Here is a 218,779-nt window from a genome sequence, read left to right on the forward strand (position 1 = left end):
CAAGAAAGGGAAGGGAACATGATGATTTCCTAGGAGGGGATATGTATATGAGGGAGGGCAAAGGATCCTGGAGTCCGGCCCACTGTGGCCAAGGATGCTCTTGTGAGGACTCACCCCAGCAAAGCAGTCAGTAGAGACCAAACTCTCTCCTGCCCCTGTGGCGGCTTGCCACCAGCAGACTAGCACTCTCATGAGAGGTCCAGTCTACTGAGGAGGACCTTAAGCTCATCAAAAGCTTCAGTTTTCTGTTGGACTGCACACTCATGAGTTAAGCTAACCCCCCAAAGGGGGCCCTGCTTGTGTGGCTCCCCTCCTGGTCAATGCTAGAACCTTTGCACAGTGACCCCCTCTTCTCCAGGGAAGCCTTTCACACACCCAAAGGAAATTTCGAGGCTCCATGTGTCCGTCTGGGCGTAGCCGGGTCTGCAGACTGGGGAAACACTGGGAGAGCAGGGACGGATCATTACTCTCCCTCAAAATTCCCGGATTCGGACCAGTGTTGTGCCATATGCAGGTCTGCTGCTGTGGGGAATCATAGGAGGGGGAGCCCCAATTTCCAGTGACCCCAGGAGAATGGGGTGTCCGTTCCAGGCAAAAACAAAGGTGGACATGTTCAAATGGGAGGATGTGCTGGCAGAGGGCATGCTTTGACAGTTTCTTGGTGGCAGTCACCAAGACAGGGAGAGCTGTTGGCGGGGTACCTGCCCGCACAGCTTGCTTATATAGAGCAACCTGGCTGGGATGCTGGGGCCTCCTTCCCCCACATCATTGTACAAAAAATAGCCATTCAAGACTTTCTGGTTGGTGCTGTCTTTTAAACCCGACCCTGGGTATCACCATCCTGCCATATGTTTCCATCCCAGCACTTTAATGGGGTGTCCTGCTTATGTTGCCACCTGGAGTGCACGTGCTTGTGGATCTTGTGATCTTTGTTGCTTAATTTTCAGAGAGCAAAGCACGTAGTGCCCTTCTTGCCACCCTGTCCCCTTTCTCTCCTGATTGGCAGGAGCGGGGAGCAGGGACAGGGTGGGAAGAGGGAATGCCCTTGTTGTGACTTTGCCATTTGACAGCCTGACAAGCTTGGTATGGGGTGTGGTGGTGTCCCTGTTGCCGGGCAACTACTTTGTTGGATTGGAGATGGGGGGGAGGGGCGAGTGCTTGGAGAAGTGGCCAGTGAGAAGTGCCACAGGCATGGAGTGGGCACAATCCTGGGTGAGTCTACACCACTGTCTCTATGATTGTAGTTCCGGAAAGCGAACAAAACCATGGTTATGGTGCTATCTGCATTTGGATGTAGCGCTTCTGCCGAAAAACCTTAGGTTACAGCGGCAAAACTCACTACAGTTTGAAGGTTCAGACTGGAGTTTGGTGAGGCAAATCGCAGGCCGCTTTTGCTGCAAAACTGCAGTTGCACACATACGGACATAACAGAATTCCAACCTCTGCCATGTTTAGCTCCCGTTTTGCGTACTTGCAAATGCGGCCAACGTGCGCTTGATGCTGGGATGAAGAAAAAGTGGGCACACGTTAGGGAAACAGCCCTCCCTAGTTTCCTGCAACCAGTCCATATGGCTGCTATTGCAAGGACAGCAGGAGGCAAAGTTGTGAAAAATGATAAGTGTTCATTAAGGTCCTAAGACTGGGATAACGTTGTCCAAGCAACTTGTCAAAGAGCAAGAGTGCATGTGGGGTTGTTTTGGGGAGGGAGGTTGGTCATTCCTATTTGTATTAGCAGTCAACATTCATTAAATTACCCTTTCCTTCATAAAGCAAAGCATGCGGAAAAGATCCCGACCACTACTTTCAATTGTATTTAAAGGATCTCACCTATGTTATACATTCTCTTTGTCATAAGGTACTTGCCTATATTAATCATCTGTGTAGCATTTCAGGTTAATTCATCTAGAACAGGGGTTCCCATGTGGCATTCCAGATGTTGCTGAATTACAATTCCCGTCATCCCCAGGGTTTCAGTCAAGAGCCTTTTCCTCATCTACCTGGAGATGCCAGGGATTGAATGCAGGATCTTGTGCATACAAAGCATGTGTTCTATCATTGAATGGCAGCCAGGTCTCCCAAGTCAAAGGTGGACAGTATTTTTTCTCACTAGTTGCGTGATTCCCAATCCTCCAACTATGGGAGTTCATAAGCCTTGCCAAATTATCTTGAGAACACATCCTACTGGATAGGACCAATCTGTTTTGAGAAGAGTCATCATTTAGTCTAGCAGTCACTTATGTTCAAGACTGGTTGTCTCTGTTGAGCAATGCTTCTTGTTCCACTGTATGACTCTGGGAAACAAGACCCTTGTTCATCTCTGGAGAACATTTTGTACAGAAGACTACAGAGAAATGGAGAGTTTATCAAAATACACTTATCCTCAGAAACTAAGCTAGGGCTGGAGCTGAGACAAGGTGCCCTTTGAAATCTTGATTTAGTAGTTTACTTACATAGGGCAATATACTTCCTCCTGCTTGTAGCACATGGAAACCAGAGGTGCAGACCGAGGGATTGAAAACTTGAGGAGCAATGACTCACTTAACTTTTTTATGGTGGTAGGTAATGAAATACACTTTTGAAGGGAAAAAATATGTTTGGGGAATACAAACTACTAGGTTTAGGAACATAGGAAGTTGCCATATATTGAGTCAGACCATAGGTCCATCAGTATTGTCTACACAGACTGGCAATGGCTTCTCCAAGGTTGCAAGCAGGAATCTTTCTCAGCCCTATCTTGGAGATGCCAGGGAGGGAACTTGGAACTTTCTGCTCTTCCCAGAGTGGCTCCATCCCCTAAAGGGAATATCTTACAATGTTCACACATCAAGTCTCCCATTCATATGCAACCAGGGTAGACACTGCTTAGCTAAGGGGACAAGTCATGCTTGCTACCACAAGACCAGCTCTCCTCTCCTTTTTGGGGGAAGCTCAGTAAAATGAATGGGGGAAACTCCTCAGATGCTTGGGGGCGGGGTAGATCTTCACCCCTGGTGGAAACTCTGGTACATTTCTCAATGTGGTGACCACACACTATTACCTGGGTGGGCCTCCTCCTCTTACCATAGCATAGACACGGGTGTCTTTCATTCTTAATGAGCCCGCAGCAGCAACAGTGTTCAGGTTGCTGACTGCCATATTTTTTCCACCTTTGCAAAAAGTACTATTAAAGTACTATTTATTTTTATTTTCCACCCCACAGAGGCAGGGCAGGTGTCAGCACTTAACCCCCAGGGCACTGGGCCCCTGATAGCTGCCCAAGGGTGCCTTGGTAGGACACAGAGTCACTGCACATGTACAAGCTCACCGTAGGCTGTGTATGCAGAGAGCCAATGCCGTGCAGAGCAGAGCAGAGCAGGGCTGCACAACTTCGACCCTGCAGTTGTTGCTGGATGACAACTCCCATAATCCCTGGCTATTGGCCACTGTGGCTGGGGAATGATGGGCACTGTAGTCCAACAACAGGTAGAGGGTCAGAGTTGTGCAGCTCTGGGCTAGAGTGTTGGACTAGAACTACGGGAACCCAAGTTCAAATCCCCACTCATCCAAAAAAACTCACTGGGTGACTGATCCAGTCACTAATTTCTCAAAGAAATCTACCTCACAGAGTGTACACAAAAACATGTATATGCCACTCTGGGATTTTTAGAGGGAGAGTGGGATATAAATGTAAATAAAATACAAATATGTTGCGTACCGGCTGCTTATGGGTAGCAGAAAATATGATCATGTTTCACCTTTGCTGAGGTTGCTGCATTGGCTGCCAGTTCGCTTCCTGGTCCAATTCAAGGTACTGGTTACCACCTAGAAAACCCTTCAGGGTTTGGCGCCTGTGTACCTTCAGGACCGCCTCTCTTGTCCAACTTCAACCCGCCCTTTGAGGTCATCTCAGGTGGGCCTTCTCAGAGTTCTGGGGCCGGGGAGGTACGTGGGGCCCAGGCTCGTGGGAGGGCCTTCTCTGTTGCAGCCTTCTCCTTATGGAACACTCTGCTTCCTGAGATTCGTAATGCCATCTCCCTTCTGTCCTTTAAGAAGCTCCTGAAAACCTAACTGTTTTGCCAGGCTTTTAGTTTTTAACGTGTGTGTGTGTGTGTGTGTGTGTGTGTGTGTGTGTGTGTGTGTGTTAGGGGTTGTTTTTGTTTCCCCCCCCTTTCCCCTCTCCCCCCCTTCCCCCCTTCTTCTCTTGTCTTTGTTGTTGTTTTAATTTATGTAAACCTCCTTGAGTCTAAGGAAGCCAGGTGGTCAATAAATGTGCTGACTGAATGAATGAATGAATGAGCTTGGCCATTGTTGCTGTGCTCTAGCAACCCTACAACTGCCCAGGTGAAGTCACCAATCTCTATACACAGTCATACCAGGCACATTCAGGCAGGGGTGAAGCAAGCCCCATGGCGAACTGTGTTTCACCCCGTATAGCCGCTCACCGCTTGTATGTGGGGTTCTGCCTCCCACTTATTTATTTATTCATTCCTTTTTATTTATTTAGCATATTTGTATGCTGCCCAAAACTCACGTCTCGGAATGGTTTGCCTGCTTTACCTTGCCATTCACTGCCACCGCCTCCTCCGCCTCCTCTTGCTGTCCCCACCAGCTGCTCCAGTGGTGAGCAGAGAGATGTGATGTTTCCTCTCATGCACTAGCAAGAGAGGAAACATCCCATCCTCTCACTTTCTGCTTCAAGAGCCTGCCAGGAGGCAGTCATTTCCTGGCAGGCTGTTGAAGCAGTGAGTGAGGGGATGGGCTGCTTCCTCTCTCACTGGCCCAAGGGAGGAAATATTGCACCCCCCCTGCTCACTGCCACAACAGCTGCTGGGGTAATGGGAGGGGAAGGGGAGGGGAAGGAGGCAGGAATGACAAGGCGGGCCCACAGAGGCCAAGTGGTTGGCAGGGCCCCGGTGGCTCCTGGGAGCCAGTGTCCAGTGTTCACAGGACACATACGAGCATTGCTAGCTACGCCCCTGTTCAAAAGCATCAAGTCTTGGCCTAGCAATTCAAGATCATCTCCATGAGTTAAGGACTGGGCGGCCCTTCCATGAGGCAAGGTGAGGCGGTGGCCTCAGACATGGGTGTGAGGAAGGCTCAGGAGGCAGCCAGTGCTGCCCTTGCCTGCCACCATGGGCACACCTGCCTGCAGATGGGAGGGCATCCTATTGCCCTTAGCCTCAAGCAGCAACATGTCCTGGTTAATGGGTTGAACACTGGTTACTCTCCCCTCCCCTCTCCTCCCCCACCTCAGAATCCTTTTTAAATATTTGGAAAAGTGCCTCTCCTGTAATCCTCTTTCATACCTAGTTCCCTCAGCCTTTCCTCGTGTGGTTTATCTTCTATCCTTTGATCCTCCCAGTAGCTCTCCACTGAATGCTTTCCTACATGGCAACATCCTTCAGCCATGCAGCAAGTGCTGTGGCATGGCAAACTGGATGGAGTCGAGGATATATGCTCCTTGCTTACAGCAGCTCAGCCTGCAATCCTTGAAGTAAATCCTCCTGTCTGAAGAGGAATCTCTTGCTGAGTCTGCTGCTCTGTGATGCTGACGAGCTTTTCAGTGAGAGGCTCAGAACCACTCCTGCCAGTCAAAGCTCCTGACCAATCCTTGCAAACCTGGGGTGGGGATTGAGACAAACACGGAAAGTTGCTTAGATGCTGGCAAGAGCATCTCTCAGTGTACAGGAGTTGCTGCTTCCAACTACGGCAGGGCAGCCTTGGTGTCTGGCAGTCAGTGAATCCAGGGCATCCAGTGGGGCCAGCAATTTGGAAGGGGGAAATCCCTGAAGGACCATTCCTGTCTGTGTCTGTGAAAGAAGAGCCTTGCAGTCCTTAGTGAGAAGATGATGGCATGTACAGAGATGCTGACAATGTGCTTGCTCTCTGCCAAGCATGCTTACAGCCTCAAATCCACGGAGAGTCCACCGAACTATGGCAAGGGACTAGCAATCTTCCACGATGTAAGTAGCTGCATGGTGTATTCCCCCCCCTCCCACCGCCCTGCTAATTTGTACATGGAGAGTGGTTGGCAGTAGTCAGAAAAGTAGCAGCGCCGATATTTGTCATGATCTAACATCAGATATTTTTCACCTCTGGTGCTTCCCAATTCAAAATTCCTGAATTTTGTGCTTCCTGGGCACATCCCACTTTTTGTGTGCATTGAGGTCCCCTTTTAAAAGCTACCCCAGTCCCAGAAAGCAAAGCAAGGGCAAGCCTTGAGGTTTCAGGAGATAAACCCGTCGTGCTACATTTTTGCAGAAAGAGAGAGCTATGTGTGCATATGGAAAATGCAGTCTTGGGGAGCCAGAGAGATTGTTGGACGAGTACTTGAAAGAGCGGGGTTCATGTTCTACCTGTGCCATACATGGGGAGGCAGCTGTAGCTCACTGATCGACATGCAGAAGGTCTCAGGGTCAATCCCTGACATCTCCAGGCACGGCCAGGAAAGAGCTCAGTTTGAAACCCTGGAGACATTGTGGAGGGAGACAAGGCTGATCTAGACAGACTAATGATCTGACTTGAGTATAAGGTATCTTCCGATGTTGCAGAAATGTGTTTTGTATTTTAGGGCAAACAGTGTTTGTTCTGTGAGTTTCCCAGTTCTAAAATGGGAAGAAGGGTGCACAGCTTCTAGATTACTTATTTAAATATGTCTACCCCACCTCACTGCTCAGGGCAGCTTGCAATAAAAAACAATAAAATGCAACACACAAATTAAAAGCAGCAGCAGCAACAAGATATGAAAGCAATTGAAAACATTAAAAACAAGCAAAAGCACACCTGCTAATATGGTAAGATTCTTATTGCATCTGAGGTCAGTTCACTTTTTGTCCATGACAATCCTGGCACTAATTTTTGTGTGCTGGACTTGTGAGGTTGGTGTGTGTGTGTGTGTGTGTGTATATATATTCATGTTGAATGTATGATTTATTTATTTTTTTACCAATGCATCTATACTTCTGTCAGTACATTAGATGCAATCTATGGAAGGGGGAGGATTTTGAGACTAGATTATGAAGTACACACGTTTAGCTTCTATTATAAGAAATGAGCAAGAAATTACTTGCTTAGAAAGCTTGAGGTTGCCAGTTTGAATCCCTGCGGGTATGTTTCCTAGACTATGGGAAACACCTATATTGGGCAGCAGCGATATAGGAAGATGCTGAAAGGCATCATCTCATACTGTGTTGGAGAAGGCAATGGTAAACCCCTCCTGTATTCTACCAAAGAAAAACCACAGGGCTCTGTGGTCACCAGACTCGACAACACACTTTACCATTACCTGGTAAGTGGCCACATGGGCGACATGGTGCAAATTGATGGGTTTTTAAAACCTCCCGTAATAAAAGAGGAGAGGGAAACTAATGCCAGGGAACAGACGCAGTGTAGAATTTCTGCCTAGAGCAACCATGAAATAGTTTGGATCTCCTTGAGGTACCATTGTATGAGAAAAATGGGAACTGGAGTAATAAAAAAGGAACAGATCATCACCTCTTTGCACAGATATTGGTGAAAGTTTGGGGCGGGGGGTGAAGGTCCTGTTGTCTGAATGTACCCAAGTGTTCAAATCACAAGTTAAAACCATCTCCTTATGTACATAAGTGCAATTTGTGATGGGAAAAACTAATGGGCTGCCATAGCAGAAACATCTGTGGGCAGAGAGGTACATTTTCAAGTTCCTTCCTTCCTGGAAGTTGGTGTCACATGACAGCTCATGCTGCCACCTGAGTTCCCCATCTCACACACTCTGCTTCTCATGCAAGCTAACCCAGCTGCAGGGGTCTTTACAGGGAGGCCAGGGGTGTAGCAAGGTCAGCTGGGGCCTGTGTTTAATAAATGAACATGGGTGGGGTGGGGGTTAATGGGGGGGACCAGAGGCACCGCAAGAATTATTTACTTTATTTTTTTACTTTGTAAAATCTACCACTACTGCTGCCTCTCCCTTCCCACTGACTCTCACCCCCTCCCGCCTGCCTCCTGCCCCACACTTCTTGCTCCCACTGCTCCTTGCCCCCGCCACCCGACAGCCGGGTTGTGCAGTGAAGGGGGACAGGTTCTCATGGCTTCTCTCCTCACTCAAAGAAAGAGAGGAGCCACAGAACCCCTAAATGCTGCTTGACTGGCTACAAAATGGAGGTTACGCATGCACCCAGATTAGGTGTCAAGGTGCATATGCGCCTTTCATTTCTTAGCTGAATCATGCAATGCTGTGGGCTTCTATGGCTTCTACTTCATTTGAGCAAGAAGAGAAGTCATGTGGGGGAGAAGCCACCGCTGTGCAAACTGGGGGCGGTGTGGGTCGAGGAACAATGGCCATGAGGGGCAACAGGGCATGAGGCAAATGGTGGGAGGTGAGAGGCAACAGGGCAAAAGACTAATTGTGGCAGCGGCAAGTTGCAGGAGTGGGGAAAGGGGTGAGGATGAGGGGCAGATGGCAGAGCCCCTGAGGGCATGATGACTTGTGTTCATTGGGTGCCTTTGACAACCTCTAGCTATACCTTCGAGGCAGGTATAAAGAAGCAGCTGGCGATAAAGTATGCCTTGAGCCTCACAGAGACTGGCCTCAGGGTTGTTGATCTAGTGCAGGGATTCTTAGCATTGGGTCCCCAGATCTTATGGGACTTCAACCCCCATAATCCCCAATCAAAGGTCACTGGGGCAGGGCATTGTGGGAGTTGAAGTCCAATAACATCTGTAGACCCAACGCTGAGAATCCTTGCACTAGTGTATAGTATTTAGAACATTTTAAAAACTCTACCTTTGAAAATGATGTGATTTATCATCAATGGTGGCTTGCACCATTTCAACACAATTTCAAACCAACACACTTTAAAACCTAAAGCCATAAATCCAACAATGAAAGACTGAGATTAAGTAGTAGTGATACAGACCTCTGGGTACGTACCTGTCAGCTCTGAATCCTCCCCCCTCCCCATCAAGAGATCTCAAACTGCAGGATTTTGAAAGCCCAGGTGATATTGGCATGGACATTTAGAATTTTTGACAGAGCAGGGGGATGAAGGATATGTTATCTGGGCTGGGGGAAAAAACCCCTTTCTTAATCTTTTTCCCATTAAGAAGTTTATTCATTCGATAAAATTGCTATCTACGAATGTGGCATGAACATGACATTTTTACTGTGTTGCAAGGTAGTTTTAATTCATTCATCTGAGACAAAAGTGTCATTCTGAAATGCAATCAAAAGCTCATCCCTCTGTCAGTCATCAGTGAGAAAAGGAGAAGTCTTAGCAAGTTATGTCTAGACTGGAAAATTTTCACTACCTGGTTGTAAAATTTTAGGATCCTAACAGAATGAGCTAGAAATGATAGATTTTAAATCTATTCTTTAATTGAAGGGTTTCCCCCACTCCCTTCTTCATCATAGTATTTATTTTTTTTTAACATGACTGCCATACGGGAAACTCTTGAAAATATATATGCTTTTAGTGCACGCTATTTGTCACTGATTTGCAAATATAACCTTTATATGTGATGCTGCAATCATATGCATACTTACTTTGGAGTAAACTCCACTGAACACAGCAGCCAGGATCCAAACTAAGCTGGTTGTAATTAAGCACATTGGAATGAGACAAATTAGTCGTGACTAATGGAAGTCCCATGAATTTCAATGGGAATTAGTCATGACTCATTTATCTGGATCCAGCCAAGCAGTACAAGGGTGGCTGTAGGTACTGGGCCAGTTATTGGGCAAATATTGCTGTGTGAGGTGAGGTACAAAATGCTGCATTGCTCATCCTTCTGGAGGGGGCCATCCCTTTTCAAAACCTATCCTGGCAAGCACTGAAAAGGGGAGGAGAGCAGGTGGCCAGCAGCCTCCTTTTCTCCCCTTGTGCTTCTTACAAGCTTTGCAAGGACTGTGAGAAGAGGTGCTTCTTGCCGGTAGTGGCTGGTGTGGGCGCTGCCAGTGCAGGGTGACAAAAAGTAAATTAGTAGGTGGCCACCGCTGAACTTGAAAACTGTTGTGAGCAGTGGCACGGTGTCCAGTGCCCGCTGCAGCGTGGAATTAGCTTCGCCACTCACCTGGCCTCCGCACATCGATGGAGGCCATTTGCTGGCCACACAAATGGCCTCCGCCAGCTGATTGGTGCAGCTGATCCCCCGCCATAGCGGACACTGGGCATTGTGCCACTGCTCCAAGCAGCTTTCAGGTGCTGTGATTAAACGAACAGCTTTCAAGTGCTGTGGTTGTGGAGGTAAATGCCTACTAATTTACTCTTAAAAGTGTTTTTCGCCATCTCCACCACCTACCTGGCGGCGCCCACACTGAATGCTGAAGAGCTTCTTCAATAGTGACTGTGTGGGGCATTTTGCTAACGTATTGGCACCTGGATAGTCTGTCACCTGAGGCCACTGCCTCACCTTGCCTCATGAAACGGCCGCCCCTGAGCAGGACTTACTTCTGAATAAACATGCCTAGTACTGAACTGCACATCAAAACAGAATGGTACAGACTGCTCCGAGCATCTGTTAGCACTTCCAACACTTCTGAGCACAGGCAAGAAATCTACCGATGTGTTTAATTTTGATATTCAAAGCAGTCTTTTGTGTTTGATTCTCTACTCCCCAGAGTCTATTTCTATAATATAGACACTAGCATGAAGCCCTGAGGATAATTGCATAAAAGCAAAGTTCATAAATTTTTTAAGGAGTCAGATATATTATAGCCTAGTTGTGTCAGTACTGTGGTAAAACACAAACTTATTGCAGAATAGATTTCCTTTGAATAACCCTTACCAAGTGTCAATTGATTCAAAGATGCTAATTGGAAATATCAACTGATTTGTGCTTGGGGAACATTGAATATCGGGCCTCTTTCATGAAAACTGGATGAAATACTTATTCAGGCAAATTAAAAATAAAATCATGGAGAAATAAACCACTTTACTTTCAGGTTTATGACAATGGAGAGAAACCTTGAGGTTGTGTGTTGGACAGGACGCAAGAAGTGGCTGAATTCCTTCTAAGGAGGTCTATAAAGAACTGAACCAGAAAATAATAGTAAAAATATTGTAAGCTATCTTTATCTTAAAATATTTTATTTTAAGTTGTTTTTTTAAAGTGTAACAAATTCAATAGGAGGTTGACAAAAAAAAATCAGGTGTCCAATTAGGTAATGTTTGCATTTGAATTCTTATTTTATATATATTGTAAACAAAATTGGATTACTTAGATTTTCCATTGGTAAAACAAAATATTGCCTTTATACCATTCAAATTACAGAAATTTTAAGGAAGGGAAAACAAGGATATGAAAGGTCCTTATTACACTATGGAAAATCATGGATAAGACGTTTTAGAAGTTAGAAAGAAATATGGATTAGATGAATGCCTAGCAGGTTGTTATAAGGCTTTTAAACAGATTTGACTTCAATAAATGGCAAAACAAACTAAAATCAAAATTTGAAATATGGGTCAGTTCCAGTGTAGTAAAGTGCTGGACCAAGACCAGAGGAGACACAAGTTCAAACTCCCATTCAGCTCTCAAATTCACTGGGTGACTCTGGGCCAGTCACTTATCTCTCAGCATACCTCACAGGGTTGTTGTGAGGATAAAACTAACCATGTACGCTGCCATGGGCTCTTTGGAGAAACAGCAGATTATAAAAGTATAGGAGAACCTCGCTATTTGCGGATCCGGGTAATGGACTCCTGACCTCGGTATATGTGAAAAAAATGGCAAAAAAGGGGGCTAAACTCACATATCCTCTGAGGTCATCTCCAGCCACCATTTTGAGTATGGGAGCCATTTTATGGCGCTCTCTTTCTCTTTGTTTTTAAGGCAAAAAACACAATTTTGGTGAGTTTTCAACTCATGGGGGACATCCCTGGACCTCTGAGGGCCTGTGGAGCATGGTAGGACAATTTATTTGGCCCATTTTCTCATTTTGAGGGTGATTTGGGGGCAATTTTTGGCAATTTTTTTCAAGTCTGGAAACCTAACTCTCTGATTTACATAGGCTTTAATGCCTCATTATCTGCGGTTTCACTATCTGTGCCCCCCCCCGTGGAATGGAACCCCCAAGGAGAACGAGGTTCTCCTGTATAAATAAATAAATAAATAAATATTAGGAAGATGAAGGTCCAGCAAAAACCTTAACTAAGTGCAGATTTTAAATAATGGACGTAAAAATAATTGAGTTAAATCACACAGGCTTTAAAAGAGGAAAGATTTTCTGAGAATTCCTTAATGCATAATCATTAACAATGTGGACACAACTCAAATAGCTCTTTATTAATGCAGAGTGGGCATTTAATAGGTTCCTACCGCCATATGTATAGAAATGTTGAATTTGGTGGTGGGGCAACTTTTAAAGCTGGAAATTCTTTTGTATCATTATCCAGTGACAAGCGTTATCTCCTTGCACCACTTTCCATGCTTTATTGGGGTTAGAAGTGGAGCTTGGCATTAACCAAGAAGGATGGGTCACATGGGGAGTTTTGGCAAATGTTGTAGGGCCAGCGTGCACAACTCACTTGCCTCAGAGAAGCCATTTTCTGTGTCATCCCTTTGATAGCTGTACTGTGTCCTGTGACTGGCCCTATGTTTATAAAAATGTATCCATGTGGTAACAGCTGGAATTCATCATGCTAGATAGCCCTTGCTTTTCATTTATATATGGATTCTTCCGGATAGCAATATATTCAAACTTCAGCATAAACTCAGATTATAAATAAAAAGGGAAATCTGCATGATGTATAAGGACATCATGTAATAAACTTAGCTCCATCTGCTGGCAGTCTGTGGCAACCTGTAAATAAATGGTATGGTATTCCAGCCCTTAAAAGATGGTTTTAAAATTTATTTTTATTTATTGTTAAATTTATATAAATTTATAGTTTAGTAACAATTGCTGTAGATTGCCACTAGATGACACCAAGAAAATTATATCATGTACATTGCGTGGATTTCTTCTTTTTTATTTATCATCATAATTTGATGGGAGCTGAGCAGTCGGTGACTGACCAGGAGAGGGATCTTGGGGTCATGGTGGACAGCTCATTGAAAGTGTCGACTCAATGTGTGGCAGCTGTGAAAAAAGCCAATTCCATGCTAAGGATCATTAGGAAGGGGGTTGAAACTAAAACTGCTAATATTATAATGCCCTTATACAAAGCTATGGTGCGGCCACAACTGGAGTACTGTGTACAATTCTGGTCAACACATCTAAAAAAGGACATTGTAGAACTGGAAAAGGTGCAGAAGAGGGCAACCCAGATGATCAGGGACCTAGAGCACCTTCCTTATGAGGCAAGGCTACAACACCTGGGGCTATTTAGTTTAGAAAAAAGACGACTGCGGGGAGACATGATAGAGATCTATAAAATCATGCATGGTGTGGAGAAAGTTGATAGAGAGAAATTCTTCTCCCTCTCACATAACGCTAGAACCAGGGGTCATCCCATGAAATTGATTGCCAGGAATTTTAGAACCAGCAAACAGAAGTACTTTTTCACACAACGCATAATCCACTTGTGGAATTCTCTGCCATGAGATGTGGTGAGAGCCAACAACCTGGATGGCTTTAAGAGGGGCTTGGATAACTTCATGGAGGAGAGGTCTATCAACAGCTACTAGTCGGAGGGCTAAAGGCTACCTCCAGCCTCAAAGGCAGGATGCCTCTGAGTACCAGTTGCAGGGGAGTAATAGCTGGAGAGAGGGCATGCTCTCAACTCCAGCTGTAGGCTTCCAGTGGCATCTGGTGGGCCACTGTGTGAAACAGGATGCTGGACTAGATGGTCCTTGGGCCTGATCCAGCAGGGCTGTTCTTTATGTTCTTAATTTACACTGAAAGTGGAATGCATCACTGTCTGGAAGAGCTCTTTGTTGCTTTATAAAAATCTATTAAAATAAAGATTTATATAAGAAACACACAGCAGACAGCCAGTTAGTTCTCAAGTTTTCTTATAAGAGGCAAATATTAGCTGTTAACCCTGAGGAAGACTATTCATAAGATACAAATGCCAATTGAAACTGATGAAGACAAATTATCATGTGATGACTGCACTATAGCAAAAAGTAAAATGTCAACTGAGCCTATGGCTCCATTGCAAAAAGGCGTTGCAGGCACAGCTGCACCTTTCCAGTCTTTCTTCTGCCACCTTGAGGGCCAGAGACTTCTTTGCAAAGCTGAGGAGGGAGCCTTGGCCTGAAGTCCCCATTTCTCTATCCATACAACATGGTGTGTGTGTAATATTGTAGGGGTGCATGTCAAGGGGTGTTCCATATTTGTAAAGTACTGGAGCTTGGGGTGAGGTGGGAATGAGGCTGAAGTCTCCATTAATGCTTACAGTCTGATATTAGCAATGGCTATGGAGGGAAGAAAATACTTCCTTTGATTCATGGGCATCTGAAGGTCTTTTTCTGAGGGGTCAGCCTTGCCCCACCTCCCCACCCATGCTTTGACCACAGCTTCAAGCTCTAGGTGGTTTTGTACATTTGAGAGTGGTACAGAAGGGGAATTTTCACCCAGCAGTGTGTATTTTTTCTCCTCTGGCAGAGATGAAAAAGCCTCAACTATAAAATTAGTTTTAATTCATGCATTTGTTTTATTTCAGCCTTTAATTAGGTGCACTGCCCACTTTTATCTGCTAGTCTTTGTGCTTTAAGATGGTTTTTGCAACTCTCATAATTTATTATGTTCATGTTTGTTTGCAACTTTTGTCATGAGCTTCCTTGAGCCTTCATATAATTGTAAAAGTGGGATATAATTGTTCTAAAGTAAAAATTAAATGTCAACAACACTGTGATGTATTACATAAAAATAAAGGAAGGTGGTCCCATGGAAGGCAATTTGCCGAGGCATACCCGCCAGCATTTTATGGATAAAATAGGGACATGCTCATATATCACCCCCTATTTTCATAACAAGAATTGTACTGCCTGAGATAACCTGTTGCCAAGCACTACACATGGAAGAGGGCACTGCTCTCTGCATGCACCTTTAAAAAACTCTGCGGTAGTCAGTCGTTTACTGATTTTTAGAACACCAAAGGATATTAGTAGACGATATATTTTTAAAAACATAGTGGCTGTATAAGATATGATCAAAAGATGCTTCTGCAGCTGCAGGTTGCAAAGTGTCATGTTGTGCACATTAATGGTGCCTTAGTGTTCATGCATGCAGATTTAGATGCATGTGCACTAGAGAGACAAGATGCACAGATTTAATTTCTAGGAAGCGGGAGGGGACTGAAGCCTGGAGAACGACAGCTCTAGCAAGTCACAGTATTGACATTTGGGAAGGAATGGGGACAAAAGAGGGTCATCTAGAAACAAGGTGTAGAAAATAGGGATTGTCCCTGCTAAATAGAAATAATTGGAGCCTGTGCAGAGGGCTCCCTGAAACCTAGAGCCAGCCCTGTGCGACAGACAGCAGGGCCCTGAAGGGTTATTTTAAGAGCAGGGGTCTCATACTGCACCCCTCTAGCTGCTGTTGAACTACAATCCCCATCATCCTCAGTCACAAGGGCTGGCAGCCAAGGATGATGGGAGTTGTAGGCCAAACACTGCAGGAGGGCCACAGTTTGAGGCCCCGGCTTTAAAGTCCAGCATAACGCTCCCCTACCATGCCACGCACTCCAAGCAGAGGCCCCCTCAGCAGCCAGCTTGAAGAACCCTGCTGTAGCCAGCACTCTACTCTTCCCCATGTCTCTGTCTGTGGAGCCATACTAGCGTCTGCTGAGATGATTCGCTTGTGCACAAGAGGCTGAGGAGTAGCTACTGTGGGCTGCTTCTCCAGGCGAATTGGAGGTGGGCGGGCCTCTGTTTGAAGTAAATGGCCTGTCCATATTGCAGTACACGCAGCAGAGCCTTGGCCAACCCTGCGTGGGTGGGAGAGGTGTGGGGGTGGCACTGACAAGGAAGCTGTGACAGGAAGAGCGAATACGCAGGCCATTAGATTGCAGCCGAGCTCATCAGCCTGGCTTAGACATAGTTAATGAAGCCGTACAATGAAAGCACTCTGCTTTGTAGCAATTAATCAGGCTGCTGAATTATCTTGCTAATTAGCTCCCAACATCTTGAATTTTGGCTAATGTCCCTGCCATAATGCAAATTATATGTGCTATTTTGCTAGCTAGAGAGTCTAAGGAAGTATAAAGTGAGTGTTTGGGATTAAGTTGTTATGTGCTCTGTGTGTGTGTGTTTGATTAACACACATAAATGAGAAGATTGTAAAGCATTTTGCACATTTAACATTTAACAGCACAATCCTATGCCTGCTTATTCAGAAACAAGTCTCAAGCCTTACTGGGTTTAGTGAAGCTTACTCCCAGGTACGGGGAGTGCTTTAGGACTGCAGCCTAAAAACCTGATAGAAATACAGCAAGTTCTTGAACTTTAATATGGATGGAATAATATTGTCAGGATTCAATATAAATTCCCAATACGAAAGTCGGTGAGTATTGAACAAAGATAGAGTCGGTCTTGCAGTAGAAAGTATTGATAGTCCCCTTTTCTAAGAAGGCTTTGCTCTGGTTTGCATTTGGATGGGTGACTACATGTGAGCACTGTCTGCTAGAAGTTATTGCCTTTAGGGAATGGGGTCATAGCGCTCAGTTGTAGAGCATCTCCTTGCGTGCAGAAGGTCCCAAGTTCAATCCATGGCATCTCCAGGTAGGGCTGGAAAAGACTCCTGCCTGAAACTTTGGAGACGGGAGGGTCACTGCCAGTCAGTACTGAGCTAGATGGACCAACGCTCCATCTGATTTGTTATAAGGCAGCTTCTTATGTTCCCAAGATCCAAGGATGAATAAAACCTGTTTTTGCCCAGCATAGTTTTGAAATTGTAAATGCATGACAGTAAGGCATTTCTCCAAGTTCAGAGAAATTTAGTAATGTGGCTAAAGGGATACACATAAATAAGCATTTAAAAGAGATGCCTACTGGCTCTTGCATAGTTATCAAACGCTGAAATATTTACATACAGCCTATTTTATCTGCTCTAGTGATGCAGCATATTCTTGATACACTAACAGCTAGAGACAGATCCCTTTTTCCCAGAGAACTGAAGGCATCTGAAAGAGAGATCACTGCTTGCTATGTGTACCCTCACTTACACCACCAGTAAACAGGTCTGGCATGTTTTTGCATTGTTTCAAAAACCTGCCACACTTGTTTGATTAGAGGTGACAGTGGGACAAAAGAAAAGTGTGAAGACCATGGGAAAGAAATCCTTGCTCAATTCTCTTTCAGCTCTCTTAATTGTCTCTCTCCAGACTAAAGCTTTGTTCTAACCCTCATTGATTAGAACCTCTGACCTTGTTTTAGCATTCATTGAATGCATGGTGGGTGGATTTGGATCACACCTGCTGACCCCACTCCAATGCACTCATGCTGTGGAAGAAGTGAATGAATTTCTACTGTAGCGCATGAGCAAGCTGGAGTGGTTGGTACCATCTGGGGCGGGGGGCAAATGTTCACTGTGATTTTGAACACGGTCTGCACCCCTAGAAATGGAAAATACATGATAGCATTGCAATAATTTCAGCTTTCAGTGTAGGGATCTGCATGAATCAATATCTGCAATTCAATTCAGATTGAATTAAATTGCAGATGCCCCTCATTGATTCATCGAAAACAGCTGGCTTGGCCAGCTGCCTCAATGAGGCAAGCATCCCAATTCAACCCAAATCAGTTTGGGTGAATTGGGTGCCATTTTGAGGCCCATTTTGCTGAAATTGATTCGGTTTGAATCGGGGGTGATTCAATTCGATCCAGAATCTGGCTCCTTTTCCCCCAGGGTTATTCAATTCAGGGTAGAATTGAATCACCCCCGATTCAACCTGAATCAATTCGTTGGTGAATCAATTTGCACATACCTATTTGAGTGTATTATCATGCTTTTATTTTATTTATTTATTTGTTTATCTATCAAACTTATATACCGCCCACACTTTGATCTCTGGGCGGTTAACAATGTCCTGACCATTAGGCCTGCTGCACCCAAATATGCAATGGTGTTTTTAAAGCTTTAAAAAGTTTTAAAATTACAAGAGCTACTATATAACACTTCACTGATGTTGTCAGAGGGATGAGGATGAAAATTGGCAGGAACATCCTCCAGATTTTACTCCATGGAGGTAGTACAACAATTTCTTGATTGTTACTCTAACCCTTTCCTCTGTGCAAAAATGAGTGCAATTTTACCCTACTCATTTGCAGGTAGAGTTAAAGAAGTGGGGGGGGGGGATAACACACAGAGAGCTGTAAATGCAACAATGCTGTCACCTGTTTTCCATCTCTAGGAGGGTAGACATTGCCAAAAATCACTATGAGCATTCATTCCCTGAGATGGTACCACTGGCCAAATTTGTGGACCTGGTTTGTGGGCCTATTTGGCTTCAGCTTGAAGCATCAACTGGTTGGTGCTCAACTGAAGTAAACCAGGACAAACCTTCCCTCTGATTCCTAAAACTACCTCGAGGACCAGGCAGGAGGCAGGCCACTTTCTTTACACCTGGCTGGAACAGGCAGCTGTCTTCTTTGGCTTGACTTTTGTAATTTTTCCCCCCTTCCCCTCCTGTCCTGGAAATGGCATGATTGCTTCTGGGAAATGTAGTCTTTTCTGAGGTTGCAACAATGGCTGCTTCTGTTTCCATATCAGTCAAGATTTCTATATGTTATGCAGAAAACTGCATTATAGGTCCTCCAGTCCTGCATGATAATTTCTCTGTAGGACTAATAAGGATGGTTATAGTCAGCTTTAGTTTGCATCAGATGGGTCTTATGACATCTAGAAGGTTAGAAGGGTTGGCAAAACCCTTTCCTGGACCCCAAATATCTCAGCACAGTAAAATTCACTGCTAGAATTATACAGATGGTCCTTGTTATCCTTCAGCAACTGCAGTTTTGCATAGCCACGGATGCATCTTGGAGACCCAGTTTCATTAACCATGATATTAAAAATAGGTTATTTTTACCTATCTGTTGTTCCTGAGCCACTGGAAATGACTTCCAGTGTCACCTCCGGTGGCATTTCAGGTGGCGTTTCCAGGGGAATGGAGGAGTTTTTTATCTGTGTGCGTCTGTTTGTTTAACTGATGATGGTGTGTTACACTGAAACATCTTTTACTTTATTTATTTGTATACCATCTTTAATTTGTTTTTGGTTTTTTTGCAATACAGGTCTTTTGTTGAGACCTATATTGCAAAACATATCAACTTACTCGTTTATGCTACCAGCTCTCCCCTGATCTGGGCATTCAGAACGTTCACATAATACAACAATTTTTGTATTATAAGGCATTTTATAAATTTTAATAAAGCATTTGATAACCCACCTCTTCACCCAAGCTTTTTCAGCTTTTTAAATTTTTAGGTTTTAATCTGTGTTTGATTTTAAATTATCTAAATTGTTTTAAGTTTCTGTGCATGCTTTTAACTTGTTTTTATGTTATTGTTAACCGCCTAGAGATGAAAGTTTGGGGCAGTGTACAAATCTGATAAATAAATAAATAAACTGATACAGCTGAGCAGTTTCATTATATAAGCTCATAACATTTTCTAGCTATAGGCCTGGGAGACAGGCTGCAAATAATGACTTGGCCCATCACTCACTTAAATCTTCAATGTTCTTTCATTCACTGTGCTAAAACAAACTTTCCCAGTTTCTGATCCTGTGAAAACTCCTGTAGCTTTAAAAATTGCATAGAAGAGAAAATCTTACCAAGTGTGGATTCTCTGGTCATTTCATTACTTAGAAGAAATGGCACACTAGAGACAATTTTAATTCTATGTAATTCTGAAAGATGGAAGAGCCCTTTCAGAGTCTGGAACCAGCAAACCTAGTGGCAGGCTATGAAATGTTCCAAATGATTCATCTGTAAGATAACGCACACTGGCCATCTTCCTTTGCAATTGTTACCTCCCTGACCTTACTTGGCTTTGCCACCTCCATTGCTAATTCCTCTGTCTGCACTTTCCTGTTATTTTGGACATGATGTACCCGGAAGCACCTGCCTATCATCCCTTGATACGTTTGTGTTCTATGTAGAGAACATTGAACATGGCAAACAAAAACAGCCCTAGAACTGGTAACAGGTGTTACTACTAAGCTGTATGAAGGCATTCAAAAGCGGTAACAGGGCTGCCAAAGGACAAAGGAATAGACAGGAAGCTTTATATTATTTAAACCTGATCAACTTTGTGCTGTCAGCTCCACCATTATTCAAGTGTAAGATACTTCCTGCTCTTCTTTGCGTCAATGTTGCAAGCTGAGCTGGAGAGGAAGAAGGAGTTGCCAGGCTGAATATGGGGTAGGGATCTGTGTCTTTAAGAGTTGTGCATACCAAGGAACATGATGACATGCAGTTTTGACCACGTGTCAGAGCCATCCAAGGTTACTTTCTTTTCATCTGTCAAAGGCACAGGAGCTCATTTAATCTGTCAGATGTATGAGTTTGGCATAAGCTAGGGTTCCCAACTTTGGGTCCCCAGATGTTGTTGGACTACAACTCCCATCATCCCCAATCACAATGGCCAAAGGCCAGAAATGGCGGGGGTTCCATAAGAACACAAGCACACACACACAAAAAGAAGAAGAGCCTTGCTGAATCAGGCCCAAGGCCTATCTACTCCAGCATCAAACCAGATATCTATGGGAAGCCCGGAAGTAGGAGATGAAGGCATGCCCCCTCTCCAAATCCTCTTGGATTTTTCTAAACTAAAAAGCCCCCAAAGTTGTAGCCTTACCTTGTAAGAAAGATGATCTAGACCCTAATCATTTTGGTTGTGCTCTTCTACATCTTTTCCAGTTCTATTGCAGTTGTTATCCAGAGACATTTGGGGACCCAGGGCTGGGGACCCCTAGCATAGAGCTTTGATGTAAAGGTGAAAGATAATTGTGAAGGATATGCATAGTTTTGTACTACATGAAGATTGACACTTTTTTTGTTATTAATGTATTTGATAAGAAATTGAAAAAGTAAAGTATAAAAAGGAAAGGATGGATGTCTTCCTTATATGCTTTATATTTTCCTTTTTATATCTCCTCATATATCTAAAATATTTCAGACGTTTAAGTCCTGTGCGTTCTGAAGTTAGCAGAATACCACTGAAGCCAAACACATGAAATGAACAAATGGGGGTGGGGATCAGTTTCCCATATATGGATAATATGCCGGTGTCTTTTTGAAAATCTACCACTACCATGTTCTGTATGACCCCTGGCGATTATCTGTCTCAATAGATTCAGCATGGAGCCTTTTGCCTGGCTGCATGGTGTCAGTTCTGCTCACGGCAATGTTGTCAGTATTCTACGTAGATACACTGCAGAGAGAAGGGGGGAAATTTGCAGGTGCTAGGCTCCAGGTTTTTTTGTTTTTTAATCAAATCACTGTTCTGATCATTGCTATATCTTAAGGTCAGCCTTCAGATAGCCTTGGCATTCACTTTGTAGTTCTGAGAAACCTGTACCTTTACAAGAAAAATGTGAAAGGTGCCATCAGATGGAACGTTCTGCCTCTTGCTTTGAATGTGTTCAGGTTTTTGAAGTGTTTGGTACATTCGAGCTGAGAAGGCAATGCTTTATGGCTGAAAAGAATCACGCAAAGGATCTTGCGAAAGAGAATGGGATGGACACAAAAGGTTTCCCTTGTAGAACTTGGAGAAAAGAAGGGGGGGATCTTTCTGTACAAAAGAACCCCTACATGCAAGGGCAATCCTAAACATAGTTACGAGAGAGTAAGCCCTTCTGAACACAGTGGGACTGACTTCTAAGTAAATACACTTAGAACTGCATGCAATAATGGTATTCTGTCATGATAGTGTGGATGCACAGAAAGTAGTATTGAGTGGAGAATCCACACTCCTTAAAATTTCAACTTTCATTAAACAAAACATGCTAGCTTTTGTGAGAGACTTGAAAGTACATTTGGCCTATTGCACCTCCAACAAGAAGGAAAACATACCACATATATCAACAAAAAACCAATCTAAAAAGAAACATAAGACAGACACCAGCAACAGTCACTGGAAGTACTGTGCTGGAGGTAAATAGGGCCAGTTACTCTCCCCCTGCTAAATAAAGCAAATCACCACCTTAAAAGGTACCTCTTTGCCTAGTTATCAGGGGTTAGGGTGCAATATATCAGCAATTATATTCATGTTTCTTAGTCTGTGTAAGTGGTGCAGATCACAGAATCTTAGAACACAATTAATTTATCTGTTTTAACTTCAAGGGTACACAAGCTTGCCTATAAGGCTGGGGTTACCCCATCCCAGTATTTTAGTCCACTCTTCTCTGGGCTTCTAGTTGGTCACTGTGGGAAGCAGGATGCTGCTGGGTTGAATAGGCCTTGGCCTCATCTAGCAAGGCTTTTCTTATGTTAATATGTTGATTTTCATTTAAATATAACATTCCGAATCAGCTAAGGATCAGTTGACGGAAATACTGGCCCCTGCGGGCACTTTAGCAAGGGGAGACTGACTGTCCTTATCCAACAATCACCACAAGGGATATTTTATACCACTTTTCAACAAAAGTTTCCAAATTAGTTTACATAGAGAAATAAAAATAAATAAAGATGGATCTCTGTCCCCAAAGGGTTCACAATCTAAAAAAGAAACATAAAATAGACACCAGGAACAGCCACTGGAGGGACGCTGTGCTGGGGCTAGATAGGGCCAGTTGCTCTCCCCCCGCTCAATAAAGAGAATTACCACTTTTAAAAGGTGCCTCTTTGCTCAATTAGCAGAGGTTCAATCCATCTGCAGTACTTCAGTGGCAGCTGCTGGTGTCTAATATGTTTCTTTTTAGATTGTGAGCCCTTTTGGGACAGGGTTCCATCTTATTTATTATTGATTTATCTTTCTATGTAAATCAGTTTGGGAAATTTTGTCAAAAAGTGGTATATAAATATTAGTAGTACTAGTGGAAGTAGTAGTAGTGGTAGTGGTAGTGGTCAGTCTAGTTTAAGGTTAATCAAGTGTCAGTCCTCTATGACATTTGAGTTTAGAAGATAATCCTTGTTGGCTGAACCAATAATTCTTTAGGGCGCTATCATAGTACAGACTAACTGCTCAAAGAAGAGTTATCAAATTAATAGATGTTCTGTATCATATCTCCATGACGTTTTATGATATCTGGCAGATCCATGTGCAGAAATTATTAATCTATGATGTGATTTGTAGAGGAAAAGATGAGAGCTCAGTTTCTTGTACCCTTTTCAGTTTTTTATGCATACATATTCTCATTCAGCGCATTCCACCCTTCAACAGCGTCCTTCAGCATTTACAGATGGGCTGACATGAGCATACAGGGTTCTTTGGGTAAATCACTAGAAGGAAGGAAGGAAGGAAGGAAGGATGGATTATACAGAACTAGAAGTCAAATTATGTTAAATGCCTATAAAACCAGAGTAGAAAAATGGTAAGCCAAGGTATTTTCTTTGTGGATGGATGGTGCTGAAATGTATGATGAAGAAAGCACAAGCTTGGGCAGATGGACTACATCCAATGGCTCAATCACGCCTTCATATCATAATCACCATCATCATCGTTGTCATCATCATTTGAATCTCACAAAATCTATTTAAAATCCATAATATACATAGAACAATAACATATAAAACACGACACAATTTAAGCTGATAAACTACCTGAAAAACACAACTGATATTTTCAAAGAAACTACAGTAAAATAATATAAAGATTAGTGGCTGACAACCAGACTAAGTTACTCAATAGTACTACTCAGGAGTTACTCTAAAGAACTACCAAACTTCAATAGGACTTCCTCTAGTAAATTTAGTCAGGATGTCAGCCATTAAGTGAAATTATCCTAAACTGTAATACCTATTCAAGATTTATGACTCAGCATTAATCCCTCCTACTTACCCAAGAATTAATTGCTTAGAACATTATTGTGTTTGTTGAATTATACCAATTGTCATACAGTCATCACATGGTTACGATCTGGCATGAAAGGCTGTAACTTTCTGCCTACTATCTCAGAGGTTCACTTTCGCCATCCATTTGATCATTTTTGCTGTTTTTCATTCTCTCAGCTAACCACTCCTTCAATGATGTTGTTGTAGTTTCCCTCTTCCCCCACTCTTTTTTCTTTATTTTTTGCTGCTGATGTTATCACAGAAAGCAAATTCTAGATTAAGGGCTTTTCCACACAGCCATTTCTCTTGTATTTTTATCTCGCCACAATACCTCCTGCCAGGCTCTCGGGCAGGATCCAGAAGCCTACATGGGCTTCTGAAGAATCCCATTCTCCAAGGTTGCCAGAACCTAAGGGGTATACTTGTGGGTCAAATGGGCCGTAAGCCAGAATTTGGCTTTTTTAAAAAAGCCAAATCTGGCCACCTAGCGGGTCCCTCCTTGTTAGTTTTGCCTCTGATCAGATGCTAAGCACCTCCTCAATGCTATGTTTCCAGCCCCACCTGCAGGCCAGTGTTTACTTTCTTGTCTGTTTTCATGACTACTGCAAAAAGATGGGGAAATAAGCAATGACCAGCAGGTGGGACTGTAAAAGATTCATCTGTGGCTGCCCCGGGGCTTTGGAATATGCTCCCTGTTGAAATAAGAGCATCTCCTTCTCTGTTTGGTTCCAGGAAGACTCTCACCTGTTCTCACAGGCTTTTAACTGGAATTAATTTTTAAATTTAATTTTTGGGGGACATATTGTATTTTACAACATCTTTCCCAGTTCCCCACCCCACCCCACCCCCGAGCCCAACCTTCCCTTCCCCTTTCAGCACTGGTTGGGGGGAGATGAGGAAAGGAAGGTGAGATGGAAAGAGAAAGAGGCAGAAAGAAAGCAGAAGGGGAGGGAGGGAAGAGGAGAAGGGATACTCACCATTGCACTAGTAGGTGTGGGTAGATCAGAGGGGTTTCTATTCTAAGAATAGTTCAAGGAGGTTGTCCCAGATTTCTGACCATTTATCCAATTTATTTACTTTTAAGAGGGCCCATTTTTCATGTTCCGCCAGCTCAAGCAGGTCCTGCACCCAGTCCTCACACCTAGGGAGATTGGGAGATTTCCACTGCCTCAATATTAACCTCTTGGCTGCCAGCAAGCTCCGCCATAGCTATTGTTTAGAACTGGATTTTAGTCCCCAGTTGGATGGGATAAACCCCAACACTACATGCAGATCCTTCAGTGCAAGAGATGAATCCATCACTAAGTTAATTCGCATAGTAACCTCCCTCCAGAAGCCTTGCACTATGGGACAGTCACAGAACATATGTGTTAAACTGGCATGCGGATTACTGCATCTCCAACAGTTATTATTGGAGGACATTTTTAATCACTTAAGATGCAGAGGGGTTCAATAGGCCCTGAAAATAATCTTCTGTTGGATTAGGCGCAATTTAAGGATCCATTGAGCTGCATTTAACACTACCTAAAATATCTTGCCATTGCACTGGTGACACTTTATCTATAAGTTCCAGGTTCCATTTGTTCCTAAGTAAATCTAATCCAAGGTCCATGTCTCCATGCACAAAGGCATATAGGTATTTATTTAGTTTTGGGAGAGAGGACATCTTAATGACATGCACTAATATAACTGGAGTTGCTGGGGCCGCCAGGGCATCTGGACCGAATTGAGCAGATATGCTATGTATGCATTTGCTCTATGGCTGAGTTCTAGGCCTCTGCCTCAATAGCCTTCAGGTTTTTAAGCATGTGAAAGATACGTGTACATCTCCAAAAATGTAACCCTTTAGAAGACTGTCTCTATTCCTTCTACCATGCAAGCCTTCAAGGCATTGCCTCCGAAACTCAGAGGACTTTAGCTGTGCAGCTCTATAGTATGGTCCCAGGGTGCTACTTAAAGATTTCTTCTTGCTGTTAACTTGGCAAACTCTGCTTAGAAACAGAGAGTCATGCTGGGTTCTGTCTGACTCACCCACTATTATCTGTAACAATAATTCTGCCTTTGGAGCTACTGTACTGATGATGAAGGTGCCTGAATAGAAGCCAGCTTATCATCCCAGAACTCAGCTGGCTCCACAGGGGGTGGGGGTGGGGGGGGACAACAACCTTATGTCTTATGAAATCAGAATTGTCTGACTCTACATCAAGAAGACTCACTTTTCTGACCTCCTTGTATTTCCAAGGAAGCAATGCCTACTTTCTCAACCAGTGGGCATACTAATGAGTGTGAGCATCATGGGAAAGGAAACTCTAGGCCTTAGGGCTTCAAAAGGGTGCAGTTTTAAGCACAGAAATGAAAGGGGGAAGGAGGGAGTTTTAAGTGAAGCAGCACTGCTTTTTCTGCTCCAAAGGGCTCCAACTCCATTCTCCCCTTCATGGGGCCCCAGATGAATGTTTGCAAGGATAGACATATACCTTTAATTCTGCTGGCAGGGAAAACAGCTTGGGGGACAACTTGAGGCAGCAGGTGGGAGGAATTGAGGGGGGCCACACAAACACACACACACACACACACACACACACCTTGGGTAGCATCTCTGACTGAAGTTATTCCAGGAGATTTTTCTTTCAACATTTCCCCTCAATATTTTTCACAATATGAACCCATTAAAATCTCTAGGACTGCTTAAAATAGTCACCTGGGAGTTATTCGCACATGGCTTCATGCTTTGGGGGTAAATGTTGAGCGAAGCTACTTCGGACTACACTCGCGGCATTGAGGGAAGCAGCCCCTCCCCTCTGCTCTCAGATTTTGTTTTGAAATAAGTTCACATGGCAAGCTCCGTGTTTTCCTTCTAGCCAATGGGGGTGGTGGGGGAGAGAGTTTCCTTAAGACCTATATCTCCATTTCTAAAGAGAACATCCTTCTTATCATGCTAATGATACTACAGCAATGCCTCTCCCTATTTGCTCCGGTGTTTTCAGATAAAGTAGCTTAAAGCCAGTATTTTAAAAATCTGGAAATATATCAAGATAAGCTAGACTACGCATCACAAATCCCGATTTGTGTGTGGAGTGGGTCCAAGAACCTCAAAGGGACTTCGTGGTAAGTTTGTCTGGTGTGTGAATGCGCATACTCTCCTCTGAAGTAGATTTGGGGTAGAAGCCCTATGTGTAAAGCCTCCTGGTGAATTGATGCTGAGTCCTGAAGACTCTGGATCTATCCTGGAAGGTTGGCAACACTTCCCTTGCCACATCTCTACTCAAAATCACACCTTACCAAACCTGGCTGCTTCTCTCTTTACAGAAAATGGCTGTCAGGGCATTGTTATTCAGGTTTCTGTGTAACTTAAACATTTCTAGTTCCCTTCTTTTAATTGGTACTGAGGACCTATCAAGTTTAATGGGAGCAAAATGGACTGAAAGAGTTGCATTGCCTTTTTCCTTCCTCCCCACTTAAACTAACTGGTTTGCAGCAAGCCATGGTTAATTTTCTGCTACATCCTACATGCAAACTAGCTGTGCTTTGTCAACTGGTGGGGGTCTGGGCATAAAAACTGACCACAGTTAGATGAAGTAAATCCTGCATGATGTCCAGACACACCCAGAGAGAGACCTTTCACTCCTGCATGCTTTTACATAAGGCTTTTTACATAACATCATTTATATATCATTTACATACATTCATTCATTCATTCTATTTAAATACCACCCTTTCAAAATCATTTATATATCATTACATACATTCATTCATTCATTCTATTTAAATACCACCCTTCCAAAATGGCTCAGGGCGGTTTACAACAGGATAAAAACAATTAAAACCAGTTAACAATTACAATCAAAAGTATAAAAAACAGAATAAAACCAATTTAAACACTCAAACAGCTAAAAATCCTGGAAAAGTAGGGCAACCATTTAAAACAATTTAAAACAGTTTACAGTAGGTTTAAAACCCTGGAAGGCCAGGCCAAACAGATAGGTTTTAAGGGTTCTCGTGAAAGACAGTAATGAACTCAAATACATAACATTATTTACATATATTGAATATGGCTGGTGCATGCTTCTGCCAGTTTCCACAGATCCTGTGTGCCAAAAACCACCATAGGATGCAGTGGGATAGAGCCAGAGGAGATCCTGTCTTATCCCTAGCTTCATCCTGCCCCAATCAGTCAGAGTAACCACATTCCATGGCTAGCTGTGCTGTGACAAGGCCCTGGAGCAGCTGCCTGAGCTGATAGCTGGTTGGTTGCTGTTCATGGCACTAGCAACTCATCCTATGATCAGCTCAGCTGCCACAGCAAATGAATATTTCAAGAAATGAATAATTATTTTAGGGACGTACTTCGCAACAATGCATTTTTTAAAAACAAGACTCTCCTGTAAAAACTTTGTCACCACGCTAAACTAATATATTCAAGCCATATGCAAATATTTAACGGTGTAGCCAGGGGGTATCTTAGGGTGCGGTTGAGAGGATTTTAGCTGTCATTCAGTAGTCCATTCTTAGACATCAGGATGGTGCTAATTGAGATTACTATTATTAGCATGCTTTGTTCTAAGGAATCTAGATTAGGTAGGATGGCAGGTTATCATTCTGAATGTCAAAATTCATGCCTTCAGTAACTCAAGCAGTGACAGCTTCCTTCTTGTTGAATTTTCCCCCCTCCCGATGACACACAGTCTGTAATCTAACACAACTAAAAGTCAGACAGAGGGGAAGCAGCAAAGAATAGGAGGCATAGGAAGAGTTCTTTCCCCCAGTGGACTGACAGACACAAACTTCAGAACATATGGCACATCATCACGAAAAGCGTCTCCGGCAAAATTTGACAATGTCAGCATTCCACCTCGGCCTCTACTACTCACTGTAGATAAAAACTATATATCTCTTGAGGATATATAAAGTTCAGCAGGCAACGGCCAGCTACACCCACAATGTATTCTATAGTTCAAATGGGAGCTGGTATTTGAAAAGTGAAATCTGCTTATAAATCAGGTCAGATTGGATGGAGAGGTGGTTGTGCAGATACTTAATTTGACAAGTCAACATCTTAAGGCAATAATGCAACAATAGTGTATAGAATATTAGCATAAGAACATAAGAACAGCCCTGCTGGATTTAGCTCAAGGCCTATCTAGTCCAGTATCCTGTTTCCCACAGTGGCCCACCAAAAGCCCACAAACAAGAGGTGAGGGCATGTCCTCTCTCCTGCTGTTGCTCCCTTGCAACTGGTATTTAGAGGCATCTTGCCTGCAAGGCTGGAGGTGGCCTATCCTAGTAGCCATCGGACTAGTAGCCATTGATAGACCTGCCCACCATTAATTTGTCTAAGCCCCTTTTAAAGCCATTCAAGCTGGTGGCCATCACCACATCGTATCGCAGAGAATTCCATAGGTTAATTATGTGTTGTGTGAAAAAGTTTTTTCTTTTTTGGTCCTAAATTTCCTGGCAATCAGTTTCACGGGATGACCCCTAGTTCTGGTGTTGTGAGAGATGGAGAAAAAATTTTTCTATCCACTCTCTCTACTCCATGCATAATTTTCTAAATCTCTATCATGTCTCTCGGTGCATGTTGAGCTTAGATGTGGGAATCACACACTGAAATCTCTGCTCATCTCCAGAGCTCAGTGGCCGACTTCTAGTGCAGCAACAACCCCCCAAATTCTTCTGACAATTCCACAAAATTTGTTGCCATCTCATGTTTTTTGTTTTTGTTTTTAAAGGGAAGCAGAAGCTGAGAACAATGTATGAGTATCTAGGAACGTAAGAACATTCCACAACCATTATTATAAGAACATAGGAAGGAATCTGCCTTCTACCAAGACAGACCATTCGTCCATTTAGCTCAGTATTGTCTACACAGACTGGCAGTGGCTTCTCCAAAGTTGCAGGCAGGAATCTCAGCCCTATAACAGTGCAGGTCAGAGGACTTATCTGTATGAGATCCTCAGGCTCTCAGCACAATCTTGACTAGCAGCGTCACTATCTGAAGGACTGTGAATCAAAAGAAAAAGCATCTGCCAGGCGAATTCATATTTAATAATAGGATGCATGCTGCGAATGTAAAGGACAAGTGGAAATTTGTAAGGAAATGCCATCTCCTTGCCATGTACAGTTGTCGGTGGTTCCTTTTTGTGCATCTGTGTTGGTCTAATGCATTGCAGCGAGCCAAACAGTGTACAATAGAAAGATTTTTATTAGCAAGTGAGGGATAATACATACCACCTGCAGTCTGCACCCCACCTGCACCCACACAGGGGATAAGGAATGCTAACATGCTGGGAGAGACTATTATTGACCAACCGACAGCTGCTCTTGCAGGGGTGATGAGCTGTCATTGTGCACAGGAAGAAAAGAAAACACCCAGTGCATGAAAAACTCTTGCTGGGAAAGGATCCCCCTCCCCCTTTTGGCTTTTTGCCTTTTCTCCAACAAAACAAGGGATTGTATTACATTTTGAGCTAGCCCAGAATGGAAGGTGACCCACAGTTATAGCCAGTCAATGAGCTTCCATGCCAGAGGATGCCTTTGGAAAAGCCTCCAAAAGCCTTGCATTGCTATGTAGGAAGTCTGGGTCACTTCAGCTCTGCGGGGTTCTGACCTTGTGAAGGTGGCTGAGGCCTGAGCCAATCTTGGGAGAAACTGTTAAAAAATAACAGAACACACTGAGGTAAGATGGGGTTTGTGTGTGCAAGTTTCCTTTTTGTATAAAGACTAGACCCCTACTCAGCCACATTTTATATGCAAACAAGGTGGGGTATAGCTATAATTGAGCAGATGGGTTCAAAGAACCCAGAAGCCCCCAGCTCTTGAGGGCCCCCAAGCTCTACCCCTCCCTATTTTCTTCATTATCTCCCTCACTCCAAGGGGGATTGAGGAGAGAGGTGACCACGGGCCCCCTCTCCCCTAGCTCCACCCCTGAAACAGGGCAAATCACATTCATGTGGTTACACTACAAGTCTGGTTTGACCCTCATTGAAACTGGGCAGCAGAAAACGGTGAGTGACCTCAAGCACAAAGACCTGTGAAAATAATCCTTTGAGATTTGGCTTCTAAACACATAGCCACTTGGCAAACATGTATTGGCTTGATATTGTGTTAATTGTCATGGCTTCTCCCAAAGAATCCTGGGAATTACCGTTTGGTAAGATACTGAGAAGCCTCCTTTATGGAGCTGTGCCTTCCTTCCCAAACTTATTAAAACAATTGAAGTTTGAAATGTAGGCATGGCTTCATTATCATCTGCTTTACAGTCAATTATGCCTCAAAGAATCACTTTGGAAAACCCAGCAATGGTCAGTGAGATGCAAAAATGCTTTTATGACAGGAATTAACTTTACTAAGAACACTGACTGACAGCCTAACTAAATGTACTAGAGGAAATTCTGTTGAGTAGTCCTTTAGAATAGCAATTGAGTAATATAGTCAGGATGTCATCACCATTGTTATAAATTGGAGGGTTTTTCCTTAAAAAACAAAAACGGAAACATATGTATTAAAAAGTGATAACTAGCATTACCAAATAAAAGTGTGTCTAATTTAGAGGACTAAATTAGGGTAATATGCCCTCTTCTAGAAATCATCAGGAAATCGGGAGCGAAATGAAAATATATATTAAAATAAACAGCTCAGTGAGACCACCTACTCAGACTCAGCCATTCATCACAGCATCCATGACCAACCTGGAACTTTATTAGACCAGTTTGTCCATTTGTTTACAAAGTGCTTATTTGCATTTGTAAGCAAAGTGGTATACAATGCTAAAAATATACACTAAATATAAACTATTTTTGGAGGTTCCTCGCGCTTTCTCCCTTGGCTGGCTGAGCCAAAGGAGAAGTTGGCCAAAGGAGAAGCGGCCAGTTGGTCAGAGAACTTCTAGGCCAATCAATTGCACACCCCGGCCCCAATAACAACAGGACATGTGTGATTGGAGAAATTAGGACCACTTTTATTAATTAAATTTACAAATAACCTGCAATGAGGAACATACTAAATAAGGTGCAGGTACCACGCATGTGGGTCAGCCTCGTAAGGAGGACTGCCCACAGCAGGGTGATGGATTCAGTCCAGCACCAGGTCTGGTTACAACTGTGAGATTTTATCCCCACTGAGGGAAGACCAGCCTGTCTCGTCCCACTCAGGCCACAAAACACTGAATGGTGGGCCCAGCCTGCCTCCGAGAAGCAGAATCATCTGAACTGTGCAGATGACTACTGCTGAAATCTGAAAAACATTAGTATATCCATGAAACAATCCACCCCATCGATTAGCACCACAGTGGGCAAATATACCTATGGCATGCTGATGAGCGCCAATGCAGATCACCTGAAGTGGCGGGCAAACCTACCACAGCTGCAGAAGATGCAGCACCAGTTTGAATTGAGTGAGTAACAAATTCAGCAGGATTAAGACCAGCTTCCCACAAAGCATCCTGACATAACAAAAAAGAGGACCCTGCCCACCCTCATGCACCCTAAGATGCGCAGTCAATGCTAACATGGGACATAAAAATTCAGTAGCATTCAGGGAAAGACTAATTATGACCCCCTTACCCTGCCAGTCAGTTTTAGCCCGATGAATAACCAATTCAACCCCTTGCCCCACTAAACTATTTTTTCTATTTTTCTATTTTAATGTGTTTTTATCTATTATGAATTTTATCTTTTTATGATTTTTATCTTTTATGATTTTTAAATGTTTATATTTTGTATTATGTTTTTAATTCTGTACACCGCCTAGAGATTTTATATTAGGCGGTATATAAATTCAATAAGCAAGCAAGCAAGCAAACAAATAAACCCACCTTCCAACGCTGTAAAAGGCCTGAGTAGATGTGTCATGTTTTGACACAGGACAAACTTATTTACCCAAAGGGCCCCGAAAAGGGACATGAGGGTGGCCACTCTAACATTGAAATTCTGAAGGGGGCCCAACTTTATAAATCTACGTCCCTTTTGAAGCCGGGGGGAGGAGGGCGTCTAACTCCCAACAAATCTCTACAACCAGCCCACCAGTGCCTACTTTTTGGGCAAATGCTAAAAGAATGGGATCCACTGCAAACATAACATGTGTGTTGATCAGTACAGCGGGGATGGGAGCATACTCCATTAACCCTGAATTCCCAACACAACTGCTGAAAAGAACCACCTGGGGTCTGAGCCTGACCTCTAGGAGGAGTGGCCATAGATTTAACCACAAAGTGGCCGCTGTCAGAATACTCCTCCAAAATCAGGCAGTTAAGAGTCATGATTTGCAACCAAAGTATTGGGGGTAATCCCAAGGAAGGGAAGGGTTCAAGGCAAAATGACGAAAAGACTCATTATAGCGGGCCCAAGCAAGCCTGCTAAACTCAGAGAATGTGTGATAGATTTATATCCAAATATTTTATTATGGAAGCAGCCTGAGCTGGTTGCTTTTGTAAAACTACCCCCATAGATACCATGCGCGCTACTAACCAATTCGACCAATTACGGTCCACTGATTTAACTTTAAATTTTTCCTTATCCCTAGCATCAATCTTATCGCCCTCAGTTCAGTCTCCCAATACAATTAGGAAAAAATGTCCACATATTCATTTTTCCAGATGTTTTCTTTAGTGGAAAGTAAGAGTAAGTATCTCTACTAAAGGTAGAGATACCTCACCGTGAGGGTAAAACTCATTTTTTTCATTAGCAGCACCCTCTCTGGCCTTAATACCCCGCAACCCAGATCTAAATTCCAATGGTTTATCAGTACTCATCCACTTACTTTCCCACAGTGTTAGTTGGGCCCTAGAAGTAACTTTTTTTAAACCATTTCAGCACTACTGCTAATAGGCACAGGTGTAGTGCCCATCCAAGCAATTTCCCCCATCCCTGGGGAAAGCCAAGGCTGGAAGGCCAAACAGGCATACCTCCCCAAACCTGTCTGAAAGAAGTGCAAGTCTCCAAATTAAATAACTATCACTTTAAACAAAGTTCAGTATAATCTCCTTTTTTATTACTAGATTTTTATTTTCACTTCTGTATCTATAGCTATATATTTTGTACCAATTATACAACCCCACTATGATGTGAATTTAATTGAATTTAATGACCAAATATACCCACACCTCTATCACCTCACTTTAAAAAAATAGACAATACAATCGCACAGTTTATTACCCATAATAGGATGATTAACAACACCCAATACAACCTTACAACTTTAAAGATGCAAGGTTTCAACTAATTTGGACCAAATTTAAAGTGAGGGAATAAGAAAACATAGAATTAATGTTGACAATAGGATAGTTAAGTACCCAATGTTGATTATAACAGGACAGTTTTAAGGGGACCAGACTTAGCTGATTAGAATTATTGAAAAGAAAAGCTTAGGAGTAACTATATTAAGTAAGAAATGAAGCACCAAACTGTATGGGCGAACAGCCCAGTAATTGGAGAAGCAGCCACACATGACTGCGATCAAGGAAAGCCGAGTCACCACTGTAGCCCAGGCTTGTAGGAATCTTCCCCAGCCAACCCACAGATAAACATAGCTCGTTCTGCCCCATCGTACTGCTCGCTGCTGCCAAATACCCACTTAGCTGCTCCGTTTGGTGAATGGCAGCGAACCGCTCGCTGCCTCACCCCAGAGCAACTGAACATCAGTGAAGGGAGCTGGCCGCTTATTCAGCCTCTCCCCAGATCCTATTGGCCAGCCACCATCACATGCTGGGGGGACAAAATGGCGGCCTCTGGGCCCATTGATGGGGTCAGGTGCATAATTCCTCCCCCCGCTTTACCACAAAGTGCAGCAGCAGGGAGCGGTCATCCACTTCTGCCATTGCTATAACTTGTCTCTCAGGGCCACACGTGGCCTCGGGTAAATAATCCTGCTTCTTGACGTGGCTCTTCTAGCCAAAACAGATATCCCTGCCCTATATGGGGAGGGGGGCTTCCCTACTGAGGCGCTGTTGTACTTGGGCTTCCTCACTCCATTTCTCTGCTACTCACAAAACCTTTTGCACCCATTCTGGCATGTACAATGGACCATTAGTTTTCTGGTGTTTTGCAACTGCAATCTTTGCAGCTTATTGCAAGTTTACAATGTTATTCTTATTTATACCAGATTTTAATTTTCTAAAAAATAAATGACCAGCAACATAAAATTATAAAATCTTAGCACAGTCTTTGTTACTACATAGGTAGTATGTTCACTTTCCTACATTCAAATCCATTAATAAACGGGAACTCCCATTCATAAAACTGACATTGACTGCCCAACACTTCCAACATTTAATTTGCTTGGTTCCATAAATTCTATTAAGTTTGTGCAGCACAAGGTACCCTCTGTACCCAGTTTTTTTTATTGTGCCTCTCTCAAATTCAGAGTAAATGAACAAATATATCAGCTATAATGACTCCCAAGGTGGTTTACAATAAAAACAAATGAAACCCTTTCACAGTCAAATGTCTAAACATCTAAAAACCAATAAGCAAAAAAGTCTAGCAAATAGCAGCAACCACAGAACAATCAAAGCAGATAATCACTATAAGCAACAAAGTGGCAGCAAAAATAACTTGCTTAATCTAGTTGCTGAGCCCACCAGTGAAAAATTGTAAGTCTTCACTCCTCTCTGATAAGATCATGCCTGCTCCGACCAGTGGAAGGTAGTTCCAAAGGAACATGATGGGGGGTGGGAGTGGGCAGTAGACTGGCGCACACATTCCCACACTCCCCCCACCATAACCCCATGATTAAAATCTCTTTCCCATCTACTATGTGTCTTCTTTTGAATCCCATCCAATTACATTTTTGCCAATGATCCTTTGCTATTACAGGTGAAACTCGGAAAATTAGAATATCGTGCAAAAGTCCATTAACTTCAGTAATGCAAATTAAAAGGTGAAACTGATATATGAGACAGACGCATTACATGCAAAGCGAGATAAGTCAAGCCTTAATTTGTTATAATTGTGATGATCATGGCGTACAGCTCATGAAAACCCCAAATCCACACAATCCCAGAAAATTAGAATATTACATGGAACCAAGAAGACAAGGATTGTAGAATAGAACAATATCGGACCTCTGAAAAGTATAAGCATGCATATGTATTCAGTACTTGGTTTGGGCCCCTTTTGCAGCAATTACTGCCTCAATGCGGCGTGACATGGATGCTATCAGCCTGTGACACTGATGAGGTGTTATGGAAGACCAGGATGCTTCAATAGCGGCCTTCAGCTCTTCTGCATTGTTTGGTCTCATGTCTCTCATCCTTCTCTTGGCAATGCCCCATAGATTCTCTATGGGGTCAGGTCAGGCGAGTTTGCTGGCCAATCAAGCACAGTACACTGTATACTTTTCAGAGGTCCAATATGGTTCTATTCTTCAATCCTTGTCTTCTTGGTTCCATGTAATATTCTAATTTTCTGGGATTGTGGATTTGGGGTTTTCATGAGCTGTACGCCATGATCATCACAATTATAACAAATTAAGGCTTGACTTATCTCGCTTTGCATGTAATGCGTCTGTCTCATATATCAGTTTCACCTTTTAATTTGCATTACTGAAGTTAATGGACTTTTGCACGATATTCTAATTTTCCGAGTTGCACCTGTATAGTTCCTTTCAATTATTTTCTCAATCAGAGGTAAATATCTTAGCTTACAATTTATTTGGAAGATAATAAGATATAAGAAAATACTGATGTTGCAGATACCAATAGAAGGGTATGTTCTATCAAATCACACTCAAATCATTAAGCTGACTATGGTTGTATTTGCACATAATGCTGAACCGGAGTTACATGGGGCAGAGGCTTCCCTACTGTTACGTCCGAATGTGTGCAACTTTGGTCCTGCTCATCCAGCGACCCAGGGTTCCTCTCCAATTTGAACCCTTGGTTAGTAGTGAGTTTTGCTGCTCATAACTGGGGTTCCGGTCTGCGAGCATGACATCCAAATTCTGCACTGGAGTCTGCATTCGGTGAAATCAGAGTTGAGGCAGGAAGCCCCTCCCTCTCTGAGTGTGATTGGCTGTGTGAGCTGTCCTTCAAGCAAGAAGGAAGCCTGCACAACCAGTTCCTCCTCCTTTCTGCAGTCTCCCTAACTGTAGAGAGACAGCTCTCCATTTTGTCTGCATTTTTAGTAATGCATTTTTATCTACGTTTTTAGTAATGCAGGCTGGAAAGTGGGGGGGGGGGACCGTGTCACTTGTGAATGTGGCCTATATGAACAAGGGCCCACCAATGTCACCATGGCTTATTAGTGAAGCATTTATCTGTCTTGCGATTTTATTCTTGCAATGAATCTTGAGTCCAATTTTGCATTTAATCTTCTTGCTGGGAGTTTACTTGATTTCCCTCCCCCTTTGTATAAAAAATTGTTTATAAACATATGGCATCTCTTAACTCCATTTACTTCTAGCAGATCCAGCTTTTTCCTTTCTTTAAATAATTTCCTAATCACTTTTAAAATACCAAACCTCTTATGCCTTTGTTCAAAAACCTTAATATTATAAAAAGATTTTTTTCCTTTTAAAGGGTCTTTTGTTTTTTAAATAGCTTGAAGCACTAATGCACTTTCCTCTGATGAATGCCGCAAATGCATCCCAGCCCAGCCCTCTTCAGACATTATAAATTTGCCCCACTGTACAGCAGGGCGAAGGGTGAGGATGTCCCACCCCCACCCTTCACTCACTTGTACGCCCCGCTGCTTATGGTTATGATGGGGGTTTTCTGAAGAGGGCAGAGCCCTCTCCATGATGGCAGGTGCTCCTGTGACTGTGAGACTGGATCCCTAAGCAAAATTATCAGTCTGCTTAGGGCTTTGGCAAAAACAAACACCTTTTTCAGGCGGTCAAGTGAAAATATTTCTTGAAAAATATATTATCAAAACACATTGGAATAAATATTTTTTTTAATCAGCTGTTCTTGTATTGTTGTTGTAACCATCTCAGCTGACAGAGAACACAAAACCCCAAGGGGATACCAAGGTTGGAGTGAGCCCAGAGATGAGATTTTAAAATGGGCCCCTCACTGCCTTCCTCTCCTCCTGGCTCCATGTTTCTGCTGAAGACAAACATCAAGGGCATGTGTAATATAGTGTAGCAGATTAACAGAGGATAGGGGACTACAGCTACAAGGTGTAAACAACAGCAGAACCAAATAATACAACAGTATCAGCTTTGTGAAATACAAGAGCATGGCGGGATTTATTTATTTTTAACACACAATATTTTTCATTTGGAAAAGGCAGGTGAAAGGATATCCAGGCAAACTAGTTTAAAATTAGCAAACAATCAGGAAGGGTGCTAGGCTAGCTCCTCTCTTCCCCAACCCTCAAGTATTGTGAGCCATTCTGGGAGCAAGGAACATTTTTTTTTTAAGAACTTGTTTCGTTGAAAACAATTGAATATATTTTCAACAACCACTGCACCATCAAAGAACCAATCAATAAACCCCCTGCCGCCACCCCCTCTTTCCTTTCCACAGAGAGGAAAATGACTAATTGCAAGTTGGAAGAAGATCACTTCACATGGGTCATCGGGACTTAGAGAGAAGAACCCAATCATTTAAAAATCACTTTTTTAAAAGGTAAAAATAGCTTGGGCACAAACACATACTCTCTCTCTCTCACACACACACACACACACTCCATAAATGTGGGAAGCAGGGGGAAAACAAATGACACACAAAACACACACAGATAAGAGTTGTTTGCCTTGCCTTTCCATTTGAACAGCTCCAGTCCCAGCTCCATCCTAACTGCACTCATTTGCCGAGTGGGGGAGGAGCTCAAGAAGCCTCTCTGCTGCTGCTCTCCTCCACTCCGACTGACAAAAGGGAAATCGGGAGTCACAGATAACCTGCTTCGGGGGTGGGGGGCTGCAGCTCACACTCCTGGCTACGGGACTGGAGAGAGGGCAAGCACTGGCCTTGGGGGCCCCTCAGAGGCTGTGGGCCAGAAGACATTCGTCTCCCTTTGTCTCATTAGCGGTACACCCATGCAAAACCCATGCAAACACAAAACTCTTGCTCACTCTTATTCTCACTCTCACACCTGAATATCACATACAATAGACCTCTGGAATCTGTCACATTTCTTTGGCAACTCATAGTTCCTGTTTTAAACCAATATGATCCCAACTAGGCTTTGTTAATAGCTCAATAGCAGTACTACCCAATGGAAAGTTGTAAATAGACTTTATGCAAACAAACACTGAACAATCCTGACTTCAAACATAAGGAGGTAGGGGAGTAAAATATTTGATGGGGGGGGGGCTGTAACTTAAGAGTCCCCAGCCATATCTCATTAAAACTTATGGAACTATAGAAACTGCGGTGACCCATTTACTAGCCCTCCAGCTAAGCACATCTGAGATGCTGAGGCCCAGCCAAGTCCTTTCCGTGGTTCTTCACAAAAGAGGCAAAGGAGCTTTGAAAAGATCAAACACGACTACAAGAAGATGGTGTTCTGTGTTTGTGCCATTCCCACACCTCCTGTTTCACAGCCAGATTTCCTGACATTAAAGCTACTCTTTAAATTCATTTGCACCCATCTCAGGCTCACGACAGGGGAAAGATCCTCCAGCTCTGTAGCTCACAGAAATGATCAGTTACCTAGGAGCAATTTCCTGAGTCTTTGTGTTTACTATTTAAATTCCAAGCCTACGAACTATGCTCTGTAGTGGCGGGATGTGCTGAGTAATAGCAGCTATCTTGCAGATATTGGGAGATGAGCAGATTTGGACTGGGCGGAATAACAGTGGAGAAATGAATCTGAGAAAGGAAGTGCTTGGTGGAGAGTGTTATTGCTGTGTTGGTTGTGAAATATGGTGGAACCATTGGGTGATACCTTTCATTGGGCTGCTTGCCTCTGTTCATAGAGCCGTTGTCAGTTCTTAAGCAGTTTCTGAGTTAAGAGGTAAAAGCAGATTAATTAACAATGCAAAAAACAAAACAAAGATCCCTTTAAACCTTTGTTTTATAGCTGCTTCCCTCATACACACAAGAAAATCTTAAGTAGACTTAAAGCTAAAGTGTGCTGTCGAGTCTATTTCGACTCCTGGCGCCCACAGAGCCCTGTGGTTTTCTTTGGTAGAATACAGGAGGGGTTTACCATTGCCTCCTCCCGCACAGTAGGAGATTATGCCTTTCAGCATCTTCGTATATTGCTGTTGCCCAATATTGTGCCAGCAGGGATTCAAACTGGCAACCTTCTGCTAGTCAAGCATTTCCCCGCTGCACCACTTAAGGTGGCTTAACTAAAGGTTTATTCAGCAGCCACTCTAATTTTCTCCTTCTCCTTTCCCTCACTTTCCCTCTTGACTCCTCACCCATTCTCTCTACAGGATTCTCCTTAGGACAAATGTCCAAACAAACAAACTTCAAAAGATTACTGAATAGAATAACACCCTTTTAGGTGCATATTAGGCAGTAAATTCATTACAAGCTCTCAGAACTAAGGCAGATTATAGTCCCATTCACATATTATGTTCAATACTCATATGATGAGTGTACAGTGTACAGAGGTACAGATCTGTACAAAGGTGCAGTCATTCACATGTTATTCTGAACACAGGTACAGAAGTATATTTCCTATCTGTACCATGCATTTGAAGGGCCTGTGTCCAGATTCACTTTTCAAATGAGCACACGTACAGTCATTCAAACAAATACGCATATGAATGTACAGACATCTGTACATTTGTACAGCATAATGTCTGTGTGGATGTTGGAAGAACTTTATTGCAGACATCATACACACACTTAAAAACAGAACTGCTGAAGTCTACTGTCCAGAGGGCGCTTGCCGTGACTGCCACTGTCATGGGAGGAGAGCTGATCTTGTGGTAGCAAGCATGAATTGTCCCCTTTGCGAAGCAGGGTCCACCCTAGTTTGCATTTGAATGGGAGACATGTGTGAGAACTGTGATAGATTCCCCTTAAGGGAGGGGGATGCTCTGGGTAGAGGGTTCCAAATTCCCTCCCCGGCATCTCCAAGATAAGGCTGAAAGACACTCCTTCCTGCAACCTTGGAGAAGCCGCTGCCAGTCTGTGTAGACAATACCGAGCTAGATGGACCAATGGTCTGACTCGGTATATGGCAGCTTCCTATGTACCACTGGAAATGCCATGCTGAGGGACAAGGGCTCTAGGCTAGTTGGAGTTTCTTTTTGTGGAGGAACAATCTTGTTATTATTTAGAATATTTATACATTATTTTTCAACCAAAAGAAAGTTTCAAAGCCATTTACATGGCAAAAGATGGTTCATTTTCTGAAGTGGTTCATGATCTAATTACACACATGGGAGATAAAAGCCACAGCCACCAGGAGGGATGTTATGCTAGGATGTTGCTGTCCCCCTGCTAAAAATAAGAGATTATATAATTGCCTCTTTGCCAAGTTAGCTGTGGACATTAAATATTCAAACACACAGCCCCCACCCACAGTCTGCTGTGGTACAGTCCAGAAAAACCTACATCATGTGATTGTGCTACACGTGTTGATCGGTTCTAAGATCCAACATCTCCCATCTCTGACCCACTTCAAAACTAGCCCCTTGGTATATGGAAGAACTACAGGGGCTGAATCAACAAGGTAGAGGACTGGAGTGCAAGTGGGGAAAGACTCGACTTGAATCTGGCATATTACAACATAGAGCTCCTTTGAAGATCTATGCTCAGGAAATATGAGCAGCAAAGAAACAATTCTTTTCTGCCCATATTGCATTTGCAAGCTCAGGTGCAGCGGAGTTGTTCAGGGTTGTGAGAGGGCTAGTACATGCCCCTCCTCCCTTGAATCAGAATTTGGAACCATCAATTACCTGCTGTGACATTTTTAATGAGTTCTTTGTGGGTAAAATATCTTGAATTCAGGCCAACTTAGACTCAGACCCCACAATTACTGCAGTGTTGGATGTGGAGGTATCCATCAACTCCTCTTATGTTGTTAGACTGGATCAGTTTCAGTTTCCGGATCAGTCAGGCTGGATAAGTTTCGGTTTCAGTTTGTGACTCCTGAGGATGTGGACTAGCTGCTTGGAATGGTACAGCCTACCACCTTTGTCTGACATGGCTGGAAGGACTGGTAGAGAAGGCCTCCCATCTCTGAGGGAGTACAGGATGCCTCCTTGCCTCATTAGATCTCTTCTGAAGAAGACTGCATTGGATTCTCTCAGAGTTAAGCTACTATAGGCCTGTTTCCAACCTTCATCTAAACTATACAAATTCAGATTTTGAAGAGCAACAGTCTCCAATCTGTCTCCAACCTTGCCCTCCAACTTCCATGGTTGGGTAATAATTGAGAGGGTGATGGCTTCCCAGCTCCAGACAGTCTTGGAGAAAACTGATTATCTAGACCCATTTCAAACTGGCTTTCACGTGGGCTATGGGGCTGGAAATAGCCCTGATCAGCCTGAGGGATGATCTGACAGGAATTGACAGAGGGAGCATGACTCTGCTGTTCCTTTGGATCTCTTGGCAGCTTCTGATACTATCGACCATAGTGAGGCGGGTCTCACAATCAGTGAGACCCGCTTTTGATGATACTGCGGGGGAGTGGGCTAAGCTCGCTCTCCCCGCAGACGATCAGGGCAGTAGCCCTGGGTGGCTGGATTGGCCACCCACACAATTGCTGGCTCCGTGATGGAGCTGGCGGGGGCCAATTGGCCCCCACAAGCTCCAGCATGCCCTGTGCAAGTGCGCAGGGCATGCTGGCAAGACCCCCGGAGCCGGACGGCGGCTTTTTGCCTCCCCTCCGGGGGACGCCTCATGAGTAGCTGTGGCGCAGAGCCGCACCATGGCTACTCACGACCAGATAGCCTGGGTTTGAGGAACACTCGCTCCGCAAACCCAGGCTAAGAGGAGGGCTACCAAAGTGGGATACCTGCTGGAAAACGACTGGGCTCACAGCCAAGCCCAGTGGTTCTTACAATCAGGAAAAATCGGGCTAGGCTTTCCTTGCCCAATTTTCCCTGATCGTGAGAATAGCCCCAGTATCCTTCTGGAGTGTCTGAGAGAGTTGGGGGTGGGAAACACTGCTTTACAGTGGTTCTGCTCCTATTTCTTGGGCAGATTCCAGATTGTGTCACTTGGAGACTGTTGCTCTTCAAAATCTGAACTTTTATATCATGTCCCCCAGGGCTCCATATTGTCTCCAATGTTTTTTAACATCTGCATGAAACCACTGGGAGAGGTCATCAGGAGACTTGGTGCAGGGTGTTATCAGTTTGTTGATGACACCCACATCTATTTCTCCATGTCAACATCATCAGGAGAAGGCATAACCTCCTTAAAAGCCTGCCTGGAGGCAGTGATGGGCTGGATGAGGGATAACAAACTGAGACTGTTTCCAGATAAGATGGAGGTACTTATTGAACCTCAGAACTCAGGGGTCAGGAGATGATTTCAATCTGCCAATTCTGAATGGGATCACACTTCCCCAGAAGAAACAGTTATGCACTCTGGGGGTGCTTCTGGATCCAAACCTCTCTTTGGTGTACCAGGTTGAGGCAGTGGCCAGAGGTGCTTTTTATCAGCTTTGGCTGATAACACCAGCTGCATCCATTTCTTGATAAAAAATGACCTCAGAACAGTGGTACATATGCTGGAAACCTCCGGTCTTGACTACTGCAATGTCCTTTATGTGGGGCTGCCTTTGCATGTAGTTCAGAAACTGCAATTGGTCCAGAATGCCAGGTTGGTCTCTGGGTCATCTCAAAGATACCATATTACTTGCATACTAAAAGACTACATCAGCTGCCAGTAAGTTTGCTGGCAACATACAAGGTGCTGGTTATAACCTACAAAGCACTAATCAGCTTAGGCCCTGGGTATTTAAGAGAATATCTTCTTTGCCATGAGCCCCACAACCCACTGAGATTGTCTGGAGAGGTTCGTCTACAGTTGCCACTGGCTGGGTCTTCTCTGGTGCTGAAAGACTCTGGAATTTGCTCCCTGCTGAAATAAGAGCCTCCTCATTTCTGACAACTTCTAAAAATTTTCTAAAGACTTATTTTTTTCACCCAAGATCTTAAACTGAACTGTCTTTTTAAATTGTTTTAAGGACTTCATTTTTAATCTGTTTGATGTTATAAACTGCCCAGAGATGGATGTTTGGGGTGGTCTACCTAATGGTGAAGCGGGGAAATGACTTGATTAGCAAGCCAGACGTTGGTGGTTCAAATCCCTGCTGGTATGTTTCCCAGACTATGGGAAACAAATGTATAGGAAGATGCTGAAAGGCTCATACTGCGCAGGAGATGGCAATGGTAAACCCCATCTGTATTCTACCAAAGACAACCACAGGGCTCTGTGGTCGCCAGGAGTCAACACCAACTTGACGGCACACTTTATTCTACAAATGAGAGAGAGAGAGAGAGAGAGAGAGAGAGAGAGAGAGAGAGAGAGAGAGAGAGAGATGTGCATAGATAGATAACTCAGATGGCCATAGGTTTTGGCTTTGTGGTTCAGCACGCACCATCCCACACCACCCACATCCCCAAACTCTCACAAACCTTGGTAGGACAGCTCCACTCATGTACATAGGATATTCAAGGGAGGGTATTGTGCCCACACAGCATGTTTACGGCTGTATATCTCTCAAACTCCTGAGTTCAGAAAGAAGCACTCAGGAAAGAAGAAACCCACTGGGAAGTTCCCCCTGCATGCAGACTGCTCTTCTTTAAAACCCGGGAAAATCCCCAGTGGATGAAAATGCAAGTTTCCTTATTTAGATGTAAAACTCAAATCTGGCTAATGGACTCTTTGAGAATGCAAAATGAGACTTTCGTGCTACAATCGCACTGTTGGCTGACTCAACATCTGTCTCCCACAGGTACCTGTACCTAACACTGGTAAGATGAGAGCAGGTTTGCTTTGCTACAGCAACATCAGAGGTTGTGTAGAGATGTTTGTTCTGATGCAAGAGTCTTTAACTGTGCCCATGTACTCTCCAAATCAAAAAAGTCGTTTAAGGTCAGAGAGAAAGCAAGATAAGAGAAGCTCAGATCCACTGGATTGATCACAGAGCTATAGAAAAAAAATAGAATTTTGAAGTTGGAGGGGCCTCAGAGATAGTCTTGTAGTCCACCCCCTGCAAGTTGTTGGTAATGGATCCCTGACTGTTGGACATCCAGCCAATCTAGAGCAGGCCTGCACAACTTGATACTCTCCAAGTATTTAACAGGAAACTGCAGCTACTGTATCACTATCCTCATTCCCCCTCCCTCTTCTTAGCATCATGTTCACATTTGGTTAGCCTGAGTTGCTAGAGTTGTCCTACTTCAGGGTTAGACTTGCTCTCCATCATGTCTAGATATTACATCTCTGCAAAGGGTGATGAGGGTGGATGCACCATGTCTCTTATGCACATGCATGTAAATGCACACACATGAACTTTTTAATGTGTATTGCAAGCTGCCATTTCATATGTGGACGAGGCTCATTTTCAACTGTTGACAATGGATTGTTAAACAGTTATGTTTTGCAGGCATACATTTAACCATTCAGTACCCCGGAGGCTAAGTTGTTGCAGAGTAAACTAGTACAGCAAGTGGAGTAGAACCTTCAGTATTGTTGGAGGTTTACAAGTATGCTCAGTGGTAGGGCACTCAGTGGTATTGCTGTGCATACGGAATATCTCAGGTTCAATCTCTGGCCTCACCAGGTAGGGCTAGGAAAGAGCCCTCCAAGGGTTAGACAATGGCATAACTAGAAGTCAGACAAAGTGGATTTGTGGCAAAGTTACACTTATTTTGGGAGACTCCACAGTTCCTTCTCCTTCATTTTCACTCTCTGAATTTCATAAATAATCAGATGTAAAGAAGCAATGTTTTTCCAAAGTTCAATTGGGTAATTATCTTCATTTTCACTCCGTTGCCCTGGAGTTTTTGAATGGTTTACTTGCTTTCCTGTGATTTACTAAATCTGATCATCAAATTATTATTATTATTATTATTATTATTATTATTTACATTTTATATCCCGCTCTTCCTCCAAGGAGCCCAGAGTGGTGTACTACATACTCATGTTTCTCCTCACAACAACCCTGTGAAGTAGGTTAGGCTGAGAGAGAAGTGACTGGCCCACCCAGCTAGTATCATGGCTGAATGGGGATTTGAACTTGGGTCTCCCCGGTCCTAGTCCAGCACTCTAACTACTATACCACGCTGGCTCAAATGGGATGCTGAGCTCCCCAGAGTGTGGAAGGATGGAGGGGAAAATTCCAAGTCCTGCATAAGTTGGAAGAATGTTAACTTCAGTCCTATGTAACATGGTGTTTCCATTTTTTGTGGTTACAACTTCATTAAAATCCAGTTTGGCACTAAAGCACCAACCAGCTACAAGTGTAAGAAATTCCATGTGGACATACTGGCTATCTGGAAAAAATAAAAGAGCCAGAATGTAATGGATTCTTTGGCTGAATTCAGACAGGGCAGCCTACCCATGGTTGCTCCCTCAGGGAAGCTAGGGCTGTCACCACCCCCACCACTGTAGCCGCCCCCTCCATGAGTGGTGGGGAGAAAAGGGGTGCCTGGGGCCACCGCCAAGTGGCAGGTGAGAGTTCCACCCCTGGAAGAGTGCCACTGGCCACCTGCTGGCAATATAATTTTTTTTTACTGTCATTCTTGAAGAAGTCTCCCAAAAATTAGCGGGCGGGGGAAGGAAAAAGAAGGAAACTGAAATAAATTTTCATGGGACCAATTGAAAATTTTCAAAAGCACACCATGCATGCACAGATAGGAAAGATGAGGGTCAGTGTCCCACCTCTTCTTGAAATCCATTGGACAAAAGGGGCCAGGGAAGGACCGGGGAGAAAGCAGTATGAACAGTGCATGGAAAAAAATGGCAAGGAACATAGAGGAACCCCATTAACACAAATGTGAACAGCCCCCAGGTTTCTCAGAATCATCTTTACTGTGAGGCTAATATATGCCCTCATATATTAGCTTTACTTTACCCCACTTAATCCTGTGGTAAAGCCCGCCGTCTGGGAACGTCCATGGTTAAAAAAACCCAACAGTTGTGTGAATCCAGTCTTATGCTTACCTGACCTCTGCTGTGGCAAATAATGCTCTCTCAACTGAAGTATAAGCTTCTAAATTGGGGGCACTGGATATGTAGCATCCTGCCATAGAGCAACAGGATGTTAGACAAGATGACTTTCAGACCCTCTTCACTTTTCCCCTTCAGCTCTGTAGCTCTGTTGTTGTCAGTGAATTCCAGAGAGAGGTAGCTATGGGTTATTTTGTTGCAGGAAACAATGACAAAGTGACATTTTAAAGACTAACAATTTTATGGTGGTATAAATTTTGAAAGACCAGTTTGTCAGATGCATTGAGTGTTATCCTCAGTTTGCAGGAATATACAGTATGCATGATTACACAGAGAGAAAAACGAGGTAAACTGTGGGGGCTGAAGGCCATGATGTGTCTCTAACAGGACCTAGTAACATCAGCTCTGCTATCAGGGGCTTATCCACCTGCTTGCCCTCTGCTGTTACATATACCATCTCCTGCCAACAATACCTCTTTTCTCTCTGCATAAGACAAACAAGTCTCAGTTCCCAGGAGAATAAAGGACACAAATCTGACATGAAAAGGGGCAAAGCTCAGAAATCAGTGGAATAACACATCAGTCTCCCGACTCCCAGGACACTTTGCAGCTAAGCTCAGAGTCACCACACTTCCTTGAAAAACTTCAAAGGGTGAAATCGGCAATCTCGACTTTAACCAAAAATCCCATTCTCTTTACTTTGGACTTCATTGAAACTCCCAATATTTTCCCCTACAGCAAGTGTAACATGAGCATAATAGAGCCAGAAAAAATTATCTCCAGTGACTGTTGTGAATGGGTTATTTATTCTGCTCTTCCCTTGTAGGTATTTGGGCTCTATATAGAAATGTCACAGAGGACACAGCCAATGCTACCCCTTGCATTTTATGGCCTCCCCACTGCCCCAGATGTATATCAATCAATCAATAGCTTTATTTCTGGCTTTGGCAGAAATAACATACCGTAGAAACTATGAAATTAACGGCTATGACATAGGGACATAGGAAGCTGCCTTATACTGAGTCAGACCATTGGTCCATCTAGCTCAGTATTGTCTACACAGACTGGCAGCAGCTTCTCCAAGACTGGAGGCAGGAGTCTCTCTCAGCCCTATCTTGGAGAAGCCAGAGAGGGAACTTGGAAGCTTCTGCATGCAAGCATAACATTAGAAGCAAGAAATTTCTTCTATGCCAAGAAACTGCGAAAACAGTAACTATAGAGTTAGATGACATAAAAACTATAACATTGCTATAAGACTAAAATCTATGCAAATCAGTATAAAAATAAAAATGAAAAACTGTAAAAGGCTATAAAAACAGTAACTAAAAACTATAATAGAAGAAATAATATATTAGAACGATACACTATGCTGTCTAAAAACTGAAAAGATAAGCTGAGAGTAAAAAGCTATAAGGCTGAGTAACTGAATATAAGGCAACAGTACAGGTATGACCTGTGTCGGGCCTGATTAACTCTTGCTGGTGGTCAGATCCCGATGAATGTTGCACACTGTTGTGCAGCGGTTGGCAACATTATGTGTTCTGAAAGGGTTACAGGCAGAGAGTAGTAAGGAGACGTAGAATTGACCTGTGTTGCCTGGCAACCTGGTAAGTAGTGAGAGAATAAAGGTATTGTGAATGTCTCTGTAAAATAGGCAATGAAGAAGGACATGCTTGTTGGTTTCAACTTGCTCGGAGTCACATGGGCACTGACATTCTGAGAAGGGGATCTTCCTATATCTTCCATCTAATACAGCCAAAGGGAGGGCACCACAGCAAGGCAAGGTGAAGGACCTTCTGTGGTTAGGGGCTTCTAGCTGCTTAAGATACACAGCAGATGTTGCTATGTGTCTTAGACTATCAGTGATAAGGAATTTCAGGACCTTGCCTAAGTCAGTTTGGTGCCATTATGCACCATTTAAAGGGTGTTCTGGCTTGCTGATAACCCATGGAAAGTAAGTGAGAAGGGGAGAGTGAAGATATTTTTGCCAACAGATATTTTCACCTACTGATATGGACTAGTAGCCATCCTGCAGCATTGGGGCGAGGGTGGGGGCTAGACCCATTGGAAAGTATCTTAGCCAGTAATTGAGTATGGTCAGCCATACTCTGGCCTCCACTTTCACCAGGCCTTCCTTCAGTCATAGACTGATGTTAGACACACAGTAGGGTAGGGTAATTGAAATACTGCTCTTAGGAATTTGGACTGGGCAAGCTCCAGGGGGGCGAAGTTGGAAAAGGGGCTCAGCTGAGCACCATAGAGGAGATGCGCCAGCAAATTATCTTCAAATGGTTTAAGGGCTACAGGTATGTAATGGCCACCTCTTGTTCAAAATAATTTTAGGATGACAGCAGCACTCCTCTGGGCATTTTGGGCAACATGGCTGCCATGAGCCTTCTTTGTACAAAGGCATGAAAGACCACCCCCAGGTATCTGAAGCATGAGACCTGCTGGTGACAGGGGCATGACTATAATAGGGCAAGGGGACACAGTTGTCTAAGGGCCCACTGCTTCCCCCCCTCCCCTGCTGAGGCAAGGCACATGACTGACTCCCTCAGCTGCACACCCGCCCGGCTTCCTTCAGTTGTATTCATCCTCTGAAATAGGAATGTAGGAATGTGCACCGGACCGGTCCGGGGCCATTGCAGAGGCCTCCGAACCAGTCTGGATTGGGGCCGGGCTGGCATGTAGCTTTAAGGGTGGGAGGGTAGTACTCACCCCTCCCGCCACTTTTCCCCCACTTAAATGGGTTAGATGCTTTTGTAATTCCTGCACTTGTTTGCTAAAATTCTCTAGGATTGAATTAGATTATTTCTGCTGAAAGCAGGTAGAGGCAGATGTGCTGAAAGTGTTCTGAGGTAAGTTGTTCTGTTATTGCTTTGTCCAAATGGGTGGGCCATTTGATGCAACAGGCTCTTCCCACTGGCAAAATGTGGGGCTGGTATAGAGCCTTAGTGTAGGGCTACTGGTCCAAGGGTTTTAGGAATACGGTAGTTGGAAAGTGGTCACTGTCAAATTGGGGAATAACCTCAAATTTGACTTGTGAATTGAAGCAGATTTCCAGAGACAGTTACGTAGTCAGCGACACTCATTTTGGTCCTGGCCCAAAAGGTAAATTCAGCAGCATGATCATTTTCGAAGGAGCCATTTAGGATGCAGAGATTAAGTCTGTTAACCCTTTGGGCAAGGCAAAAGCCTGCATAGTTTGATTTCTTGTCCTTCAAGTGGTGGATGAGGGGGAGTATATCTGCTTCAGGACTGGGTGGGTAGCACTCATGGCATGCATATAGAGTGTCATCGGCAGGGCCTAATCTGGCCTTAAAGTTGCTTCCTACCATTATGTGCACATAGGGGAAGGAAGAGAGAAGATCTGTTCGTTATCTTTCCAGTTCCCCGACCTAGGATTTCCATTGGAGCAGGAGTAGATAGATGTTGATTACTAACAGGGTACAGTGTCTGGAGTGAATTGCCACAGCCAAACCATGTTGCTTAAATGGGGGAAGTCTTACTGATGTTGCCCACAGTGTGGTGGAGACTAAAACTCCCAGTCCTCTTTTAGGCCTGCCTCATCCTGCGCTGGCTTCTGCTCCTATGAGTGTGAGCTGAAGCTGTTGAGTGCTAGGTCTTTGGGTGTCCAAGTTTCCTGCACCATTATGATGAATCTGGAGATGTAATCTATGAAGGAGACAACCCTGCAGCTGGAATGCCAACCTGCCACGTTCCAGGACAGAAGGGAGACATTATGCTGGTCTTTTGTATGTCAGTCTGTAGTTTTATTGGTGCAGGCAGTGCAGAGATTCCCAGTGGGGTATCCTGAGGAGTGGTGAGTTGGGTGCTGGAGCCATGAAGTCAGAAGAAGTAATCTCTTGGGTGGTTTCTGATACAGTTGGCTCCAATGGTACTCCAGCGATTGCATTGGGCAGCTGTTGCTCTTGTGGCAATAAGAGTGGTGTTGGGCATGCATCCCCTTTCCTTAGTATTGCTGCAAGTTCAGTAGGAGGAGTTTCGGATACCTGTGACTCCAGTAGACCCCTGGGGGGTTGCATGTGGTGACTGCAGTCCTTGAGGTGGTGCAGATGATGTAGGGTCCCTTCCTTTGGGGTTGCTATATTGGTATAATCTACCTGGGGCTCTTTAGCATCAGAGGAAAGTATGCATAGAAGTGTTATGGGCAGGGGCAGGGTGAGCTCAGGGATATCCTCACTCCTTGAGTTGGCTGACATTGCTGCTGGCGGGGTACGTTGATGTTGGCTTTACTGTCATTGACCTCAGAGTCAGTCAGAGAAATGAATGGATAATTTCCTCCTTGGTTTGAGTGGAATTACAGCCTTACTTGGATCGGTGCCCAGAAAGAGTTTCCAGAAGCCTTGTAGGGAGGAGGAGGCTTTAACATCTGCTTCCCAGAGACAGTGGCTGCCCAGTGGTGAGAGCCTGAGTGGTTGCTGACTGCTGTTGTCAGCTTGCCAGACTGGGTGCCCCCTAGCTTGTGGGGTTGTGGCTGCACTGCAGGTGAGTCTCTGTGGGATTGGGGCCAGAGGGGGTGAATCAGCAGTATTACAGAAATTGGTCGGGGGAGGTTGGTGGCCCAGTCTGGTCCCAGCTTCTCCCTCCAGGGTACTCTGTTGAGGAGCAAGTGCAGGGATGTGGGCGGGGAGGTGGAGTGGCTGTGGTTTAAAAGAATAACCTCTCCCTGACCAGGGACCCTGTGGAAGTGTCTGACCATATTGAATGTGTGTACCTATGTTTGGGGACCGGGGATAGACTGAGACTTCTGTTGGTGTACTGATTGCCCTGCTGCCAAATGGAGTCACTAACTGAGCTGATGGACTTGGTCTCGGGTTTGGCGTTGGAGTCTCCCAGGCTTGTGGTGCTGGGGCACTTCAATGTCCACTATGGGACCGATTTGTCTGGGGCAGCTCAGGAGTTCATTGCAGCCATGACAACTATGGGCCTATCCCAAAGGGTCTTGGGACTGATGTACATTGTAGGTCTTTCACTCTGATCAGGGTGGTGTTCCGTGGGTGGGGACTCCTGTGATTTCCCCATTGTCATGGACGGACCACCATCTGGTTACGGTTGGACTCACAGTCACACCCCACCTTCGCAGGGGTGAGGGGCCTATTAGAATGGCCTGCCCAAAAAGGTTATTGGATCCAATCCAAGAAGCCTTGGAGGGATTTAATGTTGGCTCTGCCGGTGATCCTGTTGATGCCCTGGTGTACAACTGGAACAGCAAGCTCACCAAAGCAGTAGACATGATAGCACCTAAGCGTCCTCTCCGACCTGCTTCAGAACTGGCCCCTTGGTATTCAGAAGAACTATGGGGGTTGAAGCAGTGAGGTAGACGACTGGAGTGTAAGTGGAGGAAGACTTGACTCAAATCTGACAGACTACAACATAGAGCACATTTGAAGATCTATGCTCAGGAAATATGAGCAGCAAAGAAGCAATTCTTTTTGGCCCGTATTGCATCTGCAAGTTCACGTCTGGCGGAGTTGGCCAGGGTTGTGAGAGGGCTAGTCAGTGCCCCTCCTCCCTTGAATCAGAATTTGGAACCATCTATTTCCTCCTGTGATGTGTTTAATGAGTTTTGTGTGTGGATAAAATCTCTCACGTTTGGGCCGACTTGGATTTAGACCCCACAATTACTACAGTGTCTGAATCGGAGGTGTCCAGCGACTCCTCTTAAGTGATTAGGCTGGATCAGTTTCAGTTTGTGACTCATGAGGATGTGGACAAGCAGGCCTATCACCTGTTCTCTTGACCCTTGCCCGACGTGGCTAATACTATCTGGCAGGGAGGTTGTTGTAGAAGGCCTGGTAGAGATCATAAATGCTTCTCTGAGGGAGGGCAGGATGCCTCCTTGTCTTAAGGAGACAATTATTAGACCATTTCTGAAGAAGCCTCTCCTGGATTCCTCAGAGTTGAACAACTATAGCAGGGGCGTAACTACTATTAGGCAAGGGGCGGCGGCTGCCTGGGGGCCCCCACGCCTCGAGGGGCCCCCCAGAGGCAAGTCACATGACTATATATTGTGAAGTGTGTGTGTGTTTATCAGCAAGGGGCCCATTTTAAAATTTTGTCTCTGGGCCCACTCCAGCCTTGTTACGCCCCTGAACTATAGGCCGGTCTTCAACCTTCCGTGGCTGGGCAAGGTAATTGAGAGGGTGGTGGCCTCCCTACTCCAGGCAGTCTTGGATGAAACTGATTATCTAGACCCCTTTCAGACCAACTTTCGGATGGGCTATGGGGTGGAGATTGCCTTGGTCGGCCTGATGGATGATCTCCAATTGGGACTTGACAGAGGAAGTGTGACTTTGTTGGTCCTTTTGGACCTCTCGGCAGCTTTTTATAGCAAAGAACATCTTCTTTGCTATAAACCACACCGCCCATTGAGATCATCTGGAGAGGTTCGTCTGCAGTTGCCACTGGCTCGTCTGGTGGCTACTCGGGGATGAGCCTTCTCCATTGCTGCCCCGAGGCTTTGGAACTTACTTCCTGCTGAAATAAGAGCCTCCCCATCTCTCACAACTTTTAAAAGGGCAGTCAAGACACATTTGTTCACCCAGGCATTTAATTAGATACTGTTTTAATTGTGTTTTAATAGTTTTAACTTTTTAATTTTTAATTGTTGAAATGTTTTAATCTTTTATTGGCTGTTTTTATTGTTTTGTAAACCACCCAGAGACTTCCATTTGGGGCAGTATAGAAATATATTAAATAAATAAATAAATAAATAATAAGAAGCTCCTGAGGTTGTACTCCTAGGAATCGGTTGGGATAATAGCAGCTGCACTATTGTAGCCCTCTAATGTGGCCTGGGGGAAGTGGCATGCATGTCACTGTCACTGTCTATGAGTTCAGAGTGAGTGAGAGAAGAGGGATATCAATGGCTGTGCTTGTTCTTGGACAGCTGTGAGTAGTTTCTTCAGTTCTGCAAGATCTAAACCTATGGACCCTTATGGACCTATGATCTTCACTCTCTCCAGACCATAAAGGGTTAAACTATTGAGATTGCTGGATTGATTGATTGATTGAAGGCTGTTTGCAAGTTGTTTACTAAAGCTGGAGCTTGCTTCTTTGGAAACGTTATCTGCAAGGTCATTTCCGGTGGGAACAGTTTTGCTCCTAACTTTCCTTGCTAGAAATGACCATATTATACAAACCTTGAATACTCCGGTCGTTCTTATGTTGTAAATATGGAGAAGATGCCCCCCATCTCTGTGAGCTTGAGGGTGGGGTTAGGAAAGGTGAGCAATCTAATTTTATTACTTGACCAAACAGGTTGTTACAATAATATAACACGAAAAAGCATAATACAATTGAAATAAAGTCTATCCATGTAAGTGTGTCTAGGACTTTATGCTTCCACAGGGATGGTTCAAGGTATTGTGGTGCCTGAGCTGAAATGCCAAACATTTTCTTGCCCCATTCTGCTAGTGGGGCCCATCTCATTCAAAACTAGCCCTTGCAAATTTTGAAAGAGCAGTGTGGAGAGGAGTGGGGAGGACAGTGGTAGCACCAGAAGAAGAAAAATATGGAAGCGGGACACAGGAGCAAAGTGCATTTCTGGGTGGATTTGCTGTGTCCCATACGTTAGTGTTGGTATCCTAAGAACCACATTGTAGAACTGGAAAAGCTGCAGAAGAGGGCAGCCAAGATGATCAGGGGCCTGGAGCACCTTCCTTATGATGCAAGTCTACAGCATCTGGGACTTTTTAGTCTGGAAAAGAGGCGACTATGGTGGGACATGATAGGAGTGTATAAATTATGCATGGAGTGGATATAGAGTGCTTTTTCTCCCACTCTCAGAACACTAGAACCAGGGGTCATCCCATGAAACTGATGGCCAGGAGATTTAAGACCGATAAAAGGAAGTACTTTTTCACACACTGCATAATTAATCTATGGAATTCTCTGCCACAGGATGTGGTGATGGCCACCAGCTTGGATGGCTTTTCAAGGGACTTAGAAAAGAAGTCCATGGAGGACAGGTCTATCAATGTCTACTAGTCTGGTGGCAATAGGCCTCCTCCAGCCTCAGAGGCAAAATGCAGGGGAGCAACAGCAAGAGAGAGGCCATGCCCTCACCTCTTGCCTGTGGACTTCTCAGAGGCATTTGGTGGGCCACTGTGTGAAACAGGATGCTAGACTAGATCGGCCTTGGGCCTGATCCAGCAGGGCTGTTCTATGTTCTTAGGTTCTTATGTTAGATTTTTGAAGCAGAAATAATTTTTTTTTCCAAATTAACACTCTCATCCTGAACATATTTTCACTAAAATAAATTCTGTTGAGTTCATAAATGGGGGGCAAGTGGGAGAAATTATTTTTCTGGGGGACCCTTGCCCCCTTTGTCAGGCCTCTGGAGCTGCGCTTGTGGCAAGGTTGCTTGCAGCTTCTTCTTTAGTCCTCGTGCTTCTAGCAAAGCCTGCAAGGGTCAGATTGGTCCCCAAGAGCCCAGGAGCATAGGGAGGCTGGTGGTGGCCTGTGTGCAGCCACCACTGTGCCCCCCTAGCCACGCCTCCACATCTGACATCCGGCTGGCCATGCCCCCACATCTGTATTGGCAGTGAGACCAGGAGTGGGTCTCCCTGCCTTTAAGGCCATGCCTTTAAGAGTCAATCTGGCCATGCTGCCAACACCGTGCAGGCCAATTTTGGTTCCAAATGGGGGCCACGCAGCCCCGTTTGGGACCGAAATACCCCCCCACACACATGTCAGATGCAGGGGGCGTGTCTGGGGCTGTGCTCATGGCCCCTGATTGGTGATGGCCCAGGTTCTTTGAACCCATTCACCCAGTGGTGGCTCCACCCCTGCAAGAGCCCTCCACAGGACTGTGAGGATGGGGGCATCTTGCCACCTCACTGCAGCCCCAATAAGCTGCTGCCTGAGGTGACTGCCTCACCTTGCCTCATGAAAGGGCTGCTCCTGTGCATCTGACAACCAAAGCTTCAGTCCACAAAAAGTGCTACAGGGCTTTTTTTGTTCTTAAAGTTATCAATATACATGCACACACACACGGCCCCGGGGCAGTTAACAAGATAAAACAATAACAATCAATAAAAAGATAAAAACAGAACAAAATGTAGCTAAACATTTAAAAAGAGCAGGGACAGCTCATGTATGCTTTTTTTTTGCAGCCAGATCTAAGGGTGACTAGCCTATTGCCAACTAAGTGACTGACTCTTCATGTGTACTATAAACTGAGATCTCACATTGCTGTAAAGCTCTTGAATATCCTAAGTGCAATCTCCAAGCCTGGAGATGCCACTACAAACAGGGAGGCTCCTGGGAGCTGGACAGAATAAGCACAGCTGGCAACAAACCCAAGCCCATCGCTCTTGTTTTGGGCTGTGTTGTTGCTCTTGTAGGACAAAGTGCCCCGCACTGGAATGCCCCTGTTTCAGGAGAAACATACTATAGGAAAGTTCGTCATCAAAACTGCTCCTGACACAGTGCAGATACTGATGTTGAGATGATGATGATGATGATGATGATGATGATGATGATGATGATGAATTCGATTTCTATACCGCCCTTCCAAAAATGGCTCAGGGCGGTTTACAAAGAGAAATAACAAACAAATAAATAAGATGGCTCCCTGTCCCCAAAGGGCTCACATTCTAAAAAGAAACATAAGACACACACCAGCAACAGTCACTGGAAGTACTGTGCTGAGGGTGGATAGAGATGACACCTGTAATTATGGCCTGCAGTGCAGATTGCAGGGGTGATTTATCTAGGCAAGATAACATGAATTGCAATAGGAAACTGAACTGTGATGTGGAGCTGACACACTGAAGTGTGTTCATGTTTTATTTTGAAATAGAAATCAGGGATGTGAGCTGGCCCAGTTCAGCTGGTCTAAGTTCAAACCAGACCATCCCCGGTTCTAAGAACCAGTTCATGGGCCAGTTCGGGGATACTTGTAAAGGGGAATCCTTGAGGATTCCTAAAGGGGGCATACCTAATCCCTATCCTAAAGGCACTGGGGGTGGCAGCGAGAGAAAAGGGCCTTTTAGTACATTTAGCAGAGGCAGCAAGGCAGTGGTGGAGACATCAGTGACAGTGGTGGTGGGGGCTCCTCCAAGCCTCCCGCCGGACTCCTGAATGACAGCCCGGGCTGGCTGTGGCCTGATTCGGGCCTCAGCACATGTGCAGAGGCCCAAACCAGGCTGCAGCTGGTCCGGGCTGTCATCCAGGAGGCTGGTGGGGGCTTGGAGGAGCCCCTGCACCTCACCCCACCACCTCAGATGTCTCCACCACTGCTTTGCCACCTCCGCTAAAAGTGCAGAGGCCCCTTTCCCTCACCACAGCCCCTGGCACCCTTAGGATAGGGATTAGGGATGCTCCCTGGCAGTCAATGAATCTGCACATTTGTGCTAACACAGACAGCAGAGGGAATGTTTACACTTCTCTTATTTGGGGACTGGACCCATTCATAGGATGCTTCAACCCATGGTGTCCTCCCCATCTGTCCAGGTGGTTTATAGGGACAATTGCAAGACCAGCATTGAATATACAAGCTGCATGAAATATACCAGTTGCACAAATGGATTCCACTGTGGGAATGCTCCAGTGGAAGAGGTATCTGCCTCTTCCAAATAAACCTTCCTCATTCCCTCATATGTGCTGTAATGACAAATCAGGATTGCATGAAACTGCTATCTGGAGATATTCCTAGCTAATATTCCCCAAACGAGATTGGACTTCAGTGACACCCTTGCTTAGCTAGTTTATTGTGTAGCCGGTTGTGATTGTGAGCCCTTAGGGGACAGGGATCCATCTTTCTTACTTACTTCCAAATATTTGTAGTAGTAGCCATTATAATATTATCCTATAATTCCATCCCATTTATTCTGTATGTTTTGCTTCAAACATACACATATACGAAAGGAGAATTTACCCACCAGGGTTTCCTCAATACTGTACAATCTTTTTTTTCCTTTTCAGATTTTTCGACGAGCCGACAAGAACGGTGAGTCATTTTGCCCCTCTTTTGTGTTTTATTCATGTATTTTCTTTAAAATAATAAAAAAATGTTATTGATTTACAAAATACCTACCCTGTCTTTCAGTGTAAAATGGCCTTGTGGAAGCTTACAATGATAAAATCCATTGGCATAGAATAATACAATGAATACAATTCTAACCAACAAGACAAACCAAACCAATAGATAAGAACATAACACAACTAGCAGATAAGAGGCCATTAAAAGACCCTATATTCCATTAACAGCTTGAGGGGTCAGAATGAAGTTATTGACACTGAAATTATAAGAGTTAATGCCAGGTGAGTGAACATGCCGGGGAAGGAAGTTCCAAATAAATTGCTGCCACCACAGAAAAGGCCTTCCTCTGGTAGCCATTCACCATCTGACTTCAAAGGCAGATGTGAGGGGAGGGACAGGCACCTAGGAAACGGCCTCTGAAGAAGATCAGGATTAAATGGCAGGAAAGTTCACATGGAAAGTCAGTTACCTTCTCCCACCCAACCTTCCCACAACTTTAGGCTATTTAGAGCTTCGAGGGCCAGACACAAGAATTTTGAACTGAGCCCAGCAACCAGCTTTTAACATTGTAGCGATCTGTTCATGGCAGTCAACCGCAGCTAATAATTTGGCTACCACATACTCCATCTGCTGAAGTTTCTAGATAATTTTCATATGCAGTCCCTCATACGATCAGTGTAAATATCTGTCTATCTATCTCGATCACATCCCAGAGCCTAAGGGAGGAAAACAATATATTTATTAGCACACTAAAAACTGCAAAATACCTTGTTAAAAACAAAATAAGAAATACAACAACTTTTCTAAAGTGTTCTCTGCATACACAGGAGCCACAAGCTTTCTCGTCAATGAAATAATCTCATCAATGACGGGCAGCGATTATGCTTTTATTAATTGTATAGCTTTGAGGTGTTTTCATATTGCAATGTTTTTAGATCACCATACTCCACCCCCGTGGTCATGTGATGAAGAGTAGTATAGAAATGTAGTAAATAAATGCCAAAATTCTCAGGCTGACAAATGATTTACCAAATACTATGCTTGAGCAAGAATTTTTCTGCTTTTGTTTTGTTTTCAATTACAGTTTAATTTTTAATGTTCATGTTCCCCAGTTTCATTTTATATTTGTTTCCATTTGAACCCCCACCCTTAAATGCTGTCATACATACTGCACAGCGAGCCACCCATTCAAGAGGGATTCTCACTGCTTCTGAACCAGCCAAGAACCAATCCCTGCAGCTTCTGAAGAAAATAGCTCTTCAATGCCTCTGAAGCTGTGCATCATCACAGCTGCGACCTACCCCATTGGGAATGATAGCTTGCAGCTGTAATAACACACAGCTTCGGAGGCACAGAGTAGCCTCACCATCGGAAGCTGCCCTTGCTTGGTTCAGAAGCTCCAATGCACAACCACCGCCTTGCGGTGACCATTTTATTTACCTACATGCCTGGGAGGCAGCATTCTTGTGAAGCAATGTGAATTTTACAAAAATGACCACAGCTATGAAAGATTTGTGATATTGCTGCACCTTGGGGTATATGGGTAATTAAAATGGCTGCCATAAGAGTAAGACTGCATAGAAAAGCTGCTACCCAGGAGCTACTATTACAAGTAAGGTGCATTCTTTATTTAATTTTTTAAAAAATAAGAAAGGAAACAGCGAGGAGTTCAGAAAATAGAACCCCCATTCCTTTCCATTTGTCCTGTTCATTCTTTCTCACAATTGTTTGTGAATCAATGGATTTCAGGGGACACATTCGTATCTGGTTCCATTCATTCAAAACAAATGACTGTATGTGGCTACCAAGCTCTGTTCATCATGGATATGTGTCGTGACCCCAGATTCAGGACCCCCAGTTGGGGACAAAACAGACTGTTAAAGGGATGAGACAGTGTGAGAAGACCTTATGACGCAGACCCTGGGTGGTCCTGAGATGCCAGGACACCCTCCCCCCGCCCACACACACTACCTGGAGAACCAAGGAAACCAGATCCAGCATCCCCAACATGACTCAAGGACACAGTCCTGCCTTCATCCTCTGAGTTAAAGGAGTCCCCCAAGGACCTGCAAGTCCAAATAGAGCTCCCCTTGTACCACACTGGAGCCAGAGCTTAAAAAATTGGGTGAGGTCCTCCACTTAAATAACAGTCTTCCCCAGAGAAAGGACGGAGCCCATTCACTGCAGCAAAGTCCACTTTATGTTGTTGCATCTGCTTCTCTTGCTCAGAGCTGTCCCAGGTCCTGACCTCCTTTTCCTTAGAGCTGGCTGAGGTCTGTGTTCCTTCCAGATCCCTGCTTTGGAGTCCCTGACTCAGCCTAGAACAGGATGCTATGTAGGATACACTAGACTTGTCTATAGACTTGCAGACCCTGTCTGTAGCCTGTGTATAATTTTTAATCCCTTGATGGTACCCACTTGTCTTTGTCAACTATGTTCCATCACTTTGACAGTTGCTGTCTGTCATTTTATGTATTCATAACAACCCATGTCATTGCTCTGCCCTTGTCACACAAACCTATTTGTCAATCATTTTTCTGCATGTCAATCCCACCTATTAATTCAGATCCTTCATTGCCATTCTGGCATCTTCTCTGAGCTTTAAATCCCAAGGCAGCTGTGGTCCCATTCTTGTCACTCCCAATAAACTGATATAAATTTTCTGATGAGATATTTAGTGTTATGTATGCACAGCTTCTGTTAAGTCCATTTGACAATCCGCTTCTCTTCTACTTTTACCATTCTTTGCCATCTTTTTCTCAGTGTCTCACAATGCTGGGCTTTTTAATCACTCCTTTTCAGAACGCAAACTGAAACTACTCTATCTCTCTACTCACCCAGATGGTGTCTTTGGCTGGACTTTAAGTCTGATTTCATAGGCCCAGATTTCAGGAAGCTTTCTTTAGTAAGCAGAAATTGTAATTCAAATTCTACAGTAACTGCACTAGAAAATATGATTAGGTGTGGTGATTATATGCCTGTAAAGAGACTTCTAGTGGTCTGCATGGACCATCAGTCCCATTGTCTTATACCTATAGACACTGCTTGAACCCTCTCTGCACAGGTTCGGAATCACAGCCCTTACTTCATCATAGCTGCTGTACCCCCTATGACTCAGCAATGATGGGGAAAGAGGTCAAAGGGGGGGCAAGGCCCAGGGGATTAAAAAAGAGGGGATGAGAGTGTGTTGTGTCTCTAGCCTCTGCCTCCTAGTGGAATCCTCCCACCTGGCTATTTGTGGAAGAAGAAGATTGAGAGAAAACACTTTCCCATCTGATAGATGCTCAGATTTGGGCTGAGGAAAGGCAAATTATCAGGCCAGACTTACTTAGAGGGAAAGTGGAATATAAATGTAAAAATAAAATGAAATAAATAATCCTGAGTGCCACTGTATAGAACATTGTTCATAGGACCTTGTCAAAAATAAAAAAAATAAGATTCTGCCCCTACATATAGAGAAGGTTTTAAAGTTAGGGTTATTTGTATTCCACATCCAAGTCTATGAATCAGTTGCTGCTAACACAGAGTAAAAAGGCGGCGGGGGGGGTGGCTCAATGGGAATGTTAAGGCTCTAGGGACCGATGGTCAAGCTCTGTGGTGCTCCTGAATCTGGGGTAAAAGAAGCCATGAAGACTCAAAGTTCATCTGACCAACAACTGGGGAAGCTTCTTAATCCAGCCTAGAGCATCAGCAAGGGATTTGCTTGTAGGCTCTTCTTGCTAGTCCCCCTAATCTATATCTCCTTTACCTTTTTTTGTAAAAACAAGAATGAAATAACAAAATGAAAGCATTTTTCTTTCACATCTGTAGTAGGGGTGTGTACAAACTGTGGTTCAAGTACTGGTGCCAAACCATTTCGGGTAAGGTCCAAATCATTTCAGCGCCATGGGGAGGGCAGCAAGGAGCAGGAGCTTTAAAAAAGAGAAGAGCAGGTAAGGACCTGCTCTCCTCTTTCTTAAAGCTCCCATTCCCTGCTCCCCGCCCCGTGGCACTGAACCGGTTTGCATGTCTTCCGAACCAGTTGGGCGCTGAAACAGTGCTAGAAATGCAGCTTGTGCACACTCCTAATCTGTAGTCCATATTGTTTTCTCCTGGCAAAGGTGTAATTATTCCTCCACTTTCATTGAACTGCAGATGATGGAAAGTTGTCATTTGAGGAGTTTAAGAACTGTTGTGCTGACGGGATCCTCAGCTCTGAAGAACTGTGGGAGTTGTTCCATGGCATTGACAGGCATCATTCAGAGTAAGTATTAATTTGTCTCAGGCAAGGAGACTTCAAGCAAATTTTAAAAGTCAATCCCCCTTCTCTCTCCAGTTGGCTATAGTACTTTGAGAGACAAGGCAAAAAGAAAAAGAAAAGAAAAAGCTCTCCATGATATAATGCTCAGAGTATTGGATCTTTGCCAGGGTCAAGTTATGAAGTTCACTGGTTGACCAGGGCAGTCTGACATCCAGACTGATGCAACCAACAAAGATGTGCGTGCAAGAAAGTCACATAGTTGAGACGCTCGAAGTTGTGCAATCTCATGCGAGCTCAGTCTATTTGCCAAAGGGTTGAGTTCTTCCAACAAGATAACAGATAGCTTTGCATCATCCTCTGCAATGTTTATGGAGCGAGGAAGGGGTTTCACAGCAGGAGGTATACCACAGGTTATGCAAGTGAACCCATCTGTACAACCAGTGGCACAGGGAGGGAATGGGCCGCTCATGTTCTCATGGGCAGCCTTTCTATGGCAGTGGCAGCATGCTCCCTACCATGGTGGCGGCCTCCCCCCAGCAGCGACTATGGCAGAGGTGGACGTGTGGTGGTGGCCTCACTGCCCCCAGTGACAGTGGAGGCATGCTCTCACTGCCTGTGCCCCAGCCGGCTCTGGCTCCGAGTCAGCTGGGAATGAAGAGCACATGTGCACCCTCATTCCCAGCCACCTCTGGGTCAGAATTCTGAGCAGATGGGAAGGAGGGAGAAGTGTGGCGATGGGCAGTAGCAGGAGTGACTGGTGAGCTAGCCGGGGGAGGAAGTGAGCAAGGTGGTCCCTTAGCCAGGGTGAGGCGGCTCAGGCAGCAGGGTGGCATGTGTTCTTTGGAAGCACCCACCCAGTTGTAGCTCTGCCCATGACTGCAATGCAAGCCTGGAACGCAAATGCCTGACTTAATGGAACTAGCTAGTGCAACGTCATTGCACTAGTGCAACATGTTTGCACTAGTGCAGCATTAACCTAGTCACTGTCTCTATGTAGCAGTCTTGATGAGAGGGTAAAATGTATGTGTGGGCAGGGAGAAGAAACCCTGTATTCCATTCTCCTTGAGGAGGACCTCCAAGGGCTTTGGTGACAGGGAAAGCCATGAGCTCCATAAAAGAGGGGAGGGATAAGAAGTAATAAATAAAATAAACATAGGTGGATGTCTTACAATTATACTGAAGATGTGATAAAACTATCTCTTGGAAGGTATGGAATTCAGATAAAGCTATGAAGAGGAAAGGGGCTGAAGATTTTGGAAGCAATTTCTTTTCTGCTATTTATATATTTTTTATTTTATGTATTTAATTTACAGTATATACCACCTGACTCCAAAGGCTCTAGGTGGTTCACAAAAGCAAACACAATAAAAACAAAACAAAACAAACTATTAAAACAGCAATTAAAAATTTAAAACATTCCAAGATTTTTAGCAATTAAAACATTTAAACAACAATTAAAAATTTAACACATTCAAATGTGTCTTAAAGACTCTTTTGAAGGCTGGTAAAGATTCATCCTGGAGAGAATCTATTTATGTGGTAGCTAAGAACTGACTTGGTGGCACTTAATCAATAAATCAAAAGAAGTTAAGCCACAAATGTCTATAGGGAGCACATTCCACAGCCCAGGAGCGCCTAGAGAGAAGGTCCACTCTCAAGTCAGCGCCAGATGAGCTGGCAGCATATGGAGTTGGACCTCTCTTGATTATCTTAAACAGAGGCACTCTTACTCTTGGACTTTGGGGCCCAAGTCCAGGGCCTCCACAGCCCCTGGGGCCCCCCCAATCCTCTTTAGTCTGTCCTGGGTGGTGTGGTCACCTGGTGGAGCATGATGATGCTTAATTTGCAAGGGAGTGGCGGCCTCCAAAGGCCTTTAGGCCCAGGCTCCAAAATTACCTAGGTGTACCTCTGATCTTAATATGCGGTGGGTATCATGCAGAAGATAATATGTAGTGGGAATCATGCTAGATCTCCCCGCCCCCCAATAAAATAAACTTGATTAAATGGGGCTTAACTGATATGTACTTTTAAGACCTATTTTTGCAATACAGAGGACATATTTACACATTGCACATAGTGCTTCTGGGGGAAGGGGAAATCGGCAAAAGCCATACCCCCCTGCATGCGAGCACCTGCATTTCAGAAGCAGGAACACATCTACTGCACATGTGCTGCTTTTGCCTGCAAGCACACAGCCCTCAGAGGTCGGCAGTCATGATTAAATTAAAAAAGATTATCTGGTCTATGGCATTGCATTTACTGTTACATTCCATGTACACTGATTTAGTCCTGCTCCATCTTGCTGTACTTTGAGTTTTGAAGCATTCAGGGTTCGTGTATGAAGAAAATCCTGCCTTAGTTTAGAGAGCTAGCCGGAGAGCCAAACTACAGGAAACATTAAACGTGTCACTGGCCCCGATCTTGGGGGGCTCCATAGACTGGGACTGTGGCAGAGGTAAGGCGGCTGGAACTCTACCCCCTGCTATGGGCCTGATTAGATCCCTGAAACTGCTATTTATCAAGGGGGGGAAGCTCTCACTGGTGCTAGTGGGAACCTTTTAGCCTACTTTCCTTAAGGAAAGAAAGCTTTTGAGATCATCTAGCTTTCTTACTGTCTGTCCATGTCTGTGCATCCATGTCTGTCTTTCAACTTTGCAATCGCTGGACCAATTTGAACCAGATTTGGTACAGTTGTAGGGAAACATAGGGAAACATCAACAGTGTAGTTTGTGATGATGTCATCCACCTCAATTCAAGCTGTTGGATGCATGAATGTTTGAGGGGCAGGTGGGCTAACTTGTGAACTGCCTAACTGATCTGAACCAGATATGGTACAGTTGTAGGGACACCTCAACAGTGTATTTAAAATTATACAAATTAATATTAAGGTGAACAGAAAATAGGCAGATTAGTTCTTACCAGAACTTCTTGTTTCTTTAGAAAATAACAGCTACAGGCAGAGTGGGTGGGGGTGATCTAAGTTGAGAATGTGGTGCGTTTAGGGTTAAAGCCCCCCTACCATGGTCCCAATCTGTGTATGTGTGTGGGAGGGAGAGATCTAACTGCTGACATCGGGGCCTGTGACATGTTTAACGTCATTTGTAGTTTGACCCCAGATGCCCTTCAGATGCCCGGGTTTACAGTGTTATTATTTTATAATTCAGTGGGACTGCAGTATAGCTTGCCTATAAGCCAGATAAGGCTGTGGGAGAAGTGCAGAGTTTGAAGCTGAAACTTGGTAAGCCTCAGAACGAAATCTGTTTTAAAAATAGTCCAGATTCTGATTGTAATTAAGATTGTGTGTTAACTTCACAGCAGTATGCCTCAATTGCATGGATCAAATGCTTTGCTATTTTTGTCCAAGCGCAGATTAAAATAGCATGCAAATTCTATACATAATATGCCAGCAAGATTTAAAAAACTAACAACTTTTAAGCAATATAAAACAACTCAAATCAAGAATCATACCATAAGGAAGTCATTCTGTCTACTGAGTGAGCTCAGTTTGACTCCTTGGTTTATATTCAATGGACAATATCTTGATTTTTTTAAAAGAGGATTTTCAAAGGAAAGCACTTTGGAAATACCGACTATCTGCAAGCACTTCATCACTAAAGTGTTTATCACAATACTTGGTAATAAGTATTCTTCATGCAAGCAATAATTAAGGGATAAAAACAAAATCTGATGAGGGACCAGGAAGCTGAAAAGAAGTGAGCAATCCTGATCCTTGTCCTCAGCTGTTCATCAGGATTCAGAGGCTGGAGGTTTTGCAGGAGGCACAGCTCCCTCTCCCACTTCTATTGTTTCCTGCCTCCTGTTCCCTGCTGCCCTCTCTTTGCAAAATCCAGCCACGTTACCCCCTCCAAGGCAGTATGGTTTCCCTTCTCTTCAATCCCATGCTGCTGCTGGCATTATGTTCCCATATTCTTCACCTAAATGGTTCTTATAAAGCTGGTGAAGCAGATCCTCGGGACCGGCGTATCAAAACTTTTCTGTTGTGATGAAGAGTCATGTCTTTGTCTGAGTCAGCTGAAAGACACTTCCAAGTAGAAAATAATATATAACCTGCATGAATGCTGCCTGGTACAACCATCACCATATGTGCAGTTATTGCAGGTCAAACTAGATTATGTAGGGCCGAACTTGATTTACTGTAAGCATGTGATTTGGGCTGTGCCATGGGCCCCAGTGGCTTGCACCTCTCTAGCAGGGGCATATCTTCATAGTGCTGTCCCAGACACTTCTTGCCTTCACCACTAATGGTAAGAGAATACCATTTCCTTACAAAGGTAGGAAAAGCTGTTCTCACAATGGTAGGGAAAGCATCCTACCCTGGTTTGGGAGCTGTGTGTGCTCCTGATTGGCCATTGTGAGAATTCTACAAGTAGAGTAGGAGGAGCGGAAAATGCTTGTCTTTGATCAGGATATGGAGATGGGTGGCGGTGGCAGCAAACCTGAAACTTGTGACCCGGTCCAGAGTGGAGGCAAAGCACTCCCCACACCTCCCACTGCCATACCCAGCTCACAGAGGAGCATTCCCCCCTCCTCTTACCTTACTTGTAGAATTCTCACAATGGCCAATTAGAAGTGCACACAGCTCTCAAACTAGGGTAGGCGGCTGCTCCTATCCTAGTAGAAAGCTGGTCTTATAGTAGCAAGCATGGTTTGTCCCCTTAGCTAAGCAAGGTCTGCCCTGGTTGCATATGAATGGGAGACTAGAAGTGTAAGCACTGTAAGATATTCCCCTCAGGGGGTGGAGTTGCCACTCTGGGAAGAGCAGAAGGTTCCAAGTTCCCTCCCTGGCTTCTCCAAGATAGGGCTGAGAAAGATTCCTGCCTGCAACCCTGGAGAAGCCACTGTCAGTCTGTGTAGACAAAACTGAGTAAGATAGACCAATGGTCTGACTCAGTATATGGCAGCTTCCTATGTTCTTAGTAATAACCATGAGGGCAGCCCTCATGCCTACTCCCCTCCGCCACTGCTCAGTGGTGTCAGCAACCCATTGGAAACTGCAGTTGCTTGCTTCTTTTGTCCCATTGTCCCTGCCCAAACAGGTTTTGCAGGTTTTTGAAAAACCTACAATCCCTGGGGACAAACATGAGATGAGTGTATGCACCGCATTCTTTCAAACCACACTGAACTCTCTGGAAAACACTATTGTCTGTCACCAGCCATAGACAACAAAGAACTGCACAGCTTGAGACGTTTAACTTCTTCTTCTGTTCTGTGGCTTGTTTGTATTTTATCATCTTCAAGGCAGCTTTTCTCAAGCTGTTGTTTGCAGCAGGCAAAACACCAGTAACCAAGTCAGGTGGAGGTTAGCGGTCAAGGAGCCACCAGCAGAACAGTTGGGAGCTGCTGTCATCCATATGCATCTCAATATATGCTGTCAACAAGCTGGGGAACCGGGACTCTGCCCCTTGGCTGTGAGGACAGGGAACTGTCTCAATTCCATATGCAAGCAGCCATCTGTTTTCCTCTGCTTGATCTGCATCTGACTGGCTGCTGTAATGTAATAACTACCCGCTAGGCCTCTTGGGCATCTGCTGTTGTGAAAGTGCATGAACCTCCAGAGCTAAGGCGATTGATTCTCTTGAGTCTAGCGTCTGTGGGCTGCGGACACATAAGGAATTAGCCCCTTAACATGCACTGACTTGAGAGCAGGGAGTGATGCTGCATAAAGCAGCAGCTTTGTTGGAGCTTGATCAGTCACATTAAGGAACTAAGGCATGCAAACTCAAAGGCTCGCTTGCCGCTAAAGCTGAGGAAGAAAAATCAGCTTGGGGAAGCTTTCTGTGTAGCTGCTACTTGTTAAGCACTCTGAGTAGGGCTGGAAAAGAATTCCCTCTCTGAAACTCTGGAGATCCACTGCCAGTCAGTATAAGCAATATTGACTAGACCTGTGGTCTGACTCGCTATAAGGCAGCTTCAGATACGTGCATTAGCCGGCCATAGCTTTGTATGCAAAAGAGCCCAGGGTCAGTTCTTAGCCTCTCCCAGCCCTATCTGGAGATGCCATTCAAGACAGCCCTAAATACGCATATATATTTTTTAAAGTCTGTCCTGTAGCAGCTTCTAAACTGTTATAAATTGCTTTAAATTTTTAGTTGTGTTGAATGTGTGGTTTTTAAAAAAATTGTTTAATTTTCTGTTTGTTTTTATTGGTTGTAAACTGTCTTAGACTATGGATTGGGCGGTATAAAAATGTAATTAAAACAAACATCAAATGAACAATGTTTATTCTTGATGGAGGGAAATGTTGTATACTATGGCATCATCTCTTGTTCCTTTCCAATGTCAGAAAGGGTTGATCAATTCAATGTTTCAAAGGGTTAATCACATTATTTCTTTTGCTTTTTTTTAGTGATCTTTTAAAAATTTATTAACCTTATCTATCTGTTTAATATCACCCCAATATAAAAAGTCAAAACACAAAAATTAAAACTTTACATCGATTTAAAACCACAATTAAATTAAAAAGCTTGGGTGAAAAGGCAAGTCTTTAAGGATTTTTAAAAGGTTGTCAGTGATGGGAATGCTCTCATGTCGGCAGGGAGTGCAGTCCAGAGACCTGGGGCCGCAACAGAGAAGGCCCATCCCTACGTAGCCACCAGAAGAGCTGGTGGCAGCTGCAGACTGAACTCTCCAGATGATCTCAATGGGAGTTTGGGCTCATGGTGAAGAAGATGCTCTCTTATTTAAGACGTTCTCTTATTTAAGACATTCTCCTAAATACCCAGAGCCTAAGATGTTTAGGGCTTTATGGATTACTAGTGATTTTCGGCCCATTAAATAACGGGCACTAGTGCAGTTGTGAGCTCCGGGCCCCCGCCACCATTCCCCCTCCCGCCACTGTCGACCGCCTCCATGCCGCGGCCGGTCTCCCCAGCTGGGCAAGGGCCCCAAAGTTTCCCCCCCGCCCAGCTTCAGCGGCGCCGCCAGGCCTCGGCGGCGGCTCCGCCACCACCTCGGCCGGCTTCCCCCGCTGCCTCTTCCCCCCGCCCGGCTTCAGCGGCGCGGCCAGGCCTCGGCCATGGCTCCACCGCCACCTCGGCCATGCCTCGGCCAGTTTCCCCTCGGCCATGCCTCGGCCAGTTTCCCTCTTCCCTGGCTTTGCAGGGCTTCCCCGGCTTCTTCGCGGCGGCTGCTTCTGGCCATCCAACATGGCCGCCAGGTGCTGGTGGTCGTTTCTCCCTCGGCGCGTTCTGGGCATGCGCAGAGCGCATGCCCAGAACGGCCAAGGGAGGCACGGACACACGCCTGGGTGTCCACGGACGGACACAGGCATCTTATTATAGAGGATAACCAAGCCAGCGCCTTCTATTTTGCCCAATCCCAGAAAATTATTGGTAGCCAGTGTAGCTCTTTTAGGATAGGAGTAATATAGTCTCTCCGAGATGACCCAGAGACCAACCTGGCTGCTGCATTCTGTACCAATTTCAGTTTCTGGACTTTTTAAATTTTTTTATTTATTTTTGCATTTATATACCGCCTTTCATTAAAAACAATCACAAGGCGGTTTACAAAAGTTTAAAAACATACAATAAAATGACAATAAAAATATTAAGCTAAAAATATAAAAACAAAACAAATTTAAAATCTATAAAATACAAGCATAAAAACGATACAACAGGTAAAAACACATAGAAGCAGCAATTAAAACAATTATGTAAAACCCTGGATAAAAAGCCAAGATTTAACAAGCTTTCTAAAAGCTGTGATGGAGTCCGAGGAGTGAATGGCCACTGGGAGAGCATTCCAAAGTCTGGGGGCAGCAACAGAGAAGGCCCTGTCTCGAGTGCACGACAGCCAGGCCTCCCTCATTGTTGGCACCCGGAGCAGAGCCCACTCAGATGTCCTTGTCAAGTGGGCAGCAACACTTGGGAGCAGGCAGTCCCTCAGGTACCCCGGGCTCAAACCATTAAGGGCTTTAAAGGTAAAAAACAGTACCTTGAATTGGACCCGGAAACAAACTGGCAGCCAGTGCAACTCTTTCAGAATGGGTGTGATGTGCTCCCAATGGGCAGCTCTGGATAAAACCCTAGCTGCCGCGTTTTGCACTAGCTGCAGTTTCCAGATATTCTTCAAGGGCAGCCCCATGTAGAGTGAACTACAGTAATCCAGCCATGACGTGACTAAGGCATGGGTAACCATGGCCAGATCTGCCTTCTCGAGAAAGGGACGCAGCTGGTGCACTTGCCGAAGCTGTGCAAAGGCACCCCTGGCCACCGCCTCCACCTGAGCTTCCAAAAGCAGAGCCGGGTCCAGTAGTACCCCCAAGCTGCGTACTTGCTCCTTCAAGGGGAGTGCAACCCTATCCAGAACTGGTCCCGATTGGCTCTCCTACTGACCAACAGTACCTCCGTCTTGTCCGGATTCAACTTCAGCTTATTAGCCCACATCCAACCCATCACGGCCTCCAGCCCCTGATTCAGGACATCCACCACCTCCCTAGGATCAGGTGACAAGGAGAGATAGAGCTGAGTGTCATCCGCATACTGCTGACAACTCAGTGCAAGTCCCCTGATGACCTCTCCCAGCGGCTTCATGTAGATGTTAGACAGCATGGGGGACAAGACCGAACCCTGCGGGACCTCACAGGCCAATGGCCATGGGGCCGAGCAGTAGTCCCCCAGCACCACCTTCTAGACCCCCCCCCCCCAAGAAAGGACCAGAACCACTGCAGCACAGTACCTCCAATTCCCATACTCGAGAGGCGGCCCAGAAGGATACCATGGTCGATGGTATCTAATGCCGCCGAGAGGTCCAGCAGAACCAACAGGGACACACTCCCCCTGTCTAGTTCCCGGCATAGGTCAACCACTAGAGTGACCAAGTGGATATGAGACTACGGATCTTTACCTCCCTGCGCTGTACACAGATTATACATCACATGGATACTTTTTTTTTTTACTGTGGGATTAAATTATTATTCCATGATATCAGAATGGGTGTGATGTGCTCCCAATGGGCAGCTCTGGATAAAACCCTAGCTGCCGTGTTTTGCACTAGCTGCAGTTTCCCATATCCGGGGTGGAAGCCAGATTGAAGAGGGTCAAGATAATCCGTATCATCCAAGACCCTCTGCAGCTGGGACACCACCACATGCTCTGTCACCTTGCCCCCAAAGGGAAGGTTAGATACAGGTCGATAGTTGTCCAGGTTGGAGGGATTAAGGGAGGGCTTTTTTAATAGTGGTCTTACCACTGCCTCCTTGAGGTACGATGGCATCCTTGAGGTACGATGAAACATTAGTGATCACCTCCAACCATCTGCCTGTACCCTCCCTGGCAGCTTTTATTAGCTATGAAGGGCAAGGGTCAAGAGCGCATGATGTCACCCACACACTGCACAGGATCTTGTCCACATCCTCAGGCTGCACCAACTGAAAAGTATCCAACACAACAGGACCAGATGGTACCAAAGGCACGTCTGCCAGAACTGCCAAAACTCTGGAGTCCAGGTCAGCACAGCTGCAAGTGACTTTATCTGCAAAGTGACAGGCAAACTGATCACAGTGAGCTGTAGGTGATTCCTCCCTCATTACCTGGGGGGATGTGTGGAGCAAGGTTTTTATCACACGAAACAGCTCTGTTTGTCTGCACTGAACAGATGCAGTGGAGGTGGAGAAAAAACACTTCTTTGCCGCTCCCTCCACCACGGAGTAGTCCCTAAAATGGGCTCTAGCCCATGTTTGGTCAGATTCTTCATGACTCTTCCTCCAGCGTTGTTCCAGCCATTGCCCGAGTTGCTTCATCGCCCTAAGCTCCGAGGAAAACCAAGGAGCAGAACGGGCTCCACCAAGCCGGAGAGGGCGTTTAGGAGCAACCATGTCAACAGCCCGGGCAGTCTCTCCATTCCAGAGATCAACCAGGGCCTCGACAAGCTCACCAGCGATGGACACTGGAAACTCCCCGGGGGGCGTCTGGAATTCAAGCGGATCCATAAGCCTCTGGGGGCGGACCATTCTAATCGGTCCACCACCCCTACAGAGGGCAGACAGAGCAGTCAAACTAAACCCCACCAGATGATGATCTGTCCATGACAAGGGAGTGGTCTCTAATTCCCCCACCTCCAGATCATTTATTTCCCTGCCAGCAAAAACCAGATCCAGAGTATGTCCGGCCATGTGGGTAGGGCCCGATACCAACTGAGACAGGCCCATGATTGCCACGGAGGCCATGAAATCCTGAGCTGCACCCACTAGGGGGCCTCAGCGTGGACATTGAAATCCCCCGAAACAATAAGCTTGGGGGAACCCAAGGCCACCTCCGAGACCACCCCCGTCAGCTCAGGTAGGGAGACTGAAGTGCAGCGGGGTGGTTGGTACACCAGCAGAATCCCCAGCCTATCTCGGAGGCCCACCTTCAAGGACAAACACTCGAAATTCTGAGAATGCCTGACTGGGCACCTGGAAACGGGGAGGATCTCTCGAAAGATGACTGCAACGCCCCCTCCCCGACCCTTGAGGCAGGGCTGTTGCATGATCTGGAAACCTGGAGGGCAGAGCTGAGAGAGACCAACCCCACCCAGCTAATCCAACCAGGTCTCCATCATGCATACCAGGTCAGCATGCTCATCCACAATCAAATCATGGATGAGAGAGGTTTTTGCATTGACTGACCTGGCATTCAGCAGCAGCACCCTAATCCTCGAGGGAGTGTTAACAGAGTTCCCTGGGGTCAGAGGGTTGGGAGAAGAGCTGGAAAAAGAAACAGGCCTCAATTGCCTGGACAATTTCCCCTGTAATGGCCTACCCAACTTCCACCGCCATACCTCCCTCTGCTCGCTACCTGTGATATTGCTGCCCCCACTCCATCACCACTTTCCTGCCCTCCCAGACACATCTCCTCAGCCTAACCAACCACAGCTACTGGGCTTGATAAAAAACAAATCCAGACTTATGCAGTCTCTTGCTGACTTCTTGGTAGCAGGAAGGGAGGTCTTCCAGGTCCCTGGCAGCTCGCCCCATGGCTGAGAGCCACAAGTACGAGAGCCCTTGTGCTCTTGCCCTTCAGCCCATGCCCTTGGGCCAGCCTGCCCTGTGTAGGAGCAAAGCCCACACAACAGCAGCCCAGAGGAGATCCAACACACCTGGAGGAAAGGTGGGGCAGAGGCAAAAACAGCACAGTGAGTGCCCCACCCAAGCTGTTCCCTTCTTCCTTCCCCCAAGCCCTTGGGCCAGCCTGCCCTATATAGGAGCAGAGCCCCACATACAAAGGGTCCCCTTATAGCTCATTGCAGTAGTCAAGTCTAGAGGTTATCAGCATATGTGTCACCGTTCTGAGGTCGTTCATCTCAAGAAGCAGATATAGCTGGCATATTACCTGAAGCTGATAGAAAGCACCTCTGGCCACTGCCTCAACCTGTGAAGTCGAAGGGAGAGATTTGGATCCAGAAGCACTCCCAGACTGTGTACCTGTTTCTTCTGGGGAAGTGTGATCCTATCCAGAATGGGCAGATCATAATCATCTCCCGAGTTCCAACCCCGAACAATAAGTATCTCCATCTTATCTGGATTCATTCTCAGTTTGTAATCCCTCATCCAGGCGATTATTTATTTATTTATTTATTTATTTATTTATTTATTTATTTATTTATTCGATTTCTATACCGCCCTTCCAAAAATGGCTTATGGTGGTTGACACAGAGAAAGAATAAATAAATAAGATAGATAAGATTACTGCCTCCAGTCAGGCATTTAGGGAGGCTGTGCTTTCTACTGATGATTTGACATGGAGCAAACTGATAACACTCTGCACCAAATCTCCTGATGATCTCTCCTAGCAGTTTCATGTAGATGTTAAAAAGCATTGGAGACAGTATGGAGCCCTGCGGAACACCATACAGAAGTTTACATTCAGAATAACAACAGTTTCCAAGTGACACCATCTGTAATCTGCCTGAGAGGTAGGAGCGGAACCACCATAAAGCAGTGCCTCCCACCCCCAACCCTCTCAGATGCTCCAGAAGTATACTATGGTCGATAGTATTGAAAGCTGCTAAGACTTCCCAAAAGACCAACTGATTATGGGAGGCCACCAGCCTCTCAGTTACCTTGTCCAGCCACGGAAGGTTGGAGACAGGCCTATATTTGCTTAACTCTGAGGACTCCAACACAGGCTTCTTCAGAAGAAGTCTAATTATTGCCTGCTTAAGACAAAGAAGCATCCTGCCTTCCCTCAGAGAAGCATTTATAAACTCAACCAGGCCCTCTACAGCAACCTCCCTGCCAGATAATATAAGCCATGTTGGACAAGGGTCAAGAGAACAGGCGGTAGGCCGTAATGCTCCAAGCAGCTTGTCCACCTCCTCAGGAGTAACAAACTGGAACCGATCCCGCCTAACTACATAAGAGGAGTTGTTGGACACCTCCACATCAGACACTGCAGTAATAGTGGGAACTGAGTCTAGGTTGGCCTGAATAAAAGAGATTTTGTCCACAAAGAACTCATTAAAAGCATCACAGCGGGTAACTGATGATTCCAAATTCTGATTCAGGGAAGGAGGGGTGTGTACTTACCCTCTCACAATCCTGAACAACTCTGCTGAACATGAGCTTGCAGATGCAATACGGGCAGAAAAGAATCACTTCTTTGCCTCATGTATTGCCAGAGCATAAGTCTTCATCTGTCAGATTTGAGTTGAGTCTTTCTCCACTTGTGCTCCAGTCGTCTACCTTGACACTGCTACTCCTGTAGATCTTCCTTATCACTCCCCTCTTATGACTTTGCAGTTATGATCCCTAAAAATTTAAGAGTGTAGCAGGATTTTTTAAAAAACTTCAGTTCAGAGAGATGCTTGGGTCTATGGTCTTAGGAATAATTTTAAGCAAATGAAGAAGAAAAAACCTGTGGTTTGATGATCTATCGTTCTTGCACCCCTTTGCCTTCATCCATTGTGCAAAGAAAATGAAGGCTGAAGTGGCAACGGACAAGATGAGAAGTAATGTGTCAGTGCTGAACTGACACATTATAATAGGAGAACTGGGAGATCATAGTCCTAGAGAAAGAAAGGCAGAGTGTGCTTGAAGAAACAGAGTGACAGAGGAACTGCTGGGAAGTAGAATGATGGGGTAGGAATGCACATGCCTGTCACAACAGATCTAAATTTAGCTAGAATAATCATACCTAGGAATGTTCTTTTGTAAGTGAATAGGAAGAGGAAGCATGTGTCTCTAATGGTTCATCTTCCAAAAGCTCTTGAAAGTGCAAATATTGCGTATTGTGTTCCATGCATAATTCAGAGCTGGATGTTTTCTCTCAAGAGCGCCAACAGCCATGGAAACAATGGTTTACATACTGCACAAGGAGCAGTCAATCCAAGAAAGAGGTGTGGACCCTCCTTGCAAGCCACTGAAAAGCACACCTGTACGTGGTGTGTTCAGCCATTTGTATAATAGGCTACTGTAGCTTTAAGAAGCACTTTCTGGTGGTGAGGCGCTTGGTTAGAATGTAAGCTGTGATCCAGCAGTTCTAGCAGAGAGCTGCAAGTAGTGGTGTGCACGGAACTGGCTGGTCCGGTTCAGTTCAAGTCAGAACTGGACCAGAACTTGACCAGGCCATTTCGGTCTGGCATCCCTCAAACCCCCCCCCCCCCAGTTCAATCTGGTCTGGAGGGGTTTGCAATTTATTTTTTATTTTTAAATTTAACTTACCTCCTCTAAGGGAGTTGCTCGAAGTGACGGTGGGGGTGTCTGTGTGTCTGTGAAGGTTCCCCCTCCCCATTCCAGCCTCCCTTACTGCCCCAAACTGGCCCATTCGGCCAGCTCTTTGGCCCATTTGGTCTTTCCCCCTCCAGAGTGGCAGCCATTTTGGAGGCTGCCGCACCTCCACAATTGGCCTGGGTCATGCCAGGCCATGCAGAGGACAATTGTGCAGGTATGGTGGCCTCCAAAATGGCCACCGTGCCGGACGGGGAAGGCCGGTTTGGGCAGTAATGGAGGCCGGCATGGGGAGGGGGAGCCTCCACAGACACACACCCCACCACCTTGAGCAACTCCCTTGGAGGAGGTAAGTTAATTTTAAAAATAAAAAATAAATCACGAACCCCCTCTTCCAGCCAGTTTGAGCAGTAAGGGAGGCCGGTGTTGGGAAGGGGAAACCTCCTTGGACAACCCCTGCCGCCGCCTCGAGCAACTCCCCCAGAGGGGGTGAGTTAAAAGAAAATTATTTTTTTAAAAAATCACGAATTCCCTGAATGGTGGTTCGGTTTGACCCTAAACAGTCAAACCGAACAGGTTCAATGTCGAACATGTTCTACGTTGAACCTGTTTGCACATCCCTAGCTGCAAGGCCTTCTGGTTGTAAGTCTTTGTTCTTGTTCTCTTCTATTTTGTTCGGTCTCCAGATAAAAGCTGATGAGACCTAATGCTGCCTATGGTGTGAAGCCTCTTTATTAGACTACCTCGCAGCTTGTGAAGGCAGAGCTGCTCCATGGCTACTAAGCACTGAAGTTGTGATGGTACTCCCATTAGGAATGATGGGAGTATTGTAGCAACGGCATTTTGTAGAATCCAGAAGAAAGAGTTGTGGCATGCAAGGACAAGGCAGTGAAGTAGAATCAGGAACATTAAAGGTTTAATTAAAATAGATATTATTTACAGAGAGGCAAGTACAGACTGCTTTTGATGCTCTTGCTGCTGGTTGTTTGTTAGTCCCGTCTCTACTCCAGGATTTGACTAAAAGTAACTAAAGCACCTTCTAAAAATTGGCCTGGATCAAGGAATGGATTAGCCAAAATCCATTTGGCTACCAAGCACTCCTTGTAGCCAAGGAGCAGCCTTGCCTTTACAAGCTGCGTGGGTGTGCTTTACAATGACTCATAAGGAGTGTCTGTGCCTCTCTCTTGGATCGACTGCTCCCTGTGCATTGTAAGCCACTGTGCTTTAGCCTGAGAAATATTACACCATGGCCACTAGTGGAATTGCTTCAATGTTACCTTAATCCTGGCCTGGAGCAATTTTACAAAAGCGATTGAATTAACCTAGATTAGTCTCTAGGATTAAGATTAATTTTTAAACGGTTAAAATTATTAAAAATTAGCTGGCAGTGCATGAAGATGTGTCGATGCTTCGTTAAATGTGAACAACAATAGGCATCAGCCTGTATATGGAAGTGCTGAGAACTGGTTGACCCCACAAGGAGCTACTGAAAGAAACCCAGGGAAGAGGAAGGCATAGACCAGTCTTTTTACAATGGAGATAATTCCTAGCATCTTGAGCTGGCAGGGTGCTGATTTCCTAGAGAAAGAAGTGACTGTGTTTGAATGACTTTCCAGTGTCCTTGCCTGGTGTGAAGGAAGGCTGCACAAATGAGAACAAAAAAGTACATCTCCTGGAAGAGCTATTTGGTGCTGACACTCGTAAGATTAGCAATCTTGTGGCAATCAGACTGACCCAAGGAAATTGATTTGGTCTGGTCTGGTGGGATTCATTTCCTTTGTATGTCAAAGAAGAGCCTGGCTATGGTCACTTCTGAGATTAATTTCCCCCAGAGAGCAAAGAAAGGAGACAAGACGGAGACTTCTTATTACATATACGTATTGGTATAGACCAGGGATTCATTGGGTCCCCAGATGTTATTGTACTTCAACTCCCATAATCCCCAACTGAAGGCCACTGGGGCTGGGGATTATGGGAATTGAAGTCCAATAACATCTGGGGACCCAACATTGACAATCCCTGGTATAAACAATATACTAAGAGGCACCTTTTAACCTGAAGATTCTCTTTATTTAGCAAGGGGAGAGTAACTGGCCCTATCCACCCCCAGCACAGTACCTCCACTGACTGTTGCTGCTGTTGATCTTATGTTTCTTTTTAGATTGTGAGCCCTTTGGGGACAGGGAGCCATCTCATTTATTTATTATTTCTCTGTATAAACCACCCTGAGCCATTTTTGGAAGGGTGGTATAGAAATCAAAAATAAACAAACAAACAAACAAACAAACAAACAAACATCTGTTTCAGAGAAGCGGAGCTCAGCCTACAGAGTGGCTGCCAGAGTTTTGGTTTGTGTATGCCATCTTAGTTATTGTAGTTCAGAAATCTTGACATGAACATGGATATCATTCCTGAGAGTTGAGACCTATTCCTTCAAGCTACCGATTCCCTCAAGCAGTAGAAATATTCAGAGCAGCTTTACATGATGAGTTTTCTTGTAATTAGTGCATATGAGAGACTTGTGACATTTCTGTCATCCTAGCTAAAAGTCAAGACGGAGAGGTATCACCCACTGTTGTTTGGGTCACATTAAGCCTGATTACACAATCAGCCCAAGAGGTTGCATGGGTTAATAATATTTTGAAGGACACCAAAGCTGAGGTGACTTTCTATACCTTAATATATACAAAATATACTCCATATGAAATTATGGAACTCTCTGATGAGACTCCCTCTCTCTTCTCCTCTCCCAGAAATGGGGGAAGATACACTCATGGTCTTTGGGCCATGAGGAAACCCTGGTAGAGTTGTAGTGGCTGCACTAATTGTTTTGCTCTGTGTCTGAGTTCTGTTTGTGTTTTTAGTCTTTAAAAGAAATATTTTGGCTGACATCCAGAGTATCCATATGAGGATGCAGCAGAGTTATGGCTTTGCACAGAGAGACTGCTTCTGACTCAAGCAGAGACATTCTTGAGCAGTAGAGTGCACATAGGTGGGGCAGAGATTTGCACTGCTCTCCCCTGCCCCCATAAGTACTCTCTGCCTTCCAAAAATATGTCCCTGAGGGTCACACCGTCCTCAGGGACACATTCTTTGGAAGCAAAGAACACCTATGAAAATCTCCCCCTTTGCACACACTTTGTCATTCAGCAAGACTCTGATTCAGGAGCAGCCTCTCTGCAAGGCTGCATCCCCAGGTGGCTTCTTGGAAGTCAGCCAGTCTTTTTTACTTGTCAATTAATATGTTTTTCTATTTGTTGTGAGCTGCTCTGGGGTCAACTGGCAAAAAGTGCCCTAAGTGTGATCTGAGATGCATGTCCCAGGATTCTTTGCAGGATCACAGAGGATGCTGGGATGCATCTTTCAGATTATGGAGTGGCAAAATATTGCAGGAGAACTCTATCCTCAATGGAGGAATGTCTTACTTGTGCCTTCTCTGTGAGTAATCCTGCCAGGACAATCAAGTCTGGTTCTGGAGACAATTTTCACCTTTTTAAAAAACTGTAATGCCATCTTCACCCGACATCCTAGTATTAATTCTGGCCTCTCGACATGCCTGAAATGGAAGGCGTTTTGCATTAGTATGATTTATTTAGTGCAAATGAGACATAAGAAAAGAGATGGATCTGGTTTCATTGTCACTAACAGATTGGCTCAGGAAAAAAATACTAATCTTTAAACATAGCAAGGACCTTGATGGAACAAGGGAATGGAGAGACTATGCCAGAAAGACTGGATCTCATACTTCCAAGGGTTTATCCACTCCCTTGGGGAAAGGGCCAATTTCTGGGAAGATTAATATTTTAGGTCCCACATTCATTACATTGCCTAAGTTCTTTTCATGTATCCAGAAAGAGTCACACATCCCTTCCACCTTTGCCTGAAAGCCATAGTGATGGCTGACTAAATAGAATGGCTATGAAAACATAAACATGTGAGAATTTTTGTCCTGAAAATTCACTTGGAATTCACTATTCATCCACAGAGATTGTGTAGCTGGTTTTGTTTATAGATCAAAATAATAACAGTCATGTTGAAGATCTGGTTTCCATTGAGCTGTCCTAATTCTGTCGGTAGAAGAATGAACCTGTGAAGAAAGTACATTACAGTTTCCGTTGGAAAACATTGTTCCTATAACTAGAAATGCTTTCCTAATATGCAGCTTAAATCAGTTTCAGCTAAGGGCTGTATAGCTCCATTTGTGCCAAAATAGGCAGATTTCCCATCAAGACAGCACAATATGGTGGAGAAGAAAACTGTAGAACATCACAGTTTGGGCTGTTTGGAGGGCGCTGGGCCACTATCTCCCATGCAGATGGACAAGGGGTCAATTACAGGCTCAGGTAAGAGGCTGTGTGAATTCCAGGACCCAGATGTACTCTGTGTAAATGATTCAGGTTTTGAAAAGAGACTTTGAAGACAGCCCTGAAAGCTATTGTATCATGTGCTGTCCTAAGTGGTGCAGGAGAGCAAATTTTCTTCTTATTTATAATACCTGTTTAAACATAAGAATGCTCTTGGCATGCATTTTCTCTTGTAACCCCGCCCATCCACCCCCACCGGCCTTTGAAACACTCACAAATCTCTTCAATAACTTTCATATATCTTGCCTCATGAAGCCGTATTATATTTGTTGCTTCCTTCTTCTAAGGGACAGGAGTGTGCTTTCCCCAGCTTTGGCTGGTGTATCGTTGCTTCCATTTCTTTATTACAAGGACACTGTTACTTTATGCATGCCCTGGTAATTTCTTGATTTGGTGACTCTAATGTGCTCTACATCAGGGGGGGTCAATCGAGTGGTGGGACAGATTTGAGCCTGATGTACCTTGGAGGGTACATCAGGTGCCATCAGGTACCTTGGAGGGTACCACCTTGGAGGGTGGGGGGCTGCCACTTAAATTAGCTGAATGCACTACTTGTTATACCATAATATGCTCAGGGAAAGGTTGAAATATTTTTTGTATTTTTAAAGAAATTCTGAATATAGTTATTATATTTTAACTGTTATTTTCCAGCAGATTTTCAATACTCAATGATCAGTTCAATAATTCATTCTGCCCAAGCAAAGCAGAACCCCCCCTCCCCACTCCTTTACCCTCCATTCACTCCTGTGGGGAGAAGGCAGCTTTTTCTCTCACTTTCTTCCTTTCATCCTCCATATCCCCCTCTCCCACCCTTACCCCCCACTCACTCACTCACTCATTGGGTCTTCCTTCTTTCCCATTCTCCCCCATGTCCTCTTTCTTCTGTCTTGATCTTCTTCCTCCCCCTACCTCTTTCTTTCACTCTCTTCCTCATGCTGAAGAGCCATGAGGATGCTGCGGGGAGGAGCGTAGCAGTGCCAAAGGAAAGAGAAATGCTTTGGAATGCTGGGTGGGGGTAGAGAAATACTGGTAGGAGCAGCAAAAGGAAAGAGGGCAGGCATGATAGCCAGCCATAGCAAGTGGCAAGGAACGTCACCACTTTGGGGCACAGTGAGCTTCCTAGTCTCTGTTCAGGGGACGGAAAATGGAGCTCTGTGGGTTCTGGCCTGCAGGCTGGCAGTTTGACACCCCTGCTCTACATGGAACTGCTCTTGGAGGTGACACAGAAAGTTCTGCTGGTCTAGAATGCAGCAGTCCATTTCTTATCCAGGAACATATTATACCAGTTCCATGAAACCTCCTCTGGCCAGCAGGGCTATCCCTAGGTGGGTGTGGGACTAGGGGTGAATCAGCATGTGCGGGGCTTGACATTTCAGTCTAATATGCATTATATGTAAGACACAGACACAAACATACACACACATTTTAATACATTTGCATAACTTTCATTCCAAAATTGAATTCTCTTGCAGTGAAAACCTTATTTTGAAGGAAGACACTTGGATTCCTAACATGACTGTACATTTATTGCAAGAGGCAAGGATCATTTTAAGAAGGCACTACACACTTTTGCATGGAGGCAAAATTAATGTGCAACTCTCCCCCCCACCCCACGGTCATTAAAGGATGCAGGAGGAAACAACTCTGTTTTTTAAAGTGTGGTGAAAAACAACTCTGCACTAAATTGTCCAGTCCTTCTACTTAAGAGGCCCCCTCCCATTTTTACAGTTTTTCTTCTCAGTTAAAAACCATTGCAACAGCCCATTTCTATATTACAGCCTTCAAGGTCAACAGAAGAAGCACATGATGGAAACATAGACTGACATCCTCACTAACGGGGCAGAGATGGTGTGTGCAAGCTGCCTCTACAGCCTTTAGTAATCCAGAATCTTGCTTTTGGCACTGGGGGAGGGTTGAGGGATTTTTACTGATCTCGCCTTCCCCCATAAACCCTTTATTACACACAGAAATATGTCCCTGAGGGTCATGCTCTCCTTGTAAGGATGTTGCTCCTGCTGCATTTTCAGAATGCTGCTTGGATGTCAGTCATTGTTCTTAGAATTATTATTGAAAATAACAATATTGTTGTTGTTAAAACTGGGCAACATCCAGACTAGTGCTGACTTTGCATTAGAACTTTTTGTGCACAAAGCAATTGTTTCCAGTCCTCCCCTCCCCTTTTCTACCCTGACCTATGTCTCTGTGAGTCCTGCAGCCCTCGGGGATATATTTTTGGGGACATCGGCAGGTGCACCAGAGAAAAGTGAAGTTTGGCAAAAATAGCTGTGCATGTGAAATGTTCTAACACGGTGGCATTCATCTGGATGCTGCTTCTTCTTCTTCTTCTTCTTCTTCTTCTTCTTCTTCTTCTTCTTATTATTATTATTATTATTATTATTATTATTTCTTGTCTACACAGTCAGACAGGTGTTATTGACTGGTTTGTTTTATCCAGACATCGAGTCCTTCCAAAGGACCTGGGATGGCTGAATTTTATTGTCAATTGTTATAAATATTGTCGCAGAATATAGGCTGTTCCCAGTAAAGCTGCTTTTTGTAATTGGCTGATGGTAATTTCTGTGGCCCCTATGGTGTTGAGGTGCTCTTCAAGGTCTTTTGGAACTGCACCCAGGGCGCCAATGACCACTGGGATTATTTTGGTCTTTTTCTGCCACAGCCTTTCAATTTCAATTTGTAGATCTTTGTATTTGGTGATTTTTTCTATTTCTTTTTCTTCTATTCTGCTATCCCCTGGTATTGCTATGTCGATTATTTTCACTTGTTTTTCTTTCTTCTCGACTACAGTTATATCTGGTGTATTGTGTGGCAGATGTTTGTAGTCGGAAGTCCCATAATATTTTTACGTCTTCATTTTCTACCACTTTTTCAATTTTATGGTCCCACCAATTTTTGGCTACAGGTAGCTTGTATTTTTTGCAGATGTTCCAGTGTATCATCCCTGCTACTTTGTCATGCCTTTGTTTGTAGTCAGTCTGTGCGATCTTTTTACAACAGCTGATTAGGTGGTCCACTGTTTCATCTGCTTCTTTACAAAGGCGGCACTTGCTGTTTGTGGTTGATTTTTCGACTTTTGCTCTTATTGCATTTGTTCTTAGTGCCTGTTCTTGTGCAGCCAGTATTAAACCCTCTGTTTCTTTCCTCAAGTTGCCATTCTTAAGCCATTGCCAGGTCTTGGTGATGTCTGATTTTCCAGTTATATTGTGCAAATATTGACCATTCAGTGGCTTATTTTTCCATTTTTCTGCTCGGTTCTTGACTTGTTCTTTCTTGTAGGCCTGCTTTCTTTCATTGGTGTTGAATAGTTTTGCGTTATTGACCATTTGAAGTGCATCTTCTTCACTGTCCTTGATATATTCTTCAAGGCCTCTTTTCTCCTCCTCTACTGTTTGATGGACTTGCAGCATTCCTCTTCCACCTGAGCTGCAAGGGAGGTATAGCCTATCGACATCACTGCGGGGGTGCAGAGCATGATTGATGGTCATGATTTTCCTGGTCTTACGATCTAGCGTCTCTAGCTCTGCCTGGGTCCAGTCTATTATTCCTGCAGTGTATCTGATAACAGGTATAGCCCAGGTGTTTATGGCTTGTATGGTTTTCCCGCCATTGAGTTTGGACTTGAGGATTTTTCTAACTCTCCTGATGTATTCACTTCCCATTTTTCTTTTAACTTCAGTGTGTGCAATGTTATCAGCCTGGAGAATGCCCAAGTATCTGTAAGGTTCTTTCTCTTCCAGGTTCTTGATCTTGCTTCCATTGGGCAGTTCTATTCCTTCTGTTTTTCTTATTTTCCCTCTGTTCATTATTAATGCAGCACACTTGTCTAGTCCAGACTCCATTGCTATATCGCTACTGAATATACGGACAGTGTTTAGCAGTGATTCAATTTCTGACTGGGACTTTCCATACAACTTCAGATCATCCATGTACAGCAGATGGTTGATTTTACTGGATGTTTTAGATGTTTGGTATCCGAGGCCTGTTTTGTTTAGTATTTGTGAAAGTGGGGTCATGGCGATTACAAACAACAGAGGGGATAGTGAGTCCTCTTGGAAAATGCTTCTTCTAATGCTAACCTGTCCAAGTGTCTTGCCATTGATTGTTAACTGTTTACTCCACATGCTCATTGCTTTTTTTATAAATATCTGAATGTTTTTGCTGACACCAGTTGTTTCTAAACATTTTAGTATCCATGTGTGAGTCAGTGAATCGAAGGCTTTCTTGTAGTCAATCCATGCAACACTTAGATTTGTTTTTCTTCTCTTGCAGTTTTCTAAAATCATTTTGTCAATCAGCAGCTGGTCTTTTGTGCCTCTGGTGTTCGGGCAATTTCCTTTCTGTTCAACTGGAAGCTGTTAGTTAATAAGTGTTGCATCACTTCATCTGCTATTATTCCAGTTAATAATTTGAACATGGTTGGCAGGCAGGTGATCGGTCTATAATTACTTGGAACTGCACCTTTTGCTGGGTCTTTCATAATGAGGTGAGTTTTCCCAGTTGTTAGCCATTGTTCAACATCACCGCCTGGCAAAATGTGATTGAACTGTTTTGATAGTTGTTTATGAAGGCTTGTTAGGTGTTTAAGCCAAAAGCCATGCAGTTCATCATCGCCTGGCGCAGTCCAATTTTTAATTTTCTTTGCTCTTTCACTTTAATTCTGGTGTTATTATTAGATCTTGCATTGGTTGGTTACATTTTTTGACCTCTTTCATCCAGCCTGCTTAAGGTTGCCCAAAGAAGAAAGACAAAGTGGAATGAAACCAAAGTTTCTGCTGTAGATCGTTTTCTGTTAGTATTCTGTTTTAGAGAATTAGGTATAAATCTAACTGCCTGGTTTTTCTCAATGTTTGTCTTGGGGTTAAATTATTCAGCATTTTAATTATTAATTGGTTAATGTTTGTTATAAATTCAGAAGATGAATAGGGCTAAATAAGTACCAAGTGCAGTGGGTTCCCTTAGGGAAGTAGGGCTGATGTTTTCTTATCAGGAATATTCCATTTTCTTGAGAGGAGATTGCTCCTGTATTTTATTATTAACTGGATAGAAGATAGAGAAATAGATAAACTTTATTACAGACTTGGACCAGTACAGAAGCAAGAAGTGGGGGAGGGGAGTACAACATCAGGTCCATAGAATAATATAGCAACAATAACTTCATGAATATACAGTAGTGTAGTAGATTACTCCAGTAGATTACTTATTAGATGCTTTCATATATTCATTGCTATTACACAAAACCTAGTCACGTTATGAGTAATGTCAGCTGGATGGTCTGATAAGAGAAATAAAATATATGCTTCAACTCTTCTGCCTGGTAAGTCCTTAATCAAGGGTAAAATTAATGATGCGTGCAAATCCTTATAAAAATTATAGTATAATAAAACATGGCACACATCCTCTATGGCCTGTGTACTACATGGACAGTAACGTTCAGAATAAGGAATCCCACCATATCTACACTGCTGAGGGCAACATGTCAAAGCGGGCCAGTGCAAATGCTCTACGATATTTGGAAGTCATTAGGGCTTGAAAATAATCAGCTGGCTTGGTGCTAAAAACATGTCTCCATGATTTAAGTTATTTGGGGGCCTTGCTTATCTCCTGTTACCATTCCATATCCAATATTCTTTGCTTTACAGCCTTTTTTTGCTTGTTCGTAACCCATGGTTTGCAACACTTCAAGGGAAAAGCCATAAAAGGTGAGCTTTTCTTTAACAACTGACTTCCACTGTGATTGGAAACTATCTTCAAGCATCAGTGGTGCCAGACCCACTGATGAGAATACCACCTTCAGCCAATAGTTAAGGGTAGTAATTCACACTCAAGTTTCCACTTGCATTACTATCAATTCCATTCTTAATGCTGTATTAGAGCTGCATTTAGGTGCTAGCGTAATTGATCTTAGAAATGTAAATTGTACTGTCTCTATATGGGCAAGGTTGAAGTAAGGGCCCAACTGTGCACCATATAGTAGCTGTGCCACTACTTTTGCTTCAAATATTCTGGGTAGTAGCCATCAGTAGCATAGGCGAAACTGGGGGGGCAGCCAGGACACGTGCCCTAGGAGCCACTGGGGGGCACCAATGCTATGCTGCCCCCACCCCTTCCCAAATTCATGGGGTTTTTTAAAAAACTATTTTTTAACCTGTAGCCCCTTTGGGGGGCTTCCTAAAGGCCACCGGGGGGGGGGTGTCTGCAAAGGTTTCTCCTCCCCCCGCCGGCCAATTAGATCACCGCCACAGCCCATTCCGGACTGATTTTCAGGCCTGTTTGGGCCTAGAAAGATCAGTGCGGCGGCCATTTTGAAGGTTACCACACATGCTCAAAAGGCCTCTGCGAGGCCTGGCAAGGCATAGGACCTTGCAGGGACCATTTGAGCATGTGCAGCGGCCATTTTTAAAAATAAAAAAGGCTGCCGCAAACCAAAATGGCCACCGCACATGTTCAAATGGCCTCTGAGAGACCCAAGTCTAGATTTTTCCCTGATCTAGGGAATCAGAAGAATGCACAGTTGATGGCAAGGGACCCGAGCCTTTAAAAAACAGATATAAATGGCACAAAAGTAAGGGGACAAAACATCCGTTAAAAAGACAATGTTGGTTTAATACCTTGTAAGTTGGCAAAACTGAAAGGTGGTGGGGAGAGGCAAGGAATAAAATGGAAATATTCACTCGCATGCTGTTTAATTCTCTATAAAGAGCTCTATCTTTATCCGCATATTTGTCAAGCAATCTGATTATAAGTTTTGTGGGATTTCAAACGTGGAAAGTGCCTGCCTTTAACTTGTGTGGTGCTTTAAAAACAAAACAAAACTGTTGTAAGAATTCACACCCAGAAATGTTGCATTTGCAGTGTATTGCCATCCCTGTGTTGTGCAGTCTTTCCACACTGAGAAATGGCTAGTCTTTTGAAATAAGTGGTTAACATGCTGCAAATTATTTCCTTCAGTTTAGCTGAGTTGTACTCGGGTTTTTATTGCCTGTGTGCATCCCAAGTAGATTTGCTCAAGTTTCCTTGCCTTCTAAAAAGCAACTCCCGTTTTACTTTGAACACAGTTGTTTTTTAAAGACACATTGGAGCGATTCTCATGATCAACAAAAATCGATTTTTGTTGACCGTAAGAACCACTGGGCTCACAGCCGAGCCCGGTGGTTCTTGAGCGGGTAACCCGCTCAAGAACCCCTGCTAAAAAGCAGGTTTGCGGAGCGAGCGCTCCAGCAAACCTGCTTTTTAGGATCGCGAGTAGCCGCGCCGCACCTTCGTGCTGCACCTACTCACAAGTAGACCCCCAGCCGTGGGTCTCCCCAGCACTCGCGCAGGGCATACTGGGGCTTGCGGGGGCCGTGCGGCCCCTGCTCCCCCCACTCCCACTGCTCCATCACGGAGCTGGCCATCGTGTGGGTGGTCGATCTGGCCGCCCAGGGCTCCCTGCCCGCTCATGAGCAACCAAATAAAATATGTATACATGCATACTCAATGGGCATGATTGAAAAGAGATTGTTTCTGGTGTCGGTAGTGATGTCACAGGTCTTGTTATGGTCCCTGAACAAGATTACACATGTTTTAAGAATGCTGTTCGCAGCAGGATCAAAACTAGGTTGCAATTCATATTACAGTTTGGATACTGGCAAAACAAAAACCCTAGTTTATCAATCAAAATGGAGGTGCAATCTCAAGTGATAGTGCAGCAGCATTGATGTGTACTGGGGAGGGGCATTTTCTACAATCTTTACTTTCCATTATGACCCTTTAAAATGTGTCCTTGAGGGTTGTGCAGCCCTCAGAGACATATTTTCAGAGGTCAAAGCTGGCTTCAGAGGGAATGGGAGATAAATGAAAATCACCCCTGTGCAGTGATAATGTGTGCACTGCACATTAGCTGCACAAGCACTTCCTTAGTGTAGATGTCAGATACTGTTAAATTTCCGTGGGGAAAATCCCGTGACTGTACAATGATTGTATCATGTGAAGGTGCAATTACAAAAATGAGTAGGATCTGAAGATTTATGGGATTTCTCATTTTATCCTATCTTCCTTCTAAAAGTGAATGTTTGAAATCTTAGTGGAATATGTGCTCGTATTAAATGTTATCCAGAGATTATGGTATCTATTCTAAATCCTTTTTTGTGTTTCCTAAATTGATGAGATGACTGGCATGTATGTACCTCGTGAATATTCTGTTTTTGTTAAGGCCCATCAGTTCATTTCAGTAAAGATGTATAAATCTGAGAGCACCTTTTGCTTTTTTGTGAGAGTTAACATGACTTGGGAACAGTGTTCCTTCTAATTTTTATAATCAGTGAGAGGAAAGAGTTTTGTTCTGGGTGGCAGTATCAAGGAAGTGTGTGCACATAACTCTCTCTCTCTCTCTCTTTCACACACTTAATTATTATTGCGCTACGTGAAGCGCAACGTGCAAAAAAATTGTACCTTCCCCTCGCCCCCAGGCCCCCAGCTCCAGTCCCTCTGGTCTGCTGGGGGAGGGGCTGCCAGGGGGAGCCGCCACCTCCCATCCTCCTCCCCCCACCCCCAGGCCTCCAGATCCGGTCTCTCTGGGCTGCCGGTGGGGAGCTGCCGCCGCCTCCCGACCCCCTCTCTACTTCCTCCATCCTCCGTCCTCCTCTGGCTCTGTTTGCCAGAAGTATCTCGAGATCTCCAGCGAGAACTGGAGGAGCAGGAGGCCTGGCTGGTGGGGAAGGAAGGGAGGAGGAGGAGGAGGCATCAGCACAATGTGGTGGCAGCGGCATGGCCGGGGAGAGGGGGAAACGGGACAATGCTTCCCAGCCGGGGAGCAGGGGGAATGGAGTGCTGGGCAGTTGGGTGGTGGGTGCAGCAGAGACTGCACGCACACAAGAAAGTGCTGCACGAGGGCCTGGGGGGTTGTGTGCGCACTTGGGAGCATAGGAAGCTGCTTTATCCTGAGTCAGACCCTTGTCCATCTAGCTCAGTATTGTCTACACCAGGCCTGCTCAACCTAGGTCCCCCCAGCTGTTTTTGGACTACAACCCCCCCCCATGATCTCCAGCCACAGTGGCCAATAGCCAGGGATTATGGGAGTTGTAGGCCAACATCTGCAGGACGGCCGAAGTTGAACAGCCCTGGTCTGCACTGACCAACTGTGGCTCTTCAAGGTTTCAGGCTAGAATCTTTCCCAGCCCTACCTGGAGACACTAGGGATTGAACCTGGGACAATCTGCATGCAGAACAGATGCTCTGCCACTGGGTGATGACCCCATCCCTGATTTACCCTGGAATGCATATACTGATACTCTTAAGCAACAGGCATTTGCTTTCATCATAGGCCTAGTCTATATCCTATCTATCTTATTTTATGTGCATCCCTATGGGGAAAATCCATCTTCTACATTGAAGCATTAATCCAAACTAAAGTTTAGCTTGTGCTTTGTGTACTTTTGATGCGTATTGCTTAGGGGCTGCATGACAGTGTTATTATGATCATCATCATTATTACTTCATTGCTGCTGGCAGTGCAATAGAATTCCCCTGTAATGTGCTTTTTCTTCGTGTTCCTTTTAAAAGCATTGCTGACCTAAGTGAAGCATCTATTTTCATTAAAATGGAAGGCACAATGTCATTAGCTAGACACAAGCCAGGGAGCTGCACTATGGAAAACCTAAAATATTGTACCTGGTTGCTTGGGGGGGTGGGGGATGGCTTAGTAACCTTGTGTGACATCACTGCACACATGAGAGTTTTGGAAAATGTGCCCCTTTTTTCTTTTAAAAAAGCAGTGGATATACAAAACTATCAGGCTGATCTTACAGATAGCCAGGGCTTAGACCCAGGGTATTTAAGAGAGCACTTCTGTCAGTATAGACCCCACGGCTTATTAAGATCATCGGAAGAGGTCTGTCTATAGATGATGCCCACTTGGCTGGTGGCTACTCAGAGTTGGGCCTTTTTGACAGTCACTCCTGGGTTTTGCAACACGCTCCCTGCCAAGTTGCAGGGCTTGATTTCTTTCTTTGCCTTCAGGAGAGCTCTAAAGACACATTTGTTTACCCAAGCATTTGGTCATATTTAATTGTTCAATGTTAGTTGTTGGCTGACATACAGAGCAAGGATGCACCTGTGCAGCGAGAGAGCATCGTTACAGAACTTCCCAACTGAATGCACCAGTGCACTAGGGAACGGGCAGTTTAAGATGCCCTCCCCTTCCCCACGAAGCCCTCTGTGTCCTCGGGGATTTATTTTCAGGTGGCACAGTGGGCTTCCTAGGAGAGGAGGTATGCAAGCAGGACTTGTTCCCTTAGCTAAGCAGGGTCTGCCTTGGTTGCATATGAATGGGAGATTTGATCTGTGAGCACTGTAAGATATTTCCCTCAGGGGATGGAGCCACTTTGGGAAGAGCAGAAGGTTCCAAGTCCCCTCCCTGGCAGCATCTCCAAGATAGGACTGAGAGAGAATCCTGCCTGTAACCTTGGAGAAGCCCCTGCCAGTCTGTGTAGACAATACTGAGCTAGATGAACCTATGGGCTGACTCAGTATATGGCAGCTTCCTATATTCCTATGAATGGGAGGGCATCGAAAATTGCCACTTTCCTGCTGCCCTGGTGCAGTTAGTTGGGAAGTTCTGTAAGGATGCTCCCTCGCTGCACTGGTGCATCCTTGTTCTCTATGTCAGTCCTTAATTTTTAATTTCACTGCAACTGTTTTGTTCGCCACCTAGAAGAGGCAGGCTGGCCATTTGTTAGGTGGAGCTGGGCAGGCTGGCCTGATGAATGGCCAGCCGCAGCCTGCAGACAGTGTGACTCTCGAGGGAAGTGGGAGAGAGAGGAGCAACCCAAGTTGCCTCCTTTAGTGCCCCATGGCTCATTAGGACAAGCCACTAACCTAAAATATTTGAGACCCCTAAGAAAGGAAAACCTGCTGGGGGTGACATCTTCTCCAACCATAGTTCCCCCAGCACTCATATTGGATGGAAAGTACTATACAGTAAGCCAGCGGTGGGCAGAATGTGATCTCCATGAGATCAGCAAGGGTTTCTGACTCCCAAGCGTTTCATCATTAGATTAAAAGAAAAAAGAATTATATGCGATGGCTAGGGATGTAAACATGGTTGTTGTTTTAAATGTCTATTTAAACCATTAAAGTTATATTGCTTTTTCATTTAATGTTAGGGTCAGGAGCCCCGAGAAACCTGACATTAGCTCTGTGCAAACAAATGAAGTTATACATATGTACAAGTGTCTGTCCACTTGTACATATTTTAATGTGAATAACTGCACCTGGATTTATTTTGAAAGTGAACCTGGGTATCTGACCTCTCAAAAAAATTCTGGGTACGGATAGGAAGTGTACCACAGCATAACTACTGAACATAATGAAGCTATTCACACATGCAACCAAAACCGGGCTAAGGAAGCCCGGTCCTTTTGGGTTGCACATGTGTACCAGTGGGAATTGCACGCCTCCCACCTCCTGGCAGTAGTGCAGCGGTAAACCTGCTTAGAGAGCCCACTACCTCGCCCATGTTTTGGGTGCGAGGGCGCCCAGAAAGCAAGCTAAATGACCATGTATTGGTATCGCTCAGCTTTGTGTGGCACCTACACACAAGTAGCCTCCCAGCCTGCATTGGGAGACTCCACATAATGCCCCCCACATTTATGCAGTGCATTACAGGAGTTCCGGGAACCTCCTGGCCCACAAACCTCCCGGCTGCCCGTAGCAGCCAGTGACCGTCTGGGCGAGCGATCTGCTCACCCAGCTAGAAGGAACTGATCATCTGTGGGGGAGGTAAGCATTTCATGGTCCCCCCAGAGCCCACCCCCCCGGTCCATTGGAGGCCCCCCCTGCAGACCTTGGAGGCCACAGACTGGGTCCCCAAGGTCTGGAAGTTAGAGCACCTCTGCTCACATCATCCTTTGCACACTGCAGAAGGAGAGATTGACAGTGGGGAGACAGGCTGGAAAATAGTGTGCTTTGTGTACCTGGGGATGGGGGGTGGCATCTTGCCAAACTACCTCAGGCACAAGGGGAGCTTGGGCTGGGATTGATCTGGATCACCCTTCCTCACACACAGCTACTGGAGAAAAAAACAAAGTTTGCACTGGTTTGTTTGTTTAATTTATATACCACCTTACTCCAAAGGGCTCTAGAATTGGTTTGGCTTTGCATTGGTACAAGGTTTGGCCCTAGTTTGCCTCCAATCCTCTTCCTGAATGCAGTCTTTTCCTAGTGTGGTGACTTGGTGGACAGTTCCTGTTTTACTACTTGCAGTAGCAGCTATTCCCCTCAAATTCAGACTCATCATCTAATACAAGTGTCTTCCTCTGTGTCTCTTGCAGCAATTTAGAGACTGAGAAGTTGTGTGGTAAGTAGACCTTTCACGTCCTTATTGTACAAAATGAATGTCTGGGCATGGGCATGGGCATGTTATTCCGGGATTATCTACAAGAGTGGCCTTTAACTTCTCTTTTGAAGTTGTTGATAATTTGAGATAGAATATTGGACAAAAGGAGGCCCTTGTGGCATTCTGCGCTGTTTAAACATTTTGGTTTTATCCAAACTGGCCCCCTACCATAATATAAACACCAATGTAAATGACAGTAGAGGTCTAACTTATTAACAAAACTTAGGCCTCTACTGACATTTATATCTGTGTTGATACCATTATGGTAGGTGGCCTGTTTGGATAAAACCCAAATTATCCAAGAGAACAAGAGTGTCACCTGGACCTCCTTTTGTCTAGTATCTCAAATTAAAGGGCTAAACACGTAGGTGTAGGATGTGATATTTCATAACAATCATAACAAGCTTTTTCTTCTACTACAGATTATTTCTCAGAACATCTTGGAGAATACAAGAATGTTCTCTCTGCTTTGGAGCAGCTCAACATTGCTGTCCTGTCAGCCATGGATAAAACCAAAATGGTAAGCATGTGTAGCTAAGGGCTCCCAGTTTCCTCCTTAATAATTGAACGGAAGCTCTTGTGTGAATATTCATGGCACAATGCTTGGACATCAGGCCAACGAGATAAAGCACTACAGTACAGACAGAGAGACAGATATGTAGGTAGATGAGAAAAGTCCGTTTATAGCCTTTGTGATACTCGGGAAGGTTGAAGTGTGTACTTCACAAACTCATAGACAAGAAACAATAACATGTTTGTTTGCTTTCTCCAAGATGGGGGTAGGGCTTCTTGGGAAAGGGTTGGGTGGCAAGCAGGGCTGTCCTTAGAGAGCCCTGGTGGGGTGCGGGGCCCAGGGCAAACCAGCCAGTGCGGGGCCCCCTTCCAGTTTATTCTAATGGGGATTAAAGGAGCGGGGCCCGGGGTGGTCGCCCTACTTGCCATGCCCTAAGGACAGCCCTGATGGTAAGGGTGCTTGGTCAGCCTTCTTCATAAGAGTTGGGTGCATTTGGGGCACGACTCAGTCTGCACACAGCCTGCAATGCACCATGATTTCTTAATCACGTTTTCCTAGGTCTGACAGATCTTATGTGGATAGGGTTACCACTCTTATAGCATTATCATATGCAGATTATCATATGTCCAGGGCATATGAAACAGCCACCTTGCTGAAGCTAAGCAGGTCTTGGTGTGGTCAGGGCCTGGATGGGAGACCTATGTATGCCACTTTGGGGGAGTGAGGCCATAGCTCAATGGTAGAGCATCTGTTTCGTGTGCAGAAGGTCCCAGGTTCAATCCCTGGCATTTCCTGGTAGGGCTGGGAAAGACTTCTGCCTGAAACCTTGGAGAAACTACTAGGGGTGTGCAATTCGGGATTTCGGGTGATTCGGCTCGGACCCAAACCGAATCACCCCTGTTCTGTTTTGTGCCCGAATCTGGGTCACCCAAATCACCCTTGATTCGGTTCGGATTTGGATTTAATCCGAATCTGAATCTGAATTGATTTGGGGGGGTAAAAAGGGGCCCAGGGGCAAAATTTTGGGGTGGGGTGGTAGTGCCCAATGGGTAGAGTCTATCACTCCAATTTCAGGGGGATTGGGCAAAATCCTGATTTTTGGTGAATTTTTAAAGTTTTAGTGACTTTGGGGCAGTTCGGGGGCATAGCATGGGATCTGGGCAAAAGTAGTGGGGTGGGGTGGTAGTGCCTAATGGGTGCAGGCTACCACCCCAATTTCAGGGGGATTGGACAAAGGGCTGATTTTTGGTAAATTTCTGAAAATTTCATGTCTTTGGGGCAGATTGGGGCATATTGGGGCAGAAAGTGGGGCCTGGGGCAGAATAGTGGGGTGGGGTGGTAGTGCCTAATGGGTGGAGGCTACCACCCCAATTTCAGGGGGTTTGGACAAAGGGCTGATTTTTTGAGAATTTTTGAAGTTTTAGTGACTTTGGGGCAGTTTGGGGGCAGAAAGTGGATCTGCCCCAAAATAGTGGGGTGCGGTGGTAGTGCCTAATGGGTGGAGGCTACCACCCCAATTTCAGGGGGATTGGGCAGAGGGCTGATTTTTTGAGAATTTTTGAAGTTTGGGTGTCTTTGGGGCAGATTGGGGGCAGAAAGTGGATCTGCCCCAAAGGAGTGGGGTGGGCTGGTAGATAGTGCCTAATGGGTGGAGGCTACCACCCATCCCCAATTTAAGAGTGATTGGGCAGAGGGGTGAATTATGGTGAATTTATTTGTATGAGGTTTGTCTTCATAAGGTGAAGTGTGCTAAATTGATTACTTCCTCATATTATTCATAGTAAAGGAAAGTGTGAAAAAGTGAAAGTGGGGTCATGAGAGTTGTTTAATTGAAAAATATCTCATTTGCTATGATAGAATGAGAATTCACACCTCAGAAGTTTTTTCTGAGGTGTGAATTCTCATTCTATCATAGCAAATGAGCTATTTTTCATTTAAACAACTCTCATGACCCCACTTTCACTTTTTCACACTTTCCTTTACTATGAATAATATGAGGAAGTAATCAATTTAGCACACTTCACCTTATGAAGACAAACCTCATACAAATAAATTCATCAAAATTCACCCCTCTGCCCAATCACTCTTAAATTGGGGATGGGTGGTAGCCTCCACCCATTAGGCACTATCTACCAGCCCACCCCACTCCTTTGGGGCAGATCCACTTTCTGCCCCCAAACTGCCCCAAAGTCACTAAAACTTCAAAAATTCTCAAAAAATCAGCCCTTTGTCCAAACCCCCTGAAATTGGGGTGGTAGCCTCCACCCATTAGGCACTACCACCCCACCCCACTATTCTGCCCCAGGCCCCACTTTCTGCCCCAATATGCCCCAATCTGCCCCAAAGACATGAAATTTTCAGAAATTTACCAAAAATCAGCCCTTTGTCCAATCCCCCTGAAATTGGGGTGGTAGCCTGCACCCATTAGGCACTACCACCCCACCCCACTACTTTTGCCCAGATCCCATGCTATGCCTCTGAACTGCCCCAAAGTCACTAAAACTTTAAAAAATCGCCAAAAGTCAACTGTGAACCGAATCACCCGAATTTTTCATGCCCGAAATTCGGGTGATTCGGCTCATGCCCGAAAAATATCGGGGGACATCGGGGGTGATTCGGTTCGGCCCCGAATCACCCGAAATTGTTCGTTTCGGGCACAGATCATTCTGTGCCCGAAATTTTTTGCACATCCCTAGAAACTACTGCCAGTCAGTGCAGACAATACTGAGCAAGATGGACCAATGGTCTGACTTGGTATAAGGCAACTTCCTATGTCCCTATGTATGTAGCTTCAGTGATGGATTAACAGAGGCATTTGCCTACGGTGGCAAAATCTGAGGAGCAGCAAATTTTGTCCCTCCTCCAATTTTGCCACCCTTCTCTGTGGGCAGCGGTGGCTGCAGTAAGGGTGGAGTGGGTGAGGAGAAAGCCCCCACTTTTACCTCATTTTTTAAAAAAGGCAAACCTTTTTTGTTTAAGGTAAAAGGGCAGCAAAAGCCTTTTTACCTATGGGCGGCAAAAAGCTTAATCTGCCCCTGTGTAGCTTTCAAAGTTCCAAGACTGTGAGCAACCATGCTGCCATAGTTTCTTCTGTCCTATTCCTTCAGTATTCCCTGTATCCACTCTCTAATTTCACCTTGCAGCAGGGTGGTGAGGGAATTAGTGAGAGAACATAGCAGCAGAAGCTGTGGCTTCAGCATCTCCCGCAGAACCTCGAGTTTTGACAAGTACATGCAACCAGGGGTGTAGCAAGGTTGGAGTGGGCCCAGAGACAAGATTTTAAAATGGGGCCCCCCTCACTGAAGCTCAGCTCATGAAGTAAAGAAATCTTAAATGTTGCAATGGTACTAGAGAAAGACATGCTGTTCTGGTAGCTCCAGGTCAACATCAATTTCGGAGGGTGAATACAACTGAAGGAAGCCCGGGCAGGTCCGCAGCTGGGGGAGTCAGTCATGCGGCTTGTCTCTGGGCCCCCATCCAAGGCAGTGGACCCCCAGACAACTGTCTCCCCTTGCCCTGTTATAGTTACACCCCTGCATACAACATTCCAAACTCCAGTCTGACAAGCCTATTTGTGGAGCTCCACGTGCTCTATGTTCCCTTTAAGTTCTCTCTTTGACAGTGCCGACAATGCTAGCAAAGTTCAGCTGCTGTTAACATATTCCTCATTGTATAATGTTTTTTGGAAGCTGATTCTCTCCCATTTTCTGGGGTAATGGAAGTAATTTTTCTGTGACATTATTATTTACAACTTGCCAGATCTCTGATTCATGCATGGTACATGTCCCTTAGGGAAATATTGGCCGACATCTTGACTAAATTACACAGTGGAAGTCCTATTGAAATTAAGTTGCCCTTTAAAGCAACACCTGAGTAATACTCGGGGATGGCCCTTCAATAAGGAGAGGTGAGGCAATCACCTTGGGCAGCAGATGAACTGCCCAGAGCCAATTTTTGAAGGGTGGTATATAAATCAAATTAAATCAAATCAAATCAAATGATTGGAATGCCAACACGGTGGCAAGATGCCCTCCTGCCTCCCCCCTTTTAAAAAGGGAAAGAGGGGAAGGAGGGTGCACACAAAGGGGAGGGTGGCATTTGGCACTGCCTCAGGTAAACAGAGGTGTTGAGCCACCCCTGATAGTACTGTTGAGTAACTTTGTCTGGATGTCAGTCACCAAATCGACAAATTCAAAGTGACCTGAAGAAAAGCAGGTGATTTATTTAGACCCCAAATGTGTCTGAGTGGAAAGTCAGTTTCTCATGGAAAATCTGTAAATGCAAGATGAGCATCTGTTTAATTGAATATACATATACTCCCAGCAGAGAATTAAGCATTGAGCTAACTGAGTGTAGCATTTTCTTCTCTAACTTCCCTTTTTGCAGCTAAAAGGCAAATGTCGTACTTCTTCCTAAAGCTTGACTTTGCGGACCCTTTTAAAACCACCTGCCAGTGTCTTATGCTTGCAATAGAGTGCCCTCCATGTTAAATGCAATGTCTGTGAAAAATTCTTGGTGAATAATGAATGAGAAATCTTCCTGGGTACAGTTTGTATCTTAAACGCACAAAACCGCTTCACGTCTGTGCTTAAAGGTGTTCCACTTAGGATGGGGGCAGGCGGGGAATTCGTGGAGACTCTGCTTTTCAGACAAAGTCTTTCAGATTCAACATGAAGCAGATGGATGTGGGCATATTTATTTAGTTAAAATATTTATACCCTGTCCCTCCTGCATGCTGTTGCTCAGGTCAGCTTCCAATAAAACACAATGAAATCGGAGGGGAAAAACACATCAAAATATAATAAAGCACAATAAATGTGTTTGGGAAAGATGGGGATCTTCCTAGACCATTATTCAGTAGTTACCTGAACTATATCCTCCATACCACGACTAGTCCCATTTAGAAAATCTTAATTCCTAGTACTCAAACCACAACAACATTGTTGCTGGGAAAATGTGATGTGGAGGGGCTAGCAAGTGAAAGTTGAACTATAGGACCAACTCCAGGTCTGTAGGAAGATGGATTTGTAGACAGTGGCCCAGCCCACCCTTCATATCAGCAAATGAGTTGGGTTGGGGGAGGATCTGAAGCTGCTTGAGCTACCACGATCACTACTAGAGAAGATTCTGTCCCTTTGCTGGTTCCCCATTGGAAAATGGGTGTGGGAGTAGCTCCTCCTCCTTTTCTTGGAGAGGAGGAGGAGGCGCTGTTGATGACAATGATTCCATCATTTACCCATGGGGAAGTGGCAAATGGGGAGGGAATCTTTAGTACAGCAGTGACAGTGACAGTCCTCTCCCTCATTCTACTTATTGGTGTTAGTGGCAGCAAGACAGTGCCTCCCCATCTCACATTTGGAGGGCGGAAGGAAGAGAAGCCACTACGGTGGCCCCAACCCATTTGCCTATGGGAGGGAGGGAAGAGGAGCACGGCAGCCCAAGGGTTTGCAGTGCCTGAGGCAAGATGTCAAACGATGCCTTGCCCCATGCTTCTGGTGAGGGTCAGACCCTTTTCAGAACTGACCCTTGGAAACTTTGAAGGTGGCATGGGAGAGTGGAAAGGAAGGTGACCATCAGCCTCATCTTTGTGCTTTTTTGCAAGTTTTGCCAAGAGTGTGAGGAAAGGCAATCCTTTTGCTTGCATAAACAAAACAATGTAATTTACCATTGTTTAATAACCTCGCTGAGATTCCATATAGGGCAGTATACAAATGTAATAAATAAATAAATAAAATAATAAATGAATGAATGAATGAATGCGGTAAATGTACACCACCCAGAGCCTCTGGTGTGCACTGCCCAGAACCTCTGGATGGGGCGATTTATAAATGTAATTAATTAATTAATTAATTAATTAATTAATTTCCCCATGAAAATGGCATCCATTCCCTCTTCTGGGGGAAAGTAAAGGACTGTATAGCCGCCCAGAGACATAAGTTTGGGCATGGTATAAATTAGATAGATAGATAGATAGAATTTTCTGAGCCATCTTTAGGAATTGGCTCATTCATCCTCTGATAGTTCATTTCAGGGGAGGAAAGGTTTGCTTTATTGTGTCCCACAGAACTTAACTGGAGCATTTGACAATCCATCCTGCTCCCATATTCTTAGCTCAGGTTCTCTTTCTTGAGCATGACAGAACCCACAAACGGACTTTTAAAAACAAATTCTGCTTACCCATTGGCATGTTGGGACTGAAAAGATAAAAAATATTCAGGGAGAAACAACTGTTCACATAGATGCCATATAATATGTGTCAAATGAAGTTTCTGTATTTGGGGAGTTTTGATCTGACAATCCTAAAAACTATGAGATGCAATTTTTTGTATCTCAACCACCCCTGCTAACTGGGCAAAGAAGCACCTTCTAATGTGGTGATTCTCTTTAATTAGCAGGGGGAGCGTAACTGGCCCTATCAACCCCCAGCACAGTACTTCCACTGACTGTTGCTGGTGCCTATCTTGTGTGGTTTTTTTTAGAATGTGAGCCCTTTGGGGACAGGGAGCCATCTTATTTATTTATTATTTCTTTCTGTAAACCACCCTGAGCCATTTTTGGAAGGGCGGTACAGAAATTGAATAAATAATAATAATAATAATTAATAATAATAATAGAAGGCATAAATTCAACAGGTACAGTTTTCCCAGCATGGAAGTGCTTTATTGAGGAAAATGTTAATAGGCCAGGGTAGTGTGGGCCTCAGCAGGAGCCTCAGTAGGCAGAGGAAGAGGAGAAAACTCATTTCATTACATCAGGCTGTGTGGTTATAAAGGTTGCTCAACGTGAAAAATTCTCAGTACCGATGGAGAAGGAGAGACCTTTGGATCCTGGAATGATTCCATCCCTGGGAGAAAATGGTATGGGCTCAACAATACAGAAGCAGATGAATAATATATGCTGCTGCAGGGCCCAAATGGAGAGCTATTATATTCGCCTGCCACCAGTTTCCTTCTTCAGATGTTCCTAGAGCTTTTGAAAGAGAGGAGCCTCATATGGCTTCCACATGAATGCCACTCTTTTTATGGAAAGTGGTAATACGAAAAGCCAGAATGTAGGGGGGATAGAGAGAAAACAAACAAACGAGAACAAGGAGGCAAATCTCAAAAGGTGCAGAAGGAAATGGTATGTTTTATTCACTGAATCCTTCCAATCTGCAGGACTGACTGGTATGAAGAGACAGCCAACTGAGGCACTAGCTGAATGAGCAGCGCCATCACAATGCTCTGACCAAGCCTTGGGCCTGTGGCTCCCTAGCCACGCCCCTCCGCCTGACATCAGATGCACTCTGTGACGGACATCAGATGCGAAGGGGGAGTGGTCAGGTTCCCCACCCCCACCCCCATTTGCACATATATTAGAGCCAGCAATGCATTTGCAGTGGTGGCAGGGAGCACCTTTCCTGCCCATAAAGGCAGGGAGACACGTTCCTGGACAGGCTGGGAACTCAGCGCTGGATGCACTACTCCGTTTTTGAAAAGCTCCAGCCAGCCCAGCCTGGCCAGGAACGCATCTCCCTGCCTTTACAAGCAGGGAAAGGTGCTTCCCACCACCACTGCAAACATGGCACTGGTTCTAATTTATTCGCAAGCAGGGCGTGTAGCCCTGTTTGCAAACCTGACTACGCCTCCTTTTCATCTGCCATCAGATGCAGGGGCATGGCTGAGGCTCCAGGAGCGGCCCCTGGACATGTCGGCCCAGGTTCTTTGAACCCCCCTGCGCAATGCTGTCTCTGCTCCTGCTTGAGGCCCTGCTGGGAAAAGATGGTGGCCACCAACACAGCCACTGAGAAGCAATCCAAGCTGCTGCCACTGCTGCCAAAGTATCCCTCCTTCAAATCCTTGTGGGGGCTTTACCTTATAGCAGGGGCTTGGAATGCTCTTTGGCAGCTGCATTGCTGGCCACCATCTTTCTTTACTGATAATGCAATGCTCCAGCTCCACTTTCAGTGACACAACATTGGGGATATTGCATTACAGGTTAAAAAGATGGCAGCCACCAGTGGAATCCCCTGTCCTAGCCCACAAAGGCATTTTGCTGAGGGCCCCATGAATCTAACCAGCACTTTGTACTTTGCCCGGAAACATATCGACAGCAAGTGCAACTGTTTGAGAACAGGCAAAATGTGGTCTCTCTGGGATACCCCAGAGACCAATCTGGCAGCTGCATTTTGAATGAACTGAAGTTTCTGAACTATGTACAAAAGCAGCCCTACATAGAGTGTATTGTAGTAATCCAACCTGGAAGTTACCAGCTGGTACACCACTGTTTTCAGGACATTCTCGTCAAGAAATGGGTAGAGTTGTCAAATCAGTTGCAGCTGGTAAAAAGCGCTCCTGGCCACATCCTCAGCCTGAGTCACTAGGGAGAGAACAAGAGTACTCCCAAGCTACAGACCTGTTCTTTCTTGGGGAGTGTAACCCAAGCTACAGACCTGTTCTTTCTGGGGGAGTGTAACCTCACCCGGAAAAGGAGTTCTATCCCATCTTGCAGATTACATCCCCCAATGAGCACCTCCATCTTGCTTGGACTCAGCTTCAGTTTATTATCCCTCTTTCAGCCCATTACTGCCTGTAGGCAGGCATTTAAGGGCTAACACCATTTCCTGATGTTGATGACAAGGAGAAATAGATCTGGGTGTCATATTGATAACACCCAGCACCAAATCCCCTGATTACCTCACCCAGCGGTTTCATGTATATGTTAAAAAGCATTGGTGACAGAATGGAGCCCTGGGGGATTCCATATAGAAGCTCCTACTTTGAAGAGCAACTGTCACCAAGTGCCACCATCTGAAATCTACCGGAGACATAGGAGCGGAACCACTGTAAAACAGTTCATCCAACCCCCAATCCCTCAGGTGATCCAGAAGGATATCATGGTTGATGGTATCAAAAGCTGCTGAGAGATCCAAAAGAGCCAGCAGAGTCACACTCCCTCTGTCAGTTCCCTGGCAAAGCTCATCTATCAGGCTGGCCAAGGCTGGCTCAGCCCCCTAGCCTGCTCTAAAGCCAGTTTGAAATGGGTCTAGAAAATTCAGGGCTCCTCAACTTTGGCCCTCCAGCTGTTTTTGGACTACTGCTCCCACCATCCCCAGCCACAATGGCTAGTAGTGAGGAATGATGGGAGTTGTAGGCCAACATCTGCAGAAGGGCCGAAGTTGAGCAGCCCTCTAGATCAGGGATCCTCAACGTTGGGCCCCCAGATGTTCTTGGACTTCAGCTCCCAGTGGTCTTTGGCTGGGGATTATGAGAGTTGAAGTCCAAGAACATCTGGGGGCCCAACGTTGAGGATCCCTGCTCTAGATAATTAGTTTCCTTCACCTGGAGCTGATCAGCCACCACCCTCTCAGTCATCTTATCCAACCATGGGAAGTTGAAGTCTGACCTATAATTATCCATCACCAGGGGGTCCAAAGTGGGATTCTTAAGAAGAGGTCTAACCACTGCCTCCTTTAGACAAGATGGCATCTTGCCCTCCTTCAGTGAGATATTAATGATATCAACTAGACCAGCTCCAACAACCTGCCTGCAAGACAAAATCAGCCACGTTGGGCAAGGATTATATTATGTATTAATTGAAAACCTAAGGCGACTTATATCTTTAAAAAAAATTAAACTAAGTGGGATGTAGAGTAGACTTTTGGGACATATAATCGCACTTAAGAGTTTCTGAAATGCATATGGGTTTTAATTGGGACTGATTGTTTTGAAAACAGAGCAGCTGCCTCAAGGTTTTTGAAAATCCTAGATTCTGACACAATGGGAGCTTTTTTCTTTGGTAAGTAACAGTTTCAGTGTGTTTCCGTGATCCAGATCAGGACCATGGCATCAAGCCCCTTCCCCCATTGTGGTCCTCATCCAATTTATATTAACATGAACACATGCTCGAGGAACTTCAAGCGGAACCCAAAGTCTATGCCTCAAAAGCCCTGTTCATGTTATGTTCAATGAATATACAATCTCTGTACAGAATATGCATGTGTGGATGTGCTCATGCACGCAAACACAGTTATTCACTCATTATGTTCAATACATGTACATTAGTACACTTCCAGCTGTTCCCTGCACTTGATGGGGCCTGTACCCAGGTTCACTTTTAAAACGAACTCATGTAGAATAATTCACACAAAATCATACACAGATGTAGACACTTGTACCAACATACATACAGACACATGTATAACCTAATGTCTAAATAGGGCTAAGGTCTTTGGACTCCTTAGACTCTTGGTTTAGCACCTCTTTTATTTTGTTTTATAATTTGTATTATTTTTGTAGTTGTATGCAATCATGAATAATATAAGAATCCAGTTTATTAACTCTGGCTGTGGCTGTGCTCTGTCCTAGTATGCGTTGAGGTCCTAGTTCATGAGTGAGTTTTGCAAGTATGGGACCTAAATCTCTGATCTGAACCTTGCTGTGATGGCAGCAATAGAAATGTTCATTCCCAGGTAGCAGATTGTGCTGTCTAAAGCTATCATCTGTCCCTCTCCCCCAACTCAGAGTTTCATCCCCTGTGGAGCTGTTTTGTTTTTAGCTGTGAAGAACAACCCAAAAGATCAAGCTGGTGTTATACCGTATGTGACACATGGAGCAGCCTATTTAGTTCCTTTGTGAAGCCTCTCTTTGTTTGTTGTAGTGATGGGGTAGATCTCTTTTACCATATATAGAGCTACAACTAAACAGTCCAACTTTGCATCGTAGCTAGACTGTCCTTTTTTCCTGCAGTTGAGAGGCAGGGCACCTGAAACCCCTGAGGCACCTGCAGGTCAGGTGCTGGCTGATCTCCTTGACAAGAGTGCTATAAGTCAAGTATGAGATACTGCCACTCTTGTGCGGACTCCAGTACTCAAGCATGCCCTTAACCCTGGTACCAGGGCATGGAGCCTGAGCACGTACAGAGTCGGGAGCCTAGAGTGCCCAACTCCTGGGGGAATCCCCCAATGCACTGCACTCCTCTTGTGATGCATTGTGGGATTCCTCGAGGCCAGGACGAGTCCCAGCCTTCAGAGATCCACACTGCTCTGTGTAGTGCAGATCATGTGGGACACACAGCAGTGCACCAAACAAGACGTGCAAGGAACATCTGGGGGGGGGAGGAGGTTCCACCCTGCCCCCCCCCACCCACTCACCGGCACGATTGTGAGTATAGCTTTCTTGTCTACTGAGCCAGGGATCAGGCACTATTGGAGAACCATGAGGAGAGGGAGGCAGGAGTGGGGGCCCAACTCTTGGTCATAAGCAGGCCTGCAGAATTTCCTGTTTCTGTCTGTGCCACAAACCTCTGTTCTTGTGCCTTTTATGACACCCATGCCACAGGTTGGCCAACCTTCTTTAAGGTAACTTCATACACAGGGGGAGCCTAAACTATTATGGCACCTGAGGCAAGGCACCAAATGTTGTCTTTCCTCACAGCCTTGGTAGGAGCCAGCCCCCTTTCAAGGTTAAATCCTTTGAGCTTTGAAAGTGTTGCTGCAGAGGGAGGGAGGGAGGAGGGGAGGTTGCCAGCAGCCTACTTCCTCATGCTTCTTGAAAGCTTTGGAAGAAGTGTGAGGACAGGTACACCTTGCAAAGCCTTCAGGGGTCAGATTGATCCTGAAGATCTGCTCCAGTGATAGTGGCAGGAGGGGTGTGGGTCTTACTATCCTTCTGGAACCCCAATAATCCACCACCTGTGGTTACCACCTCACTTGCCTCATGGAAGGACTGCCCCTGTACGTACCCTAGGAGAGAGGGCTTGAATAGCTGTGCAGAGAAGGGAACTTGAGCAGGTGCTGTTTTCTCTTAATTTTGCAACACTGGGATGTGGAATTATTGCACAACAAAGTATGCTAAGCCTCCTGTACTCTCTTCTCCAGAGAAAATGTAACCATCAAAGGATGTCTTGAACTTCCCCACGGCTTAAGGAAAATTGAGCAAAACAATGTTAACACCTCTAGTTCTTTATTGATTTACAGGTGGCAGCTTGTCTTTATGGCAGCTTGTATGTAAGACAACATTGGGCCAGCATTGATTGCTAAGCAGGAGGCTACAATAATTGCCACATTCCCAGGGATTGTCAGTGTCATCTATACCTACTTCATTATGAAGTCTGAAGCCATGCAGATACCATCTCACCCCTTGAAACTTTATCTCCATGACAGGAAAAATCTTGTGCATGAAGTAGAGATGTGCAAATCAATTTGAGTCGAATCTATTTGAGCTTGAGTCGGGGTGATTTTAGTAATTCAAGCTCAAATTGAATTGCCCCTAGAAGAAAGGTCCTGATCCAAGTTTGAATCAAATCAACCCTGATTCAAGCTTGAATCAATTCAAGTTTATGCGTGGTGAGCACCATTTTAGAGGGCTGTTTTCCCTTTGCTGATTGGTTTTCTGACACTGACTTCTGATTGGCTTGAGATCTCCTTGCTTCTAGTGTCGTCATGGGCAACTGTGCCCGCATTGGCTGTGGAAAGGGATCAGGGAATGGGGATGCCAAAGGATGGATTTTCAAAATGTATTTAAGGGGCTGCTTGGAGGCAGAGAGACGAGAGCCATTTGTGCCTCAGGAGAGAAGGATCATAGAGAGAGACTGTAGCACCACCACCACCACCACCACCAAGAGCAGAGACTGGTGGTGGTGGTCTGGGCCTGCCTGCCTGCCTGCTTGGCCCAGTGAGTGAAGAAAGAGACAGAGAGTGCCTGCTAGCTTATCTGTCTCTCTGTGGGTTTTTAAAAATCCTTTTAATTTGAGGTGCCAACTGCTTTTATTTTCTTTTTCTAATTTTAAAAAATTGTACCAGCAGTCTGCAGTGACTTTATCTGGGTCACTGGAATCTGGTATCTTGGAATCCCCCCCCCCTTTGGATTTCTTATTTTTCCTTGTAGTCAGCCCCCAGTGGCTTTAATAACTGGGGTGCTGTGCTGATTTTTTTCCTTAATTTTTTAAAAAATTGAACCAGTGGCCGCCCAGTGGCATTAACTGGGTGCTGCTTTGAACTCCCCACCCCTTCTGAGCATTTTTCTCCTTATTGCTTATAGCCCCCAGTGGTTTTAATAACTGGGATGTGGTGCTTCCCCCCATCCCCACCCCTTTTGCAGCCCCAAGCTGCACATTTGCTCAGAGGCGTAACTATAGGGGGGGCAGGGGGGGCACGTGCCCCGGGCGCCATCTTTTCTGGTCACATGGGGGGCGCCGTCATGACCAATTTTTTTTTAATTTTTTTTAAAAAATTTGTTAATACAAATGTTTCCTGCTCAGTGCAGCAGTGCTGCAGCAGTCAAGGGAGCGCGTCGGTGCCCCCTTCCCCATGAGTGGTCCCTTCCACGCCACCTGCACCCCCCCGCATTGCTTTGCTGGCACCTGGTGGCCAGTCAGTGGCCTGGCTTGGCAGCGGCGGCGGACGCTTGTGAGGAAAAACCTAAGTATAATGTAGTATGTGGGGGGGGGGCGGGGGGGGACATTTCAGTGCTTGCCCCGGGCGCCGTTTTCCCTAGTTACGCCTCTGCATTTGCTGCTGCTGTCTATGTGCCTGGTGGATTCATTTTTAGTTTTTGTAGGCTGGTGTGTTCTGTCTGGTTCCCAGCCTGCCAGGCTCTCTCTATTTCTCTTTTTTGGAGGGTTGTTTTGATTGTTTGGGTGGGTGGGTGGCTGACTGCTGCCCACCTGCCTAACTGCCCTCCCCTCAGCTATTAGTGCTGAACCAGAATTTGCTCACCTCTCTTCTCCTCAAGAAGATGATGGGTGAGCTCCAGACCACACCGACCACTGGGGAAGCAATGGCCTTGGCAAGTTGACTGAGCACTGGAGAGGTGAATCGGCTCATCAACCCTTTGGATGCATGGACAGCACATGTTTTGTCCTGCCTGTGTAAACTAAGGATAAAGGGCAAAGTGGTCACCCCTGACCAGCTGCCCAGGTGCAGGGACCTACTGGTTGCAGAGGTAAGGTGAGCAGAGGAGAGGAGGCTGGGGCGCAACCTGGAGGAGGGTGCTAGAGTGCATACTGCTAGAGTGCAATCCATCGCTAGCAGCAGCATTGCCACCGCTTCCAGGTCCAGCAGCGTGGTGTCCCTGGCAGGGCCAAGTGAGCTGATGGCTCCACCTCCGCATTCTACCCAGTGGTTCATGGAGGTGTTCTTTGGCACCTTGCCAGGTTTAGGTATGTGTGAGTCAGCTCAATTTGAAATACAGTTCCAATCGAACCAACCCAGTTTTGTTGGTCCTGGTTCAGACTGAACCAGCCCCCTAAAGGGCCCGGTTCAAACCAGACTGGTTCGGACTGTTCAGGGGTCTACTTGTAAAGGGAAATCCAGTGAGGATTCCCCTTTACCGGTAAAGGGGCAGGGTGGTTTCCCTAAAGCTAGAGAGGGGGCAGGAGTGGAGTCAGGGGTACATAACTCAATTTTTGGCAGTAGCTGGGGCAGCAGCAGCTACTCTCCCATCAGCCTTCCCTAGAGTAGCCTGGGCTGGTGGAGGCCCAGTTTGGGCCTTCTCCGGCCCATTCTAGTGACCTCCAGAATGGGTTGAAGAAGGCCCGAACCAGGCTGCTGCTACTACCAAAAATTGAATTAAGTACCTCTGACTCCCCTCCCACCCATTCTCTATCCTTAAGGAAGCCTGCCTGCCACTTTACTACTAAAGGAGTATCCTCACTGGATTCCCCTTTACCAGCAGACACCCAAACTGGTCCACTAACTGATTCAAACTGGTCTGGTAGTCAAACTGTTCCAGTGGTCAAACAGGCCTAGGCCAGGTGGTCAAACTGTTCCAGTGGTCAAACAGGCCCAGGCAAAACTGGTTCCGTGCACACCCATAGCCAGGGGTGTGGGAGGACCCCACTGAACCCTGCAGCAGTGCTGAGCAATGTGTGCTGCAGTACTTGCATGAGCCGGTGGCAGGCTGGAAGATGGAGCCAATCCAGTTTTGGGCAATATTTCACCACATCTGTCCAGACTTGGTGGCAGTTGCCAGACACCTCCTCTCATGCCCAACAACCAGTGCCCAGAGCGAGAGGGTGTTCTCATGGCTGGGGCTGTGGTGACACCCCAATGCTCTCACTTGGATGCTGACATGGTGGAGCAGCTGATCTTCTTGAAGGCCAGCCTCCCCCTGCTGGGCTATCCAGAGCTGGCCATGGAGGTGACTGACTCATGGTCACCCCCACCCACTGCAAAACCACTGGCATCTCACCCCACCCTGGCCAACCCAAAACCCATATACATCACAATCTGCCCATTAGTGCTGTTGACACATGCAGACATGCACACATGCCTCCACCATGGACAATGATGAAATGATGGACTTGTGCCCTGACCCATGTGTCAGGCTGTGTCAGCCAGGGCCCAGCACCAATTCAAAGCCATGGTGTTATCCAGAGGCAGGCAGGCAGGCAGGCAGGCAGGCAGGCAGGCAGGCAGGCAGGGATGTATACTGGAGAAGAAGAGAAAAAAGAAGACTTCTTCTCATGGTAAGAGTGTAAGCTTTGTTTCTTGTCAGACCATTGGTCCATCAGAACATGATTACTCTGTCTTCCTGTCTATCTATGGCAGGCAGGATGGAAGGAAAGGAGGCTTGATTTTTTGGTTTTCTCAGCACTAAGTAAGTATATAGTATGCTTGCTGTGCTATGGCTTGCTATTAACTATCTGGTTTTGCTGGATCTCAAATTGACAAAGGCAGAAGTTGGGTGCCTACCTACTGTCCTTGAGTTGTGGTTTGGTCTGTTTGTGAAATATTGTTGTTGTGAGAAATGGACAGTGACAGCTCAGTTCTATGTGTCTTTGTGCAATATTTCTTGCAGGGGCATAGCAAGTTTGGAGTGGGCCCAGAGACAAGATTTTAAAATGCTCCCCCACCCCCGAAGTTCAGCTGATGAAGTAAATTATTTTTTAAAAGGTTTTGTAAATTGTGGACGATGCAAGTCATTTAATGATACTAGAGAAAGACATGCTGTTCTGGTAGCTCTAGGTCTCAACACTCACATCAATTTCGGAGGATGAATACAGCTGAAGGAAGCCCGGGCGGGTGCGTGGCTGGGGGAATCAGTCATGTGACTTGCCTCTGGGGGGGCCCAAGCAGTGGGCCCCCAGACAACTGTCTCCCCTTGCCCTATTATAGTTACGCCCCTGATTTCTTGGTGATTGCTGTGATGAACTCCATGTCTGGCCTTGAGACTAACTTGTCTCATCTTCACTCACTGCTCTGGTCTGCCCTGCAATCTACATTCTGTATTGCAAATTGTACTCAGTCAAACTGTGGCTGAAGACATTGTTCCAGTTGAGCTTATGGCTATGCTTGCTGGCTGCTAAGGTGCTGCTGTGGCAGCTGTTGTGATTCTGAAGTAAGGAGTCCTATTTGTGTGTGAGAGAGCAACTTGCCAATGATGTTCCTGCAGTGCCGGTATTGTGGCTGGCAGTGGATTCTGGGTCAGTGATTCTTTTTTGGCCATTTTTGGTCTGTGTGTTTGGCAAAATGTGTTATTCTGTGTTGGGAGGGACTGTGTGCTTCTGTTCTGCAGTGTTTTTCAAGGCAGTGGCACAAAAATGTGTGCACTCTGCTTGTTTCAACCATAAGGAACAATGGGGAACTCTAAACACCCCATTATTCCCCATGAGTAGGTCCTAGGGACACCCAAATGGGTTGGGTGATATGCTGTGATGGGTGCTACCTACCACCCAACCCACAAAAGAAATTGGCATGCGAGTGATTTTTAGAAAATTTGTAACCTTTCCTAACACAACACCCCCCATCGTCTTAGGATCCTATGGGAGTTTGGGGGAAATGTTAATTTTTAAAAAAATTGCCCACTTTCCCATTTCTTTTGTGGGTTGGATGGTAGGTAGCACCCATCGTGCCCTGCTAGCTATCTCACTTTGGTGTCCCTAGTAGTTGCCCATGGGGAACAATGGGGTGATGCAAGTTCTCCATTGTTCCCTATGGCCGAATCATTCAAATCAATCAAATCGATCTGAGTTGACTTGACGAAACAGCCAGCAATGCCTGCGGTTTCAACGAATCATTTTGAGTTTGAATAGAATTGCAAAATATGATTCATGCACATCTCTAGCATGAAGTGGCCCTTAATCTTTAGTCTCTGAGCCGCTTTTTAAAAGTCTTAAAATGTTTAATAGCCCCTCTTGGTTCTCCCCTGGGCCACAGTGCATCTCCATAGGAACTGGAAGCACTCAAGCTTAATAATGCAGGTTGTTATCACTGGAATTTATTTTAGACGCAAATGTATTGGAGAATTTGGCATGTTCAGCAGGAGGGGAATGTGGCAGGCTTCTGATGTTTCCTGTTATTCAATCCTCCTATAGTAATAGGCATGACCTCAACCTCACATCTGAGCAGGGAGCCCACGACTTGAATGGAAGAACCATTTCCTGATGCTTCTTTCCCCCTCTGTTTTGATTAAGGCATCTGTGAAGAAAGTAGGGCCATCTCTAATTTGATTTTGTGACTAAAAAGCCTTGGATACACTTGAAAATAGGAGTGAAACAGAAAGGCACAGACTGACTTTAGACCAATAAGATATCAAAGTGGAGGTGTGTTAAGGTCAAGCTAGATCTGACAGTAGGAAAAATTCATTTCTTTTTCTGTGTCCACTCCATCCTCATGTAAAGTGGAGCCCTATTCACACATTATGTTCAGCACTCGTACAACAAGTGTACAGTGTGCACAGGTACAGATCTGTACCCAGGTACAGTTATCCACATGTTAGGTTGAACACAGGTACAGCAGTAATGACTTTTCCTTACTGAAGGCCTTCAGTTCAAGGCTGGGTGGACAGCCATCTGTTGAAGATGCTGTAGCTCTGGATTTCCTGCATTGAGTGCAAGGTTGGGCTCGATGGTCTACAGCTATGATAGTTCTATGGCCCTTTCTTTGAAAAGGCAACTAAATGCATGGATATCATAAACAAAGGGCCATTCCACTAAAAGCAAAAAAAAAAAAAAGTACCCCACCACTCAACCAAAGACTTTCGAAATGGATAAGGGCTAACTAGATGTGATGGAGTCTGTGGTAGTTTTGGTTAATCCATTCATTGATCCAGGCCAGGTATGTTTCTGGGAAACACCTCTATCAGGCAGCAGGGATATAGGAAGATGCTGAAAGGCATCATCTCACAGTGTGCGGGAAATGGCAATGGTAAACCCCTCCTGTATTCTACCAAAGACAACCGCAGGGCTCTGTGGGCGCCAGGAGTCAACACTGACTCGACAGCACAACTTTTAGTTATTTTTATTCCCGTGCTGGAGTAGAGGCGGGGCTAACAAGCAGCCAGCAGCAAGACTGCTGAAGGCAGACAGCACTTGCCTCTCTGTAAATAGCAGTAAATAGTTATGATTCTACTCCACTGTCTTGTCCTTGCATACCACAACTCTTTCCTCTGGGTGAGCCATCACTCAGATGGCTGCCCCATTCACATATGAAGCAAGCAGTGGTGTGTGTGTGTGTGTGTGTGTGTGTGTGTGTGTGTGTGTGTCCAACAGTAAAAAGAGCATATGAGGGGAAAGAGCACTGAGCCTTTCCCTTCTCCTGTGCCTTAACTCTGCAGTCAGTTGTTCAAGCCACATTCCCCACTTCCTGGCTCCGGCACGGAAATGAGTGGAAACAGAGAAAAGTGGCTGGAGCAATGGACTGGGAGGGAGGGAGGGAGGGAGGCATAGGAGGAGAGGAATATGCTGCACCCCCCACCGGGTGTGTTCCTTTTGCTGTTAATGCCCCATTCAGACAGTAACTTCAGATTTATGTACATTCATACATGTTTTTGTATGAAAGACTACCTGCACTCATTTTAAAAGTGAACCTGGTTACAGGCCCCTCAGATGTGGGTCTGTACATCTGAGGGTCAATATACCCCAGGCAAATAGAGCCATTTCCATTGAAAACGGGGCATTTTTCCATTGCCACCTTTCAGTTATGAAATGCTGTGATGAAAAGGAAGGATATAAATTATTTTAGTGGATGGATGGATGGATGGATGGATGGATGGATGGTGTCTGTGCTGTTATAATGATGGATGGTATTTATCTGAATGTGTTTATGGGTTTAGGACTTACTAGTATTTTTCTCCTCTCATATCTGTTTTATTTAATGTTTATAAAGTAAATTCTGCTACAGTGAAGAGAATGGACACAGTGAGGCCAAATCTAAGCATGTATAATTCTCATTTGGTGGCCCCAGAGTTTTGGCTTTTGGTGCGATGGCTCACTGTTGGCAGAAGGAGGGTCCCACTAGTGCAGAGACCCCTTCTTCCATTCACAGAAGGCGCTCTCACGGACAGTGCACCACCACTGGTCTGGATGCCACTCATTGTTTTCAGTCGAAAAGAGTTAAGAATGGAAGTCAGTAGTTCATGAAGTTTGACTGGATATGAAATACAGCCACGGCTGGAAAGTTAGATGTGCTTCTTTCTTTTCTCTTTTCTCATAATGAAGCCAAGAAATGTGCCATGTGTCTTGGCTTCATTTCAATGGATGGGATTGTAGAATAGTTCCAGCTTTTGTTAACTACTTCAATTTCTCATGCACATAAGCTGTTCCTTGCTCTTGGTAGTCTTCCTTTCCCATCCAAAAGTGCTGGAAGCCGCTGAGTGAGGCTGCCAAAGCGCCTCCAAGCCAGGCTGCGGTATGTCTTTGTGGGGCAGCCAAAACATTGATATGGTACCCTCTGCCATGCAACAAAGCATCCAATTCCAAACAAATCCTCTCTGGGAAACCCACAAATGTTGATGAGCCTCCTGATAACAGAACATTATTAGCCACCTGTCCTTTGTATTCATCAGGAACCTTCTGCAGACTTTGGAAAGCCAAGAGATGAAGTCCTGGGGAGCTCTGAATGAGCAGATGGGGCTTGAAGAGAGGTTCTGGGCAGCAAAATCATTCTTTGTCTAGCAGTATCAAGTGCCCATCGGGGGTCTCAATGCTTGCAGGATCTGGACCAGCTTTGTCTTGGAGATCCCTCTCATAGTCTATTAGTCCACATAGCAACACTTTTTCTTAAGTTGTATCACTGTCCTTTTGTCTAGGGGTTCCAAGTTGCTGTGGGTGCTTGGAGCTATTCAGTAACGGGCTGTGCAGGTCCTTACAGAGAAATCTTCCAGCCACATCCAGTTAGTGGGTGCCTTCCATGCAGGTTTGCCCAGATTAGATGGGAATGACATGAGAAATCCCAGCCCCTGCCTCCACCGCCAATCCAGTGATTCAACTACATGAGCACATGAAAGGAATCCTGTATTGGCTATGTGCAATGCTGGGACACCAAAGCCTTCAAAAAGCACTTCTGCTATCTCCTCTCTGTTTGTGGTGGGGCAGGAGGGAGAGTCACTCATGAGTATAGGATGCTCCACAGCAGACACACTTAACCCACAGTAGAAGACATGGATCAACAGGTGCTCCATGGCTTCCCAGTCAGTTGTGATGCCATGTTTGACTGGATGGCTTTTGGATTCTCTGCTGCTCTCCTCACCCCTGCCAATGTGGGCAAGATAATGTATGTCTTGAGTGACCCCTGGTTGGCTGGGAGTTAAGTGTGTAGTTTTCATGACAATTCTTGTCTTATCCTCTCCTGCAAAGCCTGCACGAGTGAAGGCACTACCATTGTCGACCCACCTCAACTTTCTCCATAGTGGTAACTTTTCCTGTGACCCTGGTGGAAGGTGAGCTACAAATCCCAGAAACAAGCAAAAGAGAAAAACTGTCATCCTGCAAAAACACCAGAAGCATCAGTAACAATGGTGAATGTAGGATTATATGTGATAAATTCAGGAGTTAGGACACCTGGTTGATCTATACCAGAGTTGCACAACTTCAACCCTCCAGCTGTTTTTGAAATACAACTCCAATCATCCCCAACCACAGTGGCCAATTCGTAATCCAATATCTGCAGGATATTGCCTCCTCCCACGCAGTATGAGATGATGCCTTTCAGCATCTTCCTATATCGTTGCTGCCCGATATAGGTGTTTCCCATAGTTTGGGAAACATACCAGCAGGGATTCGAACGGGCAACCTTCTGATTGTTAGTCAAGCATTTCTTTGCTGAGCCACTTTAGCAGATATATGTAGCACAAGTAGGAGAAAGTTAATCCAAGCAACTCGTGTCACCTAGGCCACTTGCCGGCAGCCCAACCCAGATGTTCCATACCCGGGCAGCCCAGATCCCCTACCCAGGTACCAAGTGAGGAGGAGGAAAACTGAGGCCATCCGACCTTACTTTGTGCTCGTCTGGAGCACTATGGCTCTTAAAAGTTAGCGCCTTCTAACTGAGCAAAGAGGCACCTTTTTATAGTGGTTATTTTTATTGAGCAGGGGGAGAGCAACTGGTCCTCTCCATCCCCAGCACAGCATCCCTCCAGTGACTGTTGCTGGTGTCTTATGTTTTTATGTCTTATGTTTCATTTTTAGATTGTGAGCCCTTTGGGGACAGGGAGCCATTTCATTTATTTCTAGCTATGTAAACCGCTTTGGGAAGTTCTGTTGAAAAGTGGTATATAAATATTTGTTGTATTTGTTAAAACAGCTGCTGAGAACGGCTGTTGTAAATCAGTGGAGCTGAGAATGGCTGTCCTAAATCAGTGGAGCTATTGTACCACTGTGGAGCTACTACACAAGAGGTTAACAGATTTGATTTTATTTTATTACATTTATAGTCTGCTCTTCCTCCAAGGAGCCCAGAGCGGTGTACATAGTTTCTCCTCACAACAACCATGTGAAGTAGGTTAGGCTGAGAGAGAGAAGTGACTGGCCCAGGATCACCCAGCAAGTATCATGGCTGAATGGGGATTTGAACTCGGGTCTCTCCGGTCCTAGTCCATCACTCTAACCACTACACCATGCTGGATTGATACTGGAGTGTACCTGCCTTCCCACACACAATCTTCTTTAGCCCTGTGCTGTGTTGCTGCACACACAATTGCCAGTGCGGTGAGTGGAGCGGCATTCTGAAGACCAGGGAAATGCTGCTGGGCCACAATCACAGTGCTTCACGTGAGCAGCCCTACCCCAATAGGGCTGTGCAAAGCCAGGTAGGACTGCTTGTGTGAACAGCCCCACAGACTATCCAGACTAACAAAACTAACATCTGTGTGAGCCTCAAAGACGTATTGGGGGTGTGTGTGTCATAGACAGCTACTGTACATAGAGAAGGGGAGATAGTTGGAAATTGCAGCTCCCCCACAGCACATGTGCAGCATCACTAGGAGCACACTTCATTAATCTGGATGTCAGCCACTGATATTGAACATGATACTGCAAATCTAAGAAGCCTTTTCAGTATCACAGTAAAATATCTGTATTAATTGGATAACAGTTAGCACCCCTCCCCCACTTCCTTTGCAAACTTATGCATGGCCTTTATTAATTTAGCCTCACTTTGCTCTCCTCAGCCATTGTAGAGGCCTGGTGGTGTGAGAATAGACCCAGGTGTGTTTTTGTGATCTTTTTAAAATGAGCATTGCAGCTCCAGAATAAAAAGGGTTATACCTCCCAAGGTTGACAACCATTAATTTTATTAATTTTATACTGAGTCAGACCCAGGCGCGGAACCTGACCGCTAGCGGCCCATGTGCGGCTGTGGCGGCGACCCCACTCACACACACACCCCACATCTGATGTCAGATGCGCGCGCGTGTGTGTATGTGTGTGTGTGTGTGTTTTGGCTCCCCAACAGAGCTGTGCTGCTCTGTTTGGGAGTTGGAGTCCGGCAGGCGCTGCATTTGCAGTGCCAGCCCTTTAACTCCCAAAGGGGCCGTGCGGCCCCTTCAGGAGCTAGACTGGGGCTGGCGCAGCGTTCGCAGTGCAGCCAGCAGTGGCTGCAGCACTGCAGCACTGGCCATTTAACTCCTGAAGGGGCTGTGCGAATGGAGGGCCACACCACGAATGGAGCAGCCATTTAACTCCCTAACGGGGGCTGCGCAGCCCCTGCTCGGGAGCTAAACCAGCACCCCCTGCATCTGACGTCAGACATGAGGGGGTATCAGGGCCACGAGGCGCGGCCCCTAATTGACGGTGGTCAGGGTTCTTTGAACCCATTCACCCAATGGTGGCTCTACCCCTGTTCAGACCATAGGTCCATCTAGCTCAGTATTGTCTACACCAGGGATTCTCAACGTGTGGGTCCCCAGATGTAACTGGACTTCAACTCCCATAATTCCCAACCAAAGGCCACTGGGGCTGGGGATTATGGGAGTTGAAGTCCGATAACATCTGGGGACCCACACGTTGAGAAACCCTGGTCTATATAGACTGGCAGTGGCTTCTCCAAGGTTGCAGGTAGAAATCTTTCTTAACCCTATCTTGGAGAAGCCAGGGAGGGAACTTGGATTATCGTACTATTTATTTATTTGTTTGTTTGAATTTATTTATTGTATTTATATACTGCCTATTATAGAAATCTCTAGGCAGTTTACAGAATTAGAACATAAAACATTTAAAATTCATAAAAAGATAAAAATGATAAATAAAAATACATTAAAATTTTAAAATTTTGGTTTCAGTTAAAAGCCTGGGGAAATAGGTACATCTTCAGGGTCCTCCTAAAAACAAACAGAGAAGGAGATGCTCTTATTTCAGCAGGGAGTGTGTTCCAAAGCCTTGGGGCAGCCACAGAGAAGGCCCGGTCCCAAGCTGCCACCAAACGAGTTGGCGGCAAACGGAACCAGACCACCAACTTCCTTCCTTTTAATCTATCATCCTGGTATAGTTCCTGCCCTCTCCACCTCCACACGCTAAAAAGAAACAGACTTTTTTGATGCTCACGTTGGTTTATTGGCCTCTCACACCCTGGAACATTTTGTTTCCAGCTGGCAATATCATTGAAACAAAATGTTTCCAGATTTGGTAACAACAGCTGGTCACTGGCCACGTTGCCTTCTCATGCCTATTGGATGTATGGTGTACCAATTATTGATTTTATTCTTGGCAATTGATGAGTCACCATCGGCATTGGCTCCGGCTGTTTTTTCAGCTTCAAACAGGAAAAACAAAGTAAGGAAGTTCCGCATCTTCTGTGTTTCTCCATCTCCAGCACCTCGTCGGGCTGGTGAAGGAAATGGCAACGGGCAACTGGAGTTGCCTCCACGGTGGTTCCTTGGCTCTGCCCTGCCATAAATGTTTAGCTTGCTTTCCAGGGGCAGAGTGAACCAGGGGAGGGCTTTTGAGCCATGAGTCAGAGGTAGCAGCAGTAGCTTGACCTGGAAGCAGAACAGAATCTTTTTAATAAGCTGTAGTTTTCCTCCCTCATCCACAAGAATTGTTCCTAGTTAATTTCTGCAGCCTAGGCCAGGCATTCCCTTGGGAATGCCTAGTTACAGCCAGGAATTTGAAGAAACCGTGTGAGAAAATTCTCCTTTACCTCATGAAATTTGAAGACTTTTCTGTTTCTCTTTGCGAGAACCCTGAAATTCAGAGGGCATTTCTACACAGTAGAAATTTCTCTACATCACAGCCATTTTTTCAGTAGTGGCCAGTGTGGGCGCCACTGGGAAGACAAGCAGAGGCACCTTTAAGAGTAAATGAGTAAGTGCTTACCTCCACTACCACTGCACTTGAAAGCTGCTTAGAGCCACGGCACAGCGCCCAGCACCTGCTGTGGTGGGGGATCAGCTCCACCACTCAGCTGGCGGAGGCCATTTGCGTGGCTAGCAAATGGCCTTCCCGCATGTGCAGAGACCAGCCAAGTCGCAGAGCTGATCCCCTTCTGCAGGAGGTGCTGGGCACTGTGCCACTGCTCAGAGTAGCTTTCAGGTGCAGAGGTAGGGGAGGTAAGGACCTACTAATTTATGCTTAAAGGTGCTTCTCTCTGCCCCCCTCCCTAGCAGTAGGAACATAGGAACATAGGAAGGTGCCATATAGTGAGTCAGACCATTGGTCCATCTAGCTCAGTATTGTCTACACAGACTGGCAGCAGCTTCTCCAAGGTTGCAGGAAGGAATCTCTCTCAGCCCTATCTTGGAGAAGCCAGGGAGGAAACCTAGATGCTCTTCCCAGAGCGGCTCCATCCCCTGAAGGGAATATCTTACAGTGCTCACACATCAAGTCTCCCATTCATATGCAACCAGGGCAGACCCTGCTTAGCTAAGGGGACAAGTATAAAACCAGCTCTCCACCCAGAGTAGTGCTAACATGTTTGGCCTGGAGTATCTACTTGGCCTGGAGTATCTATTAGAACAAATGCAGCTAAGAGCAGTGGCTGACATTGTGGCTAACGATGCAGAAGGACATTGCATTGGCGAGTTCCTCTAAGTTGGGAGCTCGCCTTCCAGACTTGTGTTGTGGTAGTGTAATGCTGGTGTGCTCAGTTAAAGATGTAGCACAAGGATATTGTGCAAAGAGTGGAATGTCTGCTTGAGACTAGTCCTAGAGCTAGCAGAAGACGTTGGCAAGTTGCAGAACATCGTTGCTCAGGACTGTTCCTAATCATTGTTTCATGCAGATATTCCTGATCACTGTTGCCCAGCGCTCAAGACTTTGTTTGGCATCATTGTTGAACAGTGACTGTTCAACTCTGCAGTGCAACACTGTAGTGTTCAAGGCTGTAGTTCAGCCTTGGATATGTCTTGGAGGAGGTCTTGTGGTTGTGCAACATCATGAACCACTTGTGGTTGTGCAACATCATGAAACACCACAACTTTGCACAGCTGAGCAATCTTCTTGTGCAAGCACATCTTGGTTGCACAAGCGCACTGTTTGTTAAGGTGTTAGCAAGTGTCAATAGCTGCTGCCATTGAGTATGGGAGAGTGTTTTCATGACTAAAGGTGCTCACATTTCAGAAACTAACAGAACAGTAGCAGGTGTTATCCTTGGTGAGCAAGTCACTGAAAGATGAAAGTAATATAGAGGCAGTGCTGTTCCTTTCCATTTCTACTGCTATCTTTGAGATGCGGGGGCAGGGGGGGAGGAGGGCAGAGGCCACAAAGGTGCACTGAAGGTGATTTGTTGACCCCAAAATTAAGTCTTATTCAGGGACAACTGGTATTCCCCATGCAAAGGAAAACTAATACTTTGAAATGATTAAACTAGTAGTCCTCAAATAAGAGTTGCAGGACTCAACAATCATAGGGTTAATTAACCATGTTTAGAGATAGAGCAAGCCACTTAAGAGTGCAGTGGGGCTGTAACTTGCCTAGGGAGCAAGAGGTTACTGGTTCCAATCCCTGCTGGTGTGTTTCCCAGACTATGGGAAACACCTATATCAGCAGAGATATAGGAAGATGCTGAAAGGCATCACCTCATACTGCACAGGAGATGGCAATGGTAAATCCCTCCTGTATTCTACCAAAGATAACCACATGGCTCTGTGGTCGCCAGGTGTCAACACTGACTCGAAAGTGCAACTTTACTTTACTTTAGAGACAGAGCACACATTACAAACAAAAATCAGCCTCCTTGTGGCAAATAAACCCACAGCTGTCCATGGTGTATAGAATTCCTTATTTGTGGATCATCACTATTGTGCTGTGAATCTCCACACCTCTGTTCCATATTCCTGGAAGCTGCTGACAGAGCACAGAAATGCCCAGCATGATGGTTGCAATCCACATAGTAAGAAGTTCTAAGTTTTATGGTTGAGACATGCATCCACAGAGATGCTGACTTTTGCAAGGTATTCTCTTGGTAAGTGTAAATAGTGCTCCAGCCCAAATGTTAGGGCTGAAATGGCACAGGGAGGTCCTTTGGGGCAGTATCCCCATGGCCAGCATGCTCTGAAAGCCATTTTGGTGAAGTGGTTAGAATGTCATACAAGAACCAAGGAGACCTGGATTCAAATCCTCACTCAGCCATGTAAGTCACTGCATGACCTTAGGCCAATCACTCTACCTCACAAGATCCCCTGCTAACTGGGCAAAGAGGCACCTTTTTCCGTGGTGATTCTCTTTATTTAGCAGGGGGAGAGTAACTGGCCCTATTCACCCCCAGCACAGTACTTCCAGTGACTGTTGCTGGTGTGTGTCTTATGTTTCTTTTTAGAATGTGAGCCCTTGTCAAGGTCTGGCCCAAGGCCAGGGAAGTTCTCGGCTCGGCTGCACGCTGTTGGCTGAATGACGAACGTTGAATCTCAGCAATGAGTCGGAGTTGGAGCTTTAATTTATGGAGCAAGCCGAGAGCTCCCAGCTGGTAGGAATTTACGGCTTGTCAGACTTCAACAATAGCCATTTGCTTCTCCTAACCGCTTCTAATTGTGTCCTGCGTTTAGAACACCTGCGTTGTTGCGGTGTCAGCGGTGTTCCAATGTCTAGTTCACCCTCTGATTGGTTCCTCACGCTTTCTGTTGACTCAGGCTGCTGAGCCTGTTCTAAATCATCAGCTGGATTTACTGCAGCTGTCTTAGGAATGCTGACAGCCGGGCTCTGCCCTTCAGACATTCCTGACTCGGCTGGAAAGCTGACAGCTTCCCCTTCCTCCTCGCTGTCGGAGCTCGAGGGCATGACAGCCCTTTGGGGACAGGGAGCCATCTTATTTGTTTGTTATTTCTCTTTGTAAACCGCCCTGAGCCATTATTGGAAGGGCGGTATAGAAATTGAATTATTGTTGTTGTTGTTGTTGTTGTTGTAATGAAAAAAGGAAGGCCACCCTGAGTACTTTACAGAAAGGATGGGATTCCCCCCCCCTCCAAACCTTGAGACTGTGAGCCAGTTATGCTATCAGCTATGTGGCTATCCAAATTAAGGTATCTCGTATGTATTCATGAGTTAACACTACCTTTTCGTGAATATCCTCATTGCTGTTTGCTTTTTAAAATACTTCTATTAGCAGTGCTGGTTAAATTATTAATCACCTCAGTTTGCCTTTTGTAATAATCAGTACCACCATATGTTATTGCCTGGATGATATTGTGCAAGCGTAGTCTCATATAAATGCTTCCCCTGATTTTATCCAGAGTTTGAGAAAGGAGGGAGACTTGAGGATTCTCAGCAAATCATAGCAGGCATGGAGCCGTAGAGTTATGGGATGGGAGATAGACTTCAGGCTAAATTTTGTCCTTTCTATGACAGAGAGCTTGACAAGGATAAAAAGTCTAACTGTACAATCCTAGTCCTGTCATGGCTGTGGTGCAAGCAAGGCAAGAAAAGTAGTCTAACCACAAAGCATAGGAATACTTATGTATAGCATATCTCGATAGGATGTGATGTTGTTGAGATGCCACTTATCAATGAATACAGAGGAACTGCTGGATCAAGGACCTCAGGGTCTTTTCAATTCACTGTCATAAAATCCGCATAGTCTCTGTAACCCAGAGGCAGTTAAAACTCCATTAGGAACACAAATCCACCACCCCTTGTAACAGCTGAGTGACATTGGATCAGAGGAGGAGAAATATACTTGACAATTGTTACTGTGCAATATAATGTTTTTGACACTCTTTCCCAATGTGCTTCCTGCCATCTTTCTTATTTATTTATTTATTTATTTATTTATTTATTTATTTATTTGATTGATTGATTTATATACCGCCCTTCCAAAATGGCTCAGGGCGGTTTACAATTAAAACAAGCCACTAAAACAATGAAAAGCTAAAACAAATTAAAAACAATATATCAACAATTAACAATTTAAAAACATTTTAAAACAACAATTAAACAGTTACAGTAATTAAAAGCCCCAAAATCAGGTTAGAATTTAAAAACCCTGGAAAGCCAGGCCAAACAAATACGTTTTAAGGGCTCTCCTGAAGGCTAATAAAGAATTCAAATTACGGATTTCCGCAGGGAGCGCATTCCACAGCCCCGGAGTAGCCATAGAGAAGGCCCGCCTCCGAGTCGCCACCAGATGAGCTAGTGGTAACTGGAGACGAACCTCCTCAGATGACCTTAATGTGCGGTGGGGATCACGCAGAAGAAGGCGCTCTCTAAGGTAACTCGGGCCTAAGCCGTTCAGGGCTTTAAAGGTAATAACCAGCACTTTGTATTTTGCCTGGAAACATATCGGCAGCCAGTGCAATTGTTTCAAAATAGGTGTAATATGGTCTCTCCGGGTTGCCCCAGAGACCAATCTGGCTGCCGATATGTTTGCTCTCAAAGCCAAGACTCTGTCATCTCACCTTTTCAAACCTACTGTATTCCCATTAAGATGTCTCAAAGACCAGCTTCCTCCTTCAAACCTTCATCTGAACCACTATGGTTCACTTCCTTTGTGCTGACTGCCAATAAACCCTCTCTGTGCTCCTTTCTCACTACTCTTTCATCAAGCTCCAGTTTCTCTCTTGACCTTGTTGTGCCCATACTCTGTTGACGCTAAGTTATCTGTTCATGCTAAGCTCTGAGTAACTACTGAATCACTTCCCATCTGTACTCTGCTTGGCACACTAAAAGGGTTTTTTTTTTTCCTAGCAGTAATTTATGTAAGTGCTCTGTAGGTACCATACGCAATGCTGAATAATGTTGCTAATACTAATGATGGTATAGTGGTCTGAAATGATAAATCATTGAATATGGCAGACACAACCTACTAATCGTATTGCAAAATATGCTATAACAAAGGCTACTGCTACCAGAGGTCGGACCTTGGAGACCCGGCCCGTGGCATCCAAGGTCCGGAGGGCCTCCAATGGACCAGGAGAGCCTCCCATGGACTGGGGGCCTCCTGCCACCACCCCACAACTGCCTAATTTAGTTGCTTTACTTTAGCCACCAATGCGGGGGGGGGAGCTGAGCAGGCCTCGCCCTGCCCTGTGGCAGCAGTCACTGGAGTGGCCGCTGGGCCTGCCTGTCCTTGCAAACTGTGAGGTACTCCAGCGTGCCTGCACAGAAAGTAGCGCCTCACCGTTTGCAAAGACAGGCAGGCCCAGCGGCTGCTCCAGCCACCACCAACACCATGGGGCGGGGGGAGGCCTGCTCAACTCATCCCCACCACCCACCCTACACATTGGCGACTGAAGTAAAGTAAGATAACTGTGCTTCAGTGTGGCGGGGTGCAGGGTGGCAGCAGGAGCCCCCACAAAATGCAGGGGGACCTCACGGATGGGGGGCTCATGGAGGGGGGGGCCTTGCAGCAAAGGCGGTCCAGGCACCAGTTTTGCCTAGGTGCACCCCTGACTGGTACTACCAGGGCTGCCCTAATTGCACAATCAACCCATTCAGTGTTCCCTCTAACAGGGGATCCCAGATGTTGTTGACTACAACTCCCAGAATCCCCAGCTGTAGTGGCTTTTGTTTGGGGATTCTGGGAGTTGTAGTCAACAATGTCTGGGATTCCGTGTTACAGGGAACACTGAACCCCAATAGTCACTTGGGGTGGCAGCATTTTAGGCACACCAATAAAGCTGAGTTTGGTCTGCGAGTTAAGCCCAACACAAGGGAACCTGGGTTGTTCTCCTTAGTTTATGCAGTAAAGCTGCTTGGAGTTACTATAAGTCCTGGACCATCATTGATTACTGCATTCGTAAGTCTTCCTCATGTCCCTTGACTGACTGATATCGGTATTCACTCTAGCCCATCTATTTGCAAATGAGCAAGAGCATGCCTGCCCCAACTCCAGCATCCCCAGATGTTCGTGCAAAGCTATGGAGTTCCCATATGGCATATGTGTGTAAAATCCAATGTATGTAACTAGTGTTCCCTATAACAGGGATTCCCAGATGTTGTGGACTACAAATCCCATAACTCCTTGCCAAAGGCCATTGCAGCTGGGGATGCTGGGAGTTGTAGTCAACAACATTAGGGAATCCCTGTTAGAAGGAACACTGTACGTAACCCAATTTAACATGACCAGGTTCGATTTGGGCCTATGTACGGTATGTTGGATGTTATATGCATAGGCTATATCTGAACACTGCAGTCCCATGTGGACATCCAAGGATGTTGGAGGTGGAGCAGTCATTCCAGAGAGGCGCAGAGGTCAGGTACACACATTCTCCCCTCTATGCATATGGGCTGGATTGGAAAGGGGTATTGTCTGATGTAGCCCATTATGGCCCGGTCTGTGGGTGCAGTGGCTGGCAGGAGAGAAGCAGAAAATCTACAAAATGTGCATTGAACAGGATGGGAATATGTGGCTTCTAGCTGAACAAGGCTGCTGTAAATGTATGCATGTGAGGGGTGCTCACTGAATGGGGTGAGGAAGGTAGGATGTAAAGGGGGAGGCATAACTCTTCAGTTGGTACTTACAGTGGCTTTGTCTTTCTTCAAGCAGATGACAAGTCCCCCTTTCTCTTTGTCCTTTTCCTGGTCTGAGGGCTTCTCGGCCTTTGTCTTTTTAATCTTCTTTTTGGAGGTGTTATTTCCCATCATGCCACTTCAAGCTAGCGGCCCTCCTCCTTGGGAAGCAGTAATAGTAATGTTGCTACGATCCCCTCCTGAGGCTGATGAACCAACTAACACAAGGTACTATTGTGATGTCATCCAAGATCATAGGGTGATCTTATGGTGGCTGAGGTATACTGCCAAGCTTTTGAATGGCTGTATCAAGTGGCTGGAATCTTCCTTCTAGATACCTTTCCTGATCATTGGACGACAACCACCAGGGGGATCTAAAATGTTTCAGAAGGTCAATGTCAACAACCCCAAATTTCACAGATGAAAATAGAGACATATTTGCAACATTCCTGTTCTCATACCAAAGATCACTGCCTGAACCACTCCCATCCACTATTACTCACTGGTGAAGTCTCCTTCGCCTGATATATGCTGTATTCATTCAGTTGAATGAATACAGAGTAGCCTGTAGTCTACTAGTAGTCTAGAGTAGTCTAGAGTAGCCAAATACAATGGTATTTTTGCTAGATACTCTAGAAAAGCACACCTGCCCTACCTATGGAGGACAGGTCTATCAGTGGCTACTAGTTTGGTGGCTATAGGCCACCTCCAGCCTTAGAGGCAAGATGTCTCTGAATACCAGTTGCAGGGGAGCAACAGCAGGAGAGAGGACATGCCTTCACCTCTTGCCTGTGGGCTTCTCAGAGGCATTTGGTGGGTCAGTGTGTGAAACAAGATGCTGGACTAGATAGGCCCTTGGGCCTGATCTAGCAGGGCTGTTATGTTCTTACAAAATGTTAACAGTCCTAAGTATCCTTCAGCAACCATAAGGCTTGTTCACACAATTATTATTAGGATGGAATGCTTGTCCTACCCTAATAATAACTGTGTGAACAAGCCTTATGGCCACTGAGGGATACTTAGGACTGTTAACAACATGTAAGAACATAAGAACAGCCCTGCTGGATTAGATCCAAGGCCTGTCTAGTTCAGGAGCTATGTGCATTCCTGTGTTGTGGCCATGTGCAAGGGAAAAAGCAAGGTAGGATGGGGAGGAAGTGATCATCTGGGAAAGAGAAGCTGGGTCGGAGGACAATTCCTCCTAACTTGGTAAAGTGCTATGTATGAGAGCTGGATAGGACAGCACCCGCTGACCCTGCTCCTCTCTCCCAGAAGATCACTTCCTCTCCACCTCACTTTGCTTTCCCCCTCACATACAATCACAAAACAGGAGCATGCACAGCTCCTGATCTCAGGTAGGATGCTTGTCATACCCAGTTAATAATTGTGTGAACGAGCTTATAGTGTGTGAAGTTGCAGGGTATACACTATGTAGTGCCTTAGCATTCATGTGCATGCATTTATACGAATGTGCACTAGACACAAGATGCATCCACCTTCCACAGAGAACATCTTGGGGAAGAAGCTGAACCCTAATGAATGACAAGACTAGCAGCTTGCACTATTTTAACCAGGCAACCCCAAAACACAAAAATAGGGAGAGTGATTTACTAGAGACAGGTACCAGAAACAGGAACTAGTACATTGGGTTAGTTGGAGCAGGTGCCATGCCAGGCCCTTGAATAGCAGCGTATTGGAATGGAATTGAGTTCTTCTATTTTCTGATTTCCAGTTTGCCTCCAGATCTTTTCTATAAGAAAAATAACATTTACTGAAATCTTCTATCCATGTTAGTTAGTTAGTTAGTTAGTTAGTTAATTGCTATTCTGCTTTTCCACAGTAGTGTCGAAAATGGTATACAATTCATTAAAACCATTCTCTAAAAATTTAATTAAAGTTATTACAAATTAAAAGAGAAGGATAGATGGGAAATGATCTATTGACATCAAGTTAGCCTGTGCTGCAATACAAGTTCTCTCTCTCTCTCTCTCTCTCTCTCTCTCTCTCTCTCTCTCTCTCACACACACACACACACACACACACACACACACACACACACACACACACACAGAGTGTTTCTTGACTTTCCTTTGGCTGGTCACCTCTTTGTTGCTTCACCGCCATTAATAAGAACAAAAGGCAGCACCACACTATTGTTTCTTGGAGTTTGTTTATTTATTTGTTATTAATTGTTTTTATCATGTTGTGAACCGCCCTGAGCTGTATCGGAAGGGCGGTATATAAATCTAATAAATAAATAAATAAAAATAAATAAATATTTGTTTGTTTGTTTAACATATTTCTATACCACCCAAAACTTATGTCTCTGGGCGGTTTACGTTATATTAATGAGATGATATTACAGGGCAGAGATAGCTGGAAAGTATGTTTATCAGAACTCAGACAAATGGACTTTTGAAAGAAGGCGAATGCAGAAGAAAGAGACAATTAGCATATTTATGAGGCTGAAAAGAACACAAGGGGAAGCTCCTGCAGCCACCGCTGTGTGCCAGACTTAGCCTTCTGCTAATCTGAAGTGTTTTGGCTCCCTTTGAATCAAAATTTCGCCACGTCTCTCCCTTTCTTGATGGACATGCAGGGTTATTGTTCAGAGCAGCAACCAGGCAGATGCTAATGGTTGAAGGACTATCTTATAGCGGGGGCAATACTTGCCTTGTGAAATGTCTTCTCACTCCCTTTTTTTCCTATCAACACATTGTAGCTGGCTTTGGAATCTTTGCTATTCCTTCTGAGGAACCCCCTTCTTGTCCCTAATGATTCATTGCCATTTTGTGTTATTTGGTATTTCGTATGAAATCTTTTTGCCACTCCCACTGAATATCCATTGCAGGAGGGCAACAGCAGGGGACAACTATTACTTTTAAGCTTGCAAGCTTCTCACAATCGCCATTGTGGGAAGCAGGATGCTGGACTAGATGGACCTTTAATCTGATTTAGTAGGACTCCTGTTATGTTTTTAATGCATCCTATGCAGAGATGGTTCTGGTCCATATTCTGACTTCACTATTTATTTATTTATTTATTTATTTATTTATTTATCTATCCGATTTCTATATCGCCCTTTCAAAAATGGCTCAAAAATGATTTCACAAAAAAGTAGGTGAACTTTAATAATAATAATTATTATTATTATTAACAATAATAATAATCTGATTTCTATACCGCCCTTCCAAAAATAGCTCACAGAGAAATAACCAATAAATAAGATGGATCCCTGTCCCCAAAGGGCTCACAGTCTAAAACAACCTCATCTAGTCCTGGACAGTTTGGGTGGTGGACCCATGTGCCAGCTGCCCCCCCCCCCCACTCCTTCCCATATATAGTTCAGCTGTAATGAACAGAGCTGAACAACTCCAGTGGTTGTGGTTGGGAGTTGTAATTCAACAACCTCTGGAGTGGTCCAGCTCTGTTCATCACAGCTGAACTATATACGGGAAAATAAAAATGTTTGGCTGCTGCCTATTGGCCACTGTGCCTGGGGATGATGGGAGCTGTAGTCCAACAAAAGCTGAAGGGCCGAAGTTGTGCAGCCCTGCTTAGGATGGAACTGTTGTGCTAAAGTTCCCTGCAAAAATAAAAAATAATGAGGCATGCCACGGGTTGTGCACTTTGATGTACAAGCACAAGCAGGTAGCAAAGTTAGTCTGTATTGCAAGTTCCAGACTTAACACAACCCATTTGCACAAGTGATTTGTTACTCTGGATGCCAGCCAATGGCGATTCAGTGTCCTTTGGGGGTTGAATACAGCTGAACTATATACTTTGGGGGGATGCTGAATCTTGATGACACTGGCCTACATGATAGGCAGTGCTATTGAGTCGTAATGCTGCTGCCTGGGGCTGTTGCAGACTCCTAAGGCAGCCCCTATGCTGGTCAGACTGGGTGATAGCCCAAGAGTGATACCTCATTCTCACAAATGGGGGAAATTGCAGAAGCACTGTTTATGCTATTGCCCCCTCTTGTCTGTGTTGGGGCTGCTTTAGGAGTCTGCAGCAGTCCCAGGGTGCAGCATTATAGCCAACCACGTAGGGGGCTCATGGATGGCCCAGTGACTCACTGCCCATGTCCTTGTATACATTGGCCACACCCCTGCATCAGGATCACATGCATGCCAAAACAGGGGGCATGGCCAGGAGCAAGCAGGGCAGACACTCCTCCTACATCCGCTCCCAGCCGGCACTTTGTTCCCCATGCTTTCTCTCCCTCTCTCCGGGCAAACGAAGTGAACAAAGCACTGGCTGGGCATGGAAAAGGGGCCATATCCTGTGCTCCTTATCAGTGAACAGATCATTCGCAGGCTGGGTGCAGGAGAGATCAAGGGCTATCCTAGGAGAGGGGCAAGGGGGCACCACAACAGACCCCAGACCCCAGCAGTCCAGGGGGGGTTGGACATTACGCTCTTGATTACAGCTCTGTAATGCTGCACATCCTGTGGGCCAGTGTCTGCTTCAAGAGATGCACACAGATGGTTAGTGTATTTGTTTTTCCTTTACAATTACTGCTGCTGAGAAAAGTGGTGGCAGCAGCATGGGTTACATTGGCATCACAGATCTTGCTGTGCATGAACCTGCTAGAATATCCATTTCATGTGGATATTCTAGTCATGTGCCCACAGCCTTTCTTCAGTTGTTCAGAGAGGCAAAGAATGAGCATGCCCCTCATGCAGTCTTCCATGGGCAGCGCATCATGCTGTATGTAATTGGCCATGGGCAGCGCATTATGCATCATATATGTATGTACGTAAGCCAGTACCAGGATCAACCTATGGCTGGATACTGCTTACTGTATCCCTATGATGACCTGCTGCAATGCAGCAAACCATTGAGTTTCCAGGCCTGGACAGGTCCTGCCTATGAGGGTATCCATTGGCTCTACAAGAAGGGTCTAAGAGTTGCAAGGACTTCTTGCTCTTCGTGCATGGAATCTGTTTCTTTTGGCTTAAGTATTCAACTTCCTTGACCCTTGGCTTATTCCTGACTACCAGCTACCAGCTTCTTCCAGCGCCATTTTTGAGCCCTGCATCACCTACAGGTAGCCACCATGGCTCAGCCTGCCATATAGTGACTTGCCCACACAGAGGTGGGACTTCAGTCCAGGTTTCCTAGATCCAAGTCCACTGAGTCATTGTGGCTCTTCATCCAAGTACCCTTTCACAGAGGACGTCTCCCATCAATATACATCTTGAATGCCATATGAATTAATCAACTAAATGCACTGATAAATTAATGCATTTGGCTCTTGTATAGATGGTATCCAACTGGATTTCACATTGAAAATCCATCCTATAATGTATGGATTGTTGCCATTATTAGCATCCTACACAACATTCTTCTGTTTAGAATTCAGAGCCAGGTGGCAAAATTCCATTAAACTAATGGGAAAAATAACTTTCAGTTTATCCAGAAGTTGAAATTTGTACTATCTCATCATAGAGAAACATGATTGATTAAAAAAAAACTTCACAGAAAAGTTATAATCAGTTATTATTAATATTATTAGTATTATTTATTATTTATTATAATCATTACATGAATGAAGCCGTGTATAGTTGCAAAATAAAACTAGAGAAAATATTTAGTCTACAATAGGACTAAATTAGGGCTGCAAGCTTTATCCATAAATTAATCAACTAAGCCTTAAGTGTTTAATTGGAAGAAGCCAATTTTAATCAGTGAGGACAAATTTCCCTTGCGGGTCTGTGTATTAAGGGCACATTTGTTTGTCTTAAGAAACTATTCTGGTGTGTTGCCAGAATATAGAATTAAAATGTTACAGACAGTTTTTCCTTCTAATAATGTACTGTAGTAGCTTTTTGTTTGTTTGTTTATTGTTAAATTTATATACCATCTTTCATTAAAAACAATCCCAAGGCAGTTTACAGCAGAATTTAAAACAAAATTATAAAAATGACACAATCAAAATATGCTAAAAATATAAAAACAAATCTGTTTACTGCCTATTTTTCTATTTCCATTCATTTTCACTTCTACAAACACAAATCCAAAGTGGCATATAAAGTTGATATATAATAGGTTTTTTAAAACCTAAACGATGCTAACAATCACAACACTAAAAGCCGCAGCAACAACCACCACCACCAAACAAAAAGCTATCAAATACCCGATGAGAGAAAAGGCTTGTTGCAGTCCATCTAAAAGTGAAAGAGCAGAGGCCAGCCTTCTGGGTCTCCATATCTGTGGTGCTCAGTGCTGAAGTCCCAACAATACCCACTGTGAAAATCCTGTGTTCCTGAGGTCAGATGATTGCCCAGCTCATCTGCCATGGAACATCCAGCAGCTGGGTGACTCGCTTCCCCTTAGGGCCTTTGCATGTTTGTGTGTGTGCACACTCATTTACATTGAGGTAGAGGCTGCCAGCAGGAGCTTGTTTCCTAGCCGCTGGTGAGCTTCGCCTCCCTCCTGGCCCCCCAGGACAAGTCCTGAGGACGCCCATGCCTAAAGGTAAAGTGTGTCATTGAGTTGATGTCGATTCCTTGCGACCACAGAGCCCTGTGGTTGTCTTTGGTAGAGTACAGGAGGTGTTTACCATTGCCATCTCCCATGCAGTATGCGATTATGTCTTTCAGCGACTTCCTATATTGCTGCTGCCCAATAAAGGTGTTTCCCATAGTCTGGGAAACATGCCAGTGGGGATTCGAACCGGCAACTTCTGGCTTGTTAGTCAAGTCATTTCCCCACTGTGCCATTAGATGGCTACATACATGTTTGTCATTTAATGACAATCAGTTGCCCTCTTCAAACATTACGCTGCACATGCCTAGAGGTACCTGTACTCACATACAAGTTTTTATGTGAATGACTAAACATGCATTTGTTTTTAAAATGAACCCCTCAGATGTATGATACAGGTAGCTATTGCACATGCATTGAAAATAATGTGTGAATAACTATGTGCTTACGCTGTGCACAGCTTGTATGTCTGTCAAACCCAACAAGTGAAAAGGGCTAATGACTGAGGCCAAATGTATGAACTGGTTCTTTTGAGTTGCATTTGTGAGGAGATGATAAACTAGCTGAGGTGTTAGATTTATAATTTATGATGGCCCATCCATACACTCAGGTTTCTGCTCAGTGTTGATCATATGTTGAATAGGCAAGTGTGAACAAGCCCACCACCTAAACACCACCACCAGGGGTGTAGCTATAATTGAGTGGATGGGTTCAAAGAACCCGGGGGCCCCTGCTCCTGAGAGCCCCCCCAGTTCCACCTCTCCCTATTTTCTTCATTATCTACCTCACTCCAAGGGGCTGCCAGGGAGATGGGTGAGCACAGCCCCGTCTCCCCAGCTACACCCCTGAACACCACCACAACAGCCGGAAGTCCAATTTTGTCACAGTTGACTTCTGCATTGCCAGTCTTGTGGAGTACCATTCCCTTTTCGAGCCTTGACAAAGAGATTGCAAGTTGACAAGGCTCCAACTAGATATGCTAGCTAGTGTTTTGGAACAGGGGTTCCCAGCTTGGGTCCTCAGATGCTGTTGGACTACAATTCCCATCATTCCCAGCCACAATGGTTGAAGGATAATGGGAGTTATAGTCCAACAACATCTGGAGACCCAAACCACATTTTAGAATATGGAGAGAAGCCATGTTTTAGAATATGGAGGGTTTCTCAAACAGCTGTGTGTGTGGACACTTGTGTGTGTTTACATAAGTGTGTGGAGGGGGGCAGGGTGGAATTTCATTGGAATTAGGGTAGAAGGTGACTGAACACTCTCCCTGCCACTGCCTCCACCCCACCCACCCCCTGCACTCCATCATCCTTTCTCCCACTTGCTTTTCTCCTGCTGGGAAAAGTAAGCTCTGCAAGGAGAAAAGCAGTTGTGGTGGGACACAGTTTTTGGAGAGCCCAATACCCTTTTCCCAGCCATGGCTTTTCTGCCTAACTTGCTCTTTCACAGTGCAGAACAACCGGACCCATAGGCCATGTCACTGTCACATCTATTTAGACCAACAGCTGTATACAAGGATGGTTTCTCAACATGGAAATTTTATGCTAGGTAACTGGGTCTACAATTACATAATCAGGCCAAGCCTAATAGGTTTCTGCTCACAAACAGACATTTCTCCAAATGGATGAAGTAGCCCCTGGTTTACACAGATCATCTCTGCCACTGATTCATTATATAGAAAAGCAGGGGAAGAAGCTTCACCATGTTGAATTATTATTATTACCTGTGCCCTGGTTGCATGACTAATAAAGAATATCCCTTTGTTCCATGTGTGAAGGTAAAGACTTTTTGCTCACAGCTTTCAGCATAGCTGGGTTGCTAAAGAAAGTACCTTTATTTATTCATTTTCACTATTGCCAGCTAATGCTCAGAAGTATATTTTAAAAATCTGGGATGTCTTGGCAGTGGAGAAGGTGTCATACCAAAAGAAAGGAGCTAACAGAGGTTCCAAATCCCGCTCATTTCTATTATGTATTTATTTTGCAGTAAGGGTGGTGGTGAAGGTTTGAGAATTAAACTCTCGTGGTCCCTAGATACAGTTGCTTCACTCAATTATGAAGACATCAAACCATATCACTGCTCATCCATTGCATTCCAGTTCTTTCCATGTTGTCCACCTGTGTTTTTAAAGACCTGATTTAGCAACCTCTCTGATGTTAAAAGCAATTCCAGCACCAGTCTGTTTAGTGTGGACTGGCAAAGGGCTACCGATGAACCTTGCAGGCAGAGTGATGCATGAGGAAATGCCATGCACTACCTCTTGGGGAGGATTGCTGGTCTTGTAGTAGCAAGCATGCATTGCTCCCCTTTGCTAAGAAGGGCCCATCCTGGTTTGCGTTTGGATTGGTGACTACATATGAGTGCTGCCTGCTGTAAGGTATTCCCCCTTAGGGGATGCGGCCATAGCTCAGTGGTAGAGCATCTGCTTTCCATGCAGAAGGTCCCAGCTTCAATCCCTGGCATCTCCAGGAAGGGCTGGGAGAGACTCCTGCCTGAAATCTTGGAATGCTGCTGCCTGTCAGTGTAGACCAGGGGTTCTCAATGTTGGGTCCGCAGATGTTTTTGGACTTCAGCTCCCATAATCCCCAGTCCCAGTGGCCTTTGGCTGGAGATTATGGGAGTTGAAGTCCAAAAACATCTGGGAACCCAACGTTGAGAATCCCTGATGTAGACAATACTGAACTAGATGGACCAATATTCTGACTCTGTATAAAGCAGCTTCCTACATTCCTATGGATGGTGCTGGCCCACCTTCTACATTGCTTTGCTTGCATTTCCTGGCTGCACTGCAGTTAACATGTCCCGCTATGTGAGCCCTGTTCTCACAACACATGCAGAGTGAGTGAATATGAATAAAAGAAAGAATATTCACTTGAATGTCTGCATGGAGTTGATGCACATTAACCTGTTGGGCTCTCTCCACATGGCGTCAGTTCAGGAAATCTCACTGGTGACATGAAGGCAACTGTAGCACACCTCATCCACCTCAGTGTGCTGCCTCACCTCCTCTGGTCCTTATTGTTTACATGGGGATAACCTGCCATAGTGATGACCTACACAGGTAAAGTGCTACACAGGTAGGCCAAAATATTGTCATAAGAACATAAGAACAGCCCTGCTGGATCAGGCCCAAGGTTCACACAGTGGCCCACCAGATGCCGCTGGAAGCCACAGACAGGAGTTGAGGGCGTGCCCTCTCTCCTGCCATTACTCCCTTGCAACTGGTACTCAGAGGCACCCTGCCCTTGATGCTGGAGGTGGCCCACAGCCCTCCAACTAGTAGCCATTGATAGACCTCTCCTCCATGAAGTCATCCAAACCCCTCTTAAAGCCATCCAGGTTGTTGGCTGCCACCACGTCCTGTGGCAGAGAGTTCCACAAGTGGATCATACCCGTGATTTAGAAAACCTGGCTTAGCAGTCTTCCCAAGGGGAGTTCACTCATTCCCATCCCCACCCTCCATTTGCTTAGGGTTATGCATGAAGAAGAAGCAGGACTGTTCTTGCTGGCCAGAGTTGAGGCATGCTCTTCTTCGTCCCTGTATTGAATGCTAGTATAAAGGGCTCTTTGTATGTACAATTGTATGCGTGTATAACTCTTTCATGCTAATGCCCAGTGCATGGACAGCAGGGGACATAGCTAGCAGGTGGGGTCCCATTTACCCCTCAGGTGTCTTCTGAATAAACAAAGGAAGAATTTAATGGCCCTCCAATTGCAGTGAGAAAGCCCTAGGTATATACAACCAGATGTGCCCGGGGTGGCTCTTTCATGAGGTGAGGCGAGGTGATCACCACAGGCAGCAGTCTAATGGAGCACGGGGCAGCAAAATGCCCCTCAACGCTGCTTTGGAGCAGCTCTTGAGGGCTGATCTGATCCTTTCAAGGAATGCCTCTCCTCCCACTCCTTGCAAGACAGAAAGAAGAGGAGGATGCTGGCAACCTTTCCTATTCTCCACTCCCTGCACCACTCCCAAAGCTTGCAAAGGTTGATTTTAATTTGATTTTTTAAAGGCCTTAAAACTCTTCCTTTCTGAAGAAGCTTTTAAATATTATCATCTTGTTGTAATCCTGGCTGCTGTTCTGCTTTTATCTGCTCTGTCTTTTATCATGTTTCAGGATGAGTCACTGTCTTTTATTATGTTGTACTCTTTTGTGTGTGGTTTTTTAAAAAAAAATCTTGGATTTTATGTTTTTATGCTTTTCTTGTAAGCCACCCCAAACAGCACATTGCTGGAGTGGCAGGATATAAATATTTTAAATAAATCAATACCTTTTGAAAGGAGGCTGCCCTCATCAGGGGCAAATGGGCAAGGCTGTATTTGGTGCTGTACCATAATACCTTGCAGTGCTCTGGATCTGCATTAACCCTGTGCAGACATCCAGTGAACATTCATAGATCTCCCATTTTGCACTCAGCCTGATTATGTCCTGTGACAAGGGAAGTGGTATTGTGCTCCCTTTTCTCATAGCCAGAGCTTTGACCACCCACATTTTTAATAATCTCATGCCTTTTTCTTCCTGCACTAAAGCACAACTACCTTTTCAAAATGTGTTATTGTTAAAACACAATTATGCTAATGAGAAAAGAAATGCAGATGAACAGACAAATAATAGGATTGTTCTGACTGCAAGGAGGGGATGACTAATTAAAAGGTTGATTGTGGCCAGTAGAGAACAGGAGATGACATATTGGCTGAGGGAAGCAGGAGCTGCTTTAAGCTGCACCAAATGGGGAGAACTCTGCTGATTAAAGGCTGCAGTTCTAAGTACATTGACTGACATACAAAGCAAGGCTGCACCAATGCACTGAAAGAGCAGCTTAAGAAAACAGAACTTCCCAACTAATTGCATGGGTGCAAAGGCGAAATGGCCATTTTTGATACCTTCCCCTTCCCCAGGAAGCCCTCGCTGTCACCCAGAAATATATCCCTGAGGGCTGTGTAACCCTCAGGGACATATTTCTGGGTTGCCCAGAGTGCTTCTTGTGGAAGGGAAGGCATGACAAATGGCCACTTCCTCCTCACTGAACCAGTGCAGTTAGCTGGGAAATTCTTTTAGGCTGCTCTCTTGCTGCAGCAGTGCTTCTTTCGCCAGGCTAGAACCTAATGCAACTTGCTTCTGAGTAAACATATCGTTTTGCCTATGATTTGTATTGCAAATAAAGTGCTATCTTAAGTGCTATGTGGAACCGCAAGCTTAATTTGCGGTTAAATTGCGGGAGGTGACAAGGAGCTGCAAGGCCATTCCATCTGCCTGCAGGGACCTACCAACTGGTCCCTGTGCCTCCTGTGGAGCTTCCAGCCCAGACGGGGAGCAGCCTGCTTGTTTGCTGCCAAGTTCTAGCTGGCTGGTTGTCAGCCCCCAGACTGTTGAGGAGATCCACCTGGTGCCTGTTCTGGGAGCTATACGTCGTGAGAGATGCGGCTCTCAGGGCTTGTTGGCTTAAAAGCAAGGAGGCTCGCCAAAGGCATAGCCATTGGGCCACCAAAGGGGGCGGGCCGCTGGGGCTGGGCCTTCGAGGGTGGGGCTGGTGGGTTGGGTTGTGCCAGGCCTTTATCAAATATGTGTTTGGGCTCTCTTGAGGGGGATGGTTCTGGGAGTGCGCCCAGCATTTCTGGGGCAGCTATTACTGTTGTGGTGGGGAATAGAAGAATTGGCACAGGCAGAGCAGCTGGCCATTACAGGGGAAGGGAAATTAGTAACTTAGTGTCTGTTTCCACTTCCAACTGCACTGTCAACTCTCAGGCCTCGGGGAGCAGCCCCAACAACCCGCAGAGTCTGGCCTTGCTCCTCTGCAATGCCAGGTCAGTTCAGAATAAGACCAAATTTGTCCACAATTTGATCATGGATGAGGGAGCTGACCTGGCATGTTTAACCGAGACCTGGTTGGGGGAGGCGAGTGGTCCAGTGTGGGCTCAGCTTCTCCCACCAGGTTATTCTGTCGTGGAGCAGGCTAGAGGATGTGGGGGGGCGGGGTTAGAGTGGTTGTGGTCCATAAGAATACCATTTTCCTTACCAGGGCCCCTGTGAGACAGCTGACTTATATTGAGTACATATTTTTAAAAATCAGTTTTAAAAATCAAATATCTAAATTTAAAAGTAAACAGTCAAAAAGGTCTTTACCTGGCATCTAAAAGAACAAAGTGATGAAGCCAGGTAAACCTAATGCTATTTTATGCTAATGTGCTGCTTGCATTTCCTTGGATACATTAAGACTACAGCTGTATAATAGTAGGTGTGTCTTTCCCCTCATGGCTTTGAATCTCTGTCAAAACTGCCATAGAGCTCACTAGGTGACCTTTGGCTAGTCATCTTCTCTCAGCATAACTTATCTCACAGGGTTGTTGTTTTTAGGGGCAGATTGAGGGCCTACAGAGAACCCACCCAACAGGCTGACCCCCGAACCTCCCAGGGAGCAGTAGCACAAATTGGTCCAACATAGTCTAATCACTGCTGCAATCAGCATCCCATTTACAAATAGGAACATCCCACCTCCCAGAGGTCTCTGCATCATTCTGGGGCCTCTTGAATATGCTCCCATTGGTTGGTGAGGTGGGTGGGAGGAAGAGCTCCTTTCCCCACTTTCCCCACTGTCCAATGGGCTTTCTCTCTTCCCATATGAGGCTGCAGGAACTTTGGGGAGAAAGCCCATTGGACAATAGGGAAAGTGGGGAAAGGAGCTCCTCCTCCCACCCACCTCATCAGCCAATGGGTGCATATCCAAGATGCCCCAGAATGAAGCAGAGACCTCTAGGAAGTGGGGTGTTCCCATTTGTAAATGGGAGCGCTGGAGAAGGAGCAGTAGCCACTACCACGGAGGGATTCAGTGCCAGTTGAGGACTCATGAAGAACTCATGAAGATGAAAGTAGGTAGGAGAACCATATACGTTGCCCTGAGTTCCTTGGAGGGTTGGATTAAATGTAATCAATATGTAGATAATAAACCCAGGAGGGTTTCTCCAGTGTAGTCTCCATCTCTGAACCTTGCTGAAGAAGTCTGGATGGTAGACATCCAGGATAGTGGAGCAGATCAAGAAAAGCTTGCCTACCTGTCTCCCCCTTGTCCTTATCTGCCTTCATCCCACCCACCCCCACTCCCTGCCCTTATCCTCCAGGTATATGAGAGCTCCTCCAAGATGGAACAGTTTGTGACCCGCTTCCTGCTGCGGGAGACAATGAATCAGCTGCAGTCCCTGCAGGTCTCGCTGGAGTGTGCTGCAGACACCATTGAAGAACAGGCTGGACGAGAAAGGTACAACCACTGGCCGGAGTAGATAAGGCATGCCCTCAGCTCCTGCCTGTAGGCTTCCAGCAGCATCTGGTGGGCCACTGTGTGAAGCAGGATGCTGGACTTGACAGGCCTTGGGCCTGATCCTGCAGGGCTGTTCTTATGTTCTTACGAGTTGTCAAAGAGAATCCAGAATCATAGGGGAAGTGCCATCTAGGCAACTCCATCATTCTCCAGGTGAAATGACCTCAGAGCATTCCCAACCTTTTCATCTAACGCCACAGAAATTAGTCTTGCCACGTAAGCTGTGGCCCTCAAACAGATAAATTAGGCCATGTTTATATTTAGCTTATCTGCAAAGTCAGATGGATTCACATTGTGCATCCATTTTCCACAGTCTAAATGTCACTGATATTTGATTCGTTACTTGTCCTTTTTACTTGTCCTGCCATAATCCCTACCAGCTTTATGGGCAGGACTGATGTGGGCTATATAGTCCACATCTTGCTTCCAATTTAGGTAGAAATGTTTCTAAAAGAAAGTATCCACTGTTTCTAGGAACAGTTCCCGTGTTTCTGGTTGTATGTCTCAGTGTAGTAGCAACACACAGGCTCGGAGGGGCTGCCATGAAGACCTTTAACCTGCTACTACAGACACAGTTATAATGTCTGACATACTCTGCAACGTTATGCACACGGTGGAATGTAACATTTCCACTGTTATTCAAGAGTGCTGTTGCACAAGTGCAAAAACTGAGCATTCCGAGTTTCACAACAGTGTGGCCATTATGCACAGTGTTGTGCAACTATGAAAATGTTACATGCATCTGCAGGCATAATGTTGCATGGCAGGTCAGCCAATAATTGCTGCCTGGAAAGGTAAACCCACGGGAATTGGGAGCCACCAGTATGTGGTTATCCCTATATCTTTAACTCCTGATTCTACCAAAGAGACCTCCACTTGTGAGCATTTTCCCAGTCTTGATATTTGCATAAAGTAAAGGTAAAGTGTGCCGTCAAGTCGATTTTGACTCCTGGCGCCCACAGAGCCCTGTGGTTTTCTTTTGGTAGAATACAGGAGGAGTTTACCATTGCCTCCTCCTGTGCAGTATGAGCTGATGCCTTTCAGCATCTTCCTATATCACTGCTGCCCGATATAGTACCAGTGGGGATTCAAACCAGCAACCTTCTTCTTGTTAGTCAAGCATTTCCCCGCTGCATAGTTACTGCTATAAAAGCCAAATGAACACATGATGATCAAATGAACAAACAAGTACAGTGTGTTCAAGGTAGGTCTTCTACTTCCAGATTTTTGTTCCTGCCATGGGGAATGAGGGATTGTGCATGCACAACTCTCATACACACCTATACACTAGCAATGACTCCTAATATGCTGATTCTGTGCTTTTTTAAAGGAAGGATGTGAATAAATCAGATGCTTTCATTGGCCAACGCACTGTAAAAAGGTGTGGTCGCAGAGCTCAGAAAAACATCTGCTTGTCTCCTACAGATCCTTACTCAGGGATGCTGACCACAGGTACTGGCAAGTTTCCTATTTCTGTTGTCTACATTCATGATGTTGTGAGGCTGCTTTGTTGCTGGGAGTTGAGGATGGTTTCTCTAATAGTGAGTCCTGAACATGGCTGAAGAGAAAGTGCAGTCACATAAAGTTGTATGCAAATTCCTTGACAACATTCAGCAGTGGGATGGTTCACACATCCATATACTTCATTTGATTCCTCATCACTCAGTTACTCAAAAATGTGATCATTTACAGTTAAATGTATGAACCGATCACTGAAAAGTGTTGTTGTGTGAGGAAAGGTAAAAATTCTGTGAATGGGGCCTCATCAATGATGGCTTGTTAGCACGTGCAAGTGAGTACTGATGCTGAAGGCATCAAGTGATGAACATGCATATGTGAGCCAGTCCAATGTCTTGATTATAAGAAGCATCATGCCTTGCTTTCTAATGAACATCTGCAACCCAGGGTCTAGTTTCATGTTATAGGGAACAGATGGCTGCCTCTGATCCATGTCTCCTTGATAACATCTAGTAAAGGAAAAATGGAACACAGCATCGTTGCTTTCAGCATCTTCCCACCCCATGCCCATTCATTGGCTGCTGCTTCCAGGTGATGGGAAGTGCAGAATGCTATACAATTTTGCATCATAAAGGTCTTTCAGATGTTAACAGGGAGAGACATGGCAGAGAGATGGGTCAGCAAACTCATGTCCCTTGGAATGTCTCATAAGGTCCTCAGGCATGGTCATAACAGCAGTCCTGGGAACAACTTGAAACAGCATTTCTGATTTGTGAGTAGAGAGCAGGCTCGAAGTGCCTCCAGTTGACAGTTTTCATCACAGGAGTGGCAGACCTAAAAATGAATATTCAACATCAGAAATGGCCAGGGCTCCTTTCTGTTTTTCAACATGGAGCAAATTATTTATTTAGTACTTGCAGCTGCACAAAAAGCATTATAAAGAGATTGAGCATTGCCTTCCTTGGGGGAAGGAGTGTGAGGAATGAATAAAAAACAAAAAAATCTGTCCAACTTGTGCTAAAAGGAAAGAGTGAAGGTTGGCCATGTCATCTCTCTGCTTGTTGATCCTACCACAGTACTCGTTATGCATTAAACTGCCGCCATAAGGTGCCTTCCTATGATTTCAGCTCTGACATTTCTCTGTCCACATTGCATCCAGGTGTCTGTGTGGAAACTGACAGCCAGTGGGCAGCTGAAATTAACCGACTGCAGCAGCTTATCGACAAACTGGACTGTAAGGTGAGCCAGCAAAATGAATTAGTAATAGATAGAATGGAAATTCCTCTTACCTTGACACATCCTTCCGAAGATCCTGGTTGTTGTTTGGGGCCTTTAAATCATGCCCAAAACATAGTTTAATTTGCATTAACACCATCCCTGCTTTTTCAGATATGTTTTTTGTTCTTGTTGTACTTGAGTCCTCCATGTTTTAATTCAGAGATATTTTTAGCATAACATCCTAAAATTGAGCCCACCCTGACGTCTCCTCTCCCAGCCTCAAAAAAACAACTTACCAGCCAGAATCCAAATACTCCTTATCTGAGGTTGGGCGGTTTGAACATTTCTTTTTCTTTGTATTTTGTTATTTTTCATAACATGTCTATACTTCATCTTAAAACTGTATTTAAGCTAATCCAGGAATCCTGGAAAATGTCATTATTTTAAGGGGACAAGTATAGAAGCCCAGATTCAAAGGTAATAATGGTGAAACCATTTCTTCTTATTAGAAGCTTGGAATTCTTGCATTAGGAGAAATAACAAACATTAGCCAACCAAGTCTGAAATGTGTACGGATGGATTATATGAGTTAAGGTATATCCTATGCCTCTGACATGTGAAAAACCTATGCATATGCAATGCCCACCAGTGGAGGAATAGCTACCTATACCACCTTTGTGACACAATGTGTGGAGAAATTTCAGATCCCACCAGCCCCATGATATCAATTCTTTACTGCTACTACCAAGTCGACTTTTCTTGTATATAGCTGGGTCTACTACAACAGCCCTTACACCTTTGCAAAAAAATACCAAAACCAAAAACTCAGTAGAGCGGAAAGGCTTATAAGTGTAAGGTGGAGACCATCAAACAATCACTTCTAATCCTTAAAAGTAACAAAGTTTACTTGGGAAAAATATTAGTCAATTTAAAACATTAGCTTTTGGGTTTCTTTATACAGCACAAACTTAGAAAAGAAAATAATTACCATAAGAGCATAAAGGAGAAAATAAATGATTGGAAAAACACATCCAACTAAACTATTCTAAAATGGTGCCTAATACAGAGTCCTCTGCAGTTACCTTCCTTTGTCAGCAACTTGGCTTGTTTCTGGTGCAGTCTCAGGTCTTGGTCACCTTTACAGACTTGGGGTTCAATCCAGCCTGGTTCTTCCGTGATTTCAGCCCTTACCAGAGATTACCCCTTCTGAGTAAAGAAATACCTTTCAAAGTGGTAGTTCTCTTATATTTATCAGGGGGAGAGCAACTGGCCATATCCAACCCCAGCACCAGCGTCCCTCCAATGGCTGTTGCTGGTATCTGCCTTATGTTTCTTTTTAGATTGTGAGCCCTATGGGGACAGGGGACCATCTTATATATGTATTATTTATTTTTCTATGTAAACCACTTTGAGAACTTTGGTTGAAGAGTGATATAGAAATATTTGTAGTTCGTATATAAATATCCCTTGTTCCTAGCTCGTACACCACTCTCTCTAAGTAATTCTGGCTATAGCCACAGCACTGACTCTCTCAGTCTGTGCTAGCAATTCTTCAGCTGGACTCAGCTCCTTCCTTTGGACTGGATTCAGCTCCTACAGTTCTCCAACATGTAGCTTCTTGACAGCACCGCTTGTCCTCCTGACTTCTCTCTCCTCTCTGCACACTCCAGCTCTTGTAACTGCAGACCCTCCACCCTGAATTCCAAAACTGAACTGTCACTGCTGATTGCCAAAACGGAACTGAACTGTGCTAAAAGCAACCTCCTTTTATACACTAATTGCTCCAACAGTTCATTTTAAATAATCCAGTCCAATCCAATTAACACAAAGTTCCCTCCATTTTTCAAAATTTACCTTCCCCCCAATATTAAACTGTCAAACAGTTTTCTCAATGTGAAATGAAAAAAAAAAACAGCAGGCAAGAACTTTTGACCCTGCCAGTGTTTTCAAGCATAGGGACTTTGCAAAGATATTAATACAGAAATCCTATTTACAATCATGAGAGCTTTAAGAATATCAGTGTATTAATAAAAGGGCTGATTTACAACAAGAGCCCTGGGAATATCAATTCAATTCATTTACAATACAAGTTTTTGTTTATTTTTCAAAAACCAAGAGGTCTAGGTCTCATTCCTCCATGCCACCTAATAGGTTGTGTCTGCTCAATGTTCAGCACCGTATGCCTTAAAACTAAGTGGCAATGAAATCCTCAAGTCCTTAAACCAGAGGTGTATTGTGCCCTTTTCAGGATATTCCCAAGGTGAAGAGATGATCAAAGCTATGCAGAATAGAAATGCTTATGGTTCTTGGAACATCTTGTCTACAGGAGTGTATAAGCATTCTATGGCTGTATGCTCAGGAGTGAGAAAGGGTGGTTTATTCTTACAGCTTCAAGTAATTACTGTATATCTGCAGTGAATTGAAATTAGCCTAAGTCCTAAAACACCTCATCAAATGTGAAGAGAGACAGAGGAATGTCTCTTCAATATGTTTGTCTTGACTTATATTATCTTCTCCCCTTTATCTTATTCCACAGTCCTCAGTTTCACCCTTTCTTACAATCATCCCTCCTTGTGAAAAGAAACAAAACTCCCTTTACTCAGTGCTGATAAGCTAATACTAACAAAGGAACAAGACTCCTTTTACTGATAAGTCAGTAATAACAATCACAAGAGTAATGACAATACTGACTGATATACTCTGCAACATTCCATCTGTCTTGTAATAGAACATGTCCATAGTTATGCCAGAGCACTCTTGTGCAAACGTGGGAAATTGCAAAAACACCATTGAACAATCAACGACCATTATTTCCAATGGTCATCAATCATACAACTGGGTTTTCACAATTTCCTGCATTTGTGCAAGACTGCTCTTGTACAACTGCACAACATTCCATTACAAGGCAGACAGAACACTGTGCAGTGTCCAGCCATTACTCTGATATTATAATGATAGTAGGGTTGATTTGTTTATTTATTGGTTGGTTGATTGTTTCATTTCTAACAATGGCCCCTCCAAAGGCTCTGGGTGGTGCACAACAAGTAAAATGCAAGAACAAACACCATTTAAAACAAACAGATTAAAACAATATAAAAAATTTAAAACAGAGCAGAGTTTTAATTAAAACCAATTAAAAATACTAAAGAACAATTTAAAAACCTTGGAAGGCCAAGCCAAACCAGTAAGTCTTTAGGGCTCTCTTGAAGGCCAACAACAAGCCCAAACTACAAATATCTGCCAGGAGTGCATTCCACAGACCTCTCCGGATGACTTCAGTGTGTGATGGGGATCATACAACTAGCTGGGTGACTCTGGGCCAGTCATTTCTCTCTCAGCCTAACCTACTTCACAGGGTTGTTGTGAAAGAGAAACTCAAGTATGTAGTACACTGCTCTGGGCTCCTTGGAGGAAGAGCGGGATATAAATGTAGTAATAATAATAATAAATCACCATCAGCCAATTACAAAAAGCAGCTTTACTGGGAACAGCCTATATTCTGCGACGATATCTATAACAATTGACAATAAAATTCAGCCATCCCAGGTCCTTGGGAAGGACTCGATGTCTGGATAAAACAAACCAGTCAATAACACCTGTCTGTGTAAACAAGAAATAATAATAATACAGAAGGTGGATGTAGATGTATGTACATCACTTGGAGCTGGATGTGTGAACCACCTCCATTGAAAATTATTGTCTCTTTGGTGGTATCAGGAGAGATGAACATTCTCTATGAGATGTATGGATCTCTTATTTCTGTTTCACAAATATGTGACATCATTTGATGTTACAGTTATCAAATAATGAGAGAGAGAGAGAGAGAGAGAGAGAGAGAGAGAGAGAGAGAGAGAGAGAGAGAGAGCGCATAAACTCACCTTCGTATTCATTTCCGGTTCTTCCTTCCCCAGAAGCTCAGGGATTCCTAGGATACAAAAACACACGAATGCAAATAACCTACTGCTAAAACTACTTCTTGTTTTTCCCTGGACACCTGTCAAAATGTCTGGAGTTGCCTCTGAAAACTGTTCAGATTCAGGCTTTGACAGAAGACTGGACCTCCAGGGAAATAGAGTTCAAGAGTCAGAGAGGCCTTTTCTGAGTCATCACTTCTTGTTAGAGCAGCAGGCAAAAACCCTCCAGAGTTTCTGCTCCAACTTACTTCTGTGGCAGCATAGCCTTGTTTTAGATTTAGAACTACTGTGAATGTCCACGGAAGAGGATGGTAATGATGCCATCATTCTCATTCATATATATATATATATATATATATATATATATATATATATATATATATATATATATCCATTTCACATTGCTTTTTCTCTTTTGTAATAATTCTACATTTCTGTTCACTCAGAGTCCAAGACTGGAACCACTGAAAGATGATATAGTATGCAAAGCAAGAGATTCCGTAAGTTTGTTACCATACCTTCTTTTTTGCTGTTGCTTTAATGCTAATAATGGTGATACCTTAAAAGAGCAAATCCTAAGCAGGCTCTCAGCCAATGTGGTAAGAATAATGGAGCTGTTAATATGCTGGCAACTACCGTATTTTATGGACTATAAGACTCACTTTTTTCCTCGAAAAATATCCGCCAAAATTCAGGAGCGTCTTATATGTTTTAACAGTTTAATATGTTAAAACTCTGAAAAACTGGATTAAAATTAAGGTGCGTCTTATAGTCTGTAGCGTCTTATAGTCCGTAAAATACGGTATACAAAACCTGAGGTTCCCTCAGCTGAGGTATGGAGAAGACCTGAAGTTAGCACTGCAGATGATAGTGCATCTTGGTTTTTGATAAGTTGCCGAGTTGAGCCACGAGTTTATTTATGCCCCCTGGCCAAGCCTCCCTGTGAGGCCTTGGATGCTATCCCAGCCTGCTCTGCACCGTTGACTGGCAAGCCTTCCCTATATCATCTACTTTGCAGCCTTTGGTCCTGATAGCAAAGAGGGCGGGCTCACCTGGAATGAACTGTATGTTCATAAAGGGTTCAGATATCATGGGTTCAGATATCACGCACACCTCAGGGTGAAAAGCTCTTGATTTGGTAAGCCAACTTCAAATCCTGGTTACACATCTAGGTTTGAGGCCCAGAGTGAACCTCAGGTTCCTGCCTTGGTGTGGATTCAGGCAGTCACAAGCATGTCTTAGTTTGCAACTAGGCTTCATGTTATGTGTGAATCCATCCTACAAGAGGCTTGGGTGATCAGATAGTGTAGATGACAGAACTGCTATGCTTTTGGTTGTTGTGTAAAGAGGGAATTTGAGTGGTGCATCTTTTTATATCATTGTGCTACAAAAAGGTGTGTCTATCAAGGCTCCATCTTCTTACAGCGGCCAAAGGTATAGGGCCTCTGTCTTATGATCAGCCCTAAAAGAGAACCTGCTAGTTCAAGTTAGTGATGGTTGTCATATTTTAGTACTTCACAGAATGATAGCAGCCTACTAGAATTTGGTTATTAAAAATACATTTGTGTAGTTGACATAAATGGAATTGCAAAGAAAATTAAAAGTAAAAGCTATAGCATTAGCCCGCTCTCCCAGCACTGGGCTCTGAATGCTTTTTACCAACATATAAAGATGTGGAAGATCTGATCACAGACCTCAGCCATCTCATCTAGTCTGGTTCTTAGATTGTATACTTCTTGGGACAGGAACCTATCTTGACTATGTTGTTCTACAAAGCAGCATGATGGCACTATTAATTTATAAATACAAACAGAATACATTGGCGGAAATGGAGTAACACTCATATTTATTTATTATCTATTTATTCAGTCTATATACTGCCCTTCCTAAAGTGGCTCAAGGTGGTTTACACTAACATAAAATATATATAACAATTGAAATCAAAAACCAATTAAAAGCAGATTAAAATTACAACTAAATATCATTAAAAGCCAGGCTAAAAAGATGGGTCTTTAAGGCTCTTCTAAAGCCTTAAGGAAGACAATCCTCTAAGGAAGACGATCCTCTTATATGCATGGGGAGTGTGTTCCACAACCTAAGGGTGACAACAGAGAAGGCCCTATCCCAGGTCCCTATCAGATGAACCAGTGGCACCCCTCCAGATGATCTCAATGAGCCGGGAGGCTATGTGTTCACATCTCCATGATTTTGCCAATAGGCACATTTCCTTGTTTCTCCTTGTCCTACCCTTTCCCCACTCCCCATGAGTTCTCATTTGACAACCAATGAGGTAGCATCAGCATGGATACCAACTCTACATTGTCCTAAAGCGGTGTCATCAAACTCTTTTTTCTGGACTGTCATTCTCAGTGTCAGTTGCTGACAACCACAGAACCCTCCAGAGACAGAAAGAGGGCTGCAGCAGATCTGCAAGAAGCCTTTCATGTCTTTCTGCTGAAAGGTTTCTTCGTGCAGGTGCAGAGGGACAGGGGAAGCGATTCTCATGTGTCGCCCCTCCCTCCCAAAGCCCCACCTTCTTGTATAAATATGTCCCTGAGAGCTGTGTGACCCTTCAACACAGGGACACTGAAGGCTTCTTGCAGATCCTCCGTCCATTGCCAGGGGGGTGCGCTGGATGTCAGCCAGTATTTTTGTGTCTCTGGCTTCGGTAAGATTACCAAATTGACCCATGGGTGTTGTTGCAGAGCGTGGTTGGGTGTGTCTTGAAAAAACAAAGCAATTCTTGAGATACCTTCAGGGTCAGAGACATCTACTGACTTTGTATATAGCTTACCAGAACTGGGTTTTTACTCCTTGCTCTCCTGTTCCTCTTTCCGCAGCACATCTTGGTGGCACAGAGACAGATCTCAGTGACAGAAAGTGGACTAGAGGCATTCCGCCAAGCTCTCCAGTCCTACACAGAAATCACAGCTGTACAGAGCAGCTGCCTACAGTAAGTCTTCCAGTGCTTGACTTGTATAGGTTGCTCGGTTGAGAAATGTGTTAAAGCAATTGTGGCTTCTGTTCAACTCTCCATCTTCAATGTGCAAACCTGAACTCATTCTCCCAGCATCTAGAGAGGTATTCTTTACAGCACATAGAGTCTGTATAGTGCTGCTTTGTACTCCAAACCTGACAAACTTCGATGAGCTAATCTGTCCACTAACAGCCCCATAAAGCAGATAAATACTGCACTACAAGAGACAGACTCATTACAGGTAAATGTTATTAACTCTTTTCCTATGCAGCTGGCAAAACAAACAGAAGAAGCCGAGAAAGTGAAGTTGCCCTTTATAATGCTGTGCTCACATGGGCGTGAGTTCAGACTCCCATTCTCCTTCTGATTCCATGCTTATGTTTGCTGTTGGAAAACAAAGTTGGTTTGTTAAGATTTTTAATCAGAACTCATTGAGCTGCATATATAGACATTTTGTACACCTTAGAGGGTTTCTTCTTTCATCGCTTGTCTGTTGGTGCCTCCCTTTTTCTTCAACAACCATGTTTTTCAGTCATATAGGAACATAGGCAGCTGCCATATACTAGACCCTTGTCTATCTAGCTCAATTTTGTCTACACCAGGGATTCTCAACCTTGCGTCCCCAGATGTTGTTGGACTTCATCTCCCATAATCCCCAGCCCCAGTGGTCTTTGGTTGGGGATTATGGGAGTTGAAGTCCAGCAACATCTGGGGACCCAAGTTTGAGAACCCCTGGTCTACACAGACTGGCAGCGGCTTCTCCAAGGTTTAAGGTGGGAATCTCCCTCAGCCCTATCTTGGAGATGCTGCCAGGGAGGGAATTTTGAACTTTCTTCTCTTCCCAGAGTGGCTCCATCCCCTGAGGGGAATATCTTGAAGTGCTCACACATCAAGTCTCCCATTTATATGCAGCCAGGGCAGACCCTGCTTAGCTAAGGGGACAAGTCATGCTTGCTACCACAAGACCAGCTCTCCTGTCTTCTTAGATTGCTAGGCAGTGTTCTATTCAGGCTGGTAACATGATGAATGCTATTTAAATTTACTTTTGGTCACTAGAAGTGTAGTTTTTTGAGCACTCTAGGAGAGGCAACAAAACCAATCCATACTGTGTAAACCTATACACAACCACCTTAATGTGACACTGTGGCCTGGAATTCAAAACAGTCTGCATCTTACACATAATGAGAGAGTCATGAGAACAGGCCCTCAATTCAGAATCAAGAAGAATTCTGTTTGCACTGAGATTGTGTTATGGTTTAATATTTCACTCTCGTGTTATGATGCTCTGTCATATGATTTGTATGATCTATTTATATGATTTGTATGATCTATTTATATGAACTATTCGTGCACACATGTGAAGACATTGCATTGCAATAAGTTATCCATGAAATTTATCCATGAAATTTCCTGAGTGGCCGGTAGGGGTGTGCACAAAACCGTTTTGTCCAGTTCGATTTAAGTCCAAACCAGACTAAAAACTGAGTCAGGCATGTCCAGTTTTGTCCCCACCCCAAACACACCCCCCCACCCCAGCTCAATTTGAGGTGGTTCAGGGGTTCTAAGGTGTGTGTGTGTGTGTGTGTGTGTGTGTGTGTGTGTGTGTGTGTGTGTGTGTGTGTGTAGAGAGAGAGAGAGAGAGGACTCACCACCAGGTCTGGGGGTGCTGCCATGGCCGTGGGGTGGGGGCCTATGACATCTCCCCCTCTCCCCTCTGGCCTTCCCTCACTCTTCTGAAGGCCATTTTGGCCTGTTTTCAGGCTGTTCCAGCCCTTCTCCCAGAGGCAGCAGCCATTTGGAGGCTGCCACACATGTGCCCTGGCCATTTGCATGGCCTGGGTCATAACCCAGCCATGCAAATGGCCAGGGCACATGCATGGCAGCCTCCAAAATGGCCATCACCACCGGAGGAAAGGCTGGAACAGCCCCAAAAAGGGCCAAAATGGCTCTTTGAAGAGCAGGGGTAGGCTGGCGGGTGGAGGGGGAGAGTCAGCCCTGGAATTGGTGGTGAGTCCTAAAAAAATTTTTTTTCACCTTAGAACCCCAGAGATATGTTAAATAAATAATAATAATAAACCCCTGAACTGGCCCAGGGGATTCAGCTTGAGGTCAAGCCGAAGTTGAGGTGAACTGGGCCTGGTTCTATGGTGAATCGGCTTGACCTCAAGCTAGTTCACACAGCCCTAGTGGCTGGACTCAGAATGGTTGGCTGAAATTGTAGGACCCTGAATGGTTGCCTGGAAATCACAGCTGCCCCAGTCGAAGGCAGAATTCATATGTTCAGCACGGGACTGCCACTGAAAACAGTGAAGTGTCAAGTCCCCTCCCGCCCATTCCACATCACACTTGGTACACTTGCATTCGTCATGGCATCATCAGGTTATGTCACCCACAATCCATCTCATTGGCAGCTACTGGTGGTGTGGGAAAATAATACAGGGAAGTGTGCCTAAGCACAAGCTGGAGCAAAACTCAATGAGTGGCTGCCATTTTCAGCAGTGGCACCACATTAAGCACTAGTTCTGCTTCGAAATGGTTGTTGTGTATGGGTCCCACTAAGTGGAATGTGAGGCCAATATGGATTCCTAAAAATAAAGAATATCACTGGGTCAGTTCAGATGATACTATTAAATGTGCAATTAGTATATCTGTGGTTTTTATACAAATGGGAAAACAAATTCAGACAAACAGACCAATGTGGGTAAAGTGAATGATCCTTTCCTGGGCTCTGTTATTTTTACAGTTTGAACTCAATAGTTAGTAAGACAGGAGTGGGGAACACCACAGCAATCTGGGAAATCATCTAATCACATAATGGCGAGTAACACACATTTTATTTTATTTTTTAAAATATCTTTTTATTAATTTTTCAACTAGAATACTTTTTAACTATTTTTCAAATAGAAAAGAAACATGGGGGGGAAAGATCAAAGTAACTTTACAGTTAACATTTCTTAGACATCTCATAATTACATACATCAGTCAGGGCGGGTGGGGGGGTCAGTAGCCCTCTGTTCTCCACCTTCCAAAAAACACACAAACACAAAAAACTGCCCTTGCTAAGAATTGTTAAAAAAAACAAAAAACACACACAGAAATACCACTTTAATTAGCCATCTATTCTAGAAAGAAAAACCAAATCTTGGATGGGGGTGTTGACCCTGTACTAAATTGTAAATTATGAAAGTCTCCCAAATAGAAATAAATGTCCCTCGCCCGACTAAATGCTCTACCTACAGCGGTCCTATTCAGAAGATTTGCAGGCACTTCAAGTGTATCTAGAGTGTGTCCATGTGGATCTGGCCATATTGAAACAACCGCTCATGTCCTGTTGTATTGCGATTATTATAGAGAAGTAAGATATAAATTAATAGCCCCGCTTTTGAATAATTTCCCTGGTCATCAAGATGAATTTTATTTAAATTACTTGCTTACCAATCCAAATTCTGATCTTGTATATATGGTGGCTAAATTTTGCTATATAATATGTCAAATGCAGACTCACATGGTGTAATGAACTTTTATTGCTGTTTTTATCATTTATTTATTTATCTATCTATTTATTTATTTATCTGCTTTTATCTTATTGAACTGATCTATGACCGAAATAAATAAATTGATTGATTGAAATAAATGTTTCATCTGAAGTATTCCATAAGTAAGCAGTAACCTTAGCCATAGAGGCATAGTCCCACAATTTTAATAACCACTCATCTACAGTTGGGATTATTTGTTGTCTTCATTTAGCAACATATAAGATCCTGGCTGCAGTAATCATATACAAAGACAGGTCCATATTCTTGGTAGGAATATAGGATTTAGTCATATTTAATTTTAAAAAACAACCCTCCGGAGAATAAGGAAAATTTATGTTTAACATTTCTTGCATCTTACGGTGAATTTTTTTCCAGAATTGTTGCGCTTTGCTACATGTCCAGCACATATGATAAAATGTCCCCGCATGGCTCTTACACTTCCAACAATCTCCAGAGTAATTACTATCCATATTTGCAATCATCATGGGAGTAATATACTATCGAAAATAGATTTTGTACCAATTTCCCCTTAAAGTGCTATTTGCTGTAAATTTAATGTTCACCTTCCATTGATATTCCCATTGTTGCATATCAATTGTTCTGTTTAAATTTTGCATCCACTTGATCATACAATCTTTTACCTGTTCTGTTTCTGAATCATATTTCAATAGCAACTTCTATAAAAATCCCATTAAATGATTGGTACTTTTAGTAATTAATACTTCGAATTCTGTTAAGTCTCTAAGTTTGCCACCTTGTCTTTGTATTTCTTTCTGCACTATAGTACTAATTTGTAGATATTGAAACCATGAGGGCTCATTGGACCATACCAAAGCAAGAGTCTGGATGAGTTTCGTTTTTCCTGTAGTTAAACTTTGCAAATTGTATGCCTTCTCTCTCCAGTGGGCGAGATTTCTAGAGTTTTCTTCTCCATGAAAAAATATGTTTATGATAGATGCCAAAGGCAATAGCTCCGGACTTATCCAAATCTTGGATGGGGGTGTTGACCCTGTACTAAATTGTAAATTATGAAAGTCTCCCAAATAGAAATAAATGTCCCTCAACCGACTAAATGCTCTACCTACAGCGGTCCTATTCGGAAGATTTGCAGGAACGGCAAGTGTATTACATGTTGTCCCAAACATATAATAAACTACTTCTAATTGTATGGGATTTTATGTCATGTTCCTTCCTTTTTATATTAGTCGATAAATACGTATGTAACCCTTCTGGATGGTTAAACCCTTTCGTAGACATCATTGAACGATATGGTTCTCTGATCCAGTCCGAAATCCATGTCAAGCAACTGGCATGATGATATAATTTCAAATTAGGAACAGCCAATCCTCCCCAGTCTTTTATATCTTGCATGACTCTGAACTTAATTCTTGGTTTTTTATTGGCCCAGATAAAAGAACTTATATTCCTCTGCCACATAGCCAATGTCTTACCCTCAATTTTAATAGGGATCATTTGAAAGAAAAAGCTCATCTTTGGTAAAATATTCAGTTTGACAAATGCTATCCTTCCCAGCCAAGAAAGATTTAATTTTTTCCAACTGGTTTGATCTGCCATAATAAGGCTCCACGATGGTAAATAATTATTCTAGAACAGGTCTTTGTTGTTCACTGTTAAATTAATCTCCAAATATTTAATTGGTTTATCTGTCAGTTGAAATCCAATCTTGTCTTTCAAATATAATAGTTCTGTATCTGACAGGTTCCATGTAAGGATCTGTGTTTTGTTTTTATTAATCTTATATCCTGAAACCATGCTATAATGATTTATATGCTCCATTATTGAGTCCAAAGAGTCCTTTGGTTGAGTTATTGTAAGAACATCAACTGCATAGAATTTTATTTTATGTTCTTGCTCTGCCATTTTAATTCTAGAAACTTTTTGTTCCTGCCGTATCTTTATCGCCAATGGTTCAAGAGCTAGGATAAACAACAATGGTGAAAGGGGACACCCTTGTCTAGTGCCCTTTGTAATAGTGCATTTTTTGGATATCACCCCATTTACTATTATCTTTGCTGATTGTTCCTGATAAATACTTTGAATCCATAAAAGAAAATTCAGACCACAGTTCATTTTTTCTAATAGTTTAAACAAGAAGGGCCAATCAAGATTATAAAAAGCTTTCTCCGCATCCAAGAAAATCATCATTGCTTTACTCTTATTCTTTGAAATATCATACATACATGCATGCATACATACATACATAATATTTATTCGGTCCTTGACCAGCAGCTTTACAAATACAGACATTACAAACATAAACTAAACATTAGAACATGTTTTGCAAAGAATATAACAGTATTTAGCCACAGTTCTAATTTTATCTTCATCACATAAAGAAAATAAAAACCTCAATAAGACATCATCTTCTCTTCCATTAAGATTTATCAGTAGGGGAGAAAGTAGCTTTCCTCTAGCTTCATCATAAAAACTACAATGTAAAAAGGCATGTGCTATTGTTTCAACACAACTCTTATCACAAGGACATACACGGTTCGCCAAAGGAATTCCTGCATATCTGCCAAACAGAACTGCAGACGGAAGAACATCTAACCTGGCCAGCGTCATGGCTCGTCTATATTCAGGAATCATGACTACCTAGAGATAGAGGGCCAAATTAAATCCACTCAGTTGGTCACTCAAAAACGATCTTTTAGATATCTGGGAAATTTCATATTGCAACTCAATATCCATTAGGCGTTGAATAATTTGGATATGAGCTCTGTCATAACCAAGCTCCTGTATGGCCTCTAAAGAGTATCCATAGCAGGCCAGCTTATCAATGGCCTCAGTACGCCATCTAAATTTAAAGGAGTCCTGTTTTATGAAAGCAACCAGACCCTCCTGCAAAAAATAAAATTTTAACCAGTAAAGAATAATGACCATCCATAACCATGTCTGAAGCCTAACCATTCCGACCTCTCTTCTCAGAGCCACCATGGGGGCACATCTAGGAACAGCCAGTACCGCTCTTAAAAATTTAGACTGCAGTGCCTCCAACGGATCAAAATTTTTAACTATGCCCAACTGAGCTCGATAAAAAAGTTGAGGCAAAACCTTTGCCGAGAATAGTTTGACCACAGCCGGAACCTAGGATGCACCCTTAGTATAATAATAAGAGAGTATTGATTTAACTACTGGTTTGGCCTTTAAAATTGCCGAATCGAAGTGAGGTTTACGTGAACAGGAAGAATGAAATAGAACTCCTAAATGCCTAAAGGACTTAACCTGCTCTATCCTATGTGAGCTTATTGACCACTGATGCCCTCTGGGCCGGTTTGCAAAAACCATAACTTTTGTCTTTTGGTAATTGATCTCCAAGTTCTCCTGTGTACAGTATTTATCTAACAAAAGGAGAGCACGCTTTAGGCCAATTGGTGTTAGCGAAAGAATCGCCATATCATCCGCATATAATAAAATGGAAATTTGCCTATTCGCAATCTTAGGAGGATGCGTGGAAGGGGAGGAAATAAAAGAAACTGTAGAATTGATATAAAGGTTAAATAGCGTTGGGGCCAGTATACATCCTTGGCGGACCCCTCTATCTGAGGGGATTGCAGCAGTCAAAGCCCCTTGGAAGTTGTAATGTACCTTTAGAGTAGAACCAGAATATAAAGTAAAAAATAACAAGAGCAGTCTTTTCTCAATACCCAGATCCCAAAGTCTTTTCCAGAGTCTTTCTCGGGGGATAAGGTTGAACGCTGATTTTAAATCAACAAAGGCTGCGAAAAGTCCTCTGTGTGGCTTCACTGAATACTTACCCGACAGTAACTGAAGAACCAGGGCATGATCCAAAGTGGATCTTCCCTCTCTAAAGCCTGCCTGCTCTAGAGCCAGGATATCCCTTTCCTCAAGCCAAACTATTAGCTTTAAGTACAGATGTTTAGCATATATTTTGCTAATTATGCTTAGCAAGCTGATTGGACGATAGTTTTTTTTTAATCACTCCTAAGTCCTTTTTTATAGATTGGGACCACTATAGCTACTTTCCACTCATTTGGTATTAACGCTGTTACATCTATAGCCGTGAAGAGAGAGGAAAGGAGTGGGACCCACCAGGTCATATTTGCTTTAAGAGCCTCTAAAGTGATACTGTCAATTCCAGGGGCTTTCCCAGAAGGGAATGTACTGATCAGCCTCTCCGCCTCTGCATGTGTTACAGGGGCCCACACCGGAGTATCCAAAGTCTGGACTTGCTATTCAAAGTCAGTGCTACCACTGACTTTGATAGCTGGTTTTTGATACAACGTACGAAAGTGGGCTTCCCCGATTTCAACAGAAATACATGCTGGAAGACAAGGTGTTGATTTATTTAATACAGGGGTCACCAATTTCCAAAACCTAATCTGATTTCTCTCCTTAGCCGCCTCTATCAAAAGTTTCCAACCCTCTTTGATTGATTCCTCCTTCTTCCTCTTAATTAGTTGTTTATACTACGCTTTCTTTTTTGCAACCTCCACTCTAGGAAAGCTACCAGGGTCAATAGTAAAGCTTTTAAAAGCTCCCACCAGTTCTTTTTTTGCTGCCCGACATTCTTTGTCATACCATCGCTTGGATGGGAGTCAGGTTGTGTGCATAGACTCCATATTAGAGTTTGACATGGCCAGGAAAATACAATTCACAATATTTTCATAGTAACCAAAGATGTCTTCCATCTGATAGATGGAGGATAATTTTAAAATCTGATGCCGCCATTTAGACATCTCCGCAGAGTGCAGCAAAGCAGAAACGTACAAAGCACTGCTTTTTGTCCACTTTCTACCCGGAACCAAATTTTCAGTATTTCCACTGGCATTTACACAGTCTATATCAGATGTCCGGTCAGTTACCCAAAAGCAACACTCAAGGGGAAAATGATCACTTTCAGGGTGAGGAATCACCCTGAAGAAAACCAAATAGGGTATCATATTACGGGAAATGGCCATATAGTCAATCAACGAAGGATTATTGCTGGTCCAATGAGTAAAATGGGCATTCAATATATATCTCAGATTGTCTTTCATGTATCTCTTCAGTACATATCCTTTCTGATCCGGATGTATTATATCTGATCCAGATGTATCAATTAAAAAAACCTTCAGCCTTCCTGCCAAAATCACTGCAAGAAATTTGTAATCCACATTCAGCAGAGAAATTGGTCTGTACAATTCTGGTCTCGTTGGATCCTTCCCTTCCTTAAGAATAAGAGAAATGAATGCTTCTTGCCAAGAAGAAGGCAACATATGATAATGTAATATTTCATTCATCACTTGGGTCAATGGACTGATTAGTATTTCTTGAAAAGACTTGTAATAAACCACTGAAAATCCATCCGGGCGTGGTGAATTAGGCCTCAGCATCTGTATTACCTCTTTTATTCCTTCCTCGGAGATTGGTTGGTTTATTCAGCAGCTCTTTCTGCCGATAGTAACACACATTTTAAATCCTCCAATATATCTAGATTTTAAATTCTGAGTAGAGAATTTACTCAGAGAATTTACTGGGTAGAGAATTTACCCACCCCCTCGATTTGGATGACCATGTGTATGTGTGTAGATGAATCAAATCATGCTTTGAAAGTATTGTCTGAACTGGCCCACCATGTCCAATGATTCCATTACAACCAAGGTGATGTGGAGTTCAGAGTATTAGATTAAAAAAACTTTATTATCTGCTCTTCCACACTGTGCAATTAAAAATAAAGCCGCATGTTCCTTGAAAAGTGCTGACAGTTCTTTAATACTTATATGAAGACTATTATCTTTTCTATGAGGACAATAACAAAAGCCCATCTATGAGTCACTGAAGTAATTATGGCACAAAAGCCAGGCTGGCTGTGGACACTGGAATCCCACGTACAGTATGTATACTACTCACAACCTGACATGTAGTGATAACATTGGTCTGCATTCCCTGTCTTCTCTTCTTTTCCTGTAGTGTGTCTGCCCACAATCTGACAAATGAAGCTTGTTTCATCCTCTATGAGTTCTGGCAAGATGTGGCTTCCTGGAGAAGGTTGGCAGTCCCTACAATTCATGCAGTATTGATGTAGAGGTTAAGGTTTTAAAATATCAGTTGCTTCCCTGATCCCATTTTGGATCAGGGATTCTCAAGCTTGGGTCCCCAGATATTGTGATGGGAGTGATGAGAGTTGTAGTCCAGCAACATTTGTGGACTCAAGTTTGAGATGCCCTGTTTTAAGTGGCAAGATGTGGGCTGAGTGAATGCAGATCAAGCTTTTCGTCCTCTGAGCTTCACAGGGCAGCCCGATCCTTGTTCAGCATATTTAATGTGCCATCCAGTTTAGCTGTGCCACCACTCAGCACACTCCCCATAGCTTTGGGGTTGGACATTAAATTGGTATTTGAAGACATGATGAAATAATTATGTGATCACTTAGCCAGGTACCAAACTCTAGCCCCATTTAAGCAACACCCATCTCACTCCCTAGCTCCATCATAATTTGAAAAGACCTAGGGGTATTTAAAGACAAGGCAGCTGATGATGAGGGGCTGCTTCTGAGTATGGGAGCCAGGAGTTCTCTGGGAGATGGAACTGGCTGAATGCAGCAAGCCAGGAGGATAACACAGGTGACAAGCTAACCTCCTCCCCTGGCTGTTCCTGAGGCTGACCTTTTTGGGGTGCTCCAGTCATTCTGGAGTTCAAAAAGGACTAGGAGCCCACCTCGTCCCCTGGGAGTCTGACACAGGCTCTGAAGTCCAATATAAAACTCACATAAAAGAATTTGAGATCTGTTGGAAATATTGTGTGTGAACTGCTCGCCGATAACTCACAGGGACTTCAGGGTAAATCTGCCCAATATGTGAACGCCCTGGAGGTGCTTCCCAAGCAGCTCACCCCTTAGTAGCTCCTCTTCACCCTCTTTGGAACCCTCTTTGGAACATTCCTTCCGGACTGACATCCAGTAATCAAACGGTCACAACCAGTTGGGGGACTTTGGGGGCATATTCACACCACCCTCTGAACATGTACTAGCCCCAGCAAGAGCCTGTCCCTTTTGGCTCCCAGCCGATGGGACATATGCAATTATGTGTGGGGTTAATCTTCCAGGACTCACTGAGAAGCAGCAAAAAGGATCCATCCAACCCTGTGCTAAAAGCTGGATCCTATACATAGTGGTAGGACCACATAGCCATCTTCTCAGCTGGGAGTGACTGGGAATTTCTGTGCAGATATTCTGTGTGGATATTTTTTCAGATACCCTCACAGGTATATAGCAATCTGCCTTACACCAAGTCTGGTCCCTATAGCTTAATATAGTCTACTCTGTCTGGCAGCAGCTATCCAAGGTTTCAGGCACGTGTCTGAAACCTCTCCCAACCTTACCTCATGATGCAAATGCTTTACTACTGAGCTATGGCTCCATCATGCAATGAAGTGGTTGTGAAAATAGGCTGTAAGTTCATGGTAAGGAAGACTCATTCAGAGTTTATTGGGTGGATGAAATCAGGACCAAATTTTGATACTTTTCATGACATCTTTACTATGCAAAGTCTCGGAAGGACCCATAAAAGATGAGGTTCACCAGGGACTACCTCTTATTGGTCTTTGAATCACTGAATGCCTGAGGCATAAATATATAACTCTCCCTGTTGTTTTGCAGCTACATGCAATCGAATCACAGTAAGAAGTTCCAACAAGCCATCATTGACTTACTGGACTCTGCAGAACATTTGACCACCATGCTGTTTCCAGGTGGGGTACTTTTCTGTACAAAAGAGCACAGAACACTATGTCAGAAACCGGTGGTAGTGTGTATGTTCTGATCTAAATTTGTTGAGAGTGTTAGAACTAACTTGCATTCAACCTGATTTATTGTGTATTTATTCAGAAGTACATCTCTGTGGCTGACATCCAAACTAACCAAGCACTCATCCTCTCATCCACTCTCTTAGGGAAGAGAGTTGGTCTTGTGGTAGCAAACATGACTTGTCCCCTTAGCTAAGCTGGGTCTGCCCTGGTTGCATATGAAAGGGAGACTAGAAGTGTGAGCACTGTAAGATATTCCCTTCAGGGGATGGAGCCGCTCTGGGAAGAGCATCTAGGTTCCAAGTTCCCTCTCTGGAATCTCCAAGATAGGGCTGAGAGAGACTCCTGCCTGCAACCTTGGAGAAGCCACTGCCAGTCTGTGTAGACAATACTGAGCAAGATGGACCTATGGTCTGACTCACTATATGGCAGCTTCCTATGTTCCTATGCAGTGATGCTGCACACGTATTGTAGGGAGAGTGATTTTTGTCAGTCTCCTTTTCACTCTGTAGCCAACTGTGACTCCCAAAAATTTGTCACTGAGGGTCATGCAGCCCTTACATTTGCAACTTGCATACTGTGCAGTGCCATGCCAACCCAAAAGTAAGGCACGTGCAATGTTTCTAAATTACTCCCAAGTCTATCGCTGCTACTGCTGAATGTGGAGAACCTCCGTGGCTCCTAAGGATTGTGTCACTGCTGTAGTGAACCTGCTCTCATTGGGAATGATGGGAGCAGTGTTACTACAGCAGTGACACAGTCCTCACAGTCCTTAGGAGCCACAGAGGATCTCCACATTTGCTAGCAGCGGTGACAGGCTTGAGAGTAATTCAGAACGACTCCTAAAAATACACACACGTGCACACCCTGTCCTGGGTCTTGAGTCAGCAGGGCACTGCACAATGTGTTAAGTCTGTATTTTCAGCAGTCACAGCTGACTACAGAGGGAAGGGGTGATCGACAAAAATCGCCCCTCTCCCATAATTTGGGCATTCACTGTATGTGTTCTTTGTTAGTCTAGATGTTGGCCACACTGAGTTCAGTGGGTCTGACTGCCAAGAGGATGTGCATAAAATTACAGCCTAAGTTTAATTTAAAAAGGAAATAAGACTCAAGCAGGGAGGATTTGCTAAGGTCTACAAGGAGCTCCAAATGAGGAAGGCAGAATGTAAGGGAAGTATATGATATATTCTTTGCTCTTGTTATCACAACATTTCTACAGGCTGAAGTAGTTAGTAGGGCTTTTAGCTTGTAATCAGTGCCAAGCCCCAAGACATGTGTTTTGTTTTGTTTTGTTTTGTTTTGTTTTGTTTTGTTTTGTTTATTTAACATATTTTTATACTGCCCCAAACTTAAGTCTCTGGGCAATTAGGGTTCTGAAGATAACGGGGAGGCAGCAACCCTGCTGAAGCTAAGCAGACCGGTTAGTGCCTGGAAGGGAGCAGGGGTGCAGACAGAGGGGGAATCTGAGGAGCAACTCCTCACTTAAAAAGTTGGCGGTGAGGGGGAGAGGAAATACACTTTTGGGAGAAAATGCTTTGGGTATGGAAGATCTGGGCTTGGTGGTGGTGGGGAGTTCAGTAAAACTGCGGTGGGGGCTCCTCAAATGCTTGGAGGTCTGCACCCCTGGAAGGGACATCTCCTGGGAACCTTATGTATGCCACTTTCAGTTCATGGTGAAATAGACATAATAATAAAATGAAAGCTCTTTGAGATCAAATTGCTGAAACAACTGGTTGGTATATCCAGTGTCACAAACATTAATACAACCAGGAATACTTCTGTCATTTGCCTTATTCTTCCCTTCTTTTTGTCCTCTCCCTAACTCAGATTCCCCAAATTGTTCCTGATCTCCATGGGGAAAATGTCATCCTATTGCCCATAGTCTGGAACTTATATTTAAGAGCATATTTTAGAATAAACGGTAATTCCTTTTGTCTGCCTGAGTACTGTGAACATCTTGCATTTGTTTTCTCAGCTTCCTGGTGGATCATGAACAATAACTGACCTCCCCATGGTGTTCCCTCAAGGCAACCAGCATGCAGATGGATAAAACATTACCCTTCAAAGACAGCCTTCTTTCCTGGGTTTCCCAAATCCCAACCCCTTCAATGTTGCTTTTCTTCTCTATATTCATGTGGAATGCTTTGATCTTCCTTTCTTCTGCTGCCATATGAGTGGGACAGCACTTCTGAATGTACTTTGCCATCCTTCCTGAACATTAGCCACGTCCTCGAACCATCTCAACATAGGACTTTCATCCAGAACAATGGCATAATCTTGCTAGCCTTTCTGGCTATGAGATCAGGCTGTCATTGGAGCATTTTACCTGGAGATCCAAAAGTGGCCCGGCCATCCAGTGTAGTGTGATGGCACACAGGGAGCATAATTCGCATGGCTTGTTGTGGAGATGTGAGGTTGAAGTTGTAACTCTGAGATAAAGGACCAAGTTGGGAGCTATATATAGTCATCCTACATGATCTGGATATGAACTCATGAGAAGGCGGGGTGTTTTTCAGGTAGTTATGATTTGGCTCCCCCCTGCTCTGTAATAGCTCAGGTCATGGCTGGGCGCTTGGGGAATTTCTGGAAGGGTAAATTGAGGGTAATGAGCGTACCCAAAGAGGGCAAAATGAAAAGATGCCGCATTCTCTAATAAGGATCAGCTCTCTGTATTCAGAGGCATCAATGATATTCAGTTCATGTTAATCAGTATCCCTCTTCCTATCCCAAATCCACCTAATAGGTTAATGTGACCCTCTGAGTATCACTTCCTGTTAATTTACTGAAGCATGAGTATCAGCAGCATGTTCTTTACTAACCAGCAGAAGGGAAGGGAAGTCCAGCTCCCTGGTGCTAAAGGTGAAATGTCTGAGGGGCAAACTCAGAAAATGGATTGACATCAGGGCCAGAGTGGACAAAATGGACACTTGTCTATCTGTAGTATTACAGACCACAGTCAACAATGGGCAAAGACAATTTTACCCTTCTGTGCTCTTTGCTTCAGGATGGGTGTTATGTGGAGAATCTCACTTGATTCACTTGGAGCTACCTAGAGCACCTTCCTTATGAGGTGAGTCTACACCAGCGGCTTTTTAGTTTAGGAAAAATATGACTGCAGGAAGATATGATAGAGGTCTATAAAGTCATGCATGGTGTGGAGAAAGTAGATAGAGATAATTTTTTCTCCCTCTCACAGAACACTATAACCAGGGGTCATCCCATGAAATTGATTACCAGGAAATTTAGGACCATCAAACAGAAGTACTTTTTCACTTAACGGGTAATCAACTTGTGGAATTCTCTGCCACAAGTTGTGGTGACAGCCAACAACCTGGATGGCTTTAAGAGGGGTTTGGATAACTTCATGGAGGAGAGGTCTATCAACGGCTACTAGTCGGAGGGCTATAGGCCACCTCCAGCCTCAAAGGCAGGATGCCTCTGAGTACCAGTTGCAGGGGAGTAACAGCAGGAGAGAGGGCATGCCCTCAACCCATGCCTGTAGGCTTCCAGTGGCCAGTGTGTGAAGCAGTATGCTGGACTAGATGGGCCTCTGATACAGCAGGACTGTCCTTATGTTCACTTCATGGCTCAGAGGGGATTGGAACTGAGGTTCCCTCAGTTCAATTCTAACACTCTGGCCAGACTGAGGAAATGGTCTGAAAGTGATATAATGATGCTTGCGTGGTGCATAATTACCTCAGCACACACCCAAATCCCAGATAAGGGACAGAGGGCTAGTTTGGATGATACCATCTCTGCTCAACATGATTAGGAAGGAGAAGCACCAAGAGACACAGAGTACCCATTGAGATGTCCTCTATGGATGTCCCAGTGCCCTCCCGGTACATCCCTTTATTGCATGCAGCGGGCTGTTCGTCTGAATGGCCCTTCTGCACACACTCCAGATATTTGGAGCACCCTCTTAAAAATAACTTTCCAAAATATATTTGGAGTTCTCAGTGCATCCCATTCCTAATTGCGTGGGCAGGGACACTATCATCAGAACTGGCTGTCTAGTACCTACTATGCACCATTGGCTCTGCTTCTGGGCTTCATGCAGGACAAACCTGTGCATGTCTACCCAGAAATAAGTCCCACTGAGTTCAATAGAACTTACTCCAAGTAACTGTGCACAGGATACTACTACTACAACTACTATGGATATACTACCGCAGCTATATAGTAGTAGTATACAGTGTATGCAGCTATACAGTGTTAAGACCTGCAAGAAGGTTGGTTGTGACCATTCATGGCCAGCTGTGGAGCACAAAGCTGGTCTTGGACACTGGGCAGTTATCCTAAGTGCTGAAGCTGGAGATTGATTCCTCCAGGTAGTAAGCATCAACATGTATCTTCCAGCACCACAGGATGCGATGTCAGGATCTACTTACAATTCCTTTCCCAGCTCATTAAATTTCCATTGAAAAGGGTCATCTACTCATTTCTTACTACATTTTTATCCTGCCCATGCCTTTCTTCTAAGGAAGTCAGGGCAGCACATGCTGTTCTCCTTGGCTGTCCTATTTTCTCTTCACAATAGCCCTGTGAGGTAGGTTAGACTGAGAGAAAGTGATTGTCTCAGAATCACCCAGTGAACTTCACAGCTGAGTGAATATTTGAGCCCAAGTTCCCTTAGTAGAGTGCCAGTTTAGCACTCTAACCACTATACCCCACTGATGGACTAAACTAGATTGTCCTCTCTGCAGCCTGCCCAGTCTCCCAAGCCCCTGCTTACCAGACTTCTCTTCCTGGGTTTTGTACACTAGATATGCAGAGAGATTCAGGTGCAGAATTCAGCTGTGAATTGGCCCATTTGCATGTTTGAAATTCAGAGGTGATTTTCATCTTCTGCATGACCCTTGGGGATATATTTCGAGCAGTGAACAGGGCTGTTACTAGAGAGGGTAGAGAAACAAAATGCACTTCCTCATCCCTTTCTGTCCACACTGAGCTGCAAGCCACACCTCACGCACAGCTAGTTTACTGGCTCCTTGTGAGGAAAGGAGCTCTTGTTCGGCCCTTGTAAGGTTGTGCTGTATGTCAGCCTCAATACATCTAAACTGGTTTAATAGTTATTTCCTTTCACAGAGAAACCTGGGGACTGTAGTTCTGATGGAAGGGGTAAGGGTCTCTGACAGCATTCTTGGCCTCTTGACCAAATTGTAGTTCCCAGGATCTTTTGGGATGGAATGGACACCTAGTCATTGTAGTTAAGTGGGTATAATGCTAGCATAAGTTTGAAGTGCAGACATGCCCATACTGACTGACGTACTGCCACCACGTTACGTGTGTGATGGAACGTAATGTTTGTGCATCAAACAACAAATTGTGCAGCAAACAACAAATTGTGCAAACGAAGGTGTGTATCACTGCAGCACTGTGGCATAATCCTGCACAATTTTTGCCGTTGTTCTTACACAACTTTGCTCTTACACACCTGTGAAAACATTACATCCCACTGTGTACGTAACATTGTGCAGTATGTCAGACACTCTCTTGTTGCTGTGTCTATAGATGGCTGACCTTTGTCAACATGCAGTCCAGAAAGACTTTTTCTGTTACAAATAAAAGCAGCCTTTTAAGAAGAGATAGAAAATTGCATGCTTTATTAGAACAAGGAGTTAAATTATCTGATGTGGGGCAGTTTGATGCTTTTGCATTCTGCATAATATTTTAAATATTGTGAATATTCCCCTCCCTAAAAAAAGCAGAAGAAAGAAACTGTTAAATTTCAACAAAGGGAAAACAAAAAGTCAGCCCAAGGAGAGAATAGCAGCTTTGTTAATTTTTCAAAAGCCTGGTTATTTAGTATTTTTTTTAATGTGTATGCAAGGCTCCGTCTGTATTCAATAATCAAAATATGGCTGTGTCCTCCAGTTTCCTTGTCTCTTAATAAACAATTCCACATTGCTGCACTGCACTAGTTAGATTTTAATCTGTCTCCTCTGATTAATTTTCATAAATGTCTTTGTGTGAATAATAGACGCTAAAGAGAGCGCAGGTTTCCTAACGGAACCCCTTAAGAGTAACACTTTGGCCTCATTTGTAATCAGAGTTGGGCTTTGCACATTCATGGATGTTCATTTCCTTTTAACAGCATCACTTTAAAATGTGTGGCTTATTTGAAAATTTAGGGGAAGAGCATAGCTGCTGTCCACAGAGGATGGAATTTAAGAGAGGAATTCAGTAAGAGGAGTTATTTTCATTATCGTGTGTGTGTGTGCTCCATTTTCTATTTGCCTGAACTTTTTTAATTCCATAGTGCTTTCATTCATTTTACAGTAGTTTTCTCCTTTTATTTTCGTATTTTTAGCAATAGCAATAGCACTTACATTTATATACCGCTTTTATAGCCGGAGCTCTCTAAGCAGTTTACAATGATTTAGCATATTGCCCCCAACATTCTGGGTACTCATTTTACCGACCTCAGAAGGATGGAAGGCTGAGTCAATGCGAGGCCCTAGAGGCCAGCGGAGGGAGGGGGACCTTTGCAGACCACCCCCCCATGGCCTTTAGGAAGCCCCCTGAAGGGGCTACAGGTAATTTTTTTGAAAAAATAATATAAGTCACTGTACACATATTCAGATTGGCAGCGGACCGGGTCTCACGATCTGTGAGACCCAGTTTTGGGAAGTGAGTGGGAAGAGCAGGCTAAGCCGAGCGGGGAGGGCGCCCTGGGCGGCCAGATCGGCCACCCACACGATGCCCGGCCCCGAGACAGAGTCGGCGGGGGCTGGGGAGCTCAGGGGCCGCACAGCCCCCAGAAGCCCCAGTATGCCCTGTGCGAGCGCACAGGGCATAATGGGGAGACCCCCGAGCGGGGAGGCTGCTTTTAAGCCTCCCAGCTGGGGGTCTACTCACAAGTAGCCACGGTGCGGAGCTGCGCTGCGGCTACTCAAGAGCAGATAGGCCGGGTTTGCGGAGCACTCACTCCACAAACCCGGGCTAAGGGGTGGGCTACAGGAGCGGGTTAGCCGTTCCAGAAACACCAGGCTCGGCTGCGAGCCTGGTGGTTCTTACAATCACAAAAATCAGACTAGGATTTTCCTAGCCTGATTTTTGTGATCGTAAGAATAGCCCCAATGTGTAAAGAGAATCAGGGCTTGTGAATACTGAGCTGAAGCTTATGAGCTAGGATTGTATTCATTTGCTCTTACTTTGCTTCTTGTGATAAGTGAGTTAAATGTGATGTCTTAATAATATTAATGATGAGTTTGTCTTTGAATCAGTGTGAAATCCTTAGTATTAAGGCCCACTGGGAGTTTCTTGCTCTCTTTCTCTCATTTTAACTGACTTTCTGAAATACTAGAATATATTCCAAGCAGTGAAACAGTTTACTCTGCATATCCTTTAATTATTTTCAGAGTATCTGGGAAAAGTCAAATTCTCCATTTTGTAATAGTGATGCTACAATGCATAGTAGAGAATTAGACAGGCACTTCTGTTTAGTTTTCCAAGTACACACCATAGTCTTTGGGTATTTCATGAGCCCCAGCATACTGAAATTTGTAGTTTCCCAGCACTTTTTGGTCTGGCTACGTCCAATGCTAAATAGTTTTTGAAATATTAAAAGATTAATGAGCTTGACTTGTATTTTTGAGCTGATATTATGGTAAAGTTATCTGAAAGATGGGTGTCAGATGTTTGGACAGGGGGAGCAATTTCAGTGCTTGCCCTAGGCACTATTTCCCCTAGATACGCCACTGACAGATCTCTAAATAAAGAAACTCCTGTTCCCGCACTATAGTGCAAATGATGTGCAAAAGGTGGCTGTATTCAGACAATGTAAGGATTTGCCAGTGACATCACAGAAATATGTCCCCTCCATTGCCACTACAGCACCATCCTCCTGCAGACTTACGGATTACGCTTCAGCCACATTTGATCAATTGTTCTACAACTTGTTAACACTTTTGTTCGCAGTGAACCCTCATCTGAGAGCTATCGTTTCAGAAGGTGTAATGTCTGTTTTGTGTCCTAGTTCCAAGGCAGGCAGAAAAATCAATAGCTGTTAAGTTAACATCAATCACCTGTCTCCTTGGACGTGGCTTGTTATGCTAGCATGCATTTGTATACAACCATTCTTCACGGCAGCTGCAGTGAATCCTGAGTCACCTTGATTTCTTGGGCCTGTAATAAACCATTCACAGAGACAAGGACGGACTGCCCAGCAACCACAGTTTTGGTACCTGCATCCATGGAGAGGAGAGGGAGGAGAGCTGGTCTTGTGGTAGCAAGCATGAATTGTCCCCTTTGCTAAGCAGGGTCTGCCCTCAGAGGCGTAACTAGGGGAAACGGCGCCCAGGGCAAGCACTGAAAGTGTGGTGTACTACATACTTAGGTTTCTCCTCACAACAGCCCTGTGAAGTAGGATAGGCTGAGAAGTTAGGCTGAGAGAGAGACTGGCCCAGAGCCACCCAGTATGAGAAAATTCTAAAAATAGTTCTAAACAAGATATATGCAAAAATAAATCTATCTAAGTAGCTTTCATGCATCAGACCCCAATTCTTCCCTTTCTGCATTATAGTCATCAGAATCTGGGCTACAGATTGCAAACTGTGGAAGCTGAACTTTCCATTTAGAGCACACTAGGTTAAAAAGATCCTGTTTTATGTAGCTGTTTTCTGACATTCTTTGCTGGGGAACACGAGCGGGGGGGGGGGGGGAGAAGAAAATAATGCAAAAGAAAAGGGGGAAGGGGTCGCCAGACAGATCCGTTTTCTCCCCAGCCTTGTTTTGTTGTCTCTGATTGGATTCACACAGTGGATTTAATCAGCTCCTTTTTTGACTAGAGGGGAATCAAACGGCGGAGAAGGTGGGGGAGAGGGCAGAGGCACACCCGACTAGCAGGCAGAGCTTGAAGGCTTAGCAGTTTCATTGGCAGAGACAGCAACAACAAGCTTAAAAAAACCAAAAAAAACCCTCTTCACGTTTGCAGAGAAGTAAAAGGGGCGCGGGCACAACTCAAGAAAGAGGGGGGCAATCATCTTTCTCAGTCAGTAGTACAGCTTTCTCCTAGGTGGACAGGATGCGGGGCTTCTGCAGCAGTTTCCCCCACCAAAAGGTTTTCCACACTCCGTCTCAGACCGCCTTTCCTTTCCATCCTGACCACAAAATGACACCACCACCCCAGCAAAGGCTGGAGGAGACATGGGCAGAGCAGGGAATCATGCGGACTTGCGGAGACACAGCGGGCAGCTTCCCTTGTGGGCGAGTGCTTTGGGATCTCGCGCGGAAGCCTTTTCGCTTATGTGATCCCCTCACGCCCCAGATTTTGGTAAAATTACTTTTCTTTGTTCTCTTTTCTTTTTTTAAACACCCCTTCAGCCTATAATGGTGGGTCTTTGGCCTGAGGCATAGCGCGCCTCGCTCCGCAGGGTTTCCCTCATTCGCGACATCAAGAGGCTCACTCACCCTCACAGCACTCTACAGCAGCAAAAAAACTTCAAACAGCGCGCACTTAACTTTCCATACCGCCGCCACTTGCTAATGCATGCTGAGAGATGAGGTGCGCACAACCCCGCCCGCCTCTCGCAAGAAGGTCTCTCTTTCTCGCGATAGCCATCAACTTGCCGCCTACAAGCTCGCCAAACGGATCTGGCCTGGGCCAGATCCGTTTGGTGAGCTTGGAGGCCAGGATGCACACTGGCAAGCAGAGCGCAGCTCCTGGGGTCCCGATCCCAGCGGGCCGAATCTCCTGCTGCGTGCTTCAGAAACGCGAGCGGGGTGCCTCGGCTTTTTCTCCTGCATTGAACACCGACGAGGCATGACTGGAAAGCCCTGCGCCGCGATCCATCCTGGCGGGTGGCGGAGGGACTAGGAGGGCACGATAAGCCCTAGCTAGCGTCTTCTCTGCCCCAAGGCCAAGGCCCAGCAGCTGGCGGTGAGCTGCGCGTGCCTGGCCCCGGCACATTTACCCAGGAGTAAACTGCACTGAATGCAAGCATGCACTCCCGCGTAAACCTGCGGGGCTCCCCCTGCCTGCCCGGCTGCGCGCCTGTTAAGATGCTTCCTGAGACCGGCTTTGGGGGACGAGGGGGGGGGGTCCCACCACCCGCCGCGGGGTTTGCTGGGTTTCTCTGTCCATCCACGCAAGCCCTTCTTCTGCTCGCCCTCCGGCAGGAGAAGCTTCACGGGTCTCTTGTGAACAGATCCCGGGATCTGAAAGGTCTATCCTGAGGCGAAAGAGAACGCAAGAGAAGGCTGATATCGGAAGTCTCCCTGGCTCAAGGAGGAGGAAGACTCGCTGGAGGCGTAGCCGCTGGCCACTCTTTGGCCCCGCCCCGCAAGCCGAGGCAGCAAGCAAACTTTAGGTGCCCACGCCGTGGCGCTGGGCGCCGGAGCCGAGCAATGGGGGTGGGGGGCGGTGCCGGGACCGGGACCGGGGGAGGGGGCACCACACGCACTGCTCTTTGCGCCACGGACTGCTGCTGCAGCTCAAAAAAAAATTTTTTTTTGAAATTTTTGGGGAAAGGGCCAAGGCAGGGGATCGGTGGGGGCACTTTTTGGCACCCCCTACCAAGTGGTGCCCAGGGCACGTGCCCTGCCTGCCCCCCTATCGTTACGCCCCTGTCTGCCCTGGAATGGGAGACTACATGTGTGAGAACTGTAAGATTTTACCCTTCGGGGATGAGGCTACTCTGGGAAGAGCATCTGAGGTTCCAAGGTCCCTCCCTGGCATCTCCAAGATTGGGCTGAGAGAGACTCCTGCCTGCAACCTTGGAGAAGCCCCTGCCTGTTTGTGCAGACAATACTGAGCTGGATGGACCAAAGGTCTGACTTGGTATAAAGCAGCTTCCTATGTTCCTATCCATTTTTTCTCTCCAGCATTTGGTTTCTCAGCAGAACAAAATAATCTCTCTCCTCGCTTTTGCAAGGGAAATGAAAACATGCTACATTTCCATTTGTGAAACTGCAGCTACAGACCCATCTGTTTTTATAAACTGACAGTGACCTAAAGAAAGAGAGCATCTGTGATTTCTCAAGAAGTGATTTTTTATGTTAATAGAAAAAAGGAGGGGGTGCACATGAAAGCTCAGATTTTGCTTCACTCCTTCAAATCATAATTTTGCACATATAGCAGAAATAACCTGTTTTGCGCCAGTATTCATGGCATTTTAGACTGTTAAGCAGGATTTTCTTTTTCAGTAGCCCTTATTTCACCATTTTCAGAGCTAGATTGCCCAATGAAAATTAAATACTCTTGCTTTTACTTCTGCACCTGTAGTTTTGATTAATATTAAATCATAGCTGGATTATTCCCCCCCCCACACACACACTTTCACTCAGGCACACCAAACCAACATGGTAGCTACTCCCAGCACATATCTGAAAGAACTGAAATGATCACATGTTGTTCCTCTGTTTAACCCTGCTTCACTTGTCTCCCTTGAATCAATTTTGTTTAGAATCTCATTTTTCAACATACACATATATATATATATATATATATATATATATATATATATATATATATATATATACACACACACACACACACACAGGAAATGGCAATAGCCACTGGAAAGGGTGCTATGCTGGATATAACAGAGAGACAGTTGCTAATTCCCTGTTACATATAAAAGAACCACCACTAGAAAAGTGTTTTTTGTTTAGTTAGCAGGAATTTACAGATTGTAAGCTCCTAGAGGCAAGGACCTATCCTTCAATACTTTGTATGTCATGCACATATATAGTTCATTCTCTCTCTCTCTCTCTCTCTCTCACCAGCAAACTCAGGTGACCACGGACAAAACCATGCCATCCAGAAATAAAGAGAATGGTCTCTATATACCAAGTGCACTCTCTCAATATTCAGATGTTTGTAAATTAAAACATTTTCAACAGCCCTATCAGTGTCCAGGTTCTGTTGACTTTCCAGGACCTTATAGAATGTCAAGGGTATAGAGATAGGAAAATACCAGAGTAGCTCATTGTCTGGAGAGGGGAAACTCTTGCCTTTCCTGCTACTTTTTGTTAGGGAGGGGGAGAGAATGGAGGCTGCTGATGCCCAATCAGAGCTACACTGCAGAGACAAGCACTGTAAGCATGGACAGCTCCATGCTCAGCAAAGAGGGGTAACTGGAAAGCATCTTTAAATGAGCTTTTAATTGGCTACCTGAATTGTCTTTTCAGAAATTTAACTGAGATGCTCCTAACAGTTGCAGACAACAGCAGACTGGGATGGGGTGGGATTGCAGCAGAACCCCCAGTCTCCCCCCTTGGTTTCCTTTTCTATTTTTCCAACAGTTCAAAAGGAAGTGTCAAACGCCCTCCTGCCATCATAAAGTAAGAGGAAGAAACTCTTGTGGCTGTTAGCAGTGGCATCAGAGGTCTCTTCCCATCCTTTGTGGCTTTCCAAGACTTGGAGGCTTAAGGAGAGTTGCATGGAGGGCTCTCTGATGGTTCTGGTGGTGGACGAGAATGCGAAAGGGCTTGTGAAGGAAAAATCGCTCTTGCTAAGTGGGCAAATTGGCACCTTTCCAGGGGGGGGGCTCTCTTCGATTGAGAAGGGGAGAGACACTGTCTTTGTTCAGCCCCACAGAGCATCCCACCCAGTGGCTGTTGCTAAGTTCTCCCTTGTAGTAAGGGCTGTTTCCCATGAGAAAAAGGGTAGGAGGAGCTTCTGGCCAGAGAAATGGTCATGTGCTGGCAAACATTGAGTTATGAAGAGGAGGAAGTGACCATCTGCTAGCCTGGAACTGGGTAGGAGTGGTGGCTGATCCAGATTGTCAATCCAGCATTTTATCAGTGCTGGAGGAAAGGCCCTGCTAACTGGACAAAAGCAGCACCTTTTAAAAGTGGTGATTCTCTTTATTGAGCAGGAGGAGAGCAACTGGCCTTGTCCATCCCCAGCACAGCATCCCTCCAGTGGCTGTTGCTGGTGTCTGTCTTACGTTTGTTTTTTAGATTGTGAGCCCTTTGGGGATGGGGAGCCATTCTATTTATTTATATCTATGAAAACTGCTTTGAAGCCACCGAATGGTGCAGTGGGGAAATGACTTGACTAGCAAGCCAGAGGCTGCCAGTTCAAATCCCTGCTGGTATGTTTCCCAGACTATGGGAAACACCTATATCAGGCAGCAGCGATATAGGAAGATGCTGAAAGGCATCATCTCATACTGCAGGGGAGAAGGCAATGGTAAACCTCTCCTGTATTCTACCAAAGACAACCCCTGGGCTCTGTGGTTGCCAGGAGTCGACACCAACTCAACAGCACACTTTACTTTTAAACCACTTTGGGAACTTTTGTTGAAAAGCAGTATATGAATATTTGTCCTATTCCTATTCCTCTCTCATGCTCCCATCCTACTCAGATAGAGGCTATTTGCTGACACGTGGCCATTTTTCAGGAGCCTGCACAGGGCTTGGAGTCTGGCTGGATGCTCTTCCTATCCAGCTGTTGGTCATGAGAACACATTTTTGGTAGCATGTAAATTTGCTCATTAAAAGAATTGGGCCAATGCTGCTTTCTTCACTCTTCCAATAAGGGGAGCTTCTGTTGCTTCCAATATTTTGCAACCCAAATTCAGGCACTAATTAACCTATTTCCAATGACCAATGTGGTTTTCAACAGCAAATAAATCATGAATCAGGAAGAGAATGAGAGTCTGAATAAATTCCGATGTGAGCACAAAATTATAAGGGCAACTTCACCTTCTATGCTTCTGTGAAGCCAAGTAGATCTACTGTATGCAGCATTATGTATACCAGGGCTGCCCAGCTTTGGCCCTCCGGCAGATGTTGGCCTACAATGTCCATAATCTCTGGCTATTGGCCACTGTGGCTAGGGATTATGGGAGTTGTCATCCAAAAACAGCTGGAGAGGGGCTACGTTGAACAGGCCTGATGTAGACACTCGAGAGAACATGTGATGGCTTCAGGACACACCCAACATTCAGTTCAGCTTGTCTATGGCGTAGCACCACAAAGCCACTAGATTTGACTAGAGCACATCCAGTGCTGCTCAGAACCATTCAGTACACCATTCTGAAGCTGGTTGTGTGACATGTGTGAACTGGCCCTCTGTTGTAGCATTTTCTCTAGTGATATTTCATATTCTTCTTCTTGGGCTGCATGGCAAATGCCATGAAAGTCTTTGGCAGAGGATGACAAACTTAGAGATGTCCTTCCTATTAAGAGGTGAGGCTCTCAGCATTTACACACATCAGGGTCACATGAGCCCTTTACATACAGAAAATACAATTTTGGGAAAAAATATCTGCATTAAGGGTCATAACTCTAGAAATTAACAGCCGAAAGATGACAAACTCAGAGCATTAGTGGATCCGATCCGATGGGGTTTAATAAAACATCTAATGACCTCTTTCAGTGTTCTGCCTCTGATTGATGGATGTTCTTCAAGGTGCTGCTGACTGCACAGATCACACTGAAACCACTAAGCCACCCTAAAGAGAGAGCAGTTAAAAGCATTCAAATCATCCCATAGGAAGAATATTGTCCTCTCCAATGCCCTACGTGGGATACCCAAAAGATCAAGCACTTAGAGGCCTAGTTCACACAATTGTTTAAATCTACATTTAATGTGGGTTACCAACAACATTAGCATAATTGTGTGAACCCATGCCAAGGTGGTTTATGAGCATAAGAACAGCCCTGCTGGGACAGGCCCAAGGCCTATCTAGTCTAGTATCCTGTGAGTTTCACAAAGTGGCCCACCAGATGTTTCTAGTGAATCTGAGATTCATACCTTGGCATGGGTTCATGCAATCATGCTATGTCAGTAATCTGCATTAAAGCTAGATCCCAATGACTGTGTGAACCAGGCCAGAATATAATCCAGTTTAATGTGACAAATCCCTAAGGAAGCATGCTGGTAGATGAATATAACACATGTAATCTGTGGCGCCCCTGCTGGATGAGCAGTGTTTCTAGCTATTCTTATTAGAACTGTGGTGTCCAGCCTCGCCAAAATGATGCTTTGTGGAATGGGTGGAACATAGAAGCCACCAGTTTATGTGTCTTTGCAGTACCTGGGAAAGGGCAGTGTTGACTTTGATCCACTTGACATTTAGTACAGATGGTAATGTAAGTCCTTTGCTGAGCAAGTCTAGAAAAAAGAACAATCTCCTTTCAGAACGGGACTGTCCTCACAGCTGAGCACACCTAAACATACTAAAAACTAGACATCATGGGGTCTGCTTTTGTGGCTAAAATGCCATTGAGAGAGGCCCACTGTACTGGTTTCCCAAGTTACTTTTGTTCTGATTAAGAAGCCTTGGAGAATAAAAACTAGGCAGACACACATTATGCTCTCAGTCCAAACATTCCGGAAATCAGAGTTGCCCACTTAAACCCATATTACCTTACTTGCACTGATTCTTCTGCAGAATGCTCTTTATTTCATTTGTTAGCCACTGTCTCAGGGGTTTTCATATTGGGGGGGCCCAGATCTTGTTAGACTACAATTCCCATCATCCCCAGCCATAATGGTCAAAGGGATTATGGGAGTTTAGTCCAGCATCTGGGGATCCAAGTTTGAGAACCCTTGACCTAGCTTGTCTCTGTTTTTCAGTGAGAGCAGTGATGAGCTCACATATATTTGCCTGGCTGTCATCCTAAGAGTTTGAGGCAGGCAACATTGGTGAGAAGGCTAAAGAATGGTCCCACTGCAGGAAGACAACTTCAGAGGTTTGCTAATGCATCATGCTTTCACATATGATTACAATCCCAAGCAGTTTGTAATCAGAAATCATTTTGGGCTTTGACCCTCACTGACTTTTGCAACAGAAATTTTAGTTCCCACTCTTCTGACTGAGTCCCTAGTTCCCTGTGAAGTATCAGCCTGCTCTTACCATTCATGGCTGGTAAGAAGCTATTCATGTGAATGCCATCAATCCATTCATGGAGCTCCTGAGCCTAGAATACAGGACATTTGGTCTTTAGAATAAGACATAGGCCTGAGTCCCACACTTTAGGAAAGCTGTATATTTTTCCTACCAAGATGATATTCGCCATGTGTGTAATAGAATCTTATTGTTGGAGTATGGGGCCAGTTTGAAGGATGGTAATGAAAATGGATCTGGTGACCTATTAAAAAACATTCCAAGATGACAATTTTATGAAAGGCCAACCCTTCCACAAGACTCCCACGATCCATTGAATCCCTACTTGCATGATGATTAGGGTCGATTCCGTATTGGTTGAATTTCTGATCCCAAACTCCAAAGTTGTTCCTAAACCAGGCAGATGAATTGGTGCAGAATGAAGGGAACAAGAAGACATGTAAGCAAAGATGAGGGTAAGATAGGCCAAGGGTAGTGCCATGGAGAATTTTACATTACTCTTTCTAGAGTAATGGTCATGAAAACTGCTCAGCCCCTTTGGATCAGATTAGTTGTTTCTATGAGCTATGCATTGAGGGATCATGCCATGCAGGACACTATTGTGACAGCAGGGGCATATCTAGGGGGGGGGGCAGGGGGGGCATGTGCCCCGGGCGCCACTTGAAGGGGGGCACAATTTCTTAAAATTAAATAATTTTTTTAAAATGGCCACCAAAAACAAAATGGCCACTGGGCATGCTCAAATGGTCTCTGTGAGGCCCTAGGGCATGCCGCACCTCACAGAGGCCATTTGAGCATGCATAGTGGCCATTTTGTTTTCAGTGGCCATTTTTTAAAAAAAATATTTTTAAAAATGACCACCGCACATGCTCAAATGGTGCCTGTGGGAGGAGGGGCCAGTGGGAGGAGGGGGAAACTTTGCAGACCCCCCACAGCTTTAAGATGTCCCCCGAAATGGCTACAGGTAATTTTTTTTTTAAATAATATAATATGTCACTGTACACATATTCAGATTGGCACTATGTATAGAGAATAAGGGCTTGTGAATACTGAGCTGAAGTTTATGAGCTAAGATTATATCCATTTGCTCTTACTTTGCTTCTTGTGATAAGTGAGTTAAATGTGATGTCTTAATAATATGGCTATTAATGGTCAGTTTGTCTTTGAATCAATGTGAAATCCTTAGTATTAAGGCCCACTGGGAGTTTCTTGCTCTCTTTCTCTCATTTTAACTGTCTTTCTGAAAGACTAGAATATATTCCAAGCAGTGACACAGTTTACTCTGCATATCATTTAATTATTTTCAGAGTATCTGGGAAAAGTCAAATTCTCCATTTATTTTTAAAACTTATGTAATAGTGATGCTACAATGCATAGCAGAGGATTAGACAGGCACTTCTTTTAGTTTTTCCAAGTACAACTCCGCATAATATTTGGGGATTTCATGAGCCCCAGCATACTGAAATTTGTCGTTTTCCAGCATTTTAACCTGAGCTATCCAAACAAATTAATGATAGCCCCACAATTTGGATAGTTATAAAAAATAAATCTGAAGTGGTAGATAGGAGCTTGACCACATGTATAATATTGGTAATTTTTGTAATTTTTGTAATTTTTAAAATAAAAGTTTTCTGAAACATGTGTGTCAGTCAGATGTATGTTGGGGCAGCAGCGGGGGGGGGGGCGCAATTTCAGTGCTTGCCCTGGGCGCCGTTTTCCCTAGTTATGCCACTGTGTGACAGGAATAGGCCTTTTCATCCCAAACAGACTGATGTGCCTCTGATATATCTCAGATCTTGGAGAGAAGACTTACATTGCTGGAACCAATGGAAGAAGAAACTTGAGCAATGTCCAAGCTACGGGAAAGAAAATACCCGTAAGATTAGAACAATGGAAGTGGTCAGTGGCTTACATTCTCTACAGGGCTATGACAATTGAAGTACCCTTGTAGACAGACACACAAAAAGACTGGAGCTTAAGAGCTCTCCACTCTTCCTCTGCAGTTTCAGCAGATGAGGGAGGGCACAATTTTTGCAGCAGTCTCCACCCTCCAGATTGAATTTACAAGTGCAGGGATCTGTCTGTCCCTGAGAGACAGAAACATGAGGCAAAATAATGGAGACTTAATTGTCCACAGCTCTGATTCTTTAAGGGAAGTTTAATATGATATTGAGCTGGATCTTACAATCAAAATCTGGGTAGGAGGAACGTCCAGCAAGGCTCAAAGCCCCATGCCTGCTCCTGAGCAATGGTCATGTATCAGCAAAAATCAAGATAGGAGGAGTGAAAGTGATCGTATGCTTGCCCCATCTGAGTAGGGTGGTGCAGGAGGTGCTTTCCCTCCACCCCAATACAATGCTGGGTACATGAGCTGGCTGTCACCACCCTCCCTAGATCAGGGCTAGCACATGAGCACGTCTCCTTCCTCCGACATCAATTTTTGCCGACACACAAGTTTTTCTCGGGAGCACACGTGCAACTTGAAGCCACGCTGGACACTCCTCTGTTGGGTTGCTAGTGAATCCATTCTTTGATCCAGATCAGGTTCTAGATTAGTTATAGTTTTCTTTCAATCTGAGACTATAGCCAGGTCAGACAAACAAGCAGCAGGAGAACAGAAAGCAGTCTGCACTTGCCTTTCAGTAATCAAGACTCCTTTCATTAAACAATTACTACTCTTAATTATACACCACTGCCTGGTCCTTGTGTGCCACAGCTTTTTCCTCTGGATTCTACATTCTTCTACTCTGGTTTTAATCATGACAGCCAGCCCATTTTCTGCTGGTTTTTCATTCCCTTTCCAACTTTCCACCCTGAGTCAATTGGTAGTTCCTGAACTTGTATCAAAACCTCAGCTTCTTATTGGGCAAGAGGACAGGTCAAAATGTTGGTCTCCCAGTCCTCAAGAGCAAGTTTTAAGGAGGGCAAGGAGCTGAGGAAAGTGTGGAGGAAATTGGCAACGGCTGTGTACCTCTATCTTGTGTGCACACAAGATGGCATGAGTGGTTTGGATCCAAAGTTTGGATATAATGCTTTGCAGACCAGAGTAATACTACTTAATAAGCTCCCTGGGGTTCTAAGCTAGTCCAACATTCTATTTATATCCTTACTACTACTACTACTACTACTACTACTACTACTAATACTAATACTAATACTAATACTAATACTAATACAATCAATCTTACAATCAAAATCAAATACCACCTTGGGGTTGTCTTTTAACGAAAGGCGGTATATAAATTCAAAAATAAAAAAATAAAAATAATAATACTACACCACCAGACATTTGTGATCTCTTCTTGCTCCCTAATAGATCTCCCTAACACGAACCAAAACCACAGCCCGCAGAACAAATACCTGTTTTGTGACAAAGAGATGACCAGTTTGCCATTAGAAGCTGAGAGCTTTGTTTTGAAGCTGATGTGCTGCAATCAAAAAGTATAAATCACCGCAAAAGCCTCATGCAACATGGTCTCAGCTACAGCCTTGGCACTTGTCATAGGCTGCTTTCAGACATTGCGTGAAACCGCAGGTTGACGAACCTGAGGTTAATTGGTGAAACCTGGAATTGTCCAGGAGCCCCTGGTGGCGCAGTGGTAAAACTGCCGCCCTGTAACCAGAAGGTTACAAGTTCGATCCTGACCAGGGGCTCAAGGCTGACTCAGCCTTCCATCCTTCCGAGGTCGGTAAAATGAGTACCCAGAATGTTGGGGGCAATATGCTAAATCATTGTAAACCGCTTAGAGAGCTCCGGCTATAAAGCGGTATATAAATGTAAGTGCTATTGCTATTGCTATTGCTATATACAATCGCCAAACAGCAGGCCAAAAACCTCCAGTTTCAGGACAAAGGAGCTCCTCCTTCTTCCTGGTCTGCCAAGGCCAAATCTCAGGAAGCAGAGAGCCACTCACATCGCCAGATTGTTGGCAGGTCGTCAGGACACCATTAAGGCAGCTGCCATTGGGCACAATATCTGAGGGGGTGTTCCTGTTCCTACTCATGCTCTTTCAGCCATGACGTCCGCCTTTGGCAGTGCTAAGACATTTTAACCCCTTCTTCACTGCATTCACGGCAATGCCCTTGCAGGAACTTCCATACAGTCATGCATATGTCCCAAAACATGAAGCGGACAGCGGGCATCTGCCAACAATACGCTTGTATCCCTTTAAATGCTGTGACTGGAGGGATGTGGCATCCCTCTTACCAGGCAACAGTAGGAGGAGAAAGGAGAAGGTGGGGACAGGGCGAAAGCTCTGAGAGGTAGCCAGTAAGATAAGAAGCATAGCAGGCATAGAGCTGATGCGCTTCTGGGCTGGTCTGAGCTATCATCTCTATGGTTTCAGGAGCAGCTACAGGATGAAACCCAGGTTACAATAAGCAGCAAAAATTGGATGACATACTGCTGCCTTCAAACCTGAGGTCTGAGCAGCAAAACTCACTACAAACTTAGGGTTCAAATGGTTCGGGGTTTCACGCATTTGGATGACCACGAAACTGAACCTCAGGCTTGTTCACCTCCGGTTTGGCATTATGTATGGAGGCAGCCATAGAGTCTGTTGTATATGACATGACAAGTTTGTGCTGTGGGAGAAAGGTGAAAATCTTCTGGGAGTAACACTCATCTAGGCAAGTGGCTTGACCTATATATTGCACATTGCTGTTAATTTACTCTGGCTGTGATGGGGAGACAACATTCTAGGCAAATGGAATGGCATACAATATGGAACAATCCTATTGTGATTGAAGTAGTAATGTTCAATCCCAATTAGCCATTGCTCTGTCAATGGTAATCTGGCTAGGAAACTTGATACAGTATGTCTGTGGTTCAGGCATTCACATAAACCATAGCCCTCTTCAGACATTATCAGTGAGACCAGTGCTCACATTTACAGTGTAGAAAGAGGGGAGGAAGTCCCACCCACCTACCCCACTGTCACTCAGCCCCTCCCACCCAAAGAACACACTTATAGTGCTGTTTGTCTGAAGGGGAGGCACCATAAGCATGTTCACTGGTTTCAATTTCTCAGTTTAAATGGCAGCTCACAGAATTGAGTATGAATACACTTACAGCACTCCCCCTTCAGACAAATAGCACCATAAGTGTGACAATCAGGTGAGAGGGGCTGCGTGACAGGTGGGTGGGACTTCCTCCCCTCTTTCCCCGCTGTAAGCCTGAGTGCTGGTCGTGCTGATCATGTCTGAAGAGGGCTCGTGTGATTGTCTGAACCAGGTTTAGATTATTGTAAACATGTTCTGGCTAGTCTCAGGCTTATGCACTCCTGCTCCTTCTCCTCCCACTTCACACACAAGGGGTCTTTTTGCAGTTTTTATAAGCTGCAGTTTTTATTACATACACTTTCCAGGCCAGTTCAGATGAAATTCCATCCCCCCCCCCCCCCCGCTTTCCCATCTGCGTTCAGATGTACTGGAGAGCAGGCTCTCTGCAGTCAGTGAGACTGCAGAGAGGTGGGGGAGCTGGCTGTGTGGGCTTCCTTCTTTCCTGAAGGACAACCCACATATCCAATAGCAGCAGGAGCAAGGGAGGAGCTTCCTCCCTCAACTCTGGGATGAGGCAATGGCTAACAGCTACCCTGGAATCAGATGAACTTCAGTCAACATTTACGGTGGTGAAACTTAATGAAAACCGAAGGTAACAAAATTAGTTAGGGACGGGACACTGCAGGTCCAGAGGTTCAGCTAATGAAACCGGAGATCAACGGACATATATCATCTGAATCTGGCCTTGGAAACATGTAGCTCATTCAAACCACAGTTAGTTCACATATTAGGATACTAAACCACAGTTTGATCCTGGGAATCACATTCCTAAGATGTGCTAAAGAAAAATTGTGAAAACACTTCATTTTGCCATATTTTAAGGCTAGAAAATAGGCTTCAATTTTTTAATTATAATAATTAATAGCTATCATGTCCATTGGCAGTTCCAATTATACTGTACAACTGCTACAACCTACCCCAACCACAGAGCCCTATTTCATTTTTGATTTGATAAATTAATTAGAAAAAGACTTTAAGCCATCATTTCTGGATGGTTAATAGGTAGCCCCACATGGCCAGCTGAAAGAACTACCACAGCTGGGACCCAATACAAATATTATCTCTTTGCACCCTTGCTGCGTCCACAGTTAATTCAATATCAGATCCGTAAAACCTGAGGGTCCAGGTCACATGGGTTACCTGACTCCCATGGTTCTGTTTGTGCTCACTACAGTAGAGATGGGATGCTACCATGACCAGTGCTCATATGATCCAGGTTAGTTGTGTGATTCAACATTCCAGACATTACAACAGTGTTTCTCAACGTTTCTGGAGTCATGGACTGGTAAAGTCTTTGTGTGCAGTTTCCTGGACCAGCAGTTAATAAAGTAGTTGCCCCTCTCGTCCCCACCCCCAGGCACCCTCCAAAACAATTTCAAGCCAGCGGGGCACCACCGCTGGGAGCTCTCCAGAGCGCATTTCTAGGCAGGCAGCCCTCGCTGCTGGGATAACACTCATTTAGCTTCCTTGAAATGAACATTATGCCAGCAGCAAGGGCTGCCTGCCTAGAAATGAGCTCTGGAGAGCTCCCAGCAGCGGTGGCCCGCACCAGCTTGAAATTATTTTGTGGGGGGATTAATTCTTCATGGACCAGAACTCCTCACAGACCAGCACCGGTCTACAGACAGGTGGTTGAGAAACACTGCATTACAATATGAAAACTGGCTAAGGCAGTGGCAGCTTATACCATTTGAACCAAGACTTAAATATCCCATAAAAGCTAAATTCATTCTCCAGGATTTGGCAGTTCTTAGTACTTCATGTTTGGGGTCACAACCTGAAAATGATGAGTCAAAATCACATAGTGATAGTTTATGTGTGCCAAAAATTGATGGGGGAATTGGGCTGTAGGTGGAGGGCATGTTAATGTGGTTTGCTTTAGTACTCACAACTTCCAAGTGGAGGATAGACTTGTCATGTGTGAACACATCCATGAAAAGGGTCTGCCTCACCATTGCACTCTGGGTATTCACGGAAACAAGTGGGAAATTGGAGCCTCTTATTCCTACTTCCAAAGGCTGTGGAGTAGGGAAGCACTGAGAAATCTGTAAGGAAACATGGGTGAGTGGGTGAGTCTATATATATCTATCTATCTATCTATCTATCTATATATATATATATATATATATATATATGCAGACCGGGGTATGCAGCAGTATACCTGCACTTTGTTCTCTGGGTCCTAAGCTCCTTAACTCACCTTAACTGTCTAGAGAGGACGAAGTCTGTGCGGTCATTCACACGATCCAAAACTGTGTTCCACCCGGGTTTGAGAGCTCTGTGTATTCCCATTTTTCGATTGTGTAGTTGTAGCTGTGTAGTTGTAGTTTCACTTGTTGTCCAAAAATTGGGAGCACACAGAAAATTTTTGCCACACATGCACACTACACAATTTTTTGATTGTGTAGTTGTAGTTGTGTAGTTGTAGTTTCGATTGTTGTCCAAAAATTGGGAGCACACACACAGCTCCCAGCCCCGGGTAGAGCACAGTTTTGGATTGTGTGAATGACCTCTGTGTGTATGTCTGATTCTGGATCTCATTGACCAGGGCTTCCTTCCAAAGCAATTGTCTTTTGACTTTCCACTCTGTATGCTGGGTGATGAGGACTCTACTTATTAGTTTCTCACAAGGAGTTTTGCAGGATCTGTCCATGGCTGAAGCAAGAGAGAATCACTTGAGGCACTGGAAGAGTCCATTCACACAACCACTTTGGACATAGGGACACTAATTACATTTTACCATTTATGAAGTGATCAAATGAGGACTGTCATGTGGGCTCAGATGATGAGTAAGCAAACCATCACTCAAGGGATATTCTGAATGTTTTAAAGCAGCTGTATGATCCAACCCTTAGCAGATTATCTATTCCATCCCTCTCTTATTATGGAAAGAAGCTTTTTCTGCTTCTATGAACATGGGTTCCTATTAGGAACAGGACATAACTTCTTGGATTATCCTAAACGATATTCTCACATGACAATCTGCTTGAGAATGCAGTGTTCAGATGGTGCTGAAAAGAAAAACCCTTGAATATGAATGTATATTCAACAGAATCCACATTTAACAAGCTGATTGGCAGGCATATGACATACCAATATCTATGCAAATACCTCCGTGCATCTAGGCAGCTCATTAGTTAGTGTCTTTATTATGACTTCGTATGCAACAACAGCAGTTGTGTGCTAACTTTATTCATGCAATTTTGTATGAGCTTTTTTAAAAGCAAACAAACCTCAGCCATGGGTTTTGGACCCAGAGGAGGTAGAGTGATTCATTAAATATCTTCAAAAGGTGCTCACCTACAAAATGCAGATGATAGGAAATGTTCAAACAGCATAGGAAGAGCATAAAAAGGAAACCCACTAACCTTAGGAATCACACTTGTCAAGTCACTTGTCATGAGCTGTTTCTGCTGGCAAAGGGAAAAGCAAAGTTAATCAGCTTGGAACATCGCTAATACTCATTGATTTTTTTTCTGCATTCATGTGTACTTTCAATTGAACTTGGCTCAAAAAGACGTGCTGGACCAGCCCAACATCCTTGGTTTAAAAGACATGTGGACCAACCCAAGTTGCTCTTGTGTGCATTTAGATTTGCCCCAAATGGCTTGGTGTTAAACATCATACACAAAATATTGGATGTGGGAGGGAAAGGATATTGAGATGTCATCTATCTGCAACTGTCTGTGACATCACCAGGGCACTTCTGAAAGTTCAGGCATCCCTCTTCTCCCCCAAATACAAGAGCTAAAGAAATTAGTGGGATATATGAGGACTACTGTATATGAAGAATAATTTTTTTAAGGACAAAAAAACCCCAAACCCTTGAAAATAAAGATGAAGTATGTGTATTGCAAGATTAATCACATTGTTCAGTCAAGGAACATTATGACTTCCTTAATGAGATAGGAACTTTTACAAAGAGAAACCAAGAAGTAGATCACTAACTGAGGACAATCAGGGACAGAAGATGGGATGAAGTGGAGGCGTTTTCCTTCATGATGCTATTTTTAGTGTCAGGGTACTTGACAATAATCTGGTGCAGACAACAGGCACCCCTATGCAACCCCTAGACAGGGCATTATTAGCTGCTGACATTCTACAGGGCTATGATAGTCTTCAATTTGTAACAATCCTCAAAAATGGGAAATATCTAACAATTCTACAATAGTTCCATTGGGACAATATTATATAGTTTATACACATATCAGTCAGACTGCTCAAGGTTATAGTCTTACACTCCCGCCCCCTCACACACACATACACTCTTTAAATCACAGTCAGTCAGATATAGAAGGAATGAATAAGATCAAAGCAAATGCTAGAAACACACTTGCAACCAGAGTTAGGTGTAAGGATATACAAAATGTCGAAACATTTTTATTCAATACTGGATGTTTCAAGTGTTTCGAATTCAAAACCCTTTAAATTAGGGGTGTGCAAATTAATTCACTAGTAAATCGATTTGCTGCCAAATCGATCCACTAACGAATCGATCTACCACAAATTGCGGTGATTCACTGATTTGTTTATGAATCGAATTGCCCCTTAAATATTTGATCTCAAATCAATTCACCCCTGATTAATGTTAACCAATTTGCTAGCGATTTGTTTAGTGGATGCCATTCTGTCTCCATGCTTTATTATCATTGATTGGTCTCTTGGCACAGGCTTATGTTTGAGATCTCTTTGCCTCTTGATTGGCTAATTGTCTTTCAAATAAAGTGTTGGCGGCGGGGGGGAGGGAGCAGCGAGGGAGGCCAAAGGAGGGAGTTTCAAAATGTATAAAAGTGGCTACTTGGAGGCAGAGAGAGCCATTGCTTCTGTGCCTCAGAAGTGGAACAAATTTGGGTCAGAGACAGAGACTTCAGCAGCACTGAGCAGAGTGGTGGTGGTGGTGGTGGTGGTGGTCTGGGCCTGCTCGCCTGCCCGGCCCCCACAGTTGTTGCAAGTGAGGACAGAGTCATAATTGTGTGCAAGAGAGCAAATTGTGCCAGTGGTACTACTGCAGCACAGGCACTGTGGCTGGCAGTGGATTCTGGGTCAGTGATTCTTTTTTGGACAGTGTGTTTTTGGCAGAACGTGGTGTTCCATTCTGCGTTGGGAGGGACTGTGTGTGCTTCTGTTCTGCAGTATTGGTTTGGGGTTTTTTTTATCCCTGAGATAGGGCTGTAAAGTATGTGCTTGTTTAGCCCAGGAACCATGGAGAGCATTGACCTGAAATCATTTAATTAATTCAAAAAGTCACTAAACATCACCTGATAGCCTGATTGCTTTGTGGGTTTGGTGGCTGCCAGGCCGAGTCATGCCCTACCACCCAACCCACTCTGGTGTCCCTAGGACCTACCCATGGGGAACAATGGGGTGTTTCGAGTTCCCCCATTGTTCCCTAAGACCTGATAATGCACTGCACACAAGTTTTGCATTGCAATTTGCAATGCATTTTGCAACCTGGTTATTCTCCATATCTAACCACTGTTAAAGGTAGAGCTCAGAGCCCATTTTAAAAGTTGGCAGCCATAGATGGAGATCACTTACTGTCACAGAAAAGGGCTCTTTTATGGTCCAAGGAAATGAAAAAGTAAATGGAGCCAGGAGAGGGTGGGGAGCATATTAAGGGAGATATGGAGAGAAAAAAGCATCTTTGGGGCAGGGGAGCTTGCAGGGCCCAACAGACTCATATGAATACATAAGAGCAAATCTCATTGGCAAGATTTTGTCTCTGCCCAAAAAACCTACAATGCCAGCCTGCGACTGTGGTGTGTGGATGCTCAGACACCCACATGATGCCACTTTACCCCTGCTCCTTTGGTAAAGTTGACACTGCTGCCTCCAGTCAAAGCAACTATCCCATGACTGATGAAATCCTTGCTCAGGGCCAGCTGGAAGTTGGTGCCAGGCTGTGGGTTCACTTGGAAAGGTGTAGTGCTGCTGCTGCTGGATGGGATTCCTGGCAGAGGGACCTGGAATGTAGCCTGATGAGAGAGTCAAGGGGAAATGCAAGAGTCTTTGTTAACCTCTAAAGACAGAGCTAGGATCAAACCCACCATCCCCTTCCCAATGATTTTCATGAAGGCTGTTGACTGGCTTGAGAATGTTCAGACTTTTGGCTTCTAACACTGAGGTTCTAACCTGAAACTATCTATGTGCTCTTTTGTCCCATGAAGACATCAGGCTTAAGCTTGTGAAATCTGGTGCAGAGTTTCAGCCATAGCTGGATACCCACTGCACATTGTCTCAGAGCTGACCTCATATTCGGAAGAAGCTCCAAGGCCAGCTTTCCTGGGTTAATACCACTTTAAAACGTGGGTGGGTATTCACACATCTGAATACTCTGTTTTTAAAAATTATATGTTGCATGTTTTTGTTGTTATGAATATTTATACACTGCTTATCAACAACAAAATGTTCTCACAGGAGTTTACTAAGGGAATGTTGATACTATAGAATCCTTCTCCCTGCCTGTGGAAAGTCAGCAGGTCAGGGGAAAGAATTCTAGAAACCCCTTTCCCCCCAACATGCTAGATATCTATGTATGAGGATTTTCTGACATTGAATATAATTTAGTCACAGAATTCCTCCACCTATATTCTGCAATAGTACCCTCCTAGGAGAGCTGTGCCACATGCTTCTAATCACAAAGGCAGGCCTTGATATATTCAGAAAGGGCAACTCAAAAGCCTACCAAAACTAGCTCTATAACAGCTTCCCCTGACCACAATCATAAGGCCGGAAAGAGCTTGTAGAAGTTATCAAGATATGGGATTAGTCACAATTTAATAACACATGGAGTTCTGAATCCAAAGCCAAGGATAATACTTGCCTGATAAGGAATCAGGAAATACCTATCAGTTACTTTGGGGGAACCTATTAAATCATACTGGATGCTCCCAAACGTTCCCACTGGAACTACCGCTGCAGAAAAGTACAAAGAGAGCACTTCATTAAGCATGTGCATCACATACAGGAATAAACATGTGGGTATTGGAATTTGAGCCACCACTTCCATGCTGCTTTCTTAAATCTCAGAACTGGGGATTGTAAGAATGGGATAGAGTTGAAAAGTTGGCTTAGTTCTGCCCTCTGCCCTGAGTCTTAGAAATGGGACATTCTACATATCAAAGTCAATTGTTGCTTGTTATTTAAGAAAGTGCTTCAAGGAGTTAAGTGGGAGCAATTCATGGGAAGGAAATGGGATGGGATGGATGTATCTGAACAAACAGCACTTCCTTTGATGAGTTGCCTTATAGAAACATTGGAGAATAACTGTGAGCTAATATCTGACTTGGGGATTTAATCGCTGATTTCTTATCTTTCATCACAGGGCTGTCCCTAGGGGGGCATGGGACTCGGAGCGAATGAGCATATGTGTGGGGCCCCCTTAAAATTTTAATCTAATATGCATAATATGTAAAACACAGACACAAACATATACAATTTAACACAGTTGCATTCCAAACTTGAATTCCAAAATTGAATTATCTTGCAATAAAAATCTCATTTGAAGGAAGACAATTGGATTCCCAACACTTAACTCAAAGTTGGATTGTGGCCACTGAGTGTAAAGGTAAAGTTGTACTGTCGGGTCGGTGTTGACTCCTGGCAACCATAGAGCCCTGTGGTTTTCTTGGTGCAATACAGGAGGGGGTTACCATTGCCATGTAGTCTGAGATGATGCCTTTCAGCATCTTCCTATATCACTGCTGCCCGATATAGGTGTTTCCCATAGCCTGGGAAACATACCAGTGGGGATTTGAACCAGCAACCTCTTGATCCCTAGGCAAGTTACTTCCCTCCTGCACCATTAGGTGGCTCTGCCACTGAGTGTAGGTTATAGTTAAACAATCCATTGTATATGTTGCATAATTTGTGGAAAATGTAGTAATACTTCCTAATGACCTACAGATACCAAATTTTGCATGAACTATCCTGCCACTGAAATTAGCTGAATCCATTATTATTTACTTTTACACCAGAATATGCTGGGGGAAAGGTTTAAATATAATTTTGCAGTTTTGCTTTTTAGAAAAAATCCTCAAGATAACTAGCAGATTTTAACTGTCATTGTTCCCAACAGATGTTCACCACTCAATAATCAGATCAGGAATTCCGAAACCACATAATGCCCCAAGGAAGCAGATATTTCTCAGATTCACACTTACCATATATAATCATTATTCAATAAACTGAAAAACATTTCAAGTCGAATCCTACACATTTCAAACTCTTATTTTACTTCCCTTTTGCAAGTACATTTTTTTTAAAAAAATATTACCTATATTTAAATCCTCTATTAGTGCAATCTATGCAAAATGACTTTGCCCAATCAACAACAGGCCTCACCTACTAGTTGAATATATTGGACAGAAACCCAGATATAAACATTGCTCCTATCTTTAATCTGACAGTAAAACATTTTGTAAAGCACAAAAGCGTATTGCTTTTCTTCTGCCACAAAAGCAGGAATACCATGAAGAAAAATGTGCATGCTTCAGTAAAACCTGTATACTTTGTGCACTGAAATTATTTGTGTTTATCATTTTTGTTTATTAAATAAAGAATAATAATATATGAGACAAGAATATCAAACCACAGCTTGATCCTGTTGCTTCCCCTCCCCCTTCCCCAGCCTTTCTTCAGTCTGTCCCTCTTGCCTCACCCCTGAAAGTTTACTGCAACTTAACAACACCAACACCTGCTCTTTGCTTTAACCCACCAAAGGTGGTGTTTTATTTTTATTTTTCCTTTGAAACAGTCTTTTAATGGTGTAACAAATTAAAGCCTTTGTCTCAGAGCAGCTCACATGAGGGGGGAATTGCTGAATCATCCCTCTCAAGCTGCCTGGGTGGGCTTCTTATAAAACTATTCTGTATTTCTGGTAGATTTAAAATGCTGCCATCAGATCTCTCCTACAGGCTACTCTGAACAGGAATTGGAGTGATCAAAGATTCCCGTTCACCTTTTCCTCCATGCTAACAAGCAAGTGTATAAATCCAATTGTTCTCCCAGGCCTGCTGCCTACAAGTGGAGTTAAATTGTTAATTTGGCCAAGCTTTCATTGAGATGCATTTCGCACCAGAGAAAATCCACCCCCTTTCTCCTTCTGGGTCAATAACCACACTTGGAGGCCTGAAAAGGGTAAAGAACAAAGAAAAAAGCCTTTTATTCAAGAGCCGATTAAAATAGGTTGTCTTAGCTGCAAATAACAAATATTTAGGAAATGCAAAGCACATACCAAAGAAACAGAAATCTAATGCAAATTCTTACTAAAACACTTTCTCCTGCCCTCAACTTCTGAAGCCACTAGCCTTGGCTTCCTTTTCCCTTGAACTCACCAAGCTCCTGATGAGAATCCCCCTCCCCTTTGCCTCGTGCGGAGGGGAGGGAGTTTGTCCCAGCCCGGCTCCGCATGAGGCACAAGAAGCGGCCTGATTGGCCGATCCAGTAAAGGGGCGTGGTTTCAGTTCTCTCTTGGATCTCGCCGTGGAAGGAGCTCTCTTGTTGAGCTCCTTCCTGGGTAGAGTTTGGGGAGGGTTCACCCGGGAGCGGGCGCGGCGGCTATTCAGCGGGTACCTTCGGGTCCGCTGTGGTGGCCACAGGGTCGGCGAGTCCGCAGGCCGTCGCGGGGGTCACCGTAGAGCCGGCGGCAGGTTGGCGTTGTCAGCGATGGCCACTCCAGCGCTGGGCCTTTTCGCGGCCTTTTCAGTGTTCCTGCTCGTCACGGCATCGTTTGCGGCTTCAAGGGCTTTGGCCCTGGGTTTGTCCTGAAGGCCCTTAGGGGGCCGGGGGAGTGGCCTTTGTAGTGTTCCTTTCTCTCCTTTCTCTGCCCTCTCCTCTTCTGGGTTAGCAGGGCAAGGGATCTGGAATCAGGGTGGGCTTTGGGGGTTTTAAGCTCATTGGGGTTTGCTCTTGTGTTGCTGGGCATGGTGTTTACTGGAGGTTTTTTCCGTGGGGATTTAGCCCGGCCTGGGGGTGGCTGGGCCTCCATTTGCCAACCTGCAACTTACTTTGCTTTTAGAGCCAATAAAGGTGCCTTTCCCTTAAGGGGTTTAGGCCTGGGGGGTGCCTCTTTCTTGGGTAATTGTGCATAAAGGTCTAATTGGGCGGTTTCAATATGCCCAGAAAGGCTAAAGAGAAGAAAGCTGGCAGCCCAAGAGGCCTGCTCTTCCGCCTTCTTCCTCGGATGAGGAGGATGAAGAGATGGCGCTTATTAGGGGCCTAATTGGTAGGATGGAGGCATTGGAGAAGGCTCGCAGTGCTCCTTCCGATAAGGGTGCTGGTCCCTCCGGTGGGGGTGTGTGTTCCTCCTCCCAAGGTTCCTCGCAGGACCAGGGGGTCTGCCAGGAATCAGTTATTAAAATCGCTTTCTAGCAGGTTGGAAGCGCTGGAAAAGGGGGGGGGGCCCTGCTGGCCCGGCTCCTCCCTCGGGCCCTGATGATCCATCCACGCCTAGTGGCCCTGTTCCAGGACGGCCTGCTCCCATGTTGCCACTGCTGATGCCTGAGGATGCGGTTCCGGTGCTGCCTTCGCCGTCGCTTCCTTCGCCTGCTACGCCTGTTGATCCGCCGCCTGTGGACCCCATCGTGCCCGTGGCCCCGGGTGAGCCAGCAGCACCTACACCTCCCGGCGGCACCGGCCAGTGGCCCTCTATGCCCTGGCCGATGCCTGCCTCTGGGAGCTGGGGATCTCACTCATATTGGCCCCCTTATGCACATCCCTGGAGTATGGGTTTTCCTTTCGCTGTCCCGGGGGTCGCTGCTGGCCTTCAGGGTGCGGCGGAGCAAGTATGGATGGGCAATGTGCCCGCCAGGAACCCAGTAGTTCCTCCCAGGGGAGCGGTCCCCAACCCGGTCCCGGTCACTGGGGGACTACCTGGTTACTACCCTATGGTGATACTCCCTTCTGGGCACCATGCCCCCTATGGGGGTATGGGGCTTCCACTTGGGGATCACTTATTACCTACCACCAAAGAAAAGATTCTCAAAGGGGAGTATGTAGACATTTTTAGTCGCCTTTTCTGGGAGCCGGAAGTAAAGCACAAGGAGGGGGAGTCCTGTAAGGACCATGAAGTGACTAAGTGCAAGCCGGTGGAGAAAACCTGGAACAACTGGTTATCAGGCTTCACCATTTACATGGGTGTGATAGTGCAGCCTGCCCAAGGCCCAGAGCTTTTGACGTATATGGACATAATTCACAGAGCTGTGTCCGGTTTCGCCAGATCCTCTTGGATCCGCTATGATGAGAGCTTTCGCATGAGGGCCGCTTTGGATCCTTCTCTGCCGTGGGATGCTCCCCTACAGGAACTGTGGTTAGTGATTATGTCCCCGGCCCACCCCGTGGAAGGGGACCGGTCATCTATTGTCCAGGTCAGCGGGCGTATTGCCCTCGGCTGGGGCTGGCCAGCAGTGGGTTCAACCCCACCTGGTCTGTTGGGAGTATAACACTCATGGTAAGTGTTCCCGGTCCCCCTGTCATTTCAAGCATGCCTGTGGCATGTGTGGGGCAAAGCATCCAAGTTCCGCCTGCCCTAGGTCCAAGTTTGGCAGTCCCGGGTCCAAGTTCCAGCCCGGCAACAACAGGAAGGGTGCCCCTCCCCCACCCCCTGTGGGTAAAGGGGCCCAGCCCCATCAGGCTTGGGGTCCTGGAGCATTTGCTCCGGGAATATCCTGATCGGGCGGCGGCGGCTTATTTAAGCCATGGTTATAAGGATGGGTTTAGGATCCCGTCTTCTGCCCGGCGGGGGCTTAGTAGCTCTCGTAACCTTAAGTCTGTTATGGGCAAGGAGCATGTGGTTCTTAAGAAAATTGATAAGGAGGTAGCTGCTGGTAGGGTGTTGGGCCCGTTTGAGAGCCCTCCCTTTCCAGGTTTGAGGGTTTCACCATTGGGGGTGGTCCCTAAGAAGGTGCCTGGTGAATTTCGGTTAATTCGCCATCTTTCACACCCCCGGGGGTATTCAGTTAATGACGGCATCCCGGATAGCCTGTGTTCCATGCGATACACATCTTTTGATGAAGCTGTCAGGGTGGTTAGGAGCATGGGAACAGGGGCTCTTATGGCCAAGTGCGATATTGAGTCTGCCTTCCGCCTGCTGCCCGTTCACCCTGATGATTTCGAACTGTTGGGCTTCGCTTTTGCGGGACGGTTTTATTTCGACTGAGCCCTGCCCATGTGTTGCTCCATCTCTTGTGCGGCTTTTGAGGCGTTTAGCACCTTTTTGGAATTGGCAGTTAGGCAGCGGGCGGGCCTACTATCCACCGCTCACTATTTCGATGATTTTCTTTTTGTTGGGAGGGGCTATTCCAAGGAATGCCATCATTTGCTTTGCTCCTTTACGGAGCTGGCAGAGGAGCTTGGGGTTCCTTTGGCGAAAGACAAAACGGAGGGTCCCACCACACGGCTCTCCTTTTGGGGGATTGAGCTGGATTCAGTAGTGGGCTGCTCCAGGTTGCCTCAGGCAAAGCTGTCACCCCTCCTGGAACTAGTCAGGGCAGTAGGGCGTGCCCATAAGGTTACCCTGAGGGAGCTACAGGTGCTAGTGGGGCACCTTAATTTTGCTTGCAGGGTTGTGGCCCCTGGTCGGGCTTTCCTGCGGCAGCTGTGTGACCTGATGGTTGGCCTCCGGGCCTCCCATCACAGGGTTAGGATCACGGAGGCTGCGCGAGCCGACCTGGCCCTTTGGGAATCTTTCCTTTTGGGTTTTAACGGGGTGGCATTCTGGAGAAGTGAACAGCTGGTTGAAGCTGATCTGCAAGTCCATTCCGATGCAGCAGGGGGAGTTGGATTTGGGGTCTATTTTAGGGGCCGCTGGTGTGCGGCCCACTGGCCTGTCGAGTGGGTAGAGCAGGGACTAGGTAGGGACCTGACATTTTTGGAGCTTTTTCCTATCATTGTAGCAGTTCACATTTGGGCTGATGAGTTCTCCAACTCGTCTGTCCGTTTCTGGTGTGACAACCAGGCAGTAGTGCAGGTCATCAACACACAAACATCCTGTTCTTGGAGGGTTATGGGGTTGGTGAGAGCTCTGGTGTTGCAGTGCCTCCGGGCTAACATCCTGTTCCGGTCCCGGCACGTTCCGGGAGCTCGCAACAACATAGCTGATGCTCTGTCTCGTTTTCAGTTAAACAGGTTCAGAGAGTTAGCACCCGAGGCGGCACTGCACCCGGATCCCATGCCAGCCTTTCTATGGCAGCTTGGCAGTTGGAGGCACAACAGGCCATAGCGGCATCTCTGGCGCCCAGTACCAGAGCCAGTTACACATCTAAGATTCAGGCCTTTTTCTGAGAGCTGAAGATTTGGAGGAGGTTTGGCCTGTTCCAGTGAGCCAGCTGCAACAGTTCCTGGTTCTGTTACGTAGAGCCGGGCGAGCCGTGTCCACTTTAGGGGGCTACTTGGCTGCCTTGGCCTTTGAAGCGCAGGTTAGGGGGTTAGCGACTTCTCCTCTGATCCTCGGGTAAGGCGCATGCCTGAAGGCTGGGCTAGGGGAAACCCAGGAACCGGGGACTCTAGACGCCCATTCACTTTAGATTTGGTGGCCACGGTGCTGCGGCACTTTGAGGCTTGCTGTGCTGGTCCTTGGGAGGTGGCCCTTTTCCAGGCGGCGATCTTGGTCGCCTTTTTTGACGCTTTTCGTCCAGGGGAACTGTTGCCGCGGAGCAGGGGCTCCCCGAGGGAGCGCTGTTTGCAATTCATTGACTTGTCATTTAGCGACGGGGAGGTTTGGCTGTTCCTCTGCTGTTCTAAGACGGACCAGCATGGTAAGGGGCAATTGGTGCGCTTAGCAGCGGCCACTGACCCTTTTGTATGTCCGGTAATCTCCTTGAGGCATTACGCGGATCTCGGGCCTGCTCCTGGTGGGTGTCTGTTTGTCCATTTGGACCAGACCCCTCTTACTCAGTACCAGTTTCTAACGGTGGTACGGAAGGCATTGTTTGTGGCAGGAGTTCCATTGGAGGGGCACACATTGCACTCCTTTTGGATTGGGGCGGCTACTACAGCTTCCCGGTTGGGCCTTCAAGAGGCTGTGGTGCGGTGAATCGGCAGGTGGAAGTCCGTGGCGGTCAGGCGCTATGTGCGCTGACAGCGGGCTTTATTATCTGTCATTGATCTGTTTCTTCTTTTTTGGCAGGTGCTGGTGGGGCAGTGGCTCTGGTACGGGTCCTGGTCTGTGGCCATTCGCTGGTCTTTTGGGCCTTCAAGCGGACCAGCACCTCCCACTGGGGTTCACAACTGGGGTTCGGACGGAGGGCCTCAGTGTATTGGTTGGGCATGCGGGGCATGCTGTGGAATCAGCTGCTTCCCGCCATCAGGGATCATTTAGATAGATTCCCCTTGCCCGATGTTCTCGTCCTGCATTTGGGCGAGAATGATTTAGGCCGGAGGACTGGCCTGTCCATTGTGCAGCAAGCCGCCTCCGATTTGGTCGTGCAAGTGGATGCCTGGAGTTCATATTCTCTGGGTTAATTGGCTCCAGCGCAGGGTATGGCGAGAAGCTCATAACAGATTGGGCTTGGAAAAAGCCTGGCGTAAGGTCTCTGCCGCCATCGGTAAGTTGGTTTTGATGGCGTGAGGGGACATTATTAAGCAGCTGGATTTGGCGGCTCGCTTCCCTGAATTATATCGCCCGGATGGTGTTCATCTTTCTGAAGCCGGCTGCGATTTGTATTTGCGCAATATTCGTAGGGGGCTTGCTGCACTCTTGGATGGTATGGGGCAGGGAGGTCAAGCGATGGCTGACCTCCCTGGGTGGCAGTAACAGTGCAGGCTAAGGGGTAAGTGGCTGGTATAGAGTATCGGTGAGCACCCTTGGATATTTTAAGGTGGATTGGTCAATCGCTCCTTTGTGGCCTGTGTGGCATGGGGAGAAATTGATTGCCATGAAACCTGCTTAAGGATTTCACCAACCTTTGGGCTGTGCAGTCCGGGGGGTGGGGTGAAGACCTTGAGCTGTCCAGATCCCCTCTTCTAAAGGGGGAGGTTGGCTTTGAAGGAAACAGGCAGGATATACCCGCTTGTTTCCTGAGCCAGGGTGTGTCGCCCGGTTCAGGTGATGGATAGGATGGTAGCATCCTAGCTCATGCCTAGGGGCCCACACTGTTCTATGTTGGTGATTAATCACCTGGTTTACAGTCTGCCATGCCTGTTGTTTTATTAATAAAGCGTGGCCCATTTTGATCCATATAATGTCTCTGAGTCTTCTTGGACCGGGGTCTGGGGACAATCAAGCCTCCTGCAATCCTGTCTCCCCAGGACCTACAGTCCTCCTGCTGCAGCAAAACTCCATTGCCGCTGTTGTGGCCACCCTAATGAACACATTAGACCCAGAGTTACCAATCCAAAATTATGTGAAATTCAGTCCTGTGTCTGAATCCACTTTATTAAGAAATCAATTAATGTCTGAACTCAGATGAACTGACCAGTACTTGACACCCAGGTCTCCTGACTTGCCTTTGGGACAGATGGTAATTGCTTTGTGAAGGTAGAGGCAATCCAGCATTGTTTCTCAATGTTTGTGAAACATGTAATCAAGAGACATAAATAAATAATTGCCAGGCTTGTTTTCCTGTCTCAAACATAACCAAATGCTATAACTGTGGAATGCCTTTACAGATGCATGTTAGGAAGATTAACACACACTAGCAATTTGGATATGTTGTTGTCCAGATCAATCATGTTGGACCAGAACTCATAGTCCAGTGGGCCAGGCTAAGCTATGTATCTAGGTCAGCACCACTGAACTCCTTGCAACACGATTTCAATGGAGTAAAATGATTAAACTCCTAAAATTGTCTGGAACTTGCTCTCAGGTAATGAGCAAGGTAATGTCTCTGGGGGAAGATAGGAGCTGAGCTTGCATTTTCTCTTACAGAACGTTTACAATAGTCATTGGTCCTTGCTTTGCTATGCAGCAATTTGCCTTGAAAAGACAAAGGATGATCCTGTCTTTCTCTGAGGAGATATTTGCAAGGTAGAATTAAAAGTCTGGGGACAAGAGAAGATACCCATTTGCAAGCTCAGAGATGCAGATTTGCTTTGATAATGTCAATAGAACAATATTCTTCCCAACAACAGTTAACAGGAGGTGGAACCCAGATCCTGCTTACTCTGGACTGACCTAATATCCTGAACTGATCAATAATTAGAAGACAGAATCTAGAGAGTAACAGCAATTGACACCTTTTGTGATCCAGGAAGGATGATGATATTTTGAATAGAATCTATGGAGATCAAATGATGGAACAACAATAAGAAGTGAGCTCACCGGACAGAGAGTCAGCAAGCTTTGTCTAACCAGCAGATCTTTGCTCATGTGTGCATCCCAAGTGCTTGCTGTCTAGCTGCGGAACTAACAGAGGCCTGAAATGAGACAGGAGACTGCTCAGTGATTCTTGCCACGGGGCAAAGAATCAAGGGCTAACTGTGAAATCCAGCACCAGCTTTTTCCATCTGAAGCCTCATTGTTCCCAAGCCTCGTATTCAAGCTGTGTACATTTGCTGCCTCACACCAGATCCTGGTAAATAGGGATCTACAGCCTTGGTTTCCACTTCCCTTCCTCCTTTCCCCCTTCCTCTTCCCTCTACTAAATCCTGATTCCCAACCATCCCATTCCTGTGCCTTCCTTACCTCCCCCCTCCCTCTTTCCATCTATCTCTGAATTGTGTTAGGTTTTAGGAGGATTTTGCCATTTTAAAATTTTATTGATTTTTACAATATCTTAATAATCAAGTTACACTTAATTAAGTAAATATTGACTTCCCGCTTACCAGTCTGTGCGGTTCTTGTTAACTATACATATAAGCCATTGCTATAATATTACAAAACATATGTACTCCGCCTTACAATTTGATTTTAGGTTTTAGGAGGATTTAATACTGACCTTACATGCATCCACACACATGTGATAGTTAGGAATTCTGGGTTGATATCAGAATCAGAATCAGAATGATTTTATTTGCGGCCATAAGCCAAACAAAATTAAAACTATTGACTGTTACCAGGCATATATATACAACATAAAATAACTAAAAGATACACAAACGGTCTCATAAAACCCCATGACAACAGGTCAATTTCATAGCCCCATATAAAAATTTAGCAACCAGTTTATTAATACTCTCATTAACAATAGCGAGACATAAATTAAGATAAAATGAGTCAGGCCTGCCTGGAAACTGATCAAATAGGTTGATATTATTACTAGCTATAATTGAAAGATTACTAGTAGTTCTGATTGATTGTTCTGTTTTCTGCTCAGTTAGGTTGATGTTGTTGCTCTTTTATACTCAATAAAGCCCATTGAATTATTTGAGAGTGTTTTGGTCTTCTTTCTACTTTCGTGCCCAGACTGTACATGGTCACTGTATAAAGAACTGGTCACTCTGTGACACTGGTCACATTTTGAGGATTTTGTCGCTAAAAAAGCAGCATATACATATTTTTAATAAGTGTGGGAGGGTGGGGAGAAACCCACCCACAGAGACCAGATAAGAGCTATAAGCAGTTTAGTATCCTCAGGAACAAAAGACAGGAACAAAACCAAAAACAGATTCATTTTGTTAGAGCATTTTTTCTTCTCTCTTATTCTTTTTAAAGTTTTTAATACTTTTGAACTGACTAATTTCTCACAAGAAGGCATATTTTTTAGATGGGGAGGGCTTTTCTTAGAAGTTTGTACTAGAACAGTTTTGGCATACTTTGATAATGATTTTTTAAAAGTGTAAATCAATCTCTCTCTCTCTCTCTCTCTCTCTCTCTCTCACACACACACACACACACACACACACACACACACACACACACACAAAACGCATGCACACAAATTGAGATTACTTCTTTCACGTGTGTATAAACACACACAGTCCATGGGGATGAGTGGGAAAAGAAACACACTGGCTTAAGCAAGGAGAACAAATCACTCACAAACAAAAAACAAACAGATAAGCATTGGGGGGGTTGTTTTATTTCCTGGGGGGAGAGAAGCCCAACAGCCAACTTCCACATCCCATTCATTCAGAACTCTGTCATCCATATGGCAAATTACATTCAAATGCCAGCCAGAGTGGTGGGGGAGCATAAGACCCCAGGAGAACAAATCAGGCAGCTCCTTCTGGGAGAGGGCAGGACTAGCCGAACAGAGTTTTAACCCTTTCTTGACTCTGCTGCTGCTGAGGAAATGCCGATCTGGATTCAAATTCACAGGGGGTGAAACTACACCCTTGCAACACCCTTGGATCCACCCCCAGAACAATGAGATAACCTGCTGCCTATCTGCCTGCAGCTGCAGTGACTGCAGAGAGAGTGAGCAGCAAGGCAGCAAGCAGAGGCAGGCTACTCAGACTTGGCACATCTTGGGACTCAGAGGCTCAGTCAGCCATGCACCCACATGCCAGTGTGGGGCCTCTCTCAGCATAGGGTGCAGGGCAAACACCCCAGTCACCCTGCCCTAAGGATGACCCTGTTCCATTCCTGGGCATGGTAATCTGTTTGCCTCTGCTAAATTGTCCCACAAAGGCTTATTGCTAAAGAGAAGGGTAGATTAAAAGGACAGAAACAGCAACTTACGAGCCAGCGTAGTAAGAAGTGACACGTTAAGGACATCAGCCACCAATTCAATGCAGTGATTGATCTGTAATGTAAAGTAAGCACAAACTCCACAGTAAAGAATAAGAACACAGACTACAAAAAGAAAAAATTGAATTGGGCAAGGGAGGGTTGGTATCAAGTCTCCATGAACTAGATGCTGAATATATTCCTAAATATATATAAATATCTATTTGAATATAGAGAGATAGTCATATTGGTCTGTTGCAGCAAAAACAGTGGAGTCCTGTGGTACCTTAAAGATCAAAAGAGTTATGATATAAGCTTTCATAGACTAGCAACCACTATATCAGATGTATATGAACATGTATGAAGAAATTGCTTTGTGCAGAATTAGATCAGTGATTAATCTAGTTCAGTATTATCTACACTAGGGGTGTGCATGGACCAATTTTTGAAATTTGGTTCTAATTCTGACCGAATTTGAACCAAACAGCTGGTCCACAAACTGGTTCAGTTGAACTGGTTCATTCGATCGAACCAGTTCAAACTGGTTTGTCAGTTCAAGGGGCTATGCTTGTAAAGGAGGAGCATTTTCAAGCCAGGAGGAGCATTTTCAAACCAGAATTCCCCTTTGCCTTTAAAGCGGAATCCTCACCGGAGGATTCACAATTGAACTGTCAAAACAGCCCAGTTCATAGCGGACTGGTTCACTGTTGAGTGGTTCGTGCACACCTTTAATCTACACTGACTAGCATCAACTCACCAGGTTTTCAGACAAGGGTCTTTCCCAACCATAGATTGAATATGAAACCTTCTATATGCATTCTGAAGTACATCTGATGAACTGGGCCCTAGTCCATTGGAACTTCCACAATAATAAATATGTTAGTCTTTAAAGAAGCACAAGGCTCTGGGTTTGATCCCAACTCCTGTGCATGGACAGTAGATCAGAAGTTAGATCAACCTCACAATGAATTAAACTAGATTTAAACTTTACTTTGAGTGTTGTGGCATATCTGGTGTGTGTCTGCACAGATTCTTTGGTGTGTTCTCTACAACAGTAAATCCAAAACAAGGGAGAAATCCTCTTGCAGATGGAACAATCTAGTATTGAAGAAATTCATCAACTTCACACTTTGCTTAGTGTGGACTGAGCAGCCCACCCTGGACTCTAATCACCCTTGTCTGCCCTAAAGGAAGGTATTATGGTCTAAAGATTATGCTGTATGGCTTCTTGGACTGGATACCAGAAAAATACACTTGTCCTAGGATCTCAGTTTTCCATTAGGTCATTAATAATCAATAAGATATTTTAAGCAGCTATCAATTAGTCATAACTTCCTCCTCCAGTCTAGCCTGTAGAAGGACACTTCAAGATAAAAGAACTAATGTACATCCCTAGTAATACCACCATCCAGGTAGCTAAGCTACTGTTAGGCACATCTGCTCCTTGAATTACATAAGCAACTAATCTGATGCTGCATAATTTGTTGGCCAACTTACTACATCAGTCATGATTGTCCAAAGCACAGATTGGATGCTCTTCTCCGTTAGGCCAGCCACACTGTACAAAATAATGTTATTGTTGTAAGTCATTCAGATGAATAATGCAGACTTACAAAGTGCTTCACAATCTTTATTTCATATTCTGAAGCATAAAGCTAGGACTGGTTCTTACAATCAAAATCAGGGTAGAAGGAGAGTCTAGCCAAACTTCAGACCTCATGTGCACTCTTGAGAAATGGCTGTGTGTCAAGCAAAGAGCAAGAAACAGGGAGTGATTGTGTGCTAGCCACGAACTGGGTAGAACAGCAGTAGAACTTGCTACAGTGCTGTGTAGAGGAGTTGGATTTGTTGTTGCTGTCCTACCCATATCGTGACTAGTAGGCTATCACTTCCCCCTCCTCCTACCTCGACCTTTGCTGACACACGACTATTTCTTGGAAGTGCACATGAGGCTTGAAGCTTGGCTGGATGCTTCTCCTACCCTGATTTTGATTGTGAGAGCCAGCCCTTAGGTTGGCTGCAAAGTATGGGTGTGCATGAACTGTTCAATCCCAAACCAGTTCACCTCAAACTGGGCTGGTTCAGCGGCTTGATCTTTGATTCACACACACCCCTACTGTAAAGCGAGAATAAAGATATCAAGGCAGATTAAACCAAACACAAGAAAATATGCTGTTGCTGTATTTATTCTGCAGGTCCAAAGAGTGCATCAGAGTGCTAATTTCAGTGTTAAGAAGGGCTTTGATGATCTTGAAATTGCAAAAAACAAACAAACAAAAGGCTCAAAACTGTAGACCAATCCATCACTGGAAACAAATAGTCAAGAGTGTAGCAGACAAGTAGGCTGCAGTGGGGTAATAAAAAAGCTGGATGAGGCTTGTTCAGTTATTAAAAGCCGTAGCCTAGCTTTCAGCTGCAATTTTTACCAAGAGTCTTCACATTAAGATTCATGGCCAATCCAAGAGAGTGAAGTGCATTTAAGTCCTGACTAAAATGTATTTGCTGAACACACAAAAAGCTGTCTGCTTTGCTGAGGCTGTACAATTTAAACTCTAACCATTCCCTTTGGTTCATTTCCTCTTCCTTTTGCTACTGCCTCTGGTTTGATTCTCAGTATGGCTGACCTAGCCAGGGATGGTGTTTAAGACACTCCAACCCCGTCAATACATATATAAGACGTATAGCCCTGCTCCCTGCTTCTTCCATTCACACTGGATGAGTAGCCTACTCTCCCAAAAATAGAAAAGGCAACGTCCATCCATCAGTGACTATATCAATGAGAGAAAGGCAGGAGGCCCCTAATGAAATCTACAAGCCACACACCCCTAATTCTCCCCAATTTTAGTAAAATAATAGTTCCCCTGCTCAGTCTAAAGTAGCTAGGGGGCGGGCATGACAAAATGTAAGCAAGCCAAGTCCCCTTGTAATTTAAGCACTGCCCAGCCAGATTCTCTCATGTAAACATCTCATCTCGATGCTGATCTGAGTAATGAGGAGCAAATCCTCCACTGCCCATGGCCTTCTGCTGTCACCTGAATATGCATGGTCTTCACTACTCACCTCTTTTGCTGTCTGACTTGAATTTCCTTGATAAAAATTCTGGAAGTTTCGATGATAAATATCTGATCCTTGGAGGCATCCCAGAGTAGCTTAGATACAACATCAATCTTGACTTTTACTGAAGAATGGAAAATGCCATTCTTGGTACTAAACTCCAGGAAAAGAAAACAAATATGAGGCTCTTGATGTTGGTAGACTATAACCTTCTCATGAGTGCATTTGCATTCATGTGAAAGCCGTCACCATTTCATCATGGCATTAATAGTTTTTCCTTGGCAAAATTAGTAAAATTTGCCCTGCGGCTGTTCTCATGAGCAGCCAAGTCAGGCTTAGGCAGCCTGGGCTTGGCTACCTTTGAAAACTGCCAGGATATGTGCAGATCCTGGCGGTGCCTCAATGCCAAACCCTGCCCCAGAGCCCAGATCTTAGCTGAATATGGGTGCAAATGCACCCTTAACCTGGCTGTCAGAGAATGCATGTCAGTGCGGGCTGCTTGCAGCTTGTGCTGCCACAGAGACAGGCACCAAGAGGACTGGGGAATCCCCCCGTACACAGCGCTTGGCATGCGGTGCACTGTGGGGTTCATGGAGGCTGGGGAAATGAGTCCCAGTCTCTGTTTACCAGCACTACCAGGAGCACATGGCTTGCACGCCACAGGGGCCAGAGAGGATGTCTGGGGTCAGGTAAGTTGAATGCTGTCTTCCCCCCACTGTGGCATGTCCAACTTCGCAGGTGTGCGATTGTTTGAATAGGCCCCCTGTGTTATAAAATTTGAGCCACAGCAGTTGGCCAAATCTTAACTGTCCAAATACGGATGTGCAAACCGGCTTGACCTCGAGCTGGTTCACCATCGAACTGGTTCAGCTCAAGGGCTCACCCTCAAGACAGACCTGGCCCAGTTGGGCTTGAGGTTGAGCCGAACCCACCCCACCGACTGGCTTAGGTTCAGAAGTTCTAACATACGGGGGTTCTAATGTTACAAATTTTCTTTTTTTTAAAAAAAAACACTCACCACCTCCAGGGGGTGCTGCCATGGCTGCAGGGGGGGGTCTGTGGAGTCTCCTCCCCTCAGCAACCTCCCGCCAGTCTCAAAATGGCCTGGTTCGGGTCATTTTCAGCCCATTCTGGGCCTCTCTGTGCTGACTGTGGCCATTTTGGAGGCTGCAGCGCATGTCCACTAGCCATCTGCATGACCGGGGTCATGCAACTAGCCAGGGTGCATGCATGGCGGCCTTCAAAATGGCCACCGCCAGCACAGAGAGGCCCAGAATGGGCCAGAAATGGCCCAGAATGAGCCGGAAATGGCTGGGAGGAGGGGGAGTCACCAGAGGACACCCCCCCCCCGCAGCCACGGCAGCACCCCCCACCCGGAGGTGGTGAGTGCTTTTTTAAAAACCCTGTTATATGAACCCACAAATTTGAGCCAAGCCAGGGGCTCTGTTCAGGGGGCAAAACTGAACACGTCTGGTTCTGTTTGAGTCCAGTTTGGACTTGAACCAAACTGGACAATCCAGTTTTGTGTGCATACCCCTAACTCCAAAGTTGATCAGAGAATAGATGGGCTGAAACTACATTCTACATCTTAATGTGCCCAAGAGACAACAGAGTAAACAACTAATGCTTGACATTTTTGAGAATCAAAGCACTTATAATGGATTTTATTTTAAATGACTGTTCAGATGCTTTCATCTCTGGTGTTAGAAGAAAGCAGTTCATGTTATAACAAAAAAATAGATTACTGAACGAATGGTATAAAGAAGATGCAGACTGTAGTTGATTCCCTGTTGTCAAGGACTAAGTTTATATAAGCTAGGGGGTGGCCTCAGAGTCATCAATGCTTCCATAGAGATCAGAAGTACTAAGAGATTAACCCTGATCTAACTTGCGACTGTTCAGTGTTGCCCTTTGAGCTAACTGTTGTGAGAGGACAATTGACATGTGTACTTTTAATTTATTTATTTATTTCATTTATATACCATGGATCCTAAAATGGCTCAAGGAAGTTCACAATCAAAAATAAAACTATTTAAAATATTAACATAAAACAAAAAAAAATCAGTTAAAAAGTTAACATAAAACTAATTTAAAAACCAATAAAACCACTTAATTATTATTAAAAGCCAGGCTGAAAAGAGGGGTCTTCATGGTTACCTTGAAGGCCTCCAAAGATGATAAACCTCTTATATCCACTTGCTCCTTTTTTGGCTATTTGTGAAATCCTTTGGGTTACTTATTTATCTATTTGTTGGATTTATATATCATTTTACCCTAGAAAGCTCAAAGTCGTGTACAAAAATAAATTTAAAAGTCCCATAACTGCCCTGAGCCACTTTTGGAAGGGCGGTATATAAATAAAATAAATAAATAAATGATTAAATAAATGGATAAATAACACACAATAACAATCCACTAAAATACAGTTTTTAACTATTGTATTTTTAGTGGATTGTAATTGTTATCATGGTTAATTAATAAACTAACTCATCATAGTTTATAATCTGTCTTACCTTTCACCTTCTATGGCAATTTCAACTGGGAGAGAAAGGGAGACCTTATCACCAGGTGAAAAGTTCATGGAGGTTGGCAGAAAGAGGATTTTTGCAATGGCCAAGCTGAGAGATGAAATCAAGGAAGATGGTGAGGAGAAGGAAGCAAACAGATATATTACTACAAAAACTTCTGTCAGACTGTCCCATCCTCTGAGGTGACAACCAGAACTGGAATGAGTATAAGGATCAGTCTCTTGTTTAAATCAGTGTTTCTCAAACTTTGTTGGTTCGCCGCCCCCTTTTAGAAAAAATTGAATGCTTAATGCCCCCCTGCCAAGCCCCACCCCCAGGGTGGGGGGTGAGCTGCCCAAGCCCTGCCCCTGGAATGCCCCGCCCCTTGCCTAAGGCACTGCTGGGGGTTGGGCCAGCCCCGAGTAATGGTGAGGACATAGAGGACAGGAATACGAACTAAACTAGTAACAGAATAAGTTTTAATGAGAAGGATGAGCCTGATGAGATTCTAACAATTTGTCAATATTCGGCTCCATGTTTGTTAACAGCATTCTCAAATCTCCACGATTAGCTATCTGCAGCCTATTTCTTTTTTTTTGTTTTTTATTAGCGTTGTTACTGCACTGAACCCATGTTCCACTAAATAAGACGAAGGGAATGCAATAAGAAGTTTTTGAACAATAGTCCATAAACCAGGATAAAGTTCAGGTATCTGCTTCTGCAGCCAAAACTGTTGGTATCCAGATTTAAATTTAAATTTCAGCTCTTCATTTGTTCTTAACTCAATCAACTCTTCTTCTAAGTTTGGAGATGCTTCTGAAATTTCACAGGAAAATGGGTCCAAAAGCCAATCAGGTACTGTACATCCATTTTTAAAATATCCTGAAATCGTTTTTTGAAGTCCAGTTCCAGAGTTTCCAAATGTTGGCAATATTCAAGTAAATCTTCGTCATTTTTTTCTACTGTTGACAAATTTGGAAAATGGATAAATTCTCCCCGTCCCAAGTTTCTTTTATGTATTTGAAGCTTTCCCACAAATGCAGAAATTACATTTTTAGTTTTTATTAGATTCAGGTCATCACCTTGGAGCTGAAGGTTCATTTCACTTAATTTGTTGAACAAATCTGTCAGATAAGCTATATCTGGTTTTGATTTTATCAAATCTGTTCTTAAAGTAGCATCTTTGTCTTCCAAAAACTCTAGCACTGAGTTGAAAAGGTTGGAAAAACAGCTCAAACTGGCTCCCTTTGATAGCCAACAAACTTCTGTATGAAGAAGCAGACGATTGTAATCTTCATCGTTCTCCATACAGAGTTGTCCAAATAACCTGTCCTGCAAAGAATTACCTCTGATTTTGTTCACTGCTCTGATGATGAGATGAAGTGAGCTATGTAAGCATTCACTCAGGTTTTTCGCTACTAGATGTTGCCGGTGAATAACACAGTGTACGGCCAATATATTTGGTACCTCTTCCTTTAAATGTGCAATAAAACCATTGTAGCATCCAGCCATCGCTGGAGCACCATCAGTAGCAACAGACAATATGTTATTCAGGGGAATTTCTTTCTCTTCAAAAAAATCTTTCATTACACGAAATAATGATGCTCCTTTAGTATCAGTTTCTAAAGTTTGGGCAAACAATAACTCTTGGCAGATTTGTTGATCCCTTATGAAACGCACATAAGCGAGAAGTAAAGCTTCATTCCCTGGCAAAGTTGGCTCATCAAGTTGCATTGAAAACTGAGATGTTTTTAAATAATTACATAGAGAGTTTTCAATGTTTTCAGCCATCTCATCAATTCTTCTTTGGACTGTGTCATTACTCAAAGGAATTTTTTTGACAATGTCAGTTGGTGACTTGTGTAGCACAGTCTGTAATACCTCCTTTATGGCTGGTATAATAAGTTCTTCCCCAATAGTATGCGGTTTCCCTGATTTTGCAATAAGTAAAGCTATATTGTAAGAAGCATGCAACCCATCGTTGCCTTGTTTGGAAGCTGTTGAAAAGATAGTTTCCAATTTGGGCTGTTTTACAAACTTTTATTTGAGTCCTTGAAAATAATGCAAATCTTTATTCTTTTTATCTGGATGGATTTTTGTCAGATGTTCTTGGAGTCTAGAAGGCTTCATAGCTTCATTTGAGAAAACTTTTTGGCATATTATACACCTTGGTAATGCATTATTTGAAGGAGACGGAATGAAACCATATTTCAAATAATCAACACTGTACTGCCTGCATTTTTTCTTTGCCTCAGACATGGTAATAACTGAAACAAGAAGCATTGGAGCTCCGAGGGGCAGGAGCATTTAAAAAGTCGGCGGGCTCCCTCAACTGCATGTAAAACTAGTGACCGCCTTCCCCTGAAAAGTTTTGGCCGGCGGTGGGTGGGATAGCTGGAGGACTGAAGCCCAGGGCGGCAGCTGCCTGAAGACCTCCAGTGTCTTCAGGCAGCTGCCGCCCTGGGCTTCAGTCCTCCAGCGTCTCAGTGGAGTCTCAGTGGGTGGCAGAGGATTTAGCCGGCTCCCCTGCTGCGCCTGCGCGATGAGCCCCTCCCTTGGCTCATTGCGCAGGCGCAGCAGGGGAGCCGGCTGAATCCTCTGCCGCCCACCGATTGGTTCCTGGCGCTCCCTAATTTTACATGGAGCTTCCAACGCCCCCTTGGATTGCTCCAACGCCCACTAGGGGGCGATACCACCCACTTTGAGAACCATTGGTTTAAATGAACCCTCGAATAGAACCTATATAGTCCATTACTATATTTAGCACCTGACCATCTGTAACCAGCTTACAGTTACAGTAACTGGGTCTCTCTATAGCAGAGCTACACAACTTTGGCCGCCTTGCAGATGCTGGACTTCAACTCCCATCATTCCTGACTATTGGCCACTGTGGCTGGGGATGATGATGATTGTAGTCCAAAAACACCTGGAGGGCTGAAATAGCAGGAGGGCAGTCATGCTCTATAGCAGCAGTTCTTAAACATTTTGTACTCAGGGACACACACACCCGATCCTCAGCATTTCACAGTCGCAACATGATCCTTAACCCAACTCCACTGAAATATGATGCAGGTTTGAGCCATACATACACTTCATGACAGCAGTTTCACAATGGTGACCTTCTTACCGTGTCATACTTTGTATCACTTTGAACATCTCACTTTTGTCAGCATTGTACTTCAGGGTTCCAGATGTATTCGGATCTCCTCTGCCTTTTGAAAGCTCATTTACATCTTTGATTGTCTTAGGCAGTGATCTTGCTATGTCCAATGGCAAGAGCTGCTTTATCACTTCAGACAGTAGGCTTTGGATATCTGAAAATGGGAAGCACCATTGGCTGTCCGAAATACATCTAAAAGTGCTGGAGATCATAGTGAGTGATGACAGCTGAAAATTTAAGGACTGGAATATCACAGAATCATCCTAGTTAATAACTTGAAAAATATCTGAAGAAATGGATCATTGTGGTTTAAGGCATCTCTTACATTACAGGCCGGTACAGATGATACATTGAGGCTGTTCACATGAGCAGCCTTACCCAGACTTGGGCTGTCCTACTGGGTAGAGCTGCTTGCATGAAGCACTGGGATCATGGCCAATCCCAGAGCTACCTCAATGGGTAGCCCAGGAATTTCCCCCAAGCTTTTACCAGGGTAAAAGGGGATGAGCACGCCCTTTTACCCAGGTCCAGTGTTCCCTCTAACCTTGGAGGGCCAAGATTCCCCACCCCTGCTCTAAGGCATGTGCATGTGCACACATGTTTTTTGATATCCACTCAATTAATTATAGATCCCGCTCAGGTTGAATCAGGAAGGCCCCATTCCAAATGCACACACATGCACACTGCCTTGATACTGCTGCCCGGAATGGAACTCATTTTGTACACAGATTAAAAAAATTAAAGGGAACACTGCTCAGGTCCCCAGTCACGGGTCAGCTTGGACTGCAGTCAGCTGAGCAGACAAAGAGCTGGGCATCTAGAGAACTCAGCACGAGGGGAAATCCCTCAATGCACCACACTCCTTGTGATACCTGGAGGCTAGGCTACATTTTCTCAGCCTCCAGAAATCCACACCGCCCAGAGCAGCGCAGACGCTGTGGGTCCACAAGCTGCACATCCCACACAAGGCTCCTGGGCATCTGGGGGGAAGGTAAGATCAATCTTGCCTCCCCCCTCCCCCGGCATCTCCCCACCAGGTTGTGAGAACAACCTTATTCTCTGCCCATTAGGAACAGGGCATCCCAAGAGCAAACCCTTATGACATCTTCCACAGAACACAAATATGAAACAAGTGTACTAAACAATAGTCCCCACACATATAATATGCAGGGCATCTCCAACAGGTGGCTGTTCAGTTTCTATCTGAAGACCTCCAGCAAGGGAAAGCTCACCAGCCCCTAGATCAGGCTTTCTTAACCTTGGGTCCCTAGATGTTGATGGACTACAACTCCCATCATCCCCAGCCACAATGGACATGAGTGGGGATGATGGGAGTTGTAGTCCATCAGCATCTGAGGGCCCAAGGTTAAGAAACTCTGCCCTAGATAATTCATTCCATTGTTGAACTATTCTTACCATTAAGAAGTATTCCTCCTAATGTTCAACAGAAATCTACCCCTACATTAGATCTAGTCCCATCTACTGGGGCAGCAGAAAACAAGTCTTGTTCTCTTCTGTGTGGCAGCCTTTGGGTATTTAAAAATGCTATGGTGTTCCCCATCAGTCTCCTGTTCTTCAGGCTAAACACACTCAGTTCCTCAGATCTTTCCTCTGGACTAGTTATCCTGAGCTCTGAACATCTTCATTGCCCTCTTCTGAACTCATTCCAATTTCTGATGTACTCTTCTGCTTATAGACGAAACTATTCAACTATTGACTTTTTAAAAGCTCTTGTAAAGTAGAGATTTTCCCCGAGCAGTCTGGCACAGGGAAAACCTGTTATGGGAACGGGAGGGCAAGCTGCAGAAACCCAAATTATCCTGCGTACTCACCAAGTTAAAACTGACTATTGAAATTAGTGGCTGACATACAGAGCAGGGATGCACCGGTGCAGTAAGAGAGAGCGGCTTAACAGAATTTCCCAAATAACTGCACTGGTGCAGTTTAGAAGTGACAGTTTTTGACACCCTTCCCTTCTGCAGGAACCGTGGTACTATTCAAAAACATGTCTCTGAGGGCTGCACAACCCTTGGGGACATATTTTTGGGTGGCACTGTTCTTTTGCTCCACTTATGCATCCTTGATCTGTATGTCAGCCACTGACTACACAATAGTCCCACAAAAGTATCTAATACATCTTTAAGGTGCCACACTACTTGTCATTGTTGTTGTGCAAATAGCAACTTTAAATGTTGGGTTTATGTATACTCTAACAATATGGCAAGCCATTTACTTACAGTTGTTAAATGCAGTGTCACTGAGGCTTACAGTGATAGACGCGTGCAATGTAGATGAACTGACGTGGTTCATTTCATCTCTGATGAATCTCATTCTTTGACTGCCTGGTAAACTTGGGAGATGGTTTGTATTTATAGACAGAGTTTCTCCTCCTTTCCCACTGGTTGAACCAATTTGATTGCCTCTGGTTTTGCAGTAAAAGAAGAACAGAACCACGTACCAGAGCGTTAACATCCTTGGCTGTGACCTGCAGGGAAAGCACCTTTGTAAAGAGGGAAGCAAAAAATGATACAGTGCTCACATATCAAAAATGATGCTTTCAAAGTACTGTCTCAAAAACACAAGAACAGCAGTATGAAGAGACAAAAGACCTGCCAATAATGTGTAAAAGAATCTGAATGTGGAGCCATTGCTCCACTTCACCTACTCAGTGTGAAAGGACCAGCACCTTTTAATCATCATGTATCAATAGCCGCATTTGCACGTAACATGAAACTGGAGGTCCCTTCACCTCTGGTTTCGTAACTGTACGTCTGAATGCAAGCAACTGCAGTTCAGTCAAGAAATGGACCCACGGTTTCCCTCCCAAAACTGCAGTGTGTACCTTCAGTTTGTAGTGAGTTTCGCCCCCTTTAACTCTGGTTATGCGGTAACCAGATTCCATATCCACCTCCCCCCACCCACCGGCAACCAGAGTTGAGGGAGGAAGCTCCTCCCTTGCTCCAGCAGTTATTGGCTGTACGGGCTGCCCTTCATGAAAGTAGGAAGCCCGCACAGCCAGTTCCCCTTCCTCTCTGCAGTTAACGAGATTGCAGAGACCGAGCTCTCCATTTCATCCAAATGTGAACAGGAGAGCAGGGCTGGGGGAGCGAACTCACTGCATGTCCATTGAACCTCCGGTTCCATGTTATGTCTGAAGGCGGCCAAAGTAACAAGCAGCAAAAGTGGCTAACAGCAGGAAATGATGTCTGGATAGGATTTTGCTTGCCAAGATATCGATGTTGGTTCCAAGCAGAAGAATTTCAGCTTTTTCTTTATCGCAAGGCAGAGCTCTTTCCATTCACAGACACAGACTGATCAAATCTGGGCCATTTAACTTCTCAGGAAGGTAGAAAGTGGCTGCTAGATCTTGGAACATTGTCCATGTAGAGCACAGAGCCACAATGAAGGCACTTTTAAGAAGGGAGGCTGAGTCCAGGAAACAGAGGGCAATAATCCAATAAATAATGCATGCTATAATTGTAAATAAGAACATAAGAACAGCCCTGCTGGATCAAGCCCAAGGGCCATCTAATCCAGCATCCTGTTTCACACACTGGCCCACCAGATGCCGCTGGAAGCCTACAGGCAGGAGTTGAGGGCATGCCCTCTCTCCTGCTGTTACTCCCCTGCAACTGGGACTCAGAAGCATCCTGCCTTTGAGGCTGGAGGTGGCCTATAGCCACCAAACTAGTAGGCATTGATAGACCTCTCCTCTGTGAAGTTATCCAAACCCCTCTTAAAGCCATCCAGGTTGTTGGCTGTCCCCACATCTTGTGGCAGAGAATTCCACAAGTTGATTATGTGTTGTGTGGAAAAAGTACCTCCATTAGCTGGTCCTAAATTTCCTGGCCATCAATTTCATGGGATGACCCCTGGTTCTGGTGTTATATGAGAGGGAGAAGAATTTCTCTCTATCCACTTTCTCTACACCATGAATTATTTTATAGACCTCTATCATGTCTCCCTGCAGTCGACTTTTTTCTAAACTAAATAGCCCCAGGTGTTGTAACCTTGCCTCATAAGGAAGGTGCTCTAGGCCCCTGATCATCTTGGTTGCCCTCTTCTGCACCTTTTCCAGTTCTACAATGTCCTTCTTTAGAAGTGGTGACCAGAATTGTACACAGTACTTCAGGTGTGGCCACACTATCATTTTATAATATTATAATATTAGCCATTTTATTTTCAATCCCCTTCCTAATGATCCCTAGCATGAAATTGGCCTTTTTCAGAGCTGCCGCACATTGAGTCAACACTTTCAACGAGCTGTCCACCACAACCCCAAGAGCCTTCACCTGGTCAGTCACCAAGAGCTCAGATCCCATCAACATATACTTGAAGTTGGGGGTTTTCGTCCCAATATGCATCACTTTACACTTGCCAACACTGAACCGCATTTGCCATTTTGTTGCCCACTCACCCAATTTGGAGAGATCCTTTTGGAGCTCCTCACAATCAGTTTTGGTTTTCACTACCCAAAAGAGTTTGGAATCATCTGCAAATATGGCCACCTCGCTGCTTACCCCTACTTCTAGATCATTTATGAATACATTAAAAAGCACCGGTCCCAGTACAGATCTCTGGGGGACCCCACTTCTTACTTCCCTCCATTGTGAAAACTCTCTATGTATACCTACCCTCTGTTTCCTGTCTTTCAACCAGTTAGCAATCCACATATGTACTTGTCCCCTTATTCCATGACTGCTAAGTTTCCTCAGGAGTCTTTGATGAGGAACTTTGTCAAAAGCTTTTTCGAAGTCCAGGTATACTGTGTCAGTTGGATTACCTGGATCCACACACTTGTTGACACTCTCAAAGAACTCCAAAAGGTTGGTGAGGCAAGATTTATCTTTGTGGAAGCCATGCTGGTTCTCTCCCAGCAGGGCCTGTTCTTCTATGTGCTTTACAATCTTATCCTTGAGGACGCTTTCCATCAATTTGCCTGGAACGGACATTGAGCTAACTGGTCTGTAATTTCCCAGTTTTCCCCTGAATCCCTTTTTTAAAATCGGTTTTACATTTGTTATTCTCCAGTCCTCCAGTACAGAGCCTGATTGCAGGGATAAGTTATATATTTTAGCAAGGTTGGCAATTTGACATTTGAGTTCTTTGAGGACTCTTGGATGGATGCCATCCAGCCCTGGAGATTTGCTAGTTTTCAGTTTTTCCAGACAGTTTAGAACAGGGATCCTTAACGTTGGGCCCCCAGATGTTATTGGACTTCAACTCCCATAATCCCCAACCAAAGGCCACTGGGGCTTGGGATTATTGGAGTTGAAGTCCACTAACATCAGGGGGCCCAGTGTTGAGGATCCCTGGTTTAGAACATCATCTCTTGTCACTTCTATCTGACTCAGTTCTTTAGCCTCCACCCCCGAAAAGCCTGGTTCAGGAACAGGTATATGCTCAGTATCCTCTGCTGTGAAGACAGATGCAAAGAACGCATTGAGCTTCTCTGCAACCTCCATATCCTCCTTAATAATCCCTTTCACTCCCTCATGGTCTAATGGTCCAACCGCCTCCCTGACAGGTTTCCTGCTTCTGATATATTTAAAGAAGTTTTTGTTATTCCCCTTGATGCTTTTAGCGAAATGTTCTTCAAACTCTCTTTTTGCCTCCCTTATTGTCACCTTGCATTTCTTTTGCCAGAGTTTATGTTCCTTTCTGTTCTCTTCATTTGGACAGGCCTTCCCATTTCAAAAGGAAATCTTCTTCCCTTTTATGGCTTCCTTGACATTACCTGTTAGCTATGCTGGCATCCTCCTGGACTTAGTGGTACCTTTCCTCCTTTTGGGTATACAATCAAACTGGGCTTCTAGTATTGTGGTTTTGAGTAAATTCCATTTATTCTGGAGCAAAGTGACTCTCTTGATTTTCCCTTTCAGCTTTCTTTCCATCATACTCCTCATTTTGGAGAAGTTTCCTCTTCTGAAATCCAAAGTGTCTGTGTTAGACTTCCTTGATGAGTCTCTCCCCGCATGTATGCTGAATTTGATCGCACTATGGTCACTGTTCCCTAAAAGGGCCAATGACACTGACATCATGCACCAGGTCCTGGGTGCCCTAAGGTCACCCTCCTTCTCTGTGGTTGGTTCCAAGACCAACTGTTCTAGGGCACAGTCATTCAGCATATCTAGAAATCTGACCTCTTTGTCATTACCTGACTGTGAATTTACCCAGTCTATGTGTGGGTAATTGAAGTCACCCATAATCACTGCCCTGCCTCCCTTTGACTTCTTCCTTATTTCCTCCTGCAACTCCCAGTCACTGTCAGTGTTTTGATCTGGAGGGTGATAGCAAGTCTCCAGTAGCACATTTCCATTCAGGCCTTGTATTGTCACCCACAGGGTTTCTGTTGAGGACTCAGGTCCTCCTAGGTTTTCTACCTTGCTAGATTCTATCCCTTCTTTCACATACAGTGCTACTCCGCCTCCAAAGCGCCCCTCCCTGTTCTTTCTATAGAGTTTATATCCAGGGATAACAGTATCCCACTGGTTCTCACTGTTCCACCATGTTTCTGTTATGCCCACTATATCTATTTCTGTGTTAGCCACGAAGCACTCCAGTTCACCCATCTTGGCTTGGAGGCTTCTGGCATTGGCATATAAGCACCTATACACTGAATCTCTTACCTGGTGTATGCTACAATATTTAGAGATAGTTTATTAGAAGGATAGGACTCAGCTGTAATGGTCAGCTATTTAAATGTCCAAACAGCCTTTCTCAAGAATATGACGGAGGGATTTGTATTTACATTCTCTTCTCCACCGAGCTCCTTGTGATCACAGTGGCTTGTTCTAGGCTCCCCTGCACACTTCCCGCTAAACTCCCGCTAAACTCCAATGTCCTGTTTGCTAACCCTGTTGGCTCTGCTCTGTTAGCTGTGCTCTCGGGCCTTCACTTCTTATGTAGAGTGTAGGCTTCAGACAGAGACACAGGATGTGTCTCAAAGGAATGTTGGGCCTTCCACAACCCTAGCTGACTCTACTTGCTCCTGGCAGGGACAAACAAAAACACAGGAGTTTGCTAGCTCTGGCAAGTGCTAGGCCTGGCAAATAACACACACACAGACTAGGACTTATCCCTTAAAGACAAACCAGTCCCTCAAAATCTCCCCTCCTCCTGTTATTTAGTTTGAAGGGGGGAAAGGCTAGATGTTGTTATGTTTAGAAAAGCTTGCTCACCTCCTGAAGCTGCTTTTTCTCTTCCCAGAGTAGGCTTCAAATGAATTTAAGCAAATGAATTTGCTTAAAGATGTTTTTAATCTGTAGAAGATGTTTTTAATCTGATGTTTTAAATCTGTATTTCCCTGGATTTTTATATCATGAGACTCCAAAGGCAAACTTCCGGCAAAATTAAACCCCTGAACCTAAGGGCCAATCACATGACTACAACTATTACACACTCCCCCACAGCCCCCACAAAGCATTCCTCCAGTGGCTGATGCTGGTTTCTGCCTCGTTTTTCTTTTTCGATTGTGAGCCCTTTGAAGAAGGGAACCATTTTCTTATTTGTTTTCTGTGTGAACCACTTTGAGAATTTCTGGCTGTAAAGCTATATAGAAATAGTAGCAAATGTCATAGCTGTACACATGGCAATAAATGTGTCCTTAGAAGATGCACTTAATAGGGAGGTGGACCAGGGGTGGTCTTTTTAGCTTTAAATATTAGCCACAGGAGTTGTACTAGTTGAAGACTATATTAAATTCTGTCTCCCTATCTACCTATCTAGCCACAGGAGCCCTGATCTGACCCGGAAGTGTGACATGCAGCAAGGAGGAGGTTAACTAATTGTCCCTGTGCTGTCCTCCTTGAAGTGGTAAAAGGACTCTGAAGCAAATGATCTTTTCCAGCCCTGTGTCATTTCCTCTGTTTTGTACAGATGCTCTGCTGGATCAATGGCCTGTCTCTTAGTATCACAGCCTTAGTTCTTAAGCAACAAAGAATGGGCTAAACATTCCTGAAAGGCTCCCTTCTCCCTCCTTGCTTTCTAATTCTGCTCTGCTGAACGTGACCCTTCACACCACATCCTCCAGTACAGAATTTAATTGCCTTGTCCTGCCCAGATTCCAATAACCTCCTGCATGCACTCGTTTCCTCTCAGATCTCAGTGCGAATCTTGTTCTGGCACAGGGCAGTGAATAGTATCTAGTTCCATGTGAATTGTGAACACACATTCAGCCTGGTTAGTCATTTCCCACTTATGCATAGTTTCTCAGCATCAGCTTAAATGCTGTGAAGCAATCAAATGAAAGCACATTCACTTGCAGAGCAGAGCAATGTTCTAAGGGAGAGGCTTCTTACTGTAGGCCATGCATCAGAGAGTGCAATCCCAGCCAGCAGACATGGCACATTCTTAAGAGGCCTGTTCCTCAACATCCCGTGTCTGAATAGTTAATTTCTAAGAGACACCCATGAATGCACTTACCAAATGTGGATGATTGACAGGTAGCTCTTGCCTGGTTTCCAGAGATGGTTTCTCAAACTTCCACACTCACCTGTTCTTGCTGTTATATATACTGATTGAATCCTATCTTAATGAAAGGGTTATACACCAAGATAATTGTTTGTGGGCAGCAAACCTATGTTCCTAGGAACCTTCCAAGATAAATAGTAGAAGAAAATACAATACTCTGGTCATAGCTGTGGGCAGAAGGTATCAAATTTGTCTTCAGATTTGGAGCCAGTTTGATTACTCAACTCCTTTGAACTCAGCAATGGGTATTAAAAGAGGCAGGGATAGCGGTGGGTGCATATCACCCAATCTTTCCCCATTTTCTTATATTATATATATTTTTAAAAATTTTTAACATGTAGCTTTGGGGGGCTTCCTAAAGTCTGTGCGGGTTTTTTTCAAAGGTCCCCCCTCACCCCACTGGCCTCTAGGGCCTCACAGGTACCATTTGAGCATGTGCGGTGGCCAATTTTAAAAATAATCTTTTTTTTTTAAAGGCCACTGAAAACAAAATGGCCACCGCGCATGCTCAAATGGCCTCTGCAAGGCCTGGCATGACCTAGCTTTAGAAAAGTCATGGTGCAGAAGCCAATTAGAGAAGAAAAATGATAGAGCAAAGGAGCTACCAAAGGCACCCCAAAGCCTCATCTACCAAAATGATGCAGAAGCAGCCATATTTTTTTTAATTTTACAAAATGGCGCCCCCCTTCAAGTGGCGCCCGGGGCACGTGCCCTGCCTGCCCCATCCTAGATACGCCCCTGCATAGGAAGCTGCCCTATACTGAACTCCATCTAGCTCAGTATTGTCTACATTGATTGGCAGTGGCTTCTCCAAGGTTCCAAGCAGGAGCCCTCCCAGTTCTATGTGGAGATGCCAGGGACTGAACCTGGGACCCTCTGCATACAAAGCAGATGCTCTACCACTGAACTATAACCCTACCCCCAAAGGTAGCATATATGGGTCTGCCATCCAAGCACTGACCTCATCAAGACCTGCTTGACTTCAGCAAGATAGCAGTATCATGTGCCCTTAGACCATGCTCTGCCTGGGACATTTGTTTGGAGCTTCTGCATCATTTTGGTAGATGAGGCTTTGGGGTGCCTTTGGTAGCTCCTTTGCTCTATCATTTTTCTTCTCTAATTGGCTTCTACACCATGACTTTTCTAAAGCAGAATTTGCCTCTGTCACGCGACTAAGGAACACGTTCTGTTTTCTGAGAAATTTTTAAAAGGGTGCATAAGGTCAGCATCTCACATTTCTCTCTCACAGATCACCTGGGTCATAGTGGCACTAAAGAGCTGTCACTGAGATCAGACAGACTGAGATCAGTTTTGGTACTTAGTGCCAGATTCAGTACAGCAAAGAAATCCTCTCCCTTTAAGAGATCCTTTGCTAGAATTAAAAATGCAGCGCTAAGTAGGAGGAAGCTGAGAAACTGCACCAGCTGGAATTTTTCTACCTTGGCAAGACAGTCAGGGGCATAAACTCTGTGGAGCAGCAGGGCTCAGACCCACTCTGGGATTTCCACTCAGGGAGACAGTGACTGACATCCAGTGGCTGACAACCAGACTAAATCGCACCTAAGTAGTCCTATTGAAATTAAGTAGTCTTTTAAAGCAACTTCTGAGTAGTACTATTGAGCAACAGTCTGGATGTCAGCCATTAACTCTGTTCTTTAATCTGCCCATTTTACTTTTTACTCAGACCAAATCTAAGGAGTGCATCAGGGGCGTATCTAGGGGTAGGGCAGGCAGGGCACGTGCCCTGGGCGCCACTTAAAGGGAGGCGCCATTTTGTAAAATTATTTAAAAAAAAAAAAAAAAGGCTGCCAAAAACAAAATGGCCACCGTGCATGCTCAAATGGCCTCTGTGAGGCCCTAGGTCATGCCAGGCCTTGCAGAGGCCATTTGAGCATGCGCAGTGGCCATTTTGTTTTCAGTGGCCATTTTTTAAAAAAATTAAAAATGGCCACTGCACATGCTCAAATGGTCCCTGCGAGGCCCTAGAGGCCAGTGGGGGGAGGAGGAACCTTTGCAACCCCACCCCCAGCCTTTAGGAAGCTCCCTGAAGGGGCTACAGATTAAAAAATAATAATATATAATATAAGTCACTGTACACATATTCAGATTGGCACTATGTACAGAGAATCAGGGCTTGTGAATACTGAGCTGATGCTTATGAGCTAGGATTGTATTCATTTGCTCTTACTTTGCTTCTTGTGATAAGTGAGTGAAATGTGATGTCTTGCTAATATGGCTATTAATGGTGAGTTTGTCTTTGAATCAGTGTGAAATCCTTAATATTAAGGCCCACTGGGAGTTTCTTGCTCTCTTTCTCTCATTTTAACTGTCTTTCTGAAAGACTAGAATATATTCCAAGCAGTGACACAGTTTACTCTGCATATCCTTTAATTATTTTCAGAGTATCTGGGAAAAGTCAAATTCTGCATTGATTTTTAAAACTTATGTAATGGTGATGCTACAATACATAGTAGAGAATTAGACAGGCACTTCTGTTTAGTTTTCCAAGTACCCCTCCACATAGTATTTGGGTATTTCATGAGCCCCAGCATACTGAAATTTGTAGTTTTCCAGCATTTTTTGATCTGGTTAAGTCCACTGCTAAAATAGTTTTTGAAATATTAAAAGATTAACGAGCCTGACTTGTATTTTTCAGCTGATATTATGGTAAAGTTATCTCAAAGATGGGTGTCAGATGCTTGGACAGGGGGTGCAATTTCAGTGTTTGCCCTAGGCGCTATTTTCCCTAGATACGCCTCTGGAGTGCATTCAAAGAAAGAACAAAAATACAGATGTTCGAGAAATGGAACATTCTCTGGCTCATTCACCTCCATTTTGGCATTATGTGCAAAAGTGGCCTTAGCCTCTATAGAGTTTACAACATTTTTCTTTGACAATGTGATGCAAATAAGGGAATAATTCCCAAGGCTCATATATAATCAGTACTACAATGTGTAATAACTGGGGAGCACGAATAACATATTACCTAAAAGCAGTTTTAACTATTGGAGCAATTGGAACTACAGGTTGAGTATCCCTTATCTGGACTGCTTGGGACCAGAAATGTTCCGGATTTTGGATTTTTCTGGATTTTGGAATATTTGCATAATGAGATATCTTGGGAATGGCATCCAGAGCACCAAAACAGACTCCATTGGAGCAGGCGCCAAACTGAGCAGGGAGTGGAGGAGGGGGGCTTTCCCTTTTCTGTCTAACACCAAAGCAAGAACATAAAAAACATTAAAAAGCTTCACAATAAAAACAGAGCCACAACTAGAGAGAATTACAGACAAAACCCCTGTCAGCCTTCTGAAATAAGTAAGTTTTGACTGCATGTTGAAAAGCAGCAAAATTGGGAATCTGCGAGCGAGTG

The 218,779-nt window shown here is 44.7% G+C and overlaps 1 protein-coding gene and 2 non-coding genes across 3 annotated transcripts; all 3 read left to right on the forward strand.

The window, feature by feature from the left end:
• Window positions 1–5,606: 5,606 nt before the first annotated feature.
• Window positions 5,607–164,714, forward strand: NECAB3 (N-terminal EF-hand calcium binding protein 3). Its single transcript, XM_053250058.1, has 13 exons — window positions 5,607–5,942; window positions 57,814–57,838; window positions 62,006–62,114; window positions 92,468–92,493; window positions 92,955–93,052; window positions 137,730–137,866; window positions 139,257–139,378; window positions 140,544–140,623; window positions 144,963–145,016; window positions 147,357–147,469; window positions 156,964–157,041; window positions 158,651–158,742; window positions 160,775–164,714. Exons 1-13 carry the CDS (start codon window positions 5,826–5,828, stop codon window positions 160,801–160,803), a joined length of 1,080 nt encoding a protein of 359 aa, XP_053106033.1. The 5' UTR covers window positions 5,607–5,825; the 3' UTR covers window positions 160,804–164,714.
• Window positions 93,763–93,840, forward strand: TRNAT-CGU (transfer RNA threonine (anticodon CGU)). Its single transcript has one exon. It is a non-coding gene; the product is annotated as a tRNA-Thr (tRNA).
• TRNAG-UCC (transfer RNA glycine (anticodon UCC)) lies at window positions 133,006–133,083 on the forward strand. The gene has a single exon. It is a non-coding gene; the product is annotated as a tRNA-Gly (tRNA).
• Window positions 164,715–218,779: the final 54,065 nt, after the last annotated feature.

This window comes from Hemicordylus capensis, chromosome 4 (assembly GCF_027244095.1).
Source record: "Hemicordylus capensis ecotype Gifberg chromosome 4, rHemCap1.1.pri, whole genome shotgun sequence".
Lineage (NCBI taxonomy): Eukaryota > Metazoa > Chordata > Lepidosauria > Squamata > Cordylidae > Hemicordylus > Hemicordylus capensis.

Bases quoted from the DNA above. Each gene is read 5' to 3' on its own strand.
- NECAB3 (XM_053250058.1), top strand. From the start codon at position 5,826: ATGATGGCATGTACAGAGATGCTGACAATGTGCTTGCTCTCTGCCAAG. The intron at 92,494-92,954 runs GTAAGTAGACCT...CTTCTACTACAG, and splicing joins AGAGACTGAGAAGTTGTGTG to ATTATTTCTCAGAACATCTT. The intron at 145,017-147,356 runs GTAAGTTTGTTA...CTCTTTCCGCAG, and splicing joins TATGCAAAGCAAGAGATTCC to CACATCTTGGTGGCACAGAG.